The sequence below is a fragment of the Argopecten irradians genome, chromosome 7 (genome assembly GCF_041381155.1).
Source record: "Argopecten irradians isolate NY chromosome 7, Ai_NY, whole genome shotgun sequence".
Lineage (NCBI taxonomy): Eukaryota > Metazoa > Mollusca > Bivalvia > Pectinida > Pectinidae > Argopecten > Argopecten irradians.
Window position 1 is genome coordinate 45012937 of NC_091140.1, and position 244838 is coordinate 45257774.

At 34.7% G+C, this 244838-nt stretch overlaps 6 protein-coding genes across 8 annotated transcripts; 4 read left to right on the top strand and 2 right to left on the bottom strand.

Annotated features, from left to right (window-relative positions):
- Positions 1-8273: 8273 nt before the first annotated feature.
- LOC138328590 (uncharacterized) lies at positions 8274-24937 on the bottom strand. 3 transcript variants are annotated; one of them, XM_069275473.1, is made up of 3 exons: positions 24593-24937; positions 20113-20228; positions 8274-13516 (listed from the first exon to the last, which is right to left on the bottom strand). In XM_069275473.1, exon 3 carries the CDS (start codon positions 13484-13486, stop codon positions 10406-10408), a length of 3081 nt encoding a protein of 1026 aa, XP_069131574.1. In that variant the 5' UTR covers positions 13487-13516; positions 20113-20228; positions 24593-24937; the 3' UTR covers positions 8274-10405. The 3 variants fall into 3 exon arrangements, with proteins under 3 accessions (XP_069131574.1, XP_069131576.1, XP_069131575.1); XM_069275475.1 differs by lacking the exon at positions 24593-24937 and adding an exon at positions 24014-24107; XM_069275474.1 differs by lacking the exon at positions 24593-24937 and adding an exon at positions 23767-23963.
- Positions 24938-56671: 31734 nt separating this feature from the next.
- Positions 56672-63196, top strand: LOC138328591 (muscarinic acetylcholine receptor M3-like). The gene has a single exon (XM_069275477.1). The coding sequence runs from the start codon at positions 58306-58308 to the stop codon at positions 60034-60036; it is 1731 nt and encodes a 576-aa protein (XP_069131578.1). The 5' UTR covers positions 56672-58305; the 3' UTR covers positions 60037-63196.
- A 16885-nt stretch (positions 63197-80081) lies between these two features.
- Positions 80082-89712, top strand: LOC138328592 (calmodulin-2-like). Its single transcript, XM_069275478.1, has 5 exons — positions 80082-80379; positions 81911-81938; positions 83054-83197; positions 86458-86700; positions 89229-89712. The coding sequence occupies exons 1-5, from the start codon at positions 80377-80379 to the stop codon at positions 89252-89254; spliced, it is 444 nt and encodes a 147-aa protein (XP_069131579.1). The 5' UTR covers positions 80082-80376; the 3' UTR covers positions 89255-89712.
- A 2736-nt stretch (positions 89713-92448) lies between these two features.
- Positions 92449-136581, top strand: LOC138327261 (CD109 antigen-like). Its single transcript, XM_069273239.1, has 36 exons — positions 92449-92594; positions 95927-96017; positions 113935-114092; positions 115497-115522; positions 116234-116390; positions 116689-116759; positions 117159-117287; positions 117618-117657; positions 118185-118269; positions 118821-118914; positions 119554-119769; positions 120305-120583; positions 121009-121113; positions 121509-121571; positions 122208-122399; positions 124398-124547; positions 125131-125232; positions 125453-125510; positions 126139-126268; positions 127368-127485; positions 127815-127928; positions 128564-128665; positions 128977-129132; positions 129541-129676; positions 130308-130484; positions 130905-130986; positions 131348-131504; positions 131997-132086; positions 132307-132490; positions 132713-132936; positions 133332-133487; positions 134539-134607; positions 134806-134915; positions 135193-135346; positions 135863-135965; positions 136440-136581. Exons 2-36 carry the CDS (start codon positions 95956-95958, stop codon positions 136523-136525), a joined length of 4335 nt encoding a protein of 1444 aa, XP_069129340.1. The 5' UTR covers positions 92449-92594; positions 95927-95955; the 3' UTR covers positions 136526-136581.
- On the top strand, positions 102711-108275 carry LOC138328593 (glutathione S-transferase 3, mitochondrial-like). The gene is made up of 5 exons (XM_069275479.1): positions 102711-102896; positions 105844-105905; positions 106330-106387; positions 106592-106664; positions 108140-108275. The coding sequence occupies exons 1-5, from the start codon at positions 102717-102719 to the stop codon at positions 108238-108240; spliced, it is 474 nt and encodes a 157-aa protein (XP_069131580.1). The 5' UTR covers positions 102711-102716; the 3' UTR covers positions 108241-108275.
- Positions 136582-139044: 2463 nt separating the features above from the next.
- Positions 139045-237320, bottom strand: LOC138326684 (glutamate receptor 2-like). Its single transcript, XM_069272685.1, has 18 exons — positions 236956-237320; positions 235952-236101; positions 179530-179778; positions 170180-170373; positions 162392-162445; positions 161706-161867; positions 160779-160976; positions 158578-158685; positions 157330-157437; positions 154738-154810; positions 153732-153871; positions 151373-151728; positions 145781-145979; positions 144847-145094; positions 142046-142157; positions 141312-141443; positions 139865-139990; positions 139045-139230 (listed from the first exon to the last, which is right to left on the bottom strand). Exons 1-18 carry the CDS (start codon positions 237044-237046, stop codon positions 139114-139116), a joined length of 2817 nt encoding a protein of 938 aa, XP_069128786.1. The 5' UTR covers positions 237047-237320; the 3' UTR covers positions 139045-139113.
- Positions 237321-244838: the final 7518 nt, after the last annotated feature.

The following is a 244838-nucleotide window of genomic DNA, read 5'->3' on the forward strand; positions in this document are numbered from 1 at the left end:
CTGTACCATGTCGTACTGTCAACATCACCATACGGACGGACCAAGAAATTCTTGTTCATACAAAACATCACCGTAATAAAAAGAATGATCACAGAGAATTTGCGTTGTTGGTTATTTAAAATCAATTTAAAAACATATAGATGAAATCAAAAGTTAAACAGAATTGTTTATGAAAAAATGTTCACGGGTTGTAGTCTATAGTCATCAACATTTAGCTACGCTTTACTGACGCCTGTGTTTCTACTTATTGTTTACAACGACAGGTTATCGGTATGTGGTGACTGGGTTGGGTGTGCAGTTCGGTATCTTCGGCAGCATGCTTCAGTGATATAAATAGGGCAAGAGTCCCACTATTACATGACATGATACACATACCGCAGCCTCCCAAAACATGATGACAATCACACGCCACTGCAACACATTGCATATAGAGGAGGTCTAAATGACCAAATGTGTTTATCGGACGTTGAGCATGATCAACTGAATATACTGACAACTGATAAACACTAATTACTCCCGTATGTCCATGTATCGACCAGGGGCAGCCCGAATGTTAAATTGTACAGACGATTTTATAAACTAAAACCAAATTATGAGTTTATTTCGAGTGAAAAAACCAAACCCAAACAGAATTACAACCTTTATCTTTTACCTTATTTACGACATAACATCACTCTAAGTAAAATTGCTTTTTTTTTTTAATTTTGACGACTTCATTACTGTTTTCTGGAATGTCTTAGGACCTCACTCTCTTGTTTATTTCTATGTAAACTTATCCCAAGGAAACTAAATGACAAAAATATGCATTCGGCAAACCTCGGTGGATCCCGTTCACCTACATCTAAGGTACCGGAATCTGCCTAGGTTTGCCGAATGAAATTGTATGATACGAGTGCCATTGTGGGGATTATTCTAGGAAAGAAACTCTGCTTGCAGTGATTATACTAGATAGACATGGTGTTAGAAAAGAATGAGAGTGACGGATGGCCAGACGGAAGACGTTAGACTGCTTCAATAAATAATTCATGTAGTTATCTGCAGAAATGAAATTTATTGAACTAATAATTTATACGTACAGTACACTTTTCGCAGTGTCACCTCTGTCCAGGATATTACTGCAATATATGTAAAAACAGTCCGTAAGCCGAGTCGTGAAGCTAAAAGTGGAGTTTTAATATTTGCTTACAAGGCAGATTTAAATGCTTTATTGAAACAATGCTGTTATTGTATGAATGAAAAGATTAAAGTATCTATATTAAGTGATATTAATTAACACAATTAGTGTGTTAATGCATGCATTCTTAAATACTATGTACTCATTAAAATGCGATATCATGCAATTGTAGGTCAAAGTTTGATTTACATTTGATTATGTAGAAATTAAAGTTATAATTAACATTACACAAACACGTATCGGTGTGGTATTTTAAACACTAGTCTCACCAGTCCATAACAATGAGCACCTTATTTGATTTACATTTTAAATTTTGTCCAATCAAGTTCCAAATGCGTCCGGTTTTCATCCAATAGCGTTTCAGCTATGATTGTCGTCTGCTCGCCGCATTGGAGGTTTTAATGTTAATCTTGATTACAAAGGCACGTTCCTTTCATTGGGTTCTTTACTGCCACTGCCTTTTGAAACTTTCTTTTGTCGGAAATATTTTGCTACTGTTTGCCTTTTCTTTAAATGCAAATTAACTTGATTTGCTGCAGTACTTCTAATTAAAGAGAACTCAAGTGCTTTTTTGTTACATGATTTCAGATATAAAATATAATTGAATTCAATTTAATTGTATACAAAATAAATTAATGATATACATTTATTTACAACTGATGTTTTTTCCATATTTGCATTTAGCCGTACGTTTTTGTGTGTTAGCTTGTGTGAACAAGGATATGGGTTCCCTGGCATACATGAGTCTATTATATTGTTACAATGATGCAGTGTGTTTCTATGTGATAGCACTGTATTTCGAAGTTGCATACTACAGAGTTGTCTACCATTGCGAGTAAGCTTTGTTTGTAATGTTATGGTGTCTTTTTATTTATTTTTTTTTACAAAGAAAATGTCGTAAAATTCGTTTTAAACATAATGAAATCATCATCGATACCTTCTCGAATGGTTGACAACTCATGCAAAGGTAAAATAACAGAATCGATTTCATCTCCATTTAGTTGAAGCAATATCCCCAATGCGATATGGAGATATCATCTAACTGTTATAATGATATTGTAATAACTGATAAGCTTACTAAGCTACATTGTACACAACAAATAATCTTGCTCGTTATACTGGTCCACATGTACTGATCCTAGGTTTACCAAGACGTCCGTACACTTCAGTCGTAATATTTATGGCACCCATACAAAGATGGAAGAGGTGAACCAGGAACCCATTCTTACTCTATAATGTAACATGGTAATATTTACATATGTAGTATTACCAATGATAAGATGTTTGTACGTGTGATTTTTAACGTTCATAAACCGCTCTTGACGAGATCAAACACACGGGTCTGAGAGTATAATATATTACCTCAAAATAAACAGTTAGGGGCCGGATAACCCGTGCTTGATTTCTTACATCTTGGCAACTACCAAGTATAAAATGAAGACGCCGTCGTGGTGGGTGTTCATATAGCTTTTGGTATTAATTATCTTGTAGGTTTTGTGTAGGTGAAATGAGTTCTTGAACATTTATCAATTTTATTTTTTTATTTTTTTAATGGATTTCACAAGTGATATTGCACTTTTCATTGAATCATGTTTTTTCTATGCGGTCTTTATTTTACATACAACACAATGGGTTCTACAGTAGCTTGGAATGAACATGAAAAATAAAAAGTTATTGCGTGCGAACGCAATTGTATTGCTTATAAATGCGATCGTTATTAAGTGCGAACGCAATGCGTTTGGGTATGAACGCAATAATATTGTGTACGAACGCAAGAAATATTTATTTCGATTATCATGTCCTTTCCCAGCCACCGTAGGATTGTAATATTTATCAAACCTAAAATTTATAATTTATTTTCTTTGAATTGATATTACATGCAAGTGATAAGGCACTTTTCACTCAATGAGTTTTTTTTTCTACACACTTTGTTTTAATTTACAGACAACACTACTGACTACGGATTCTATCATTAGAGAATCGTGTTGAACTGCATGGCATGCATCTGAATATGCACTGTCTTCTTACTTAATAATGCATAAGTCAGGTGTCGTTAAAGCAGAATTTAATTATTTTTAATGTCGTTTCCTGGTTATAAGGAAGCTCATTTTAATTTTCGCTATTCCTTTCACTGATTAAATATTGTCTTCATTTAAATTTAAGTTATTTTTCTGTCATCAAACTAGGACATAGATGTGTATCAGTTGATTGTGTGATTACATTGTGACAGACATTGTTTGTTCTTAAGATATCTTTATTATAATATTGACATTTATGTGATTATTTTTAATTTGAATCACTTTAATGTTTTACATCAAATTTTATCAGTTGATTTTATTTGTCAATCCATTTATGGGTGATATTTTAGATAATACTTATAGGCATGTCGGTTCTCACGAAATTGTCGAATAATAAGAAAATAACGTTTTTTAACACTTTGTATATATTTCATATTTTACCAATTTGTCTATTTCATACCGTAATCTTTGAATATTACAATATACGTGATTGGGTATATAGCACTGATCATGCCGCGAATATAGTTATTTGTTATTTATTAACTTATAATTATTTGTTAACGTGATAATTGTGTACATAGTTATCCCAGCCAGTCAGATAAATATGTACACAATTATCACGTTTACAAATAATTATAAGTTAATAAATAATAAATAACTATTCTCCTCTTCTATACTCCTCCATCTTTCCCTTTTCTCCTTCCTACTTAAAATAGAAAATTTTGATTCATATTATATATATGTATTGTCTTCATTGCTGTCCATTATGTATATATTCATATTATGTATTCGTGAGAGGACGTTACTAAGTTGGCAAAACTTGTGTCCAATCCCTGTTGTCAGTAATTTACGACACAAAAAAAAAATATGTTTAAAAACCGCGAATATTTTCCACAAATGAAATGTTTTGTGAATATATTTTTTTTAAATAAATAAAAAAAAAAATATATATAAAAAAATTAAAATCAGATAAATAAGTAGGTCGCGAACTAACAATAGCGTGAAATGTTTACATATGTATGTGAACCGTGAATATTCACTTTTACTCTATGAAATGGCCTAAAAATCGTGACTTTTATTTCAGCTACTCGCTTACTCGATTTATACAAGTCGTGGTGAATTCAAACTGTACAACCTGTTATTTACTCGGGATAAATGTTTAGAGATTTTGAAAATTTTCGCGCGGAGCGAAATCCAGTCCCGCGAAATCGTGACTATATAATTTCCGCCAAAATAACTGACTATACATATACGGTAAAATATCCTTGATTAATCAATTTTAGGATAGAATACTGCATGTGTAAACTGTGATCGTATTTGAGGAAACCGTCTCACCTGTCCGAATAGACATTCATATTCATGTATACCAACATGAATTATGAAACATAAATTGATCTTGGGTTGATTAAACTTTTCAGAGAACATCCATGATGATGAAGATCAATGTCTACACATCCAAAATTAAAATATTCACACCATAACATTCTAAGGTTACCAATGATATCCGATTGATCTCTTTGTTCCCCAGGCTAACTTTTAAAAATTCCCCAACAACTCCCTGTGTGACTATTGGAGGATTTTGCACCTTTAAGTTATCGAAAAGTAGAAAAGTCTTGGTGGAGACTAAATGCACTAATATCTTGTCCGAAATCGCGAAAACCCTTGTCATATGCAAGTACTAGTTAATCTTAAACACACACATCAAACAAATCCGTATGATTAGAATCTATATTCAGTTTTATGGCCCACACTTGGTAGAATACCACTCACTATTGATATCGCCGAGTGGCTTTGATATTGAATATTTATTACACTGTTGACTTACGATATATTTAATAGATTTAGTGCTAGCTTACATCTAAATTACCTAGCTCTTTTAAAACAATTTCACCCTTCAGATTTTTACTGTTCAAATAATCATGTATAATGCCTTGAGATGGTAATTAGTAAAGAATAGATGTAGCATTTTGAGATGTTCGCTATTTCCTATATTTGTGTTGCAGGTAATGGCTTATTGTCATCGAATATCTCGTAATGTAGGACTGTAAAGTCAAGCCAAAGTCCATAAATAACAATTAGCTATACAAAACTAGACCATGTCTACTAAACTACAGAGAAATGAACTCGTAATGGTTTGGACTCTATTCAGTCCAGTATCATGGCTCCTCGTTTATTAAACGAATGCCAAAAATCTCAAACATCTTAAAATTAATAAATAAGTAAATGAATATCTTTTAGTCATTCACCGATATACCGTAAAATATTAAACTTACCAAGACTGAATAAAATTGCTATATCAAATGGATAATATTCTCTTCGTCATTCAGATGGGTTTATAATCTGATTTCAAAAATGATGACAGACAGTCCTGCAGAGAAAAGTAATGAAATTTCTGTGGTCACTGCAAGCTTATCATGCTGTTTGACTTTCTGAAGTATCATACCCACCATACGCTTATACAAACGGAGGCGAGAGTGTAGTATAGGGGTGTTTACTTACTGTATATGTTAAATAGAGTCATCCATCAGAACGACAAAGAACTATGATAAACGAGGATCTCGGGATCGACAACCATGAAATTCACTTTATTCTGATAGGGACACGTCCAATTTGGATTAATCCTCGCCGAGTAATTGTTATATCGACATGACAGAAACAGATCTAGGAGGAAAGTAACAAAATTAAATGTTACACTATAACGATGTCATATAGACTGAACTCAGACTAACAAGTAGGTGTGTAGGAGAAATGTATTATGGTGATAGATGTATCATACTAGTTTGTAAATGTCGGGAACTATAAATATACTATATATACATTGAAATATTCAAAAGGAATTAATCATCATTTGTAGGGAAAATGTTTAAAGATAATCGAGACATTATCCTTGGTTCTAATTAAAAACTCCTACACTGTAATATTCAAAAGGAGGAATTGTTTATCTTTGCAGAATACCCTAACACTTTTATTTCATCATAATCGAAATATTATTAGTGGTTTAAATTTCTAATTCTAATACCCTAACACTTTTATTTCATCATAATCGAGATATTATCATTGGTTTAAATTTCTATTTCAAATATGTTAACACTTTCATTTCATCAGATTCGCGACATTATAATTAGTTTATATCTTTATTTCAAATATCTTAACACTTTTATTTCATCGGAATCGCGACATTATCCTTGGTTTATTTCTAATTCAAACATCCTTACACTTTTTTTTATTAGACCCTAAGTGCTACGTATCGAGATTATGTTGAATCCGCAGAATACACAAAAAGTACTGTAAATGTACATGTTCTACCGGTTAAAGTATTTTTTCACTAAAATATGATAATAATAATTGTATATTTTTTCATTGAGTAATTATGGTAATTTCTTCGCATTCATAACTGCGCTAAGACGTTCAAAATTTATATTGTTTCGCTATAATTTGGTTACGGCAAAATAAATATACTACTCAAAATTTGCTAAGGATCACTTTATTTTTCAGTAAATCAAATTCATGTAATTGTACAATATTCATAAAAATGATTAAATGATGTCTTTAACATGATTAAACACAGGCTCCAACAGAAAAACTATGGAATTTTCACGTGTGCTCGATATATTAATTGCGAAACAGAGCTACCCCCATAAATCACAAAAACACGGCAATGGGAGCGAAAATGAAATTCGCGTTAAAACAGTTTTCTCGTGTAATTTTCATTTCAACATATTGTGTGACGTCCCCTAGCTTCATAACACTGCGACATCGCCGACGCATGCTCGTAATTAAGTCCCGTTTCCAGTTTTGCTGGATGAATGCCCATTCCTCTCGCAGAGTCGTTCCAAGTTCTTGCGGTGACCTTGGCTGGTAAGTGCAGGAAGAAATGGATTCCTGAAGCATGACCCACACGTGCTCTATCAGATTTAGATCCGGAGAATGAGCAAGCCAGTCCATGCGTTTGATTGTTTTCCCCTGAAGATAGGTGACAGTGACCCAAGCTCTATGTGGATGAGCGTTATCATCCATAGGAATGAATTCCAGACCGATAGCACCAGCATATGGTCTAATGTAGACATCGAGGACTTCATCGCAGTACCTCTGGGTTATCAAATTGCCGTTCGGGAAGACATGTAGATCTGTTTTACTTTGGACACTTATACCTCCCCAGACCATTACAGACCCGCCGCCATGTCGGTCGTGTTCGGAGACGTTGGCTGTAGGAAATCGTTCATTTGGTAGTCTCCACATTCTAGCCCGCCTGTCTGTGAAGTCGAGACAGAATCTGGACTTGTCTGTAAACAGAACAGGGCTCCAGTCTCTGATAGTCCATCTCACATGATCGTGGGCAAATGTAAGTGTAGCCTGAGCATGCCTACCAGTCAAGGGAATCCTCTCTGCAGGTATACGGAACTTCAGTCTGCATGATTATGTACAGATTGCGTAGATATTCGAGTTCCAGTGGCATTTATGAAGTCATTTCGTAGTGACGTAGCGTTACTAAACCTCTGACGACGAGCTTCAGAAGGAAACTATCGAACGCATGGACTGGCCTGCTCGTTCCCGGATCTAAATCCGATAGAGCATGTGTAGAACATGCTACAGTAATCCATTTCTTCCCGCGTTTACCATCAAAGGTCACTGCAAAAACATGGAACAGCCCTGCAAGAGGAATGGGCATCCATCCAGCAAAACGGAAACGGGAATTAATTGCAAGCATGCGTCGGCGATGTCGAAGTCTTATTGAAGCTAGGAGACGTCACACAATATACTGAAATGAAAATTACACGAAAAAATTTTTTTAACACGAATTTCATTTTCGCTCTCATTGCTGATTTTTGGGGTAGCTCTGTTTCGCAAGTAATGTATCGAGCACTCGTGAAAATTCCATAGTTTTCCTGTTGGAACCTGTGTTTAGACATCTTAAAGACATCATTAAAGTATTTTTATGAATATTGTACAATTAAATGAATTTGATATACTACAAAAAAGTGATCCTTAGCAAATTTTGAGTAGTATACATTTAGAGTATATCATCGTAAATTAATATACCTCTGTGCAAAATTATTGAAAACACAGGAATGAAGCCGCACTGAGAAAATATATATTTTAATGTAAAAATTGTCTTCGATGCAATATATACAGTAAAGCACAATGCTTGTTCGAGATCCTTCTGACAAACAATGAAAATGACCACCACAAATAAACAAACAAATAAACAAAAAAGTATAGCCACACAGAGAAGGAGTTGATTAAACGGGAATTATATATCCTCCCTACTCCAGGGATTACTATCACTGTCGTTATATTAACGCCTGGATTATGTCATAACAAAACTGAAGGCTCTGTGTGTGACAACAAATAAACGGCATGGTCTTTGGTGTACATCAGAATGGAATAACGGTACACAGAGCTTGACTGTATGGCTTTGGAGTTGGGCGTCGCCGTCTCTGTATTATTGAAAAGAATCTCTGCAGGCGTGTTTTTGGTCAATTGTTTCTTTTGAACTGCATTCAGTTTAGTTATTAATTATTCCAGGGGTTGATATACCAACAGCGTTAGTGTAACTTCTATAATATTGAGGAAACAAAACGTACACCGGGAATTTTGGGCTGTGATATATGTCTATAACAAAGAATTATTCTTAGACAACCAAGACCATGGTAAAACATTAAGCTTTTCGTCCCCTAAGGACTTGTCATTTATGATAATGACAAAACAATTAACTACTTGGTGTTAATTAAATTCATCACTCGGATTGAAATATTTTAATTTTAAAATATCAAAATGATTTGGAATTGCTTCCCTTTTTAATTTTTGATAATGGATTTTGCATGCTTACTACATACATATCAATGAAATTGTCATGTAATATTTTTCAAATGAAATCGTTTAAGATATTTATTAGAAAAAATTTATTAAGTTTGAAGGCATATAAGACTGTGCAAATGACATCTTGTCTGCAAGTGTATTATACGTTCTATTACTGTGAAATACTTTTCGGTGGGGTTTAATTTTTCAAGGATTTCGTTTTTCACCAAAATCAATGAATTTATGTTCCCAAGAAAATTGATCTTTTTAATGAATATATACAAAGTCAGGTCCCTTTAAGCGTATATTTTGTGATGACATAATGATTGGCATTCCAATGCATTAAGTCTATTTCAGGGAGTACGATAAGAAATTCAAAGCACCAGTCGGAAAAACTTGTTCAAACAAAGATAGTTTTTACAACTTGGTAGACTATACTTACAAACGAATAATGAATTAAGTCTATCATGATATTATGAAATTATCAACGCTGTCTGAGTATCGACTGTGCATGTTCAACAGTAATCCATAAGGTCTTCTCAACGAATTTAAGTGCCAACGAAATTTTAAAACAAAAAGAAATCCACGAAAATTAAGCCCATCGAAATTAAGTGATTTCACAGCAACCCGTTAAACGATACATGGAGTCATTAAACACACCTAAAATAATTTACCAATTATTACCAGTCAACGTTTACCCTACTTTATTAAGTGCTTATGCCCTAAATCAAACCAGAATTAAATATGTGGATCATGGTTTTGTGTATGGTATCATTTTATTGCAGTAAACATACTTATTTCAGCGCAAATGCTAAAAAAATATCAGCACGATTATAAATTAGCACACTTCAATGATTCAATGCCGGGAATACCCTTTTACAAAACCCTACATCATGAAATAGCACTTTAAAGATAGCACGAAAAGCGCTAAAATAAAACCACCGCTAAAATAAAACCACCACTAAAATAATAATGTTTACAGTATAATCATACCGTATTCTATACTCTTGTATGACGACTTAAGATTATGGATTTCCGTTATGTCACATATGTATAAATGCATATACAAAAAATAAGCTCCATCTGGAGAGCATCGCTCCTCGGGTGTGTGAATTAATCTTAACTCTTGGCGGTTTGTGCTTCTCTTGGAAATCGAGATCACTGACCGTCCTATGTTATGGTATCCACACACTACTAACATGCTTTAAAATTCAGTCGATAGGCTACTAGTATGATGATAGAGCGCACACGAAAAATACAAAACTTCCTCGAAGGTGATTATACCACATTATTTTTTAACAGGAATCCTCAAACAAGTCATCTAATTATCCGCTTCGTCAAGATATATGTGGGGTACTACGGTGTTTGTCCTACAATGTTATTTCACAATCGTTTCTTTTTCTCATTATTTCACTCAATAATATGAGTCGATTTTGATTTCTGGAATGTTGTTATGTAATTCCTCTGTCTCTCCTTCCGGTAACATTGACACGGAAGGAATTGACTCCAGTGACCTTTGCCAAGGAGTCGTGGTTTCCGCAACGCTCATATCTATAAATAGATCCACATAATTGTCATCTACCACCGAATATCGTGGTAACAATCTTGCAGTTTGAGCACCAAGAGGAACGCCGTTACTGATAGGCTTGTCAAAATAGCCCATAATGTCAAATGCCTTGTTGCTATTGTCTGGGACCTTCTTTTCCTTGATATATGCGTCAATACTATGCTCTTTGGATTTTTCGTTTTTCTCCGTTTTTCCATTTTCTGTTGGTTCTTCTTTGTCCTCTAGTATAGTTTCAAGACTCTGGCTTGCCTTTTTTGGATTCAAACCACTTCCTTCGTCTATACTATTAGTCTCTGATCGTATTTCGCTACCGTCCGCCTCTGACGTTACATCGTTTTCAAATATAAGATCACAGAGAGGCCAGTTTTGTTTGAATTCGCTGATAATCTCGTCGATCTGACCTTTGAAGCTTAATGTTTTTAAATTTAGCTTAACTGACTTTCGTGGTAAAACGTTTTTCAAGAGCATTGGAACAAAACCACCTGCGAGCGTTGCAAGTGTCTGATTTGTAGAGGAAATTTGATGTACGTTTCCAAAAGCCATCACAACGATCATGACAAAGAAAAGAAAAATCACAATGATGAGGAATTTGCCAGTTGCACGTAGGAGGTTAATGTAAACAGGACCAGGTGCTCCATGGATACGCACCTCACAAAGCTTCTTAAACAGACGCAATGGAATTCTCGGTGTGTCGTACGAATCGAGGAACAACAACAGGTGTCCTATTCTCCAAGCTGGTTCTTTTTTCTCGAACGAGAGAATGGTGGGGATTTCATCAAGAGTCTCTGGTGGTTGCACTTGAAATGCAGCATTTTCTTGCATACTTGATGGCAGACTTGCTACTTTCTTTAAATCCTCAACTCTGTCCATCACATCCTCTATCACTGTCTTGTTGAAGGTGAGATAACTCTCGTAAACGTTATTGTAACAGTCGTGCATGTAAACTATGACTAACAATGCCATGGAGACATACCGAAGCGTACTGCCAGCATTCACGATAATACCCATCATGGTGAATGCTAGTACCTCAACTACAAGTCCAACTGCTTCCACGAATAGTAGCACAATAGCGTAGAGACAGGAAAGACAGAACAAACCAACGATTGCCTGTACGAGCAACCGTCTAATCATCATCAGTCGTCCAGAGCCCCACGTGCAGGGAAACACGTGATCATCGTCCGTGAATGCTGATTGCCGACTATGTACACTGTTATCAATCTTGGATAATTTTTGTTGGATTTTCTTTACGTGTTTTTTGGTTCTTGTTAGAGGTTTTATAGCATCTTTTGTATCGTCGCGATAAGATATTTTCTTCCTCGAGTGATACAACAGTCTGTACGATAGGTAAATTGTTGGTATACAATATAATGCGAAAATCACGAGACATAATGGTGCGGTGAAACTTGCGTAGATCGGACAAAGAATAATGGCGATTAGACCACATTTTCGAAACGGCCACAAACCAATACGCAGAATCACTTGAAGGACACTCGTTCTTTGCACGTTTAACATATCCTGAAGTGATCCTCTAGCAATGGATTTAAGTTTCTCTCTTGTAATTTCATCGGCGAAACCTATTATGAATCCAGCGGAAAAGTAAAAGACATAAGTAGCTATGAAAATTCCGTGTGTTGGTGTCAGAAACTGAATGATATTTCCACGGTAGAAATTAAATCCCATATGCAGATTAAGTTCCTTAGCTACCAGACTTCTTCGAATCATTTCTCCTTGTTCAAATTGATAGTAGATGTAAACACGTACGTAGTACGGGATTGGGACAAGAAACAGAAGCAGAATTTTCACTGTCATCTGCACGAACATATGCCACGTGCACTTGTGGGCGATTTGAGGCTCCAGGGACGCATATACACTTCTATCACAACACTCACGGAATGGGTCCAAGGCTTTTATCTTACATCGGATCAAATTATCGTATATTGTTCTTAGAAGTCCAGTAGGAGGTTCATTCTCTGGTATGATTCTCTTGCCTTTCACTTTCACTCGCAATTCTGGGATTTTTATAGGCACTATTTCATCCATGGGACATTCTTCTATGCTCTCTCGAAATTTCTTCCATTCCGATATGTCTTCAATGGTAAGTCGCTTCTTATAGCGTATGGATGTTTCGGTACTTTCAGTGATGAACATTTTCATTTTGAGTTCATCCTTAAGCTTGACTACGTATTCCGAGGCCACGTACGATGCACTGTACATATAGCTTGGTAGTAGAAGGGGACTAAAGAAAAACACAAGAATTTTGACGAGGGCGATACACACATAGAGCACTGTTATCCAGGCGTCCTCAACTTGGTCCGTACACACCGTATCACCATTGACGTTTTGGTGACAACATCTGTTGCCGAATTCTGCATATTCATCCGTTTTTTTCACAACCTCATTACACACATAAACGATGTTCTGCAAGTGAGTTTCACTTTCAAGCTCAGTCATTGTTTTCTTTACCGAACTGAAATCGTCTAAAATCAGTTGTCGGATTTTTTCTACTCTTTTTTCACCTGTCAAATTACCGAAACAACCAAACGGACTGTCGACAAGCTCAATGTTATTTGCTTCCACACCAATGGTAAGGATAGTCATAGACAGAACATCGTAATGGAAGGACAACATAAGAAGCGTTCTCCCGTGCTGTGTACGGGTCCTGTGCCACCTCCAGGGTTTGTAGTTCATACCAAGGTCCTTGTACAGCGGGTCCGTACTGTAATTTGCCATGCTGAAGTGGAATTCGTTCAACTGAACCCAAGCGTCATCCATGTATTTCGAAAATGTGTCATCGACTGGCTTGATGCTACATTTTGCGGCTTGGATATCCTGGACACTTTTGCCCGTCGGAGAAACAGCATTACTGCTTGTTGTCAGAGCACAAAGGAGAACCGCCTTCACAAACAACACAGAAACAGATGACGTCATTGCTGATGGGGTCTACATGTCAACAGTTGTCTGAAAAGAGAGAATGGTAGTTATATCATGAGAGGTTATATATGCGTCTATATAGCGTCATGTGATGTAATGAATTACACTTGAAATAAACTTATGAATTATTCATGCATATTCATTTGAATCCCACTTCTGCACTTGCAATGAACTTTTCATCACGCCAAACGGAAGATGTCAAACTAAATCGATAGAAATTGGCTAAAACTATGAATGAAGTTTGAGCTAAAGATTAATTATATTAATGATCTAGAATAATTAATAAGATATTGTTATAGAAAAATATGTATCCCTTATTTATTAACTTTACCCATATCCATGATGGATAGCTAATATTTCCTAACGTTATGTGTAAATTTCTTCATTATATTCACATTATATCAACAGGAAATAAAATATGATGAATGCTACCACAAAAAGTGTATAATAGTTCAATGCAATTATTTAAGTAGTTGTTACAATGATAGCGAAACCACATCACAGACAATGACTGGCGAATACATATGTATGGAATGTGAAGCGTTGTCGCCGTAACATAGCTGATATACAATCAATTGATGTTTGTTATATATGAGGACAATGTGAAATGTTAATTACAGTGATAACTACATGTCATTCGTCACGTGACGTCATCTGTCAATCCCAGTTAACTGCTGTCAGTGGTAATATATACTACCACGTGCCAGCAACTAAGCAATTTAGACATACAACTTTATGTTAAACGTTTTCACATGAAAGACATACACGCGAGCAAAATAGTTAAAACTTTTAAGCAGAAAGATAAAATGTATCCCTTAATGAAATAAAATGTGATGATCTGCATTAAAATTGCAGAAAAACTTATTTGATTTTTTTAAAAATTACACGGTTAAAATGCAGCGTTGAGCGGACATTTTTCAGTAAAATTGGTACTTTTAGTACATTTTAAGGATTTTCATAACTTGATCTATGTGAACGAAAAAGTGTATTTTTATTACTACTTAATATTATTCCATTATCATCATCATCACTTGGTGTCGCATATATCTTAAAATACGTTGACCAAGTTTTTTTTTTATCTTCCTGACAAAACACTTACATTTTGTCACAAATATTGACTATATGTCCCTTGTATATGATACGTAAATCCAAGATTTTCCAAAAGAGAAAAACAACCAGGTAATAACTCAAAAATAAGTTGTAGATTGAATTCTGATAAAAAAAAAACGTTCACCCTAACGGAAAAAACGTGTACCGGAACGTAATTTAGTAGATACTTCATATACCATGTGTGAGCGATGAAAAACCATATCTGCTACCATTCACGGATATATCCAAAGGGCACCACACTGATATTGTGATAGTCTTTCTGGGATGAAGTAAACTATCTTATATTTCATTATCCAATCAAATATAAAAGGCCAGTTAAAGTGTACGATAGCTCAGGTTAAGGTTAATTAACTGTACGGATCTACCTCATTCAAAATAATAACTTTAACGCATGAAAAGTTAATGAATTTAAATTATCCATTGACCTATTTCAACTGCAATGTTTGCCTTTTCAAATATTTGACCCCTTTATAAATCATCCTTCATTCCGACAGCCGTTTCAAAGACTCATTTGTATACTTTTAAATCCGAATATATTTCAATGACCAATTAAATAAACACATACAACTTTTTAATGTTATGGGTTAACGGTACACATAAATCACGTGACTTGATGAATCGTCAAACGTGACTCAGTTAACAAAATACAAAATAATTTTCATTTGCATTATCTACATTCATTCAAGTAAACAATCACGTCCATACCACCATTAACCCTTGTTTATTTATCTGTATGCTGCTGATATCACCTTTTCCAAACTTAGACCAATGAACGTAATTTGTAATTGGGATCTTCAGTTATCTTGGTGTGAGCGTACTCTATAGTAGTGATTCAATTATATCCCATACATGCAATTTCTATATAAGTGAACCAGTTCAGTTTGAAATCGGTCTTATTGAAATACTGCATAATTTGGAATGAAGCATAATCTCTATTAAAATGTGTTACTAATTATTCTTCCGGTTATAATGGATGCTGGACAATTTGCAGTATATTTTCGCTTCCCTAATGCATAAGATTTAAGAACCTGGTTCGAATGTAATTTTTCTTAAAAGTTAACGGATCCAATGTTCAAGCGCCAGCTTAATGTCGTACTCAACTGCAATACTCTAATTTCAGCAAATATGACCCTATACTAGTAATACATGTATATATGAATAATGGCAAATCGCTGTAATGCTTCATTTGTTTAAAATTACATACTACAATATACATGTCACCCATGAAAACAACTTCTAACTTATGTAGTCGTTTTGTACTCGTCAATGATACTAAAATTCAAAATTCAAAATAGAAATTTAAATCTAAATGCCAATTGTTTGGACAAAAATGCATTTTGAATTTACCTGAAGTACACGTGCTTACTTCAATGCGATTTCGTTATCATGTCATCACTTGGTCACCAACGCTTGATAAGATTGTCGTTAACGAGTTATTTATATCACAAATGGACATGTTTCATCTAAATAAACTAAGTGTATGTGAATACTACATTTTCCCCAGAAATTCATGATCTTTTATAACAAATTAAAAAAAAACTTTAGCTATTATTATATGAGATTATTAGTGAACAATGGAGGCAACACGGATCAAACAGAAAAATGAAGTAAGATGTAAATATTTACATTGCATACAACCGTTTCCAATATTTAATTCAGAATCAATATCGAATGTCATTTCCTTCGGGAAAATTATTACAATTTTCACAATTTAAATACACCAAAAACTCGAAAATGTCATCTATAGGCATGATGTTTTGTAAGTGCTTTAAGATATGGATGAAACACATGTATGAGGTACTTATATGTAGACTTACTCACAGTGCTTACAACTGCCTCCGAAACAATGTGATCCTGGATGTATATTCAATGGCATTTCCTTCGAAAGGAATTACTGCAACACAACTAGCCCCGTACAAATATCCCCAAGGAATATGAGATTCCAAATCAACATCCGATTTCATTTCCTTCGACAGTTATCATTACAAAACCTTGGTCGACGTCGACATCTTCTTAACAGAGGTCGAGTTGTATGACCTGCTTACCACTGCAGACTAAGTTTAAACATCATTGAGAAAGCCTGACGGTTTTATGACGGTTTTGACAGGAGTGAAGAGCCATATCTCATTGTCGATACTATGTTTAGGTAAACGTAGGTCATTTCATATAAGCTTCATATATCATCATTGACAAAACCGCTGTTAATTCAGATACAAATATACTTAGCATTGGTGAAATATTTACCGGTTTACAAATATGTCATGACAAGGGATATTAAATAATTTACAAGCTGACATGACATAGTGTATTTTAGATATATTACACCTAAAGTATATGGGTTACACGAGATATGAACTACCTTTTACAATATTATTTGTATGAATCATAATTTTGAAAAAGCTCGTCTCTCAAATTCCTTAATGCAAAGACACTGTTTATTTCGAAGTAATTAGAAATCAACACATGATATATTTGAACATACACGTTGTACATGTAGTAGGGATTTTCTATGAAGTCGAAAGTTACACTCTATTTAGACTTAACTGTTTTTTCCTTTATTTTCTTCATTTTTTGATTAAGCGCTTCTAAGGTAAACTATTTAAACAAATATTTGAGGAAAACTACCATTATTTAATGCCTGAACCGGTCTTAGTTGTTTAAATATGAAATGTTTTTCTATGAAATAGATATGCGATATTAAGATAAGGCTGCTTTAAAACAACAGTTTCGTTGCATTATGAAGATTCCTTCCGAATTCGTTACATTACTCGAAGACAGATTCTTATCTTTAGTGTCATAGCGAATTTTCACTATTGTAGGTTACACAAACATGGTTGTGGATATTTCTAATTCTGATCAATCATTGACCCCATGACCCCATATACTTAGTCTGTATTTCATTTTATCACATTTCTTCATCTTCGGTTAATATCATTTAGAGGGATGATAAAACAATGGATCAACCTAATCGAAATGCTATACCTGTATGATACCCATAAGTATAGATTTGTCAACAGTATATCGTATAGTTTTCCCTAGTCATACAATGTGACATAGAAATATGTTAATGATGTTCAAGGCACATAAAAAGTGTATAAATGTTACGAAAGGTGTGTTTTTATGAGCGACGTATGGCTTCCGTGTTTCCTTATAGAGTGTAATGGTGGATGGACGTGCGTGTACATAGAAGTAGTTGTACTATCGGGATGATATACTAACTGTTGGGAGGTGTGAATAACCTACTTATGTGGTTTATACTATACGTTCACAAGTATGACATTTACTGTCAATGGAACAGCAGTATCAGGGGTGATATATGCGGTATAAGTACCGTATAGTTCTTAGATTTCATGGGTGTAAAATGTACTGTTTGGAACCCATTCGTGGGGTTTTATTTTAGCGAGTTATCTTTTCAGCCTTTGGAAGCATCATTGATAGGACTGGTTGTAAGATATATAACTACATTTGCCATAATAATGAACTTACGAATTAAAACACGAATATTAACAACAGTAATGGAGTATATGCACTATCATTATTTATTGCTCAATTCTAATTCAACAGTGGCCAAAGTTTAGATTTACATTTAAGAAGAAATTGTTGACTTTATTTATAATCACTGACGATATTTAGGAGGATTTTCGTGGTGGTCTTATACCCTTCTCCCGCATTATAAGGGGTATTGTTTGCTGAGTGTCGTTGTCGAACACCCATGAGTGATTGAACTACGCGATGCGGCATTTTTTAAGTGCAACGAGCGTTACGTGGTGCAATCAACGTGGGTCTCCGACGATGACTTTGTGTTTGAGTTGTAATTAGTTTGACTGTTTCCTCTGTAGAAGACGGGGATTTTCAGTAAATAACTGATAGATAACTAAATTCACATAGAAGGGAATATCAACTAAATGAAAACCAGTTCTTTGAAAAGAGTCCTGTGTTTAGAAGATTGAGCCCTGGATAGAATTTTGACCCGGCATCTGGTTGGCTGGTTAATTCGGAATTAAAATAGGTAGTAGAAATGTTTTTTGACATGCAATTATTTCTTGTTAAAAATGATATGAAGTTGGAAATCCAGATTGAAATTTAGATTCAAAATATCAATTTTTGTAACAAATAAAATAATAGGTTAAAACTTCAGTGCCAATGCACCTTATTCCAAACTGGCTACCCTGTTTGAGCTGAAGATTTCGATCTTTTTTTTTCTATTTAGTGTTAAATGAGAACCTAGACTTATGCTACACCACACAATTACTGCTATTATCAAATTATTAAACTTTAACGCTGTGGTATATGGAACAGCATTTAGCTTATTGGTATCTATAACGAATGTATTCATTGTCCTAACAAATTCACTTTTCCCATTGAGATGTGATATCTAGGACATGTCGCAGCAGTTGAAAGCGATGTACTAGCGAGTAACCCATAGAAATCTGACGCCGACAACTACCTAATAATGTTGAGTTCTGAGGCGGCAGGATACTCATTCATAAAGTGGATAGCATACTTGAATAAAGCATTATTTTGCGCGTTCGTATAGGAAGTTGACATTTATTGGCTTCCTTAACGTTCGCTTGTATAACACTGTAGGGTAGACTTGTTAAATTCGGGGTTTTTTTTCCTAAAAACCTTGTTTGTGATCCATATCCCGAGGAGAATATGGGGTTTCAAGATACCAAAACAACGTTGGCAAAGTACGAGCTATATTGTGACGTCAAAAAAACCGCTTCATTATGTTATAATCACCGGAAGGTGGGACGACTCGCACTTTACCTGCTTCGTTTTAGTGTTTCAAAACCGACGTATTAAGAAGGTCCAATTTTTAAAAAATATTCCGGAGAATAACAACCAACTTGCGGCCATAACCTAATGAAACTGACTCAATGTCATGCTGGAATGAGCAATCACAGACATCCTAACCAATTCGTCAATATTAGAGGCGATGGAACAAAAAATTAAAACTTTTTCTACTCGATGTCGGTAGGGCCATTTAAGTGAATTATATTATTTTGAGAAAAAAATTAAGGAATGTAAAAAATATTTAAAATCAAATGAATGTAAAATGCAAGTCGATAATAAATACTATATATAGTAATGTATATCATATACCTGATATATTTCTGCTAACGTATTGTGCAATATGCTTAAGTCGACTGAAGTATGCATATCTTTTATACTGAAAAATACGAAAGATGTCAATTTGGTGGGAAAATAATGGAACTGCACATGGCTTCACGCACAGGTGGTCACATATACATTCGTAATGGAACTTTCGAACTATATTATTAAAGTATTAAAATTGTACGTGACTGTTGTCTCCTCTGTGTTTGATACAATCAATACATTTCGCTTTTGTCACAGGCGTGAAGATACATGTGACAATTACTTGCAATGTATTACGTAGGATGACTGCCATATCACTTTTTGTACTCTGTATATCACGGAATGGGGTTTGATGGTTATCTGAACCTGAAAAATGAACTGCGTTTTGTATTATAAAGCAATAAAAAACTTACTTTGTGGAGACAAGTTGATAAAAAAGTTCGCAGCTAAGCTTGATATGTACCCGCTTATAACGCCGTGGAGTTGTGGATGATTGTGAAGCATTTTAGCCACTCTCAATGTCAAAATTCTGAAATGTATTAAAAACGAAAATACTCCCATGAATAATAAACCTGGTGGAACAAATCCCCATTAGAAGTAAACAGCCACATAACCATAGTCCATGATAAAGGGCTGACACGTCACCCGACAGGAGAATATATCTAAGGAGGAAAAGAAACTTCAGGGTAAGGATTAAAGTCCACAAATGAAAGTGATACAATCCTGCTGTTGCTGTTTACCTGCATACATCTATATTAAATTTTTGGCAATGTATAAAAGCAAGAACTTATCGGAAAATATATTTGTACGGATTTTGTTTTGTTTTTTGTTTTGCTTCGAGTTCAATATTTTTCGCATGAAGTATTTCAATGATATTTTTGTGTTCAGTTGTCTTACTTATATATGTTAAGTTTATTTGATAGAATAACGGATGAAGCGATACTCTTATTTTTGCGATTTTTACATAGAAATCAACTTTGTTTATAAAGTTTAGATTCAAACTTATAAATACCTTTTCGTGTCGTTATCTTTCCGTCCACATTGATATCACCATGACATTTAACATGTTTATCTCGATTTATGTTGTTTTATTAATACGATAACTTCATTTGTTATATTAAATAATGCCAATCAAAATTTTATTTTTCCTTTGAAAGTGCAACATACGCCACAGGGCAAATCGCATCGGGTTAATCAGTGTAACTGCAATTGGTAAGTATATTACTCACCTAATATAATCATTTTTAAATAATTTTACAATAAAAAATATTTTATAAATATAATTTTAACAATAATAATGTATTACAAACGTATTATAACTTTAGACAGTGTATCTTTCACTTATAACGCGACGTTTATGCGCAAAAACTATTTTTTAGTGAATTTGATTCTAACCTTCCAATTCATTATACAATGTATATACATATTTCCTTTGCTGTTGTAATATGTAATTTATCAAATGTGAATTTGCTATATTTAAGAAAAGAAAGGAGTGAAATTCACTATGAATGAATTATGCCATTTGTGAATGATGGTGTAAAAAAGTTTTTTAAGAATTTTAAGATAATATTTTTTATATCTAAAATAAAATACAATGATATCATTACAATTATATAATGCATAGTGTATGAAAGTACGGCACATGGTGGTACAAAAACATGCAATATTTAATTAGAGAAGAATTTAAACAATGGCTCACACAATTTCCAGGGACTCAAAGGTCATTCATATTTCGAAAAGGAGTCCAGCGGGCAATCGGAACTCCTTGGATGTATAAGATGTCAATGCACGTCAGTTACATCCGAAGGGTTCCGATTGCTCTCTCTGGTGTTGACTATACCATTATCCAACATATATCATACGGAATTTCAATATCCGGATTGATACATATGAAAAAGACGATTATTCTTCCATCAATTACATTGATGCCATTGATACACTTACATTTTGAAATGGATTGAGATACCTATGCACGATGCATTATACATTATGTGGCTGAATTCATAATCGTCAAGATCAATCATGATGCATTAATGATGATGGTGTTTTGTCTGTATATAGTTTAATGAATGATCGTTTACGTATATATAACGATAAAATCATGATTTATACACACATATTGTACATGATTAATTTGTCATTTCGCATTGGCCACAAACACGACACGTGATCACGAGTAAGAAACTTTATCAGAAGGATTTACAATGTCTGAAGAGACGATGAAAAATAATATCATAAACACGTTGTTGTTTCGTCATTATCACGCATTACTTTAATGTTTGGTACCGAAATTTAAAACAAATTGCCAAACTCCGCCCACATCAAATAATTTGCCTATCTTCCTCCACGACTAGGATAACATCTGCTGTTTTATCAGTATTTATAATGTGTCTGTAAATCGGTTTTTTTCAGTCATGCTATTAATTTAATCATATTAAAACTCAAATCAGCATCTTAAAGGATGGTTAAAATGAGAGTTTTCTTTTAATTTACTACATTGCTAATGTTGCTAATTACGACTAACAGGTGAAGCTAGGTCGTAGCACATGTATAACAAGAGGTCTAAAGGGCCTGTATCGCTCACCTTACATGTTGGCTAATCACAGTATAGATAATGGTTTATCTTCTCAAATTTTGCAATGCAATATTAGGGGAAATGGGGGTAATGCTTTAAAGTTTTGAACTGAATATGTAACCCAAATGTTTAAACATCCAAGTCAATTGAAAAGTATGAAAACGAGAAATGACCGAATCCACAGTTCGGAACACAAACACAAAATATATAAAAACGTTAATTTAATAATGAATTGATTGTCTAAATTTAAATTATTGGTTATAATTGCTTAGGCCATAGATTATGTCTGTTTAGGATTAGCCGACCGACCCTATTTTTTTTACCTCCGACTCTATTTTTTCCCCTTTTCTACGGAAAAATTCCAAAGTCTGGGTTTCGATCTCACACTCTGGTTCCGGTCATTACTTTAGAGTGAAATACACTAAACAATCCTCTGCATCCTATTTTGTTTTTGTTAATGTAATCCTAAACATAAATATTTTGGCCTTATTCTTGACATTCTATTATAGCCATTCAACATATCCATTTCATAGTGCAATCTCACTGTAACATCCAGTCTAAAGGAGCAAGTGTCTTGATGGGGATTTTGGTAATATTAATTCTAGCTCAGAAACATTTCATTTCACTTAAAGATAACATGCGTGATTTTTTTCTTCATATTTTAATAAATAGTCATTTAAAACTTGTGAATAGCAACTTGCAAGTACCTCAGCCCCAAAATAATCTGTTATTTGTTATTTGGACAGCTGAACATTGTTAGAGTAAAAAGAAACATATTTTACATTCAATATGCTATTGGTATAAACAACAATTGAAATGAAAAACTTTTACGTCACAGTGTACAATCCACTGACACACTCCGCATTCTTTTTCAATGAAAACTAACTAACGTCATTATTTGCACACAGCAATCAGATTGACATACATATCAGATTACCAACTCATTAAAATATTTAACAGTTGTCTTAAACTTTGTCGATAATGTAAAACCACGAGGTTTGCCATAAAATGAGTCATAATATTTTTACAAATAAATTACCATAAAAGGTATTCTAGTAAAACACAACTATAACAATCTCCAAGGAGTATTTCAATGTAGAAAATAGGTATAAAACTCTTTTCCCATACAAGGAGACAGCGATGACAAACTGAGGTATACCACATCAATATACACGGACAAATTTAAGGATTTGCTCAAACACCAACGATATCAATCAGAAAAAATAATGAAGCATCGAGATAACTAAAACCAGTCGCAACAATTCGCTTTTACAAGCTAAATAAAAGATAAAAAGTATTTGAAGTCATTTTAAGGAATAAATCAAACACAGAGATACAAGCCATATGATAACCAACAGCTTGCATACACTATGATGATCATAATAGACCAAATTGAAATTTAAATATATATCGAACAAGTCCTACCTTGTAGCTGCATCCGTGTGTCCCATTTCTCTAATCTTACAACTCTAAAATCGCATACCTCTCTTACCTTATTCATTCTAAGTTCAAAGTTCTGCTAATCTTGTTTGTTCATACAACAGGTTATTCAACCTACATCCTCTAAAATCAATTTCGTGTCACCATGTTCTCCCTTGCACTATCTAATTCCGAATATCACAAAGTACACAACTTACTGACTATTTATCACAAATGTAAATCACTTTAAGCATACAAGGTATCACCGTGCCCTTACCCCAGCCTAAAACATGTCAAATTATCCCTCCTAAAAGACATACCTCTCTCGCTGCAGATGACGAGTAGGAATCCAATTTAAAAACATGTCAAAGCTTATCAGCTGTTTTAAAAGCGTGGGTACACTCATTTATAACCCGTGGGGATAATGGTTTGATTAGGGTGTCGTTGTAGGCCGTGTGGGAGGTGAGAATAAGTAACGCCCTGTACATTATACTTAATCTTACGTGTTCGAGATATGTATGTTAATGAATTATCCATAATGATTTATATATGTGGTATATTTATAGAACTAACGTTCACCATGACAATTTGTAAGGCTTATCGCCATCATACTAACTGAATAAAAATAATCAACATGATCTAAAATAAACTTACCTTGATTATAGAAAGCATTCCTATCCACTATGATTATAGTTAAGTTTTGTTCAAAACAACGTTGAAACTCTTTGATAGTATATATTTAACTGCATAACCCATCTTACTTCGGCCAGTTTCATCAATTTTTGGTATTATCAAACCTTTTTATTGATAACATAAAATTCATATAATGAAATAAAAAAGAAATTCAGCATAGTCCACAGAAGCCCAAAGCGTATTCAATTCTGCAAACGGAAACTTACATAATCCAAATCCCTCTCGATAACAGTCCGTGAATTAATTTTCATTAAAGCTGCAAGGTGAAGATAAAATAGACAAGAAAACCTTCTTTCAGCATTAAAGTCCGAGGTAAATGACTGCGGGATTACTAGATAATGATGTCTAGTAGCACACCTGTCTATAGCGGTGAGTATAACAAGGTCCTTGTGTATCAGAGGTGTGCAGCCCTTTGATATAGGGGCACGATAGAATCTTACTGTGATTGCCTTGACGATCGATAATTTACCTATTTATATTCCGAGCTATGTAGACACGTTCTGCCTGAAATCACTTTATTTTCATTTCCTTTACGTATCTCAACGGGAGTTCACACCCTTCTTCGTATACGTGTAAAGTTATTAGGGTAAGCACACAGCAGGTCTAGTGTAGTTTCACCGCTGAAAAAAACCCTGATGAATGACAATGAATTGATACGAGTTTGAGTGACTACAGAAAGGTAACACTATGTTTTCCATCTGCAACGATAATTTAACGTAATTTTTCTTAACTTTACTACGTGCAGGACATATATTGAAAAAATGAATTGCGTATGAGCACCTTGAAACCTGATATCACGTTATAACCTTTGCAACTGGATTGTTATTTGATATCACATATTTGATTTTTGTCATATCGAGCTGCTGACTAAAATGAATTTCCAAAGTGCCTTCGATCACAAATGTACATGTTTGGAACAATTCGCTTCGAGTAACTGTTAAAACAATGGTCATCATTTATTATTATTCAAAATCGTCAAGTACCTTCATTCTTTTTATCTTTTTAAAGATATTCTTATCATTGATAATATTTCAGTATTTCATTTATGGAGTCATTGTAATACATTGGTTTTACCAACTCAATAAGTGAATAATTCATTCTTTAATTGTTTTTTTAGTTCATATATTCATTACTTATTCATTAAGTAATTCATTAATTCTCTCGGCCAGGTGTCGATAGGTGGATGTACGGTTGCCCATTAATCTAAAGCCCAGTGTCTTGATATTGTCATCCCAACAATTAGGCTATATAGAAGGGACAGACAATGTGGGCGAGTGGTTAAAGTGTAGGTCATTCAATAAAAAGATCCCACCTTATATACCTAAATTAATTCGTCAGAAGCGTTTCAATATTTCCCTTTCACTCAAAAGGAAAATAAAAACAAATAATTCTAATTAATAAACAAAAATGGGTACATTTTTAAAGATAGATATTAAAACACACTTTTTGTAAATGTATTTATTTTAAAGCAATCAAAAGTCAGCGATAAACAATATTAAATATACTAATAATCAATAATAGCGCATCCGTTTTTTTAGCACTGCATTTCCCATTTCCTACATTGTATATCAAAATGAGGCTACCGCGTAAATGATAAATATGTGTATTTAAAGTCATCGAGGAAACCATACATTAGATTTTATTTTTTTTCAATTTGCATGTCTTTAAAGATAGTCCAGAACAATGATTTGATACAAGTAAAAAAGTAAAACAAATCTAAAAACCTTCTTTTACAACACAATGAATCACTTTCGATGGTCCGAATGCAAGTGTTTTAAGGGATTTTAGAGTTGGAGGAAACCGGAGTGCTAGCATAAATCCATGCTATGGGAAAGATAATAAATTCATTGTTCATGTCCATATCGGGGATCGAGCCCAGACCAGGTAGGTAAAAAGCGAATATCTGAACCAGAACGTTACCTATACGAATAAATATTGATAAACATATTTTGCATAAGCAATAAGTAGCGGGGGTTTTCACTGTTCCGAACAAACAATGAACTAAGCAAACATACTATACATAAAAACAAACTATCAAGCAATAGGGTAAGAGAACTATACAGGTATATTATACAAATTAATGTTAGATAGAAGCTCAAACAAGCACAAATTTCGCTTATTTACAGTGCCTCTACAAATACCCCAGGTTACGTGTTTAACTAATTGACCCCTGAAACGTCATAATGAACTAGTCTTTCATTTAGAAGTACCGAAATGTGTCTTCTAGCGTGAATGAGATAAAAACGAATTTGGTAAGACATCATATATTTTACTACCAATAACCTTCCATAGTCTTTACAATCATCAATTATTTGATACTTGCTCTAGGTAGGTGGTTTTCCGGGAGATCTCCGCGGCTTGTCGACTCGATCAGAATGTTACAATTCTTTTTTCTCTAAGAAATCCGCAGTTTGTCGTCGACTCAATCTAAATGTTACAATCATGTTTTTGTTATATTTGCCAAAAAGGTAAAACAACAAAGCTTACATAATCTGTCTTTAAAAGAAGCTCTTCTACTTTCAGTTTCTAATAAATTCGCGGTGTCTATGTCTGTCCCATGCATTATATATTACCTGAAGTAAATGTTTGCATTGTCTCTAAACAAAAGCAGCTCAAACACAAACAGATCAGCCTATGATCAGTATACTACGTGACCTCCTTATATGAGTACCTGTGAACAGGATACAGAAAATGATGGATTTAAATTATCATCAATGTTTATTTTGTTCTCCATAAATTTATCACTGCCAAGTTATCAGAAGGAAAACGAATCATAAAAATTGTGAATTATATATACAGATCTGAACACTGTGTAACTGTGATAAAAAAACGATTTGAATTTTCACCATTGTTTATTTTGTTCTCCATAAATTTGTAACTGCCGATTTATCAGAAGGAAAACGATTTATGAAAATGAAAGATTGAAAGATTTGAACTCATGTCGTAAACAAGAGTAAATCTTTAGTATTGTGTGACCTAGGAACAGGTAACACATGTTTGTTTAAGTCACAAAAAAAGAATGAAATACGATACACAGGGCATAATTCTTTCAGATAGAGGGATTTATTGTATTACTTTAATCTTGAATATCGGTATTGATGAGACCATCTCCTACCAGGTAAGGACCCTATGCTGGTGATCATGTCGAATCCATTCTCAATGCAGGTGCACTGTTATCATAATGTAATCCATCACAATTTGAATTTATGTGGAGCGATATGAAGTACCTTGAATACGCTTTAAACTGATATTGTAAATATTCTCAATGATATTTAAATTGCTCTTAGTGAACATACATGTTTATTAAATCTGTTTTGAATGAAATTTCACCTTATTTTATAATGTTAATAATGTAGATCGTAATTTATTTTGCAGATTCTGCAAGTTGCATTGTCACCATATATTCTTATGAATCAAAGATAAATTTCTTCAGTCAACAAATTCACAACAGAACTTTGAATAAAGGGCAAAGGTAAATTGGGTGTACCCTAGTTTAATTCAAATCGTTTGATGTCAAGGTATTTCTTTACTTAAACAGTAATTATACCCCAGTATAAAAGCTCTCAGTCAGTTTGACAAGCCAAAATACTCCCCTTTGTCCCCTGTTATTTAGATCACGTACGACGATTCAAAGATTGCTAATTATGGCATTATATAGACATGACATAATTATCCATCAGGTTAGAGAAGATTTATTCAACTCGCCCATATTTGAACGACAATTCACCGTCTGTAAATCAAGTGGAAGACAAACAATCATAGTGCGCACCTACACATAACAATTTTCCCAATTTTTAAACCCCTCTCGTCCATTAATGAAAATTAAGGTTATAAATACTTAAATGCTTTTAATGCATTTTCCATTAAACAAAATTGATTGCGAACATGCGAAATAAAAGAAAGCAAAATTAGATACCATACATAACGTAAACGAGATCCCAAGGGGGAAGACTAGTTTACCATGAAACTAGCTGTGTAAACTATTTAACACTTTCATGGTAGTTCTTAATGTGATGATTGATAATTTTGGAGAAGAAAAGCCCCCCTAAGAGAAATTTCACCTAAATCATCACAACAAATGATTTTTAGATTATGAGAACTTCTGAATTCACTTAATTATGAAGGACAATTGTTAGAAACTAGGACACTTGAACCGATCGCCAAGTCAGATCTAATGATAGAATTAAGTTGTCAGAATATCGGACACCTTAACCAATCGCCAAATCAGATCATATGATGGCGGGATGGTGTTAGAATATCAGACACTTAAACCAATCACCAACTCAGATCCTATGTCTGAGACGTTAGCCAATCAGCTATCGACCGTCCCTAAAGGCTCCACTAGACGCGCGATATCACCGATGCATAAATCAAATGAATCATTAATTAGCTAATAGGCAATATAAATATAGCCTTTAACCACATGTTTAGCATATAACTCTATATTTATACTGCATATTTGTATATTGATATGATGTATATTTAGCGGTCATGAGTATATAGACATCAAACTTCCTACGCTAACGATGCAGCATGAAGTGACCAGGACTGATGTTTTATTCATTTAACCCGGAAGCTACTAAATCAGATTGCAATAGAAACCCCACGTGACTGTATCATGGAAATACGATGACGTATCGCATTTGTGAAATTTTATGAATTTGAAAAGTGAAGATAAATCCTATTTTATTCCTGCTTGCTACTGATATTAGTTCATATTTTGTTTTTGTTGTTCTAATAAAAAGTATCATAGTTTACTACAGAGCGGCTTCAATCGTTGTGCTAACCTACCATCTGTATGTTGCTTTGGCTGAGAAAACTTGTCTGGCATTTTACAACAAGCCCACCAACCTTGGGGTTTTGTGGTCAAGTAGATATAGGTCTATAAAGATCATCATAGAGGCATTAGAAAATGTCCATTGAACTCGACAAAGGGACATCAAAATTGGTCAGAATATGTTAAATGCCATATGCGACTTATTTAGTAGTGGTATATATACAGATGTGATCATTAACACATGTTTTGCTGTACATATGCACTAAAATATATATATATTATATATATGTACAGTATTTATATATAACAAAACTTTGATGGACTCCCACACAAGATTGTTACCATCAACAGTTAACATAATCATGCATTTCCTATAATATTTAAACGATCTAGTCACAAGTCATAATTATGATATATTGTTTCATTAACATCACTATAAAATCATCGTATCAGTGAATGCAACACCGCCTACAAGTTTGTCAGTGATTGCAGTTAATGTGATGTCATTCTGGATCAAACAGATTGGCATTGATGGTTTTATTATTGATTTAAGTCATTTATCGCAAATTTCATAGTAGTATATCAGCTGTCTTTCACAATGACTGTATATATAATAAGTTCTTGATGTTGATAAAGGGCATTGGCTGAATGTCAGGTTCAAAGACAAATTTAATTGATAAATATTAATACCCATTAAGATCTGATATCTGATCCTTCGTTATATTTTACGTTTTTAACTTGTTAAACATTATATATCTATAATCATTATACTACGATATGAGACGACTGCGTAATGATTTCATAGAAACAGACCCAAAATAAATTTTGAAGAGTTTATCTTTAGTAAATTGGATTATAAGGATCGATTAAGATAGAGTTTTATATTATGGAAATATACTCTCATCATAAACCGCTTACCCAAAACATCAACAATATATCAAAAATAATCCTTAAATGTGAATGATCATTTGCCCTAATTAAAATCAATTGATGATCAATAGTAATACCAATATGCAGTCAATATTGATTTTTTGAGTTTTGAGTTGTGAGTAATGATTCGCCAATTTATTTTCCTCATCAATATGTTGATGAGTTCACCATTCAAAAAAAAAAAAACCTTTACACCCGATATAAGAATCATGGACCAATGAAATCGAGTGTTTTAATCTGACATAGTGAAATGCAGCTTCTTCCTCGGTTAATATCAATATCTACCAGGTTAATATAACTTCATCCTGACTTCACTAAAGGTCAATAATTAAAAAATAACTATACATTGATCAAAATAACTATATACCAGATATATACCAGATTTCGGTCTATTTTAAGCAAAGCTTCTTGACCACCTAAATCTATAGTCTGTACATAATCATAATTATATTTGCGCAAAACTCAAAAACTTGAACTAATGAGATATTGAGCACATCCAGTTCTACACCTTAGATTCAATATATACACTATATGTCCATTGTTTTAGCCTGCTTATAGTAATGTCTTCAATAACAGCTAGGGTAAAATTTAATGTCACAGTTCTTCCAATATGTGTTTATAAGGATTTTGAATCTGTTCACCGACTCGGCATTCACAATTTCCGAAGGTAGGGAGTTCCAGTCGTTGATAACTCTTATTGCAAATGAATGTTTCCGAATGCTAAGTCTCGTATGAGGTTTCAATAATCTTTCATTGTGTCCCCTTGTTCTGTAATGATCTTGTTTGGTCAGCATACTTCGGCCTCTATCACTGGTTATGTCAATTTCATTAATAATTCTGAATACTTGTAAAACACCAGCTCTTTTACGTCTGTATAGATCTAACTAAAACGTATACGTATGATACATATTATCATTATGAACATGAATCAAATGTACTAATTCCTTAACAATCAGATGTTATCAAGTACAGAGCAAGCATGCAACACCTATCCTTCCGAAATGATTAATGGGTTCCCGCCAGTGTTACTATTAATACCATGTAGTGATATGACCTGTCAGTCACGGTACAGTATACAAGTGTAAGTCCATTATCAATATAGTTATAAAAGTTTTGTATAATCACTGTCAGCGTAGCAGTGGCGATCTGTCGTCTTCAGATGGTGAGTGGGAAGTTTCATTGAAGTTCTCTCTTATGCTTCAAAATATTGATGCAAGAAAAGATGTCCACTTAAGGTGTTTCTAGGTATTCTACGAACGATGGTCTTTTTTGAGAACTTAAGATTATCAATCACCGCAACTTCGACAAAATATATTGATATACACAAATATTATTAAAACTTATATAAAAGTTCGATAAGTTCAAAATTTTAAATTCTATTCTGAACTTGTAATGAAAATCGCAAATATAAATGCAAGTGTAAATCTACCAGTACTAGCCCCCTTTAGGACCACCTAAAATGATATTCGCAATGTTTTATTCTTTCAAAAAAAAGGTAGTGCTATAAAACTATTACGGGGTTGTGATAAGGGACATTAAATTCGCACATGCCTAATAAGGCCGCTCAGACTTCTATATTAACACACCTATTAATAGTCAATAGAATAAAAGGCTGTTATGCTTTTATGGACACACTTCTTGATTTATTACCACATGAACATATGCACATATGTTTATATCATTTTGAGTCACAAACAATCGACAACATTAGCATTTCAAAAGTAATAAATTACAAAAACAAATTTGCACTTCAAAACAGTATTCTGATCAATACTATGCAAAGTGTAGTTTTCGTGTGACAGTTATAGTGTTAGATTAACATACACAACACTAACATGATAAACGCGACCTAACCAGGTGTTCTGTATCGGTACGCAGAAGCAATGGCAGAGAAGGTAGAATTACTTCAATTGGTAATCCGATAGAAAAACTGCAAGAGCATTAACTTTTCCCTTCATTAGAATGCATGCCATTGAGAGCAAAGACCGTTTTTCTGCTTCATGCCATCTACAGCAAGTCTTCTCAGCATGACAGCTTGAGGTTGAAGTGTGAATATTTGAGGCGCTGTGGAATATGTGTGATAACTGGATTAAATATGACTAGTTGGTTTGTTGATTAGTTGATTAATGGTGCTATCTAATATTGATGCATTTAAAGTCACCGCATTGTACATCCAATCCGACCATATTATAATGAAAACCCGCAACAACGCTATTTTATCAAAACGTATTGTAATAATTGTATTCTTTTATAGTAAAATCTTAAAGTAATTGTAATTTAAGTAATTATATGCCACAGAACTGTATTCATCACTGATCTGTTGACGAAAACTCTGACAAAAGCGAAATCACATGATTTCTTTTGGGTCTAGATGCTGAGAACTTACAAACAGAAATTACCAACATTTATCGTGGCTTGATAATATAGATAATGGATTCATCAATAATTGGTGATATAATTCCAGGATATCAGACACCTGTACCACATAGTTATTTAGGCATTATAAATGTATACAGAAACCAGAGACGATAATAATGTACGGAAATGACTCTGCAATAGCTAATATTTTAGGACATAAAAAAATGAGTGGAGTTCTTAGAAAAACAACAACAGTCGTATTTATCATTACATAGCGATACATCACTGATATGAACTATAGTCAGTGATGGATGTGTTTCGTGCAGGTATTTTATCTGTCAAAAATTAATAATATAAAAACACACAGAAAGGCGGATAAAACCTCGATTAAATTTTAAAAAAGTACACTAAAAAGTGCCCGCGAACTTACTTCTTAAAACCCAAATTTCAGGTACATACAGCTATTAGGCCTATGCCAGGAAATATATCTATGTAGCATATAGAAATGATAGTAAAGGCCGTCGTTTCCATCCATCATGTGCAAGAAAATGAAAGTCGAACTCGCTAGCCGTCGAAGTTAAATGCATATTATCAATTATATCTATTGATTTACTGATTCTTATAACAAACTGTTTATTCATACCCCGCGGATAAATATTACATGAAATAAATCATATACAATCCAGGTAATAGCTCGTAAGCCCTTTATATTAGATTATGGGCTGTACATCAAGTTATCTAGTAAGTTTGTTTTATCTTAATAACCATATAAACCTTATTGGCATTGCATTGTTCCGGAAGTTTCCAACGTTGATGAGGTGCTCACAAAACCGAAGCTGTTTGTAAGATAGGCCGCTTGAAATTTTATTAACACTGTCCAATGTCAAAGGATTTTATGTTTATTTATAGTAGAATATTGGTAACATGTATCTTATATGATTTTTTTTTTAAATTTTGGTGTTACATTGATAACAATTAAACGGGTTAAGGAAATTAATAATAATAGTGAACTTCGTATGCTCGCTTTATGAATATTATTTATCAAAGTTCATTGTTTCATAAACGAAATACACATTTTGATATTTTTCATTATGTAAAAGTAAAATTCCTCTTCAAAATCACAGGTCTATTTTCGCGTAAACCCATTGAGTGATTATGTGACCAATAAAATTCCATCTGATCCTTTTCAAATCTTTTGTGATGCTTTACTTATCACTGTGACCCAGCTCCGCCAGTTAAACTCTCATCTCCCTCTCTAAGTATCGTCAATCACCAGGATTTCCTTTAATAATCTGTAGGTGTTACAGCTTTATCAGAATTGAAGCTGCTGTCTTATCTATTAAAGTGGATCTGAAGTACGGAGGGTAAATCAAATTGATACCCGAGTTATTCGGATTGAATGATTCTGATACCCGAAAGGTCACCCAGAGGGCAGGTGACATTGCTGTGTTGTTACACCTCGTCCTGTTAGTGATTTCTATGTTTGTGATTTGTTTACAGTTTGTCCGTGTGAAATATGTTTCAACATTCCTATAATGGGATATTTTAGAGTGAACATGCACAACCTATACATGTAATTCATATATTGAAACAGAATGGGAACACTAAGACAAACTTTTTTATCATATTATATTTTAAGTTAAAACAAATAACAACTACTGATATTGGTAAAGACAATGATGATGGATGATAGTGAGAGAGTTTACATGTCAGTATGTGTTTCTGTATCCATATAACTGATTATAAAAAATAACCATTATCGTTGTTATTACAGGGGTTAGTTGACACTGTGAGGTGATAGGACAATATGATTTTCGTTTATCACATTATGACTTAACTAAATAATTTTTATATATATTAAATATAGTGTTAGTCTATCTTGAGTTGACCAATCGATCGCTAATTAATTGGTGTGACTTATTTGTCATTTAAAATGTATGAACAATTACTTCACAAAGATACTGGAGTTGTTACATACGAAATACATTTCTTCACGCAAAACTAGGAAACCAAAATCATTTAAATAATATTTATATTTAAATCTAATATCCAGTTCTACTTTACCTGTGACTACCAATGATTGGATAAAAAATGTCGTATTTCAGTTATTAACCATTCTCTGTTGAAGAATAGATACAGCGCCCTTGATGCAGTACTACTACATACACATATATGTAAGGAAAAACAGTTTACCATCTTTCATGTCAATAAATCGAAACATAGTTCCAGAAGAAATATATTATATTACAAACGAAATCATAAATAACAAGAACTCAGTGACATAATAATTCTATAGTATAGTGACAAAACATTCATACACTTACCTGTCAGATCAGCTCCAATAATAACAAGTTCCTCTTCGTCTTTCAGTTCGGTAACTCTCTTGCATTGAGTACATTAATCTCATAATAAGCTATCAGCGAACCTATATTGACCATTTGCTAATAGCATGATTTCGCATACCAATTGGTCAATGTTTTTGACGTTGTGTTTTTAAAGTATCCAATCTATTTTTCGTACTTCTATTTTAATTAGCTTTGAGTTACCATTCACAGATGTATCTTCAAGGACATATCTGGAGTAGCAACGATATGATACGCATACTCCAAATGCCCAGTGTATACGGTTGATTTCAAACACGATTATATTTTGAGAAAGAGCAAATTAACATTACTTGTTAATCGATAATTCTCGTTGTGCCGGAAGACCAAAACGTTCGCTATTTATATAAAATTTTACGAATTGCGTAATGTTTTGAATGCAAAGAATACCAATAATAATTCTTGTTCCATTGGCTCTGAAGAAATACAAAACCACATTTCCGTTGGTGTTTTATACTAAGATATACTCCATTATTAACTCCATTAATTTATCGTCGTGACTTTATAACTTATCCAATGATCGTCGATGTTTCACTCTTACTTCCATGTGATTCAAGTATTAAAAATACCTTCCTTCTTGCACCAATAGATGTATGTTAATAAACATTTGTAATGTGTTAGGCAATATGTACCTTAAAATACACTAATATCAGCACGGCTGCTTGTCAAACTCACCTCACAGGTGATGAATTACCTTACCTGCTCTTAATTAATAAATATACAACGCACCTGAGCCTCTTATGCCGAACAGACTCAGAAATTCTTCTCTGAGACATTGCTTAAGGTGGTGATTGCAACAAATGTCGCACACATTCTTTTGAAGATACAAGAACTTATTGTTAAATCTAAATGCGCTTTATTTTGTTTTCGTATATAAGCATTTTTGAAATATTTCCTATCTACAATAATTGCATATTCATTCAATATTAAAATTAATTTTGATTTATTATTCAAAATTTTCATCCGTCCATTTAGGTTTCAAAATGTATTTCAAATACGTTCTTGATCGACTACTACGAAGACGCAAGACTATTTGGTACCACAGATTCATCAAATCAAACAAATAGCCGTATCATTTGTTTGATAATGTATGTGTTATGCATTCCTAAAGGTCAAGGATTGTTTATTCTTGAAAGATAAACAGATATACAATTGAATAAATGTCTTCCTTCATCTTTCCATATGTAGTCTTTAAATGGTCCTAGACGTTGATATTAGAAAAAAACTAAATAAAATCTGATATATTTTCCTTTATTTGTATGATTATCAATGAACTGATTTATTATCAAATACAGATATTGTAATATTCTACACAAGGTAAATCAGAGACAGTAGTCCCCCATTTTAAGAGTGTTTTGATTGTAATATGTGCGTGAATTGTTTCCATATTTGACACTCATTTGAAGTATTTATTCAAAACTATCAGGAAATACTGATTTTTCTGTCGGATACATACAGGTGCACAACGACCAGGATTTCCTCAAAATAGTACCGGTTGTGCATGTAAATATCCGGTTTCCTGGTTCAGACGGCGCTGATATTATTTGGATGGTTTATACCTGTTTCTTGTTGACCGTTAAATTAATAATTGTGTATCATAAAAATGATTTAGAGTATGTCGCTGAATGTCTAATACATGCATTTATTTTCATATTTAAAATTGTCTTGCGAATAATGTAAGCTATGAAATTTTTGATGTCAATTACCCTTATAACGGTGCTATTTAGCTATTACAGCAACATCACATTTTTGCACATTTCAAGAACAAACATTTAAACATTAATTCCACTATACAGCTGAAGATAAACTAAGGTTAGATAAAATATGTCAGATACATAAAATGACTGACATCATGAACATTCTAACCTCATGAATTGAAAAATATATTTTGTAATAAATTGTGTACGCAAACTTTTGTGGTAGTCTGCTACACGGATTCACACAGTTTGCAAATAAATTACTTTTCATACACCAATAAAATTGGAAAATATTGAGCTTATTATTGATATAAAACAAATGGATATATTAAGTTTGATTAATTTCACTTTAATTAACTGTAAAATATTTCCTATAAACTATAAAGTGACATACCAACACTACCCATCTGTAAGGTTCAGGAGATCATTTACTGACCTTTCAATTTTAAATGGAAATATAGCTATCGGTACACAGGTGTTTATTTAAAGACAGAGGTATAGCAATAAATTTCGGTCAAATAGTGTTAATTAATTTAACATAAAACATACATAAATCTTAATTTCAATTTGTAGCGTGGGAGTGAAGTAATTAAATGTAAATAATTTTATTAGAGTAGGTTATATATGGACGTAATCCTTGTCCAAGTTAGTGACAGTTTGAATAATTACACATAATGTCTCGTCTTCCCGATAAATCGCAACCTTTTCCAAGTGTATCACGCAGCTGTTCCATCCTTACATTTTGTCAGCGATGTTACGGACATCCCTGAGTGTCAAATCCGTCTGTACATATTACAGAGTTATCTGCCCTTGCGTGTAGGTATTGATTGTGACGTCATCTAATTGCGAGCGTAACGTCGTAAGAGAAATCGTTACAATGGATACCAACCCTCAAGGCAGGTATCTCTGTAATATGCAAAAACAGAATTACTTAACACTATACACCGATGTTTCGCTACTGTTATTGAATAGTTCTAATACTGCATAAAGAAGAATTGGTGTACCGCGAATTTAAAACCCCGCAAATATATTCCGTTAACGAATCCGCGAAATAAACGCCATATTTATTACGAATGTAGTGTGCTTTAAAGTATATAACAAGAGAGTTTGACAAATTACGTACCCCACATTATATACCATAATTTTGTAATACCCTCATCTCGAGTGACCCATTTACAACTATACAATGTACCAAGGCTGAAAATACAGTACTTTGGAGAAATGGAGACAAGAAAATGGCTTCCTTATCGTTATTACAAATGTAGGTCACAATGGTCTGTGGGCCACAATGGTATGATTTACTTTAGGTTAAATGTAGGTCACAATGGTCTGATTTACTTTAGGTTAAAGGTAGGTCACAATGGTTTGATTTACTTTAAGTTAAATGTAGGTCACAATAGTCTGGTTTACTTTAGGTTAAATGTAGGTCACAATGGTCTGATTTACTTTAGGTTAAAGGTAGGTCAGAATGGCTGATTTACTTTAGGTTAAATGTAGGTCACAATGTTCTGATTTACTTTAGGTTAATGTTGGCCACAATGGTCTATTTTTGTATGTGACACACATCTTTGAACCCATCACTAAAATGAAGGTGAGAAAACATTTGTTTGAAAATCTCATATTTCAAAATTGTGAACGATGAAAATCATTAAAAATGTATCTCGTCATTGATAAATTAAATATGTTGATATTAAACTACATTTTGAACATCAAGGTCGTTTGAATTGTACCTTTGTGCGTTTAGGGTGTTAACATTGCTCTAGTGTACCATTGCATGATAGCATTTCTTCCTAAATGATGATGATGATCTTAACAAAATCACAAGCAACACAGAACAACGCTTGTTTCAAAACATAAATTGTGCATTGGTCATCAAAACGACAAATTAATGAAGTGCTGATTATGCAGTCATTTACAGAGCGTTGCGCATGGTGTATTTTGGTAGGCTGTGGTATGACGATCGTACTGTGTCTCACTCGCTGAAATAGAAAAAAATCTTGATATTTGTTGATAGTTCTACCTCACTACGAAATATTGCCAAAAATACTGAAAACATCCCCTCATCCGTTCACAATATAATGAGAACAGGCAGAACAGCTGGTAAACTCAATTAATGACGATCGACAAGCAGAAAAACAAAACACTGTGTTGTGTGTCACAAGGGCCTAGATTAATGCCAGAATTGCGGTAGTATCATTAGAGAAAGATAAAAATAATCTCTGTTGCTTGTTCGGTGATACAATTGAGACAGCAGGTAACAATTACAATTGCAGTATTCTATCTGCAATGCATGTTCTTTTTCCCATACATTGATGTAATTTAAATCATTTATTGTTTTTGATTACTGATTTGTGAATTATTTATTATTTTTTTTTACCAATTCTGAGTTATCATATAAGAACTAGTATCATGTGAGGATTTATGTTTGACGACGGTTAATGTATTAGTAACAGTCAGGATATCCTTACACTGGGCATTAAGAGAATTTATGTCTTTTAACATTTTACATTTGAAGGGACAACAAAATTTGTCATTAACAGTTTGCCAAAGATATTTCCCTAGTAAACCAAAATTTGTATTATACTTTATTTCTTAAATTGACGCTGGGAGAAGGGAGGAAACTCTTGTTGACATAATATCGGTTATATAATATGGAATATCAATGGCACTTTTTGCTTAATACATATCGAGCATAAAATTCCCAAAGAGTTAGGTCATAATAATACTTTGATGAAGCCGGCATTTTTTCTGTTAATTGTAGCATTAACGAAATAAAACACAGAACATAAATTCAGAAATTAATAATGCGCTCATATTTTTCTTAATTTTTATTGGTCAAAAAACAAGAAATTATGTACCAATATGTGTCATACATTGTACCATGTATACCTCACCAAAGTCAAAATAGAGAATTAATTCTAACCAGTTGTGTGAAATCTGTAAAATTATAGTCAACATCTGACAACCCATCACGAAGTCCATTCGGACGGCTGTTGTACTGAAATTCACATTTTGTATGTATAAGAGCAATCGAAATACGCTAAAACTTAATGTACCTTTTTTGCAAGTCTACAACCAAACTATCAAAAATACTCAAAAGACATGGCTGTTTGGTCTATCATAAGATGCAACGTTTTGTCAATGCTTACAACGCAAACACGAGTTTACTAAGTAGTTAAAATATCTTTTTGTTATTATCAAAAAAGGTTAAAAAATAATCTTGCAAAAGGAAAAACCTTCACCTTACATACAAGATTGATAATTAATTACATTAAAAACAAAAATGACATTTTTCATAGAATCAAAATCTTTTAGACGAACTCACTGTAGTTCGATACGAATCCTCGAACCTGCTGAAGCATATCACATACGCTATTGAAATTTGCATCCCATCCAATATAGCCGCCATTTATTCTGAAAAAAAAAACTATGTTTTTTTCGACAAGGAAGCAAAATCTGGAGCTTTCATTACCGGGACGTTGTATTTTAAATGACAATAGGGCGGTGTCAACAAATACCCTAGTGCAAACTCGATATTAAGGAATAATCCTTGTGATAGGGGCAGCAGGTACACTTCTAACGTTAACATTAATATTTCATACCTGATAAAAACATCAGGAAATGAGAAATGTGTAGCAGGCAATTTTTTTTTTGCAGCAGGCAATTATTAAGTAATGCTTCTAACGCCAACCCTGTAGCTCTAACATTTTCTATATGTTAAAAAACATCAGGAAATGAGATATACATAAAGAAATTAAACTATGAAGCAGGTAATCATTATTGTGTCATGCGATTGGGGCAGCAGGTACAATTCTAAAGCCAACAATGTGACTTGATGATATTCTGACCTGTTGGAAACACCAGGAACTGAAATATAAATAAAGACAATGAAAATATGAAGCAAGCAATTAAGATCATTTCATTGCAATTACATGTTTTTTACAGCGTCTATGTAGATGTGGTAGGTGTGGTATATATAATTAATTAATTTGTACCGTATAGTTGGTTATTTTTGCTTTAATGATATCTTCACGATTTCGCCGACATTTTGCCATGGTCGCAAAAATTTTTCTGCTAAATATTGAGAAATTATTGAATTAAAAACCGTTAAATCTTAATTTTATATGAATTTGATAAGGGAGTACACGGATGAATAATGTGAACAGAAGTTATTTCCACAAATAAATACATGTACATAAAAAATGAAAGTACACTGTAGCACTGCCCCCATACCAGTCAACTCTAACACCACAGAAATGACAAGTTGAAGCGAGGCCTCCCGTTCATAATTCGTGCGACGTGTGGGTGAGAACAATCATGTTTTGGTGACCTATACATGTCATTTTTGTGTCCCCTTGTAATAGACATTTTCAATTTTCATATAACACTGAAATAAAATAAATCCTATTAATGATCTTATCCAAGCCGGTTCTAGCGATTCTATCGAAAAACATCTGAGGCTACTGAAGTTCCAAGTATGACCCGTATGACGTGTGGTGAGTGAGATAATTTTGGAGACAGCGGTATGTTCTAGCGGTCTCCTTGTGATGTAGCACTTGTCCATTATATAGTGTTATCCACTGATGGATATTGTACACTAAATTTCTTTTTCGAATTTCGCTTTCCAAGTAAAGTCGCTTAATTTTGTCTCTGCGAATTTACATCTACATTGTTGATACTGATAGGAATTATCGGTCAATCTTTGAATTTGCGACTGACAATGTTAGCAAACTTGTTTTGTAATGGAATTCGCGAACTTTAGAAGCCGCGAAAGACAGTTAGTATACAGAAGTGGGAAAATACCAAACATACCACATCCGATATTATTCAAATGCCTAAAGTTATGTTACAATACTCTAGCAAACCAAACCAAAAGTTTTAACAAGTAGGAATGGATATTTTCTGATGTCTTTCAAAACCTGGAGAGTTGATGCGATAATCGACAAGAAGAAGGGAAGACAATGTGATTTATTCTGACAGCAAAAGATAAGCAGAAACTTGTATTATTCTCAACAATAATGGTTAAACACGCAGAGAGAAGGGAGATAACTTGGATATCCATGCGTTAAAAAGTGTTTAACATGTTATTATTTTATCATTTGGCAATAACAGTTCAATGTTAATTTACTCTGATAATGTCGACAACATCATTTATATATGATTCCGCGTAAAGTTTTGCGTGCGTTTTGGTTTCTTCTCTGTTTTTTCTTCTCTAGGATCTCCAGCTTTTAGTATCTAGCACTAAATTCTCGTGCAATTATTTCTTAAATTGCATTTACAATGCTCTTGGAAGCTGAGTACTGTATTAGTTATAATTAAGCTATAGATAAAAATCCACAAGGCCTTTGATAACGCCAGATCTCTGCAAAACCTGTAGTTTTTGTATACATGTCATAACAGCATTTATTAGACTTACTTTCTCATGCACTTTTTAGATCTATGATGAACCTCGATGTCTTAAATTATTGTCATGAAACTTTTGCATTATGACGTTATGGGTAAAATTGTATTAATAAACCATCCTACTCCACCTCTGCAAAAGAGCGAGACAAAAATTAGGTCGTTTTTATATGAAGTTTGAAATCTGTGGAGGATTTGGAAATATTACATCCAATAACAACGAATACGAATATAAGTTAAATATATCAAATATCAAATTAGTAAGAAATATAAAAAGAAATTAAAGAAGGAAGGCAGCATGTCGGTTAATATTTTAGTCTATGCATCTTATAATTGATAACACATGTTGGACATCTCTCAGTGATATTTTCTAACGCGATAATGAGGATGGGTGGGTAACATATTATCTTAGTTACTGATGTTGCATTAATTCATTTCAACGCTTCTTTCAGCCGCGTCATAGTTCATTGTTTGAGCATTATTTGGCGCCTTAGACATGCATTCTATATTATTTCACGTGTGTCGTTACTGATGTTGCATTAAGCCATTTCAACGTTTCTCTCAGCCGCGTCATACTTCATCCTCAGAGCGTTATTTGGCGCCTGAGATCTGAATTCTATATTATTTTATGTGTGGGGATACGCATTTTTGTTACAAGTTACAATGTTACACAACGTTTACAGAAAAGTATACACCACAAATCACGTGCTCTTTATTACTTATTCTTCTATAACACCTAACTTAAATCATATCAGCAGATGTACAATCTGAATTATTTCAATGTAATGATCAATGTACCATATGATTCTCTTTGGCCACTTTCTTCATATTTGAATTCCTGCTGAAGAATGATTTTTAATATAGCATTCAATGACGTTCTTGGTTTAAGTGCTCGTGGTAAGAAAATCGGCATTTAGACACGTAACACTCTTGCTGAGTGAATGGTTTAAAATGTTCATTTCAACATAATATCAGCAGATGTACGATCTGACTTATTTCAATGTAATTATCAATGCACTACATCACTCACGTTCGCCATCTTTGAATCTAATTGTGCATAACATTTCACTCGATATTTGATTATCTTTTTAACAGCAATTGACATCTAGTGACGTCCTAGCATTTAGTTCTTGTTGGAAGAAGTCAACTTTATCCACTAATTGGCATCTATATGGGCACAATTCCACGAACATTTTTCAACTTTAAAAAAATCCCTTAATAGCTGTCGTCGAGAGAAAATCTGCATTTAGACATGCATCCCTCCTATTGAGAACATGCTATCAATCTGTGAGAAATTGGCGACATTTATCGTCACAGATGTGCTATTCAGATTAAATTATCTCGACATTTATACCTAGTGCTTGTATGTGGGAAACTCAGATTTAATTACATGGCTTGTACATGAGTTTTATTCTGTAGAAAACTTCACATCACTTTAGTATATACATGATGTAAATGCTGACACTAAATGAAGTTCTAGATATATAATAATGAGTTCAACCTTTACAGAAGACATTTCATAAAAGTTTCTTTTTTGTATTTCAATTTGTCATTGTTGAGCGCATACTATAGTATGTGTTTCTTATTGTTTGTTTATAAACTGTTGAGCCTGCCTACTTCTAGAATAATAATGAAAACGCAGCGTCAGATAACCTAGACTAACAAATATATTTGTTATTGGAATCAACTCCATCAGCCTGGAATGCCAACAAACAAACTTGTCTCAACGTCATAGTTATGTAAACGCTTATAAATGCTTGCTAAAAATATTCCTTTCAGTCGATTAATAATTGCACAGTGGTACCGAAGGTCCTGGGTTCAATTCTCTAGTGGAAATATTGAAATATATATAATTGCGATTACATTGACGATCATAGGAATTTAGGATCGATTTGTTACAATGAATGATACATATATCACTCTCTATGGAGATATGTTGGTGTTCCGTGATGCATCATATCTCAAGAGAAGACCGTAACGAGCGTTGATAGTTATCGTTACACCTCGGGAATTCTCGGACGGCGAAAATGCACGAGGTTTGCCGGAAAGTTCCGATATAGTTAAACACGTAAAAGAGGAATTCAATCAAGCCAATGTATCTTAATGAAATGAACACGGGAGCGAAAATTCACTAAACCAACGCGTATGTGTTTGCATCGTGTCAACATGACGATGGACATGGGGTATAATTTAAGGACGAAAGAGTCAATATCACACGTAATAATCGATACGACAAATAGTCGAAGGCACAATACTGTGCCACCATTACAAAAAGGGAGATAAAAGCAGCTATTGTTTTATTGTAACAAACAATGGGTCGATAACAGGTATTGTCGGTTTCATTTAACGGCTGTATTACTATCAATGTTAGATACTGGCTTCCTAAACGTATTTAATGATACAGTAATGCAGTAAATGTTGACGCTGTGAAGGGAATGGTATTCCTGAAATTGAAAATTCGTAATAATTATACCTATATGGGTTTGGAAACGTATAATGGATAACACGATATTAAACGATTGGTATTTTAATTAAAATATCTCGACCTGAGAAACATGTAAAACGCAATTTAAAAGAAAAATATCTTTCAGTCATGAAAACTGAAATAAACAAATGACACAATATACATGTTTAAGTGATTTTCAGACCATTTTTCATTGGATATTTGTAATATTGGTAATGTGTTATTTATGCAAACAAACTGATTTCTGAAATTATATTTACTGTGGTCGTACAAGGCGACTAAAATGATGTTGTTGGTTTTTTTAAAATTTCTTTCCTATTTCTTTCTAGGATTTAATTTAACAAACCAAATTATGAGTTTTCAATATTTTCAGCATTTAGCTTATGACAGAGCTGAAAGTGAGACCGAAGACCCTAAAATGAACCTTACTATTAGACAAAAGGGAAACCATTTTTTGAACTTGTATTTTTGTTATTAAACGGTTATCCTTTTTATGATCTGGCTGTTGTTAACTCAGCTTTGTTGACTCTTTCATCCGTGCTGGGCAAAGCATTTTGTCAGCTAGCGTATTGATATATATACTTCTATTCTTTCTACAACTTCCATTTCTTTACATCTTTGCTTTTTTGGTATGCAATAAAAATAATAAAATTATGATATTGTATTCCAGCGACAGCTGTGTTTGTAAATTACAATGGCTTGTATGAATGATTTTTGCTCGGTATATTTTGCTCAATGTTCAACCAATTGCTTTGTTCATTGAATGACATCCTCGATATACCATGGGATATTTTCACAATATTTTATATCAATCTTTGCAAATAAGAAGGCTCAGTGTATGACAACTTACAAATAAGATGGGACAATGTATTAGTAGTTTGACTCTGTAATGTACATCAAAAGAAACTACTGATTGCTCGAATAATAATATGGACTACTTATGAAATAAGGCACTGAGCAATGGATACTGAGTAAGGAGAGTCAACAAGGTTAATCTTAGAGTAAGGGAAATCGAAACTAAACTTGCAAGAATAGTGTTATCATCCCCATTGAATGATCACAAATGGCAATTAAATTTAGTATCTTGTGACCTTAACTTTGCAAGTGAGATATCGTCCATAAAAAAACTGTTGATACGTCGGAGTGGTAAAATGGTAATGCTTGCGTGATATTAAGACATACGGTTCCCACCTATATTTTATTTGTTTTGCTGAGATTTTCGTCATCATTTAGTTTGTTTTGAATATGTATTTATTTTATATCGGTACATGGCTATGTTGAAAATCCCTATTGGACTGCATTTATATCGTTATTTTAATTTCTGTTCTTAAATAAAGGTAAATAATTGATGTATAATGGAAACCTCTATAAAACTTAATGCTAATTGAAAGACTAACTTCCTTTATTATATACAAAACTGTTCGGTGATGCTTACTCTCATTCTTGATTGGCCTAATTCATTACATTAGTTTAATAATTTCATTGGTGAACGACGCTAATTGAGGATATATTGAAGAAGAAAAAGATATGGGCAAAGCGCCAATGTATATTCGGGGTATTTCTGTCAGAATTTGACGTAAACGATACGGCTTATTGCTCTTTATTTAAAAGTACAGAAATGTGTATCAGATCAACCCTTTTACCTTGAGTTCCTTTTAATGACTTTAATCTACATCCGTGTTTAAATACATCTTCTTCTTTTTTTAAATTCGTACAATATATGGTATCGTATACATGTGTATTACTTTATTCATAAACGGTGGACCTTGAAAGCCAAGATCTGTGACGCGAAGTATAACGTCCTGGGTGAACGGAAGGAACAGGAAATGTGGGGAATCGTCTCGGGTTGAAAGGGTCAACGGTAGTATTTTCTGTCGATTCATGTTTAAGCTGTTGAAATACCCGATGATTCATTGATGAATTAATTAAACATTATCTTAATGTGATGTAGTTTCTCTTGATACGTTTTAGATATCCAAGCTATTTGTGTATCAAGTTGGTTAATAAGAAATATGTCCTTTATTTTGATAAATCATCACTGGAAATATTTTATATATTACACGGAATTAATGTAAGGTTTACGAGCAAGCGTAACCAATACCCTTATTAATCACCCTAGGATATTAGAAAGGTAGCGAGTGGGGGTATGGGGTAGGTTTTGGAATCTCCATGGGAATACCACGTAGTTGGATCTAATCTAATGTATTTTACATCCGCATGGATACAATGCTGTCTTTGTGAATTATGGCGGGTGTATGTTAACTGGTTTCTAATGATACCTCCAATTAGGCATTGATGTGAATATCTTTATTACTTAATCGGGGTATGAAAGAAGTTTTCTTTGCTCACAAAAGTTTCCAAACAAAATCTATTTCATAACCCGATGAAATTAAAACAAATAGTGACATCAATGCTTATAACTAACTTTCCAGACTAATTGATCAAATAAAATACATATAAACGTTCGATTCTGTTGTTTTTCCAATGGATTATTTTTCTTTATCAATACACAGCGTAAATGATTATATTGTGACGTCACAATAACGTCGGGATTTCGCGCCATTGTCCGGTTTTTTTCCAAAGTGGTATGGAAAAAAAAGAATCGACCAATCAGAATGCCTGATTAGAATACGGGATCGCAATTAGAACAACCAACTAAATAAAATGAAAAAAAAGACCTTTGAAATGGCCCCTGTGCATACAAGATTGATCCCAGGATAAAATTTTAACCCGGCCGCTGATTGGCTGGCTAATTATGAATTTCAAAAGTAAAAATGATTTCTGACAGGTAATTGTTCCTAGATAACCATGATATGAATTTGGAAATTCATATTGAGATTTAGGTTAAAAATATCAATTTTGATAATGAATAGGTAAAAACATTAGAATTTCAGGAATTTTTAGTGCAAAATCCGCCTGATTTCGATATAGCTACTCTGGTTGGAGTTTGAGCAGAAGGACCCAAGTTTTTTTTCTATCTAGTGTTATATGAGAACCTAGACTTTAATTATAGAACACAATAGCTAACTAATATTCCTATGTTTTAATAATACATAACAAAATTTTAACAAAGTTTAACACTGTGGTCTATGTAAAATTATTTAGCAGGTTGTTCTCATTAAGTATGAAAACAAAGAAAACATAATTATTCTTCGTTTAAATAAATGACAAAATCACGGACGGGTAATTGACATCAATCAATTCTTTAACACCTCAAAGATGTGATTTACAAAACAAAAGAAATTTCTAAATATTTTCCAATGCTTGTATCTTAAATTAAATGTTAATTATATTTCATCTAGTAGGTCTTATGTCGAAAGTAGGTCCTCACACCTACAGTACAACTTTGATTTTCACTTTGGTTACTGGTAATCTCTAATTAAAGTTTGTTCTAGAAAATCACTTTTTGTGGTTTTCAATTTCTCTAGTTGTTCTTTCCAAATATTCTGCGCTGTATATACATAATTCAGGTCCATATGTCGCAAGAACTTTTATAATAAAATAAATTTTATACATAATTCAGGTCCATATGTCGCAAGAACTTTTATAATAAAATAAATTTTGTCCGCTTTTGTAGAGCACTAAGATATCAAACGGAGAATGGGATCGATATACAATTCTTCGCAGTTTTTACATACTACCTCATTCCATGTTGGAGTATAAGTTAAAATTTTGGTTACATATCGTGTTGTGTGCGTGCCAGGTATTTTCCACAGTATATCCGATGAATTGTACATACAGTGTATGACTTATTAACCCATAAAATGAAATTAACTCGGTGATATTGCGTAGATCGTTTGCTATTAAATATCGATATGACGTTAGAATTATACCCGATGCCCCTAATGCATGATCGTAAAAGTCGACTACATTTAGGATGTTATTTTTCCTTTCTTCCTAATTGACTTTTTTTCTTCCTAGCGTTTCCTTGATATCGGCTCACCTCTGACCTTCAGTTAAACGCTCGCTCGCCTCTGTAGGGAATTCCGGCCGAGACGCACCATCGTCTATAAAAGTGGTAGTATCTTCTGCTTAGCGATCAGCATAAAGTGATTAAGGCGACTGGTTCGCCCGTTGACAGTGTGATGTGGCTGGGTGAAGTGTGCTGCCTGGTGTCTCTTGGCTATGCTATGAACCACAAGAGGAAATACTGCAACTTCCCAAATTATACTGACATTCACACAAACACATTCAATACAAGGTAGCCAATACTTAAATGGGTCTCGCTGTTAATAAGACGTAAATAAACGAACCTACCAATTAACCCTTTGGCGTTTCTATAGACTCACTAGACAATGATGTACATTGTATCATTGGCTAGTGACACAAACCAGAATTTTTCTTTTTATGGTTCGACCACCCATCTAAACGCCACAAGTTAGATAGATGTGGCCTAGTTTACAAAGAAACGGACACTACGCAAAAATAAAGGCAGTTACAATTAAAATCTTGCGTCGCCCTTTTCACAACCACGAAGTCAAAAATAATCTTTCCCAACGTTAATTTATTCTGACAATTGATTGAATGTTAAGTATTGGTTCGTTACGACGTCGATAGTAAATATAAGACATTTTATATGAAAGTGTTCAATGGTTTAAAGAACGTAGCAGCATGAAGATCAATCAAACTTGATAGCTTAACACATAATTGTTACATTATTTCCGACTCCAGCTTGGAGCAATTACATGATTTTAAATTAGTTTGTATTTACCTTTAGAAATTATTCAGCTGTGACGCTATCGATTCCTCTGTTAACACTACTGCTTCCCTGCAAATAGGGCATTGGAATTGTACCTGCTCCCCTCCAGTACATGGTCGTAAAAGGCGACTAAATTTAGGATTTTTTTCTTTTCATCTTCCTTACTGACTTCCTTCTTCCTAACGTCTCCCTTGACACCACTTTACTTTTGGCCTTCTGTTGAATGCTGACCCCCGTATTCTGTACCCAGGCCGAGACACACCAAAGTCTATAAAATGGTAGACAAACAAACAGAAACAAAAATAGAATTGACAGATTTTGTTCGGATATATATCTAGCAGCAATGTTTGCGATGATTTCTTATCTGTCAACTTAAGTGTGTATCATTGGTCGAGTAATGTCTTCAGACTTGTTTGTTTGTTTGTTTGTTTGATTAATTAAAGTCCTGTTAACAGCCAGGGTCATGGAGAGTGTATGACGTGCGTGTTGTATGTATTCGGAGAATGTGGCATATTTATGTCATGTCTTCTTGTAAAATGGAACTCTTGTCCCTTTTTATAGTGCTATATCACTGAAGCATGCTGCCGAAGACACCATGCACCAAACCCCATCCGATGACATTATACTGACAACAGACAAACCCGTCGTCCCACTCCCTTTATGCTGAGTGCTAAGCAGAAGCACAAACTACCACTTATAATTTAAAGGCAATGGTGTGTCTCGGTCAGGGGACAGAACCCACAGACTACCTCACATGGAGGAACGGTCAACTGCAGCCAAAGTGTAGCGATGTAAAAAGATGTCAAGAAGAAGAAAGACATTTAGTGAGGATAGAAAAGATAATATACTAAATTTAGTCGCCTCTTACTATACATAGGAACAGGGCAGCAATTTAAACACAATTAAAACGCCATACCTACAGGCAATACTAATATAACTCAGTCTCCTTCAACCCATAAACATCACACACACACAATAAATAGTTCAGAGCACTCAGATGAAGACCAAATGTGAGTCTTTTCAAGAGCAAGAAAGAAAAAGTATCAATTCAAAGAGAAAAAAACAATTCCAAATTTGGTCGCGAGAGAGGACACACGCTCATCCTCCCTCCATATCAACACATTGTTCATGCTTAACACTTTCTATTAACTTCAAGGCCGATAACGATTTCTTTCGAACGTCAATAATATTAGCTGTAGTTGAAAATTGACACACGTGATTTGACGGTGTCAAATGGTGCCATGAACTAAACAGCATGAGAGCATCAATCAAACCTTGATAACTTTTCATAAAATTTCTTGATTATTTCCGAAGCCAGGTGAAAGTACATGCAATTATATATTTCTCGTTGTCGGTTAAGTGCCAAATTCGCAGTGGTGTTAGAGGAATTCAGGTATTGGCATTTTGATAATTATAAAAGGCAAGTCATGCATAATGTGAAGTAATCTAAACGGAAAAAAATACCGACTGCAGCGGAAACTGTATCAATTTTATCGTGGGAGTGGTTATGTAATTTTCTACTAAAGTTATATGTCGTTGTAGGATAGGACAAATTAGGATCAATTCTATTACGTATAAAGAATGGTTTTTCTTTCATACCTACGGGTGTAATAGTGGCTGGTCTAGGGCAATACACTCATGTCGCATGAGGCTGTACCCTCGGGTAGAATATCCCTATCCTTCATATCCACATACGAAAGAGTCTTATAATATATTACGTAGTTACATAATGTATTGTGTGTGTGCTGTAAAGGTCGATATTGGGTTTTATACATTTGGTGAGGTAATATTTGAATAAGAAGAACTGTGTTACATTTGTTGGTTACTTCCGTTTTCTGTACACGAGAAAGAAGCAATTCCACAATAGCGACATATCATAGACTTATAAGCACCTGGCGTGATTTTATTGATGATTGTTGTGTGAACCAACGTCCTTGTTTGTAACTGATGAATTGCTTTTTAAGGTTTTACTAGTACAAAACAGATCTATTTTAGCCATTTTGTTCTTTAAAACCCAAGACAAATATTAAACTGTGTAGTTTCTTATTTGTCAATGTATTACTAAGTTTAGTTTTATTTAGGTTTCATACCTCTCCCATTTTCCATTCTATGGAAACTGATTTCAACAAGATTAATTCGGCATGCATTTGGGATAATTGAGTTGAAATCTGGTTTACAGAACAATACTGAAATGTTCATCATGTTGCACTGCACGTTGTGTGTTCAGCTAAACTGAAGTTCGTAACTTTTTCGATGGAAAACGTCATCATATGGAAAAGTAATACAAGGCTTAATAAATGTAAAAACCGCACACGAGGAGAAAAAGAAATTAACAAACACCGAAATGTGCATAGACTTTAATACACATTTACACTGTATTATGCGTTCCAAAACAATGTTTTTTTTTTTTTTTTATTATTATTTGTTGTTGTTGTTTTATGCACTGAAACAAGTTTGGGCATCACTTATGCATCCGTTCAGTTAAAAACCATACATTTTTTCGGTATTACAAGTTTTCATCAACATTTCCATGTAGAGCTCCATCCCTGTGCCATCACGGGATTAGGAGTGGGCACGTAACCTATTGTTATATAACGACACAAAATCCATATTGTACTAATTGCTTTGTGTTCTTGGGATTGGACATGTAATGTTTAAGTAATTGACAAATTAAAGTTGCCAGTATGAAGTGTATTTTCAATATACTTCACGTCTCATTTGTTTGTTATCAATAATTCAGGTCTATTGTGTAAACGAAAATCGGTCAAATATTAAAAACACAAAGATATTAACTAAACGTGAAATCAACATCGTATTAAATTACATATATGCCTGACAGCGAAACAATGCAGCATATTGAACTGACAGCTGCATTAAATCACGCGAAACCTGATAATGAACAATCCCTAACCACATGAGGAATACCACACGAGGTTCAATGGACACTATTTGATTGGTACATTGTATTACTTGGAAAATTTATGATGGGTCCGTGTCGCTTTTCAGGAAATTATAGCAAAGTACTGAATCCACCTAGCGATGCGATGAACATTACTGGAAAACTCGGTCGATTTCCCAACACCTGACGTATTTGCATGTATTTTTTAGTATGAATATTATTAATACTTTTCTGGCCTCTTTTAGTATGCACAACTTTATTTTACAGGGTATCCCTTTTTTACACTTTCAAAACGTTAAAGAAATAACACAGTCACGCAAACAAACATTATTTTTGACTAATTCATTAAAAAATTTATATGACGAAGTCTTCGGTTCTTATTCTGAAAAGTTGTTCTAAAGGCAAGGATAACATCGTTTTGACAGCATTATGCAATAAAATTTCTTTTATAAGAACGTTGTCAAAACGTTTTGTTCAGTTATTTTAGTGTAAAGATTTGTAATGCTGGCTCTTTTCAGTTGAATCATGGTGCTTAATGTTTTGAATTAAGCAGAATATTCAACTTTGAAAGTGTAACATAATCAAAAGAGCACTCTCTACAAAACAATTCAATTGCGATAAACAAAAGTCAGCGGAGTTGTTTTATTTAGTCAGTGGAGTTGTTTTATTTAGTCAGTGGAGTTGTTTTATTTAGTCAGTGGAGTTGTTTTATTTAGTCAGTGGAGTTGTTTTATTTAGTCAGTGGAATTGTTTTATCTGAAAACATCGTTGTGTTAAGATATTTTAATGGTCAAATTATTGAATATTTATAATATTAGAATTTATAAATGTTACAAATTAAGGCTATATAAATAGAATTTCTGTTTCTATATTTTATACTTTGCCACATATTTTGTTTGATACATGTACTGTATACTAATTGGTCTAGCCTTAAGTTCGAATCTATTTTCAGAAGGCGCTACTCCTCCAAAACAACTTATCTAAATATGATTGTACTTCAGATTAAGATTTGTTTTACATTTGGTAAATGCATTACAGCAATCGTCATCACTTATGTCACACTTATCATAAGGAACTGAACATCGATTTCAGATGTATTTGGATTTATTTTTATTATGTATTTCTAGCTGGAACATTGCCTTATGTATGAAGTCTAAACTATTTTTAAATACGCATATCCGAGGGTTTTTCACATTTTTACCTCGCCGATTTTCAAATGCTCTTTAGGGTAAAAGAAAACGAGTATTGGAATTTTCTATTTGAATTTAAAATATACCTGCTGCTCAAATCGTGTGATTGTAAAAGGCGACTTAATTTAGGATATTATCTTATTTTTCCTCTCGGAAAATGAAATTATATCTCATTTGCTGTGGGAATGTCCAGACGTGGAAAGACTTCTTGTGAGTCTGATACTTTTTTTGATATCCTTCTTATCATTTTTAGTTTCAATAAAGGAATCTTAAGAATTTTGTGCATTTTTTGAAAAATATAAGTTGTGAAATCGATAATAAAAAACTCATTTTATTGAAACACTTTAAATATAAAATGCGTTGTGTAATGAATTCTCCAGTTAATGTTATATAAGACTATAATTTTCAATATAACAAATGTAAAATTTAAGTAGAGAAAAAATGCTATGGGAATGGCAAAAAGGGGACACCTCGTTACTTCTTAATGTATCTATATATTATTTTTCTCACTCTCTTTCCAGACTTTCTACCTCCTTCCTTCTCTTTTCCATCACACGCACACAAATTTCTAACACTGTTTCACATTCAAATATCATGAAAAGGCCAGTTGTAAGCTATGGGAGCTATGTTTACACTTTGGCACTTTTCGCACCTGTGTTTGAATTTAAATGAAACTTTCAGTATAAATAACAAAAATTATCGATCTTGCAAAAGATTGATATTTTTGATATATATATTCACGTGTTCTGATCATAATTTTGTTTTTAATCATTTTTAATAGAAATTGCTTATTCATACTTGCCACATTAAGATATAAGTTTAGTGTTTTGTTGATACTTTACATCATCAAAGTTTAAATCTATTTTATTTTATTTATTGAAAATACATGGGAGGTAACTTTTACTCTACTATATATTGTGAGTATGTTACGTAGTTATGTAGACCAATAATCTGGTATACGGTTAATCCCCTACCGCTTAAATGGTATTAATCCCTAAAGATATCGTCACGGATGGATACAGTTGACTACACCCCTATATAGGATAATTGCAAAAAGAATGGTTTGGGATAATATGGCCATCAAATACTATTATAGCTTTTGTGACAAACAGGTATAACGCGTTACCTTTCCATTTTAATCGAATAAACATTACCAGTTTCGTAAACATTTAATGTTTTAACACATGAGATTGTGGTGTATGTTTGTCATGTTTTTTCCGCTTTAACGCATATTTATCACATGGATTTGTGGAAAGATTTTAACTAAAGCATTAAAATTATTGAGATATATACTGTGCGTACCTATTACAGGGGACTGTGACATATGATTCTCTACAGCAAATATCACGGGCAAGTGTTATCTATGATTGTCTTGAATATAAGGCATAGCAAACACAAGGACGTGTGACAATGTCAATCTGGATTTTATAGCTACTGTACGTCAAAAAAGTGAATTTATCATAATTTATGTGAAAAACTAGAAAACGTGCTTCCGACTTATCTTGTTTTCTGTGATATTTCTAAAGCGTTCGATCGTGTGTGGCACAGGGAACAGCAAATCATGGTGTAGTTAGATATCTTTAAAATTGGTTAAAATGTTTTATCACCAACAACAAGGTTTGTTTGTAGGAAATACTAGATCTTTGTGAGAATTACAATTACTGGTGCTCCACAAGGGTCAGTTTTAGGTCCATTATTATTTATTCTGTAAATAAGCGATACACATACTAATCTTGAAAGTATTTCAAAACCTCATTTCTAGATATTGTAACCAAACTAAACAATGATAAAAATAGGGCATGCAGAAAAATGGAAGATTAAATTCCCCTAATCTTCGGAAAACGAAAACTTCTTTCCAATGTTTAACATAAACATGTTGTTGATTTTAAGTTTAACAATGCTATTGTCGAATTTGTTGTTCAAGTAATAGTCGCTTTAAAAAGGGTCCTTGTGGCTAACTTGACATCTGTCCTTACCGCTACCTTAATTTCATCATTGACCAATATCACCATTTTTCACACCAAGTCACATTACCTCCTTCCCATTCATGTTCATAGTGAAATGTTTTTATCTGTCCTCGGCATTCATACCACAATTTGTAACGTACGAGTGTATTTCACACGCGGATACATTGCTGTAATTGTTGATAATGAAATGTCCTACATGTATATACATAACATCTAGTGTACAATGCCGTTAAACTAGTTATAGTGTCGGAGGGATGACAACAATACAGTTGTCTAAACATCGATATCATGTCTTGTCTCTTGGACTAATTTTTTATTTCTTTTATTACTTTGGTGTCAGAAATGGCTACATAAATGAATTTTTGAACGTGCAAAGCTTTAGATAGAAAAAAAGCTAGCAACAAAAGTCAATGTATTGTAATTATGATATTAGAAACATTTATAAGTCAACAAAGACATCTTTTCCTTTATTTGACATCGTGTCTTCTTACATATCTTTAAATATCGACTCAATAAATTCAAATGTGAAATGAAATTCCAGTAAAAAAATCTTTATTTGTTATTTTTGATAACATCTCAATTAACTCTCCATAACTCCTGACACTAAAAGGTACTTCTAACTGTATTTTAAAAGAATGTTTAGATACTAGAATTGAAACTAATGATGAGAGGTCAATCAACATTAAAATGAACTAGCAAAAATTGGATTAGCATACCTCTGGAATGATAGATACGTTGACTGTTATACAGACAAGAGGTTATCAACAATATAAGTAATACAACACGAGGTATACTGTATACACATTTAAATGATAATTTTTGTTTACAACTTTATTTAAGAAAGCCTATTGACACTGTATATAGAAAAATATTTAACCAAAATAAGAATTTCGGCACACTATCTGAATATTGAAAAGGGTAGAAAACAAAATATCCCACGAGAGAATAGATTGTCTACATATTGTGATTTAAATGAACTTGAAGATGAATATCACTTTCTATTACAATGTCCATTTTATGTTGATTTACGCCAAAAGTATATTAAGAAATATTATTACAGAAGACCAAGTGTTTTTAAATTAGTTAAATTATTAAGCGTTAACAACGTTAAAGAATTACAAAATACTGGTAAATTCATTCATTTTGCTTTTAAGAAAAGGTCAGAAAAGTTAAAATGTTGAGACATTTGGCTGGAAATTTATATCTATTATATAAATCACTCTCCATCTCTTTTGTTATATCAATTGTATATTTTACATGATGTTATTTGTACATATGGACCGTAAGGTCCACGGAATAAAATGAATTGAATTGAACATGTCAAATTAATGAAATTGCACATTTCGCGTTATACCGATACCACATTTAAAGGTAATTATAAGAGTACAATAGTATCGCTCCAGGCATAAGTAAATAAATACATTAAGCCTTCAGGGAGGTAACAGTTATTTTAATGAAACTGTTGTTATGTATACCAGACGTTTAGCTTTCTTAAATCTCGGTACAAACAAACAGGATTGACTGTCTGAGCTTAAAGACATAATACCCGTTACCTCTTCTTACGCTTCTAGTATGGTACTTGGTCCGTGAAAATAGTCCGAAAATGTTTATTTTGTCTGCAGACAAGCATTAACACTCGTACTGCGTGCCGCCGTTATATGTGTTGTGAGCGAAGGTGTGGCGATATAACTTGTGTCAGAGCGTAACATAAAATGTTTATTTGTGAAACCTGTATGGTTCGGTGGCTTTCTACACCGTCATGTGGATAGGACCAAGACTTGAAACATTTACACGAGAAAACATTATCAGTTCATCGTATGAATCGATGACACACCGATCTGTAGTGACTATGAGATTTAAATATATCCAGTGATTTAATCATTTACCGAGGAGAAGTTTATATATAAGTGCTGTTGATTTGTTAATAGAAGCAGAAGTACACACATACATCAAAAGGATACAGAACTCACAGCGAACTACAGATTAATGTTACAATATCCGGCTTCTGCTTATAATAGCTAAAACATGACAGTGATTTCGTATGGATGTACACACGGACTAAGGAGCTGAAAAACAAGGTATGATTGACTGCAGGGAAAGATAGACTATACGTATGAAACAAATATGTAATTTTATGTTATGGAATTCGGCAGTGTGGTATTATCACGGACGTGTTTTCCTGTCTAATACAAACAATGTATTAGTACAAATCCTACAGACACATATATAACTATTGAACAGTGAGAAACTTTATGAAAAAACAACATACGTTTTGTTGATTTTGCTGCGATAATATTAGAAAAAAAGTAGAAAATAGGTGAACGTTTTAGAAGCCAGCACGAGTGCTGCCTAACAGACCATGCAGAGCCGATATATTCTCGTCGCTCGTTAACATTGTATGTGTGATATATTAATATTAATTGCGGATGAGCGAGTATACGTTTAGGTCAGGAATGTAGTAGTACACATATGTAAGTGTTTGTGTGTTACTAGATGACATTCAGTGCAGAAAGTATGTTTTACGACAAAACACTTATACCTACAGAGGAACAATCTACATACTTGTCACCACTTGATCATTAGCTGAGACTGTGGCTCGTTGTTGACCCCGGTATTTAATTAGAACTGCTGAGGAGAGAACATGGGCGCAGCACGTGCGGCCATGACGTAGTCAGTTACGTTGTTTGAACTATATAAACTGGATACACTATACGGATTTCACAATGTTGCCATGTGTCCTTTGAAATAGAATGATTTGGCAATATTCAAGAATTCAAAGTAAGTAATATAGTGTTTGACATATACATTTCATACAACATTTGATGTTTCCTGTGCTTCTAAACGGATCTAAAATAAACGTTAATATTTTTGACTTTCGAAAAGCTTTTCTAAAAGGTATGTCAGTTAAAAGAGATAAATCAACAAAGAACGTTTAAAAACATAATACATTTATCATATGTCTGATGTTAATGGAAAGTACTTTCAACGAATAATTACACTAAACTAGGATTTAAAGCCGTGTTTACGATCGCAAGCGTACTTCGGCCATAACAACACCCAAAGGTATATCGGATGTAGAACTGATATTCTTGAAATCAATGATGTATAACGAGCATCTGGATTTATCAACTATTAGTGTGAAGGACGAATTTTGTTCATGTTCAAACGCTTCTCAACTATAATGATGAATTTCAGTGATAACAATTCTCAAATTCTTATCCCGGAAGGGGACTTGGCGGCTTGGAACAGAGACGAGGCGTTCAAATTAATTCCGATCGACATTCTTCTTGTGCTGTATGCAGTGATTGGTGTATTTGGAAACATTGCCGTTATATATATTTACAGCTTCAAACTCAAGGTAAAATTCGATGATAAATTTTTCGTTCTCGTTTTGGCGGGAATGGATATTATTGTCTGCTCGACGGGACCATTGTTTTCATTGGCTCGAAATATACTTCCGGTGAATTTTCAAGGCGATGTTCTTTGTCGGATATGTTGGTATTTTGTACGGACTATGGGTACAGCTTCCGGGATGTTACTGTTCATCATAGCTGTCCAGCGCTATCTAAAAGTGTGTCGTCCTTTTGGGCGCCAAATGACTCCATATATAAATAAAGTTGCTTTAGCGGTGACATTCGGAGTAGCTATTGTCATCGACATTCCGATCTTCGTCTTTTATGGAGAAACGGAGATCTATGACAGCAGTTTAAATGTGACGGGGTATCGATGTGGAAGAAAAGACGACGAAAGTCCCTCGATGAAACAAGATATTCTAATTTATTTTTATTTCATGTTCGGCTGTGCAGGAAGTGTAATGCTAGGTGTTGCTATTTTGTATTCCATGACAGGATATACGATTTACAAGCAGGTGAAAAAGCATATGAACTTGACGGTTGAATCATATAATGCTTCAACGCACCGAAGCACGCAGGAAAGCATCAAGGATAACATAAAAGCCGACGCCGATAACTCGTGTGTTTCCATACAAGAGATTACGCTCACTGATTCACCGGAAGTGACGTCAAAAAGAGGAAATTATAAGTCCATAAAAAATAGTAATAGTGTTGACATTTCACCAGTTATCAAGAAAAAATATAAACATGATCTTCAGAGTTACGAAAAAAGCGTTGCTCTAGAGTCCGAGGAAGTTATTCCTTCAAAAACAACCGGAAGTGAGGAAACATCCGGGAAAGATATTGAGAATGTTGAAACAACTTCTATAGATAAAGGTTATTCAACAGATGACGCAGTTACTATAACTGATAATGATAAACAGCGTTCATTAAGCACGGCTCTACAACCGAAAGGAACAGAAAACACTTGTAACGGTATTAGGGACCAAGTAGGCACTACCGTGCCAGCCGTACCCAATTCAAAGACAGTCAGTTTTAAGAAAGTCGATTTAGAACCACTTGAGGATAACGATGATGATTCTGGGAACGACAGTGGCACATTTACAAAAACAAATTTAGAAAACATGAAAAACGAGGATAGGACTTCAAGCGAAAATAATGAAGGGAAAGTTTCTAACAAAAACTTGTCAATTAAAGACACAAGCCCAAGCGGTTCGCCAATTGCTAAGGGACTTAAGAATGAATCTCTGGTAGGAGCTCGCTGGAAAAAGAATCGGATGATGGTACATAGATTTTCTATAATGTTTATGATGATAGCTATCGTTTGTACCATCACATACACGCCAGCTCTCATAGCGAACATGTTAGTCAATCTGGACTCTGTCCAGTACTGGACGGAGTATGCCCAGTGGGAACGTGTGTTGTATTTATTTCTCTTCCAAATGTACCTCATTAACCATGTTGTAAATCCATTTATTTATGCGTTTTTTGATAAGACATTTAGAAACGAATTTAAGAAAATGATTACATGTTAAAAACGATGAAATGTCAAGATCCTGTAAAAGTGTTTATTCTGGCGAGCACATAGTTTTGGATATACATTTATTTGTGGATTATTACCAAGATAAATTATTTACTTAATTAAGTGATAATTGTTATCACGGGAACAACGTTTGGGAGTTTATCGCAGAATTTGTGCTTTCACAGTGTCTTGTTTGTTATCACAGAAATTTGTGCTTTCACAGTGTCTAGTTTCAAAACAGTATTATCCTATTTTTTTAAGTTATTAACTTACCGATAATTCAACAGGTATCATTACCTTCTGAAAATTTTGTTTAGTTTTAAATAAGATGTTAATTTTCTTAACGCGGGTCGTCTTATGTTTCCCGCCGTCGTCCTAAACACCGCGAGGTAGTTGATTATCACTGCGCGAGACGGCAAAACAGCGAAATCTGACTCTCCACTTATCATTTATTACGCAGTAAATCTCGCATGCGTTTGATGTTATAACCTCATCTTAGGCCATCGGTATATATTTTATGATGTTATGCTTTTAAGAAACCGTTATGTTTTGCCCTGGAAAGGTAGTGGGCCTTTAAAGGTATTTTGTCTATCAAAATTGCTGCGAATATCTATACAGATATCATAAACATTTCATACCATCGTTAAGATATCTTATTATTGATTTTGTGTCTTAAAATCAAAATATCTCCATATCTAAATTTGTTGTTGATGATATTATTTTTATATATTAAATAGATATTATGTTGTGTATTATTTTTGACATTGATATGGAAGAAATACGAATTAACGAACACTTCTTTTTTTACGATATCACTCATTTGGAATTGCGGATACTATTATTTTAAAAATTGTTGCGTGTTTTCGTCGCCTTTATGAGCATATACATGACATTTGAAATCGAGATATATCTTGATGTCTTGAATTTGAATAGCAGAGATTTTTGACAATGTTAAAGAAAATAAATCGACGCCTAACTGGTATTTCTAAGGGAGATAACTTTAACGGTAATTACCATAAAATTCTAGTCTAGTTACTATAGTATATTAAACTGTGTTTAATCAGATACTGTGACTTTTTAATCAAATTTATGATGACCTTTTAGTAATGAAACGATTATTTAATTTGATGAAGGCTATTGTTATTATTTGACTCATAAAACTTAGAGCAATGTTCGCACCGCCTCCTCTTTCAAATGTTTCAGATTATGCCTTTCTGCGCGTTGGGTGTATATCCAGCTTTACCAAAATCACAACAATTGAACAATTCTAGTGATACAAATGACACATACAAAAAGTACAACGTATCATGCCTAATATTGAAAAACGTTCATAAGACAAACTTTGTATTAATCATTCTTCGAGCATGAATATCTCGCGTGGAGAAGGACGGATTCTTTTTCACGTATATATAGTAGTTCTAAAAAATCTTTGTTGTTGAACGATAGTACTGTTAGTGCCGATCTCTCAAATTGTATTCATGTAATTTGCTTATTGCTTAGTTATTTTCTCTTGTGTGCAAGTATTCATATATTTGTGGCCTTAGCGTCATACATTTACAGAAAGTTACGCATCTTCGCACGCACTCTAAAGAGTTACAATAAATAGCATAAATCAAAAGGGAAGATAACTCTATACTGTACAAAGACATAATTGGTGAGGTTTGACTAGTTTAACGTCAATGTTCATTTAAGGACGTGCCAGATTTAGATGGTGAAGGAAAGTACACGGGGAAAAATCACCGACAAGCGATCTGTACATGACAATTTTTCTAAAGGAATTGGAACTCGCCGTCCAGATGTGGAGGGTCTGTGGTAATATGTGGGAACATCTCAACTATTCGGCCATCGCGACCCCACAAAGACATAATAGTGAATACAACTGACAAGTTAATGATGTGAGACTACATTTCCTGTATTTACAACACCATCAATCAATATAGACAACATCACCAGTGATTATATGCCATGATACGGAGAAGAAATATTTCTCAATTATTTGCCTTGTCATATCTTGAAACGCAAGAAAAACATTCTGCATGACGAGACATTCTCTCAAACTCTGGATGGTTTATTTCCGTCCGCCGAGAAGAACCTTGTCCAATTCTCTAATTCATATACGTTGTCACTTGACGAAATATCTCGTTTTCTTCTAATTTCTCCAATCCTAAATAACATCGTAAGTAGTTCAGGATATTATCGGAATGTTAAGAAGCACTTTGGCTATAAGAGCGCTGATTATATTGATTAAGAGAGGCCGAGGGTGGTCGTGTATATTGTTAGGAGCTACATTAATTATCTCAGCTTGAAGAGAGACTGTTTATCTCGAGATATAGGTTTGGATGTAAAACACACGCACATTTAAACCTAATCGTGGCATGTTTTCTGAAATATGAAACAACTTTCGGTACTTTACATTATCACCTTTATTGATTGCTAGGTCGATCTTATTAGTTGTCCACAGTGAAATAAATCTGCCTGATTGTTCAGTGTATTTTTAGATACCTTATTGTATATAAAATTTCATGACTGTTCAGCCCGAACAACATACGGAATATTTTTGCATTCATTCGTTGAATCGTCTCACTATTTTGTATTGTAAGTACCAATAGTGTAAATATATGTATACACACGCAGTTCCGAATTCTTACAATGAACTGTGCTTGATGTAGTTACGATTATGTAATTGTTAATTAAGTTAATTAATTCTGTTTTTCTACATGTAATTTAATCTTTTAATCGTCATATTAACTAAATGTAAACCGAAAACTTTTGTCAGTAAACAATATCGAAAAAATCGTGATATGACCGAAATATCGGTTATAAATCGGTTCTCATGTAAGTTGTAGAAGTCATGATCAGTATCATTTGAAGCTGACCTCAATTGTCTGTATTCAATGCGGAGAAAGCTCATGTTGGCTCGCCGCCCGTACATGTACGTCTTGTAGGCCGAACCCAAACCCACACCAGTTTTACATGTAGTTCTGCTAACCTTACAGTGGTATGTTTATCTTTTAGATGCATGATCTTGTCTGAAAAGTATTTTTCTCTTGTTAAAGATGTTCTCATGTAGGTATTTGTTTGTTTTAAGCTTTACTGGTTTGGGTAAAGCGTACCCAGTACATGTTTTTCAATGATATATATCAATTAATAATAGAAACTTTACGTTAGTTACGTTTGATCTCGTTTGATGTTGTTCTTTTTTTCTCTTTTACGAAAACAACTGAGACATTCTAATTTGCAATGTTCAACGACAACGTTGACAGAACTTACGACACCCCAAAACTCTATCAGTTGGTCGAGTGTAGAATTATTTCTTAGTCATATGGATTCGTTATTTACGTGATTCGGGTATATATATTATAATTCCGTTTCTGCCAAATATCCGCTGTGGATCGTCATTCCTGACAGTGCTATTGAATAATTAACGGCCGATATCTGACCACCAGTGACGGTACATGGCGACAACGCGATCCCAGTGGGCCGATCATAACCACATTTCGCTTACAATTTACACACTCTGGTGATATTGTCACGGACTACATATAAATCCGTGACGTATTGATGAATGACATTCACAAGTAAACAGTTTATCAGACCAACACAATCACGTGATACACATCGAAGTCATAGCGGCGTTTGAATCCCTAGGTATTATTGCATTACATTGGCGCAAAGTCATTCCATATCGATTCATATCTCGATGTTTTGTAAACATGCCTTCGAAGTTGCGATTGTTGCCGAACGGTAGTCGGGAAGATCATGACCCGGTATCGTGAGAATTCGCAAAGACTAGAAAAGTCACATGACGTTCTCGACAACGGCGTTAGAATATTGGATATTGCGGCTTCGAATTAGATTCGGTTACAAATGGGACATACCTTAAGGCTATTTTCAAATTTTTCTAAATATTTTATCTAAAGCTTCCAAATAATTTCCATGAACATGCTAACACTGTATATGTATAATGGGATGTCTGAATCAGTTAGAGATCCCAACTCCTTCATGACGACTATAAGGATAATAATAATTATAATAAACAACTTTATTTATTGAGGATGGATGTTAAGCCAAAGGCTTATCTACCACATGGTCCTCATGGTCGACTCGAGGTTATCAGCTGTTTCTGAATCAATTGGGATTCAGTTTACATCTTAACATTGTAAAATAATACCAAATATTATAAAATCCGGATCGCGAATGGTAAATAAGTGAAGTATAGTGACATTTAAAATGCGCATGCACCATATGTGTGTATTTGACGTATTGACGGATGGGAATAGCGACACCTGATCTCTGTACAAATAGGACGGTTCAGTAATTATAGAATCAGGTGTGTTGTCCGTGTAAGCAATGTGACGGTGGTATGATAAACGATCCTAATTAATAATCTACAATCATCACATCATCCTCCAGATATTCAGTCAGTTCAACGTAATGGTTTGAGTATGCTATAAGTCTAAATATCGGAATTATGACGTCATAGTATAAACAATGACGTGACACCAATCTTCTAAAATCAATGAACGATTTCGTAATTTCAAGAAGATCCTCCTTTATTTTTTTTTGACTTCAAAGATTCTCAACTTTCTTACTTGAATAGCTAGAGTCACATAGTGGTAGAAAATCACATCATGTTTAAAAATAGTAATTGTACGAATAAAATCAAACGTTATTTTGGGCTATAATTAATGCATATTAAGTCTTAATTATATAAATGATTTAAATCAGCACACACAAATTGAGTTAGAGTGAAAGAAAATGGGCGTTTTGCATTCATACTGTTCTTATTTAAGAATGATAACGCCAGTACCATATAGTTTCTATATATATATAAATTAAGTGCATCGTATAGGTATATGGTGCTCATGTAAGGTATAGTCCATATAGTCCCATTACCATTTCACCAGTACTTTGCTTTGTGCTTGGATTTCATAGAAGCACAATTTCCATGTATTGCTCATCACGTCTCTCTATCTCTTTCCCCACCATTTCTCTCCGATGTCCCTCCTCATCTCTCTCTCATTCTTTCTATCTCTCACATTCTCTCCATCATATACCCATTAAATACATGGGAAAGCCAATACCGATGTAAAGGAACTATGTTTACATTTTGGTGCTTTTTGCACCCGTGTTTGAATTTAAATTAATGCATCCCATTTCAAACATTCAGAATATAATACAATTACTATCAGTGTCGATATTGCAAAAGATTTGTATTTCAGATATTTATTAATCCGTTCCTATCATAATCTAATTTTCAACTGTTTTAATATAAAAATTGTTTGAGTATTTTTGACAGAATAAGAACTTATTTTGGTGTTTCATTGATACTTTACAGCATTAAAGTTAAAATTGATTTCATTTATTTTTCTCTAATAGCAAGATTTAAAAGACTTACAGGTTCATTGTTTTTTTCCTTATTAAATGATAAAAATCAATTAATACAAAATAAGATTTATTCTATGTCAGCGCATATGTAAGTATTGGTGGCTTACCAAAGGTTTATTATAGTAAGTGCTTATTATACATTGGTATTTGCACAATCAACTCCTTGGCAATAAACCAATATGGAATATGAAATTCATTATTGAAATGACAATAAATATTGTATTCGATAGGACTTTTCCTACAACACACAAAGCATACGTACAATGTACCCGGCTTGTCTAAAGACGACACCATTATGCATTGTATGTCTTTAAAGTGAATAGTCGGGCAAAGAAAACCAGTCTAAATGAGTTCATTGGCCTTCCAAAAGTTCTCACATATTATTACGACGGTCAAGTTCTGCTTACGTTTCCCAGTTCTGACCATTAAAGTAATGCTAGGTTTTCACTATGTTCCCGGCAGCCACGGCAGCCCCGTTTCAGGCCACCGTGGACAAAACGTGGTGACCGCGAGACAACGTGAGACAACGCAGAAGGACGTGATAGACAAACGTGAGCGATCGTGATTACCGTGGATGCCGTGCCAGATTTTTAAACTGTCAAAAAATTTGCCACGGCAGTCACGGTACAGATGGTGAACGCCACAGGACGTAATAAAACGGGATTGACGTAACAAAACGTAACAGTGCGTAAGCACGGTGGGGAATCACGTGGTCTGTAGTTGGTGTGTTACACGAATCAAAATGGCGGCCGCCAGCAGTTTTGCCAGAAAATGAGGTAAATCATTGAAAATATCCTTTATATCGGCATTTTATAGTGACGAGCATATGCTATACATAATTCTAGACAAACCGATACCTTAGTTGTGTTGCAACGCTCTGTACTTTTCTGTAACATTCTGACCAAAGTTTTGAATCGGAACGATTTTGCTCGTAGCAGAATTGGTAGTATACACGAACATACATGCTTTTCGTACGTTTTCTGTGTTTAGACGGGGCCATTCGCTGTAAATGTGATATTGTCTAAATGTTATAGTATACATTCAATTGCACATATAACCTTTCTGGCAGAAGGCGTCATGTTCATTGTGAATGGTTTTGTTTTGTAAAAGGATGAGTAAACACGTTCCGTTTTGGACTGATGAGTTGACACGAACTGCTACATACTTCTGTCAGTTTGACTAATCTGGCAAACATTGATAGTGTGTGTTCAAGTATGTAAGATTAACTTATAACAGTTAAAAGTAAGAATAGTATACTTATTTAATTGATTAAACTTTAACACATAACATTGGAAGGTGAGAGGATATACCCGTTTGAAGTACCGCAATTGACCGGTAGTGGACGCCGTTTGCAGCTTCAGTCAAAATGGCAAACATGTACGTTGCTTTTTTACGACAATTATGCCATACAAAATAACAGGAATCTGTAAAATATACCGTACAGTCATTATTGGCTTACATCATGTTGATCTCCAGTGACTGCAGTCCAAAAGAATTTAAGCACTGTCGTTGGTAAATATATTGATCAATTACTTTTGCGAGTGTTGAATATAACAAATTAGTGATAAATTTCTTAATTGTCTTTGAAATACAAGGGATCCCTGGTGTTAATCCACATACATGTATATGTGTTTGACTATACAACTTCGGAATTTTTAGTGAGAGATTTTTTAAATCTTATTTCTGAAGGAAACAGTCATGACATTGGGTCTTTCCTTAATTCACAATCTTTATTTGTTTATGCAAAATGCTGAGACTAGTTCCCTTTGTTATAACCGTAATTCTAATAAAAAAAAACCTAGACACGGTGCTCACAAGCGTTCCCATGTACCAAATAAAACGTATACAAATTTTGTTTATTATCTGGCCTTTTAATACAGCATATCAACATATAATGATATGATACAAAGAATCACTACGGAACCAAATTGCTAATTAATATTTGGAAGATCTTATGATTGATCACTAGTATTATTTACGTATATTGTACTTGTTTTTTTCATACATTTGTATTTTAAATGTTAAGACTACTGTTTTGAAAATACTCAATAAATACATATTGAAGCATCGGTTTCGTTCATTAGTTTTATTAATACTCTTCTGTACAGTCCTATTTTAATCCGGTAGTATTCTTGACTGACACACAGGAATCTTTTTGTATGGCAGCAATTTAAACGTTCCTTCTTTCCGTCGTTCTGACAGGCGTTTTCTCCCAGTCTTGTTAAGTGATCTCTGAAAAATACCAAATGTGTGTTATTGATGTTGTACAAATTACTTGTTTGTTGTTTATAAACTTGTTTGTGATTTTCCTTTGTATGAATAAAGTTATGGTAAGTATTATGTCAGCCTTAATTGTTTACGAGGAACCACCAATGTCTTTCTGTGACTAAGTTGTAGGTAAACTGATTAACAAACGAATCTCAACATTACCAACACTTAAAAACATTAAATATATGTGTTAGATACCGTATATATCTATAGTGATCTTCTAGAAATGGACGGACACAGACAAAAAGTGTTATGACATTCCCCAATCTTCCCGTTTGTTTCCTTAACCAGATGATATGCATTCATGGCTTTGATGCAGTAGGTAGTGAATGTCCTGGATATTATAACAGTTGTCATAGATATTGAACGATATTCCATTCGTTAAATTTTAACCGCCCATATACTACATCATGCGGTTGATTCTAACTGGTATAAGTTAATCATGTAAACATACTTGAACATAATTATTACAATACCATTGTTTGCCAGCTTAGTTAAATAACGGACATATGTAGCAGTTCGTGTCAACTCATCAATCCAAAACGGAACGTGTTTATTCATCCTTTCGTAAAACCAAAGAATTCACAATAAACATGATGTTTTCTGCCAGAAAGTTTAGATGTGCAATTGAATGTAGACTATAACATATAGACAATATCACATTTACAGCGAATGACCCCGTCTAAACACAGAAAACGTACGAAAAGTGTATGTTCGTGTATACTACCCATTCTACAACGAGCAAAATCGCTCCGATTCAAAACTTTGGTCAGAATGTTACAGAAAAGTACAGAGCGTTGCAATAGAACTAAGGTATCGGTTTGTCTAGAATTATGTATAGCATATGCTCGTCACTATAAAATGCCGATACATGGAGTATTTTCAGTGACTTACCTGAATTTTCTGGCAAAACTGCTGGCGGCCGCCATTTTGATTCGTGTAACACATCAACTACAGACCACGTGATTCCCCACCGTGGTAAGAGGCCGTAACAGAACTTCAAGACGGTCCGTGGTGGAACGGGCAGCAAGCACGTTCTCCAGAATCTCACGGCGATTTCAAGTTTTGTGACGTTCTGTTGCGTTTTTTCCACGTTTGATCACGGTTGATGCAGATTGGCTGCACGTTTCGTGCCGTTTTGTCCAGGTTTGTCAAGGTTTTTACGGCAAGCCAAGGTGGATGAAAACCGTTTTGATGCGTTCTGACAAGGCATCTTACGGCTTGTTGCGGTTGAAAGTCCGACGTGATACGGCTTGTTACGTCTTATTACGGTCTTACGTTGCAAGCAAAATATGATAAGGGTATCATTGCCTGGCCTGGTACATATTTGCTACTTCATTGAATTATTTGTATTAATATATAGAAATAGTTATTATCAAACACATTTAAACCCTCGAATTATACCAAAGCTATTATTGCAAAAGGCAGATTAAATGAGTACAGAAAAAAAATATTTGCGTAGAAACACTTGGCTATAATAAATATATATTTATACCAAATATGCTTTTAACAAATTTTGTTATTAAAACGTGTTTGAAATTACATTTTCGGCAATAAATATTGTTTCATTTGCTCCAAAAAGCCCGGCATCAGACTTTCATCCTAGTAAGCATTGGCGGACCGTGAAAAACGTATTGGAGTCCGATCAAAACGTGTAAAACGTAGCAGACCTCATCAGATCGTAACAGGACTAGAGAGAACGTAGTGGTATCCTTGATAGACCGTGCTAAAGCCGTAGTGTTCCTTTAACCTCCGGGAACAGCTCTTTCCCCTATATCCACGGTCCACCACGTAATCCGTAAAAGACCGTGGCAAAACTTCACAAGACCTAGCTCAACTTGAATACAGTTGCAAAAATAGCCAAAATTCCACGGCGCACCACGATTCGGGCAAACGGGGCTACCGTGGTCGCCGGGAACATAGTGTAAACCTAGCATAAAGAAAAGTTGAAAGCATTGAAAGCGAGGCTGTGTGGAAATGTAACCACGGACATAGTTAGCCGGGAGGACGTTTTAGGATTCCTATACTTTAAATTAATTTCTTCGTACGCAGACAATTTTTGATGAGAGATTTTATTTTTCTATTTCATAAGAAATTATACTGGATACATTCACACCATTTTTACCGACTTTAGCTATCCTTGCCCGACTGTTCAGTTTAAGTTGTTTGAACTCCAATATTACAGTTCTGTTTATGGTGTTTTGCCGACCCAACATAATCATATTGTACCCTGTGCAGAGGAATATAAAACTTAGTTACTGTTTATATAAAGAATGTAGATTTATTTGGACCTATCATCCTGGAAACTCCATGGGTGACTATTATACGGTTGTGGATATCACGGCAGTGATGTAACCCCTGGAGTATCGACGGTGTAGACCAACAAGAGTGCCCATAAACATTTTAGACGTTTTATGGGTCTAGATTTAAAAAACAAATAGTAAAAATCATTGTTTGTTTCAACCTGTAATTAATTTTCACATACCTGTGTGCTTTTCAGTGCCTACCGTTTATGACATGGGCCTGCGGATGTTGTGATATTGCAAATACAATTGAAACAGACATTATTTACCACCTAGACCGTTTATTTACATAAACGCCATACAGTCGACCGCACAAACATCACCCGTGTTGATTCTAGCCACTGGAAATTAGGGTCGGCACTATATTGCATCCCCGGGAAAGTGTTGTTAGTGTCGATTTCAAGGGTCAAGTTATATTTAGGGTTTAAGTCATTTCAATATGCCTAAGGGAAGCTTGTGCCATATAATATACGGTATTCCCTTCTCGTATTTACATTCGCAATATTTGCATGTCAGCTAACATGCAATGGAAAAATGCACGTGTGTCGAATATTGAACATTCTTTAAAATGGATAGATTGTGATTGCGAGCCTATAATTAAAGTGTGAAAAACGGGAAAATATAATTTAACCGCTGATATATAAATGTAAGTTGATTCTACGCTACTGATTGCTTACATTCCGAAATAACATTCAAAATGAATCGATTAATCGAATGGTTTTCTACAGAAATATTCAAAGAGAAAATATCTCAATTCCACTGATCCAAATACATTACATGTAGCGCTTAATTGCGACACCTCTATAAAATGTTCACATGGATTTTGTACTTTAAAGTGAAAATGTCACCGTATACAGTAAATTGTTTCTCTTAATGTAGTTAAATACCATGTACCTGTAAACAGGCATTACGAGTATCTTCAAGAATATGACTTTAAACTTTTTAAAGGCTAGAGAAGGTAATGCGTAATGGAATTAAGTCGACTTTAATAGTCCATACGCATAGAATTAGGATTCAGGATGACTGATATGTATCTATAATTACACACCATTGGTCTGACGCACAGGGACCTGGTCATGATATACAGTATATACTGTACACAGGGGCCTGGTCATGATATACAGTATATACTGTAAACAGGGGCCTGGTCATGATATATACAGTATACACTTTACACTGGGACTTGGACATGATACATACAGTATACACTGTACACATGGACCTTGCCATGATATACAGTATATACTGTACACACTGTCATACACAGGCGCCTGGTCATGATGTACAGTATACACTGTACACAAGGGTCTGGTCATGATATACAGTATATACTGTACACATGGGCCTGGTCATGATATACAGTATACACTGTACACAGGGGCCTGGTCATGATGTACAGTATACACTGTACACAAGGGCCTGGTCATGATGTACAGTATATACTATACACAGGGGCCTGGTCATGATGTACAGTATACACTGTACACAGGGGCCTGGTCATGATATACAGTATACATTGTACACAGGGACCTGGTCATGATGTACAGTATACACTGAACACAGGGACATGTTCATGATGTACAGTATACACTCATAGGGGCCTTGTCATGATAAACAGTATACACTGTACACAGGGGCCTGGTCATGATGTACAGTATGCACTGTACACAGGGGCCTGGTCATGATATACAGTATACATTGTACACATGGACCTTGCCATGATCTACAGTATATACTGTACACAGGGGCCTGGTCATGATATACAGTATACACTGTACACAGGGGCCAGGTCATGATGTACAGTATACACTGTACACAGGGGCCTGGTCATGATATACAGTATACACTGTACACAGGGGCCTGGTCATGATGTACAGTATACACTGTACACAAGGGCCTGGTCATGATGTACAGTATACACTGTACACAGGGGCCTGGTCATGATATACAGTATACATTGTACACAGGGACCTGGTCATGATGTACAGTATACACTGAACACAGGGACCTGTTCATGATGTACAGTATACACTGTACACAGGGGCCTGGTCATGATGTACAGTATACACTCATAGGGGCCTTGTCATGATAAACAGTATACACTGTACACAGGGGCCTGGTCATGATGTACAGTATGCACTGTACACAGGGGCCTGGTCATGATGTACAGTATACACTGTACACAGGGGCCTGGTCATGATGTACAGTATACACTGAACACAGGGACCTGTTCATGATGTACAGTATACACTGTACACAGGGGCCTGGTCATGATGTACAGTATACACTCATAGGGGCCTGGTCATGATATACAGTATACACTGTACACAGGGGCCTGGTCATGATGTACAGTAAACACTGTACACAGGGGCCTGGTCATGATGTACAGTATACACTGTACACAGGGGCCTTGTCATGATATACAGTATACACTGTACACAGGGGCCTGGTCATGATGTACAGTATACACTGTACACAGGGGCCTGGTCATGATGTACAGTATACACTGTACACAGGGGCCTGGTCATGATGTACAGTATACACTGTACACAGGGGCCTGGTCATGATACACAGGGGCCTGGTCATGATGTACAGTATACACTGTACACAGGGGCCTGGTCATGATGTACAGTATACACTGTACACAGGGGCCTGGTCATGATATACAGTATACACTGTACACAGGGGCCTGGTCATGATGCACAGTATACACTGTACACAGGGGCCTGGTCATGATATAAGACCCATTGTTTGTAGTTGTTACATGCTCTGCTATAAACATTGATTTAATTTGTATAACACAATTTACATGACCCTGGCTGTTAATAGTACGTTAAAATAATCAAACAAACAAACAAACAAACAACAAACAAAACAATTACATTATGCATGTCGACACATGCGTGAAAAACATCCATCAACATAACACAAAACTATTTTCTTGAATAGCAAATATGCCGATTAAGCGAAAAACATTTAATTGGAAATCAAAGATCCATTTTTCTCATTATGTCTTATTTTCACGCTAATAATAACATATATTTAACATAAAATGTACCCATGTGTAAAGAATTCTTAGTGAATATATATAATTCATAAGACAAAACAAATCAGGACTTTAGATCTTTGGAGTCACGATATAATATGTTGTATACACATGCAGTAGCCGCTATGCCCCGGGTCCATCAACCGAATCTTTTGATATTTAAAAGTTGTTAATATTCGTGTTTTACGACAAAATCGTATCAGATTTCCCGTAAAATCTTTTGTAAAAGGTTTAAAATACACCGTTGTAGGAACATGGCTGAAACATTTTTGTTTCTCAATAAACATTTTAAATTTCTATTTAGTTTACCTTGAACGTACACCTGTAGGCTACAAACGAAAATGGAATACTTTACTGTAAATACTTAAGTTGTAATAGTACAGCATTAACACAAAGTTGTGATTTTATCGACAGGCCTTATACCATTAATATCTAGTGTGACTATGAGCGGGATACATACGACTTCTTAATACATGGACGTACACATATAAGTTGATAGACTCCAGATAAAATGAGAATAACTGATCATGAATGAAACTACTTTATATATGGCAATGCTATCGAAAGATATATACGCTAATGTACCTATTATACATTGTACATGTATATATATTATCACGTATGTACATGTATACTGGCACGGATGCTTAAGTTGCCAAATGTTTCGAGTCAAATGTTATCAAGTATATATACCTGGACCCAGTTCCCTTAAAATGAATTCCATAACTTGAAATTTGAAGGTGTTAAGGAAGTCTCCTTAACTTAATACATTTTTTCAGCTTTGATAATTATACTTTTCTATGATGATTTTCATGTTAAGGAATTCCTTAAAGTTAAGGAGACAGGGAGCTGGTAATCAGTAATAGTCTATATATACATATTTATTAAACATTTTAAAACTTAATTATTTTGTAAAAATAATTATCTGTGTGGTATTCATGTACGAAAATAAATTAAAATGACACAAGATATCAATAACATATTACTAACATTCTTTATACAGTTTACACATAAATTATATAAATGATAATTCGACATCTACATATATGCACACCCGCAGGTTTACAATTAATACTTCACACGTTATACAAGTATAAATGTATGCGTGAAATACAAATTTTACATTTCATAAAAAACATTAGTATATAATTAGTTTTCTAATAGAAATAATATAGGTTTCTGCTTATAAGCACTGGGATTTCACATTACCATTGATTAAAGGCTCTACAAAATACACTCATAATCACAGAGATTTTTACGCTATTTATCAATAAATGCTCCATTCATATCAGTGTCGTAGGAAGATGAAACGTAATGGAGGGGGGGGGGGGGATCAAAGGTCCTCAATATTTTGTAACCCCACCCCCGCGCCGCACCAACAGGAGGAGATTAATTCAATACACAACCATATGTACTTTATATACTTTTTTAATATATATCATTAAATATAATCCTTGTACACATTTATAGACAGTGGGTCGCTAATAGGAAACGAATACGCAAATTGGCCAAATTAGTGTGTGAGCGCCGAAGGCGCGAGATTTTGGGGTCTGGGGGTCAACCCCGGGAAAAATATTACGATTTAGAATGGCTGAGATGAGTTTTACAATGTATTCTGATGATTTTGCGAGCGCCCGAAAGCGCGAGATCTTGGTGTTTGGGGGGTTGGTGGGGGTGTCTCCTACGGGTAAATTACGATTTAGAATGCCTAAGATGAGTTTTACGATGTATTTTAACGATTTTAAAGCGTTCTTACCATGGTAATTTTTCGATTTAAAGTAACCTGCATTTAGAAATGATAATTGTGATAATTGTGTCGTCATATCATTGTGCAGCCCTGCTCGATCTGAACATACCGGCTTCACACCATCAGCACATTGTTTTGTAACTCAAAATAATAATAAATTAATTATCTTGCTAAGACATATAAACAAAATAATCTTTTAAGAGACATTTTTTGAAATACAAATGTAGTACGTAGAATCCCTAGGCCTTAATGGACATTTTAGTGTAGTTCTTGTGAATTGAATTTCTACTATTAAAGGTTTGAACATTATGTGCTTGAACGTTTTAGGAAATACATCGCACCTAATGTTTCGAGACATAAAACATTGAAATTGCAAACTCAATCATATTTAAAAGTGCTCTCTGATTACATTCATTTCTAATAATGGATTGAACAAAGAGTAGTAACCCTTTTAAGAGATCATTTAAAGCATTGAACGTCTTTTAGATGGTATTCATAGCCAATATGAATGCCAACTGGACAGAGGCAAATTCCATGAAGCGCACTAGCGCTTCACGTTGGATTTGCCTCTGTCCAGTTGGCATTCATATTGGCTATGAATGCCAACTGAAAGACGGTCAATGGTTATATTTACATTTGGCTACAATTTTATGTTGACATACCAAAGGAATTTGCATCTATAATGAAATAATTCAAATTTGCTTGTTACGAGCATTTTCATTGGCTAAACAATTTACTTTATTCAAGTAAATCCTTAATTAATCATTCGTTATCGTCAAGGATAAAACAGCCATTTGAACAGCCGTTTTCCGTGATCGCTGGCACGCCAATTGTGACGTCACAATGATAATGACGTTATAATAAGCGATTGAAGTTTATAGTCTATATGACTGCCAACTGCTCTTGGTAAGGTTACATAGTAGGATTGCAGTGAAAATGTAAATATTTAAGTCTGAGGCGATATACAGATATAGAGATAATATTTAACTTTTAAGAAATTTTAAAAATCCATCCATTCATTTCAATAGATTACTAAAAACATGTCAAAATTTTCGTCAAGTTATGACGCGAATAATGTTAATTTACAGAAAATGTTATATTGAATTGAATCATCCATATCGCGACCTTTAGCAATGTAATAGCGAAATATGTTCGTCACACATATATGCATGTACGCATACATGGACTGTGAGTTGGAAATTTCACGATGAAGAAACTTGAGAATGACTTTATACAAATTGACTTATGGTTAATTCTGATATCAAGACCACGCTCTTGCATGTATACAATATGCACTGTTCGGGTATAATATCGAGTTTACGTAACATTATCCTGTTTGTGAGAAATACTTTTGTGTTAAAACAGTGTGCGTAAGCACTGACCCTTGCGTATACCTTGATTTATACGAAAACAAAACACTTCTATGTTGGAGTCTGGTTTAATTTCACAAGCACATTACCTACAACTTAAGATATATATTTATAGCTATTTCTGTCAGACGAATGTCCAATACACATATTTCACAATACAGTGTTTCATTAGGGGAGATTATTCATTCGAATTAGATAGGGAACACTTATTTGAAAATTGATTCAACAAAATCAGTTTGATTAAGACTAATAACTGATATAATTTCATTAATCTTATCATTTATAGTAAATAAGATATTTCGCCTTATGCCTGCTAGTGATTTAAGATCCCTTTAGTGCATGATGAATCGAGATTTCCAACATACATAGAAATTTTACATTATACCGTGCATCCGCGAACAAAATTGATTAATAATAATATTAATCAACATTTTGGTTCTTAAACACTAAAATGATGGAATAAAAAAACCTCGTCTGAAATATAAATTGACATTGTATCATTAACTCATCTAAGACATTGCCGATAAATTAGATTAATTCTCTTAATGTATAACGCATGTTGTATTTAGTACAAGTCTCAAACTATTCTGGTTTTCCCACAGGTTTATTGTACTTCCTGCACTGAGAACAGACGAAAACTGACACATTGACGTCAGCAAATATTTACTCAATATAATGTTATTTTATATAAGAAAAAAAAACATGTAAAAGATAAATGATACCGATATTGAGAACCGGAAGTGCAATATCATTATAGTTATTTGGTTTCATCCGGATCCGGTCAGCATGCGTATGACTCATTAGAAATCAATTTATTAACCTGCATGTATATGTATACGCAGTAGCTGATCTCAAATCTGAGGAAGCGCCACGTGACACTGTGTTAGTCAGTGGCATATTATCTTAATCTCCGTTGTAAGAATGTACATGTAACTTAATTTCAGACTTTTACTAAATGTGTATCTACAATTCCGGGTATATCCTGGTTTTTTTGTAAGACACTTCGCCGCTGTTAAGTATCCGCTAACTCATCGCCACCTCACCTAAAATTCCGACCAGAATCTAATTTTGTATTTACGTGAACTGACATTTGCACTGTACCAATTGGCGATTGAATGTTTTCATACAAGGATAGGTTTCCATTCGTATGAAATGTTAAAGGGACATGAAACTTAAATAAGTTGTTCATAGAACAATAAATAAATAGAATATGACGGTCTATTTTTATCAATTTTGAGGTAGGTATTTCCCATGTTTTCCTGTCGCTTTAGATAACCAATCATTGTAATAGAATTTTCAATAAACATCTGAAAACCATATCTAAGCATACAGAAAGACTTATTTAAGGTTCATGTACCTTTAATAAAAGAACTAATGCCTACTAAATTGCCAATCTTGCTTGTCTAACCACCACTACTTGACTCAGACTGAAGCAGCCGACTTCCTATTCTGTTATTTACACAACACGAATTTTAACATTGTTTTCAGCAGATTTTGTTACTATAAAGAAAGTTGTTGCTTACCTAATTTTAACGTGCATATGTAAAGCTTAAGTTAAAAGAAAAAAAACTATGTTTTGCGTTTTTTAGCAACTACAATTGTGTAGTTGTAATCAATTGGTTCCCTCGGAGAAATTTCCGGTAATCTTCGGAAATATTATTTCCGAAAGATTGACGGAAATTACTACGAAGTTGTGATTAGTCGGCTTATGGAGCTCGTTATCAGCAGAAGGGGGATAACTCTTATTAAAATTCCACCAGTATAGTGTAATAAGAGCGCAGCTCTCTGCGCGGCCGAAGGCCGCGTAGAGCGAAGCTCTAATATGAATTTAAGGCAAAGCCTCAGAAGAGCGCAGCTCCATGTCATGTAAATACAGGATTATATAACATCATAACTGTATATTGTTTACATTTTTCTACGAAATTAACAATAAAATATATTTCACTGACATGCACAGGATATCAATAGTTGGAAATTCGATATAATCCAAATGCAATAGTTCAATTTACTTTTCATCAGATGCGGAGAAAACTTGGAAATATGCAACACATGTTATCAAAAATACGCGGGAAACAGTGCCGTCATCTTTGGCGTCAGGTTTTGTGACGTCACTGCTGACGGTGCCGTGCGCTTGAGAACATACAGAGTACCCTATTATTATATTTGGCCAATACATTTGTTGCGTTGTTCTTGTATATATGTAAGTTAAAGTAATTTTAAAGCGTATCCCGATGACACGTTTCGTCTAGTACAGCAAATTTCAAATCTCGCCGTGCTGATAACGAGAATTAAAACATGGCTGCCTACATGGAGGCGCGAGACTTTTCCCGCGGGACACGAGTTCAAAGTCCAAGGGGTACTGGAATGTATTGGAATCTATATACTCACACGTGTGTTATGGTTAGTAGAGCTTCGCTCTACGCGGCCTTCGTAGATTCCAATACACTCCAGTACCCCTTGGACTTTGAAATTGTGTCCCGCGGGAAAGGTCTCGCGCCTCCATGTAGGCAGCCATTTTTTTAATTCTCGTTATCAGCACGACGAGATTTGAAATTTCTGTACTAGACTAAATGTGTTATCAGTATACGCTTTAAAATTACTGTAAGTAGTTTTAATTTACACATGTACAAGAACAACGCAATAAATGTAGTTGTCCAATAGGTACTGTGTATGTTCTCAAGCGCACGGCACCGTCAGCACTGACGTCACAAAACCTGACGCCAAAGATGACGGCACAGATTCGCGCGTATTTTTGATAGCATGGCATGTTGCCAAGTTTTCTCTGCATCTGATAAAAACAAGATTGAAGTACGTGTATATCGAACTATTCCATTTGGATTGTTTTGAATTCTTTCTAACTATCGATAGTATTTGCATGTCAGTGAAATATTCTATTGTTAATCTCATAGAAAAATATAGACAATATAAAGTTATGATGTTATAATCTTTTACATGTAGCTGCGCTCTTCTGAGGCTTTGCCTTAAATTCATATTATGACTGAAGGCAAGGCCTAAAGGGCGCAGCCAGATGTTTTAATATGAATCATGCACGGCATAGAAAAAGCGAAGCTCTACTTGTTTATTTTATTTTGTATTTCATGTAGAAGACATAATTTAGAAATAAAAGGACACACTTTAAACTTTAGAAGTATATGAGGTAATAAATGTCTAGCATAAAGTCAAAGAAATGAACTCAAAGATTCGGATTTCTCTGTGTCCATTCAAGGCCTGGAGTACCGCGTATGCGAATCCTTTGATTTCGCGCCATTTGTTGACGTTATGTGACGTCATGATTCCTTGTGCTCATCTTCGCCTTGGTGGATATTTTGACTGCATTCTATAGCTTTTAATTTTCAAAGTGGTATTAGATCTACTATTATTTAAAAAAAAATAATAGAAAATGTTTAGTTATTCATGTTATGCATTTGCATTAGTTAAATATATATTTACTGGAGAGAGCAGTACCGGAGCAACGCACAACCTCCCTACATGTATGAAAAAATGGTGACCGCAAACTGAAGCTGTCAGTGTGTAGGATTGAATTTTGAAGATTGTGTTTTTTCTTATATTTTCGTGTAGTTGTTACCTTAGAAGTGCTTCCTTCGGGCACGAAGGGCTGCGCCCTTGTAAAGGAACACTTGTTTAATAAATATCTTAAGATGTGCTGCTAATTAATGTTTTAAATTGAGGCTAAGAACTATAACAAGAATAGTCACTATGTACAGCGGACATGCATGCATGCCATTTTATAAAAGAGTCGACAATGGCGTATTGTTATTCACGAACACAACAGATTTTATCGCCAGTTTTTTATTGATAGGTGTTGGGAAATGTCACCAGTGTTATACCAGTCATTGTAAAATAACAACATAGTCAATATACCAATACACAATTTATGATTGTGCACAAGTATTTTCAATCAATAGTTTTTATATATATTTCCTTTTAAATACCGACAAAAGAGGGTACGCAAAGGCTGGCTATGGGGATCGAATACTTCTAATACTGTTCAACAGAGCCTTAAATTCGTTCTTACAGTGTATGCGACATTGCGATATTCAAGACCACATCTGTTTCACACCATTCTATAAAGATAGGAACATTCAGACGAATTTGAGATTGGTATTTAAACCTGTACCGGCAGTACACAGTCTGTTTATTTTTACCTCGGACGGACGACACGATATTCCTACTCTGTCTTCTGGTTTCGTTGCACACTTCCTTCACGACCATGGTACGTATATTTAGTTGTTATACTAATTAGCGTGCTTATACAGTGTTAAACACTTGCACTCGAATCAAAATGTTTCAAAATACACCACAACATCAAATATTGTCACAGTGTAGCATATCTATCCTTGTAAATGTGTTAGTTGATTTTGAAATGCTTGTGCCAACGCGTTGGAAGAAATTCAATATGTTATGAAGCGAATGGATCAATGCATAAATGAACAAACGGGCAGTGAATGGAAGAAATATGAGACAAAGGAATGAACGAACAGATTGAAGACTAAAGGACGAATGAAGTTTAAACGGACGAATAAACAGACAGTTTAATGAATGGATTAAATGGATAAACCCGATTTCTTTAGGTTTTCACATACTTTAGGTTATTACATTAAATACTTGACATGAATCATACTGATATTTAAAAGACATGTTATTTTTGTGTTTATATTGTATTTGTCTGGTTTATTTCGACTAAATATGTCATATATGTTATAAACATAAAATGTATATACATTCTATTTAACATAACGTTGTAGCGTTTCCATGTGACATACAATTTACTTTTTATTTGATGCTGTTTAAGCTAACAATGCTCCTCTCTGTAGAACAACATGACAGTATAGTAAACATGTAGTCGAGACTGGGTACCAATGACGACTGGTAAACACATCTTATCTACACTTGTTGTATTGTCGTGGTTAACTTAGTGCTATACTATAGCGTATTGATTACAGAAGGCATTTAAATAAAAACTAATAATACGGCACGTAATGACATATAATGGATTAATTAGAAAAGAGTCTTCCAAATTCGTCGGGGTTATCGAAGTTACTTCCCTTCCTTTCATCAGCTAACGTTGAAATCATTTACGCGATGTAAATGATCTATAATGTGTTTGATTCATAAAAGATATTATGAAATTCGTTTCGAACTTTTTATTTACTTACCAAGGCTTTCAACCCTCCCCCCCAGGTACTGACCGCTGGTTGGTGGATTTTCTCTGGTCACTCCGGCTTTCCTCCACCAACAAACCTGACACGTCCAGAGATGGCTCTGGCCGAGTGTCGGTCCTACACTTAATGCTTTGGACTTCCAAGCTTTTCTCTTCGTTGCTGTTTACCCAAAGTCATTTTCAATAAGATAATACTCGCATATGAAATTTCATCGATCTCTAATTTGAATAGATTTTTATGTTATGGCGATATATACACAAAAATCTGAGTGTACTCTAAAGCAAAGTTATGATGAAAGTACAGTAAGATTGTTTGTTTTATATCTCCATAACATAAAAATTCTATTCATTTATCCTTATAATTCAATTTCCTAAAGATAATCTCTTCAATGTTCTAAATTCCTTTTGGGATGCTTTTGTCTATGGAATTACTACGCTATTATCTCAGTCAACCAGAAGCAACATTAAAAACGGCGACCCCATTTTTTTTCCTTTATGGGTTGATAAAGTAAATTTTTAAGACATTAGAAATGTTCGTTACAAGCAAAATTGAATTATATATTATGTAATATCTTTGTTTCAGGAAAGTCTAACTCAAGAAAAGAAGGATGGTATGTCAACAATCATTTTCAATACATTGTACACAGCTGGAGTTTTTATAAGTCCTCGTGGTCATTTAATTAAATTAATCAAATCGTCACATTGTTTGAATATATTGTATAATACATGTACATGTATGCTGTAAATATATTTAGATTCGGTACATATGATCACAGGGCGCCCGAACCTTGATAACTCATAAATTTTCGCGAAGTGTATACTTATACCAGATATATATATAGATACATAAGAAATAAAAACAATAACGACTGACTAGTGAGCGCTTTCGCCCCATTCAAGGGAGCTCTTCAGACTGTTTGATGCATATATATACATATTTGATAATTCTTTTCAAGCAGGGCTTAAAGGGTCTGTACTGTAAATAAAAAAAAAATGAAAATTAAGCAATAACATTATACAAGTGTACCAACATGGCAGCATTTCTCGATACTCCAGGGCTTTCGATCACTTACGATCTCTATTGGACTATTTAATAGTAAAACTGGAGGCAACAGAGCAGAACAGGCAATTTTGTCCTTTGATGTACATCGAAAGAGTGGTATAACGGTACACTGTGGTTGTGGCTTTGGAGGAAAGGAGGTGGGCATCGCTTTCTCTGTAGGCTTCAAAGGAATTTTGCTGGCATGTGATTGGTTCAGATTTATTTTACCCTGACCTGCCTTCAGTTTTACAAAGAGATAGTCCAGGGGTGTAGATATCGTAAGTGATCGGAATCCCTGGAGTATCGAGGATGGGCCTCCGACTATTACACCTTATTGACCACAGGGATATGAGAATTAGTTACAGCTGATATCAATTTGGACCCAACAGAGTAGCCATGGACCTTTTATAGACATTTTAGGAGTCTAGATCAAAATTGTATTCTGCATAGTATATCTTTCTACTTGATACTATATTCGATTTGAAGAAGACACCTAAAACGTCTATAAATGGTCTATGGACATTCAGGTGGGTCCATATTGATATAAACTGTACTATATTAATACAAAAACTGTGATTTTAAGATATATTTACTATTAAGTGAGAGTTAGCTCCCTTTGTTGATGATACTATTGAGTTTTAACATTACACAATAAACTAAATGATAAATGATTGCCTGATGTAGATTTCAGAGAGGCATTCGCTCTGTTTGACAAGGATGGGAATGGTCATATTTCAACTAACGAATTGATGGCAGTAATGCAGTCACTGGGCCAGAATCCCACAACAGATGAGGTAAAAGAGATGATTGCGGAGGTGGACAAAAATGGTAAGTCTTACTACATAACTAGATGGACACTGATCGTAAGTCCAACAATGTAAGGATATGGACAATGATGGTAAGTCTTACTATATAACTAGATGGACACTGATCGTAAGTCCAACAATTTAAGGATATCGACAATGATGGTAAGACCTTCAATGTAACGTGGTGGACAATGATGGTAAGACATACAATTTAACGAGGTGGACAATGATGGTACGTCCTACAATGTAAGGTTATGGACATTGGTGGTCAGTCCTACAATGTAACGAGATGGACAATGATGATAGGTCATACAATGTTACGAGATTGACACTAATGGTAGGTCATAAAATGTAACGAAATGGACAACGATGATAGGTCCTACTATGTTACTAGATGGACACTGATGGTTAGTCCAACAATGTAAGGATATCGACAATGATGGTAAGTCTTACTATATAACTAGATGGACACTGATCGTAAGTCCAACAATTTAAGGATATGGACAATGATGGTAAGACCTTCAATGTAACGTGGTGGACACTGATGGTAAGTCCTACAATGTAACGAAATGGGCAATCATGATAAGTGCTATACTGTAACGACATGAACTTTAATGGTACGTCCTGCAAAGTAACGATAGGGAAAATGATGGTAGATACAACAATGTAAGGAGATGGACAATGATGGTAAGTCCTACAATGTAACAAAATGGACACTGATTGTAAGTCCTACAATGTAACAAGATGTAACGAGATGGACATTAATGGTAGGTCGTACAATGTTACTAGGCGCACAATGACTGAAAGTTCTACAATGTAACGCGGTGGACAATGATGGAACGTCCTACAATGTAACGAGGTGGACATTGATGGTAAGTCCTACAATGTGTCGAGTTGGGCAATGATGGTACGGCCTTCAATGTAACGAGGTGGACATTGATGGTAGGTCCTACTATGTAACGACATGAACAAAGATGGTAGGTTCTACTATTTAACTAGATGGACTCTAATGGTAACTATAGTGATGGTTATATTCTACAATGTAACAAGTTGGGTACGGATGGTAAGTCCTTCTGTGTAACGAGATGGACACTGATGGTAAGTCCTACAATTTAACGAGATGGACAATGACGGTGAGTCCTACCTTGTAACGAGATGGACATAGATGGTAAGTCCTACAATGTAACGAGATGGACAATAATGGTAAGACCTAAAATGTTACGAGATGGATACTGATGCTAAGTCCTACAATGTTACGAGATGAACTATGATGGTAAGACCTACAATGTAACGAGATGGACACCGATGGTAAGTCCTATTATGTAACGTGGTGGACAATGATGGTAAGTCATACAATGTAACGAGATGGACAATGATGATAATTTATGCAATGTAACGAGATGGACAATTATGGTCATTTCTACAATGTAACGACATGGACAATGATGATAAGTCATACAATCTAACGAGGTGGTCAATGATGGTAAGTCTTACAATGTAACGAGATGGACAATGATGGTACGGTCTTCAATGTAACGAGGTGTACATTGATGGTAGGTCCTACTATGTAACGACATGAAAAGATGGAAGGTTCTACTATTTACTTAGATGGACACTAATGGTAACTCCTTTAATGTAACGAGATGGACAATGATGGTTATATTCTGCAATGTAACAAGTTGGGTAAGGATGGTAAGTCCTTCTATGTAACGAGATGGACAATGATGATTAGACCTACAATGTAACGAGATGGACACTGATGGTAAGTCCTACAATGTAACGAGACGGACAATGATGATAATTTCTGCAATGTAACGAAATGAACAATGATGGTAAGTCCTACAATGTAACTAGATGGACACTGATGGTAAGTCCTACAATGTAACGAGATGACAATGATGGAAAGTCCTACAATGTAACGAGATGGACAATGATGGTAGGTCCTACCTTGTAACGAGATGGACAATGATGGTAGGTCCTACAATGTAAGGCGATGGACAATGATGATTATTTCTGCAATGTAACGAGATGGACACTGATGGGTAGGTCCTACAATGTAACGAGATTGACAATGATGGTATGTCCTTCAATGTAACGAGATGGACTGATGGTAAGTCCTACAATGTAACGAAATGGACACTGATGGTAAGTTCTACAATTTACAATGTTACAAGATGGACACTGATGGTAAGTCCTACAATGTAACGAAATGGACACTGATGGTAAGTCCTACAATGTAACGAAATGGACACTGATGGTAAGTTCTACAATGTTACAAGATGGACACTGATGGTAAGTCCTACAATGTAACTAGATGGACACTGATGGTAAGTTCTACAATGTTACAAGATGGACACTGATGGTAAGTCCTACAATGTAACTAGATGGACACTGATGGTAAGTCCTACAATGTAATGAGTTGGAATGGACATGATGGTAAGTCCTACAATGTAATGAGTTGGACAATGATGGTAAGTCCTACAATGTAACGAGATGGACAATGATAGTTAGATTCTACAAAGTAACAAGGTTGATGGATTTCTTTGAAAATATAATAAAAAAACCAGACAGTGTTACCACAATAGTATACTGCAAAGCAACTTTTCTTGTGTACGATATAAATTTCTCGAACAATATAGAATATCGAAAATATTTCATCGGAAAAAATCAAATACAGGTAAAGAAAATTTACAGAATAGATCGCAAAATTTAATCAACATAAAAAGTCCTTTTGCAGGACAACACGAACATTATTCGCCTCGAAAACGTCTTGGTTTACAGCTAAGTGAATTTAGAGTTAAAAGTATTGCTCGATATAATCCCGTGAACAATTCTATTTTTGCATATTTTATAGTTATCTGCCCTTGCGGGTAGGCATTTTTTGACGTCTTTTGCGAGGGTAACATAATACTTTCCGGAGGAAACGGCGTCAATGGCGCTCACAAAATAATGGCGTAACAATCGATACCTACTCGTAAGGGCGCTAACCCTGTAATATGCAAAGACGGAATAAATCTAACAGAACAGTGATAAATTCACAGATATGATTCCTATTTAACAGTCAACAATGACTTAACACCTCTGGACCTGTGTAGAGTACTTGGCTATATAGATCTTTAGTTGTCTCTCTAGGTTATTTTATAGACAAATCTGACTACAGTATGTGTTAGTTTTAAAAATAATTTTCCACAATAAATTTTACACATTAAGTATTACCATATGCATTGTTCTTTCCCAGAAAAAGGCATTTTTTTCTGAAACAAATATTATTTCTTCTTCCAGGTAATGGCACCGTCGAGTTTGAAGAGTTTTGTAAAATGATGATAAGAAAAGAGGAGGAACAGGATCCCGAGGAAGCACTCAGAGAAGCGTTTAAAGTATTCGATAAAGACGGAAATGGCTTTATAAGTGCAAAGGAATTACAATACACAATGAAAAATTTAGGAAATGAACTCACAGAGGAAGAAGTTGACGAGATGATACAAGAAGCGGATGTCAACAACGATGGGAAGATTGACTACAAAGGTAAAAACCTCTGTTTAATTTTCTATGGACATACCAGGTTCTTCGGTAAAGCAACAGTTTACGGAGGGAATCGGATCTTAGTTTGATAAAATAGGGACATGTGTGTGGGATTTGGTCTCTGCATATTATTGAGTTACCTTCCTTGCAGTTAGGTATCTTAATGTGACATCATTGTTTTGAAAGTGAAACTCACGTCGTTTTCTCTGAAAAGTATGACGTTACGCTAGCAAACAGATGACGTTACAATAACTACCTTCCCACAACGTCAGATAAGTATGTAATATACAAATACGGCATTGGTGAAAGACAAAATGGCCGGCTTTGCGTTGCACCTGCTTCAAGTCTTTGACCAACGTGATTTGATTGGATATCCGATCTGTTGGAGCATTCACAGTGACTGATGCTTCTCCACAAGAAGCCTAAATTGCAGGTAGCCTTCACAGTGGTATTATTGATGTGGTTTGCCCACTGTAGGTCTTGGTTGATCTTTATCTGAAGGTATGTTTACTCACTACATGTAACGTTAAGTTGATAGCAATGTAGGGTACATGATGTGTGTAGAGATGGACGATTGTTTGTAATCGGGATAGAAACGCATCTATCACTTCCGCCCCCAGTCTGCAAATGAATTGAGATGTTCGTTTCTAGTTTTTTTGTCTAAATATTCTTATGACAAGATCACTTAATACATGGTCGTGACCATTGTTTCCAAGAGGTTGTAAAATTTTGCCTCTGTTAAGCCCCCAGGGTGAGATGTAAATAGAGTAAATTAAGGACCTTAACTCCTCGAGTAAGTCGGAAAACAATTTGCTGTAGGTACATATCAGGTGGCATTTTAAGAATTATTTGTTTATATCTGTGGATGTTTTTGAGCTTGTTATGTTTGTATATACGCCAGTCAATATCTGGTAGATTGAAACCACTTCAAAGTCCAACGATGTTCTTATGTCGTTTCCAAAGTTCACTGATGTCGGATATAGCTCGATATGTCGTGTGTCAGACCTGCCTATTGAGGGGTCTACTGTATAATTGTTAAGTTTCGCGTGTGTAAATTTTCGCGCAATAGTGTTTGAGCATTACTCGCGGTTTTTCCCGCGAATTATCTTAGAAGCCTTTGAAAGCGTGATTCAAACGACACACTTCGGACAGTCTGTAATACGCAAAACCATAATTTCGATAAATTTCACGAGGTATTAAACTTAGCGAATTTGGACGGTTTCGCGAATCATAGCGAAATTAAAAACCTGCGAATATTAGCAACTATGCAGTATATTGACATAAAACTAAAGACTTCTTGTTCCATTGGCGGATATTTGTGATACATGATATGAGATTCGCTTTTTTGCTGGTGACAAAGTGGGTAAGGTTTAGTGCGGTGTTTGTTACTCTGAGGACTCCGTCATGGGATCTTACTACGGACGACATCTTAACACGGAGAACAATTTCATAGGTGTTAATTTTATCACTTGACCTAGTCTCTATTTCAAATATAATATATGGATGTGAGGAAGACTAGCCGAAGGTCATTTTCTATGTTCTTTATACTTTGAAAGTTTATGACTACTATATACTAGTATTACCTTTTAGTTGTATCTTGAGTCTTTCAGGCTACTGTTGTGCATTGTTATGCTTTGTGTTTTGGGGATGATGAGGCCTAATGTTCTCCAATACCGGATGTCCCATATGATATACTGTTGTTACTGTAATTTTTGTGTGCGACTTATTTCGTGAATTTCTTGATCAAGGTAAATTCGCGAAATTACATGTATATCTCTGCGAAATCAAAATCGTCCACTATTCTTATACAATTAATTTCAAAGATATTTTCTTTCAATTTTACATCTGTGAAACTTAACCTCCGCGAAAATGCTTTGAAACGATAATCGCAAAATATATTAGCCTCAAAAGAAAGCTTACACTTAGTATTACTGATAGTAGTCACATGACCAAGCCTAACAGGGTCGATACGTCATACACATACGTTGATGACGTATCGATTTCTGCGTTCTCTACTTGTACACTCCAACAAGAACGTTCTCTACTTGTACACAGTTTGAGATAGATAAGTGTGTATTGAAGTATATGTGGAGTGTATGGGTGTATATGAGAATATCGCAATATGTTTCTTATTATTTTGTTGTTAATGAAATAAACATTTTGAATCTGAATAAGTCTTGGTCATAGTGACGTATATTTAGTATAAACGGCAAAGGCAAGGTCATACAACACAGTAGAATATGCTTTACATAATGATGCAATACAGATATGCTTGCTAAGTTTGAGTATTTCTCAGAATATATCGTTGTACAGATGAATGTTGGTTTTTCATATACATATGGTTATTCATATATATTGACAAAGAAGAGGCTTAACAACATATATTTACTATATAGAAGAAGTATAAAGAATGTTACTACGGGAGAATATTGAGATCTGTGAGACTACCGCCTTTTGTTTTAATTTTAAGCTCGTATGTTATCTCGATATATTTATCTTTTATATTTGTATATTCAATTTTCTCTTTTCAGAATTTAGCAAAATTATGGCGAAGTAATCATCTGTTGACTAAGTACCATCAACCGCATAACAGCCAATGAGAACAAAGATAATTTATACAGGAACACACACAGAAGAATGGTGGATCGCTGAGGAATGAAAAACACGATAAACGACGAAATAAAACAATCATGATTTAGGTCAATCATTTACAATTTGTAACATGTTAAACGACAACATCACTGTCTTTGCTAAATATGGATAGTAAAGATATGATCCATACATTTAAAAAAAAGAAGATATAGTCCAAGGTTGGGATATAATCGCCACAATGTTGAAGGAGAAAACTACCCATCTAAAGACAATACATATATTAAATACATGTATCTGTTTCTACCAACAGAGAAACCCACCAAAATTCAACAGCTCGTATGTCTAATATCATTGTATATAACTGGTATGTTACTACACAAACATTTTTACTTTTATTAAATTGATGTCAATGTATCCAGCTGATGCATTTGTTGTTGTTGATTTAATTTGATTATTTTATCAAATATGAATACATATTAATTACAAATATGCTGTTTGACTTAATATAAAAAACAAATTGATAATCGAAAGTTGTGATGAAATACACTCTGTTGATATGCAGATTACCCGAGGCTTATGTATTAACATCAAGTACGTGTTACATTGCACTTACACTGTACGTTTTGTACCGGTATGGAAAACACACACACACAAAAAAAAGATTATTATACAGTTATTTTTCAAACCATAGAAAAAAGTAGATATTGAAATTGAGTCCATGCTCTTATTAATCATTTGGCTCAATTAAGCTCGATATCATAATTCATGATCACGAAAATCCCAAGTTGAAGCATATTAGATGAGTGTATAGCGTGAAAAACTAAAATAGATGCAGGTAGTTGTTGTACCTGTTTAATGTTGTTGTGTAGTTAGGATGGCGTTGGTTTCGTCAGTATTTCGAATGTTACAATTTGCTACAAAGAAGGTATCCAATACATTTTGCATTTATATTGTAATGCAGGAATAACACAGGAATCTGAATGATTAACTAACATACTAAAGAACATAGAATCAAAAGTATATCGCCATATTTAAAATTTAATCATATCACAAAAGAAGCTTAAAAGAAAGGCGCCCATCCGAAAGAAAAAATGATATATTACAATCTAACGCATGGTTGTTGGATTAACAAAAGCAAAGTTAATCCGAAAGCCTAAAAAAATCAAAATTATAATTAGTGAGGTAAGATGAGTGTATTTTTGTGTTGAAATTCATAAATAAAGAGTGATAAAATATTGCAATTTCAAAATCAAAGATGACTGACTGATAAAGTTATTTGAACAATCAGAGGGCAAATTTCCCTACAGAAGGACGCCTAATAATTATAAAACTGAAATTTATTTATTTACTTATTTCCAACTCAACAGACCAGAAGGTCCACTACATGTATCAGAATGGATAGTATTCAATATAAATATAAAATATCACAAATAAGTACTAGTTAAAAGAGAAACAGAAATGAACATCCAGTTAAAACTAATGGAAGACTGTCTTTAAACAGGTTTTAAATAGTGCAATGGATACACAAAATATATCACAGTATGACGCAGAGTTAATACCATTAAAACTAGATTATATTCGGTTTAAAATACTATACTTTCTCACATTAACTCTAAAAACACAACAATTATACGTACTGTTGATACAAAATCAAAAAGAAAGACCATGTCTAAAAATGTTGTGATCAATGTGGGCCTAAAAACATAAAAACTTTATAAAAATAAATCGTTGGACAACTACAACATAATGAATACAATATGTTTGGTAAAGAGACCAAATCTTACAGTAGTATTCTAGCTGACTCTTCACAAGAGTAATATACAGAGACCTTAAAATTGACAAGTACGTTTTATAAAGCTTTAGAAACGGTACGACTGATGTGGATACTAAAACTCAACGAAGATGTCAGCATTACTCCTATGTCTTTTACACACGTTTCATTCGTAAGATCCACGCCATTTGTTCAGTAGTTGAAATCGACATGCCTTTTCTTGTTAGTAAAATGACCTCGCAACACTTTTTCACGTTCACTTTCATCTTCCACTCCGAACATCATTCAAACACTCTGTCTATATCACTTTGTAGCTCCTCACACTCAAACGACGATCTAACACACTTAAAAATACTGTCAACTGCAAACATATGTTAGAAAATATCAAAATTTAAAGCAGATTGCTTAAAATAATTGTAGCTATGTCTTGTAGGCAAAATCGTAATCCGCGCCAGTGGAATAGATCACCTTATACCTGCACAAATCAGTGTGACCGCAGCGTACTTACTTTTGCAGTTGCATTTTCACGATCGTACATGAAAGTTGATAAAAAAGACTTCCAACTGACTTCTAATTGGTTTTGGTATACATTGCATGTGTTGCTTTTGTATACATTGCATGTGTTGCTTTTGTATACATTGCATGTGTTGCTTTTGTATACATTGCATGTGTTGCTTTTGTATACATTGCAGGTGTTGGTTTTGTATACATTGCAGGTGTTGGTTGTGTATACATTGCAGGTGTTGCTTTTATATAAACTGCATGTGTTGCTTTTGTATACATTGCAGGTGTTGGTTTTGTATACATTGCAGGTGTTGGTTTTGTATACATTGCATGTGTTGCTTTTGTATACATTGCATGTATTGTTTTTGTATACATTGCATGTGTTGCTTTTGTATACATTGCAGGTGCTGGTTTTGTATAGATTGCAGGTGTTGGTTTTGCAGATATATTGTATTATCTTGTACTTTTATAAAACGTCTAATTTGTTTCATTACCGCCTATATTTGATATAAAACCAATTACTTTATTTTCCATTGTTTTATAAAAGACATTTACATGTATATTTAAAAAGTAAATAAGACCAGGAAGTGTTAGGTAACGCTTTGAGGTGTTGACACAAATACAATATGTTGCATCATAGCTATAGAATTCAATCGATATCAGTTAAAACCGTTAGGAATACCATGAAATGTGAAGCTATGCATATATTTATTTTTCATATGCGATCTGCAGAACAATAGTTCTATGTAAATATTTCTTCATGGTTATGTAACATATTAACTTCATTGAATTTTACCTTCAAGCTGCTTATTAATCTATAACTAGAAAACATTAAAAATATACCTTATGTTTCTAAATAAAATGGCTACATCATCAGTAACAGCTGCAATCGATGCATAAATACAGTAATATATATGATAAGCTGGATTCCGCCCATGCAGCTAATATATAAACAACGACATTTACAAGTCTGGTAACAACGTCCTCGGTGAGACAGTGCATTGATGTTGGGACGAATGTTATATTAGAGGTAAGTTTCGATACATTGAATGTATAACAGCGATGTGAGATAACTGTAGTAGTTATCTCACATTGATTTTTACGTTAACATGTAGTTTTATAATAATTGTTTGGTCTTTGGCCATAATAAAACAGATTGTGGAATTGTTAAAATGTCAAAGTTCATGGTAGAAACATCCATAACTTATTATCATTTCCTTCCATTAGTTAAGCATAAGTTATCAGACACCTCTTTAATTGAAAATTCAGTTAAGGCTAACGTCTATGCTCGTGCATCCTCGATACTCCAGGAGTTACTATCATTGACGTAATGTCCATCCATGGACTGTGTTGCTTTGAAGTTGGGCGACGCTCGCTCTGTAATCTTCAAAGGAAGTCTCTGCAGGCTTGGGATTGATCAGTTTGACTATGAGATAACGTCAGTGATAGTATCCCCTGGAGTATATAGGCTGATGTTCGTTGTGAAATTTAAAAGGTAAGAGGTCAACTTCAAAGTATGGACTTTGACCGGTTATCATAGTTTTTTTTTTATCAAAACATTATTTGCTAGTCAATAGTGAATTTATCACAGAGAAAATAAAGTTCAATGAAGGTATTTCCAAAGCGTTTCGTTTGTGGAATATTCTCGGAAATTTTGTATGAACACCAATTCAAACGTTTCCAAACTAGACTTGATAGGAAAAGGAAAACCCGAAAACTGGGAACACTTTTACAATTATTTGTGTGACATATATTAATGAAGTGATGCTACCTTATTGTCACGTGTCTTGTGGAGACGATCTTTATTTAGAACATGTATCGGTAAGCAGATGTTCTCTGCATGCAGTTTATTTTCGCGATTTTTGCGATCCAGGTAAATTCGCAAAAGTTTGTCTCCGCGAATTAAGATTTTTATTTCTTGCACAAAACCTATGCAAAGATATCTCCATTTGATTTTAAATCCGCCAAAAATCTCCGCGAAATTATCTTGATACGGAAATCGCGAAATTTAGAAACCACGAAAGAAAGTTGTTTACAGTTACTAAAGTAATTAGTAATTCAACAGTAGGTACAACTTCTAAGCGATATACAATAAGTTCGTTATTCATATCCATTTGGCTCCAGTTCACGAATAAGTATGGGCTCAGTGCAGATCAGCCGATGTCCAGAATGACCTTAGTATCCTATTGCTTGCATTTCCCACAGGTGTTACACGACTCGTAATGCACTCTTATGTTGTAAACGCCAAAGCTTGAAATCGGAGTAAACTACCGTATTATCATAATCTCATACTTACCTCACACGCAGAACTGAAACCAGATGAGACAGATGTTGAAAGTTTCGTAACAACATAGCTAATCCAAATAACGTATTTCAAACGATATATATTGACACTTAAAGGACAAAAATCTAAGTGAGTAATAACGAAAATAATGCCAATAATACTAAAAAATCAAAGTTAAACGGTAAAGATAAAGTTGGAGACGTGATTGTGATCTTAGAAATCTAAATTGAAATACTCGATATCAGGGTCCAGTCCGGTTTCATGAACATTCCCTAAATTTAAGGAAATCCTTAACATAAATTTCCCCATAGAAAAGCATTACTAAGTTTTATCAAAATCCTTAAGAGCAGTCCTCGAAATTTGAAATGCTTTCTTATGGAGAATTTCAAGTGAAGGGATTCCTTAATTTTTCATTTGTTGGTAGAGTATGACTATTACGTCATTTGATTGAACGTGATGTCACATGTTTTTGGGAATACGCCTTGATAATTCTCACACAATCTTATATAATAAGAAAAAGCAGTAAGTCATACAATAGAAGATAAAGCCGTAGTATGCATTCGTGATATTGCCATCATAAGTTCCGGGTTTTAAAATAATCTCTGACAGGTTGTTTATATCATCAATCAATCAATCATCAATCATCAAACGCCGGACTGTTACCTATTTTAATCTATAACCATACATTTTATAGCATGATTCCTGATAATATTATAGCTTATAAAGCAAGGATAAAGTAATATTTCAAAAAGAAAAGAAGAAGAAAATTCACTTAATTAGGAATAAAATAAAAACAAACAAAAAGCAAAAAACAACAACACCAAAAAATTCATGTAAAAGATAATACATAATATAATACAGACTGAAATTTAAAAAGAAACCTAATCGTATTTGCTTTTGTCACATAGGATGTAAGCTGTTACTAATATCAAATTTTTGTATTATCCTCTATTGCTAAATCATAGATCACATCTGGCTTGTGTAGACATTACTTTTTATGTTTTCGTATTTTCGGTCAACAGTAAGCGTTTTTCGATGTATTTAATATATATATATTATCAGTAATTAATTCTCAATTTCAACAAGTTGGCGCCAACGAAGAAAGCTAGCAGGATAAAAGAGTTGTATATGTTAATGTCAGATATGTCGTTGTAATTTGATTAAATACACATTTAAAATATCTTCACGTAAACATTTTGTGGTATTTTTCGTATGAAATTAATGTGTTTTTCACTCGAAATTCTCATTATTAATAATTTCATGTGATTTTTTAAAAGAACAACTCGAGTGGAAAAAATGGTGAAAGTATGTATTATCAAACATCAGTTATCAAAAAAAATCTCACTTAAATTATAACTCAACTGCACTAATACATGTATAGAGGTTAAACATTCGGGGGATTCAGTATTAATGTTTAGAAAATAAGGGTAGAATTAAACGTGAAATGAAACTAAAAAGAGCAGCACAAACACGAAATTAAACTTAGAAGAAAGACTTAATTATGAAATCAAACTTGAAATAGCGAATTGAACATGAAATTAAAATTAGAAGAGTGTATACAAGAATAAGCAATAAATTAAGTAAAGGCGTTCGACATAGGGGAACATCCCTATTCTTTATTATTGCTAATGCAATACAACGTAATAATATTATATTTGATTGTACAAAAAAAAATCCTAGATAGCAAGTTTCAGAAATTATACATGACCTTCATCCCTCGGGCGTGACCTTCAGCCATATATTCTGGTACACATAAACCTTTAAATGGCCCTGAATCAGTTCGCAGCATGATTAACAAATGAAATCAGAATTACTTTAAAAACTTTATTTTTTCTTATGTAAAGTGAAAACCATTCTTTACTTTGTGAACTCCATCCATGGAAAAAAGTGAGTAAAAAAAGTAAATGCTTTCAATTGTAGTTTTTTATTATTTCATAATTGTATTTAGCTGATCTACTTCCTACATAATGGTATTTAGAGATTTCAGGGAAAATATGTTTGTTGAAATTCAATGTGGATAGAGACCATCAGTCTATCATTAACTGATGCAGCTAAGCGTTTTGTATCTTTCTTTACAGCAGTGGTACAGTATTAGCAGGCAAACAATATGACACACACATCAAGTCTTTTCGTCTTGGCGGTGTTGTTGGCTTCGACGTTTGCAGAAGAGTAAGTAAACAATTGCGTAAAGTGTTATCCAATATCACAATGAGAAACAAATAAATTGACGAAATCAATCAAAAACAGCACACATCACAACACAAGCTAGCAGAATAGTATGTTGACACGAAATCTATTATCATTCAAAACGCAGATATATGCATAAGGAATAATCCTGAAATATTCAGTTTGATTAAATTCATAAAATGGACGTTAGAGAACTAGAATTTTGGCCGGTTTAGAGAGAGTTCGGTTTGGAGAATGGAACCGAATATCGATCATTACGATCCGGATTTAATTGATCGGAAGTCGTTTTCTACACTATACTGTACTGCCTGTATGCCTAGTGTTCGCTATAACCGACCGATATTAATTGTATTGCAAAAACTAAAGTATAAATAAGCAAGCTGAAGAAAAAAATGAATTAATAAAAAGAAAAAAAAACCCAAATAAGTCAATAAATAAATGGCCTGAAATAAAGTAATAAGAAACACGGTTCGCGACAAACAAAATCACGGTTATACGAAAGCGACTCGATCCATAGCGCAAAACCTAAATTCCCTAAAACTGAAACCAATAAAATCCAACAAAACAACTTGCATAATTATGACCAATACAAATCACACCATAGCACACTGACGTAACAACAAACTAACGAGCAACGCAACGCAATACACCTGTACACTACGATCACAATATGGGATACAATACACGGACAATTCGGACGGAGAACAATACAAAACACGGGACGGTCGGCGCGAATGACGGCATAAATATTAAAAACAAAATACAATTTATAGTTTATAAATTTCATCCCTGCTACATCAATGTGATCACAAAAGGGAGAATAATACGTTCAAAAGGAATTTTTATACAGATTACAACAATCCATACTTTGTTACCGCTTATAAACGTAGTTAGTTGTGCGAATAGTCTTGGGGATGTTCTCGTCTGTACTAACCAACATTCAATCAATCGCTTCCGGTTACGTCAAGAATCAAATTAAATATGGTCTAATTACACGATGATCTGTCGATGCCAGTTATTTTATGACATGATCATTTTCTCACACAATACAGTTGGTAGTAGACTAAAGGTTACACATTGTGCACACGGTGTGAACTACGAGTGGACACGGAGTGCACGAGGTTTAGACTACAGGTAGACACGGAGTGCACGAGGTTTAGACTACAGGTAGACACGGAGTGCACGAGGTTTAGACTACAGGTAGACACGGAGTGCACAAGATTTAGACTACAGGTAGACACGGAGTGCACTACGTGTGAACACGGTGTCCACTACAGGTGGACATCGTGTCCAGGTAAAATGTCCACTACATCAAGACCACAGACAGACTAGATGATGTGCCACAGAGATATGAGAAAATATGTATTTATTCTGCAGTCTATATGGACTTTGACAGATAGAAATATTTATTGCGATCAGAAACATAATATTTATTGCAACATAAAATTGCCGTTAATTACTGGAAATCATTCGTACTGTAATGTTTATTTGAATAGATACATATAAAGTAAAATGTATCAATATATATTATCATACAATTTAATTTAAAAATAAGGACGTTTATTAGAAGTTATAAAAGCAAATTAACTGCGTACGGTAAACCACGGTAAACCACGTACTGGTTATGTCTCATCAATGGATAGTTCAAGTCCGCATTTTCCCAGTAAAAACTATTTTTCTTAGCTAGTGATATGTAGTTTAAAGATGAAATTCTTTTTCGAACGCATAAATTGATGAACCTTGCAGGGAGTAAGATTTTCAGTGTTAGCAAATCGTCGCCCAAGAGATATTTTGATCGGCAAAATATTTTGATTAAAAAGGATATATTGATGGGCATAATTAAAGCAAGGACATCATGATAAACATAAACAAATTAAATTCTTCATAAGATGTTTAACTATGTATGCATTGAATATAGTTTTCTAAACGGCAAGGTGCGCGAAATAGTTTTAATCCTGTCAAATGTATAATACGTATACATTTGCTACATAGAACCTGGCGCGTTGCAAAGCATTGAAAATATGTGAAATCGTCCATAGACGTTAAAAATCGGCATTCGTCCATAGACGTTAAAAATCGGCATTCGTCCATAGACGTTAAAAATCGGCATTAGAAATTACATTTTATTGTGTCAACCGATTGAGGAACCTGTAAGCACTGGCTTATAGAAAGCAAAAATTTAGTATCAACACTGTTCAAAGTACCGATCGGAAAAATGTAGGTCACATGCCTGATAATAAATTAAACAGACAATCAAAATAAATCCAACTTCTACCCATTTAAACTGTAGATTCATAGTTGTTGATTAGATTCTGAATTTGTCACAATTATTTTAATTCTAGAAACTCTGATAATTTGACAATATCCTATTCTGACCTTCTTTACAATGTGTGATCCATACATGTATACATAGTATATTGTACAAATATGCCTGCTCGAAAGGTAGACCCCTAGGCTAGGACTGCAGTTGCCATGGTCACTTGGACTTCATACTGTTCCATCAACCACACGGATATGATAATCTAAATTACCTAACATTGGTCAGAGTGGGGCCAGGGGCCTGGGGCCTTCTTTGGGCACCCTTCAATATGTTCAGTCAAGTGTATCACAGACTAACAACACCTGTATACATGAAGTACCTTATCCCAACCCCAGGAGGTCCATTTATAGCATGCTGTACTTAGGCGGCAGCCTCTCTACATATACATTGTACTCATCACACAAATACGAACAGTTATACAACAATGGTAGTCAATAGGGATATGTATTTTAACTGGTAGTGCATTTTAATTTATTTGATAATGAAGCTTTATATATTAAAATAAAAAAATAATCAAAATACCAAGTGTATAATTAACTAAAACATTTATTTCAAAATTATTGGAAAATCATATTTCATCCAATATCTTTTCATTAATTTAATTTTTTTTTACACTGGCTTTTTACATATATCAGAAACCTGATTATCATGACTATGTATATAAAATACCATATTACAATGTTGAATAAGTACATAATCTAAATTAATTTTGATTATAATATATACATGTATTATTGGTAAATTCAAGGTTGTGACAGACATGCTTGATTTACGCATTGTACAGCTCCCGTCAGCTCCACTTCAAGGCTGTCTGTCATGACAATAATTGAGGTGTATTCAGCATCACTTACTATATGTTTTGCCAGCTAGTTTTTACCTCATCCCAATCTACCCCCCCTCCCCCGGGAAATGGTGTACATGTTTACCCAGGCTCTACAACAAACATGTACATGTATCTAATAAGAATGGTACTTTTGTGTTTCAAACTCACAAACCTATATGATTTTTAAAAGGTAAAGTGTATTTGTTTGTCTTAACAAACTTCCATTGAAACAATTCTAAAATCACATATTATATAAAGATACTGCCTCCATTCTCATAAAGCCGTGCAAACACAGAAGACAACGATTCTGCCCTCTGGCCATCTATCGATGGTCACCTTGAGGTACCTGTATAGCTGGATACTGTGGCTTACCTGTATGTTTGACAAGTTATAATTATTGGACCATGACGCAATATACGGTCAAGATAACTTGCGGGGTTGGGATCATAAACATATTGTGTTTACCGGTAATTAAGAATCAAAACAAACTGAATTGGGTACTTGTAGGTAGACTATACATGTAGCTACGTCATAAAGTTTGAAGTGGATTTATTCTGCATGATCTTTTAAAGACGTTCAGTTTTTAATAAAGAATATGTAATTAAGCTATTTTTACGTACAATACTTTTAGAACTTGATATAGCAAAGAAAAATATTATAAAAGTGTATATTTTATGAAAGACGATCTACAAGGGTGTCGCTAGAAAACCGATTGATAGGGACCAAATCTTTTTATTTAAAAGCTATGTATTACCCGGTATATGATTGTATTACTAATAGCTTAAATTATAAAAGAACAAGTGTCTCAAAAGCACAATAGGACTGGTTTTTTTGCCGTAGCTGCAAGATTGTAGCTCAAAAGACTTTTAGACAGAAAATGGTGTCGTCTTAGTAGGCCGGGTACGAATATTCGTTCTAGTTTTTGCCGCAATTCAAAGTTGTTTTTGACTTATATTTACTATTTCATGTAAAATTTAATGCAATTTACCCATAAAACATTGACTTTTGAAAACGTAATATAGAAAATTTAAGATATGAAATGGAAACTACTGATATAACATTAAATAGACATATACTTAATGAATACAAATTAATCTTTATTACTTTTGCAGTGAAAAGGTTTTATTCATGTATACTGAAAAAATATCGTATTATATAGTTATATATACTGTACATTAAATTGTAGATGTTGTAATTTAAAAAAAGAAACACTAAAAAATTATAACTATGTATTATTTTAAATTGAAGAACGTATTCTTCCCCGATCCCTAACTATAACACATCACCTTGATTCTGTCTGTCTAAGTCTGAATGTACCTGGACACCATGTCCACCTGTAGTGGACACCGTGTTCACACGTAGTGCACTCCTCCGTGTCTACCTGTAGTCTAAATCTTGTGCACTCCGTGTCTACCTGTAGTCTAAATCTTGTGCACTCCGTGTCTACCTGTAGTCTAAACGTAGTGCACTCCGTGTCTACCTGTAGTCTAAACCTCGTGCACTCCGTGTCTACCTGTAGTCTAAACCTCGTGCACTCCGTGTGCACAAGGGTGTAACCTTTAGTCTACTACCAACTGTATAAGTTGGGCCAAAAAAGTCTTTACATCTCTTAGATAGCCTGGGCTCGCACTAACTTTCCAGTTTGCATAAGCAAAAGTTGTGAAAGTTTTTTTTTCTCTTTAGAAAATAAGAATTTCATTTAGCAAATTGTGAAACTATTAAATTACTAAGGAGCATCCAATAATGTTTTTTATGCATCAAGTGAAAAGTACATACATGCAAAAGATCCTGATCATTCATTAAACCATACTACGTCGTGCGTATTGCTACTTTACATCCCTTCAGCATTAAAATATATATGGTACAGTAATGTAACTGATTAATTAATCAACTGTTTTAGACTTGCTATCAAAGTAATGTGACTGAAAAAACTGTCTGAAGCTTAAGTCCATGTGATTGGATATCGGGTGTGTGAAGAAAAAGTTTAGCATTTTTTGCGAATTAGGATGAATTCATTTTAGCAAATTGCCAGATCAATTCGTTATTAACGAAAATGCAAATAGGTAGCGTGAGCCCAGATAGCTAGGACTAGAACGAATATATATATATGTACCCGGTCTACTATACAGTTGACCGGGTACTAATTGGTGCCTACGTGTTGTAATGGAGCACTGCCTCAGAAAATCACTCGAGCACAATTTTCTGATCTTTTTTGTAGGTTTCCAATTAATTGAAGAGTATACATGCATTTATATAATATTTTTGTCCTAAACAAACATTATGACCATTCTTAATACAGTGGAACCTCCCGAAACAGATCATGGTCGGTGCATTTAATTTCGGCTAGTTTAGAGAGGTTCAGTTTGGAGAAGTGAACCTATTACCGATCATTACCATTCGGATTTAATCGATCGGAAGTCTTTTTTTACACTAGTGTACAGCATGTATGCCTAGTTTTCGTTAAAACCAACCGATATTGATTGTTAATGTGAATGTTATCATAAAAAGAGGGAATCATACGTTTAAAAGGAATGGATTACAACAATCTTAACTTTATTACCAGATAATTTACGTTATCCAACAACTACATAATTTTTATATGTAAATAAAAAAATCCGTGTGATTTGAATATGAAACTTTCTCTTTATTACTAGCTCTGCTTGTTTTCCTACAGTAAACAAACTGCGTGCAGGTGGTAGACCTTCGTAAAATATCTAAATAATAGACATGATTAAATAATTGCACCACCATCTCGGGTATAATAAGCATGTACTTATAGCCTTCACATCTGTATACATGCCCCAGGACATGGCATGCAACAACTATGGTACAGGTACGTGTGTATTTCACCGTCGGTTGATCAGACCTCAATGCAATCTATCGGTGTGGCTCAGGTAAGGCCGGTTTTCAGAAATGTATTTTAGTTACATTTGACTATTCCGATCTCCAAATCGGTCCGGTATTCGGAATTGGGAAGGATCGGTTTTGGGAAGTTTTATATACTATTAATAAAGAGGAATTCATTCCGTACATGACATCCATGTTTGGTTTCTAGAGGTGATCGGTTTTGAGAAGGTTCGGTTTTGGGAAGTTACACTGTATGTACTTAGAAAAGGCCATCATATTTATATTTGAAAAAAATAATGTCTCGCTATGAATTTGATATTTTATACGGTTCAGTTTTATTGCCTGTAAGTTATTGTGAGTGATATAAAACAAATTTACGATACTATCCATACAGATGTTTTAATAATGATGTGCACAATCATTTCTTTGCTCCATTACCAGTAATAAGTACCAATTGTAGCTCTAAAGACGACACCATTATCTGTCTAAAAGTCTTTTGAGCTATTGCAGCCAAGCTAGGACCTATTGATGTTTGATGGTCTAGCTGAGACAATCTTGGCAGTCCTCCCAGTATTTTGGTGATCTCGGGTTACAGGACCACTGCTACAGTATCTTCCCCTGAATATACAATGCCATGTAGGTAGATATACACTGAACAGTTTAAAGTTGCTTTGGGATCCTATTATTACTTATGTTATATATACTCTTGATTTTAGGAGCATTACATATCGGAATGGGTGGCCTATCTAAGATAATGGAAGACCTGCCCGAGGGATACGGGTATGTGATCCTCACCGGAGTGGGCAGCACGTTTGTCAACATGTGGATGGGAATGAATGTCGCCAAGGCCCGTAAACAGTATGAAGTAGCAGTAAGTATGCACTTGGCCATCTGACATCAATTCACCTAGTACATTCTATTCAATTTTACATTTATTTGAATTATGAATATATATATATATCAATTATGGACCTTTGTTGAGGTCCATTGTTGAGGTCCATATGTTGTTATACTGCCTTGGTAGAATTTAGATAATGACCGAAGAAACACTTTTGTCAATTCTCTATCTATGGAACATAATGTGACCCCCATGAGAGTATTTGAAATTCAGTGCATATGTAATATTGATATACATCTTGATTTATTTCTCTAATATATTTACTTATGTACATATGTATTGTAATTACATGACATTGATGTCAATACACAGGGATTTGTAATTATAAGACATTGATGACAATACACAGGGATTTGTAATTACATGACATTGATGCAATACACAGGGATTTTTAATTACATGACATTGATGTCAATACACAGGGATTTGTAATTACATGACATTGATGTCAAATACACAGGGATTTGTAATTACATGACATTGATGTCAATACACAGGGATTTGTAATTACATGACATTGATGTCAATACACAGGATTTGTAATTATATGACATTGATGACAATACACAGGGATTTGTAATTATATGACATTGATGTCAATACACAGGTATTTGTAATTACATGACATTGATGTCAATACACAGGGATTTGTAATTATATGACATTGATGACAATATACAGGTATTTGTAATTACATGACATTGATGACAATATCCAGGTATTTGTAATTACATGACATTGATGACAATATCCAGGTATTTGTAATTACATGACATTGATGACAATACACAGGTATTTGTAATTACATGACATTGATGACAATACACAGGGATTTGTAATTACATGACATTGATGACAATATACAGGTATTTGTAATTACATGACATTGATGACAATATACAGGTATTTGTAATTACATGACATTGATGACAATACACAGGGATTTGTAATATATATGACATTGATGACAATACACAGGGATTTGTAATTACATGACATTGATGACAATATACAGGTATTTGTAATTACATGACATTGATGACAATATACAGGTATTTGTAATTATATGACATTGATGACAATACACAGGGATTTGTAATTACATGACATTGATGACAATATACAGGTATTTGTAATTTATATGACATTGATGACAATACACACAGATTTGTAATTACATGACATTGATGACAATATACATGGATTTTTTAAATAACATGACATTGATGTCAATACACAGGGATTTGTAATTATATGACATTGATGACAATACACACAGATTTGTAATTACATGACATTGATGACAATACACATGGATTTGTAATTACATTACATTGATGTCAATACACAGGGATTTGTAATTATATGACATTGATGACAATATACAGGTATTTGTAATTATATGACATTGATGACAATATACAGGTATTTGGAATTACATGACATTGATGACAATATACATGGATTTTTTAATAACATGACATTGATGTCAATACACAGGGATTTTTAATTATATGACATTGATGACAATAATACAGGTATTTGTAATTATATGACATTGATGACAATACACACAGATTTGTAATTACATGACATTGATGACAATATACATGGATTTTTTAATAACATGACATTGATGTCAATACACAGGGATTTGTAATTATATGACATTGATGACAATACACACAGATTTGTAATTACATGACATTGATGACAATACACATGGATTTGTAATTACATTACATTGATGTCAATACACAGGGATTTGTAATTATATGACATTGATGACAATATACAGGTATTTGCAATTATGTGACATTGATGAAAATACACAGGGATATTTTTCTGGGACTGATAATACAGGCCAATTACATTCCTAATGCCATTTGAAAATGTTTTGAATTTTAGCCAAAATCTCAATAAGTACACTTTAATCCTAAACAGATTCCTGCTCAATTAAAGTTGTATTTCTTGTAATTTTCACCGAAACGATATGTCGTTTTAACATTTGATATTTGGACATGAACATGTGTCTTGATGATTTAGCTCCCCAAAACTATATGTCAGCCTATAAGAGAGCCAAAATCCAGAGATCATTTATTCCTGGTTTTGAATAAAACGCCTTCAATCACCGCCATGTCCAGTACCTTAGGGTTTTGTCGGAATTCCGAATCATATCACGTGACTGACATCCACGCTTCCTGCACGTGGTTATCCAGGTAACTAGCGTAAGCGCACATGTGTTTGTTTACGTTTTCCTTCTGGCTAATGTGGGCAAATCGTGCTGGTATATGTCCACAGAGCGAGTATTTGAAACATCTAATTCACACATTGCCACGATTCAATATTGCGTGTATCAAATATTGTAATGTGCGAGCATTATTTTCTTTGTAGATCCAGTTTGCTGAGGTCGACTACATGTTTTGTTTACGAAAAATTGTTGACATTTCTCTTGGTTTCACAACTCTCGTGTTACTTCGAGATTGTTGCGACGATGTTCGGAAGAGTTCGGAATGATTCGGCATCTTTCGAGCCTATTTTTTACATGTACACGTTAAAAAGTTGCTGTTTTTTACTTTTATAATTAAAATGCTTCCAGTGCTGCAACTTTATAAAAAGTGGTAAAATTAGAAAGTATAAACCTCGGACATACGAAGAAAAATGTGTATAGCATCTATACAGTTTTTACCATGACAAAAAGAGCGAAAGTGATATACCATACAACTTTAATCTTTCCTTTAATGAATTGAAAATGATTTTCTCAAGCAAGTGAGAAAAAGCTATTGATACAAGTACCTGATTATTTAAAAGATTCATGGTATTAATTTGCTCTTGGTATTGCTCATCCTTGATACTCAAGGAGTTCCGATTCACATACAATCTTCACCCCTGGACTATCTCTGAACATTTACTGTTTCAGTATCCAAACATGTACTCTGACAACAAAGTGTTCAACTGCATCCAGAGAGCTCACCAGAACACGTAAGTTGATATGGTCAGCAGTCAAACAAGTCTGTTTATTTTAAAGCTATCTGATTTCATTGGCTACCCTACATTTAAACCCTTAAAGGGAGGACATTCATTCATTGGTTTTATAAAAAAACAATATTGGTTAATGTAATGTGTTAAGCCATGATAGTGACATTAATACAATAAAACATGTTTGTAACTAACACACTTACAACAAATTCATGATTATAATGTAGTAATGTTCATTCCCCACCATGGTTCCTATGAATGGTTTGCAATGTATGTACAACGAACTTTGCTTATAACAAAGCAATTGTGTTGGTCCCCAGAGGTTTGTTATAACCTTGTTTTACTGTACATGTTTATTTGGCATATGTACATACAGTACATGTAACAGTAAATGAAACTGCTTTAATTGATTATAATTTCCTTTTAGATTGGAAGGCTACCCAACATTCTTGATGCTGTTATTTGTTGGAGGTCTTCAATATCCTGTAAGTTCACGTATTCTACATCAAGTGAAAAATTAACTTACATTGCATATCTGCATTCTGCAGAATTACACGAACATTCTGATAGACTGAAAATAAAGTTTTTTGTAGAAAATTCATCATCAATTTATCAGTTCCTGACATTGCCAGATTGTGTCTCTTTAACAGTGGTAACGGAATAATTACCAATAAATTATTATGTTTTAGCTGACTTCGGCTGGAGCAGGAACTATCTACCAGCTCGGCAGGATAGCATTCGCAAAGGGATACAGTACTGGAGGTCAGTAAAATAACATATAACACCTGTCTTATAAACCCAGAGAATGATCAATTATACTTTTTCTCATGTATAAAGAGCTCTTGTTAAAATATTCCATGTATAGATAAGGATGTGGTAAATCTCCAAATACAATGATTGTTAACCTGCAAGTCTGAAACTGTGAAATTTTGTAAAATTAACATTGTATTGAAAAACCTTCTTTAATAATATTAACTTGTTCTCCCTTTATAACACGTTAAATAAGAATCTTCTGGACTAAGTTTAAATAATGGAATAGTCCATTATGAAATCTCTATAGGGTAAAGTTTCAGACATGTTAACCCTACCGATTCTGGCGGAAGTCTACCGCTTTTGAGACTGATATTCCGTCTACCGCTTTAATATCCAAATATTCCGATTTCTGCAAAACATCGTCTTCATTTTTTTTTTCTTCCGATTTCTGAATTTTTCATAGTCGGTTGGGGCTGCCTTGGTGGCTTCAAAATGCATACCAGACTGAGTAGGGTGACTTGCTTCATAATTAAGTAAACAAAGGAGGTGTGAACACTCCCTGACCAACACCCACTGGTGCTAATTAGCAGCCTGGGGCTAGTTCACCTTGGCTTGGTGGTGTCACTTGTGTCTGAGTGTAACGATGTGTGTTACGTAGGCCTACCGTAAGGAAACAATCATCTGGCCTTTCAATAAATTTTGTGCTTAAAACTAGTAAGCATCATTTCAAAAACAAACACTACTTATAATTGAAATGATTTACTCACGTTTTTAATGTAAAATAGGCATACAGTGTCTGCTGAAAATCATAAACTTTGCAATCGTAATGGCCGCCATTTTGGAATGGGGTGATTCTAATAAAGGAGCCGGATTTTGGTATATTTTTTCAGGATATCACTAAAAAAAAAGTTATTATTTTTTTCAGGGTGATTATTTCTCTAGAATATTGGTGTAAATTTTAGAAACAAATATTTGTATTTTTTCTTGCATAAATCAAAAGAAAATGAGTCCAGTATGTATTACAAAAAAAAAAAATGAAAAAAACCCAAAACAAATAGACAAAATGTATAATTAAAAAAGGTGATAAATAGCATTGAAATAAAAGTATACAATGTATTTATTGGCATTTTTCATCTTCTAAATTTAATGTGAGCCTTAATTAACATTTAAAAAATACAAAATGAGCCACCAATGCAAGGCCTATGGTAATAATTAAAGTTAAATCATAATTTGTTAACAAAATATGTTTTTGTAATTATTTTGCATATTATTGATATTTATATATCTCTGACGCGTCGCGAAAAATGCCGCGTGTAATGCTACCGCTTTTGAGTCAAAAATCTACCTCTTTTTGCTCACCAAAGGTTAACATGTCTGAAGTTTGGTGAACGAGTTGAGCATCTCCACACAATTTTTCATTTCTTGTACATTAATTTAAACCCTCCATATATGATTATGTGTAACACTGTGTTTGTGATATGTAGAGCCTGAGAAGAGACGATGGGGAACCTTTGGATACATTGGTCTACTTACCATGCTTGGCTGTTCTGTAGGAGTAGCTGTGAGACAGCTTAAGCTAATTTAAACTGTAAGTACATTTATGTACATTATGTAGGTGTTTATTTTATTATAAAAACCAAGGTCAGTTAAAGGAGCATGGTCAGGTTTATCAGATGGGAGGACAGCCGAGCAGTATCTGGGATCAAACCAACCAGACCAACACTCATTAGTTATTTCTTAAATTGCAGCAGAGGCACCACGTTTATCAGATACAGGGCTGGTAGAGAAGTGTTTGAGGATTTTTTCCTGGAAAACTCATGATATCACCCATATAAAAGGCTGGAACATACATTAGGCACGTTTTACCTAACAAGATTAAAAAGTACTAAAATAACTTTAATAGAGCGAATAATCACACATATCCTCAATTAAGATAAATTAAAACATGAAACGAGGCGGACTATCTAACAGGCGTGGCAGATTGTTGGACTAATAATCTTAGAAAGATTCAGTAACCCTTGAAAGTACCAGTGGTATGAGTCGTGACTCTCTAGGATTGGAATATAAGGCGAGTTAATATTTAGTATTTCACAGGTCAGCATTGGATGAGGACACAGTGTGCCAGCACTGGCTGATTTTTGTGTTGGAAAATTAGCAGCTGAAGTTTATTCTTTATTAGTAATTCTAATTTGGGTATGATGTATATGGTAATGTGTGGCAATCTTGTATAATATGTTAATGTGGAGGTATAATAGTAGTTTTCTTCTTTTTTTGTATTTTTTTATTCAGTTGACTAACACTACAATGAATGCCTAAACAGTGTAATCTCCCAAACTATCTTGGAATTCCTGTATATGAAAATTGGCAAATAATTGAGTACATATAATATACAATAATGTTAATATCTATAAATTTAACAGGAATTTTCAATAATGAAAGGTCAATAAATAAATGGAATATTGTATATTTGTGAACACATAAAACGTTGTGAGGAATATATCTGGGTTAGGGTAACACCCCAACGATCGAATAATAAACGATTATCCGTATACTGCTGGTAGAATCGCTAAATTAGGTAAAAAATTTAATTCGTTACAATGATCAAGATGTAACATGTAGCACAAATAATGGACAAGTAGTATAAATTATCATATATTTTCTTTCACACTATAAACACTTCTAGACCTAGGTGAGTTTTTTGTGGTTCATTTTGCAATAAGATGTGCTAGCATCCGCCATTATTATGTACCTGTAAACTAGTGAATAGTATTTATATTATGGTGGATAAACCTTATTCCTTTGTATGTATAATTCATGACATTTTACACAATAAAGAACAGCATAAAGATCACATCTTAAATTAGCACTATAATAATATGTCCTAACAGAATTTACTGGCTAACGATTAGGCCCAAGAAGTTAACAAATTACTAGAAGGCTTTAAGTCAACCAGTAATTACCGAGGCCGTTATTCAATTCAAAGGGTTAACAAAGTGTATCAATGTACTAGTGTTACTATTAAAAATTTGAAAACATTGGAAAGTGGAGCATTAGATTTTAATACCTTTTTAAACAGAGAACAAGCCAATCTTGTCCCTACAGACAGAAATAATCAATGTACACCGAACTTCTCCTTTCCATCAAGGATGCCGGCCCTTACATAGATAGTGTTCCCTGAAAGCAAATGGAAGTTATGGAAGTTATTTTGATGATAGTGTAAAGTAGCTTATTGTGTTAATAGCTTTTAGAAATCACTGTAGAAAGTTGTATATTATGCTATCAAATGGAAAGACTTTGGGTCAATTGGAGTACGCTGTAAATTAATGTTAATGACTCTAGAATTAGAGGACAAAAGTTCCACCAATGCTCCTGAACAGCAGTTGCTGTATATTTCCGGCCGAAGTGAAGACGTGTAAAATCTATTTATTGACCCCTAATTAAAGATCAGTAATAGAAACCGAATATTGTTACAACATCATCAGTGCCCTTTGTCGTTGCTTATGTAAAATGATTGTAGTGAATTAAGTAGAGAGGAAAGTTGATTTGATTAAAATGGTGGAAACAAATATTAATCAATTACATTATTATGTCTTTTTGTTAATTAATGTATTTTGGTGTAGTGTGTGCCACGCCTGCCTCACATCAGATCGTCGATACACCGAGGTGGTTAACTTATTAACTGGTCGACATTACAGTCCACCCCTCGGACCAAGGTGCATCATGTTTAGGAACTGAAGGCAACAGAACAGGTCATTAAGGAAGCGCTTGATAAATACAATCAAAATGAATTGTGTAACGTGGTGTAACAGTTTGTGGGTGATGTGACATGATGTCTTTGACGTAATTGGGCGTTGCGCTTTTTTCTCTGTATTCTTATGAGTGAATTATTTGCAGAATTGTTATTTGTCAGATTAATTTTCAATCTGAACTTTGCCCTTATACAATGTTTTGTTACTATTAGATAGTCCAAGTACTAAAATATCCAGTCAGTAATAGAGGAATCCCTTGAGTAACAAGGATGGACTTGCAGTATAAAAGAAATGTTTAGATTTCCGATATCCTCATGAGGAATTAAATCAAAAATCATCTGGATAAAGGTAATGGCTTTTTCAAATTAAACGTATTGTGTTCAGAATTTGGGTCAATTGGATGATAGAAACATGGAGAAGCTATGTTGCCTCTTCACTATATTGCATTGTGTTTTTTATGTTCTACCGATGAACACAAATAGTTACCGATTGAGAAATGTCAACATTGGCAATTTAGTTTTTACCCACTTGGCTTGCAAATCATGTTATGGAACCTACTTCGTAAAAAATTGAAGCAGGCGACCAACTGGTATAATTGAAACAAACAGTCATTGTTTGGGGATCGCATTTGTACATGGTACCAACATGCATACAAGATTATCGTTTATTTTCTAAAAATGGTTTCCATGTGAACAGATAAAAATGAAAACCTCAAAATGACCCTTTTCAAAATTTGGGCAATAGATCATTGGTGAACATATTTGGTCCTATTTTCCTATGTCATCTGTTTGCCATAGTCTTTAAGAGGGGAAGTGGGGGTATAAGTCAACCATAGACTTACAGTTCCAGTTAATCTCAGATCTCGAATACAAATGTAATAACTTTCACAAGTTTTTTTATATTACTGTACCACTCTTTAAAGATATTTTGCTCCACCGCGCCGACCGAGCATAAATGATGTTAATTAGGGCTCATTTTAAAACAATAATTGGTGTTTAATCGTGTATATTATGCCTAATTAACACAAAAAATAATTGAACCATACATATGTACATTTAAGAAAATAATTTATTTTGCGCATCAGTACTATCATACACATATGTAGGGGAACCTAAATGGATTGAGACAGCAACTTGTACTTAATTATAGAATAAGAACTATACCACTCTTTATTTTTTTTTATGGTGAACAGATAAAAATGAAAACCTCAAAATGACCCTTTCAAAATTTGGGCATAGATCATTGGTGGACATATTTGGTCCTATTTTCCTATGTCATCTGGTTGCCATAGTCTTTAAGAGGGGAAGTGGGGGTATAAGTCAACCATAGACTTACAGTTCCAGTTAATCTCAGATCTCGAATACAAATGTAATAACTTTCACAAGTTTATATATACTGTACCACTCTTTAATTGATTACATGTACAATGTAATCATCAACAGCATGCTTCTTCAACTAGTTGTTACCCAAAAAGTGTAATCACTTAATTAACTATCTGTGCAGGTAAGCCAAAATGGCCAACAGCCCCATTTCTCACACAATACATGACTACAGATAATTTACGTTATCCGACAATTACAAATGTGGATAAATAACCTGTGTGAATACGAAACTTTCTCTTTATTACTAGCTAGCTCTGCTTGTTTTCCTCTACTGTAAACAAATTTAACCGCCGGTGCATGTGGCAGACCTTCGTTAAATATCTAAACAATAGACATGATTAAATAACTACACCACCATCTCTGGTATAATTACCGTGTACATATACCTATAGCTTTCACACCTGTACACATGCCCCAAGACTTGGCATGCGACAACTACGGATACAGGTACGTGTATATACATGTATATCACGGTCGGTTGATCAGACCTCAATGCAAGCTATCGGTGTCGCTCAGGTAAGGCCGGTGAAGTGAAGAGTTTTACGTGCCGTCACGCTATCGTTTCAGGGCACGCGCAATTTCAGTATTGTTGCTACCATACAACTGTAGCTTTTATAATCGGTCTCTTTGCCTGTCATGTTGTTGGGATTTCACATGGTTATAAATAGTCTGTTCACTTTGATTGGCTGGCCAAAACGATTTACATGTGTTGATTGGTTACTTGTTGTTGAAGATTTCATGTGTGTAAGGGGTACATGTGGGGAAATTATTGCAAACAAATTATCATTTGATAAACCCAGAGAAGTCGGATATGTTTTTTTCTGGTTGTCGGACATTATTCTCAGAAATCACACAAGACGGCGCTACACGTACTGAATAGAATATAAGTACTCAATCGGATCCCCTCGGAGAAATTGACGGAAATTACTTCGAGACGACGCGATTTCAAAAGTTTCGGTGATTTGCCGAGTTTCTTTACATTGTCGGAAGCGCGTGGAACATCTATATATATATATATATATATATAAAAAAAATAAAAGTCAACGACTTTCCTCTTGTACATTCACCATTTCATGATGGCTCTTCAGGAGTAGAAATGTTTATTTTTCAAAGAACAAATTAATGTTAAAAAATAAACATTTCTACTCCTGAAGAGCCATCATGAAATGGTGAATGTACAAGAGGAAAGTCGTTGACTTTTATTTTTTATATATTCAACTCTACATGGACACGTACTTTTTTCTTGGTATACTTCGAGACGACGCGATTTCAAAAGTATATATAGCCTACCTAGTACTGTTGGCTAGCTATATATAGATGATCATGACCTACATGTACTTGTAGAAACAAAGTTAGGCTTTACTTAGGGGTATTTCAATTAGTGCAACTGTAACATGTTATGTGCTTAAGTAAAGTACAGTTTTAATCTAAATTATATGCTTGTTTCTATGCGTATATGTATTACACCAACTTGTTCAAGTACATGAACACGTATATCAGTACAGTGTATATTAGACGGAAAACTTGTTGCTTTAGCATTAGGAAAAGGCCCATTGCACCTTCTGAACAACTTTATTGAAATTAACAAAACGTTCATTTTCATAACACAGGTCGTATTATGGTTCCCGACGTCGTCATAATTACAATGCGTTAATTGAATATTTCTGCGCCAGGCGGCAAAACTTCAACTTGTTTGGTGTTGTAACCTCATCTTTGGACATATTATGTTATAATTGTTTAAAAGAAACTTTTTTTTGGTTTTGTTTCGGAAAGGTAGCCTAATGGCCTATATTGAATACGAAAGCATTTGAATTAACATTCTTCAAAAATGAATTGTCATAAAAACTATGGCAGGTAACTGTGAACAGAACAATGCGTCAAGCTTTTCTATAATTGCTTCCTAATAAATATTGCTGTAAGGTAACCTTCTTAGCTTTTTGGGAAGCTAATACTTGTATTAAAGTTACATTTGACGACTCAGATCTCACAATCGGTCCGGTATTCGGTATACTTGTTGAAGTCTATATAAACAATTTCACATGTTCTTCCTAAATATCATTCAAACCGACATAGAAAATAAATGTCTGTCACTTTACTTGAGCAATGAATCCTTTTCATCCATTTTTACTATATGAATGCTATTTCCAGTTCTTATTTCTTGCTGGCTCCAAAAACCATCCGACCTGGCCAACCATTGTCCGTCTTTGTTCGGATACTGAATGCTACTGGGCCAGTACAGGTAGATGTGCGTGTATTAGATTCCGAAAACGAAGAGATTGCTGAAGTCTCCGAGAGCATAAACACTGGTAAGTCTCTAATTTACCAATTACATGTATGTACGTATCATCTTTGTAGTTAAAACTTGTTCTTGTATGTTCAAACTTATAAAATGACGTATTTTTAATCAAAATTTAATTAAAGTGAATAGTCGGGCAATGAAGTCTAAAGTCGGTAAAATGGGGTTAATATATATATCCAGTATAATTTCATATGAAACAGAAAAATGAAACTTCCATTTAAAATCGCTCTGCATGTGAAAAAATGAATTTATATCATAGGAATCTTAAAGCATCCTCCCGGCTTGTTATGTTCGTGTTGACATTTCAACATAACCTCGCTTTCAAATAATTTAATTTTAGAACTGTGATACATTTACCCGGGCTTTTCAATATTTTCAATGGCCAAAACGGGAAAGAATAAGTAGAACTTGACCGTCGGTTATATATATAAGGACTATTGGAAGGCAAATGAACGCATTTAGACTAGAAGAGACTAATGCCAGCTGTGTCACGGTTATCACAGGCTCAGTTAAGCCGAAACAAGGACGTTACGCCACAATGAATCAGTCATCAATTAATCTGTATTGTATTATAACGCTTGACAAAGAAAATCACGGAGTCGCGATAAATTCGTAAACGAAAAAAGAAAGAAATGTAGACATTATGTATTTTATATGTGTAACCCTGGTGAATACTAGCTGCAATATACCGTTCGGCTAGTGAGAACTTCTCTTTAGCTCGATCGGTTGAGCGTAAGACCAGTTACCCAGAGGTCCCGAGTTCGAATCCTGGCAGAGGCAGTGATTATGTTTATCGTAAAATCATGTGCTCTGTTACATATATCAGGTGAGTTCTATTTGTTAAAAGTCCTACTAACAGTCAGGAGGATATATGGACGTGCCGGGTTTGTTGGCGGAGGAAAGCCGGAACACCCGGAGAAAAACAACCGCCCAGCAGTACTTGGCAACTGCCCCACATAGGATTCGAATTCGCGATTCAAGAGTGTTAATATGCCGAGATACATTTGTATCTTAACCAAACCGCCACCACAGCCCAGACCGATCAAATAAATTCTGATGCTAGAACAAGCAATGTAAAACATAAAAAAAATTAATAAAAAAAAGAAGACAGAAATATCAAATCTGCAACATTTCGAAATCATAATGATTTAAAAGTCAAAATGGGAAAGAAGAAAAATCGTGACATGATGATATGTGAACGGATGAATTTCATTAGGAATAATAAAATTCGAGTATTGCGAAAACCTAGGATAGAAGGTGGCAGTTTTTCTGACATTTAATCGTCAAAGACCTAAGGACATCGATTGATAAGAGGCAAGAGTAACCAAATGACAATATCGCTGGTGTATTTCTTTTTCTGGGTCGTAATTTAACAACAAAGAAAACAAATACTAATTTGTTTAATTTTCAGGAATACCGAAAGTGTTAGAGTTGCAGGTAAGTGATGGTTTATTTACATCGTGTACAAATTGGTGAGTAGGTTTAAATATGAAATCAGAGAAATAAAAATGTTTACCATTGATATAATATAACATGAATAGCGATTTGTGACAAAGATAAATACTCTGTATTTTGTTTTCAAAGTTATCTGTGTGAGTAACATCATCAATATACAAGTGCAAAACAGTAATTCGTTCAACACTCATGTTTTATAAGATTCTCGAAAATTGCGTTTGCTGCAACAAAATGAGAAAATTTCCACACTTAGGTAGGACCCATTACTTAAGTGCAATATATATATATAAATTATTTACTTAAATGTGTTTTTAATTCATACTGCAAAGCATAGTCTGTCTTCAGTTTTTGAAGGTATAGTATTGCCTGAATAATAGCAAATTAACATAATCTGCATGTACTTCGTAATCAAACCTTCTATTTACATGAAGTTGTTGATAACATTAATGTTTTTACGAATGAATTGAACACAATGGTAGCTCTACATCACGGAAAACTTATATCGATTCTTCGGTTATTTTTTGCTACACTACAATTAGGGAAAAGGCTGAATATTTCAACAAAAAGTGCACTATTCATACATATACATATTCAGACATGCTTATTCTTTGTAGTCTAATAAATCATTAATATGCTTGTTTTAAAATACGTTTTATTTGCAGCAGTAATTTTTGTATTTGATTTTGTTTTTAGATACCCGCGGATCTTCCTTCAGGTAGCTACATTCTGCAAGCGGAGGCTGCCGGAGGTGGAGTCGTGTTTAGTGAAAATAAGGACTTGCAATACTCGGCTAAAGCTTCATCCATATTTATACAAACGGATAAAGCAGTGTACCGCCCTGGTGAATTAGGTAACATCACCGGATACACTATATGACAATAGAAAGTTATATGCAAACTTGTATAAGTAAGCATTGTATAGAGATTTGTTCTACATAGAAGTAATGAAAGATATTTACACATAAACACATTATGGTAGATTTTATCTTTACAGAATTACGTTTTGTGATTAATTTTGTTAAAATGGCAGGAAATAAGTATTATGGAACCAATATTCGCATGCTTGTGACTTTTTTAAAATTGGATTTAGAAATAATATTATTCAATAATAACAACGGTAATAAGGTGATATTTTATGATGTATTTCAGTTCGTATAAAAGTCATTGGGATATATTCCAGTCTTCAAGTCGTCCACGAACCTATTGACGTTATCATATTTGTAAGTGTGTTATTGTTTTTCTGCAATGTGTATGAAAACGTTAATAAAAAGAAGCAGGAATATATTACAATTTCGTCTCGGTGTAAATAAAACATGATGGATATTGAATAGTTTTGACTGTCTTTTCTTGCTTTATTATATAAATCTACCATATGCATTCTTTTAAATAATTAGTAAATTTGTATATTGAAATTAAGAATTTGTTTTTCATTCTACCTCCAGTTCTACCGTAGTTCGTTGGTTTTTTTACCGATAACTCCAGGTTTATTTAAAAAAAATATATGATCACTGAAATTAATTCTCCAAAAGAGACAAAACAAATTTAACCACTGAGTTAATTTTCAATAACGTGTTTATCAGTAGAATGCAATTTGATTTATTTGTTATGGTTATATACAGGACTCACAAAATAATAGAATCAAACAATGGCTTGGCTACATCGATCCTACATCCAGAGTGTTTAAAGGTGAATTACAACTGAATGAGGTTACCAACACCGGGGACTGGAGGGTGTCTGTACAACAGCTGGTAAGACTATGAAATAGTATGTTATCATATATTCATCAATACTAAGGAAATTATGACAATAACATAGCTAAGAAATTTTCAAAATTAAAAAAAAGTTCATTTCGACTACTACTTTGGTTTTGTAGCCACTTGTTGATTTTTTTAATTTTAATAATTCAGTATCAAGTCCCTGTGATGTCAAAGGTGTCTTAAATACAAAATTATCCTCAGTTCAGTTCTATATTGCTTTGAACCATTTGCATTTTACACTATTGTTGAATATTATTTATATGATGTAACGAATTTCTAATATGAAATCATTAAGTATAATTAATATTTCATCTAAAACAGAATACAAAGGAAGATAAGATATTTGAAGTAAGAGAGTTCGGTAAGTAAACAAAATAAAATCATAATGTTATCATTTATCATATCATATCGGCATCCCATAATTTTGACAATGTAGCTGGTAGTTCATTGCACTTTTCAAACGCAAGATACCAATGTGCATGCTTAATAATAATAATAATAATAAAACAACGAAAAAGCAACAAACAAAAAAAAAAAAAAAAAAAAAAAAATAAAAAAAGAATTAAAAAAAAATATACCAATATCGATGAGTAACTAAAACACACATATATATATACAGTTACAGAAAGTATGCTACTTATGAAGAGAATGGACTATTGTAAAAGAGTGAAATTACTCACGGTCGGAATATCCTCGTATATCGGTTTTTTTCCGAGAAGATATTTGCATACAACCATATTGACACGTGCAAGTTTTATTGTAACTGTAAAAAAAACATTAACACACCGTGAACAGTTTGGAACATAAGTAATAGAATATATCTAAAGGCAAAAATATAAAGTTTTACAGAAAATGACCATTTAGCAGAATAACATTGTTTACTTGCAGTGTTGCCGCGATATGAAGTAAACTTACAATTACCCTCTTTTGGTGTCAAATCTGATGATCATTTTACTGGAAAAGTTTCAGCAACGTAAGTCAAACATAAAACTTTTAAAGGATTTTAATTGGCATAAAATATTATGTTATCATGCCATAACGTAAGAACTTAGCATTTTATAACCTAATACGCCAGCGTAATAGTTTCTAATAATACATATCAATAAAATTACTTGAACCAATGGAATTACTGGTAAAAAGGTTAGGTTATAAGGCTAATTTATCACATTTTAAAAAAAGCACTTGCATATTTTTTCTGCAAACTTTAAGCAATTCGACGCAAGATTTTTCACAACACTACTGCGTTTGATCTTCCGAACGGTAGGCATTAAGAGGAAGATTGCGCTATTGCGAAGATATTTAAGATTTCCAAAAACAAAAATGAAATCATTAAAGAAACAAAAAGTTAAAATAAACATTTTGTTTTTCATGCTGCTTGATCTTATGTTTTTTTTGTTGGATTTATTAATCAATAATCAATGCTATATTCAGTCCATAACATTCACAGATCGTTCGTCATGTTTGTTCTGTAAATTGTTAAAGATTTTAATGTCTATATTGATAAATGCATCATTTATATTCAAGATATACATTCGAAAAACCAGTTAAAGGGGAACTGATTGTATTAATAGAAAGAGTATTCCAGAGCGATCATAAAATCGAACTCCACTTCAAAGACGTGAGTAGTTTTCCTTTTTATCTGTGATAATTTCATATTGGCAACATCATGCTGATGTGATGAATGCAAGAATATAGTGATTTGGTTTTATCTGGTACTAGCGAAATATCTGAGTATAAAATAGAAAGCATATTTATTGTAATTGTTAAAGATGCTCCACTACTGACAAATGATATTTTTTCTCTATAAAAAACCGGAGCAGACGATTAAGTATTTTTCTTCAGTTACAAAAGTTACTTACTTTACACCATTACCACCATTGTAAAGTTTGAGCTTCTAACTTTACTTTGAGATAAAAATATCAAAAATAATTAATTGCATCACGAAAACATTCTGTGGCACAATGTCCTATATAGAATGCAGTACTGATTGCGCATACACCGAAAGCTAAACAAAATATTCTAAAATACTTTTTGTGTTAATAAGACATATACATATACACACGATTAAAACTAGTTATTGTTCAAATGATGGTATCATTTATGCTCTCACGGCGGCGGTGGATCTTTAACTACGTATACTGTCTAAAACGGTTTTGGAGTGAAATTTTTCTTACAATATTTCATTGCTGAGTTATTATTATTATTTTCACGATACTATTAAAATGTTTTAAGTGGAATTGATTTTACTTTCTCATAGTTTGATGGAGAGAGAGATTTTTCTGTGTCCATGGATCACGTGACAAACTTCCTGAGTTCATTTCAAGTTCGAGTCACGGCGATCGTGATTGAAGGCCTAACCGGTGACAGAGTCAACGATACCAGCGACATAAGATTATATGATTTTCCGGAAAAACTAACTTTTCCAGAATTTCTCCCAAAAGTTTACAAACCTGGTCTTGATTATAAAGGTGTTGTGAGTATATTAGGTATATGTCGATACCTCGATTGTTTTTTAAAAGTGGTAATACCACAAATCAGTGAAAAACAAGAAGAAAAACACATTACGTATGTGAACATGAAAAAATAAAAATAAAATACCGCTACTCACAAAAAAAAAAACTACTACATTTTAAAAACAATAATGTACCTGTTATAATTTTCCGTTGAAATTGATAATTATGTATTTATATATACATTAATTTAGTTCATTTTCTTATTCGTGTATATACGTGTGCTATACTTGGTCAGTACAAAACAATACAAGAAACCTTTCTTTACAATAGTTGGAGGGAAACATTTAACTTTGAAATTGCGTATGAAATTGTTCTATGCAAGCACCTCATAGAATACATATAATACAGAAGATTTATTTATTCCATAAAAACGAAATCCAATTCAAATTTGTTTACACACTTACAAACATCATTCGGCTGATAAATGTTGTTGATTTAAGGGTTTTACATTTAGCAAATATAGTATCAACAAAATTTTCTTCTTTCTTTCTAAAGTTACGCCTTACCCAGCAAGATGATAGTCCACTACCTAACGCTACAGAGAAAATCAACATCACAGTTAGTTACTATGTACAAGTGAAACCCCCACCTAACCCCCCGACGACAGAAGAGGACAGAATAGAAGCCATCAGAATATTACCAGATCCATTTCCTGATCAGACAACAAGAAAAGACTTACCATCGATCTTAAAAGATGTCCCGAAGAATGGAAACCTCAAGTTCGACGTCGCCATTCCGTCTGATGCGGCACCTGGTTCAAATATTAACATCGTAGTAAGTATTAAAGATTTAAAAAATGTATAAAATACCGCCATTTTACCAAAGTGATCTTAGATTTGTACTATGAAGCATGTACCTATGGAACACATAATTCCAAGTATCTATAAACATACATTAGTACCCTATGTACGTTGCAGTTTGTAGAAATCATTTTTTAGGAAAATACATTTTTTCCGTTTTTCTGAATGGAAATTAGATTATCAATTTATTTAATTTAGCCTCGAAAAAATTAAACGACACATATTTGTCGTTTACCGAACAACGTAACCTGGTCTAATAAATATTGAGCAAACAAAAGTTCAATATATGTCAGTTCATAAAACATACTTATATGAATAAGAAATACCTATGTACACTTATTCCGTCGTTCGTGTGTTGTTATTGAATGTCGATGTGAGGATTATATTGATTCTGTTTAGGCTACTTATGGATCAGCATCCGCGTTCTTATACCTGAGAAGTGCTAGATCACCAAGTGATACCTTTCTACAAGTCAGGTTAAAATCCAAAGAATCAAATCTCAAGGTAACGAGAAGGATTTTGCCTTTCTGAAACCTATCATAACTTTAAAAGACAATGTCTGTATGTATGGGATTTTCTACATTTTCAAAGTACTTCAAAGAAACCCCAGATGTAAAGATGAAAGTTTCATTTGTACTATTTAAAGCCATTTAACTATCAACCAATCATGCCATCATATTGAGCGGAAGAATACCCCTAGCTTAATTTCATTTCTGGGGTTAGAATTGAATTCGATAAGCTTTATTTCACGGTCTGCATAACTTGAAATGTTTGTTATTTACTTATTATTCTGATCATTAATGAATATCTCAAACACAGAAACAAATTATGGCCGTCGCTTGAGTTTAGAAATAGCAACAGCTAGTAAACAGACTATTACTATCCTTTATTTCTAATAGACTGGTAAACGGGCCAAATTTGGTTTGAAGGCTACCGAGAAAATGCTACTTGTGGATTATCAGGTAAGATATGGTAACATACTGTAAACGTATACCTTTTTAGTGGTAGTTTTATTTTCTTTGATTTGCTAATTCATGTACAGCCCTATTTCAATTATTTCGGTATTTCCTATATTGAACCAACGAATTGCACTGATTTATCTACAAGCTAAATAGTAATGATTTACATATTTTCGTATTTGCCAAAAAAAAAATATGGGATGATTTATTTAAAAGAGCATTATATTACGAAAAGGTTTCGAGTCACGAATTATATAACGATCCTGTGGCCATTTCCGGTTGTTTCTTAAACCAAATACGAAATAATGCTCACAAACCTACAAAATATACTATCCCTTTTTCTTTAGGAAACACGTTTTAAGTAGATTGGAGTGGCAGGCTGCATGTTACTTATTATCCGTCCAAATCTTTCCCCCAGGCATCGTTACTATGTTAATAAATTTCAAGAAAACAAGACGAACAAACAAACATCATTTCAATACAGATATTACAGATATACAGATATCCATGTATAATGTGTGTTCAGTGACGAGACCATTAGGGGATTAATTCTTTTGAAGATGTCGTCTTGTGACTATCTCCCGTTATATATAAGATTAAAATCGTTTCGATTCGGCAGTCAATCATTGTCTTTTTCAGATATTATCTAAAACCGTTTTGGTTGATTACGGCCATGTGAACGCGGGTAACAAGACATCGACAACTTTCAGAGTAGAGTTAAGCCAGTTGATGGCACCGAGAGCGACGTTGCTTGTCTACTTCGTAAGGGATGACGGCGAGGTCGTATCCGATTCTATAACCATCAACGTAGACGGGCTATTCAAAAATAAAGTAAGTAGGTCTTTAAATTTATTTTACTAAGAGTTACAGGTAGAAAAAAGCTGATGCCTAGCAACGTTTTTTTTCCCCAATTTTCCACCAGAAATGATACTGGGACTACATATACCGGTAGTTGTAAAGGAACAGTTGTCGTGATTTAGGAAAAACAATGTTTGCATCTCATTAAACACATTATTTCCACATAATCAAAACAACAAAAACATGAAGTATTCGTCCGCAGCTCCAGGCATTTGGAAATCTGGACACGCAGTAGAATATGCACACAATCACGACTACTCTTTCTTCACGACTACAGCTGGTGTGGTCCCAGTGCCCAGTGTCGGTCTATCAATGGATTTTCTAATCAGATCTACCTGAAGTAGTTTCCCTACCATAAAATATGAAAATGAATGATTTATACCTCTTTGGGCACAAACGCACCATCTTGTAGCACTCCAAAAAGACATATAAAGTTAGTTTAGTACTGGATACAATTATTTTTTTTAATTGTGTTGTTTTACAGTTATTTCATAATGGCCTGTCTTAAGCATTTAAATAATCAACTTTCAGAATAAACTTTTCAATTTGTCATCATTCGATTATTTTTTTCTGAATACAAAGAAAATACGAACTTTGGTTTACCAAAGTTGTATGAAAAAGATAAAAATAAAAATAAATTAAATTCAGCGATTTGAAATAGCGATGGCTTAATCGCTTATCAATAGACTCATGTGTGACTTGTTTACATCGTATATTTCTTTATATAAACGAAATTCCGTGGGCATGATATGACTACGACTAAACCCTAAAATAAGCCACAATATGTTTCCAATTTTAACCTTTCGATACTGTATGCACAGCTGTTGCATTATTAATAATAAACCTTATATATAAAAATGTAGACATGTCCGACATCATGTATATGATATTTAACGGCTCACTGACATCAAATGTTACTTACACGTTCTAAGACTCTCTTAATCATACAGATCCATATTTTTATTGGTAGCACCTTTTAGAGAGCAACCAACTAAATGATTTTACATAGACCACAGTGTTAAACTTTGTTTAAGTTATGTACTGTATTATTAAAACAAAGGAATATTAGTTAGCTGTTGTGTTCTATAATTAAAGTCTAGGTTCTCATATAACACTAAATAGAAAAAAAGTTTGGGTCCTTCTGCTCAAACTCCAACCAGGGTAGCTTTATTGAAATCAGGCGCATTTTGCACTAAAAAATCCTGAAATTCTAATGCTTTTACCTATTCATTATCAAAGTTGATATTTTGAACCTAAATCTCAATATGAATTTCCAAATTCATATCATGGTTATCTAGGAATAATTACCTGTCAGAAAACATTTTTACTTTTGAAATTCATAATTAGCCAGCCAATCAGCGGCCGGGTTAAAATTCTATCCTGGGCTCAATCTTGTATACACAGGGGCCATTTCGAAGGTCTTTTTTTTATTTAGTTGGTTGATCCCTATACTGCAATTTCTTGCTAAGCATCAAATATTTCCACTCTTATCAATACCCTTCAAAAATCCCGGATGTTTAATATGACATTAAAACTAAAAACAAAACCAAACAAATTAAAAATTAGAAAAAAAAACACTATTCAATTAGTTTGTTATTATTCAAACTGACATTAGATTGCTCTGGAATTACATTTAATTTAATTTCGGTGTATCATGGATCACAAATAGCTAGTTGTCAGTGTGGCTTCCTAATCAGATCTCTTGATTTGTGTCTGACATACATGTTGTCCCTTTACCTATCTAAGAAGGATATTCATGTATCTCATCTATAAATTACTTTAGTAATCACAGTTATTCTGATAGAGCATCGTATATTCAACTGCCATCGGTGCATACTTGATAGACCAAATTATTATCTTATTTATTTCTGGAATAAATACTAACGTTCTGCCATATCCTGATCGATGAGTTTTAACATGTTCTACAAATATTATGTTATGTATTTACATTTTAAATAATAATTTCCCCAGGCATCTCTAAACTTTAACAAAAAGAAGGTAAAACCAAATACAAAGGTAAAGCTGAATCTGAAGGCCGCTCCTGGATCGGAGATGCACGTGTTGGCTATAGACAAGAAAGTTCTACTACTGAAAACCGGAAATGACATCACACAAAATGACGTAAGTATCCATCATATAGGTTATCATTTGGTTTTTTTACTTAGTGACTCCAAGGGTACAATAACCTTTTCTTTCATACCTACGGGTGTAATACTGGCTGATCTAGGGCAATATACTCATGCCGCCTGAGGCTGTATTGCCTGACTACCCATGCAATAAAGCCTCGTGACGTCACGGCGTTAACAAAAATTCTATTTCCTCGGTATAATTTTACATTTTTTTTTCACAAACTTGACTAGTTTTACTACAAAAGATGCAAACAACGGAATTTTTGTTGAAAATATCTCGTAATTTTTCAAGAAATTGACTTTCAGCCGTGGATTTCTTCGAGTTTTTTTTTTCAAAATGGCGGGATATTATAGTTGTAAAATTTTAATAAAACGTTGAGGTATGAAAGAAAAATACTCTTTCATAAGTGGATATGAAGGATAGGGATATTCTACCCTATATGGAAGAGATTTTTTATCAAATCATATATCTGGTTTTTTTTTATTTCAAGTTTGGCCATTTTGGTGTTGTCACGATGCATGGAATGGTAACCTAAGCGTAATGCTTTCTTACCCATGTGTTACAATATTGGTATATTCAACTTTATGACGATTTTCAACCAACTTTTTTCCCTTTTCCATTTTTCCGATTTTTTCCTATTCCAAATGACGGGACAGATGCCTTCTCCGTTTTTCAGGTAACTTCCAAGTTTTTCTTTTCAAGTATTATCTTTTGTGAAATTCCATATGTGTAACTTTTGAATTAAAAGTAAATTTCAATGTCTTAATTAAGTGAATCTGAACCGATACTAGTTATCAGTAATTTAAAAGTAATTAACAGTTTAGTGAAGGTATACGCAGTTAACATGGTAATACAAGAAGGCTAGGATTTAAAAAATATTTTGTTTCCATTTTCAGAAAGCTGGAGTCGTGTTAATCACTGATTTGACGATTTACCAATTCCTCAATGATAAGCGTAAATATAAATGTTTAAAGTTCAAAAGTTAGAAGAAAAACATATTTTAAAATTATAGATGTTGATTAAGAACAAATATCCCCTTTGTTAAGAACTCATCATATGAGTATTATATAGACAGAATGACATGTTTTCAATAAGCGTCTGGTTGCAATATATTAGTTATATAATATGTGCGTTAAGAGGTTACCTTTTTATTAGATCTTTCTTTTAGTCAAAATGTCCATTAAAAAAAAGATATACATTAAGTAGTAGATGTTTCTATTGAATCCAGTCTTTAGTATCGTTTTCAGAACATTTAATTTTCTCTTTAAATTCTGAACGATGTTTATAATCAACACATGTATTTGTAAAACAATCGCGTTTACCTACCTAGATAAGCAACATATCTTCAGGTCAAATTGACATGAATTTACCTGAAGACATTTTACCTGTGTATTTCATGCAGTACGAGTTTAATACAGGTATGACAATAGTATCCGGCAGCAAGACAATCGTTTGACGAAAGAACAGTAGCTTCTACTGCTAGACTAAGACAAAAAATTCCCCGAAACGTGGATATGGACAGATTTTATCGCTGGGTTGGTTTTCTAATAGTACTATTAACATATCATTTTCATTTTTAAAGTCCCCTTATTCCGTTTTGGCGCTGTTGCCTTCGCGACTGGAGGAACATCTACCAAAGAGTCTACTATTTCCAGTGCAAGGTTGAGAAAGAGATTCCCCGATACATGGATCTGGACCGATGCCATAGCGGGGTTGGTTAAGATATCAAAACGATATTTTATCAGTTTGCTTAAACTGTAGGTTATTGCATCACGGCAGTGGTACTCCGTCCCTTCTATTATATTCCGCCTTCAGAAGTTGCTCAGCTTTGTGTATATTTAGGTGTTTTCGGTTTATTAGATAATTCTTGTATAATACATTTTCCTTCTTAAGTACCACTTCCTTTGTTCACTGAACGTATGGAGGATGGAGCTCCTCAAGGCTCCACTACTGCAAGGATAAGGAAACGGTTCCCGGAAACGTGGATTTGGACTTCTGAAATAGCAGGGTTCGTTAAAACAGTGCATTGCCTTCCAATAAAATTTCCATTCTATTTAAACTTTTAAATTTTTGTTTTAATCAAAGGTAAATCTGTATTGTGAAATATTGTTTTTTTATATACACGTCTTATCAACAATTTATACACATTTGGTACTTCAGCTAATAGTAGAACACCAGATATCAGTCATGTCAATAATGCATATGATGATGCAATTTTCAGAATCAATGACTAACCCTTAATTCCGTAAAGCTGTTGTTGTCCTACTTTTTGGATGAATTAAATTTCCGCAATAGCATAATTTATATCATTTCATACGAAAGTCTCTAAAATGCTTAAATAATAAATTTAGTGGGACGGATGCGTGCTTTGGTTTTATTTGAAATCTCCTCCAAACAACTTGCAAGATATTACTGGAATAGCTTTTGATGAAACGTCAGGCTATGGTTTATGCATTTATTCCCCACATAGGCAATCATCACCTACTGCGAAACATTTTCTTCTCATATCATATAACTTGAATTCGACAGTTTAATCAATGTTTGTTTTGGTTCATTGATGTATTTACTTATTGTATTTTTTGTAAGTTTTGGTAAAATTTTAATGCAAAAATAAATGTGAAGATATAGCTGTCAAAATTCGCTTTTGATCTTACACTATGAACATTTTAACACATACATGATAGAATTGAATAAGAAAACGTTTAATTCATTTCAATGTTTATATAAGCAAAATTATCTATCATGGTATTATACTCTGTTGACATACTTAATATGATGCATTGTTTTTTGAAGTACATATCCCTATTGCAGAGCTAATGGAAAAGCAACTCTGACTCGTAGAGTACCCGATAGTATTACAACGTGGGTAGCATCAATGTTTGCTTCTGATACAAAGACAGGCTTAGGTGTGGCTTCGTCACCAGCAGAGGTAGGCAGAATTATATAATACTTTAAAAGTCTTTACACTGAATAATCTGTACAATTGAACTTAGAGCAGCTATAGCTTACAGTATCTAAGTAATAGCAATTTCAAGGCGTCGTCAAGGTAATATTATGTTTTGTAATATTAAACTGATAAATCAAGAATTTATTATTATCAAGAATTATTTTTTTAACCACTGACGGTTACAATTTTTTTGAGAACTATTTTAGTTTTAATAAAAGAGTACAAAACAAATGTAAGTAGTATATATACCATTGAAAAATGAAATTTAGACATAATTCTGGCAGACAATAAGTTTGTTTACCGTTTCTTAGGTCACAGTTTTCTTGGATGAGTTTATCCAAATCAACACACCTCGTACTGCCATCAGAGGAGAAATAATAGTGGTGCAGGTGGATTTCTTTAACTATGGCACAAAGGATATTGAAGTGAGTGGTTGTATGCGGTATTTAATTATACCTAGACATTTTCGTATTTTAACAATTTAATAGTGACTTTGTAAATAAATATTTTAACTATTATTCTTCAAACCATATATTAATAGCCCGACACAATAAATAGGTCTGTAATATTTTGTAAATTGTTTTATAACTACCCTGTTCAATTTCGATATTATCGCGATGTTGCTACAGTATTAATGATATAGATATCGATTGTGACGTCATTTCATGTGTCAATTTTTCTTTAAAAAAACCCCTAATTAAATGGTGTAACAATGCCTACACAAAAGAGTAGTTACCGTGGTATTATGCAAAATCAGAATTTTCTATTATTGTAAACGTGGATATTTTCGCGAGAACTTCATTTCGCGATTTTCATGGACAAACCTTTTGTGGTGTTGTTATTTTCGCGATAGATACACTTTTAGACATTTAAAAACAAAGTTCATACAATGTACATGTATAAAATATTACGCGCGGGAGATACTTTCGCGATCAAGCAACCTTCACGTAATTAACGTAAATTTCCTCCTCGCGTAAAGGTCCACGTTTACAGTAATCGTTAATATATTTTTCATTACCGATCAACTTGTAAACAATACGACTAACTTCCATTTGCACAGGTAGTTATCATTCTGAGAAAAACAAAGGAATTCTGCTTTGCCGATGCGGATGGGAACAGTTTTACTCCAAATAATCCAAAATTCCCTGGAGCATGGGCTAAGGTAGATTATTCGTTCTTAAGATATGGTTGTTTAAGATGAATAACTACGAATAATTGTAATGCGATCATATAATGATGAAGGGTACACATTGTTTATATGTAAACACGAGGACATTCAGAAACATTTAAAATATTTAAGATAATCATTAGTTTTGTTACCTTATATAATCTTTTGAATTTCGGGTCCTTACGTACATAATGCAGTCTAACAGCTAAAATCGTTGAATTTATTGCGATATTAAATTGATTTTTATTTTTATTAACTATTTGATACACTGTAAGTTAAATTTTATTCCTTTGATTTCTTGACAGACAATAACTGTAAAAACCAATGAAATTGGTTCGGTGTTTTTCCCAATCAAGCCTCTTGTGATAGGGGACATGGACCTCACTGTTCTTGCAAAAGCGAAGAAGAAGGGCAAGAAATTAAAAGATATCGACGCGGTTAAGAAGCCAATTAAAGTGAAGGTGAGTTATAATAGATATTGTATAATTTGTTACACAGATCTTTCAAAAGATCAGTGTACACTGGATACTGCAATTATTTAGTATAAAGTCGTATTGGTGTTCAAACGACATACACACATAATGCAACCAGGTGCAAACTACCTGCTGCAAAAGTGCTAAAATGTTATTACTGCAAAAATGCGCATTTGCAGAAAACGTGTTCAGGTAAATGATTTTTTTGTTTTTGAAAAGTTTTAAATGAGAATGGTTCTTAATGATTGGTAAACAAAATCAGAAATTCGTTACATTATATCTAGCCCTTTAAATATCTTTGACACTGCGATATACATACAATATGATATCAGAATACATTAACTTTCATATGTGTGATACCAATACCGTAACTCTATATTCCGTATCCTGTCTCAGGCTGAAGGCGTTCGTCAGTCGTACAGTCTTCCATCTTTGAAAATCTTGAAAGGTGACACTATCACGGAGACGCTTAACATCACATTTCCAGAAGATCATGTATCCGGATCCGAATTCATCCAGGTCTCAGCTATAGGTGAGAGGGTTACACAAAGTAACTCTATTGCATATCAATGTCTTCACAGCGTAAAACAGACACAGACCTTGAATTCTATATATTGATGATATTATTCTGATCAGTAGGTACGCTATTTTTACTGAATTGGCAAAGGTAGCCGCCTATAGGTTTTACTAATTAGGATTTACTGTAATAATATTTTGTTTCATTATGGATATCTAAATCTTGAACCTATTTTGCAATACTGTATTACAAAGATTGTATATAACGTCCGGATTATGTCTTTTCCTTCCTATTATTTAAGCATTTATGTCACAACTTATTAATTTTATAGGAATAAGGTCAATGTTTGGAACCATTTTGTTCATAATCTGATTTAATAAAAACAATAAGTAACATCAATGCTTGTACCTTTTTTAGATAAATTGATAACATAAATACGTATTGTGTACAGTTCCATTGATTCTTCAAGGGATTATTTTTTCCAAATCAATACGCGATGTCAACATCTCTATTGTGCCATTCTCGGATGTGCTTCATAGAGAAATGTACAAATATTCCAATCAGAAAGTCAGATTAAGTATGAAAACAAATAAAAAATAATTATTGAGATATAAAAATATAACGTATATATGATTCAATCGGATAGGAGATATTATGGGACCATCTTTGGCGGGTATTGAAGATCTATTACAGACATCCTATGGCTGTGGCGAACAAAATCTACTCAACTTTGTACCAAATGTATTTGTTACAAAATATCTTGCGGCCACCAATCGACTCACACCGGAGATTAAGGCAAGAACTGAGGAGTTACTAGAAGCAGGTATGTACATAATTTTATCAAATTATGAACTCTGTTTTTGAATTTATTATAATCTTAAAAGTAACTTATCATTAAAAGAAACCTTTGCATTTGGTACAAATTATTTCAAAAACCAAAACGATGAATTAAAATAATGAAAAAAGTCCGAAAATATGTATGGTAGGAGCAATGGATTAATTCACATACCAAGTAATACATTATAAAGTGTTGGTGGAAGCATTGTATGTACATGTATTAGTAATGGAACGACGCTTAAAGATGATATCCCGCGCGCGCTAACGTCATTTCAGCGGGAGAGTTACAAAGAGTTACATTCCATCATCATTGTAGAAACATGTACTAGTACCGCACGAAAATTACGTGATATCACGTGGTACATGAATAAGTCCCGTTTAATATGAAATTTTGGTGCTATTTTAGGTTACCAAAGGGAATTGAAATTCAAACGTGGCGATGGATCATTCAGTGCGTTTGGCACTCGTGATAAGAGCGGAAGTACATGGTAATTATTGTTTTCAAATATTTGAAGACGGTATTTGCAAAGACTTATATTTGGCAATTTCCATTAACAATTTTGTATACATAACTGAAAAAGATTATGAAGTTTAGAAGTTCTTAGATTTAAGAAAGAAAAAAAAGAAAAAAATGGATTTTCATGTTTTGAATAATTTAACTTTAATAAAGAAAAAAAAATATAGTACATTGTAAATGATTGATATTGATTGAACTGAATCGACAAAATCTTTATATAATTCAACAAAGAGTTAGTGTCATCACGATTTACACGAAAATAATTTGATCGGCGATCATATAGTGTTATTAAATCATGCTTTAGTAAAATTGTTTATGGCAAATTTCATCAGGTTAACAGCATTTGTTGTAAAGGCTTTTGCCCAGGCGAAAAACGACACTTATATTGACCCGAAAGTGATGAGCGATGCCATAAGTTTCTTGCTGAAACAACAAAGTAAAGATGGATCTTTTAATGAACCTGGCATTGTGCTTCACAAAGAAATGCAGGTAAACGGATTTGTCGTTCTTTCAACATAATAATAAATCAAATATACAGATATGGTGTCATAAATGTTTTGTAATGTTCAATTTCAAGCAATGTTATTGTTGACCAAAACTTAAGGTGTCAAGATATTTTCTATATTTCTACTCCTTTAAAATTATGTCACCTAGTTTTATATTGTTTCTAGTATTTTTCCCATACAAAATACCCTAAATGAAGTATGAATTTTATGGTTTAACGGTTTAAGATCTCTTTAAACTAGTATTTTTGTATGCCTATATATCACTTCTTAGTTATATTTAAACATAACTTAGTTACTAAAAAGTGGTATGTTCAACTAAACCTATGATAAATAGGCATACAAAAAATCACTAGTTTAAATTGGGTCTTAAACCTTAAACAACATTTATATATGAGACATGGTGAGGATGGATAGACATTATTGGTTTTCTATATCATACCTGGTTTCTGAATCACAAATTATTGTTTACTTACAGGGTGGTTCCATATCATCAGTCAGGTCCCTTACGTTATTTGTGCTGACATCACTAGCAGAAGCAGAACGGATGGATTTTGTTAGTGAAGAGGTAATAGTGAATTATTGATATAGGCTAACAGTAATAGCCACCTTACCAACCACCTCTATATAACAACTTCCTGCTTAATATGATTGTACATAACCTAAGGAGAGTTTTTCAAACGTTTGTAATGCTTTTATATGGGTAATTTAAAGTTTTTGATGAGATAGTATTAGATGGTATATCTGTTATTTTTTTTATTGAGTGCGTTACTGTTTCTTTGTTTTAGATTTCAGAGGGTTTCGATGAAGCAATCACTAATGCAATTGCATTTATAACAAGTGGAGGTATAGAAAGTTTTACAAATACATATGAACTGGGATTAGCAGTATATACTCTGACGCTGTTAGACAGAAATTTGAATATTGTTGACGAATTATTCGCAGAATTAGAGACCAGAGCCACGGTTGAAGGCAAGTGTAACATTATACAATTCACACTTTTTTTTTGTTTAGATTTATTCATACGAACTTGTATTACTAAATTTAAGTCAAACTCAAAATGGATGTAAAATCACTTTTTTTCTCTCTAGAAAACCAATAATAAAAGTTGTCGATGTACGTGTTTATCATATAAAGTCTGACGACAACGTGTATGACGTCTGATAGTGTTTTTTTCTATTGAATATTTATCAGATGGAAAGAAATTCTGGCTTTTATCTGATGACGAAGCGGAAGCTGTTTCTCCCTACAAATCAAGTTGGCGTCCTCCAGTGACTCGATCGAGAGCTCTAGATATAGAAGTCACCGCCTACGTCATGCTTGCGTATGTAGAGAAAACTGACACAATAAATGGTCTACAAATTTTAAAATGGTTGGTGACACAGCAGAATTCAAGAGGCGGATTTGTTTCAACGCAGGTAAAATAATGTGATACTTTGTTCTGATATTTTAAAACCATTTAGAATAATACGTTGAATACCAGTTCATATGAAATATCTTACTTTATGCCGTATTGTCGACTTTTTCACATCCATGTCGCGGCAATAATTATTTTATGTCTACCAATAGCTGAATTCTCTTACGCCAATGTTTATACTTTAGTCCAGAAGAAGGAACGCAAACTCGTATCCTTGATTATCGTCTCGTACTATATTATATTCCGTACTTATCAAACGATTGATTTACGTTTTCATTTCGCTCCAACAAAGAATAAAAACAAAGCCTTGTGGTTATTACTCCATGACAAAGTTCTCGCCATTCTGATTTTACGCAATTCGACATCTTCACAATTGTTTATTATTGCTTTTTTCAGGACACGGTTGTCGCTCTTCAGGCGCTAGCGAGTCTGGCGGAACTTGTGTACGAGGATAACTTCAGTATCAGTGTTAATGTAGTCTCTACTCCTGGAACCTTCAGTCAAACTTTCACAATCAACAACGAAAATGCTCTTGTGCTGCAGATAGGTGAGGTAAGAAGACATCAAAGCTTATATATGGAAAAACCATGTAAACACAAGCAGCAATGATACACTTTGTTATACACACACACATATATATATATATATATCTTTCAGTAGTTACACACTTTTACATATCCTTACAATGAATATTAAGTAAAACTATCGTCAGATGCTTTCAACTCACTTATATCAATATCAATTGACACTACACGTAATTGCATTGCATAACAATCACCCCTTCGAAAAACTATATGTAGAAGTTTTTATTTTTTGCTGAAGTGTCGACAGCTAGTATCAATGAAAGTAATTTATCGAATCATGGTGTCAAGGTGTTACAGGCATTGAGAATCACTTTTTATCACATAACGTTCCGGCCATGTAATAAATATCTTAGGATACATGTGTATTAACACTATTATGATATCACAAGTAGTTTAAACGTCATTATCTATGTATGACGTCGCATGATTGTCTCAGTAGACGGAAACGTTACATCCTACGCGAATCTCTACTGTTTTATATAGTGACAAAATCTAAAGTTTTGCATATAATTCTATAAATAAAAGTTATGTGATAAATAGAATGTTATACTCGTGACTATGTGATATGAAATTTATCAAACTCCTTAAATAATTTGATATGTCACTCGCCTAAAGGCATGTCATATTATTGAACTTCTTTGATAAATTTCCTATCACATAGCCACTCATGTAAGACCCTCTATATATTATATTCATTTAATATGTTTCTAGTAGTACGTAAGACGTGTTTGGTACCCAGCACTAACAGTACATTACTTCTTTACTTACTGTACAAGTTGGTCATATCCTGTTGTCATTAATCTGTTCCGTTTGTATAATTTTGTATTCATATACTCTTAACATGTCACCACTTCCTGAACAGTACCAGCGAGCTTTTGTTAATATATTTGTGATTGAAATGTTATATTTCGCAGCGAAAAAGACGTTATTTTGTATACCAACTCACAAAAACAGATACATTTATAAAATGCAAAGATTACATTGTTTGTTTTTTCTTCGAGTCTTATTTTTAATTATAGATCCCATATGTACAAAACGTCCAGGAGTTGACAGTCACAGCGACTGGGACTGGCATTTGTTTGTTGGAGGTATATTTTCAGTTGTTTATCCATACATGTAAATAAAAGTTTGAAATCAATAATATTTTAAGTTAAAACAATATCTTGAAAATCTGATCTACATGCGAGAGGGAATTTGAACCAAAATTACAACACATAATGTTCTTTATAATGTTTTAATTCCATAAATATGCAGTTGTTAACTGTCATCGAATTGGATATCAACAGGTGTCCGTATTCTTCAACGTCGAGGAAGAGCTTCGTGTGCCAGCTTTCGCAATGAATGCTACACTGAGGAATGACACAATGGAAGGATTTAAACTGGATATTTGCTTCCGGTGAATATGATATTTTTAACTATCGATACTAAGTCTTTCATATCTGCATGTCACTCTTTTTTCACAACTTTGTTACATTTTGTAAAACCTTCATTTTTATTTTCTGGTTCGAAATATTAATTTCAAATTAGAAGTATCTTCATTGCTTCTCGTAAAATATTGTTTTGACACTTGCGTTATAACATTGAATTTTTGTGGATACTGTCTTTCGTTTCTACGCAAATGACATTTCGTATAGTAGATTTTAAACACTGATGTAATCTCTAAATCTCTTCAGATGGCTTCGGGAGGGGCGAAGTACAATGGTTCTCCTCGACGTTGGTTTTCCTACGGGAACTGAAGGGGATATCTCGCTTATCGATACCAGCGCTGCCTCTACCTTCAAGAACGCAGAACGCAATGAGGAAGATATAGAGATGTATTTTGATTATGTAAGTGCATGTAAGAAATACCAAAACTTCTTAATAAATTGATGAACAAATCGTTTGCTTCCCTAAATGAAGTAATTATTTTGAAGTAACCTGTCTATTGCTTACCATTATATTTGGTTTTGGATTAAACTTAGAATTATGATATAATTATTTTTTTTAGTTTTGTGAATAAATCCGGATTAAACTTTGATAGTTGCTCATACTTTACAAGGTTTTCGATTTAACCCATTCTTAATAAAGTGTTACATTGCTACAATAATATTGTAAAATGTATCTGTAAATAGAACGGGTTGGAATGGCTTGTGCATAGTTTTAAATACGGTCTCTGTAACTCAGCTGACGAAGAATGCTTTCTTGACACAGTCGGTAAAACCTCCGGTTTCTACACCATATAGACCGGTTCGATTCCTGGTCAGGATACTCGACAGGGATCAAATGCATTTCCCTGTTCTTCTAGACATACGTCCACGTTCGTGGTTGGGACTGTTATTAATTTGTTTTACTGCACTGTTTCAGGTGACCGCCGACGCCATGTGTGTTACTATCCAGGTATTTAGGACCAGTTTAGTGGCCAATGCTAAGGAAGCAGCTGTTACTGTCTCTGACTACTATGAGACAGGTAGGCGTGAATCCCCGATTTCTTTAGCCACGATTGTCCTACCTCCGTACAATAGATATCCATATTATCACTTCGTTCCATTGAAGATCTTACAACATTTCATTAGAGGTTACGTTCTGGTAACCTTCAATTCCATGTACTTCACTTCAATGCATTTTCCAATATAGTATATGGCTCACTTTTTTTATATTAGATATTGTTAAAGAATCTAAGTGTTTCTTTTCATATAAAGAAATATATAACTATATGAACATAATGTCACGCAATATATCTTTGACATACCGAACGGCGTTAAATATCATGAATGATCAACTTATGTCGAATTGAAGTATGTGTCTGTTCTGATACGTTTTTAAATAACATTATCATGAACGAGTGGCTTTAATCGTTTGATAATTTAATATGCAATTAATGTTAAAGCTATTGATTCAATTCTGTTTGAATAATCACAATATTTGTTTTTGTTTACTTCAGCTAACTCCGAAACAGTGTTCTACAAATCAGAGACGCTAAGTGGCGCTTCACCAGAAGATGTCTGTTTGGATCTTGATTGTTTTTAATTTCTATTGGAAAACTTTCAAATTGAAGCAAACAGTAAAGTTATTATCAAAATCCATCGATTTGATTTAATGATTTTTGATTAAATCATATTGACCATATGTAACTCACAATACTCTCTTCAGTCTGAACAGTCTGTTAAGTTTTTCTTGAAACTACTCAGCGTCATCCTCGATATTCAAAGGATTATGATCACTTACGATCTCTACAGCCTTGGACTATCTCATAGTATAACTGGAGGCAAAATAACAGAATATGTAATTTAGTCCTTTGATGTACAACAAAAGAGCCGTATAACGGTACATCGTGGCTTTAAAATAAGGAGTCGCTCTCTGTATAATCTTCGAAGAGTATTTTGCAGGTCTGTGATTAGTTCAGAATTGTTCCTCAGAGCTGCCTCAAGTTTTACTATGAAATTGTCCAGGGTTTTAGATATTGTGATAGTATGTGATCGGAAACTTGCAGTATCGAGGATGACTCAGCGTATCCTGTATAGTTGTTTAAGTTTGTGATGATGACATTTCGCGAGTTTCTCTTGAGTAATTTAAAGATTATCTTTGTTGGTATTTTCCTAATCCTAATCGCGAAATGAAAGTTGTAAGTCAGAAACAAAATCCCGGCCAAAAAATACAATTATACTGTACGAGTTGTGATGTAAGCATATGATGTATTTCATTGCTTTAAAATATGTCTAGATATATCATGAGATGTGTTACCGTAACAAATAACAAGTAATATTCTTTTGAGTTAAGATCTAGGTAAGAACATGTACAGAGTACTTTGTATCACTCAATCATTGGCAAGAGAGATTTGACAAAAAAAAAAGAAATATTTTATAAGATCCAAGGGAAATCCAATTCATTTTGATGTGTCAAAATCATGTTATAAAATCTTAAGCATTAAAATTGAGGAAAAACATTAGTATGAAATCTCCGACTTAAAACGCCGAATGGAATCCACGGCTACAAAATTCCAACACGCTGTCTTTATGAAGCCTCGCACGAGTCATCACGCTTCGCATTCTTTTTTGTTGTTGTAGTTATTGCTGAATGCGATTGCATGACAAATCTGCACGCACGTGACAAAATTTGCACGTGATGCTATAAATTACACAATAAAATCCAGAACGGAAATCGGACCCTTCGGATAAAATCTTAATCTTACATGTGAATCAGTGATAATGAAATGCATTGAGGATTGGATTTTCAAGGAAATTATCAATTGAACTGATGTCACGCACATCATTTAGAGCGAGTAGATATATAATGGTGCGGCAAGGCGAAGCATAAACTTAATGACTGACGTTTTACTTATCGAAGCACAACGTTTTACTTTACTCATATATTTCTTTGTAAAAATGTTAAGATATAAAATGTGTGAAAGCTACATCATTCATGAAATCAAATTTATCGATCAGTCGAGTAAAATGGTGTCTGTTCCAAAGGAAATCTCAGCTCTTTTTTCAGAGTAGTATACACTCCATCCAGGAAATGAAGTAAAATTCAACATTTGACAGCAACAAATATGAGTCTAGTCTTTTGAGGTATTGAGAATACAGTTCACAGACGTTAAACATATTGGGACGTTGACAATGCATTCAGCACTTTTTATCGATACCGTCAACGTGTCGCAGTCAAATCTTTTCAAAATTACTAAAATTTCATTCTTTTCGAGAGAAATAAAGAATACCAAAAAAAAAAAAAAAAAGAAAAAAAAAATGCGCCTGAAAAAGCAGAAAGTGACATGATACTCAAAGTGAAGAGGATTTTGACAGATGTGCACTCAGCAAACATCATATTCACGAAGAATGACAAACCTCTTATGTTTGCATTTCCTGGATGGAGTGTATACTACTCTAAAGAATTGCTGAAATATCCTTTGTGTCTTAGCAAGAAAAGTAATTCATTATTATATTATATGAGGATTGCATAATGATATGATATTATCATTTCTAAATGCAGGTGACATAGACCTAGTTTTAAAGCACAGATTGAAGGTCATTTTGAAATAGTCCTACATTGTTATTTCATCAGATGTTGTTTTCCGTGCGTTTCTCCTTTTTTCTGTCTATTATTAATCTCATACAAAAAATGGAAACACCTGTTCAAATAGCCACATTTAGTTTTGATATTTGGTATTTCTGTGTATCAACGTAATACTAAGTCGTTGTGATTATGTGCTAATATAAGTAGAAAACAAATTACTGCAAAATTAACAAAAGAGCGATAATTTATGCTTGTCTTCATTATAGAAACTTCAAATATGGTATACTCAATGTGATTTTAATCAAAGATGTATATTGGCAATGAAACGATTTTGACAACTATTCATGGTGGGTGAATAGATTAGTGGTGTATGTATGTACTGGGGTATTCTCACATAGATAATGGAGAAGTTTAAATAAGATCAAATATGGAGCATCATAACGCTTACTCTTTTGTTAAATCTCCATCCTTCTGGGGGACAAATATATATAAAACAAACGTTATCGAATTTGAAGAAAAAACTTTCTAACGCTCAATTTAAAAATATATTCAATATAAAATTTATTCGTTTTTTATTTCACAAAAAATGCCATTCATACAAAGGGTTAACGATCATGCAACGTCTTCCTGTTATATATGTTTCCGTATATTTCCGATCGTATCGTGTGGTTGGAATTGTTACTATTCTCGCCTGAATTTAGTTTGCAAGTGTTCATAAGAATCTGGAACGAGAATAGAAATGCATATTTAATGACATATTATGTATTTGCATATCATGAGATATCTGCTCTTGTGGGTAGGTGTTGATTGTGACGTCACATGTTTGCGAGCGTCATACTTTTCGGAGAAAAGGATGTGAGTTTTGCTCACAAAAGGATGACTTCACAATGGATATATACCCGCAAGGGAGATAACTCTGTAATATGCTAAGACGGAATAACTGCATGTCAATAGTTGCGTACAAAGTTTGCTATATGCTATAAATGAATTAGTAACGACAGGAAACGTCACAATTATTGTATACATTTTCAAATTAGTCCTGGTGTGATATTTAACCAATTCACTCATTTTCTTCTTCTTTTTTCTGTTTTGTTTTGCAATTATTTTCTTTCATTTTATTTTAATGAATGTTAGATATTGAATCGGGGTTAAATAAGAATATATTTTAATCAAACCCATCTTAAATATATTATTGGCCTCAATACTTTCTCACATACATTTTATCTCAAAACACATCAATCTTGATACTGAAAGACACATACACATAAATTATAATTGAAAAAAGTTATCTCGAAGATTATCAAATTGTATGCATCTAAAATGATCAGACGTGTTCTAGTATATTGGTATACGTACACCTTTCACCGGGACCGACTGATGAACATCAGATGAGGTTGTCTGTCCGTTTTCGTTGTTTAATGGAGCATCCCGATAGTCCGAAAGGAGTGACCGAGCGGCGTCGTTGTTTATAATGGGTACTCCCTGTATAAGACAAAATGACAATTGGATTATAGGCAAACTTAAAAAATATACAAACAATATTGTGTAAATGAATGTAAGTATATAACGTCCCCTTTCTCCAATATATTATAATGATGAGTTATATGTTCTGAAAATAACAGTTATGACCACATGTACATTTGGTTTGTTAATGTATTTCGACATTTAACCACTAGCCTTCCACCTCAGGAATGCGCACTTAATGAGTCCTAAAATCAATTTTTTAAGTGACCACTTATTAACCGTATGACGGTGGTATTTTACGAGTACCTACGACTTCTCTTCACCACCTTCGTAGTTCAGCACTTCTTACAAATTAACTGGATAGTAAATAGGTCATTTAACAACATCAACCTACATCCATATCGCCACCTTATTCCCATCCTATTCAATGATGAACTACAACTTCAAAAATATATTTTCAAATGATCCATCGACGGTTGATTGATATACATAATTATAAACAATTACAATAACACAAAGATTAAGATGAAGGTTACTTGGATATTGACGATATAACAGAAAATGTGCGCACTGAATCCTACATGTACAATAATTGACTACACCAGTTCACTCACTGCCACAAGGATAGTGTTAAAGGTAACTACACAGATATTCGCCTAAAACCATCGCTCTAAATATAAGTTTTATCCCCAAAGGAAATTTGTAACGATGGAGGATCAAACCCATAAACCATGCATGTCTTTGAAGAAAACCGTGTCCTGAGTCAAAATCTGCAGTGTCCTTTCATAAAACCAATGAAGAAAATAATAAGGTATATTTTTTGAAAATATTAAGTTTGTTTTTCAAATAAATCAATCTCAACATCAATATATTTAGTTAATTCTTACCGAAAAATGAAATCTTTTTTATTTGATATCAAGTGTCATATCCAATTGCAAAAATTATTGAAAAATCATACTGTCGTTTTTCTAAAACAAATATCGATTATTGATAAAGTGCATTTTTTCATATAAATATTCGTTTACTGTGGTGTGATTCTGTGGTTAAAATATAAAAAAAACCATTGTCTATGTTATATTTTTTGTGGTTTTTTATTTTTGATAATTCCAATTACATGCAAAAACGAAACGATTTAAGCATATTCGAGAAAAATGTTGGTATGGAGCATTGGGAAATACACTCATATCCGCTTGTTTTGCACAATAATGCATTAGCGTATAGAACATGACTATCTCTAGGCGTTTATCCAACATATATCACGTTTAACAATACTTGACCGACGAAGCATTGTCAAATTGAATGGTATTTCTATAATTGACTCTGCTATAGAACTACTTACGCCGAGTCTTCCTTTAGATTTAGATCGTAGAAAATTCGCCACGCCGAGAACAATAGCCATAACCAGACCACCAATTAGGATAAAGAACACACCAGCCACATTGCTTAAGGAAAGAGACTTCTTTTTGGACCCCTGTTGAAGATAACAATAGTAGTATCCATGGTAATGCACTGTTATGAATATGCTAATCATAGATTTTGATGATTACAACTTCAGTTTCGTACAAATCAATGAAAAATATATAAATCCGTAGTTAATAAAAAACACGGAGATTTCATAAAACGTTTAAACATATTAGGCTTTTGATAAGAGAATAATCTTTCATTTAAACAACAGCAAAACTAGCAACAGATAATACATATCTTAGAAATGAGTTCCCGTATAGCTGCGCCCAGTTGATTACATGTATTATTATATATTGTATTTCCCCTCGGTAGTATAGGTTTTGAGAGTGGTGCTATACCATTTTATCAGGGGGTTCAGATGAAGATTCCCGTTTCTCAAAAAAAATTAAAACAATACATGAATAAAAAAAATAACATAAATAAAAAAAATATAGAAAATAATGAAGTCATCATAACAACAAAATGGTTTAAAATGTATAGCAAATTCCTTCTAGTTATATCACAAATATGTAAAAATTTGTCCATAGACAAGAAACAATAATACAAAAATGTGTGCAAATACGCATTCCTGTATTGTGAATAAAATAGAATAGCTCAATTATAGTATACCCCGTGAGAATCTGACGCTCCGCACGTTCCCTTGTCCACCCACCATTTCTTCTTCAGCTTTATCAATGTTCCGTCTTCAATAAGTTGCAGAACAGCAATGGATAATTTTTGTCTGAAAACAAAGCACACAGGACAAACATATTATTGAATACAAAAACAAAACAAAACATAGTTACACTTTAAAATTCTGAGCCCAATTCCGTCAATATTTTTGCAATCAAAAGCATTTCAGAGTTTGAAAAAGTTCCTAGAATGAAAATATTTCCTTAATATATGCAAAACTTTCCTAAGGATCCGGGACCACAGTTTAATGAAAAACAACAAAGAACGATTTTTTTCTCAAAAGTATTGTATTATGTCTTTTAAACTGTAACAAGATTCCAGATTTGTTTTTATAAACCAGCCTTAATGGAACAATGAATTGTAATCCACGAGGAATGGAATGCCTGCAAGGAAAGGTTGACATTTAAGATCGCAAATATAAAGGGTATCAATATTACCACGCTAACAGTAAAACATTTTTATTAGTAGTTGATAATTCCGACAACATTGCTCTGAACAGGTAAGATTAATTTTCTCTAAGCAACTGTATAAATATTCATTAAAAATCGTACTGATTGTAATATCAGAGACATTAATTTGATGACAATTTTCTTAATAAAATATTGTGTGATAGCTAATGACATTTGGTAGATGATTTATTTCTGATGATGTTTAAACCTATGTAAGGAATCATACGAGAATTGAATTACATTGGAAGCAATCAATTTGATACGTTTCGGTTTAAGATATCGTTAGGGTCCCGGACTGTAACGCATTAATGCTAAATGGTTCAGCCATTTAGATCGCATAAGGTCGAAAAGGTTGGCAAATTGAACACCGCTGCCACCTTTCTACAAAATATGTTGCAGAAACCCTCCCTCGGGACGTAATTCGTCTTTCTAATGGGAACGTTTTCAGGAGAATTGATGGATCGTGAATTACAGCTAGGTTTAACGAATATGGCCTGGATTCATCTACAGGCCCCTCAGGGGACGCATCGTCTCGAGGTGCCAAGTTCCAGCATCGATCATATTCTTTCCGCTAGTCGTCAACCATTGTGACTAGCGCTATGCCTTAAACGAGGTACAATTTGGATGTATTGGATCGCTATTGATCCTAACCGTAAAGGTTTACTATTGAAATCTTCCCTGACAGCTATTGCCACCTCTACAGATAATCACTACCTGTGTATATTTAGTTCTATAGACGGTTCTTTCACGGAAGTAAATAGGAAGGAAGGAACGGCAGCCATCTGTCTCACTAATGATCGGTAATGGTCTGTTATACACAGTTGCATTCCTTTAGTCCAAGGTCTAAACAATTCGTCTTTGCGTTACCATTACCGCCAATTTGAATGATTCACTTTCATCCATTCCTTGAAATCTCCGACGGAGAATAAACCATGTAGAATGTAACATTGTTCTATATCTATTCCTCGTGGATGTGTTTGGTCCGACAAAACAAGGCTTCGGTAATGAGAAGGGGGAGGGGAATGGCTGACGTGCATTGTCTGTCGTATTTGTCTGTCATTGTATATCAGTTCAAATATATACACTTATATGGCAGGTGCCGTAATATACACGCACAATCGTAACAATGCTTCACAGACAATGCATTACCGCGACCTTCTGGCGACAATAAATGATGTGCATTGGAAGCGATGTGCCGTAGCAAACAAAATTATGGTTTTATTTTATAGTTGTCTTTTCAGATTGAAACGGCCTACCGAGATTTTTTAAGATCCAACTAAATGTAAAGTCAGAAGCGCGAAAGATAAACTTGTCTCCATGAATGTGACATATGGATTTTGGTCGCATGTTAAAAATGAAATTAAGGGTAAAATTCAATTCTGGTTGAAAATGTCACCGTGTCAATCAAATCTCATGTTTTTTATGGCTCCAATTAGAATAAAGCATCATTAAACATTTAATAAAATATATACTAACCTACTGAGCTGAAATCAGGTAACGTTTAATTAGACTGTGAACATTAATTTTAATATATAAGTAACTGAAGACACCCATAAGTATGACCAATTATAAAATAATTTTTACTTCTGTACCCATATATCTTTATATGGAGGAAATGTTATGAATATACTGAAGAAATTGTTGTTTAATTTAACACGTCTTTTTGAACGAAAAAAACACAGAAAAAATAATGTTTATAAATAGCTCGCGTATTGAAAAACGAACGAAGAGTTCCCTCCTAATTGGATAGAATATAACTTATATTCATCAAGAAAAAAGGAATATTCTATTTAGAATATTTGTTTTCTCGTTTTCATTTACAGAGAAGACCATCACTACCAGTTCCACCAAAGGTTATTCCGCCATTGTATTGTACAGAGTTATTTGCGCTTGCGATTAATGCGTCGTATTTTTGTGAATATAACGTCACATTTCTACACAAAATATGACGTCATTTTCGCGCACAAACTAGTGATGTAACAATCAAAAGGCATATGTTCATCCAAGAAACTAAACATAAATGCTTTCTTCAACTTTTTATACATTAAAATTGATCGTAGGTATATAACATAGTATATTTCCATTTGATCAAATTTAGAGAGAAGAGTTTCTTTTTAATATTATTTAAATCCATGAAGATGTTACAAAGCTGAACTTTTCTGTTTAAAATGCCTTTTATAACGTAGCTCCTAGAATATGTTTATTTTACTTTTGGGACTTAAAACCTACCATTATTCGCACACAAAGCAGTAAAACACAACTTTAGTAGCTTGCTGGTCAATAACATACCTTAATTTCGAACCTTTTGGTGTTGCTATTCCGTAACCCTTTGAATTAAGATTTTGCGCCACCTGCATGGTATCACACGGTTCCTGGTTCATGAAGTATTCGTTGTATACTGACTCCAGTAGAAAGGCATACTTCCCCTTGGATCTTCGTACGCGTTTAACTCCTTCAGCGGATGTTTTCACGAACACAGAGGGGTAATGATTCTTCATAAAATTCCACATTATTTTGTACGTATGCACGTTTGATTTCTACAAGGAAAGATGTTTTTGCATTAGTATAATATATTAACTAACTGACCCTAAATCATTGATTAGATTTGTTTAGCTTAATTCTAATGTTAGATTTTCTTCTTTTTTAGGTCTAGAATCAGAATATAGAATGTCGAAAATTATCAGGCTAAATCTTAGTGATGTTATAAAAATTGCAGACTGGTAGTGTCTACATTTAGTATTGCACATGAAATAAAAATCTGTAAATTTATCTCAACATTTATGTGACTGAAAGTTTTCTCGTTAAGTTTTATTTGAGCTTTTATTTCATATATATCCTATAATACAACACAAACTGTTTTTCTAATAAGCAGATTATAACAATAAATAGTGCCTCAATGGAAAAAAAGCAATTGAAAAAACATCTACACTACACTTCTACACTACACCAGATATATCCTCGTTTATAGAATTCATTTCATTACTGTAGACGTATATATTTTAGTGGTAATATTGTTTTTGCTGTCTATGTTCCAGAAATACTGATCTAAAATATGCTTTTATCATGCTTATTTTATTTTATTCGTCTATTTATATAGATATCATGGAAATTGCGCCAATTAATTACTACGCTAACACGATCAACATGACTTTTGTCATAACTTTAAATTGACTATGGAAAAATAAGTACATTTATAGTAATATGACAAGTTTAACGACTCAACTTTAAAGAAATCCTGCGTAGACCCAGAATCCAATGTTCCGTACGACATATCTGGGTGATTTGCGAGATCATCGGCTGAGGAAATTGGGGTGAGTAGACGTTCTATAGTAAGGAAGGCTGCCAGATTGGCTGTGTAAGAAGATATCACTATAAGTACTGCCAGCCACCAAGTTCCTCCTATTATACGCCCAGCGGCAGACCTAAACAAAGAGATAAACAAAATATTATAACGAAAATATCATAAAAATGGAATAACCAAAAAAAGTGACATAGAAAATGAAAAATTCTTTAAAGCTACGCTAACAATAAACCAATTTATTTTCTCTGTGCCAAACATTGTTGTCATTTACATTTAAGACACTTGACCTATTTATTTTTATGTTGTTTTTTATATATAATTTTGCAAACTTTATCCGACCTCGAAATAAATGATCATCGTTAACCCAAATATTTATTTAACAGTAGTCTCATGGCGTTAATCCTTCATTTTAATTAGTAATCTTTTTAATCTAAGACAAATGATATATTGCATTTGACTTTATTATATTTTCCCTCGTTGACTGGCTATTGCAGCAATTAATGCTATATAGAAGCACTGCAACTAATATCAAAATAGATCAAATCTTGCCTTTACACAATGCGGTTATCTGTAACCACGGAAAATATTCCAGGTATTTATTTCCCAGTGTACCGGATATTTTTTTCTGTACGACACCGGCAGATGTTGACACTTGACCTCACCTTCTTGCCAGTGTTTCAAACGGCAGTATTTAGTGTCTATGGAAAACGCTGTTGTGTATTCAGCTACTTAAGTCATAGATAGTAGATTATTTATGTTTTGTTATATTCTAAATAAATATACAAGTTTGAGATATCTTATATACTGTTCCAATAGATACTTTGCATTCTTGGTAAGCCAAATTCCCGATACTTAAAGATGCTACACCGCTGACGAGTTTGATTTTTTTTTCTATAAAAAAGGCGCAGAAAATTTCGCGTTTCTAATGATTTTTTTCATTTCATTTAACGACTAAGAATCGCATAATTCTGTTTTTGATTTGTGGCAGTCCATTTTCGCGATTTTCAATCGCTCCTAAGACACTTCTTAAGTCGAACGCAAAAATAACTTGGATTACAGAAATTTTGTTTGGTGCTTAATTTAATGTATATAACCGGATGTAAAAAGGTCTCGGAATTGCATCATTTTTCATTTTCATTTTACGTAGTACAGCGCATATGTTGTTTAATTGAAATTGCTTTACGTAAGTTTACCATGATACAGAATATTGCATTCCAAACACTTCAGGGAATCGGATCACGTTACCAGAGAAATGAACATGAAAGAATACATCATAACAAGGGAGAACGAACCTTTCAGTGATATGCATAGGCTTTTAATGTCAGTGATAGTATTTCAAATTACAATAAAACGTTATATAATGAGAATTTGGTTTAATTTTCATTACATTCCCTAGATAGACCGTTCATATGACACAATGAGACAAACAAGCAAAACCAGTTCAAACACAACAGACAATATCCAGAGTACAAAACATTTACCTGTTGATATACCAAGTACATTTGAGAAAAAAGTTGTGATTGAATTTAATGAACATCCATATCATTTGGATATTACCCTTTAAATTTACAGCCCATGGTATCCTTGCCAATTGAAAGATCACAGCGTTCATTGATTTTCTGAGTTGTCACATGAGTTCTAGTTAGTTGGCCTTTTCAAATCGTGTCACTGCTCAGATTTCATTTCGATCGACGCGTTATACTGCAATGATGCAATCAAACAGTGAATGTACAGACGGATGGCGTGCGTAACATGGATATGCATTATCGTCCTACCGTATACTGTTGCTCGATTGACGCGTGCTACACAACCAACAGATAGGTAATATTGTCAATTTTTGATATTACTGTCTCACCAAATGACACATATATTGCGAACGCAATTCTGCAATTCATTCAACGCAAGCAGCTCTCGACTAAAGGAGATGCATTGTCTGTAATATCTGACATGAAATTGATTTTTTCTTTTATTAGTCTCAAGAGGCGTGCATTCAAATTCCAAATGTATGTATGTAACAGACTTGTCAGAATTAATCCCCCGGAAAACCTTGCATGTACTCCCTGAATCAGTCAGATCAGTTCAAAGTGTGAACATATCAAATCCAATTTTCATGAGCTTGAAATCATCCACGAAAACCCAAGCAATGCACCCTTAGTCTACATGAAGCACTCATTTGGTCTTGTTGGTATGTACAGACACGGACGTTATACCAATTCTTATTCTGCTACAGAAAAGCACGGGCAAGCGCTTAACTAGAATTGCTTATTAGTACGTACATTTAAACACTTGTACAACTAATTTTGATAAGTTTATGCAGGACACGTACGCCTCCCGTTCGATACGCGCACCATGAGGTTTTGTTTAGAATAAAGTCCTTATTTAAGCATAGCATTCTGATTCAATTGCTTAGGAATTAGGCAAATTGTATAATGTACTTTAGGCTAACGGCTTGTTCAGTCCGATTGTAATGCTAATTTTGTCACGGGTTTCCCATCATCAGTCTATTGAAGATCCATTTAAATTATATACACAGAATAAATAAATCATTCACGTAGCAAGTACAGTTACCATTATTTCTTAATCGAAAACTATATTAATTGACCTATATAATTGTTCAGACATGTAAGAGGTTCAGTTTAAGGTTTCACTGAGGAAAGTTCAATCCATAACACTGAGAAAAAACAAAATATAAAATATTTATGGAAATCTCAGGAAAATATTTTTAACATACCACAAATAAACAGCTGTGTTTTTACACTAAAATTAAATACGATTACGTTTAACGGCATCACACAATAGCAGAAAGCCTACATATTTCATATTCGTATACTTTAAACCAGCTTTCTTTCGTGTGTGATTTCCTTTCGCGAATATCGAATTAACATTTACATAATTAATATTGATAGGATATTTGATTAAATTTTTAATTCCGCTAATGTAATCTTCGCGAATTTGTTTTGAAATGGAAATCGCGAAATTTAGTAGCCAAGTTTGTTTATTAAAATTATCAAAGTTGGCAAAAGCCCTTCAAGGTTCTTAAAATATATGGTAACATATGAAAGGTGGTCTCGCTAAAAATAAGAAAACAAGAAGAAAAAGACGAAGATGACAATCATTACCATGAAATACAGGTATTTGATTTATTCAGGTGGTTCCTAATACAGGTTTGTATTTACTTCTATCAAGTAAAAATACCAATCTCTTGCATCTTTATATCACGCCTGATATTAAATTCTGGGGTGTTGTCTGTAATGGTGTGCTAAAACACGCTATCAACGAGTTTGTAACATTTGTCAGCCGTTTTAGTGAAGTTTACGTGACACCTACAATAATGAGAACAACACTAACTCAATTAAGAATTAGTTACTTGGCCATCAAATGGAGCGAAAAGTGCGAGTGCATTTCAGCTATGCAAATAGCCTAAGGTAGTGTCACAACTTATCGCTAATCTTCGTTAATTGATTCGAATGAGTGTTTCTATCTAATTTAAATATGTACTTAGCACCGCAACACGTTGCCTGTGTGTTATGTACAAAGGAGCACCTTCAGTGATTATTGAGTTGAACCTTAACACAAAAAAACAGAAACAGGTATGTCTGGCAGAAATGCTATTGTCAAAGATCGATTAGGTAACATTGGCTTTGAGCTATTATACATCTGGAAAGTGCTTAGAGTAATGGCTGAAAATTCAGACAATTGGAGGATTTCTAGACCTACGTGTTGTACAGCAATAAAGGGGCTTTAAATGATTAAATTCAAAGACCACCTTGTACTTTAAAAGTACTCGAGTATGATCTTTCTCACACGAATTTCCTTTTAGAAAAAAAATCTCATTTGTTATTGGCATTTATCCTTTTGACCCTTGTCTGGTACAATTGCGTGATTTTTGAGAATATGCATGGAGCACTATCCGTTTTTTGAGTAGCTAATCGTGTTCGTTAAGTAAATCCTTAGAGAGTTATTTGTACGCTTAAAGTTTGTTTCTCTTGTAGTACAAAACAGAACAAACATTTCAAGCAATTTTGAAGATAAGCGATTAAGCAATTTGTTTCATGGAGCTAACAGGGCCCAGTTGTTTAAAAGATGATTAGGCTAGTCGCAGGTAAACGACAATTTTCAAATCAGGATAAATTAATTTCTTACAAAAATGTTTTTACAAATTCTTATAAGAATTTTATTTAAATTTTGCAGTAAATAAAAAATGAAAATTTCACTAATCGTGTGGTCAAGCATACCATGCTTTGAGCAACCGGGACCTGGTGTCTTAATATCTCATCAAAGAATTGTTCCCTATTTTACCTTTGAGATAAAGTTTATTTCTTACCTACATATATGTTTTTTTCTTCTTTACATGTTACAATTTGAATGATTATTAAAGTATTGTGAAACATGGAGAACACACTATCCTATCGAATGGCCTGAACAGGAATCAAACCTTGGTCTCATGCGTAATAAACAAACGGTTCTACTGACTGAACAGTAGCTGCCTCTCAGTTTTATAACAGAGACTGTAGTTAATGTTACATACAAACTGCTATATTCTAAAGACAAAGGCGATTTTTTTTGTATTTGAGCGTTGAAACATAATGTAACGGTGATCTCATTCAATTTAATATCTTTCGTAAACGAGAGTGGGCGGATTTTGCTATTATCATTATTTTGTATCAGGTTTAAAGATGCGCTTTAGGTAACGAAAAGCAATGATATGATAGAAAAACAATAGTTAAAACTGTCAGTACACAAACACTCTCACATATTATGTCTAAATGACTTTGTAGGTTTTTACGATTTATCTCCCTTTTTAATGTTCCTTATGCTCTGCCTATTCTCTTGCTTATGATGGCTCTAACCACGCTTGTATTGATTTTTGTCTGAGTTTGGAGAAGTGACGATACGTTTTGTTTCCAGATGAATAGTATAAATGAAATTTGCACTAAATGTTCGAGAGCTAAATACTATTTGGTCGTAAATCTGTCACATTTAATTAATATGAACATTTTATTAGATATTGACTCATCATTCACTAATATTTTGTGTATTAAAAATGCTTTTAATTACAATCTGTTCTTCTGACTGAGATGATGTTTAATGTCAATGATTGAGTATTTATTGAGTAAAAACAGCATTTTAAACAAAAAGCAATATATAGGTTATCTTTAGCGAAATAGTATATATGTTAACTATGAGAAATTGACAGCTTATTTAATTGCACAATCCTAACACAGTCACTATAATTGGAAAATAAAAGCATTAGAAATCTCTTAGAACATATTCTCAACATTAAATCAAGATTAAGCATTGTGTTGGGATTTAAGGCGATATTTGAATAACACGAATATAATATATAGAACCAATACATTTGTAAACTTTTGCATGGAGTGAAAATGAATTATATCCGATGTCTGAAAGTTTTATTTATGCTGTTTAAAATTTCAGAGATCCATGTAAAATTAACATCATTCGCCTGTTTTCGGATATTAAGTTCTTATCGACAGAGAATGTGATTATTCTTACCTGGGACATGTATCGCTTCCCTGTAGCATAAGGGATCCCATGGAGAACCACAGAGAACTTTTTAGCGTGAATTTATTCAAATACTCCGTCCCTGTTCTCATTTTTATTCTTTTCCATTCTGTAGGACTAAATCGACTAACTAAAAAGATTCCAAAACTCACTACGAAATATCCGATCACTATACACATCCAAAGTGAAATTGAAAACGGCTTCATGAACGAAAATACTCCAGGTTTCTGCTTTTCTGGCTTCTTTATCATTATGCTAATTCCAGTATTCATAAATGGCTTTGAAAAGTCCACCGCTTCTTCACGCTCCATCGTAATAGTTAAGGGGGCTGCTGCCAGATCTGCTTCCTATTACACGAAAAAAAGAAAGAAACCGATACATTTATTTGCATGTGATCAGAAAACGGAAATGAAGATATTCTATAAGGATTGTCTGTTCTTACTAGTTGTTGCAATTGTGACGTCATGCTTTTGCGAGAGAAAAAACAACAACCGAAAATCGCTGCTTTCTATGACATGACCATGTGCTCATAAAAATATGACGTTTCAAGCAAAATATAGTTGCGTTGCAGATAATATTTAAGGCCAGAATAATATAATTTGATTTTCGACGTTTTATATCGTTATATTTACAAAACATTCTTAGAGTAAACAAACAATATAAAAGCAATTAATGTACATATATACAATTTATCATGACAAGGTAAAATAATCATATCTGGTCAAGGTTTAATGTGATATCTATGGCACGGAATTAAATATGTTGATTTCGAGATACCACAACGACGCGGGTAAAATGCAATTTACCATCCATTAGTCCCACTTCCGGGGATTTTACCGTGAATTTAATGACGTTTCAATGACCGGAAAGTGCGACTAATCGACGTATAAAATGTATTTTTCATGTGTCGTTTTGGGATCTCGATTCCCCTGTATTGCTGTTATCCTTCTGCATAATCTTGTCGGTAGAAATTTGCTTAAACTAGACTTTCAATTTCTTGAATTGCATTGGGATCGATAGAAAATGTTGTAATTGAATAAATCGTTCCTGATACAAATGTATATCTCAAGTTTGTATTGCCGAGTAGGACACAATGTGACGGATGTAACGGTCTAACTAGTTTGTCAAATATCGACTAATGAGGAAGGAACCTACTCTTGTTATTTTATAATGGTACTAGAAACGGTTCTACCAAGCTTAAGAATGCTTGAGAACCATTTTCATGATCGAAAATGGTTTCATGTATAGTATATATGGCTTCATTGTGATATGATTAATTCCTCGATACCACTCCATTTTCCCAACAATATTTTACGTGTCGGTTAAACTAAGCTTCACTGTATAGATGCTAATATTCGCAGAGGCTTTAATTTCGCTAAATCTGCGGAACAATTAAATTCGCGAATTTTTTTAGAATTATGGTCTACATACCATAGCCTGTTTTAGGCTACACAAATAACTTACGAAAATAACTACCGCGAATAAGTTCCAAAGATTAAATCGCGGAATTATACACCCGCAAAATTTAAAAACTATTAAGTACTTCCTCAAGAATAAATAAAAAAAGGTATATGTCATATTTTGAAAATGTATGTTATTATTTCAATATTAATAATGCATATCAATATATGTGATATACTGTAATGTAAATAATATTCGCATGTGATTTAATTTGGCGTACTTTGCGACTGATAAGAATCCGAGAAAAAAAAATCGCTGCTAAAACTCGTGAATACCACATAGTTCTGAAGCAGAACTTGTGAAAGTGAATCCTCGGTAAACAAACGGCTAAGGCGTAATTAAGGCAAAGCCGAGTCCCACGAAACAATTCTTTACCTGAACGTTAGTTTTTTCTCATTAAATTATATAATACAGCGGTTCTAAAATGTAAATATCCGCGTTTAAAAGTTAATCAATTGAATTCATACCATATATCTTACTAGAGTACCATATTATGACTAATGCTGGTATCTGATATGAATACGAAGCACTCTATTAAAGTTCAAACATTGATTTTAGATAACATTTCCCCTCTCCCAACTCAATGAGATTATTGCATGATATAATAAGGCATTAAAGATACCCTCATGTTGTCTTCGAAGTGGGCGTTGAACATTAAGGGAATTTTTTCATTTTCTTCTTTTCTCTTTTTACTTCTCTCTTTATTAAAAAAATTTTTCTTTAAAGGACATGGCCATACTCTTTAATCAATTAAGTTGAAACTTTAAAACAAATTAAAAAAATACCACATGATTGACGGGTTGTTATTCTGTATGCAAAATGATTTTAAAGAATAGGAATATTATAAAAAATAAAAAAGGACTAGGAAAAAGATAAAGAAATGCTAAACCTTTGCAATCAGTTCTCCGATCATGCCATTCCAAGTATTATTATCAAATTTCTTCCCATAAACGCCATTCTTGTTCGGTCTTAAGTCGTAGGTAAATCCACATTTGCTGGCAATGGAGTAGATGAAATCTGCACAGAAACCTGAAATTTAAAAAAAAGAAAAGATAAAAAAGTAAGAATTACAAACTGAAATTTTAAAGAACACAAATAAAAATGCATTTTAACCTTTAGCGAAAAACAATTACTTTTGTGGCTTATCGTGTTAAGATCGGCGCTATAACGTCTAGGGAATACCATGCTGGTTGTGGGCAATGCGTGATAAAGTTATAGACAAATTGATGGTTTTATTACATATACAGTACACCCATATAAGGGTCGGTACCATCTCTTTTCTACCAAGCATTAAAAGAGATATTTACAGTTTTTTCTTGTAATGTCTCAATATTGTCGATTCCCTGTTGTGAATTAATTTTGTTTTGGATTTAAAGTCCTCAGTTTGATCCATTTAAACAAAATATTGATATGGTTTTGTATTGAAATCAAAAGATTAACAATACCAGGGACAGCATTATAACATGATACTATCAAGGTCATTAGTTTATAAAGCCCACAGCATTAATGAATGTCAATATATATCGTATTTGGCGTAACACGAACTTCTTAAAACTCAAAGATCCTCTTTCAGTATTTTGTATCAAGTAAAATTAACCCGAATATCTTGACAACGACGTTTGACTTTACATTAGAGATGCGCTATCTTAACTTGATATCTAATGGTTTCGATTGTTTTTTTTCTTTATTTTTCCACATAAGCATTTTAGGTCATTAAATCCTACAAACTAGTAAATAGTACTTCTGGTATAAACTTCCGGTTTTATTGATTATTGTTCAAATTCTTGTAAAGCGTATACGTTGTGAGTGTAGTTTGGTCTGGGAGACTGCGACTGTGTCTCTTTGCAATAATGAAAGCATTTGAAAGAAACTACTATTTAAATACCAATGCTTACCTTCGTATTTGCTATTTCCGACTAATGGTACTCCGTCTTTGGGAGCTTTTTTAAGCATCAGAAATGGTTTCTCCTGAAATAATATTTATATTGAAATGGAATGGTACGTCACACGGATGCTTCAGTATCAGTATTGCAAAGCAAAAATAACTTATTTATTTTACAAACGGAGAAAGCGTTTGAGAGATAAGTAAAACATCAAATATCATTAATACATCTATGTTATCTTTCCCATAAAATGTTTTGTGATTATTAATGTATCTTTTGATTCCGTTTTTTACCTCCCGATTTACATTATTACCTCCCGATTTAAGTGGGAGATAGAAAACTGCACCGCCGATATTTGATATATATATATCGATTTTCATCGATTAAAAAGAGCCAACTGATATTATTGGAACGCATGATTTTGTTCATATTTGATTTTGTTTATATCATGATTCAATGTAGGTTAAGAGTACGTTTCTACGTCAATGTTCGATATTTATAAATATACTGTATTAAATCTTAAACCTACGTCGGATCGTTTAATAGATCAAAATAAAACATAGGTTTGTCATCTTGACCTTTCATTGAGCATATTGACTGTGTGGAATCTGCTATGCTCTTTTTCCCCAAGTTTCACCCTTTTTAGGTATGATAAATGTTTAGACATAAATAACCCATTATAATTACGCAAGCGAAGCACACAGAAGCAAATCATGCTATTTATATGATGGATGGACAGAATGCTATAGATTTCCCGAACATTTTATCATTCATACTCCATAGGAAAATTAGTTTGATTAACACACCATCCGAACAATTGATCGTGCCAATAATAGTTTAGGTCGGGGCCATCCTCACCCTATATATCATACAGCAATAGAATAGAATTTAACGATTATGTCTCAAAAACCTAGTGATGCATTTTAGATTAATTGCTACATTTTCCTTCGCAAGGATTTTGACTTATCTTCGTATTTTTCTATAAAATTTCCTCTTGGTTGAAAATGGCAAAAACACATTTCATAAAATATTACCATTTGGGAAAGCACTTTTATATTCCTTAAGACATAATTTGTGATTTCAATAGGAAGCACGAAATGACGCCATCGTTACTTTAATCCCTTCCCAACAACATGTTTTTACTAAAATCCCCTCGGGTTATACATGTAACAAGTTGAGATTCTCCTCTCGCATAACTATTTTCGTTTCACACGAGGTAAATTATCCATATATGTCGTCTGCTCGTTACATGTAACAATAGTAGGATATTGCAGCAGACACATTCTCCTAATAATCAGATCCTTATTCCCAGTCCATTACTAGGATGATTTGATATCATCCAATTACAGCAATATTCTGACGACTTTTGATCTATATTACTACACCCAAGAGGCGATATGTGTAATTGCTGATGTCGGAACCATACGGCTAGTCCGTCAGAAGGTGCAGACAGGTACAAACTCATGAGATGACACGACTTTAAGCAAGAAGAGGATGACGGATGCAAGCCACGATGGTTAAGTATTCAGATTTAGGAGGCTCAGAATAATAACTAGAACACTGACACGTCAGAAAGGGCCCCGCTATGTGTCTGACGTGCTTAAGTGGAAAAGTAGTATTTTGACAACGAATTCTTCCGTGTTAGCTATATGTTGCTAATAAATAATTAATGTCAACATTAATTGGGAAACCGATGATGGTACATTATTATAATTCTTTGGAAAAAGTCTTCCAAGTATTTAACTTGAATCCCGATTCCAAGCTAACATTACATTAAGAGCATACAATTAACTCAAATACCCCTTTTAAACAAGGTAAACCTCATAGTTTGCTGAAGAAACACATAACAAATGTGAAAGGAAGGGAATAAAGGTCTTGCTCAAATATTTTAATCATGTAAAAGGTTTTTTTTCCATAAGAGTTGTATCTGCAAATAAACTCTGTGGAATGGTATATCTTTTCTTTGTCTCTGGAAAAACTTACTTCAGGATAAATTCTGAAAAAATATCAAGTTAGATGAAACTGTTCTAAGTGAATATTGTATACTAGTTTTTAAATGTTAAAATCCAAGATGGCCGATTTTTTAATTTAATTTCAGCCTGAAAAATTACCAAGCAGATCTAGGATGGATGGGGAATCATCATGTAAAATATGGGGAAAATACTCCACTCCCTTCCATCATTAATGTGCAAAAGAAAGAAAAACGGACAGACGGACGGACGGACAGACAGACGGACAACCTGATTACTATAGGGCACCCGCATCTCGATGCGGGGCCCTAATTACTTTCGCTCTATTACAAAAAAGTTATAACTAGAACGGAACATTGGTAGCATAGAATGAAGGAAGGATCTAGGATTGCTTCTGAAGGGAGTTGATGACGAGCTGTAAGAACTTTTAGTACATGTTAAGAACCAGACAGGCGCCCAGACCCTTAGTTGTTGATAAGACTTAATCAGCAGAGTTTTTTCACTAGATTGTCTCCCCCTAGTTGGAAACAAAAATAATCAAGCCAAATTTTAGGGATTTTTTGTTTCAATATCATAGAGACTAGTGGTAAGTCTAGTAAAGAATTGACAGATATTATGTATTAAAATATATTACCAATATACTGGTGACTCGAATGGTTTCAACGCCCAGGGTGGAGTCGTTATGCGATTCATTCAAATTACTTATCAGTTGAAATCCATCTTTCGGTTTCCATATGCCAATCTGTAAAATGATATATATGACAGGAATTATATTTGAAATAGCAGAAAATATTAGTAAATATTTGAAATGGCAATGTTATGGTGGAAATTCAGTAGTTTTGTTTTATAACATTTCCTCTGTTATGACAGCATATTTGATTAAGCCACTCGCTGATTTGTTTGATAATTTGTTCTGAGGACCATATATACAACATCAAAGGGAGGGAATAAAAACAAAAACTATGTGTTTTTTGAAGTCTTTAAGCATGCTGTTTATTTTTTATTGCAATATTCCAGAGATTATAGCAATAAACTGGTATATTTACTAGGTCAGAAGTCTAATACTAAAGAACAGTAATGATAGGGTAAGGAGTGAGTGCTGATCAAATTACATCTGATGTCATCGCATAGCAAATGGATCCATTTTTTACGAGGAGGTGGAGGTGGTTCACCATGAGATTAACCAGATGAATCCAGTTTTATAAAAGGGTGAGGTGATTTACCATACAATTAACCAGACGGATTCATTTTGTACGAGGGGTGGGGTAGTTCACCATAAAATTACCCAGAAATTCATTTTTCATATTAGATGGTTTACATTAACCAAAGAATAACCAGACACACAGGCCTATCGCTAACGATGGGCTTTATCAGGATGTATATTTCTTATTTCATCTATTGTATATCAATACTTCAAAGGTAAAAGATGACATCCCAATAAGGATGATGTATATATGTCTACACAATAGGTTAAGATCATATAGGGATGTTTCCTACGAATCTATACAAATTAATGGACATGATCAATCGTCTACGAGACAATTACCAATGTGAATACTAGCTTTGTGATGTATTTGTTTGCTATATGTAGACAACGGCGATTTGTTTGACCTTGGGTTACATGTATACAACATTGGAGGTTAACGACCATTTAAGAACATATACAGAAATAAGATAATTATTGAAGCAGTTTAACATATTGTCAGTGTATTTTGAGGTAAGACGTTGGCACTTCATTTCGAACTATCATTTAATCATAAGTACATTTCATTTTGAGAAAATAAAACACATTAATAACAACTCTGATCTGACCTTAAAAAAGACAGTAACGGTTTTCTTTCCCCTTTGTTCGTATGTTTTTTTTAAATATAGTATTTCTTACCTTATAAGGACCATGTTTGAGACCAACTTTAAACACATCCAGTTTGTATCCTTTACGCATACCGTTTTCGTTGAATTCTAAATGCCCGGTTAAACCACGGGGATCAATCTGGAAAGATATAAAATAAGTACCGCATGTGAATAACTTTTCACCATTGCTATAATTCCATAAGAACCTTCATTTCAATTCAATCGCGAACCGTTGATAAATTACAGTAAACCAGAAGTCGAATGTAACATTATCTATTATGGGTTTATATATATATTTCCTTGATAACTGACTTTGGGAACCATAGATCCGAAGGCGCGGGTAAAGAAAAGAAAGAAAAGAGTACCTAGAGAACAAAAACAATATCATGTTGTGAACTTTCGAACTTTCCCATATGCGACATTTGTACAGATATAGCGTTATCCCTGTGGCTCTGAAGAGTATTATTGTTATACCCAAGAAAGGTTCTATATGTCCTAAACTTCATGATAAATGTAAAAGGCGGTTTTCGTTGGTCCCAAGTGCAATGGTTATTGGATTTAGAACTAATACATAAAGGGCCCAGAAGATGGCCTACATTGATGGCACAGCTTCACATTCCTTTCTTATTTCCTTTGTACTTTGATTCCTATAGAATAATCGTAATGGGTTTTTATCAACAGGAAGATAATAAACCACGTTAAATACTATACGCTTTAAATCTTTAATGGTTATATCATTGAGACCAGTCAACTTTTTTTTTTCACTATGTATTTTGTAAGTTATTCTTATGCAATTAAGATAAAGCTTCAATGAATGCAATTACATATCTTTATGGCGTTAAAACCAATATTTTTCATTTTGTTCATTTTCGAACTAAGGATGCTCCTTGACTACTTGTTATTGATGGCAGCATCGAAATTTGTTTCATAAAATACACTTTTTAATCGTAAATTAAGAACCGTTCCAATTTTTAAAATATATTTGTTTATATCATATTTCAGTATAAAAAAGAGCCATGTTTTAGAAGAAGACTTTTTAATCAAATGCAAAATTCGAAACAAAACTCAGCTGTATTGATTAGAAACAGTATGGGTTCAAAACTCTTGTTTGAATGATTGACAACCATTAACTGGGACGATTCCAATGCAGTTTATTATCGCTTATCTTTCCAAAATTATTTGATCTATCGGAATTCTCAGACAGGCAAGATAACGTCTCCACCGCTGTATCCTATAGATCAGAGATACAATATACATTTCGGTCACGGCCTTGTTTTTTTCTGTGAATCTAATTGTATCAAAGCCACACAGAGTAACACAATCGATGCGAACATTTTAAACTCATGCTATACATTTCCGAGTAGATCTAATAAAGTGTTCAGTTTTTATTCTAGCATAACATTGTGAAGATAGCAATTTGACATTTGAAATTTGAAATAAAACCAGCGATTTCAATCGAATCTTTTTTCCAGACATATATATTTTAAATATACACGCTTCTGATATATGTCTTTAAGGTTCCTTTATTGCCTACTTTGTTAAATGAGGTTATCGATTTTTTACACCAGCGTTGCTCAAATTCTGTTTCTTGCACATTTAAATTGCGTTTTCTATTTTGAAATTTATAGATCTGTAACAAGTAAAGACCCATTCAGGATTTTTTTTTGGAATTATGACTCAGATAGATATATTCATTATTGATACCTACTATGTGAACATTAAAACATTTGAGTATCGTAACAAGAGTTTATATTTACATTTCCTTGTCACTTCTACTACATTAATGTATATAAACTAACCAAGGCAAAGTGAAGTATATGAGAGTATAACTGACACCCAAAACGTGATCATTATGACGTCACTAATGTTGATGTGGTGACGTCAATTGATCACCGTTAAAATGGCTGTTATAATCGTGTGGATTAAATCGTCGTTGATAAACGGTTTTCCTGGTCTAGCTATACAATGTTAATGCAGAGAACCAAAAATGAGTTGATAATGTAAATATAAGCATTGACCTTTCTTCCTATGGCATGTATGGTCTATATAGATGCCAGAGCTTTGCAGACAACCATCTCATAATGCGCTAGAGCGCATTGTAAGATTGTCAAAAGCTCTGGCATCTATATAGACCATAGATGCCATAGTAAGATAGTTTAATGCTTAAATAGATCACACTTACAGTTTAAAGTTCAGCAAAACTTTAACATACATAGAGGAATATTATTTTACCTGTTTAATGTTATTGATGATAGCGTTGCCATGCATCCAAGGGTTACCATCATTGCATGGAATACCTCTAGTCCTGTTATTATTATAAACATCTCCACGACGAAATGTCGTTCGGAATACCTCCGTATTATTTCTCAACATAGACTGAATGGTTCTCCGGACGACGGTAACGGCATCAACTGCTAAGGCAGCGTCGACCTGAAAAGGTTTCAAAACGAACAAATATGGTCAACATATCGTCTTTATATAATACAGAGTTATCTCCCTTGTCGATAGGAATCCATTGTGACGTCATTTATTTGAAGGCAGAATTTACTCGTTTTCTCTGAAAAGTATGACGTTACGCTCGCATACAGATGGCGTCACATTCAATACCTATCCGCAAGGGCAGCTAACTCTGCAATATGCAAATATAGAATACAACATTCCGTTCTGATTTGGAATGAGTTTTTTTCCCAATCAGGTCAATGAATTGTCTTTCATATTTGCACTCAGTTACAGAAGGAAACATCGTTATATCAAACCATTCAACTACTTTTTATGTGCAAAAAGTTATGAAAGAGAATTGAAATATGAATCTTTTGTCATTTTAATCATTTTGAAAATTGCATTAAGTGACAAGTGTAATTCGACACACCATTCGGCATTTTGATTTTTTTTTAACTTTAATTGATTTTGACATTTGCATGCAGTGACAAGAGAAAACCAGAATTTTATGTTATTTCATTTTTTCTTTTGACAAAAATATTAATATTGCTAGTTATTCTCTTCTGTTCCCCTCTATCGTCAATTTTCACTCATTTTCTCATCCTCATGATTTCTCTTGCTTATTATCACACTTTCTCACTCTCTCATATAGTGTGAGCATGAGAGTAAAAGAGTGTGTGCAAGAGTATAAAACATTTGTAAAATGCTTTATGTACTTACTGATATTTGATCTCTCCCAGCTTCCTTCCATACCCTGGGCGGAAGTGACCGCCATCTTGATAGAAACTCCATAACATTTGGAGCCGAATAATCCAGTAACTGAAATCCTGTTATATTGACACCTCCATGAGTAAATCGTTGCAAGTTTAAATTCAAAATATTCTGAAATCAAAGCATAAAGAAAAATCAAATTACTTCTCGCACAGCAACACTGATGACTCAGAATTATATCACAAATTGTTATAGTATGTAAAACAGAAAACAAAAGTTAGAACATATCAGGACAGTCAAATCTGTCTTTAAATACCACACATGGGATTGACCATTTTCGACCATGATGAAATGGTCTTATTAAGCAGGTGGTCGTTATACAGAGGTGGTCGCTAAGGCAGGTTTCACTGTATTACATCCTACAGATTGATCTTCTCTTGTCATTTGTTTTCCTTTTATTTGATGAGCAACGTCCTACAAGTACTTCTCTAACAGAATAACGATATTTTGTTTTCAAAATATCAATATTACAATAAATACATTATCACAAGAAAACAACTCCACATAACAGTTACTTTAATATCAATGTTTACATAATAATATGGATACAATTCTTAGAATGCTTTGTGTCCCTACTTTAATCACAAAAGTGAGTTTGATGAGTCATCGAAGAGCGACATTAAAATAATACTCACTAAAGTTCCCAGAATGTATTTGTAGCCTCTCTTGTTCATTCCAAGTTTTCGTATCTATAAAAATAAAATCATTAATAAATACGATCTTTTTATAAATATTCGACTGAAAAGAAGAAAAAAAAACCGAATCGTTTAATTGGAGGCTTTCTGCAATATATCAAAATCATACCAATTTGTATAAGTATGAGGCTTTCTGCAATATATCAAAATCATACCAATTTGTATAAGTATCTATTTCCTGCTTTATGTTTTATCTATTTTCTTTTTTAAACGAAAATGATTACTTTAAAAGCACCACTGGATATGCTAGAACACCCAATGTATATTACACACCAATGCATGTCAAAAATATGACATCCAATGCTTATAATTGTAGCCAAATCAGGAAAACAATTGAAATATATTTTCTCGTTCTCTCTCTCCCTCTCTAAATTATGAAAGCGAAATTAACCAGTTATACAGTCACTACAAACTTGTCATGTTTTTTATTCTTTATATAATCTATACAAACTTATAACATGTATATTTGTGGTAATGCAATAGGTCGAGTTATTCGTTTTGACTTAATTACATGATATGGGGTCAGCCCTTTTATCACGCTTAAATTCCTAACTGTCCACAGTTAGAGTGGCAGAAAGTAACTAGAAGGCGGATGGGGAAAGCTAAGTATGGATAAATTTGCTGTTTAACGATTTTAAAAGTCTTTATTTTATTTTAGAACGGTAACAACAGTCTCAGGTATTACATGAATAAGTAATAGGTAATAACTTATGATTTAAAAGGTCATTTCTTTCTTAGAAAATTGGCTTTTAAATGAAATTTGTCTACTGGTGAATCATATGTCATTAGCTTAGGCAAAAAAGACAGATAACTCTTAGAAACCAAATTTATATTGATCACATTTCAGTTTTCCACGATGAACTAAATTTAATAATACCTTTTTCTTCTGTCAAAAGATAACTAGACACACTAAATTTCAATTACCCGGTAAATTGTACACAAAAAGCGCTATATATACTGGTTTGGGATTTTGTCAAATCGACTAAACATGAGGGAAGAAATTTAACGTTTAGACAAATGAAACTTGTAACACAACTGTATTTGTGAAGATGAATTTAAATCTTGTGTCCGCATCTATTCTGAAATATTGATATACACCGTGATCAAAGTATCGGTTTCACAATTTAGACAATTTTGCAACTCAATTACGTATTAAAAATATCTAATAGTAAATAGTTACAGACATAAATATCGTTTTTATAATGAGATGTTTAATTCATATGGTATAGACAGTGTTTAGAATAATCTATCATATCATATAGAATCTAGACGCCTCTAAATGCGTTGAATCCGCTGAACATTTGAATTTTCTATTTCTGGATAGTAAACCCTCGTTCCGTTAAACTAGCTACAGTTCATTCCACTCCTGTTATACTGCCTCCTATGGCCACGACAAACGAGGTATAAACAACATTCACTTTATGGTAGAAACTAAAACATTGTTATATCCACATATTTTGATTTAATGTGGAATATTGCTTTGTGTTAACTTTGAATGTTTTTAACTTAACTTTTAATGTATCAAAATTATCAATATAGAAATATCCTTCATGAAGGCAGGGATAATTAAAACAATATGCTTTATTAATATAGATATATTGCTTATATATTAACAGGCAAGCTTTTCTACCCTGAATTTTAGGTTGAGATATCTTAAAGTTAAGAAATCTTAACCTAAGGGTAAGAAATGCTAACCTGAAATTGACGACTAGAATTTTCAACACGTCAAAAGTTCTTGACTTGAAATTCTAGTACCCAACTGTGTTTACAGATGTAAAAGATATCATGTCATTACAAAGGTGGCTACAACTACTTTCCTTGTCGATGGAACTTTGGAATATAAAAAATCGCCTTAATTTCAAATCAGTAACATGCTAACAATAGTACTAAAGGAAAAGTGTTAAAGCACCGATGGCTGTCGGTTTGCTCATAACGTTTTCGTTATCTGGAAAAAAACCTCATTTGATTTCACTTTATTACAAAAACGTTACGCAAATTGCTAAAAAACTGTTTCTGATAGCAATCTAATATTTTTAAAGCGACAATCTTTCAACGGGATGTGTAATTGAATGAAAATGTTATGTAATAAATCGAACGGTCTTCGCGTTGAAGACAAATCTTTCACGTTCATGACGGAAAATGGTTTTACATTTTTTTTACCTTCTTGCTAATAACATGCCATCACGTCTATAGAAACACTAGTTAAAAGGAATGGCGAGAAAATCGTGATGATATTAATGCCATTTGGCTGTACAACGGGACGTTCTATAAGCTCGAGGCATGTACTTTCGTTTAATTGTGACGTTGAGAGAGTACCGTACCGACACCACGTGATGCACTTGTAAAGCTGTATCACGTGGTTCATATTAGCACATAAAAACTGATCTGAAAGTGTCATGCAATTTTGATGGAGCGATCTATTTCTTGTAAACCCGCGGTATAACGTGTTTTAGGCAATACCCATGAAGACGCGTTTAGAAACATTATCGAATATGAATGGATGGGTTATTCATAAAAAGGGGACTCTTATAGGAAATGAGGAAGAAAATGACTGAGTACAATGTATCGACAAAATAAACCTGAATGCTGGATTATGTACTACATCATTATAATTGAATTCAATTGTAAAAGAAAAATAAAGATGTTCGTGAAAAGTCAAAATGTCGAGGTTAATTAAAGTATACCGACTTTAGATACCATTCATTTTTTAAAAACAACAACATTAGAATCATATGGTATAAGTTCATTTTTATTAAATTCACAGTTATCAATACGGACCATAGAAAAATTGACCTTGTGTAGAAGCGATCGCTACGAAAGGTTTAATTGCATGAGCTACAAGTGGATGATATCGTAGGCTAAAGATATAATATTGCTTGATCCAATCCCACCACTGTACTATTCTTGACCAATTTGTGTTTCTTTCACAATACAATGTGTTTTGAATCGGCTAATATTTAGGAACTGCCCAGGTTAGAAATAATCATTTCCATGTGAATAATGTTTCGAATTATAGATGTTTTTTTTTAAAAAAAGAGTTTAGTATACAATAGTTGGTGGAATGGATTTTGAACTATTATCAATCTTATATATTTGAAAAAAAATGTGAATTTACCGAAATATCACTGTTTAGTGACGTAACTGTTGTTTATGGAATGATTTTTATTGTTTGTTATTTACTGGTGTATAAACTGCATTTTTTGTACAGATATTTTAAATGACGCGATCAATAACAATTATTCATGATATTTACATTTCGACCGACCATTTAATTAAAAGTTAGGTGTTCCACATTAACTTTATTTTTTTTAATCCCATTTATACAATCTTTGTTAAATATTTTATTTGCTGATATGTAATTAAAGATTTACATTATATCCATGCATGCAGTATATTGAAGATTTGTCATACAGATACAATAGGTCTAATCAGATGCGCATGCACACTACTTGCGCAGTATTCCGGTGTGTGTATTCTCGCGCGGCAACCACTGCGTTTACGCAAGTGTAAACGATTTTGCAGTTGGTAAGGTTATATAGCAAAGAGAAAACGGAAATATAAATATAACGTCATAATCACGGTAAGGTAGGACTTAACGACGGTAAATCGTACTTTACTTAAGTCGTTTTCGGATCTCATAACCACCCGATTTTGTGAATCACAAAATCTCTTTCATCAAGGTTAAACCGCTGACTATATTAAAGTTTTCAAATGACCTTGTGGGTATACACTTATATCGAAAACTATGTTTGCTGTTACTGTTTGCGTTGAGATTGTACAGTGTTTTAGATATCGTGATCAACACATGATTATTGTTAATGATAAAACAAAAACGATCAAATTCATGTGAATGGGCCATACCGTAAACATAACCTGGTCACTCAGATAAAAAACTTTAATGCCAGCGACTTTCCCTAAATAGCAATCATTCAGAGGAGCATTCTATCAAAAAGACATAAATAACACTTATCTAAGAAAAAATGTCGGCCAATCCGCGGCGCGTTCGATCAAACATTTGTTTAATCATACAAAGTCTGCTACATTTGATAAGCACGTTGGGATTTTTTGCGGTAACCACGGATATTCCTTGTAACTATGGCAATTACCCTCTTGCCGTATGCATGATCTTTACATCGTTAGAAAGTGCAACAGTTACTGTGAGGGTATGTTAAGAGTACAAAGAGCTATTGTTTTATCGCCGTGGTAATTCTTTAAGTCAGGTATCATGGGTACTCTCGTTAAAAGGTTATTTACATTAATTTCCAACACTAAAAAGCGATACAAGTCCCCTTAACGATAAAATGTGCAGGATTTTTTCTAGACACAGAAAATTACATTTTGCCCTGCTTTGGTATTAATACGCTGTATGAGATAAAGTGCATTTAGTATAAATTAATCTTTATTCCTAATTGATTATATCATTGTTCCGCGTGCTATTAACATGCTTAGACAGACGCTTGGCGATTAATCTACAAAGCTAATAATATATAAATTGAAAGATCTTAAACAAAATCCTGTTAAGTACATTGCTTGAGACCATTAATCGACATTCGACCATTTGAACATGTTTGAAGGTATCGTAGAATCAATCATTAACCTGCTTTTTTTTGCTAAAGAAATCTGTGTGGAACCTATGAAAAAATCTATCGTTATTCTTTTTTTGCCAAATACTTTTTTATGTTTTCATTGTACAGTTGCATATATATTGAATTTGCGCTTAATATGAACATATATACATTCCCCTTCCTTGCCTTTTTTGTTCCCGTCGTCATCACTTTTTCAACTAATTTTACCCGGATATTATGTAAACATTTGACTGATTTGTATAGCTGGGTCTAGCCAGATATAGTGTACATTGTACACCAAGGCGAAAATGGGCCGCGCCTTTTATGAATTGAATGTTACTTGACCATGAAGTTAGTGTTCACAGGTGAGTTTTGATGTTGTGAGTAAATGTCATAACAATAATACAAATCAGTCTATCAGTCTTTCACTACTTGTGTTTTAGTTCCTTGTTGTATGGCTTATCAATCAAGGAACTAAAACACAAGTAGCGAAGGAATTTAAAATCAAAACCAGTAAATTAAGTGAGATTTTGAAACAAAAAGAATATTCGAGGCATGTAAAAATGGAAATTTTTCTTCGAAACAGAAACGGAAGCTGTGACAGGGTCAAGGTCGAGTCCGAAGATCCAGATAACGCTAACTTAGGAACCTGTGGGTACCGAACGCAGATATTTCGGTAGAGGATTACGTTTCTATTTGTGATAATGTCATCACAACCACAACCTTATCAGATCACATAATGTCATCACAACCACAACCTTATCAGATCACATAATGTCATCACAACCACAACCTTATCAGATCACGACAGTACAAAATCCATTATGTATACTAACGTCTTCATTGACAAGGATGACAATGATAGGAAAGACAATAAAAACGTGACTGATGCTGAGGCACAAAACTGCACAACTAACAAGGTACATGTACATTCACAAAACAAAACGTCAGTGATTATATTTTTCCCAGTCTTACTGCAATAGTTTTATTTGTCAGCAACAAAGAACTTCTTTAGCGAACAATGGAAATTTGCCCACGAACCAATTTTATTAAAATTAAAAGTTATATGTAGCAACATAAATACAAACCCTTGAAATACGTTTAAAACATTCAAAAGGCCTCAGAGGCATGTGCTATTGCCAAATTAAAGTTGCCCAGTAGACGCGTTTGACAGGGTTCCCTTTTTGTTCCAAAAAGGAATCAAAATAATGTTTTATGCCATAAAACTGATTTATTTTCTAAAGACTTTAAATAATAACATATTATGATCACAAATATGTATGCAAAATGCAACAAATAAAGTTTTGGCTACATTTTTAAGACAGAAGATGTTGAAAATTTGGGTGTTTATTTCGGCCAGGTCAATTATTAGTAATGGTGATTCACCCACTTCCAGTTTGAGTGCACCAAACATATTTTCAAAAAAGTTGGCTCATTACTTGAAGTAAACATTGTGAAAATTTCAGAAAAATTGGTCAGGTCTAAGTGAGGCAAGGTCTAATATTAGCAATATTACACCATGGTCGCACTATGACCCTTTTTAATCATAAAATTGAGAAAAAAAGAAAGCAAGTTTTTTCTTATCTAATACTTATTAGTAACATTACAAGTTTGAGGACGTTTGGACTTAATACTGTTTCATGATCTTGGAGGCTGGACCCGGCATCATAAAACTATTTTAGTTTCTATATTGTTTTTTTATTTAAGTGTATAATGTTACATAGACTAAATAAAAACCTATCGGATAAAAGTTTTATAGTGCCAGGCCAAGGTTTCGTTATAACAATATCGGGATAACCACTTCGTTTAAGCAGGGCGCTCTACTGGACCATAGACTATCATTCAACGGCTCATGGAAATTTCAAGGTTCCTGAAAATGTATTTCGGACGCATACTTAAAATACATATTTAAAAAAAAATATTTTAAGTTTCCTTTTAAATCATTACCTTATAAACGATCGCTAGTTCCCACAGAATCATTTAAAACTTGTCTAGGTCAGTAAAATGTACCGAAAGTTTTGATATCCGGCTCTTTTTGCTGGGATGACATTTTCGCATTGCCGCAGGTCATTGATATGATCGCGTATTTTTGACCCTTAAATATGAAGAATTATGTGAAGCATACCTACCCTTGAAGTCAATCGCAAAGTTTTGATTCGCTAAAATTTGATTTTCCTAGTTTTGTACAAATTTCGAAAACTTTGACCCGCTAAAGAAACTGGTTATACTGTATAGTGTATACCGGTGACGTTTTCAAATATATTTGCCACGTAGTCATAGAGGCAAGTCGGAGTTCAACATAATAGTCTGCTGGTTGATAATTTCATACTTTGTCTGTAGCTGTATCAAACGTCTTATATCAATACTAGGCATACATACCGTATTGTGTTTTTTGAGTGGAATTGCTGGTAAATACTTATTCTTTGGAGACAGGTTGATGTAAAACCTTGAGGAAAAGCTACGTGACAGTTGCCATAGAGATAAATTAATTATTCAGGTTAGAGCTTATTGGAAATGTACGATAGACAGGCATCTTCGAATCTATACTAGTGTTATACCTTTAGGTTGATTGAGAAAAATGTCTGACATATAATGCAGGTTGACAAGAGTTCTGTAGTAATACGATTTAACGTTTACTTTATAACTGTATAATGACAAGAATACTAACATATAATTTGTGTTAAAGAACTAAAACCTATTTAGTTTATTTTTGTATTTGACATTGCTATTGGCATTTGTTTTCAGTGCTACTTTTTGCATTTTATCATATTCACCATTACCCGGAGCGTTGTCGAAGAATTACAATTATAGGAAGACCAAACTGATAAACAAAGTAACCAAACTTGTATGGCCTTAAGCACTTTGCTCTCAAGCTGCATTCAACAACGCTGTTGACTGTTTTACATATTTCGCATGATTCTCGAGATGACGCTACTCCTGCTGATGAAAATATTCTAGCGTATTTGTTTGCACTTTCATAACTCAGACATTTGTTAAGCTCCTCTGTGGTAGCGTTTGTATTATATTTAAGTAAAACTAAACTATATATATTTAGAGAGAGGGAATCTACAAATAGCACATCGAAGGCACAGCCAAATATACAAAAATAACACAGAGGAAGTGATGAATACTTACCTGTTTGGAGAAAGTGATGGTTACTTACCTGTTCAAGGACTTTGTCGTATGCAGGTTCTGAGTTGAAGTCCATGAGAATAGTGCTATTTTTGAAACCTGAATAGACACGATCGAGTTTCCGTAAGTCCTCGTGAGCGTTGGTAACATCGTGGAGACGATGCCAGCGAACCTTTACATCTGTTCCGTTTAATATCTTCAGCAATTCTTGAAGTTTTATTAATCCTAAAAAACAATAGTTGCATTATACATGTATTTTGCTCCTTAGATAAGAGATTCTTACATTACATCATCCCATGAAATGGAATTTATGGTCTATAGACGCAAGCTTTGCAGGCAACTCCATTATGAGATGATTGTCTGCAAAGCCCTGGCCTCTTTATATAGGCCATATATTCCATAGGAATATAGTTTAATGCTTATATTTATATCATTAGCTCATTTTAGGCGTCCCTACATAAAATTGTTGAAGTTAGATTATGAAAACTGTTTATCAATGACTGTATACTGAACAAGATGGAAAAGACATTTTGACAGTGATCACTTGATGTTACGGTATCAACGTTAGAGACCATAACGGTCACGGTTTTGGTGTCATTTATACTCTCATAGACTTCACTTTGACTTGCTTAGTTTGTTTACAGCAGTGGCACCTGAATGTAAATACACAACAGCTGATACGAACTGGGATAATCCGGCTTAATACAAAGTACTTTGCGTTCCCGGCCGAATTCCCTCTTTATATTTGTTAAAGAAACTCGGAAAATTTGGATAATACGAAGTAAATTTTTGGCCGGAATGACAAAAATCATACATGAAATCTGGCAACTGCCGCACACGAGATTCGAACTCCAAACCTAGAGATACAGTAGTAAAATGTTCTAACCACTCGGACACCATATAATGAACATAAAAAAGAACGTGCAGCATAGTATTTTGAATAGTATATGCTTTATCAAAATTTAAAGCCAGATGATAGAAAAAATAAATGATATGGTCTAACCGTGTTTGAATGGCACCGGTGTCAATTTCTTAACTACTGAAAGACCATATCGAGGCCAGCTATCGGAACTCTTAGTCAGTCATACTATTGTAACAGGGCAATTACATAAGTAACTGTATTTTACAGCAGGGTCAAAGAACAAAATAGTGTTATTTCATTCATATCCGCTACTTATCATAAAGTTATTAATGAGTTTTATTAAATGAGGTCACACATCCTTGGAGAAAGAGGAAGTGATATTGAAATAAATAATGGTTCTTACGGCTCTAAATGAGGTGTGTCACAAAGTACACTTTCATTATCTTTACATCAAAAAGAAATAAAATGAAGTATGTTAATTTCCATACGTTTCCGTTATTTCTGATAACATTATCATCATAGTTTTATTTTCCTTCCCATGAAAGCAATTATGCTGTAGCTGAACTAATGATTTTCAAATTGCAAAAAGTAAACAGAAATTGATGACATTCACTTAACCCAATTAATTATTGGAGCCTTAAAAACATCATAAATCACTCCTATTTCAATAAAAATCCTAACCTTAATGCAACTCAAGAGTCATAGATGGGTTTTACCCGTGTAATAATAATCTTTACTGAAAACTAATGCTTGTTTTGTCAGTCTTATACGTCGCTGTAACTAACCGTTCGATATTTGATTTTTATATCATATTTGTTCTAAAGATTTATATAAAAAGAATAAAAGTCCAAATGTGTCCACAAAGTTAAAAAAAATCCAGAAACATGTTACAGTACATTCTTTATAATCTCCTTATCTAAAAATTGCATTTTGGTATTGCAAACATTTGGCAGACATATACGAAGGAGTTATGCTGTATTTTATTGACTTTTTCAAGCCTTTAAATTTGTATCCAAGTGTATAGTTTTGCTGTCCCTTATCAACAGGCCTGCCATCGCTTGGTATCCCTGAAGGGTCACAGACCAATGGAATAGGCATATCGTGCAGTTCCTTAAACTGACATTTTGATTTATTTATGAATACGCGATGGTATCACACGTGTTTGATACATACATGCATATATCTAATGATTACGATCTCATGACAAGCGCAACAATGATACATAGCAAATATTCTAGTGAGTTGTATAAATCAATAAAGGGCAAAAGCTCTTCCGGAACCCACGTTCGTATTGTGATTATATTTATATAAAGGGTAACACTTCATAAATATATCTTTCATTTATGGGTATACATAGAAAAACGTTTTTATTAAGGGTTATACTTTGAATTACACTTAATTTACAGCTTTAATATCATTTAGATCCTATATGAAAACACGATTAAACACCAATTATTGTTCAAATGATGAATATCATTTATGCTCTGTCTGCGGTGGAGCATCTTTAAAGTGCGAATTGATTTCGCAAATTCCCTGATCCAAGTAAATTCGCTAAAGATTATATTCGCGATTAAACATTTATATCATTGATTCTGAAAGTTAAAATTTCCCGATTTTTTTTTTAAATCCGAGTATATTAATCTTCGCGAACTTGTTTTGAAACGGAATTCGCGAAATCAAGTAGCGGCGAAAGCAAGTTGGTTTACAGTATTGCACGCGTTTTAACAAAAACATCAGTGACATGTTCTCTCAGATAACGATTATGATATAACTGTCTGTAGTTATATTCCACGGGTTTACCAATCTCATCACTCGACATCACACTGAGAAATGTCACATAATGTCAGCATCCATGTGACCATTTAGGTTTGAGGCGTTATATCATACCTACTGATGATTGTAAGAAATTCCAAGACGTTTAACGCATGCGGTAAGTTATATGTTCCCATATTCATCATATGCTATGATTTATCGATAAGATACGTATAAAATATTGATGAATAAATTCATTTCACTTCTATTGTGTAATTGTTTGGTTGGACGATTAAACAAAATTGTTGATTTACGAATAGCGTTTACGCTGATATCATACCCTCCCATTTCTGTTATACCACGATGGCGGTATAGACAGAACAAAATTCAAGCACATCACATGAGACAATTGACGATAAATTGTGTTGACACGTGTCAAATGCATTGGGATCAGACGAACAGACGTAACTTCATTCCTTTTGATATCGACTATTCATATCATTCCCAAGTGATATTCCCTTTCGTTCTATCTCATAGAGTTTCTTTTCACAAACTTGTGTTTTTGACAGAACCGGCTAGACGGCGAGATTATATTTTTAGAATTCATACACATATGCAAATAGAGGTAGTTTTCGTGGTCAATGAACCATGTATTTGATAGGCTGCTCATTTCTGAGAGCTTGACCACCAGTAGAATATGTTCTGGATAGCTTTGTAGAGGTTGCTTTATTGTTCCATTTGTTACGGTGAATAGGAAAGGCACTTTTAATATGGGTTCACAGACATAAATGTTTCTGCCAGTGGCACATGACATTATCTCTATAAATTGTGTATAACAATGAAGTGCGAGCCATTTAATGAACGAGGACGACGTACATTATTATGTATATAAAATCACTGTTAAGGTTTGAAAGGCATTAAAATGGTCTGATTGGTATGTAAATTGTCTTGTCAACAAGTCACCAAATGCTTCAATAGATGTAAGTGCAAAATCATGTGACTTTGTATAGTCAAATAATTACGTATCTCAGTTGTATACATTTTTGTAGCTAATATGGAAGAATTTTTGATTAAAAAGTAGTGAAAGCCAAGTTTTTTGGTTCTATTGACATCTTTAAATGGGATGATGTTGTGACGTTACTTTAGTTAGCCTCAGAAAAAGTTTTGACAAATACAGGAAATGCTACAAGAACAATTACATAAACGTACATGGTATACTTTGAAACAATTTATTAATAGTACCAACATGAATGCATTGCACAAAGAATGTGAAAACATACGCTAATCAACGAAAAAAACACAACAACAAAAGAACACACAAAAAACCTAACCCAAACAAACAAACAGACAAAAAAGAGAGAAAAAAAACCCATCCTAATCGCGTTGGAAGCTGGAAGCAGTTGATAAATTATCATGTTAACAATTATGAAATGCTTTAAGCAAATATTGACTTATGTGGAAAAAAACCCAAACAAAAACAAACACATGGATTTTTAAAGATTATCGCCTTATCTAAAATTACATTTACTGTATTTCAAAATAATTGTTTTGACAACAGTATACAGTGTATAGCAATCATACCGATAATCGAAAGTTTTAAAGCTTTAGGCTTTTACTTGTGATGATTTATAGATATCTACGTTTAGATTCCTCATGATTTATAGATGTATGTATGTAATTTAGAAGTAGATGTGCCTGTTATCGTTTATTTTAAAATCAAATCGACCATGTAGATAGCATTGATATCTTTTCATGCATCAGTAGCATTGGGGGGTAAATGTTGTTATGAATTATGTATTCCATGAACGATACTGATGTTGATTAACACGCTTAATTTAGTGATAAAAACAAATGGACAGAGGTCAAGGGTCAATAGCATCCCTATTTAATGAACAAATTGGCTGTCGTTCAACCGTTTAACCAAATCAAAATCAAATGATTCAATTCTAGAAATTTGAATACTGGTGTGAGTGTGAGTACTGGTTGAATAGATTAATATATAGATAAATGCAGATATAAGATATAAAGGATTTAGTTTTGTTACTCTAAGTTTGTTATTGCCAGGATATGGTTTTGTCAATGTTGGTACAAGATTCAATACCATATGAACCCAACCTTCCTGTGCATAGAGAGAAAATTGGCAGATTGTTTTGTAAACGTTTCAATGAATGAGTGATATCATCTCTGTTATAAGTAGCTAAATGTGTCAGACTATAAACTGGGCAATAGTCAACATTGTCATCAAGTAAATAATTTAGTTCTGTGATTCTTTGTAAATAGTCAGCATTTATTTAATCTAAGTTTTGATTCAAATGACGTAAATGATTAAAATTGTCAGGAGATTTGATTTGATACATTTAATAACAATAGAGTTTTGATTAAAATGGTGATTTGTTCTAAATGATTGAATTTGTCAAGGGACATGCATTTCAATTAAATAACACAAGAGTTTTGATAAAAACTGTGTTTGACTCAAAATGATTAAAATTGTCAAGGGGCCTGACTTACAATTGGATAACAATACTACAACGATGACCTTGACCCCAGATATGGAAATGACGATATGAGACCCCGAAGAGTCATTACACATGGTGTGGAGCAGAACTCTGTGATCAATCATGTGTAAATGTTGTTTCGTAAGTATAACAAACGATCACGTGATAATCTCATGTATGTTGAAGTGCTGCTAAGCTCTAAACGGATTTCTCGTGGTCTCAGCCTAGCAGACAGGGGAGATAGGGAATTCGTTCCGAATGCATTAATCGCAATGCTCTATGTTGTATTGAATCTCGATATATTCTCTCTTGTCAAGAATTCACGCAGTATACTGGTCATGACCCATCATTAATGGAACTGCGCACTACTGAGGGAGTGGCCGTTTAGAAATCAGGGCTTGCTTGATGTAGGAAGGGAAGCCTTGTGGAGCAAAGTCACTCGTGGATCCGTACTGGATTCATGTCTATTACCATTACACTATGGTAATAACAATCATTACACGAACCCATATACAACACAGTATATTTGCCTTCCAAAACAGGTTGACGGCTTAATTCCAAAGTTATGTCTTATGCTGTCCTTTAAATATCTTCCCGAGACCTTATAAAAGTTAACTGAGGGCTTTGCAAGGTTCGTTTATCCTTCAACTGTAATTAAAATGGATCTCTAGCATTGGAAAGGTAATGAAGATTGATTCTTACCTCGACATTGCTTTGTCTTATATTCGCTGATGGGAAGTGATTTTACTCCCAGACTCCTAATTGATAGATTGATTGGAATTATCACGAATATATCGTATATCCTGATTCGACCTCGTCTATACCGCTTACCCAGACCGATCTGGCAATTAGACTTTTTCAAATGGTTCTTTATGGACAAAGCGTAATGTAAATCTAGCAAACCTCTTAACGAACTTAGATTATTTTGAAATATATATATGGAGTTGTGGCGTAAAATCAGCGGTGTAGAATTGCCCGCCGCGTTACACAATGTTATTGTTTCCGTTTCGGGATTCGGCCAGTCACGATATTAGGCTAAGTGTTCCGGACAAACCAATTAAGGAAATTTGACATTTTTCCATTGAAAGAGAGAGTTGTTTTTGCGTTAAAGGCTCCTGCCTGCTTCAGGAATTACACATATATACGGTACCTTGGTGTATCATTGGAAGTCATGCGTTTGATAAAAAAGAAGTTAAAGCTGCGTCCATGTTTTGATTCTCAAGTAGAATAATTTGGGTAAACAGATATTATTAAACAATTTTCTCATGAAACTAAACACATATTGAAATGAAAAATGCCGACTTAATTGCATCCCTTGAATTGTTCCAATTAAATAGGTTGAAAATGGATACAGTGAGGGAAACGTCTTATTTATTAACTAAATATTATTTGTTTTATTATATAAGCTTTGCTTAAATGCTTTTATAGTTTAATATAAAACCATGAATTGTATGTGCTGTATATTATATTTCTTACTTTTATAAAAAAACAAATAATTCCAATTAAAAAAAGATAAAATGAATAAATAAATACAATAAAAATACCCTAACCTTTGTATATTAAACTAATTACAGTAGTTTTCAAGGGCAACACAATTTAGTAGTTATGTGTACTAAAATCCAAATGACGCATACAACTGATAAATTACTGTACTTTTCCCAATCAATAAAGTGTTTAAAGATCCCTAGTAGCTAAGCGGAATCCCCTCAGTAATGATGGCGTATGGTTTTAAACCGGCTCATAAAGCACCTGTAATCTATACTGAGCTGTATAAGCTGGTCTTGGGTAACTTATGAGGACAAACATGTCAACGGTCAAACTTGTTTTCACATCAACCACAGATAATGGTCAATTTTAATTTATTTCAATTCAACTCATATTTGAGTAAACAATGATCCGTTACAACAAAAATGAGAAATTTGGTCGATCGGATTAAATTCCTGCTTATATACCCCGGTACATAGATATTTAATGATATGACGCATGTAGACTTTTAATGAAAGTTTAAAACCTACGACCAAAACAAATAATATTTAGTTAAAAATAAATTTAACTATACACAGTTTGTAAAGAAGTGATAATAATTATATCGAAAAAAAAAGTTGTTACGTACAGTTCCATAATGTTTTAAAATAACCACATTTAAAAATTCAACATATTTCAAACTATCATATTTCGTAGTTTAGCATATTCAATACCGTATGCTTGTTGACATCAAATGCAGTTTCATATTTCAAACGCTCTTTCAATGAAAAAAAAAATAGTTGACTCCTTAAACTCACGGAGTCAATATGTCATTCTTAAAGACATTATAAACTTTTTAATTGTCATTTGGTCAACTTCAGAATTGTAAACCATTTCTATAAAATCAGTCGGAGTATGGGTTACTCAATTCTTTTATTTGACTCTAAATTTCCGGACAAAACATGTGATTGAACGCAATCTTTAGGCATAAGCAACTGGGTTACAGAACCAATTTGATAATCAGTCATGAAGTCAATATCAAATTAAGATTACTTAATGAAAACCAACTTGCTTTCGCGGCTACAAATTTTCTCGATTTTAATTTTAAAACAAGCTCGCGAAGATTAATATGAGCGGATTTAAAATTGAATGGAAAATATTATCAATGTATATCAACTAGATAAACATTCGCAAATTTATTTGGATAGCAAAATTCGCGAAAGCTAATCGCACGTGAAAAGAGTTAGTTTAAAGTAAGTGAATCAATAAAACAATGGTTTTCAAACGGTACATTTCAACAGACAACTTCTTGGGTTACTTTCGTCAAATAATCGGATTCTTATATTGACCAATAAAACTGTGTTGGTAACGTCTGAGAGAAAATCGGTCGTTTTTAGAAAGCGAATGATTATATGAATGGCCGGAGAATGCGCAGGCTAGTAGCAAAAACAATTACACACATTCGTGCTGAGCAGGACCAATTAGTCTGGGGCCAAAGCAATGTACGGGGATTCTAAACAAACTTCTCCATAGTACCACGTGGGTTAATATATAATGCCTTCTCCGATTCAATAATGCATGAGAGATCTGTTTTTAGATTGAGTGATCCAGTTCCTGAGAAGACTAACACTTACTACATGTACCAGACTTTCTTTATTCTAGATGTATTTCCATACTTTCCGTTGATATCCAGATTTTTGTTATACAAATATCTCTTCTTGTAGGTGACTATTAGAACATTTGTTTTCTTTCCCAAGAGCAGTATGAAATTAAGATGATAAACATTGAATTGGTCTCAGCTACGTATGATGCTTGTCATTTGATAAATTATATTGGATTATAAAAATGCAACCAGTTTAAGATAATGACTAAAGCCGAGTTTTAAAATTAAAATATTATATAAAGATAATTAAAACTCGAATGCCGCATATTTATTTAAATGATTCGAGTCAGTCTGTCTTAACTGTATACATAGTAACGATAACACAATGGTCACGCAATGTGTCAATGAAATGCTGAATCACGTGACCACATATCCGATGTACAGATAGACCGTTAGGAGGATATATGGACACTTTTTATGCTGGTTGACATTTGGTATACTCCGTGCTGGAGATAGTTGCAATCTATTACTTCTACACGCATTTATTCCTATACCCATGAATTAAATTAGAACAACTAAAATGGAATGTTCGTACAGTTAGCATTCTTTAATCTTTATGTAATATGTCAACATTCAGGAGTAAAAAACTTACTGATAATTAACGCATTTTTAGTAATAACAACTGTAGCTGAACGATTTTTTGATTGATTAAATAACATATATGATAGCGTCTTATTTATAGCCAGAGATATTTAAGCATGTGTCCGGTGGGGGAAAACCTGAGTGCCCGGAGAAAAACCACCGACCAGCGGTATGTACCTGTCAACTGCCCCATATTGGATTCGAACTCACGACCCAGAAGTAAAGGTCTGGTGATAACATGTTGTTTTGAAAGAAATAATCAATATATGTCGGTAGCATATGGTTCAAACGATCTTTACGACCTTTGATCCATTGACTTTATATCAGAAAATAATTTAACCTGCACGAAGTCTTACAAGAATGTTACTTATATACAGATGACTGACATTTTACCTCTTTAACGGAATAACCGAAACAGTCTGTAGATATTTGTCTACCCTTTTATGTTTTGTAGATATAACAATTTTAATGCCGGTTATCCAAAAAAATATATTTCCCCATTTATTATAAGATGAACTCATCTGTATGCTAGTTCCTGTAGAAAAAGTCCGGAAATATCTTACCTGCATCCGACTCATACACGTAGTGTACATCTTTCACTTCATATTCTAGGATCATATCTCTTAAAGCTTCGGTTACCGGGGGTTTCATGTAAATTTCGTAACCATGGTTACCATCCGTAACCCCAGTTGGTATGCTGGTGGTGAAGTAAGGCATGGCGAATTTATTGGTGTATGACTTGATGATACCGTGTGAGTGAAAGGAATGGCTCCCCAGTAGGACGAACACTCCGCTGAACAAATGGGAACAGACTGAAATGATACAAAACAAATTTAATTAAACAACAAAGTAATTCCATTTAAGTAGTATCTGGCATGCTCCAACACGATGCGACAGAATTGGCTGACAATGGTAAATCAATGACTTTAATATGTAAGTTTGAGACCTAATCTTAATTTGAAACAAATTAACGCACCAGTATATTTACGCTAATATATGATTCCTCTAATCGCATTCACTGTACATGAAAAAATGTGATTTTTGCAAACTCCTTTTATTTGTTTGTTCATTGAAGTCGTCCGTAATGTTTAAGGCAGGAGGCAACTGTAAATTTTAAAACAATCTATTTGTATGATTTCATAGGTAATAATATAGTGTCTCTTGGCAAATTTGAGATCGCCTTATTTGAAAATAAAAAATGGTCTTCTTTTTATATTGTAAAATTTATCTGAATCAGTATTTACTTTGCTTGGTAGTCTGAAACTGACAGCTTCAAAAAATGAGGCGAATGAGTGCTCTCTCTTATTGGTAAGAAAGATTCATATAGCACCATTATGCGTTTTCAAAGTACTCTATTTTTTGCCGATGTCTCTCCTACAGAAAACTGCTGGAGTCCCCCAGAGGGAAACGTTAAATGCTGACGGCTGCGATTTGGAGATATCTAGCATACGACACAGCTTAATGGCTGCCGTCCATATCAGCTATGCTTCCATCGCTTTCCCTGCTTCAGTATATCCTCCTCAGCGTTTCCGTGTACTTTTGCGATAAAACGATGGCAAATTATGTTATACTTTTCATTATCGACCATTTTGCTATGTTCAGATATTAATTAGTGACATTCGTTTTGGTCTTATCTTTGGCAAAAATATTTTCGCTCGGAGCCCAAGGTTTAGGGTGATCATTAGCAAATCATTCAGACTTTCAACGGCAATAACCAAAGAATTAGCTCTCCCTCAGAATATTAGCTCGTTTTCCGATCGTTGGTTAGCGTTGATATGGACAGAGGACGTACAATGATGATGCAGTAGAAGCTACCACAGTTGGTCTATGTGAAAGTAGCATTCTTCATGAAGAAATCAATATTATTTTAGGCATTAACAGTTACCTAAGAGTGTTTTTTTTAATATTTTGTACATTCGATGGAAAAATATCTCTCCATTTATTACTACAGAGGAAAAAGGCTAGGGTTTTATAAGGAACGTCAATAGTATTAAAATTATTATCTGAATATAAGAAACGACTTTTAGGATTTTTTTTCGAAAGTTTCATTTTGCCAGTGTTTGTCAAATAATCAATGTCATTTAATAACCTTACTGAATCTATTGCTCAAGCTTGTGTTGAATAATTGACTTTGAAAGACTGTAGTATCTTCATATTGTGGCTCTTTGTGATAGAGTTATATAACTATCAACTGGTAATACAGGCTTTATTTTTGTTTTCAGTATTAAAAAAGAAGATATATTCCGCATGTGCATTGGAATCAGAAATGAATTCATAGGGATGATACTACTAACAACGTTCATAATGGATACTGTTTTACGTCTCAGGGACATTTCAAACTTCTCAAACATGCATTCGATTTAGATTACCTATTGAAGTAGAATGAACCCCACTACTCAATGCATTGCAATCTGAATGAAGACGTGTGACGTGTGCTAGACTTTTTTTTATTCCAGCTGATGTTATAGCACATAGATGTTTTTCAAGGCATTGCATGATTCACACTTCTGTTGCGTCCTCTCTACATATTAAGTGAATTATTATCAAGTCATTACCTTTTTTGAAAAATGACCGGAGTTCCAGAAAAAAATGTCATTGGTTAGATGGATGACATCTTTGCATACTTATCTCACAAGGGTTTGAAGCATGCAACACGCATGCTGATCGCCATAGGTAGATTATCATGTACCCACATGCTAATCGCCATAAATAGACTGTAATGAAACCTGGTTCACTTCTCATCCGCAGTCCTTAGAGAACAGGCGATGGAAGTGACAGGATATATCATTGGGATATGTCACTTATGGATATCATAAAACCATAAAGACAGAGAGAAAACAGCAGATGACATTGATGGCTATGTCCAGCAATGTCGTTGACCAGCAACATGTGTGGGAGAGCTTACTAGGAAATCGGACAGCAATCAAATTAATCTTTTAGGGAAATCACACAAGAAAATGTCTTTCTTATCCACCAGTCACTCCTGGGAGGAAAACATGTGAAATTTCCTCAGGCAGAATCGGTCTCGTGGGTTTGATTAATTGTATATATAACGACCTAGGTCAGCGCGATGTCTAAGTGTTCCTGTTCACATTATCCACCACACCACACCCAAGGAGGGTATACGTAAAAACATGTAAACAGCTGGAGAAGTTCTGGCATATTGATTGTGTTGGAGCACGTGGTCTTAAAAACTTAAGGACAGCGATGGCCAAGTGGTAAAGATGTTCCGACATATCACCACAAGCCCTCCACCTCAAGGGTTGCGAGGTACTAGGTATTGGTCGATGGTTTGTTATCTTGGTATTCCGGCTTTCCATTATATGTCCTTAAAAACACTGGCTGTTAATAAGACGTTAAACTAATTAAATCAAACTTAAAACATCTTTTCTTATGATAGCTGGGCCAGGTTTCATGAACATTCCAAAAATATAAGGAATTCCTTAACTTAAATTTCCCCATAGAAAAGCATTACGAAACTTCAGAAAAAATCTTAAGTTAAGGAGCCTTCCTTAAAATCTGTAATGCTTTTCTATGGAAAATTTTAAGTTAAGGGATTCCTTAACGCATGATATCCATATACCGAAAAGTTCTCTTCGAGCATTCATATCACACTAAGGATATGTAAAAAAAAATGTGGTTACATGTTCATTTGCAGGAAAAGCAAGTTTAGAGAACCATGTGGACTTCGTTCAACCAGAGGACAAAATGGAATGCCTTCCTCCACAATATCTTTTAGTAAATATCTAAAAATGTTTAATTTTTCAAACCTAGACACCATTTTATAATTAAGTGATAGGGCAGCTGGTACAATACTAGTCTTATGTTCTACATGTTTATCAAAGGTGAGGTTTTATTAAAGAATGATTGACAAAATACCCAGCAATCGATAATTGTCAACATTTTCTGGTATTTCTATTGTACATTGGTTGTGAGTTCGACATTTGTATAGTTTGTAAAACTGTACTACTAATGACTATGCATTTGACCTTTTTCGTCCCTCCACTAAACAAAAGCCTTCTGAAATCATATATACCGCTGCCTCCCAAAATAGACACACATTCACACACACAACCAACTGCATACATGAGACGCCGTTCTAAAAGGTCCTGGATGTTAACAGGACATAAAGACAAACCCACCTTTTATCGTGTTTTGAAACAACACAGATGTCATTATCAGGTATACATCAACAATGTATCGATCATGATGTAAACTACGTTACCATATATATCAGCATAGCATATATAGCGTAGATTTTCGATGAGATATTCGATCGAAAACGCTTAATTAAATCAATCCTGAGCAATGTAACGCTGCATTGATAATCGTATCTAGTATCTCATACACACATTAACATAAACTTTAATTACTTTATTTCACTTGTGATAACCATTCACTCAATTATATTAGCTCAGAGGATTTTGCAAACTTTCTTTTGACAACATCATGCTGTATAAACGTATCAATACAATGAAAAAACCCATTTTATTATTAACGCCATGTGAGGTTCTTCGAATATATACTTTCAGAGAAAAACTGAACATATCCAGACGGGACTTCGAGTCACCAAAAACCGTCATTGTCATTGGAAATCAGTCTTTGTCAATCTTCAACAGCGAAATAACCGTGAACATCCCTTTAAAAATAACACGAGCTGGCTAAAAGGGATAAGATTAATATGGACGTTTCGTTTGCTTCCTACATTAAATATTCCGTAAGGGGCCAACTGGATTAGTGATTTCTGTCAGTGCCCGGCAGGTGTCGCCATCTTTGATCGCTTGTCGTGTTATTAGCCAGGGATTTTCCATCAGACCGGCTCAGTGTTTTCTTAATGTATCACAAGACAGCAGTTAATTGGTGCCAATTTACCCCCGAAGTTTGCGAGACTGGTGTCTGCATCCCCTCAAGGCGTAATGTGATTGATCCTGGTCACGTGATGCCGTTACGACACACAGCACGGTCCCAGATGGGTTGCGGAACTCTATTTATCATTTGAAAAGCCTCACAAATACAAATACACGGCATGACCTCGAACATGCTCGATGGACTGACATGTCTTTATCTTGATTTTTCTCTATATATACTAGACCAATCTCTGATACATAGTCTAGTCAATTCTGCAGAGCCGCAGTCGTACAGGAATAGACATTCCTGCAATTACTATACACTTTGCTGGTTACATTAATAGCTATCAAACATTAGCCACAACTGCTGCAAGGTATATAACATTACCCCTAAATTCTTGAAATATTTTCGTTAATTTTATTATAGTGAAATGACTATCGGTTTTCTTTCGTTCCAACGGATTTCAGATTTAGATGTCATTTGCGTAAATAGAACAAACATATGGTTTGCCCCGAAGACATTTTGTCTTCTACAACCTTCTCATAAGTTATACATGTATGTAATGGCAAACTGTGGAAAAGTCCTGCTAAATGTATGTTCTTTGATAGCGTAACAATGGACAACCCTCCTATCATAGTAGGATTTACGCCTAAGCCATAAGCTAGGCTCGGGAATCCTCTGAAGTACAAATTAACGAAAATTTGGAGAAAATCGGTCATCCACGTGTACTAGATGGCCTATCTTGATAAATCATATCATCACAGTATATAAATCAGTTAAATATATTTCAATGAGATAATCACTTTAAGTGTACATATACAATTCAATATCTGTCCGTATCTTATGTAACACAAACACGCAAATTCACAATATTGTTACCATTACCTCCTCAGCCATGCTATGTAGATCAACTTTAATTTTAAAACGGGTATAAAACAATGAATCAACAGGAGTCTTATAAGGTCAAATTGTCTTAGCTTGATTTTATCAACTGCTAATACACACCAAATATAAATACAACAAGGATGCAACCCGTTAGTTATAGATTTGATGCATTCAATATGTATCAAACACCATTCTGTTCCATGCTGTTTTCCTATAGCACGGACGAAGACTGCAGACAAAATTGATAATGCGCAGAAGCACTATGGCTATTTGTTCGCAGTCATTTTTCTTTCACGTGATAGGATCATGATACGAACGAGCATAGTATTTTATTGCAATATGTACATTGTACTATTATTTTAAGTACCACGCACTACTTTTAAAAGACATTAAAAATTGATAATTTACAATACTTGGTTATCAATGTAATTACCTAAAGATTTTATTCGTGATATTTGGTGATGTCCCTAAACGACAATGAGATATGGCGTCATATAAATAGACTGATCATCATACGTTCAATTATTATTCTCTTTGTATTATTGTTTCATTCATGTAATACACACGTATTAATCGTGGCAATGTTATGTAGGAGTCAATCCAATTACTTGTTTATCTATCTCAATCAATGTTGAATGCCGACATTACATTATTGTCACGATTTATTTATGATACTGTATACAAATTTTCTTTGGTGGCAATTAACCTTCGCGATCTCCATCTCAAAACAAGCGAAGATTACCGTTCAGGGATTTAAAACTTGAAAGCATAAATGGCGATGATGTTAATTCGCTGAGAGAACCTTTCGCGAAGTCACTAAAATTTGGTTTATTGTATTAAAAGTTAATATTTGCTCATTTTGCGCCAAGTCTTTTATCTTATATATACCCGAACGTAATTTAGGTCAAGTTCACACTCGACACAAGTTAGAATCATTTGACCAAATATTATACGGGATTAAAATTCAATAATGCCAATGTGGAAAAAATTATTTTAAGATAAACAAGAATACCAGATGCAATAAGAAACAGAAAAAATCGCTTCTAAAATGTATTTGCGTGAAGGCCAGTGAAGAACTTTGTTCACCAATGGACGGCTATATCACGTAGACGACATGGATTGCGTGTGATCGCACTGATCCTGTAGCGTTTGTCGCGTTGTAGAAGTGCGGACATAATGTAGACACTTTAGTGCTTCTTCGCTGGAACATCTTTGGAAGACACCCAGCGGGACACCAAACCAGGTCGTGTTATACAGACAACAGGCAAATCAGTCATCAAACCTCTAACCTACTGGACGTCAAACGTTAACAACAGATATATTCTCATCAAGTGGATGGAATCAACAATTCATACAATTGAAGGCCTGAAACAACACAATATTCAGCTCGAGAATAAAAAAAATTAACGATAGAAGGAAGAGACCACTTTCAAATGTTTAACTGTACGACAACCTGCTTGTTTCGAAAATATAAAATGTTTTAAAATTGTATGAGTAAAGTCAGTTCGCAGAGTTAAAGCGAAGAAGAAAACATTTTAAAACCATTTTCCTGAAACCTGGACCTACTTAAATGTACCTAATCCCTCTATTTATGAGTCTTGGTTAAAATACATATTTTCTTCTGTTGTAATAAACTCATGTTTCAAGTTGCGCTATAAAATATTCGAGTGAAAATTGATGTCATCACACTGTCAGTGGTGACATTAAACTTTCACGAACAAACACTGCTATAGAAACATAACAGAAACGTGAATTTGATAACGCGTCCGCGCTTTATGACGTTGGTGATACAACATGCTTTGATTTATGTCTCATAATTCTATGAACCCAAGGTTGCACTGTCGCAAGAAAACCGATATATTGGTCTGTTTGGGAAGCTTTTCTGTATAGATTGTTGAAACAATTCTGCTGAATTGTGTCTTCTCTATATTGCCTAACGGGACATTGTTCTACCGTAGACCTTCAACTTTTCCATATTTTTTTTATTATCTTCTGGTCCTCTGGTGCTGTCTCCATGGATACCAGGATTGATGCGACAATCCAGTCTTTAACGAGGGAATAAACTCCAAAATCACATTGCCAAACCTTTCCAAAAAGATTTACAAGTTAGTTAAATAACAATAAGAAGCGTCGTATGGAAGCTGAGGAAGCCGTGCGGGTTTGGCCATTGTACGATGAGAGGAGTATCTGTTAGATTGATATGTTCTGACTTACTCCCTACTGTGAGTATGTGTCCTAGCTATGAGACTGCCTGCTCTGTGTGTATGGTATACGGCGATGTAAATCATCCCAGCCAATCAATACGTGGCAGACATACGCGACCTTTCATATTACTGGTGTTGGTTACGAAATTTTCGTCATAAAACATTTGACAGATTTATATGTTATAACAGAATAATCAGCTCACTGTTCATACTCCGGTGACGGCTAAAGCAGGCTAGTGAGGGAAAAAGAAGACTTCGTGCAGACATTGGTCGGATATGTTAGCTATATCTAGTAAACTTGTTCGTCTGTGTGTAAACAATGTTAGACGTTTTTGTGATAATGGCTATGCATGACCTTCCGGAAAATACCATCAAAGGACCCGAGGATATACCGACATCTACTCGGAAAGACATTATCATGTTATGTGAAAGCCGTCTCTCACCACAGGCATCCAGACATAAGTAAACATGGCCATCGATGGATCGTTTGCGTATTCACCTTATTTCAATTGTTAGAGGATGAGTTTTAAAATGATTTCCTCTCTTACATATATATATATCAAAATATTTTTATCCAATTCAGATATATTTTCAAAGATGGGAATAAAATATTTCACCTCGACTTATTTTTAATTTGTCGCCATATGTACCTCTATAATCAATCATAACCGCGTAATTAATTATTATTATCAATTATAGTAACTATAATGGACCTCCTTGTATACCACCAGATTCAGCAGTGAGGATTTCCATACAAAAAAAAAAAACAAAAAAAACAAAAAAAAAAAAAAAAAAAAACATGATAATTATAAAAATCTTCATATCTTTTTACATTATCTTTGATTCTTCCATACCGAAATTTAAGTTGGCGTCCTTCAATACTTTCTGAACATGTCTAAGATGACTTGAATTATCTACTTAATTTGAAGATAAAGTGGATTTCGATAAATTTCAACAGCACATGCATTTTCCGGAGTAATATGATTTTCTAAAACTTAAGGGGATATTATGTACTTCTATCAAGTAGCTTAAATTTGTTTCAGATCTTCAAACAATTTCAAGTGTTGAGATTCAACAAACAAGTCTGTTTTTTTGTTTACAGTAAGACGCCTTACATTATCCGCATTGAGTTTATTATTTTTTAGTAACGGTCAATACTTAGAGCCTGCAAAATGATGGTATTTTCCGCAAAAGTCAAAATACTATTTTTCTGTACAAAAATATCAATACGTCACAATTTCTAATTCATTTTCTTTGACTTTTGGAACACACAATGAAATATTAATATACCAGTATATAGGTAAACCGAGTGACATTGGTCATGTATGTAATAAATAAGTTAGGAACAAAGGGAATTAGAAACTTATGAGGTCTTAAAATGTGTCTATGTCCAAAATCCTCAGGGCGCGTTTTTCGGTCACGTGGTATCTATTTTGCATGGCTCTTGCGCGACATTAGAGAGACACGCCGTACCAGCGAGAGCGCTCTAAGTGGGTCCAGGTGTCTGAGTATCCAAAGAAAATATCCTAGCAACAATTCAATTTCGTCGAGCACTAAATGCTGTGCTTTTCCGTAATAACCCCTACAGGACCAATCATTTTCTGTCCGTTTAGACTTTAAAAGTAGTTTTCTGGAGTTTGGTGGTGGGTTTGTCAATGGCTAGTAACAACCTAAAGTATTCCTAGAAAATGCCTAAAGGTAAAGTACAATTTCGAGCGCTTAATGTAGACTAACTCGACGTCGTCTTATGGAGCAAAGATCCAATGTCAACAACAATAAGAAACTGCTAGACAAAATGAACATTATATATACAATGTACAAGCAGTGGGACATCACAAACTTTAAATCTGTGGGAATGTGGTAAAATGTATATTTGATAATTGACGTGGAGAGAACTTCGATATCTTGTTAAGGTTTGATTGCGAGAAACGGAATGCATCGAGTTAAGTAAGGTCGGTGCATTCTACGAGTTCGAAAGAAGTATATTCGATATTCTTTCTCATTAGTTTATTTTATTTATTAAATAAAGTAAACAAAAAATGTTGATAGTCACAGGTTATCTTTTCTGAAGTCCAAAATGCATTAAAGTATTGGTATGCACTTACACGACTATGAAAGCTTCAATATACAACGAACCTTACGTGAAATCATTTTAAATATAAGTACATTTTGCAGAGTCACTCGTAAAATTCCAAATGAATGTTATGCGATATATGAGTGTTGGAGGAAATTCCCCAGTATAAATAAGATAATCCTTACAATGAATGGAATATTGGACAGTGAAATCATATACTATTCCATCATAAAATGTTTAAGCCTATATATTCCAGTCATAATGAAAGTGTATAGAGCTTGTCATGGTTGGAGATACAACATTTCTACCGAATTAGTACAATTATCAGCATATCGGATACCAAAACTACGTGGGGAAAAGTATAATCTACTGTCCTTTAGAACCATCTTCCAATGCTTGTGACGTCAAAAAAAATCATGTCAAAACATGACGTCATAATCACCATAAAGCGGAACTAATCGAATGTAAATTTTATTCTATCCGTGTTATTTTGGTATCTCAAAATCGACATATACTTTTATCTATCAACAAACATATACAAAATAAGACTAAAAAATAATTACGCCCATATTGAACGTAAGTACATTGAAGAAATAATTTCAGTAATGACGACTAGAAGATATCTCAACCACGTAAAAGACGCATAGCAGAGATGGATTTTATAAGGAGGCAGTATGAAGTAGGAGCAGAAATCGATAATTGTAAGGAAGTTAATGTCGGAATAGATAAACATTAGATACAGAATCTCCTTTATAATACAAAGTATTGTTAATGTAGCATTAAAGAATAATACCGACCTCCACAGTGGATTTATTATCTTTACAATAATAACAAATAGCGGAAGTACATTCTTCGTCTGTCATCTCCGTTACGTTTCCGTGAAATGCTTTTAACTTATAACCTAAATATTAATGGGTGATATAAAACCACGTCTCCATCTCGTTGATTTACTTCTTTTACGACTAAATGGCAAAACGCATATTCGCATTTCATGGCTCACAGACATAAAACTCTATTGCGGATATTTCTTTTGTTCAACGTTCCTCTCCTTTTGGAATAAAACGTACTCCTTTGACAATTCATCTTTGTGGTTTTATGAGCAAACTTTTATATTTATTAATATATCGAGGGTGATATGTTGATAACGTCTTATTTATTATTAATTAGGGTTTGAATTGCCACTGCTCACAATCTTTCTTGAGTTATATGACAATGATGATGGCTATTGTGCTCAGGCAATATTGTTAATATGTCAGATCATTGTGGTAGAACGTGATAAAAACACCTTCGCCCCCCGACAAGGTAATGTAATTTCTGAGTACAACGACTGCATGTGAGAAGAACGCCATTGATTCACGACATCACACCTTATCACAGTCGATCTTATCTTGCTTATGTATGGAGACGTCTGGCACGTGCGCTTCATGCGATGCATTGTTCGAAATCAAAGTGAATTTCGTTTCTCTCTAATCAAGACCCAAGTAAATATAATTAATATACATGTAACAAAGAGCATTTTCTCATAGCTTTCGGAATTTATACAGTGAACTAAATTACAATGCAAGTGTGTTATCAATGTATGATATTTTTGCCGGCTAATTGTTGCCCCAATTTACCAATGTGTATGCGTTAAATGCTCGGTCATATTGCTAACCATTGGTATTGCTGTAGAAAGTCTGTAAATATTCTGCACACATGTTGATTTTAGCATATTGTTAAAGTGACGCAACTGGAGCAAAACAATAGCCCTATGGCTATTGTTTTTTTACATTAATAAATGTAAATGACTTCAGAAGAGGCACGGGAGTTTGACGTTCTGTCTATAATATATAGTCTACATATATAAAAAAAACCTATATACTTTATAAAAATACCAGGAATAATATACATTGCTGGCCAAAATTTTCACCACCTTTGGTAAAAGTTCTGTAAAATTTGTTCTGAGGATTGTCTGCATGTGTCGCCGAGCTGATAATACAATAAGATGTTATTCTTCACATATATCAACACTAACCTGTTCACAACCCCATCACAATAAGTTTAATCCCAAGTCATTTTGAAAGTTTGCAGATTTCGCGGCCACTTTGTTTTGTTCCCGAATCCATCACATACATTTACGGGGACATAGGACAATGACATTCAACTTATATTGACTACATTGCTAATGCTAACTCTATGTCGTCTTAAGTCGTCACGAGCAAAACATTTTTTTTGAAATCAAATGTTACGGAAATAATTGCTTATAACGTCTACATGATTGCTCGATTATCGGTTAGAATCCATGACCGAGAATTGATTAATATGTTGTGAAATAATAAAGACACGAAATATATTATGTTCGAAAATTAAGAGTTTTGCAATAAAAAGACGGATCCATTTTCGGTGTTTTTATTTAACTTTAAAGATGGCAGCAGTCTCCTATAAAATGTTAACAACCAGCCCGCTAAAAGAACAAATTCCAAGAATGTGCTTTTTGCCTTATCACTAGACGATCAAGTGTATTTCCCCCAAGGGAGTTCCTTCATCGTGTCAGTTCTAACGCCAACTGTAAATGGCTTTGACCGTTGACTGTTTAGGCACCATAACACTGTTTTGTTGCTTGATCAATGAGATCCAAATGCCATTCGACAGGGACCATATCCTCGGCATCTCAAAACATTACATAACGACTTCTGGTTAGCCTTTTTTTTCTGCATGTTGTCACATTAAACACCAATGGCTTATGCTCATAACTGTTTACCAATCAAAAGTTAGAACGCACATATTGAAGTTTTTTATATAAATATAATGAAATAAATTCTCAAGAGTCCTAGTGTACTTTTCATACTGTACATTATAGCTGACTTTGGTGTCAAATCCAAGTACATCTGATCCGTTTAAACTGGATATTAAATGCATATACAGGAACGTATTGAAGGGAAATTCAGAATTCTGTATCAAATGGTCTAGGCACGTCTATCTATGTACATAAATAAATCTACTTTTACGTAAAATTTAAAACGGTGATGGTTACTATGTTTGAAAAACAACAATGACACTTTTCAATTATTTTCAACATATTTTTTTTCAATTTGATAATATATCAATAATGTCCATTTCGAATAAAAATGAGATAACAAAGGCGGAACGACTACCGGTATGTATCGTTGTCAGGGTAGTGATGCGGTCCGAAGTGGAGCGAGCCGCCATATTTGATTTTCAACCGAGGAAAGTTACTGTGATATAGCCTATTGATGGTATGACCGTTGAGCTGCTGAATGTGTGTCATGTATGTATTGGTCTAAGAAGGCGATTTAGACTAAATTCTTCATAGTCATGACTTTTATTTTATTGTACGGAGGACAGACAAGTGTTTGCGTGTGTGTAGGCCTATTTTGAATGCCAAGACGCCCCCATTTAAGCTGATGATACTGTTTCAGATAGGCTACCTGTGATGGTTTTTTTCTTGGCAACCTGTATATGATCTGTTAACCTATTGTTCGCTTAGACGCTCCCAGAATTGTTCACCGACAATCAGATGTTCTTTATATTTAGGTGAGATAAGTGACCGTACACACATGTACAACTGACGTAACTATGGGATTCCCCGAACATTCCTGAGGAAAACCACCGGTTGTAGCCCTGACCAGCGATTCATTTTGTAGTTTATTACCGTTACAATGCTTAAACACATGTGTTTTTTTTATGTCAAATACATATTTAATTGGATTAAATAAAAACTCTTCATTGTTATTCTAAAATCCATCAACTTTTGACGCAAAATCTTATCGAAGCGTGAACTAGAAATAGTCCGAACCTGCACTGCGTTTGTATTCATACGTCATTGCGTTTACGCTAATTTGAACGCAACTCCCCTCCCGTTGCCTATATAGGGACATATGTAAATATAAAGTTTAGAATGTCCAATTATGTCAAACATTTGCGATTATATAATGCTATATTCTCAGCACCCTTCAAGATTAATTAAAATGGTATAAAATGCGTACAATTACAAGTGACTAGAAGTGTTACTCCACGTTTCTGTTATTATTAGAAAACACAAATAATCAATTTTGAGTAAAATTTTAAATTAATCTGGAATCTATTAGGTAATGTTCCAACCAAACTAATTGCAAGAACAGAAGATTGACGTTTGAAATTATCAGATTTTAATTGATTTTGCACTTAGTTTTTGTTAAACGGAACGTGGTTTATACGCCAAAGATTCTCCGTTAATCTTGGAACATTGGAATTAAAACGTAATTGGCAAAACTCTAATATCTAGGCGTGATTTTTACTACAGAATATTGCAACGTTACATGTAATTATACTCTGGAAGACAGTTAAACTATCGTTGTTATAAATGAAGCACTACCATTATGTAGTTGTTCACTTGAACAGCTCACAGAAAGAGCTGCTACAACGGGGATAACATGTGACTAGCGAGAAATAACAGTAGAAATATTACCGACAAAAACCGAATAATTATGCAGAAATCCACACCTTTAACTTCCAGTAATTACATCTGTGTGTGTGTCATTTTCGGAATATAAACACGTCTTAGATTTGTCTTTTTTTATATTGGCGGTTGTCTCTAACGCGTCATAAAACCTTCAGTGCAAACTTGTATAACCGCATATTATTGCGTTTCGTGTTTGGATATTTCCTATTCGTCAATTTTAAGCTTTTCCCAGTAATATTCTTTGCCTGTGCATTTTAATATGTGTCATGAAATATCAAGATTTGCAATTGTTTTATATGTTTGCATGTGAGACTATTGTGAAGATATTAGGAAATTAAGATACAAAGCAAGAAAATCTACACCGCGAAAAATACCACGCCGCAAAGATTCCACCTCACGAAAAAAAATCCCGTTTATAGTGTCACTCACTTGCTCGAACAAGGGTACTTACAGCTGGATTAATGTATGTTCCGCGAGTTAGTACACTCAAGAGTGCAATGTTCAAACAGCTCATGACGTGAAAAAAATGACTATGATGATGTAACTGTTTGATCATCACAAAGACATTTCTGTACAACCAACAACGATGTAATGCGTTTTAAATGTTCCCAGGCGTAGATTAGGCAACGCAATTTTCAACCCAAAACTTGTTTACGAACTTAATTTATTTCTCATGCTGTAGGTACATGTAAAAGCGTTAAGCTGGAGATGTTTATGTAAACCAATAAAACGTTAAAATGCGTTTGAACTTTAGCAAAATATATGGGATTATTATACGATTTGTGGTAAATACAGTATTTATGCGGATCGCTTTTTTATATGACCATGCATTATAGTCAGTGAAGTAAAATAGTAATGTTAAATAGATCTAAAAACCATATTAGGAACATTGATTCCATTGGGAACCACGTTAATTGGTGAAATCAAGGTTCCTAGCGTGGTTCTTAGATCATATTCTTCACTACCATTATACCTCAGTCACTATTATCAATGGCTGATACTCCTACTAGTTGTCTGGCCTCATTAAAGCAGGAACTGGCGTTGATTTGTGTTGACCTAGAAATGTAAATAGCGGTCAAAGACTTAACGTCTAGCAAATTATAAATGGACTTGGTCATGGAATGAACTTTAAGGATTGTTTGTTCGCTTGGTCTGATATCGTTTAAACAATAAGTGAATATCAAGTTTTGGGTGAATATTGTCGCGCTAATTTGGTTGTTCCAAAACGTCCCATCAACAGGACCTGTAATATATAAATTAATTATAATAAATCATAGGCAATTAGAGGTTGAGGGATGAATTTGTGATTTCTGGGTTCAGAATATTGACTCATTGTGATAGAGGGTATGTGTGAGACAGCAGCGTTCACGTTAGTTCTTATCTGCTGTACGCTAACCAGAAGCAGTCACTGGTATATTTCTACTAATTGTTGGACCCTTATACTTTCCTCACAATAATACTAAACATAGACCGCTAATGGAGTTGTACATAATCCCAACGATGACTTTACATCACATTATCAAAACTACACTAACTTAATGACAATATCCACATGTACACATCGTGGTCCCATTTATGGAAATGGTATTGAATTGTAAACGTGAAATAGATTTGAACAGATGCATTGTACGTAAATGTAATAGGAGTTTACTGGTATTGCTAAACTCAATATATTCTTTTTGGTGCTGTTAAGTTTTAATTTTCACATTTGACAGAAAAACGTGTAATTAAATATATATAATGATAATCATTTTAAATTCGTTACCTCCCTTTTGCGAAATTAAAACAACACCTTGGTCGAACAACAACACATACTAATATTGCAAAGTACACAGGTTCATTACGTTAACGAATGGAATCTGATTATTGTAATTATTGAGTCAGACAAAACAATAAAACAAATTGTAATTAAGAAAATAAAACAGTTTTTTACGTAGTTATTTTCTCAAACTTGATACAAACACATTTGACGACTCAGGGTACACTTGCATTGATATTTAAAAGAGATGTTATAAAAACCTATTAATTGCACAAATACATCTGTATTTGTTTATCTAAAACATCTGACTAAAATATTAAACGACGGTGAAAATTATACAAAGAGATTTGTATCGAATCTCAATGATGCGTCGGAAACTGAACCTGAAGCTATAACGAATAGTTTTGCCTGAATATTGAACGGGGACTCTGCTGAGACAACTCAATTGTCGATCGTTGAACTTTCCAGAAATCTCCAACAACCCTATATGTATCAAACATCTGGGTAGTGAACTGCTCTGGGCTAACAGACAAAGGTGTTGACAGTCTATGATTCTGGCCATTTTGAGACTAGACCGGTAATTCACTACACTACCATCACCATCACCACACCTTTCACGAGAACATCTCAATGAGTTTGATACACTATGTCGATAATACATAGCTTCAATGACATATTTTATATAATTAACTTATGGATTCGAAGTTTAAAATAACACAAGCAGTATATATCGAAAAAAGTGGTCGAGTCCAATAAAAGAAACCGTATTGAATTGTTTTCCTTCACTTATTTCGAATAAATTAATCCAAGCAGTTGAGGAATTGTATGTTCTTGGATAAATATTGAAAAGCTTGGTCGAGGCTAAGATAAGACACCATATTAGACTTTTCCATTTATACAAGTTCGAGTTAACATTGTCTTACCCATTAAATTCAAATGATTGGACTTTATAATGCACATTTACAAACTGCGAAGATTTCACGCATCTGTCTGGATTGTGTTAAGGCACATAGTTACATAACCAAGATTACCGTTGTCCTGTGTGCCTGTTGACAGCTTTCCACTTCCTGTGTCTTGTAGCTTGACATGATAACAAGACGATGTCTGAACCATTGCAGTCTATTTGTCTGTCTCACACATCCAGCACGCTGGTTAAATCGGATATAATTTTCCGCATGGACTAAAGCAGCATGTCGTTATTTGACATATACTACAATTACAAAGTATTTGAATTTTTTCCCTTAACATCCTGGAAATTCAATTTAATGATTTGTAATATGTCATGCGTAAGACCGTCGGTCGCAAGGAAGTAATTTTTCGTTATTTAAGTTATGTCAACTCCGCAGTAGCCAACCCCGATTCCGTGTGAAAAATGGAAGAGGAAGCAACACCTGTTACTAGTAAGTCACAGACAGGAATTGTAACATAATTCATGGTTGAAACCAACCAAGTCAACCCAAAAATCTAAGGAAACCAACACATAGCAAGAACAAAATATAATTTGATTGCTATCGGACAAATTTTTTCGAAAACATATCAATTACTGTTTGCTTGATATCTATCAATGATCTTTTCATTACAATTATAGATAATTTAATTTGTTTCTTGATTTTACTATCACCTTTTTTACGCATTAACTTGTTTTTCTTTATAATCTAGCGCATTATTGTACTCACATATCTGGCATCTATTTAGACCATAGCTTCTATAGGGGATATTTCAATACTTATATCTACACTATATTTACCCGAGATGCCATATAATGATAGTTTAATATTTAAATTTTTAACTCATTTTTAAGTCACTGCATTAATCTTTTAAGTTAGACCAGGAAAACCGTTTAGAAAGATCTAATCCACAAGATAGAACAGCCATTTTGACGGTGATCAGATGACGTTACCATAACAATACAACATTGTTACAAATATATGTATTTCGTTGTGGCGATTTAATCATATTTCTTACTCTTCTTGATCAAACGAAGAATGAAGAACATTCCTAAAAGTTGAGATGAAAGTGATTTTAATACAATCGTCAAAACAAAGTCTAAAACTCGTGAAACGACACACCTGAATGTTGACCATGGATCAAATATCTTATCCTTACTCGTAAACTGGAATACAACATACTCCTTTCTCATTTCGTGCATGTACTTAAAGATTAGTTCCTTTTAAAAAAACCGGTCACCATACGTTTTTAGCTAGAACCATTGGTTAAATCACAGTGAGTGTTTTATCGGGATTCTAGGCGTTTGGTATTCAACTAAAGAGAGTTCAAATTCATTTACGAAAAGAAATGGCAATAAAAAATGTTTTCGGAATAAAACATGATTGGAGATATTTGGTCAATTCAACACATGGTAAACATATTGTTTTCATCTGATACTTAATACTAACCTATTTCTCCAAATGCAATTCAAATTTGGTCAGAATAAACAATGGGGATATAGGAATTAGATTTAGATCCAAGTGCAGTGAGACCTAGTCGTCGGAGAAACCGAATCTTGAGAAAGATGATCCAATTAAAAGCATTTCCTGACAAAAACCAATATCCGATGTCGTATTTCAATGGATGTAACCAAGGTAGAGATATGTGTTAGATTCGCCACCTACTCTTTGCCTGTGACAGCCTGTTTTTCTACCCTGAATTAGGTTGCACGCCAAAGCTTTACAGGTTGGGTTCTGAAGTAAATCAACTTGACATGTTATCATTAAGGTAACGGCTCTTTCGCCTAGTTTGTAGGAAAATTACATGTTTCCCGTACACTCACTGGGCAAAGTATGTGTTAAACGCACCGTATGACAGATGAAACCAATTGACAAACTGCACATGGCACGGTCTTTGTAAATTTGAATATATGAGTGCATGCTCCAGGAATGAAAAAAATAACGCGAAAGTACAGTTACCAACCGTCAATTTGTAAAGTTAAAATTGCACGCCATGTATCTATATCATCATTCAATTTGCGTCGTTCCAAAGAGCAAAAAACCAATAAGTCTTTATTTAAAAGCGTAGCTTTACAAATTGGTAAAAATTATAATGTTACATAGACCAAATTGGAATCGACCTTAACAGTCAATTATTGACAGGTTGGAAATTTGAACATATTTCTTTCTGCAAGGCAATAACGGTTTACCACAATGTGGCGGTGTCATTACATGTGACAACTTCGTTTCTGGAACATTTCTTGCTTAAAGAAAAGGAATATCTATTACAAACCTTTCGTCAGGTATTTAATTACGAGGCCATGCTATTGATATCACTTCTCTACTAAAATGCCACAACATCAATAGCGATAGAAACGGAACAATAAAACAATTCACAATACGAAGGTCGAATCCATGTGAAAACTATAGTTAAGTTTCCTAATGTCGTAATTGATGAACATTAAATGCACAAGCAGTCGCTAATTAAATCGTTGGAAAACAGATAGTATGATAGTGCTTTTTGTGCTCTGTTCAAAACAACTGTAAAAACAAACAACGGTGAAAAAGGCTTGTGAAATAAACAATATGCTACACATCAGTAGTGCTCGTACGACAGCGCCTATTATACCAGTTGCCTTGGAGTCTCGATCACAATTTCAAAATAACAAAAGAACAGAATCACATCTTAGCATCAATGAATTATATCAAAGTTTGAAGGGTATCTTCAACTACCGTTTTCGTGGATTGGGTAAGTACATTATGTGTTTGCGAGTATAATCTCATACATTTTTTGAGAAAACATGTTTTTTTCTGCACACAAAATAATAACTTTTAACTTCTCGTTGCAACATGGTAATCCTGCAATAGGCACAGGTGGGATATATAGAGGAGACAGAGAACATAGTCAAATCTTACAGACATTCCAAGTATGTATCTTGCAAATGTTTAAATAATCAGAAGTTTGATCTACATCGATAATAAAACTGATGTCTTGATAAATATTTATAGTTAAAGCTTTATGTTTGATCTATCACGATATAAACTGGATTTTTTTATTTATTACATGCATTGTTTTTTATCTCGGGACTATACAACACATCGTTCAAAAGCCTTTGGTATATTGTTGTTAATCGAATCTTAAGCTTTTACATAACTATGTAGACAAAGCAATATATATCTCAATACTGATCAATAGCAAGGTCATGCATTGGTTTAGAATTCAAAGGAGGAAACAATGAATAATAAAGAATGTTATATTTATTTTCAAATCAATATATTTCAAAATGTCAATCTGCGTTGCGAAATTTAAACAGCGTTTTCTTTTTGTCCAAAAGAAATGTTTCTCGTTATCTGCTAACTGATAAAATCACTTTTGTTTGGCAATTACTTCAACGTTTAAATGCCGACACTTTGGACAAGAAAATAGATTAGAATCTTAAACAAGAAGAAGCATGTCTTTGTAAATCGCAATAACAACAATATCGTGATATTGTTTTTGTTTACTTCAATGACTTGTGTGTGTGTGTGCTATCATTAAAATCCGCTGAAAATCGTCTTTCGTTCATACCATGTCGTCGGAATGGCTAGAATTTAATCAAATTTTGAGATACTTGCTTCCTTTCTTTCGATTTATGTGTCTGTCTCTCTAGGTTGGAAACTGTTTCCTACGCCTTTGAAGTATCCCGCAGACACGAATATCAGCGAATTTAAAAAGGTGAAAGCTTTCAAAGGAATCTTCCTAAGAAATAATAACACTATACCCAGTAGACATGCAGCCGGCTATACTGGATTGTTCGATACAATAAAACAGGGGACTTACGGATATTTCTAGCAAATATTCTGTGTATTTGCATGTGAATTTTAAAGAAGAATTTTCTATATATACATTTTTCGTTAGCAATAACACTTAAACAATGTTTCATCCATTTGGTAGCTTGCATAGTAGATTTCTCTGATCAGCCAGTGTGTTATATCTCCAGTTAGTAGACCAAAATTACAAAACATATTCTATATAAATGTACTGCAGTTGACAGTGACAAGGTTGGCGTAGGAATACAGGCATATATTGTATATGTAGATTAGCTCAGCATTGCCAAACACAGTTACAGGTTACTCTCACAGGAAATATGTTCATTTTCCCCTTAATTGCGACATTTTATTTATCTATCACCCAAATAGCATGTATATCATTAATAAAACATTTGGTAACAGTTTGTTGCCTAAATGGATTTCCTGTCAAGTATTAGAAAGAGTAATTCCATAGTTTGTTTTAGCTATAACGCAGTGTCAGCAAACTTTGAAAACTGATAGAAAAAATGATGTTCAGAGTTAGAAGCACATTTAAAATCAAATTGACTCGGTAATTGTGTTATAATTTGTGTTTGAATTTATATCTAATGCTGTTTGTTTACATCAGTCTTTCGAGAACAACCTCTGACAGGATATAACTTATACCACATACACCCTTAAGTAAAACTGATAAAATATGTACTAACACAAACCCGGCTCTAAACCATTCTTCATGAAATTATTCTCCCTGTTATTTCATACTGATAAAACTCCTTAATTGGATTGATATATGACTATCAGATAGATTTCACTTCCAAGATAGATGGTTTGAAATGCTGTTGTTCGGTGCAAATTAGTATCTAGTGTATCCCCATGGAAATCGTACTTAGTATCACAAGTCAGCTCATTGTGTTTATATCATTTTATTTACCCTAAGGCGTCATCCGGGATCAGAGGTGCACGGGATCACATGTTCTACTTATACATAACCAACAACCTAAGAGTATTGTGAGTATGTTATAAACTGTGTGATGAGTAGGGTAAGCAAAAGCAAACAGACATATATTTTTAGTCTACAAGAACGGAAATGCGTAACGAGTCAAGTTGTAGCCAAGTGTATTATGAACATTGTTCAGTGTAGTGAAATATAATGATATTACACCGATGCATGAACCCCATCTTCGATTAATCTATATGTTCTGATATCAATTGTACATCAAATGACCAACTACGTACACACATCCTGTTAAAGAGCGTTTAGTTATTTCATTTCAGGGGTAGATAGAACGACAGTGATAGTAATCCCTGGAATATTGATGGTGGGTATGGGTATATATTGCGCACATACGTAAAGCAATTATGTTACGTTAGTTTTACATGTGGCGTAACTGCAGCGGACGATGCTATGGACGTCATGCCGAATTTATTTTTACAATGGCATGACAAAAAAGCGTCAACCCTACTGAAACTTCATCCTAATTCTTTTACTTATGGGGGGAAAATCACAGGCCCAAGAAGGATTGTTTTCATCTCTTGCAGACATTTGTAGTTTCTAAGGTAGCCCCGTATTTTCTGAGGTAGATGAGTGGAACCTAGAATCACTCTAAGGCACAAGTAACAATTGCAGAATGCATGATGGATTGGCTTGTAACAAATTCTAAGCAGAATGCATTTGATTGATAAAAAACTTGTTTGATCACGGAATTAAAAATAAGAACTTGGAATGCAATTCGTCAGCACAAAAACTTGACATATTAAAAATTTTCTTACTGAAAGCTGAATCATTGAACCCACGAAGGTCCCAATATAAAATGGAGCGTATTTTACCAAAAATAACATTTTGTATGGGTGTTTCCTTTGGATCAATGCAAAATTAATTCCTTTCCCACAAGCGCAATACTTAATTACTTCAATATACGTTTGTTACGCTCGAAGCACGTAACACCGTCTTGTCTATAATTGTATCTTGGATCAGTGGTTAGTTGTATTAAGGAAGGATAAACAGTTGCAAAGGGCTGTTGATAATAAACATCTGTATGACAAATTAGGTTTGACATCTCATTCGGAATTGAGCGGCGTCCAATGATACAGCATTAGTGATGTTTTCATGAGGAATAAGATATGAAAAGTCTTGAGAATTTATTTGTATGTATTTCAGTATTTTACCAATAGAATAATATCATATAGAGCATAGATAAAGTAGTCTGGCATCATATATTGCTATTGATTGGGAAATGTTCTTGTTAATTTTTATCCACATACTTTTGAGTTACAACAATCCGCAATATCGTCGATCATTTTTTAAGAAAGCTTCAATGCTGATGATGCATTGAAGTTTCCTTAGCATATGGAATACCAACATGTCACCCATGCTCGCCAAATTGTAATACATATCCGGATGACCTTCGAGTGATATATCATATGTTCATAAAGATAACAATCACTCCTGGTTTACCCATTCTTTGAATACACTCTCTGCAAGTACCGTATATGACTAAGTTTGGCGTCAGATTAGATCTTGCATAATATAAACCAACTTCTAACTTTTCATTCGCATATAATAGCACCTTGAGTTGTAGTGTTTAGGCATTTAACGTCTTTCAGTTGGCAGTCAGAACCAATATGAAGCAAATTGCATGAAGCGGGCTAGTGCTTCATGTTGGATTTGCTTCTGTTAAGTTGGCATTCATATTGGCTATGAATGCCAACTGAAAGACGTTAAATGCTTATATTTACATTTGGTAACAATTTTATGTTGAATACCATGGGATTTTGCATCTATAATGAATTAATCATTTGTTATCGTCAAAAATGGAACAGCCATTTGGACAGCCGTTTTCCGTGATCGCTGGCACGATAATTGTGACGTCATAATGATAATGACGTGATAATAAGCGATTAAAGTTCATAGCTTATGTGACTACCAACTGAGCTTGGTAAGGTTACATAGTGAAAATGCAGTGAAAATGTAAGTAAAGTCTTATTTTTTTCTTCCTGTTTTAATACATTGAAAAAATCATTGACAAGTGTGTTTTGTACATACTTCGCCGTTCATTTTATGAGAACGGCTTTGAGGTTTTATTTCTCTTGAAAAACATATGAATGCCTTGATATGTAAAACTGGTAGTTGTTCACCAGATCAAGAGTTGGATGTTTGCTAATCCGTTATCAGTATAGTGCACATCGTAGCGGTAGGTTTCATTGAAGTTACACTGAAGGAATTCAAGGAATTCAACGCGAATTCATTGCAGTTTTCGTATATCTCACACGCCTCCGCAAAAAGCATATAGAGGAAAACTTTGCGAAATAATAGCATTTTTGGACGTCTAATATATTCTGTTTGTGCAATGTACACGACCGCACGAAAAACAAATATAATAATCTTAAAATTGAAGTAAGGCATGACTAACGAAACAGCCTGGTATTAATATTTAGATAAAAATGACCTTTATTTGTATATACACCAAATCATCATTGACTGTAGTCGCAATACAGACTTGTCCGTAAAACAATTAGATTCTTCCGTCGGAATAATTATATAGATTATCGGAGGTGAAATATAAAATGAGATAATAACATTTCTTTTAAGTCTCCAATTGTCGAAGAGGGTGACTTTCTGACGCAAGTCTGGAATTTTCAGCTATTAAGGAAACAATGTGGCCAGAAATAGATATACGGTATTGGACTTTTTGTCTGGACTTAGACAAAGTAATACATTCTAAGTGCTGTTGTCACAGTCACAGACATACACAACATCTGCGCTGTCAACAATAGCTCAACGGTTTCCAAACTAAATAAAGTCATATACTTTCATTGTATTAGAATGAAAATTGAAATTTCGTGTTTATCGGGGCAGAAGGGAGCTATGTAGTGTTGGTAAATACAAGTTATATTATTTAAACCATACTTTTCTCATGGTCAATTATTTGATATTATGCGTTTGCGAATTGGCAACTTCTAAAATTTCTAACTCAAAATCAATGGAGTTTACTGTGTTCATGATGTGTATATTATATATGTTTCAAGTTTTACGTCTTATCAGCATCAAAGACACACGGAACGAAGCTGAAAAACGCAAATGTCAAACGTTAACCTTGAAAATGACACAATGAGGATTGTTATTAGAAGTCGCCTTGTAATGTATAGCTTCATGCTGGCAAGTGGATATAGAAACAGCCTAATGACATAACATCGAATTGACATGGAAGACTTATTTTCTTTCATCTTTTACGAAAAAAAATACGTGACGGGTGTTATTTCAGACAGCAATGGGAGAGGCTCCTATAATCAAATCACAACATTGATACGACGCCGGACTAACTGTAGTGACGTGTGTTCACTGTTAGTGTTAAGTATCTTCTGACACACGACGCCGGACTAACTGTAGTGACGTGTGTTCACTGTTAGTGTTAAGTATCTTCTGACACACGACGCCGGACTAACTGTAGTGACGTGTGTTCACTGTTAGTGTTAAGTATCTTCTGACACACGACGCCGGACTAACTGTAGTGACGTGTGTTCACTGTTAGTGTTAAGTATCTTCTGACACACGACGCCGGACTAACTGTAGTGACGTGTGTTCACTGTTAGTGTTAAGTATCTTCTGACACACGACGCCGGACTAACTGTAGTGACGTGTGTTCACCGTTAGTGTTAAGTATCTTCTGGACACACGACGCCGGACTAACTGTAGTGACGTGTGTTCACTGTTAGTGTTAAGTATCTTCTGACACACGACACGACGCCGGACTAACTGTAGTGACGTGTGTTCACTGTTAGTGTTAAGTATCTTCTGACACACGACGCCGGACTAACTGTAGTGACGTGTGTTCACTGTTAGTGTTAAGTATCTTCTGACACACGACGCCGGACTAACTGTAGTGACGTGTGTTCACTGTTAGTGTTAAGTATCTTCTGACACACGACGCCGGACTAACTGTAGTGACGTGTGTTCACTGTTAGTGTTAAGTATCTTCTGACACACGACGCCGGACTAACTGTAGTGACGTGTGTTCACTGTTAGTGTTAAGTATCTTCTGACACACGACGCCGGACTAACTGTAGTGACGTGTGTTCACTGTTAGTGTTAAGTATCTTCTGACACACGACGCCGGACTAACTGTAGTGACGTGTGTTCACTGTTAGTGTTAAGTATCTTCTGACACACGACGCCGGACTAACTGTAGTGACGTGTGTTCACTGTTAGTGTTAAGTATCTTCTGACACACGACGCCGGACTAACTGTAGTGACGTGTGTTCACTGTTAGTGTTAAGTATCTTCTGACACACGACGCCGGACTAACTGTAGTGACGTGTGTTCACTGTTAGTGTTAAGTATCTTCTGACACACGACGCCGGACTAACTGTAGTGACGTGTGTTCACTGTTAGTGTTAAGTATCTTCTGACACACGACGCCGGACTAACTGTAGTGACGTGTGTTCACTGTTAGTGTTAAGTATCTTCTGACACACGACGCCGGACTAACTGTAGTGACGTGTGTTCACTGTTAGTGTTAAGTATCTTCTGACACACGACGCCGGACTAACTGTAGTGACGTGTGTTCACTGTTAGTGTTAAGTATCTTCTGACACACGACGCCGGACTAACTGTAGTGACGTGTGTTCACTGTTAGTGTTAAGTATCTTCTGACACACGACGCCGGACTAACTGTAGTGACGTGTGTTCACTGTTAGTGTTAAGTATCTTCTGACACACGACGCCGGACTAACTGTAGTGACGTGTGTTCACTGTTAGTGTTAAGTATCTTCTGACACACGACGCCGGACTAACTGTAGTGACGTGTGTTCACTGTTAGTGTTAAGTATCTTCTGACACACGACGCCGGACTAACTGTAGTGACGTGTGTTCACTGTTAGTGTTAAGTATCTTCTGACACACGACGCCGGACTAACTGTAGTGACGTGTGTTCACTGTTAGTGTTAAGTATCTTCTGACACACGACGCCGGACTAACTGTAGTGACGTGTGTTCACTGTTAGTGTTAAGTATCTTCTGACACACGACGCCGGACTAACTGTAGTGACGTGTGTTCACTGTTAGTGTTAAGTATCTTCTGACACACGACGCCGGACTAACTGTAGTGACGTGTGTTCACTGTTAGTGTTAAGTATCTTCTGACACACGACGCCGGACTAACTGTAGTGACGTGTGTTCACTGTTAGTGTTAAGTATCTTCTGACACACGACGCCGGACTAACTGTAGTGACGTGTGTTCACTGTTAGTGTTAAGTATCTTCTGACACACGACGCCGGACTAACTGTAGTGACGTGTGTTCACTGTTAGTGTTAAGTATCTTCTGACACACGACGCCGGACTAACTGTAGTGACGTGTGTTCACTGTTAGTGTTAAGTATCTTCTGACACACGACGCCGGACTAACTGTAGTGACGTGTGTTCACTGTTAGTGTTAAGTATCTTCTGACACACGACGCCGGACTAACTGTAGTGACGTGTGTTCACTGTTAGTGTTAAGTATCTTCTGACACACGACGCCGGACTAACTGTAGTGACGTGTGTTCACTGTTAGTGTTAAGTATCTTCTGACACACGACGCCGGACTAACTGTAGTGACGTGTGTTCACTGTTAGTGTTAAGTATCTTCTGACACACGACGCCGGACTAACTGTAGTGACGTGTGTTCACTGTTAGTGTTAAGTATCTTCTGACACACGACGCCGGACTAACTGTAGTGACGTGTGTTCACTGTTAGTGTTAAGTATCTTCTGACACACGACGCCGGACTAACTGTAGTGACGTGTGTTCACTGTTAGTGTTAAGTATCTTCTGACACACGACGCCGGACTAACTGTAGTGACGTGTGTTCACTGTTAGTGTTAAGTATCTTCTGACACACGACGCCGGACTAACTGTAGTGACGTGTGTTCACTGTTAGTGTTAAGTATCTTCTGACACACGACGCCGGACTAACTGTAGTGACGTGTGTTCACTGTTAGTGTTAAGTATCTTCTGACACACGACGCCGGACTAACTGTAGTGACGTGTGTTCACTGTTAGTGTTAAGTATCTTCTGACACACGACGCCGGACTAACTGTAGTGACGTGTGTTCACTGTTAGTGTTAAGTATCTTCTGACACACGACGCCGGACTAACTGTAGTGACGTGTGTTCACTGTTAGTGTTAAGTATCTTCTGACACACGACGCCGGACTAACTGTAGTGACGTGTGTTCACTGTTAGTGTTAAGTATCTTCTGACACACGACGCCGGACTAACTGTAGTGACGTGTGTTCACTGTTAGTGTTAAGTATCTTCTGACACACGACGCCGGACTAACTGTAGTGACGTGTGTTCACTGTTAGTGTTAAGTATCTTCTGACACACGACGCCGGACTAACTGTAGTGACGTGTGTTCACTGTTAGTGTTAAGTATCTTCTGACACACGACGCCGGACTAACTGTAGTGACGTGTGTTCACTGTTAGTGTTAAGTATCTTCTGACACACGACGCCGGACTAACTGTAGTGACGTGTGTTCACTGTATGTTAGTGTTAAGTATCTTCTGACACACGACGCCGGACTAACTGTAGTGACGTGTGTTCACTGTTAGTGTTAAGTATCTTCTGACACACGACGCCGGACTAACTGTAGTGACGTGTGTTCACTGTTAGTGTTAAGTATCTTCTGACACACGACGCCGGACTAACTGTAGTGACGTGTGTTCACTGTTAGTGTTAAGTATCTTCTGACACACGACGCCGGACTAACTGTAGTGACGTGTGTTCACTGTTAGTGTTAAGTATCTTCTGACACACGACGCCGGACTAACTGTAGTGACGTGTGTTCACTGTTAGTGTTAAGTATCTTCTGACACACGACGCCGGACTAACTGTAGTGACGTGTGTTCACTGTTAGTGTTAAGTATCTTCTGACACACGACGCCGGACTAACTGTAGTGACGTGTGTTCACTGTTAGTGTTAAGTATCTTCTGACACACGACGCCGGACTAACTGTAGTGACGTGTGTTCACTGTTAGTGTTAAGTATCTTCTGACACACGACGCCGGACTAACTGTAGTGACGTGTTCACTGTTAGTGTTAAGTATCTTCTGACACACGACGCCGGACTAACTGTAGTGACGTGTGTTCACTGTTAGTGTTAAGTATCTTCTGACACACGACGCCGGACTAACTGTAGTGACGTGTGTTCACTGTTAGTGTTAAGTATCTTCTGACACACGACGCCGGACTAACTGTAGTGACGTGTGTTCACTGTTAGTGTTAAGTATCTTCTGACACACGACGCCGGACTAACTGTAGTGACGTGTTCACTGTTAGTGTTAAGTATCTTCTGACACACGACGCCGGACTAACTGTAGTGACGTGTGTTCACTGTTAGTGTTAAGTATCTTCTGACACACGACGCCGGACTAACTGTAGTGACGTGTGTTCACTGTTAGTGTTAAGTATCTTCTGACACACGACGCCGGACTAACTGTAGTGACGTGTGTTCACTGTTAGTGTTAAGTATCTTCTGACACACGACGCCGGACTAACTGTAGTGACGTGTGTTCACTGTTAGTGTTAAGTATCTTCTGACACACGACGCCGGACTAACTGTAGTGACTGTGTTCACTGTATGAGTGTTCACTGTTAGTGTTAAGTATCTTCTGACACACGACGCCGGACTAACTGTAGTGACGTGTGTTCACTGTTAGTGTTAAGTATCTTCTGACACACGACGCCGGACTAACTGTAGTGACGTGTGTTCACTGTTAGTGTTAAGTATCTTCTGACACACGACGCCGGACTAACTGTAGTGACGTGTGTTCACTGTTAGTGTTAAGTATCTTCTGACACACGACGCCGGACTAACTGTAGTGACGTGTGTTCACTGTTAGTGTTAAGTATCTTCTGACACACGACGCCGGACTAACTGTAGTGACGTGTGTTCACTGTTAGTGTTAAGTATCTTCTGACACACGACGCCGGACTAACTGTAGTGACGTGTGTTCACTGTTAGTGTTAAGTATCTTCTGACACACGACGCCGGACTAACTGTAGTGACGTGTGTTCACTGTTAGTGTTAAGTATCTTCTGACACACGACGCCGGACTAACTGTAGTGACGTGTGTTCACTGTTAGTGTTAAGTATCTTCTGACACACGACGCCGGACTAACTGTAGTGACGTGTGTTCACTGTTAGTGTTAAGTATCTTCTGACACACGACGCCGGACTAACTGTAGTGACGTGTGTTCACTGTTAGTGTTAAGTATCTTCTGACACACGACGCCGGACTAACTGTAGTGACGTGTGTTCACTGTTAGTGTTAAGTATCTTCTGACACACGACGCCGGACTAACTGTAGTGACGTGTGTTCACTGTTAGTGTTAAGTATCTTCTGACACACGACGCCGGACTAACTGTAGTGACGTGTGTTCACTGTTAGTGTTAAGTATCTTCTGACACACGACGCCGGACTAACTGTAGTGACGTGTTTACTGTTAGTGTTAAGTATCTTCTTCTGACACACGACGCCGGACTAACTGTAGTGACGTGTGTTCACTGTTAGTGTTAAGTATCTTCTGACACACGACGCCGGACTAACTGTAGTGACGTGTGTTCACTGTTAGTGTTAAGTATCTTCTGACACACGACGCCGGACTAACTGTAGTGACGTGTGTTCACTGTTAGTGTTAAGTATCTTCTGACACACGACGCCGGACTAACTGTAGTGACGTGTGTTCACTGTTAGTGTTAAGTATCTTCTGACACACGACGCCGGACTAACTGTAGTGACGTGTGTTCACTGTTAGTGTTAAGTATCTTCTGACACACGACGCCGGACTAACTGTAGTGACGTGTGTTCACTGTTAGTGTTAAGTATCTTCTGACACACGACGCCGGACTAACTGTAGTGACGTGTGTTCACTGTTAGTGTTAAGTATCTTCTGACACACGACGCCGGACTAACTGTAGTGACGTGTGTTCACTGTTAGTGTTAAGTATCTTCTGACACACGACGCCGGACTAACTGTAGTGACGTGTGTTCACTGTTAGTGTTAAGTATCTTCTGACACACACGACGCCGGACTAACTGTAGTGACGTGTGTGTTCACTGTTAGTGTTAAGTATCTTCTGACACACGACGCCGGACTAACTGTAGTGACGTGTGTTCACTGTTAGTGTTAAGTATCTTCTGACACACGACGCCGGACTAACTGTAGTGACGTGTGTTCACTGTTAGTGTTAAGTATCTTCTGACACACGACGCCGGACTAACTGTAGTGACGTGTGTTCACTGTTAGTGTTAAGTATCTTCTGACACACGACGCCGGACTAACTGTAGTGACGTGTGTTCACTGTTAGTGTTAAGTATCTTCTGACACACGACGCCGGACTAACTGTAGTGACGTGTGTTCACTGTTAGTGTTAAGTATCTTCTGACACACGACGCCGGACTAACTGTAGTGACGTGTGTTCACTGTTAGTGTTAAGTATCTTCTGACACACGACGCCGGACTAACTGTAGTGACGTGTGTTCACTGTTAGTGTTAAGTATCTTTCTGACACACGACGCCGGACTAACTGTAGTGACGTGTGTTCACTGTTAGTGTTAAGTATCTTCTGACACACGACGCCGGACTAACTGTAGTGACGTGTGTTCACTGTTAGTGTTAAGTATCTTCTGACACACGACGCCGGACTAACTGTAGTGACGTGTGTTCACTGTTAGTGTTAAGTATCTTCTGACACACGACGCCGGACTAACTGTAGTGACGTGTGTTCACTGTTAGTGTTAAGTATCTTCTGACACACGACGCCGGACTAACTGTAGTGACGTGTGTTCACTGTTAGTGTTAAGTATCTTCTGACACACGACGCCGGACTAACTGTAGTGACGTGTGTTCACTGTTAGTGTTAAGTATCTTCTGACACACGACGCCGGACTAACTAACTGTAGTGACGTGTGTTCACTGTTAGTGTTAAGTATCTTCTGACACACGACGCCGGACTAACTGTAGTGACGTGTGTTCACTGTTAGTGTTAAGTATCTTCTGACACACGACGCCGGACTAACTGTAGTGACGTGTGTTCACGTTAGTGTTAAGTATCTTCTGACACACGACGCCGGACTAACTGTAGTGACGTGTGTTCACTGTTAGTGTTAAGTATCTTCTGACACACGACGCCGGACTAACTGTAGTGACGTGTGTTCACTGTTAGTGTTAAGTATCTTCTGACACACGACGCCGGACTAACTGTAGTGACGTGTGTTCACTGTTAGTGTTAAGTATCTTCTGACACACGACGCCGGACTAACTGTAGTGACGTGTGTTCACTGTTAGTGTTAAGTATCTTCTGACACACGACGCCGGACTAACTGTAGTGACGTGTGTTCACTGTTAGTGTTAAGTATCTTCTGACACACGACGCCGGACTAACTGTAGTGACGTGTGTTCACTGTTAGTGTTAAGTATCTTCTGACACACGACGCCGGACTAACTGTAGTGACGTGTGTTCACTGTTAGTGTTAAGTATCTTCTGACACACGACGCCGGACTAACTGTAGTGACGTGTGTTCACTGTTAGTGTTAAGTATCTTCTGACACACGACGCCGGACTAACTGTAGTGACGTGTGTTCACTGTTAGTGTTAAGTATCTTCTGACACACACGACGCCGGACTAACTGTAGTGACGTGTGTTCACTGTTAGTGTTAAGTATCTTCTGACACACGACGCCGGACTAACTGTAGTGACGTGTGTTCACTGTTAGTGTTAAGTATCTTCTGACACACGACGCCGGACTAACTGTAGTGACGTGTGTTCACTGTTAGTGTTAAGTATCTTCTGACACACGACGCCGGACTAACTGTAGTGACGTGTGTTCACTGTTAGTGTTAAGTATCTTCTGACACACGACGCCGGACTAACTGTAGTGACGTGTGTTCACTGTTAGTGTTAAGTATCTTCTGACACACGACGCCGGACTAACTGTAGTGACGTGTGTTCACTGTTAGTGTTAAGTATCTTCTGACACACGACGCCGGACTAACTGTAGTGACGTGTTCACTGTTAGTGTTAAGTATCTTCTGACACACGACGCCGGACTAACTGTAGTGACGTGTGTTCACTGTTAGTGTTAAGTATCTTCTGACACACGACGCCGGACTAACTGTAGTGACGTGTGTTCACTGTTAGTGTTAAGTATCTTCTGACACACGACGCCGGACTAACTGTAGTGACGTGTGTTCACTGTTAGTGTTAAGTATCTTCTGACACACGACGCCGGACTAACTGTAGTGACGTGTGTTCACTGTTAGTGTTAAGTATCTTCTGACACACGACGCCGGACTAACTGTAGTGACGTGTGTTCACCGTTAGTGTTAAGTATCTTCTGACACACGACGCCGGACTAACTGTAGTGACGTGTGTTCACTGTTAGTGTTAAGTATCTTCTGACACACGACGCCGGACTAACTGTAGTGACGTGTGTTCACTGTTAGTGTTAAGTATCTTCTGACACACGACGCCGGACTAACTGTAGTGACGTGTGTTCACTGTTAGTGTTAAGTATCTTCTGACACACGACGCCGGACTAACTGTAGTGACGTGTGTTCACTGTTAGTGTTAAGTATCTTCTGACACACGACGCCGGACTAACTGTAGTGACGTGTGTTCACTGTTAGTGTTAAGTATCTTCTGACACACGACGCCGGACTAACTGTAGTGACGTGTGTTCACTGTTAGTGTTAAGTATCTTCTGACACACGACGCCGGACTAACTGTAGTGACGTGTGTTCACTGTTAGTGTTAAGTATCTTCTGACACACGACGCCGGACTAACTGTAGTGACGTGTGTTCACTGTTAGTGTTAAGTATCTTCTGACACACGACGCCGGACTAACTGTAGTGACGTGTGTTCACTGTTAGTGTTAAGTATCTTCTGACACACGACGCCGGACTAACTGTAGTGACGTGTGTTCACTGTTAGTGTTAAGTATCTTCTGACACACGACGCCGGACTAACTGTAGTGACGTGTTCACTGTTAGTGTTAAGTATCTTCTGACACACGACGCCGGACTAACTGTAGTGACGTGTTCACTGTTAGTGTTAAGTATCTTCTGACACACGACGCCGGACTAACTGTAGTGACGTGTGTTCACTGTTAGTGTTAAGTATCTTCTGACACACGACGCCGGACTAACTGTAGTGACGTGTGTTCACTGTTAGTGTTAAGTATCTTCTGACACACGACGCCGGACTAACTGTAGTGACGTGTGTTCACTGTTAGTGTTAAGTATCTTCTGACACACGACGCCGGACTAACTGTAGTGACGTGTTCACTGTTAGTGTTAAGTATCTTCTGACACACGACGCCGGACTAACTGTAGTGACGTGTGTTCACCGTTAGTGTTAAGTATCTTCTGACACACGACGCCGGACTAACTGTAGTGACGTGTTCACTGTTAGTGTTAAGTATCTTCTGACACACGACGCCGGACTAACTGTAGTGACGTGTTCACTGTTAGTGTTAAGTATCTTCTGACACACGACGCCGGACTAACTGTAGTGACGTGTGTTCACTGTTAGTGTTAAGTATCTTCTGACACACGACGCCGGACTAACTGTAGTGACGTGTTCACTGTTAGTGTTAAGTATCTTCTGACACACGACGCCGGACTAACTGTAGTGACGTGTGTTCACTGTTAGTGTTAAGTATCTTCTGACACACGACGCCGGACTAACTGTAGTGACGTGTGTTCACTGTTAGTGTTAAGTATCTTCTGACACACGACGCCGGACTAACTGTAGTGACGTGTGTTCACTGTTAGTGTTAAGTATCTTCTGACACACGACGCCGGACTAACTGTAGTGACGTGTGTTCACTGTTAGTGTTAAGTATCTTCTGACACACGACGCCGGACTAACTGTAGTGACGTGTGTTCACTGTTAGTGTTAAGTATCTTCTGACACACGACGCCGGACTAACTGTAGTGACGTGTGTTCACTGTTAGTGTTAAGTATCTTCTGACACACGACGCCGGACTAACTGTAGTGACGTGTTCACTGTTAGTGTTAAGTATCTTCTGACACACGACGCCGGACTAACTGTAGTGACGTGTTCACTGTTAGTGTTAAGTATCTTCTGACACACGACGCCGGACTAACTGTAGTGACGTGTTCACTGTTAGTGTTAAGTATCTTCTGACACACGACGCCGGACTAACTGTAGTGACGTGTGTTCACTGTTAGTGTTAAGTATCTTCTGACACACGACGCCGGACTAACTGTAGTGACGTGTGTTCACTGTTAGTGTTAAGTATCTTCTGACACACGACGCCGGACTAACTGTAGTGACGTGTGTTCACTGTTAGTGTTAAGTATCTTCTGACACACGACGCCGGACTAACTGTAGTGACGTGTGTTCACTGTTAGTGTTAAGTATCTTCCGACACACCTTGCTCCAAAAAGAAAATTAGAATAACGAAAATTTGAAGGATTTCAAAAACTTTTCTGTGATTTACGTAGTAGATAATGTTGATAATGAACAAATAATGTTAATCAGATTGCGAACATATCAGTTTTAATTCACTTTAAAAAGAAATATGATTAATATAATCTGACATTCAAGTATAGGATATGCCATCAGTGAATATGTAATAATAAAGTGATTAAACTCGTTAAATAATCTGTTTGGCCTCATCAAATTATCAAAATCGTTTGATGTATTATTGATGTATTGTCATATTGCATAGCCACTCATGTAAAATCCTCTATTTCTACAAATAATATCCAGATAGTGCTGACGTAATTACAATACAGATAACGGGATGAGTAGGATGGCCATAAGGTTCTGTCTGAAGCTCCAGGGTATAGTGTGAGAGTGCTGGCCTTTGACTGACCTATGATATTTGGTATTGTAATGCACGGTAGATAAGGTCATATGTTATTATTGTTACGTATGAGGGATTCGGTTTTTTTTCTATTTGGCTCGGAATAGGGAATAGTGAACAGCCGCTGACGAAATGTCATCATCAAAATGTTAAATGACATTTCCTTTAATTATCAATAATACAAACCTTTTTTATTCCGCGCGAATTACGTATATTTTATGATAGACATAAAAAAACATGAAAAACTTTTTATCAACATAAAACAAATAAAATAAGACTAAGAAACATGAAAAAAGATTTGTAATTTTTTGAAAAAAGGAAGATCAAGATGTATTTTGATTAAGCATATTACTATTTTCAATTAAGTAAATATAATATGAGTATCTTATATTATAACACTGCTGTTGCGCGAACCAGCCGTTATCATCTCCCAGTAACGCATTGGTGATGCAACACGCAAGTCTCTTTAGCATAAATGAAAAGATGGAGATATCTACTGACATATACACATCAAGATATGTCATCCTGGATTTAAGGTACCCTGAATGGTAGGTCACCCTGAATAGTAGGTCACTTTGAATGGTAGGTCACCCAGAATGGTAGGTCACCCTGAATGGTACGTCACCCTGAATGGTAGGTCACCCTGAATGGCAGGTCACCCTGAATGGCAGGTCACTCTGAATGGTAGGTCACCCTGAATGGTAGGTCACCCTGAATGGCAGGTCACTCTGAATGGTAGGTCACCCAGAATGGTAGGTCACCCAAAATGGTACGTCACCCTGAATGGTAGATCACCCTGAATGGCAGGTCACCCTGAATGGCAGGTCACCCTGAATGGTAGTTCACCCTGAATGGTAGGTGACCCTGAATGGCAGGTCACTCTGAATGGTAGGTCACCCTGAATGGTAGGTCACCCAAAATGGTACGTCACCCTGAATGGTAGATCACCCTGAATGGCAGGTCACCCTGAATGGCAGGTCACTCTGAATAGTAGGTCACCCTGGATGGTAGGTCACCCTGAATGGTAGGTCACCCTGAATGGTAGGTCACCCTGAAAGGTAGGTCATTCTGAATATAACGTCGCCCTGAATGGTAGGTCACCTTGAATGGTAGGTCACCCTGAATTGCAGGTCACCCTGAATGGTAGGTCACCCTTAATGGTAGGTCACCCTGAATGGTAGGTCACCCTGAAAGGTAGGTCATTCTGAATATAACGTCGCCCTGAATATAAGGTCACCCTGAATTGTAGGTCACCCTGAATATAACGTCGCCCTGAATGGTAGGTCACCTTGAATGGTAGGTCTACCTTAATGGCAGGTCACCCTGAATGGTAGGTCACCCTGAATGGCAGGTCATTCTGAATGGCAGGTCACTCTGAATGGTAGGCCACCCTGAATAGTTGGTCACTCTGAATGGTAGGTCACCCAGAATGGTAGGTCACCCTGAATTGTATGTCACCCTGAAAGGTAGGCCACCCTGAATGGTAGGTCACCCTGAATGGTAGGTCACCCTGAATGGTAGGTCATTCTGAATATTAGGTCGCCCTGAATATTAGGTCGCCCTGAATATAAGGTCACCCTGAATATAAGGTCACCCTGAATATTCCGGGAATTTGGAGTCTCTATTGTTTCATCACTGTTATTATACTTAAAGAAAAATTGGATTCGATTACGAGGCACGCGAGGCGACGTCCACTATCAGCATTAACGGGTAAGGAGTATCCAGAATTGGATTAAACCATCGTCTGTTTTCTGCTAGGGCCAGGAAACATAGACATACGTTAAGTAAATTGACAAGTCGACACCATACACTACTGTTGAGAGAGTGCAGCAGACCAGAGGAGAGAATATGAAAACGAGGTGATATGACTTAGCCGTAATTGGTTTCCTTACGGTGATCCCGACTACTAAAGCGGGATGGAGCGTCCATCATCCAGGATCGAAGGATGTGCCGCTACACTCCATCTAACGCGTTACCATAGTGTAAACTGTCTGTCTGAGACCTTCGATTGATTCAATTTAAAATGTAAGTCCGAATGGTGCTAATAAAACGGTTTTTGTCATCAACCTGCTGTTTTGAAATAACAAAACCTTTAAAACAAATGAAGAAGTTACTTTAATCCACGTCAAATCTCAAAATGTCAATTTGTTCAAGTTTTGAAGCTGTCCAGAGAAGGGAAATGAGAAATATTGAAATGTTAAAATATCAAAGCTACTAAAAAGTGATTTCAAGAAAAACAGGAAGCAAAAGATTTCAAGGGCGACCGTTAAAATTTTTTTATACTGTTATGGGCAAAGGGACCATGATAATACTAAATTATTTCCTAGGGTTAGGGTCTTAGTCCTGTACATATCTCTGTAGTTATCGAATCTCGTTCGCAACTTTCTAGTAAGAATGCTCATAAATTGATATTTGGAAGGTTCGCAATAGCGTTTCTTAATCTCCAGATTCATTAATTTGGTTATCTTAGCAAAATCATATTCTGTAGTTTGTCAGTCATGGTTTTGGACATGTCTTTATGGCTTCTAACCCATGTTTTTTCTATGAAACAAGCCTTGCGATTTTTTTAAAAAATGAAGTTGTTATTTCAAATGTTCAGAGGAACATGTGGTTAACTCCAAATTCAAAACAAAATGCATGGTAACTTGCAAAGTTATCTAATAAATTACTTTTACAATTGAATCAATATGCTGTTATTAAAATATAACATTATAGGACTATTTTAATCCGCTAAAACAAAGTATTTCTCACTCGTTTTTAAGACAAAGACATTCCAAATATAGATTTGAGACATACGGAATTGATCGATCTCAGATCAAACATGCGGGATGGAGAAAACTGTAGACTGATGTTTAACTGTTTTGTTTAGTGGTCCCAGTGGAGCTATGGTTCTCTATATGGTACCGATATGAACCTTATCAAGACGTAAAACAGTCGGTGTTCGGGCCATAATTGGTCGTATAATAGGTTCAAATGAAGTATTTGTTGTACATTTGATTACTGGTGTACGGTCTTATTGTCGCGATAGCGCGGAATAGATTCCCTCTGACATAACCCGAGTCAAAGGAAGTATAGCACATTTATATGCCCTTTCGGAATTTCAGGAAAGCGTAAAAGCTATGACAAATGTGTTCTACATTGCGTTTTAAATATACGCAGACTATTTGATAGTTATCCACATGTCTAATGAATTGCTGTAGATAAAAAAGACTGACTTTCTTCCAAAACTAATGAACAGAATCAGCACAATGTATTATCTTAGAACCTGAATTGATAACTCGATTAGTTTGTGAACATCCCTTTTGGATGACTCCCACTGATCAACTTTAGGTGTTGTAGTGCTGTCTTACTGTAACACACTGCTTAAGACACAGAGCGATACAACATCGCAATGACATTACACTGACCACACAAATAGTGTTGCTGTAAACCAAGAATGCTAAAATGGAGTAGAAACTCGATATCGTGACCATTTCAAGAATGTATCAATCAAAGAAAAAATAGTCAAAAACTTGCTCCACAGAGCGAGAACTCTTATCAAGGCTACATGAAAGATTCTAAGAGAGACATGCCGAAAGATATGACTTCAATAGTTTTATGGCATTTAAGAACATCAAGTGAAAGTAGAAAGTAGTGGTGTTCGCTATGGCGGAATTAACTGTACATGAACCTGCTACGATAAACCAATTAAAACTATGTATTGTCTATCCCGCAGGACAGAATTCTGAAATTCATATACGATAAAGGTTAAAGCAGTAAATCAGACAAAACATATAGCATATGGATCCAAATTGCCGCAGCGCGCCACCCCACTTATAAAACTCTTCTAACTGTGTTTCAGCAGAATTAGTCGGGAATAAATGTATGCGTGAAGAAATACACCGTTATTTGAACTCATCCCAATACCTCCGGGAATACCAGGGTACGGTCATATATCGTTACACGGTAAATGTCAGATAGTAGGACTCGTTCTTGTGGCGGAAGCTGTCAAGCATAATTGTACAAGACATACCGCGTGTCCCGCGGAGTGATTTGGTTTTCCTCCCAGGACATCAATAAGACTATGAGACGAAGACATGATTGTAAATCGTAGACATTTGGCGAGATGATGAGGAACAATGTAAATTACTCTGGGGATTTATATCGCATTCAAAGTCGTACAAGTTTGATTGATATTTCAGGTGATTTAAAAGCCGTTGCTGAAAACCAAATATTGTCTATCCATATTTTTATCACCATTCCTCTCTGGGCTCGTTTTGCTTTATAAAATGTATACCAGCGATTATCTTTCTGTAGGTTTTACACATATATATTTCACGAATTTTGAAACCTTATTTTTTCTATTGTTCTACTTTGGTAAAGTAATAGCATTTCTTTATGCTTATTTTTTCCAAGTTTCTCCGAGATATTCAAGAACTCTCCTTCAGCTAATCAAGCACAAGTAAAATGAATGCTGTTACAAAATATAATTCTTACTCGGAAATGAGCTCACAAGAAAATGTTTTTAATCGGTTGGGTTCACATTTTAAATTGTAACTGTTGGCATTGGCTGCTACTGGACCGTTTATACAAACGAATAAACAATTAATGCTTTTAGGAACTAATAAATAACAACAATTAACATTTAACTATTTAAGGAATGATTTTTTTTTGTTTACTGGTGTGAAAACTGCATTTTTTGTACAGATATTTCAAATGATGCGCGTCATGTTTACTGGTGTGTACAATACATTTTTGTATAGTCAGTGTTTCCGTTTGTGTTCTTGCGCAGCAGCCCCTTTGCGTTTACGCAAGTGTAAATTTTTGCAAGGTTAGTAAGGTTATATAGGAAAGTGAAAACGGAAATGTAAATATTATGCTATATACACATAAAATGGCGAGGTCATGAACGAAATATGACAAGTCGTTCGTTTGTTTCACGATGGAGATAATGTAACAAATCCAATATTCAATTAAATGACATGCCATTATAACATCAGGCTACGGATAATTATGAATGTACAATGATTGAGAGTATAGGAGGGAGGTTGATAGAGAGAAGAGGAGGGAGGTTGATACAGAGTAGAGGAGGGAGGTTGATAGAGAGTAGAGGAGGGAGGTTGATAGAGAGTAGAGGAGGGAGGTTGATAGAGAGTAGAGGAGGGAGGTTGATAGAGAGTAGAGGAGGGAGGTTGATAGAGATAAAAAGGAGAGATGATAGAGTAGGAGGGAGATTGATAGAGAGTAGAGGAGGGGTTATAGAGAGTAAGGAGGAGGTTGATAGAGAGTAGAGGAGGGAGATTGATAGAGAGTAGAGGAGGGAGATTGATAGAGGGAGAGATTGATAGAGAGTAGAGGAGGGAGTGATTGATAGGAGAGAGTAGAGGAGGGAGGTTGTGATAGAGAGGAGATAGAGAGTAGAGGAGGAGGTTGATAAGAGTAGAGGAGGGAGTTGATAGAGAGTAGAGGAGGGAGGTTGATAGAGAGTAGAGGAGGGAGGTTGATAGAGAGTAGAGGAGGAGTTGATAAGAGTAGAGAGGAGGTTGATAGAGAGTAGAGAGGGAGTTGATAGAGAGTAAGGAGGAGTTGATAGAGAGTAGAGGAGGGAGGTTGATAGAGTAGAGGAGGGAGGTTGATAGAGAGTAGAGGAGGGAGGATTGATAGTAAGAGGTGTGTAGAGGAGGGAGTTGATAGAGATAAGGAGGAGATAGAGGAGTTGATAGAGAGTAGAGGAGGGAGGTTGATAGAGAGAGTAGTAGGAGGGAGATTGATAGAGAGTAGGGAGGGAGGTTGATAGAGAGTAGAGGAGGGAGGTTGATAGAGAGTAGAGGAGGGAGGTTGATAGAGAGTAAGGAGGAGTTGATGAGAGTAGAGGAGGGAGGTTGATAGAGAGTAGAGGAGGGAGGTTGATAGAGAGTAGAGGAGGGAGATAGGAGGGGTTGATACAGAGTAGAGGAGGGAGATGATAGAGAGTAAGGAGGAGGGATTTGAGTAAGGAGGGAGGTTGATAGAGAGTAGGAGGGAGGTTGATAGAGAGTTGATAGAGAGAGAGGAGGAGTTGATAAGTAGAGGAGGGGTTATAAGAGTAGAGGAGGGAGTTGATAGAGAGTAAGGAGGGAGGTTGATACAGAGTAGAGGAGGGAGATTGAAGAGTAAGGAGGGAGATTGATAGAGAGTAAGGAGGGAGGTTGATAGAGAGTAGAGGAGGGAGATTGATAGGAGTAGAGAGTAGAGGAGGGGTTGATAGAGAGTAGAGGAGGGAGGTTGATAGAGAGTAGAGGAGGGAGGTGAGATGAGTAGAGGAGGGAGTTGATAAGAGAGTGATAGAGAGTAGAGGAGGGGTTGATGAAGTAGAGAGTAGAGGAGGGAGATTGATAGAGAGTAGAGGAGGGAGATGATAAGAGTAGGGAGGGAGTTGATACAGAGTAGAGGAGGGAGTTGATAAGAGTAGGAGGGAGTAGAGGAGGGAGGAGATTGATGATAGAGGTAGAGGAGGGAGGTTGATAGAGAGTAGAGGAGGGAGATTGATAGAGAGTAGAGGAGGGAGGTTGATAGAGAGTAGAGGAGGGAGATTGATAGAGAGTAGAGGAGGGAGATTGATAGAGAGTAGAGGAGGGAGGTTGATAGAGAGTAGAGGAGGGAGATTGATACAGAGTAGAGGAGGGAGGTTGATAGAGAGTAGAGGAGGGAGGTTGATACAGAGTAGAGATGTAAGAGTAAGGAGGGGTTGATACAGAGTAGAGGAGGGAGGTTAGGAGGGATGATAAGAGATAGTAGAGGAGGGAGGTTGATAGAGAGTAGAGGAGGGAGGTTGATAGAGAGTAGAGGAGGGAGGTTGATAGAGAGTAGAGGAGGGAGGTTGATAGAGAGTAGAGGAGGGAGGTTGATACAGAGTAGAGGAGGGAGTTGATACAGAGTAGAGAGGGAGGTTGATAGAGAGTAGAGGAGGGAGGTTGATAGAGAGTGAGGAGGGAGTTGATAAGAGTAGAGAGTAGAGTAGAGGAGGGAGGTTGATAGAGAGTAGAGGAGGGAGGTTGATAGAGAGTAGAGAGAGAGGGAGGGATTGATACAGAGTAGAGGAGGGAGGTTGAAGTAGAGGAGAGGAGGTTGATAGAGAGTAGAGGAGGGAGGGTTGATAGAGAGTAGAGGAGGGAGTTTGATAGAGAGTAGAGGAGGGAGATTGATAGAGAGTAGAGGAGGGAGGTTGATAGAGAGTAGAGGAGGGAGGTTGATAGAGAGTAGAGGAGGGAGGTTGATAGAGAGTAGAGGAGGGAGGTTGATACAGAGTAGAGGAGGGAGGTTGATACAGAGTAGAGGAGGGAGGTTGATAGAGAGTAGAGGAGGGAGGTTGATAGAGAGTAGAGGAGGGAGATTGATAGAGAGTAGAGGAGGGAGGTTGATAAGAGTAGAGGAGGGAGGTTGATACAGAGTAGAGGAGGGAGGTTGATGAGTAGGAGGGAGTTGATAGAGAGTAGGGAGGGAGGTTGATAAGAGTAGAGGAGGGAGGTTGATAGAGAGTAGAGGAGGGAGGTATGATACAGAGTAGAGGAGGGAGGTTGATACAGAGTAGAGGAGGGAGGTTGATAGAGAGTAGAGGAGGGAGGTTGATAGAGAGTAGAGGAGGGAGGTTGATACAGAGTAGAGGAGGGAGATTGATAGAGAGTAGAGGAGGGAGATTGATAGAGAGTAGAGGAGGGAGTTTGATAGAGAGTAGAGGAGGGAGATTGATAGAGAGTAGAGGAGGGAGGTTGATAGAGAGTAGAGGAGGGAGGTTGATAGAGAGTAGAGGAGGGAGGTTGATAGAGAGTAGAGGAGGGAGGTTGATAGAGAGTAGAGGAGGGAGGTTGATAGAGAGTAGAGGAGGGAGGTTGATAGAGAGTAGAGGAGGGAGGTTGATACAGAGTAGAGGAGGGAGGTTGATAGAGAGTAGAGGAGGGAGGTTGATAGAGAGTAGAGGAGGGAGGTTGATAGAGAGTAGAGGAGGGAGGTTGATAGAGAGTAGAGGAGGGAGGTTGATAGAGAGTAGAGGAGGGAGATTGATAGAGAGTAGAGGAGGGAGGTTGATAGAGAGTAGAGGAGGGAGGTGATAAGAGTAGAGGAGGAGGGAGGTTGATAGAGGAGGGTTATGATAGAGAGAGTAGAGGAGGAGGTTGATACAGAGTAGAGGAGGGAGTTGATAAGAGTTGAAGTAGAGGAGGGAGGTTGATAGAGAGTAGAGGAGGGAGGTTGATAGAGAGTAGAGGAGGGAGGTTGATAGAGAGTAGAGGAGGGAGGTTGATAGAGAGTAGAGGAGGGAGGTTGATAGAGAGTAGAGGAGGGAGGTTGATAGAGAGTAGAGGAGGGAGGTTGATAGAGAGTAGAGGAGGGAGGTTGATGTTTTGTTGTAGTAGAATCAATATTACATAAATGTTGATGTGTATTTAATTAAAGTTGTATGGTCTATAACCTTCGCTCTTTTTGTCATAGTGAAAACTGTTTAAGTGTTATTCATATTTTTCTCCGTCTGTCTGAGGTTTAAACTTTCTAATTTTATCACTTTTTATAAAGTTGCAGCACTAGAAGTATCTTTAATTATAAAAGTAAAAAATCTGTTTAACGTGTACACGTGAAATTTAGGCTCGAAAGATGCCGAATCATTCCGAACTCTTCCGAACATCGTCGCGACAATCTCGAAGTAAAACGAGAGTTGTGAAACCAAGAGAAAATATCAACAATTTTTCATAAACAAAATATGTGGTCGACCTCATCAGACTCTATCTACAAAGAAAATAATGCTCGCACATTACAATATTTGATACACATAACATTTTACGGTAATGTGTAAATTGGATGTTTCAAATACTCAATCTGTGGACATATACTAGCATGATTTGCACATATAGGCCAGAAGGAAAACGTAAACAAACACATGTGTTCTTACGCTAGTTACCTCGCTAACCACGTGCAGGTCGTGTCGAACGTCAGTCACGTGATACGATTAGGAATCCGACAAAACCCGAAGTCACTGAACATGGCGGTGATTGAAGGCGCTTTATTCAAAACCAGGAATATATGATTCCTAGATTTCGGCTCTCTTATAGGCCGACATATGCTTTTGGGGAGCTAAATCATCAAGTTACATGTCAATGTTTAAATATCAAATGTTTAAGTTTCATATCGTTACAGTGAAATTAGCAGCAATACAACTTTAACACTATGTGTTATAAACGCTCTCCATTCTGAAACGCATGGTACACCGGTTCGCGTATGCTGTCGAATGTATCATTATTGTGATTTTCTCTCGTTGTGTTTAATAAAGAGATGAAATAAAATAATGGTTTTCTCATGCCACGCTGTAGTTTAGGATTTCCTTGATATCGATAAAATACATTGTTTAAATTTTTTGCTGGTAACTTCAAAAACTCTTTCTACGAAGGATGGCGTTTCCACTGTCTTAAAAATCAGATGTGTTGATTGTTGTCGGTTGCTTCCCCAACCGTTGCATCAACTCGACTTTAGTGGTCGTATTTTAGCGATTAGTGACAATACTGATTCAGAATCAGATTGCCTTATAGTGATTCCCTTCGATACAATCAATATTTGCTCCCTTCGTTATTGCTACTGCTATTCAAAAATGATATTCTGAGATTGATCGAATTATCAGGTTGCGGAAAGCTGGATGATCAAAAATAAAGATAATTAGAAGATATTGCCATTATTACGTATTCTGATTGTAATTTTGAAAGTATTATTAACGTTCTGAAGATATTTTTGCTCCTCTCGAAGGTATTTTTTGTTTATGATGTTATTATGAATAATGAAAAACACACACATATTTATAAAGATGTTTAATTTTCAAGCCATAACTTTGTATTGCTTCAACAGACATTACGCATATGAGATTTGTCACGTGTACCTTAGATTCGTTAATGCTCATTTGGACAATTATTTACTTCTAAAAATAAAAAGATCCATGGATATATAATAATACCTTGCTTTCTATTCTTGTTGACAAGTAGAACTTCAATAGCTAGAAGTGTAGTTTATAATCATTCACTAACACGGAATACTTCATTTACGCGGAATATAAGAAAACAAACTTGTGCTCGGATATTGGAAATCGCTATGTTTGCATTCAAGTTAGACATTACGTAATTGCTAACATGCGGCAAATGATTGAATACTGGGATTCCAGTTTGCATTGTTAGGGCTTCTAATACACTTAATCACCGATATTCTTTTAGATTTCCTCATTAGATAATTTGTTATCTGTTCGGAAAATACCCATTACAAGGCTTTCACTGTGTGTTAGGCTTAGCTTCCATATTTGGCATTGCGCATGCAAAACTGATCAGGCCTAATCGAAATGATTGCAGAAATATTAGATTTTTTTCAATTTTCTTTCAACAGTTTGAGTTCGATATAATAAGAATCAAATTGTTTAAAAGAGCTTTCGGCTTTTCATTTTCTATCAACACATTTACTTTTATTTATAGGAAACCACTTATTGTTTAAAGGGACTTTCGGTTCACGAAGAAGCACAATTGCTACTAACAGGTTATTAAGAGGAAGTTTGAGTAGAATAAGAAACATTACTTATGTACTTTTGCTGTTGAATTCTTTATATTTCCTGGTGTTCAAGATAATTTCTTGTACAAAACTGTTTAACACTCGGTATTATGAGGGGAACGACTGATTTATCTCTCATATCACAAAAGCTAGCATTACACATTACACGCGACGTATAGAATACTTTGAAACTGTCCTAGAAATACCTTGCCTTTTAATGGGACGTTAAGCCTACTCGATCAATGACCTCAATGCTCACAAGTCCTAAAGCAATGCGGAATGAAGGAATAAGCGTTAGTCAGGTGTGGGTGTTTTTTGGATAAAAATGTCAAGCGTGACACTATCAGTGTATGGTTTGAGCTACAAAACTATCTAAACAATTCTATGCATTTCTCTCAAGCACATTTTGCTGAGTTCTCTAACGACTTCAAAATTCAGGATGAAAGTTTAATTCCCAGAGTGGATATCGTAGCTATACATTATGAGTATCTCTATTTCATTAGATTTGAATAATGACATTTCCAACAACGCTATCTAAATATGACGCAATGTGCGAATGTTTAATTTGATGGATTGTGAAATGTAGCGTATCTCCGTCGAACAAGAGCTTTGGTAGTAACAGTGCGACTAAGAGAAGGACACAATGTAAACAATTTTGTTAAAACTAGATTATCAAAACTTTTACTTTGGGAATATTGTAAATATGTTTTCCTACTCAGGGTTGCAGTTAGCATGCACATCAATCCAATGGTCTGTGCTAACGAAATCTCCGAGGGATCCTATCTCATTACTTGGATTCATGATACACGAACTATATTAAATGACTTTTCCTTACCGATGTGTTATGTTGCTACTATTGATTTTAAACAAATGAAAATAAATGAACCGAAGTCCTACCTAACAACGGAATAATGAATCTCATTACCCAAATATTTGACGTCAAGAATATTTTTTGCTAGGGTTAATGCCCTTTATCATTTACAGTCTCAATTTTCTTTTAAGTACAATCCGTGGTTGATATGCTGTAATAGTGGATGTACATGATCATTAACTAACAGTGAGTTTCCTTTAAAAGTGGGTACATTGCCAGTATATGAAATATGTTATTGTCTCTTTGTGATAGCGTTAACTATTATCCACTTTGCTGTAGTGCCATCGCACTGAAACACATATATAGACCACACTCTGATTGGACTAGGCTGGCACTAGCAAATCAGTCGTTCCAACAATTCAGAAACAGAAATACAGAACGTTTACAAGAAGAAATAATCACTTTGATTCGTCTAGGATACACGGAAATAGCATTCCCATAACGATCGTAAAAGACCAAAGACTAAGGTTTGTCAGGAGATGGTTTTGAAAAAAAAAAGAAAAAAACATGTGAGAAAATCTGCCTTGGGAAAAGACAACTTTGTAATCACGACTTAACTTTACGTTTATTAAGCAATAAAGACAGTATGTACACCCCGCTCACCCAACCTGGCGGTATTTATTATGGTTTCAGCTGATGTTACGGACAGGTTGGAGGAGAGGTTTCGATTATAACGGATAACAACGAGACTTATGGTTACGTTCTTTGGATTTGTCTGCCTATACTGCATATTAAGAATACATGGACGACTTTTTAAAGCTCTAAAAACTAAACATTGGTCGGATGCTTTAGCTTTTGGTTTGATGTTTCGTCTTTTTATTTAAACGTATGCTTATTTCAAATCAAAATTAAAACAAAAAGTTTAAATGAAAAAGACCACTCACACAGTGGAATATACACCGATCTAAAGTAAAATGTTTGTTTACGCTGAATCTGAGACCATGGCCTGGAATAACATTAATTTAAGGTCAGATGTGAACCACGACCCAACTGGTTATAACGGGTAACTTAAGATACCGATAGTTCCCAATGCATGTCTTTTTTATTACTTCATTGTATATCTACAAGTGCGCAAATCATATATTCACATATCCGTTATGAAATTTGAGACACACGGTTGATTATCAAGGGGACAGATATGGAATCAGAAGCAGTAAATGGAACCAATGCCAATACGGTTGCCGCTTCGAACGATCCAACGATGGCGATAGCAGAGGGATATTCTGAGAGAGCTCTATCGAAGACCTATAGATGTTGTACATTTGATCCAGACTTCTTCTAATACCACGAGCAGTATGGCTGACAATCCTCGCTAAAATGATCGCTTGGTTCGTGTTTTGTACGTGCTATATTTACGTATGCTAAGTCATATAGGAAGAGAGCAATTATGTAGATACCATATATGAATGATGATTTGGAGCATCGAAGATCGATAGTAATGTATGCCCTCGACACCCCTTATCATTTAAAGGATATAATCACTTCATCTTAATAGCCTATTAGTAGATGGGATCAGCTATCAGCAACCACGACCTACAGCTACTAAACATCGTATATTAGATAAAATATTCATATCATGACTACTCTATATTAATTTGATCTTCACTACGAGCCATTACCTCGCCAATTTCGCGGAAAATGAATATCGTAAGTGCCAGAGGAGAATCATAGATATTCCTCATCCTTTCAGCGTAAGCCCATCTCTTAACAGCCTCTTTTCTTTTTAAATTACCATTGGATTTTGGAGCATGAAATTAGCCGGGGAGATATTAATTACATTTTGTATGCCGTCAATTATTTAAATTTTATCTCGTGTGAATTAGCATGCATTTAACAACTATCATGTAAATCTAATTTTCTGAGAGATGTTTCAACGTTTTTCGTGCATCAATAAGATACATTATGTAACCCATTCTCTTTTCTTACATGTACATTTCTGTGCTGTGACAAGCGACTAGGTTTACAAGTAATTTTCTTTAATGTTAGATAACATCATAGAATATGCCTTTTACGACATACTAAATTGTACTATGATGAATGAGTGTAATTGTTTTTTGTTTTTTTTTTCCTTTCAAAGGTCTTTTTAAAGTACATATCGATAGAGCGGATTGCCTTGCCGTTAATGGGGCAATAAACAGTGAGGGGAACTATGATATTTGTACTATCATAAAGGGATAATCTTGAAAAACGTACATCATCAACCTTTGTATAAAGGTCATCTGCTTTCAAATTACCAACTTAAAGACACCTTGACCTTGTATATAAATAACTTTAAAGTCCGCATTTGCTCTTTAAAGACAGGCTTAAGTTCATGCCTGAATGCAAAACCGTAAATCGTTCACAAGACGTAAAAATGATATGTAGAAATACTTGCTCTTTACTGTACAGGGAGCAAACTTTATTCCAATTATGTCCTGCAATTAAGTACTAATTATGCAAATAAAGAATATTTAAATCAAACTATATTAAAGGTTAAGTTTAGTTGGAAAGTCAAATTAAGTAGTTTATATATCATTTAGATGACACAATGAATGAAAAACATGCATTTTTCTTTTGAACAGACACAACATGTATCTCGGTGATTTAAAAGGAACACTATTCAAATTGAGACATTTTCCAAATACCACGTCTACATCTTGTTAAACCTGTACTAGCGAACTACAGTATTTATTTTTATTCGAAAACGTGTACGTGAAATAGAATTTTATTGCCTTTGAACTATTCGTTTCCATAGTAATTCCGGGAAATCACCATGGAAACGGCGCAGGTGGGTTGTACAGAACCATGTCTCAAGCCGCGGAAACCTTATCAGATGGATATTGATAAGTGGTCGCGCGCTCCATTACTGAGTTCCAAAGACGTTCCAATGCAGTGAAGGATTTGGTATTTTCTATGTCTTTTTATAGCTCAAATTGTTCGCAGATGATAAGATAGGGGCTGAACAACAGAAGGAAGAAATCTTAATTCATCATAGAATAATGATCAGGGATAAAGCAATGCTTGACACGGGTATGACCTTTGATGCTATTAGTTGTAGGAGCCAGAACATCAATCAATGAGTCGTGGAGACGCTTGATAGACCATCAGTATGGTTGTTTTGTAGAACTATGCCGGGACATAATGTCTATAAATCATCTATTCTTCTCGTTTTATAGCATTCGTTTAACTGAAAGGCCTTAATGCTGTTTAAAACCACATTACACCACCAATACAATATGAACTTAGTTATTCAAGTTTCTACTCGTTACTCCAGGAATATTACATCTTTGGTTTATATACGGATAGGATTTGAAACAACATAAACAAGAAAATAAACATGAAATATATTGTCTAAAATGCACTTGGTGTAGTATATTTGGTATTTCAAACAATTAAGCATTATCACATTAAGTTTCCACAGCGGTGTTTGATTAAATGTTCTGTTTAATTTCTGCATTAGAGTTTGTTTAATTAACATTTTAAACAATGGGTCTAGTTGTTTCAAACTCAAAAGCCCACATAGAACATAATTGGTTTAAGAGATACATGTACTTTTGTTCTTACTCTTGATTGTGACAAATAAACAAAATGATATATAAACACACGAGTCATACAAAGCTACATGTGTGTAGAAGTAGGCATGGATATCAATGGATATATCGAGCGTGGTTCTAAGATCACCAAACTCCATAAACTGAAGTACACCATAGGAATACAAACCATGGCAGACATACCTGATGGGAACAATGACTTTGATTTGAAGTTGCGACATACTTGTTAGTAAAAATGCCTTTGATTCTAGAAGTTTTGACATACCTGACGGGAACAATGGCTTTAATGAGAAACAATAACATACCTGATTGGAACAATGGCTTTCATGGACTGTTTTGACATACCTGATGGGAACAATGGCTTTGATGGACTGTTTTGACATACCTGATGGGAACAATGGCTTTGATGGACTGTTTTGACATACCTGATGGGAACAATGACTTTGATGAACTGTTTGACATACCTGATTCGAACATTGATTTTTATTTAAAGTTGTGACATACAATGTACCTGATGGGAGCAAGGACTTTGATGAGAAGTATTAACATACGTGATTGGAACAATGGCTTTGCTGGACTGTTTTGACACCCCTGATTCGAACAATAATTTTGATTTAAAGTTTTGACATACCTGATGGAGGCAATGACTTTGATTTGAAGTTTTGACATATCTGATGGGATCAATGATTTTGATTTGAAGTTGTGACACATTCGATGGAAGCAATGATTTTGATTTCGAATTTTGACACGCCTGATGGAAACAATGACTTTTATGAGATGTTTGACTAACCTAGGACCGTGGTTCATCCTCACAGAATAATTAAGTCACAAGGTCGACTTCACGTGACCCGTATTGCCCAAATGTCTGACAGTCTACTCTAAGAGATGAGATAATTCTTTCCCTAAATATTGTTTCAGTGTTCAACGACATGGAAAACAATTGTGGGCTATGTCGCAGACATGACCCTTGACCAATAAACGTTGTCCTTCAGACAGAGTTCCTGTCTGTTTTCTTGCTAATTCTACAACCCGTTCCCCTCAACGCAATACCTCTCAACGTATTCCTCGATGAGATAAATGATGCTCTCTTGGCAGTGTACTGTTCTTCAATGACCAGATTCAGTCTTAAACACTTGCCAAAATTGACCAGACGTTTGTATGTATAATTACCTAGCGGTGGATCCCACAGGGACCCTTTAGGGTTAAGTAAGCACATACCAAATTGATCAATCCTAACAAATCCAGACGTTTGAAACACCAGCTGAATACCACCCGGACACCGTAGGCTTAGCATTTCCATCGGTAATGAATACTGACATCGAATAAATATACACACTCAATCATAAATATCACTAAAATACAAAATTTAAATAAAAAGATAAATAAAAAATAATCAATGAAATAAAAATAATGAAATGCAAACATTTCAATCAAAACGAAGTAAAAGTGGTGGTTTTTTTTCTCTAAATATATCAAGTCTTCTGAACGATGTAACAAAATAATTTAAAAACAAATCCGAATCAATTAGAAGTAAGAACAATTGTAAAGAGATCTAAGATAGGCACAGCGAAGACCGATACTAAAGCCAGTCCTTAAGGAAATGCTTAACGCATACCATAAAATACCATCACTGAATTTAAACTGTAAATATATACATATATTCATATGATCTGCTCTATTGTAGTCACAAGTTAATACATTTTTAACACTTTAAAAGAGTTCTTGTCAAATCGATAAATTGAGTGCAAGTCTAAACCAAGAATGATGACCACCCTAAAGTCGACGTCTCGAAATGTGCACCATGTTTGTGATGAATGGGGCCTAGGTACATGTTGATTAGAAGCATTACAGCTCTAGAGCAAGAAAGCTACAAACAAAATGAATACAAATTATTTTGGACGTTTCCACACCGTATGCCTTACGGAGTTCAATGCTTTAAGTATCGGAGCCAGTAAACTATAATGGAATCTATATTGGTTTGTGTGCCAGACTTATAAAGGCACATCTGGTGTCCTACCATTCATCAGTCAGTAACCGGAAGTGATGTACCGTTTTGTAAACTGAAGAAGTCATCTATGATAAATGCTACGGGAACCAAACGTCTAGAAAAAGCAAACTATTATCATGACATAAGATTTATGTTTCTTCTGTATCTACGTATGTATACTGTTAACCGACTTTCTTTCTCGTGCGATTTGTTCTTGCGAATTTCGCGATCAAGGTAGATTCGCAAAAGTTTATCTCCGCGAAATGATAATTCATACAAGTCATCTATCATATTATTCAAAGATATATCCAGTAGATTTTAAATCTTTACTTCAAATAATATTTTTCAAACGGGAGTCGCGAAATTAAGCAGCCACAAAAGAAAGTTCATTTACAGCATATATCATCATATGAGCAAATTCAATTATATTATTGTTTTTTGTACTATTACTACAAGGAATTGTGCTTCGGGCAACGCACTAAAATTGTAATCGTACAGAAATGACGTAACTACATCAAACAACTTTTAATCACTAGAGTACATTGGTTTTATGTATGTCATATTAATTGGCGGAGATATATGACGTGGCAGGTTTGACTGGTTTGACAAACACAAAGGTGGATGCTTAAAGTAACATGACGAAAACCTAATCCACTCGACCACCACGGCCCATAGGTTTTGTTATGTTTACGTTGTATTCGGCTTTAGTTTATGTGATATTTTATGATTTGTAATTTCATTGATGCATCCTTGGAACTTCACTTGCGTTACATTGTGTTTTCTTTCACCAACAAAAAGTAATAATCCTTGAAAATATAAGTAATATACATAATATTTTGTACATGAGGTCTTTTTACATCTGCTGACTAATTACAATAAACATAAAAAACGTAAAAACATATTCTTAAACTAGGTAGCAAATATATTTTTTGGTGGAAATGACGAAGATGGATTTGTACGATGTTATCAGTAATCCGAATGTAGTGGAACACGCAATTCTCTATTCCATAAAATAATGTGCATTACAACTTAGTAAATCTTTTGAAACCCCACACATTGAAACGTTGGTATACCAATAGTGATATATTGTATGTCAAAAGAGCAAACCATGTTTATCTTAATAAAGTTAAACATTCATCACTTCAAATTTACTGCAGTTCACTAGCACAACAAAATGGCTTAACACGTTTTAACGCTCTTCATTTGTCTGTAGGACAAAGACGATGTACTTTGAATCTAAGCAAGGAAAAAAACAAAAGATACGCGGTTTTCTAAATTGAAGCGAGGGCTATTGGGAGAATTAGAATATATGAATTCCGAAAAATCTTTATACTTTGTACAATAAAGAAAATGTGCCTAGATAATTCGATTTTGGCGTAACCACCCAGCCCAGTAGAATGCATTATTTCATTAGCCCGTGTTTGTGTGTTGACAATCGACAGGAAACTAAACAGCCATAGGGAAATCCTATGTCTTGGCTTCAAATCTTGTATTCACTCAGAAGCTAGAGAAGTCTTGGTTTTTGTTTTCGCCAACCAAACCGATTTATATAACAACAAAATAGCATTACTTGACTACACGAAACCTCGGAACCAATTCTACTTCAAATTGATTAAAACTATAAATGAATTATATATGCGTCTTTCCCATTAAACTCAGTTAACATTAAAACATCTATAAGAAAATTTTCTTGGTTTAATATCACTTTACAAATTTGAAATAAATTTCAAATAACATTAGTACGACAACTTTCTTAGAATCTATGAGAAAAGGATAAAATAAAAACGAAGGCATATTCGATTACTTGCTTTGCTTCCTGTTTACCGTCCTATTAACAGCCATGGTCATGAAGGACGTATCGGTTTAGGATATGGAATATCCAAAGTACCTGGATTAAAACCACCGACCAACTGTCAGTATCTAGCAGCATTGTCCAACATGATATTCGAACAAGATTACTTCGAATAACGACTTAAGATTTAAATTTCAAAATTCTTTGTGATACTTTTTCGGGTACACAAATCCTATATGCTAATTCAACAATTGCATTTAAGATTATTTTATTGTCTGATGTAATGAAAACAGGAATTTGCCAATAGGCCAAATCCATGACCGCCTATAAAAACCACTCTTCTTCAAAATTTCACATAACACCTTTGATACATACAAAAATATATATACATATACGAATAAAATACGAAAAAAAAAGAAAAGTAAATATATCCACATAAATGGCAATCGTCACCTGCAATATCTTCGATATTGTTATCAAGCATCAATAGCAAAAATTTACGACTAATTAAAAATAAAGATGTCCCCCTTTAACTTCGATTGTGATATTACGCAACAGCTAAGATCACATATTGCCAATGTTCGTAAAGGCATTTGACTATGCTCTCATGGTAAGTTACATTATAGTTACATCTACAGCTGATATTCTTATTCTAATTTAAGTTCTCACAATACCAGCATAACATGCAATGAATTTATCACTGTTCTGGCTTCCAATTAAGCTGTATACCATTGCGAAGTTAGTCATGCCGACAAAAGGTGACATCCATTATAAGAAACGATGCTACAAAAGCGTTCGTTCCAGAGTTAACTCAACTGTCACAGTAGTTTATATTTCTTTGCTAGATATATGTACCTATGCCATAAGATGTACATGTATATATTTGTAACTGTAGGTGCTCTCACATTATCACTAGGAATGGTTCAGATGAATGACTAAACGAAGAGGGAAGCTATGTTTTTTAAACAAATGATTACTTTATAGAGCTCATTTTTCTTATATAAGGTTAAAATTACAGAAAAAAATAATGTTTTTATTTATGTCGCTTAATAGAGATAATGATAATACCAATCATATAAAATTTCCGTTAAATATGACAGTTCGTATATGTTGATAACTTCATTGACTCAATTTTATTAGAGACTCTGTTATGGATGGACATGTTATAGGATCTTTATCCGTACGAGTTAAAACATTTATTTTGTATTATTCATCATGACCAGATTAATCCATAGATATACTTCCCTATCCTTGAAAGACAAATATTTTCTTCAAATAAATCAACAGGTTATAAATAAACAAGACTGATAGTAATAACATATATGTTTACTGAGAAAGTCCGATATGTTATGTTATATTTGTCTTTTAAAACATGCATGCAACGCACTAATCAACTTAAGTAGCCATTCCCTAACCACAGAGAAAGCATAAACTATATAAAAGAAAGCAGATTCGGTGTATCAAGGAAGAACTGAGCTATTTATACCGCTATATGTAACTTAGACCGAACATATCCCGGTCTTTGCACTGGTTATGGTCAACTATCTCGTCTGCCTTGGTAAATTGTTTATCGTGGAATATTAACCCAATTTGTTGTACGGTTATCAATTTATTACTGAATATCTATTGTTTAGGAATGGTAGGGGATTACAGGAGAAAATAATAGAACAAACTAGAATGTCATCCCATAGACGATCGCCGAGGGCCAACTCTAGCCTTGTACGCTTCACGCCATCCCTGTCGTCTCGATCACTGTTTCAGCTCAATGTACAACGCTTGTTACCCGTCAATACATGTGTAGTGACATCCATTCAGGGGGATTCATGTGGAAAACAACTGCAAGTGTTCTGGAATTACCAAGGGACGTGTTTCTCGCAGCTCTCCAACTGCTCGAGTGAGCAACGTAATCTCTGAAGGCTAAGGATTAGATGTCCTTGATTGAGTCTAAACAACGCCACGAAGCAGGATTGCGATTCCGGAAATATAATTTACGACTCCCGAAGATAGCTTTCTTAACGGAAAGATGCTTGGCATTGCATCGTTTAACTTTGTTGTATGCAATTTTCAGTGACAATGGATGCGAGATATAATACAAAGATATGTGTATCGGCGGCAGATGAGGATACTTAAACCCAATACTTTGTTGACGTATCATTCTGCTTGATGATTTCGCCATATTCGTGATGCATTGATATTTAGGGATTTAGGAGTTGCTTTGATATCGTTAAATATGTTTGTATTGTATTGTTCGGAGTACCTTTTATTACCAGAAACATTATATATAAATATTTCCGGAAATAATACGATTAAAAGAAATCAATATATGTTTTAACTAACAACGAACAAAATATGTTTTCGTTGATGGATATAGCCATCTTCGATGCTTTGTCAGACTAATCGGTAAAATGAATATCATATGTTGTTGTTATATTTGCAAAATACAAGTATGAAGGGGAAAAAATTAATACTTACTCGATGTTGCAAGTTTGAAGCTGTCTTCGACATCTGTTTCTTCGATGAGGGCAGATAAATTAAACTTTCCTTTTGTTCTTTCATTACTATGGGCAACGGCATACGTAAAGCCCGTATTTATTTGAATATCCTCAGTATCGAAGATAGCACCTAAAAGAATAAAAATAGACATTATGGCAGACCCAAGATCAAATTGGCAATACCAGGTCTTAGACAGAAAAACATTAAACATTTAAAGTCCTTGAACAGATACCAGAAGAGCCGGAGATCACAGGGGAATATAACCCTAATTACACAAGGGACTTCTTTTCATCTCATATAGTATTTGTTTGAAATGAAAATACAGGGTGAACATTTTCTTTATGCATTCCTCATTATCAATGGTATTTGAGCTTTTTTTATTATCGCTGTGATTCCCTGATGACTACAAAATGCAATTTTTCTAAGTTGATCTTGTTTAAACGACCTAAACACCATTACTTTGTTTAAGAGAGAGGCGGCACAATGCAAACAGTGATCGGCGCTCTGATGGCGTGAAGAGCGAGAGTCACGCAAACATTCAACACCATGAGTTGTAAACAATAGAGAATACATTTAAAAATTCAAACGGCAACTGATCACAATAAAACGGGTAATACAACAAAACTTCACACAAGGCAAATACCAGCTAATAAAATATATTTTCACATTTCTACCGAAAATGAAAGTAAAGTTTAATAGTTTATTATGATTTTTATATATATCTTAATGAATAAAGACCTTCCGCGGAGTAATAATATATACACTTACAAATTATTCGTGCAATGGTGCAGTATGAACATAGGAATTTAGTTTGTATAAATCTTACAAAAAAAAAACCAAACAAACAAAAAAACAACTTTTTAAGTATGATTTTTTTTAAATGCTGCATATCTTTTAGATAGAAATTAAAAATAATTAATAAAAAAGATGTTAAACATAAATCGTAAAAGTTTAAAGCTGGGACATATATGAAGTAAGCTTACCAATAGGAATCCTCCATTTGAAAGACTCACAGACACATAAAACGTGTAAAACAATAGCCGACAACTGAAGCAGAAAGTTGTTCATCCTCATGCTGCTAGCAGAAGACAGAAGTTATCAGAATCACAACGTCACAATATGAAAGCATTAAACCGGTATAAAACATCTGTGCTTACACCACGATTTCTTACGCTATTATGAGGTCGAGTTAGCTTGGAGTTGAACGTCATTCCATTTTAGGTAGTTATTGATTATATCCATGTACTCTAGGCTCGTAATAACGCAGCATAAAAACAAAAGTAGCTATCCTAAGATCAGATCCAGTTAAACGAACAACAAAGTGTTTTGTTATTAAAATGAATCATTTAGTCGCCTTGAAGTCCTTCACGGTACGTTTTTTAATTTGACGGTATTGAAGCCCTGTTGCGGCTACTGCAGTGTATAGCACCGTGCAAAACTGTGATACTACATTTGAGTGAAGTTCGTCCGTAATGCCAACAGGCAGCGTGGCAGCGACAGCATAGGCAGTCTACTTCAATAACAGATTACTACAGTCACAGATAGAAGCAATGTGACGTCGCAATAACTAATAAGTTGGCACTACGGCTGTGATTTTACTTCCATATCGAGGCCAAATTATGAAATGGAATTATTTTGTCAAAAGTTTTGCAAGAAATCTTCAATTTCTTTTATATTTCCTGAAACGCCACTCAGTCACAAATGAAATATCTCCGTATAATAGACAAATCAGTCACGCCTGCATGTGGATGTATTGCGAAGTATTCAACACCAAGTTGAGGCTAAATTAGAAGGTTGGCATGGCGGTTGATGTCTAAAGCGACCCACATTCCTCATTCTATGTTATCACATAGCACGATTGTTGGCCTTATATAAACAATATAATGAACTTGTCAAGACTGTTTTCCACTGTTTTCAATCATTCGCCTCTTGCTGCCTGCTGATATCACTGCTCCGAACGTCGGATACTGGCCATTACCCGTGTCAACATGTTCGGGTCGCCTGCCTGCTTATCAGCGATGTCGCGCGAGCGTTCTCCGTCTCCGGATTACAGGTGATTGATGCTTGCGAAACACTTTCTCGTAGGAGTAGTGTTACAGCTGCATGCTCAGCGGATACGGGGACGAAATATAAAAATACAAAACCCTTAAAAATTTAAAAACAAAACATGAATTACAACTCATTTTTATACGTACTGAAATGTTTATGTCATATCGAGAACAGTCTGTTTTGCTCTTAGGTTTTAGAATCATTAGTTATGAATAGCAATTATATGTATTAGGGGTTTCTCCACAGGCAGTTTGGAGGGTTTACATTTGTTTATTGTTTTTGCGTGTTTACAATACAAATTTTGTGCGTCATAGACTTTGTCGCAAACGTGCGTTTTATAAATTAGAATTCGTTTGTGTGTAAATATTGCGAAATGGTACTTTTCTGATTTCACGAGACTGAATAAAATGAATGATGCAAAATTATGTATAAGGTATGGATAATGACTTTTAAATTGACCTTAAATGTTGATTGCATTACATTGCTCTGTACCACAACTTTCAGACTATAACCTAGGTCCGACTGGTTTTAGTTATTTATTTTTCGTCGATGGGTACATTTTGCTCTTTTTCTAATTCTTTAAAATTATTATATTTTAAAATCTGTTTAAGGGTGTTGTTTTGCAAAAGACGTTTATGAAACAATTTGTGCTCATCATGCCTAGTGTACACAATTGCTTTGTAACAACAATTAACCTTTTTGAAGATGGTTTGGCTTTATGTTGCGGTATTAACCTATTGAATTCAAATGTCGACCGAAGCTGCGAGTCAATATTTGAGGTTTTTTTTTCTATTCGAGTACTTCATGTGGATCAACCTATCATCTGTAGCTTAGATTTTTATATTTTCTTTTCTTTTTGTAAATTTCATGGTGTGTTTTTATTATTATTTTTTGCTCACCAAGAGGGAGATGTATTTGTATTACCATGCTTATTTATCTGGGTTACTGAACGTATCAATTTCAGTAAAATCTGTATCAATACATAAATGCAATATTGGTGTGGATTACCCATATTTAAAACAAGAGGTCTAAATCGCTTATTACAAACAGCTATAACTTTTGAAGATCAGAATACAGGCGATGAAAAAATACAGAAAGGACAAGAAATAAAGGAAAGAAGTTGGGATGACTTGATATCTACTCCAAAGCATTCTTTCTTACAAACAAATCATTTACATAAAATGCTGCCTGTGGTTGACATACAAGCGAGAACACCTACATCAGAAAGCAATGTCGTACTCATGGGAAGCCTATCAGTGTCACCAACCGACTTGACCCATTTTACAGCAAGAATACAAATGAACCTAAAAGAATTTCATTTACAGATTGCACCAGTTATGTTAAATTATAGCGTGTCGATTTATGCGAGACTTTCCGTGCTGCCGGGAATTTACGCTGTCAACATATAATGGACACACAAGGCTTCGAGTTGTTGGATGACGTATAAGTAGTTCGCCATACTTTTTTACGTAATGTATCGATGTTGTTAACCACTCTTGTTAGGAAAACCGAGAAGTTTTCATATTCAATCTCATAACGCACTCCTGTAGTCATCAATTAAACGTAGTGCATATTACACTTAAGATGCGTCTAAGATGAAAATCCTAAGTTAGGCATATGTCAAAATTAAGATAAATCGCGTGCATTATAAAGTTTGATAGAGTGATTACGGCATATTTTACCAAAATATTTGAAGAACTTGTTTTTTAAACATTTTTTTTTTGCATGTGATTTTTCATTTTTACATTTTGGAGATATTATAGTTTTGTATGTCAAGTGTTAGCTTCACTATTGAATGATTTAACTATCATTACGTATTCAAATAACTTTATATAGAAATGGCAAAACTTAATGAAGCTTTGTTGTCTGGCCAGGCTAAATCAATTAACCGAATTCTGGCCCACATTAATGTTAGTGTGAGATAGTTGTTCATCTCTGTGTACCCAGGAACACAAGGCTATCACCCTAATGCAAGCAGTAATTACAACACCACAGAGCTCGATCGATGGATTAGAATAGATTTTGTTTTGTTTACACTCAGAAAAGTTTGTAGTAATAGTCGTCCAAACGTCTTAGAGTTATGGTCATTTGATAGCACACGGCATGAAGGAAATGAAGAAAGCAGCGTGAAGTAAGACACCGGTAACGAAAATTACAACATCAACAAAAATTTAACTCAAAATGTGTTAATATATGAACATTGTGAATAAATTCAGATATGTGCGGATGATTTATAAAAAAAAAATCATAAAATTAAAGTAAAGTTATTGGGTCATGTACATGTACAGTTTTTTGTTTGACTTTAAACAGCCATATTCATGCTAGGATATATCATGATAATATGGCGACATACGGAGAAATATCACCGACACATACCTACATAAGTTATTGTGTAACTACGGTCAAACACTTGCACTTACCCGAAGTGGAAGTCGAACTCGAAACCAAACGATAACAGGTTAGTGGTACTATTTATCATAGTTTATAACTATGTACTAATGCCTGTAAACAATATTGAATCAATATATGACTATTTGTTCAGGTTACTTACAGTTATTTGATAATCAAACAATTTTGCTTGTTACGAGCATTTCCATTGGCTTAAAAATTTACTTTATCAGCCCATAAAGGAAAAAATGGCGTCGCCGTTTGTAACGTCGCTTCTGATTGGCTGAGATGACGGCGTAATAATTTCATAGACAAAAGAGTCCCAAAATGAATTTTAAATGTTGAAGAGATTATCTTTAGTAAATTGAATTATAAGGATTAATTTGAATAGATTTTTTATGTTATGGAGATATAACACAAAAAATCTGAGTGTACTCTCATCATAAACCGCTTCGCGGTTTATTTAGAGTACACTCAGATTTTTGTGTTATATCTCCATAACATAAAAATCTATTCAAGTTAATCCTTAAATCAAACAATTTTCTGGAACGAAAAGAGGATCTTACATGAGTTGCTATGTGTTATGAAATTCATCAAACAAGTTCAATTATTTGATATGCCACGAGCCTTTAGGTGAGTGACATATCAGATTATTTACCGAGTTTAATAAATTTCATATCACATAGTCACGAGTAATTTAGTAATTTAGTTACTGTTTGACGTGGAATGTTTTATCATTGTTTGGAGTATTGGAGTATTTGGCGTTAAGAAATATCCACCGTTATTCAATAGGACAGTGAAGAAATATTTTATGTATTAGATTTCAAACCTCAACTCATTGTTTTTTATTCGTGTTTCAACACTAAACAACAGAAGTTTTATGTTACGTAGTGACTGTGTACTACAAACAGTTCTATTTGTTTTCTTAAATCAATCTTTACTTTAAATAATATTTTCCCATTTGCCATCAGTCAGATCATACGGCCACATGTCTAATGTTAAATCATCTCGACTAATTCAAATCAACTGTAATTTCCTTCTTAAATGATTCGACGCCTTCATTTGAGCAAAGCAATATGCTGATGAAGTTTGATAGCATGGACTCAAATCAGAGATGCCCAGAATAAACTTGTTTAGTGCATTTAAAACCAATATGTTATATTAGAAAACCAATATATCATATTGCTGAAAATTGGATGGAAATTCGTCCAATCTCTAGTGCATTCTTATTTCATTTCATAGATCAAGAAAATGGATGGCCAGACTGCCTTGTTGCTAGACTGGCTAGCGGAAGACAGTTGGGGATGTCTGATTTTATTTATAGAATACCAAAAAATCATATCTTTTTTTGACTCCGGTCAAATGATAAATAAACATTAAAGATTTTTGCTAAAATATCATTTGGCTAACATATTGACTATATCTACAAATAAAAACGTATTGTTTTCAGGTTTAAACGTACGTATGCGATATCAGTCAAGTTTCTTGAAACCATCAGCGGGATCTTATACACACTTGTCAATAAATAGCTATAGACAACTAAACATTGCATATGTTCGTTCATTTATTGTTAATTATTAGGCTGGCCACACCATTTATTTTTGAATTCAAGTGTGGAATTAAATGATTGTTTCTCTGTTGTGTTCGCATTAAAAAACAGCCGAATTTCCAAGCAAGGTTGCATTTTTTATTTGCTACCATCGGAGAACAGACCTAACGTACAAATCTGTGAAAGGCCTGAAAACATTCTTACTATGCTAGAATCGATACCACCGTACAAGTTTCGTTAATCTACATCAATTGCTCATTGTTAGTTATTTTACTTCGCAGTATGTCAACAGAAGAGTATGAGCTCATTGAAGGAAGGATCTTATACGATACTGTTGTTGTCAATGAATTTGAGTTATTAAATATTATGTTTTGTCTACTTGTGCTAGTGGAACTATTGTCTTTTTTTATAAATAAACTATATTGTTTGTAGAAGTTTTTTTTTATTTTTGCGAGCCTTGCCGAGCAAAACTGAAAACTTCAAGACGAGTTTCATAAAACCTCATATCCTTTCGACGGCCGGCAGGATTCGAACTTGACTCAATTTTGATAGTAGGTTATTACAAATGCCATCTATGAAAGCAGTTTGCATCTAGATTTCGGTTTGATGCCATTTTCACGATGATAAACAAACAGCACACACTACAAACAAGTAAAAACAGTCACCGGAAGTCCCCTAAAGGTCACCACGCACGGGTCATGGAAGGCAGAAACCTGCGCGTGGGACTTTTTTTTTTTTTTTTTTTTTTTTTTTTGAAATCGGTGCTATTTTCCCCTTCCTTTCCCCTTTCTCTCTATTTTCTCTTACTTTGATATCTCTTCTATCGTTTAAGACCATCTGCATGTCTGTATCTTGATAATTAAGCTCACAACGACAGGTTTCCAGGCACACACTAAAATCCGGATTTCAGACCTCAATTTTTGACTTATTTGGGCATGTTCAAAGGATAAATACGTTACGGCCGTCCAAAGGATATGAAATTAACACAAATTTAAGAAAACTTTTATCATATAACTACAAATATTAAAATAACATTGAATTTAACGTCAAAATGTATTTCGAAAATCCAGCAGAGACCGCCATTTTGTCCCGCCGTCCTCGTAATCCTGACGTCATTTTATTGTTTCTGTCTGACGTCACAATTAGTTTCCAATGAAAAGCGTTCCAGGTCATAGTACACTAGTGACGTATGCAAAATATTACACGGGCAAAATCACTGGATATCAGGTGGATCATGTGCTAAATGTGATGTTTCAATATTGCGAGGTTAGAAGAGGTCCATATAATGTCATACAAACTGCATCAAAGTTTAAGGTTTATGTATCGCTAATCCATTAAGAAAAACCGTAATTTCAAGAAATAACAGCATCGTAATGTGTTTTAAAAATTCTCTAGGAAGCCGTCATTTAGCAGATGTAAAATTTGCAGCCGCAGCGAAGTCACAGAGGCAAGCTAGTCCTCAGGCCAATAGCATTTCTGGCCGAATTTGTACGTAAAACTCCTTCAAATAAAATCCAAGAGTAAATGACGTTTAATCAGTTTAGAAAGATCTTTTGTTAACACGTTTAACCATCATTTTTTAAAGTACGATGTATTACAAATCCTTAGAACACTAATTCTAGATCAATGTCGATTATTCAACATTTAATGCTTGATAAAATTCATATGAGTTAAACTACTCAGGGGCATATAGCCAGCGCGTTATTTGAAATAATATTATGGGTTTTCCATACTGTTGTAACTCAAAGATGCTCCACCGCCGACAGAGCATACATGATATTCATTATTTGAACAATAATTAGTGTTTAATCTTGTATACATAAGTCTAATTAACACAAAAAATAATATAAAATAATTTCTTTTGCCTTTGGGTCATGCGTAATCAGTACTTCATTCCATATAGGATATAGTGCCGCGGAATTTTTTCGGGATGCAATTAATTATTTTTTATATTTTTAACTTGAATTAAAATTAGAAGCTCAAACTTTTCAACAGTGGTAATTTTGTAAAGTAAGTTAATTTTGTAACTGAAGAAAAATACTAAATCGTCTACTGCTGTTTTTGATAGTGAAAAAATACCATTTGTCAGCGGTGGAGCATCTTTAACGGAATTCTCGCTAATACATCTATAGCTCAGCAGGACGTAACTTCCCTTAATTGAGAATTCTAATCCAATACTATGACAAAGAAGCGTACCGGTTACCCATGCTGAAATTAACGAATTTTAGTTTGTGATCAGGATGGCAGCAGAAACATATAAAACGTACGTTTATTATCTACGCCTGTTAAGCTAATTGCGGGTCGCATTATTCTTGTGTAAATGTGCTATATTCCGTAGCGATGCTGGTACAACAACACAACCAATGTCCTTGGAACCGATAATTAAGACACATTGTAAGAGCGTTTCAGCTGTTTCGGTGATTATGTTATTTTTTTTTACTATGTCGATGTATATTTCCATGAACACAATCGCTGACATAATGATATTTCTTCACTAATTGCTTATGGAGGCCGTGTGATGTTAATGTTAATGGCATGTGAAAAGAATATCATGTCATTGAAAATAAACTGAAGATATGAAAAAGTATTTAATGATGTATGGATTCAATAAGATAAATGTACATTTTTTGTAGTTTACAGTAGTCTGCAGTTACAGTAGGTTTAGAGATGTTGCTGTTTGGATTATAAGTATTCGTTTACTGAACTTAACTTATAAGAAATGGGTTCTTAGTATACATTATATTTCCTGTTACTTGTCTCTATAATGCGTGTCTTCAGTTCATAAAAGTACAATTTGCATTCAAAGTTTGATTATTCAAGTCATGTATTCCATATATCTATGGATGTACTTGGTGTGGCAAATGTTGTATATCAGTCGGT

Coding starts and splice junctions, on each gene's coding strand:
- LOC138328590 (XM_069275473.1), bottom strand. CDS start 13,486: ATGACGTCATCTGTTTCTGTGTTGTTTGTGAAGGCGGTTCTCCTTTGT.
- LOC138328591 (XM_069275477.1), top strand. CDS start 58,306: ATGTTCAAACGCTTCTCAACTATAATGATGAATTTCAGTGATAACAAT.
- LOC138328592 (XM_069275478.1), top strand. Junction 83,198..86,457: donor TGCGGAGGTGGACAAAAATG/GTAAGTCTTACT, acceptor TTCTTCTTCCAG/GTAATGGCACCGTCGAGTTT. Junction 86,701..89,228: donor TGGGAAGATTGACTACAAAG/GTAAAAACCTCT, acceptor TTCTCTTTTCAG/AATTTAGCAAAATTATGGCG.
- LOC138327261 (XM_069273239.1), top strand. CDS start 95,956: ATGACACACACATCAAGTCTTTTCGTCTTGGCGGTGTTGTTGGCTTCG. Junction 127,929..128,563: donor ATGGCACAAAGGATATTGAA/GTGAGTGGTTGT, acceptor CCATTTGCACAG/GTAGTTATCATTCTGAGAAA. Junction 131,505..131,996: donor TGCTTCACAAAGAAATGCAG/GTAAACGGATTT, acceptor GTTTACTTACAG/GGTGGTTCCATATCATCAGT.
- LOC138328593 (XM_069275479.1), top strand. CDS start 102,717: ATGTTATATATACTCTTGATTTTAGGAGCATTACATATCGGAATGGGT. Junction 105,906..106,329: donor CAGAGAGCTCACCAGAACAC/GTAAGTTGATAT, acceptor ATTTCCTTTTAG/ATTGGAAGGCTACCCAACAT. Junction 106,665..108,139: donor AAAGGGATACAGTACTGGAG/GTCAGTAAAATA, acceptor TGTGATATGTAG/AGCCTGAGAAGAGACGATGG.
- LOC138326684 (XM_069272685.1), bottom strand. CDS start 237,046: ATGAGGATGAACAACTTTCTGCTTCAGTTGTCGGCTATTGTTTTACAC. Junction 158,686..160,778: donor TCATCAATAACATTAAACAG/GTAAAATAATAT, acceptor ATATCTTTCCAG/ATTGATCCCCGTGGTTTAAC. Junction 142,158..144,846: donor CCAAAAGGTTCGAAATTAAG/GTATGTTATTGA, acceptor CTTTGTTTTCAG/ACAAAAATTATCCATTGCTG.